Raw genomic sequence first — 239768 nt, 5'->3', positions numbered from 1 at the left:
CCCAGCTTGGCAGGATTCTCCCAGGGCTCTTCTGGTGTACCCCCCCCCCCCCCCCCCCCCCCACCTCCGGTGCTTACCCAGCAGGGGGGTTTCTCCAAACTTCCTCCCGCAGTTGTGAACTCAGGCCTGGCTTCCCCTCCTTCCTGACTCTGTCTTCTCTCCTCCTGCTCCTCATTTGCTCCCTTCCCCCAGGCCTTAATCCTTCACCCACTGTTTTGCTTCCTCCCAGTCAACCTCCAGCCCACTCCCAATTTGCATTTAATCAACCTCCTCTACATAGAACACCCACCCGAGGTCTCCTGAATACGGGGAACAGGTGCATGCTACTGCACAGTCCTCTGAGAAGGGACTATGTGCCTCACTTTTTCCTAGCTTGGGGCAACTCACTCTCTTGACGGCAAAGCCCAGTTATCCTGTTGATGTTTATGGTAAAGAGATCTGGGAGGCTGAGGGGGCTATAAGCTTTATGAGAGCCAAGGGAGCGATGTGGCTGTGAGCCTGTATTAATAGAGGTCTGACGTCCAGAATGAGGGAGGACATGGGACGTTCTGGCCTTGCGCTTGCCTGGGGTTTTGACACCACGTCCTGGGGCATGCCAGGCTCAGCCTGGCAAGGGCTATTGTGGCATCCCATGGAGGGAGGTACTGCGATGGCTCCATTTTACAGATGGGGAGATAGACTTAGGGAGGTTCATGTACCATGTGCAAGGTCACTAAGGTAGTGAATGACTGAGTAAAGATTTGAACCTCCACAGTCTAACCCTGGCCAACAGATTGGCTGGGGAGGGAGCCAGGCAGGGCTGGGCACTCTGGGTCCTCAGTGACCTGTTTCTGGAAAACTGTCAGGACAAATGCTGAGAGGCGCTGTGGAGTGCTTTATTAATAGATAGACTGGACTGCAAGTCTCATCTTTGCCATTCCCCGGCTGAGTGACCTTGGGCAAGTGCCTTAACTTCTCTGGGTCTTACATCAACTGTAAAATACAGGTGATGTTAGTCCTGGACTTGCGGCTTTTTGAGGATTAAGTGAGCTCATGTGTGTAGAGGGACCGGCACAGAAAGCCTGGCCCGGGCACACGACCTGCGGGGGTCGGAGCTTTGTCCCCACATCGTCCCATCCCACTGCCGTTCTTGCGAGGAGGCTGAGCGCAGGAGCAGAGGGGCGGAGGGAGAAGAGGCCCGAGCTGACAGCTTTCTCTTCTTCCCGCATCACGCAGGCACCTGAAGGCATGGGAAGCCTGTCTGCCTTCCTCCGAGGGGTCTGACAAGTGTAATCACACAGTTTAGCAGTAACACCAAAGAGTCTCTGGATACCAGGTTTGTCTCCGGCTGCGAGCAGGGCTGGCGGCAGGCACTGCCTCCAGGAGACACCTGCAGGAGATTCCCACTTGATTCCCAGCCCCGCCTCTGCCTGCCACTCCCCCCAGCTGCCAGAGCTGGGGCTGGCCGGAAGGGCCGGGCACAGGCCGGACAGGGTCGGGCCCTCTGAGCCCTCCTGACCCGTCCCTGGAGAACCTCGTCAGGAGGAGGGCTGAGCCGGGCTGCGGAGGGGCTGGGTGCTAGTGGAGGACTCTGGGGGCCCGCTGGTGTCCTGGACAGGCATGGGAGGGATGGGCAGCTCAGGGCAGTGGGTGCTGTGTCCTTCTTACCCCTGGTAAGTCAGGATAGATGCAGGGAGGGCCTGCCCGTAGGCCGCTAGGGATAAATAACCTCGGGGAGGAATCACCTCTAACCCCTCCTCCCTGCTCCTCATGGTCAATTGACCACCTTCCCTTTTATTTCCCTGAGAGAACAGAAGCAATCAGACATGGACTTCACGAACACCTACCACCACCTGTGCAGAGCTCCTGGTGCCCACACGGTCTGTCCTCCTCCTGTGACCATGGAGGACCCATGTGGCTCCTGTGTGAGGCCAACCCCTGCCCTTACCTGCTGGACTTCGTCCCCTTGAACCTACTCCTGGATGTGGCCCTGCTGTTGACCTCTGCAGCGTCACTTTCTCCCACCACGACTGGATCCTTCCCATCAGAAATACAGCGCTCTAACCCTATACCAATCTTCTAGAAACCCCTCTCTTGACCTCACCCTCCCCGACAGCCACAGGCCCGCTTCTCTGCCAAATTCCAGGTAGGGTGCTGGTGCTCGTTGGGTCCAGGCCTTCCCGTCACGTTCTTGCGTGAGCCCGAGGTCCTCCACCACCCCATGCCGCCAAACCCAACGGGTAGTCCTCTGCCGGCGGCAGGTGCCACGCCCGCCACGCCCTCCTGCCTGCTGCCCTTCCTGCACTTGGTTTCCTCCGCTGGCTGCTTCTCAGCCCCATTTGCAGGTTTCTCATCATCTCCCGGACCCCGAACATCAAGGGACCCCAGGGTGCGGGCTGTAGTCCCTCCTTCTTCCCATCTGTACACAGCCCCTGCGTGACTCCAGTCCATCCTGTCTGCCCCTCCTGCCTCCAGTGCCTTCCCCAGATCCCAGTCACCACTGTGACCCACAGGCCATATGCATGATCAAGCCCCTCTGATGTCATCTCCAGGCGCGAACGGTCGTTGAGTGAACGAGGGGTGAGCCACGGAGGAGGCTGTCACGGCCAAGCTGGATGCCACGCTGCCCCCTTCCTCTCCAGACCTCCAACTAGCCTTCCTCTGAGCTCCCTGCCCCGAGGAACCTCAGAGCCCCTTCCCCTGTCCTTCATGGGATCCGCCTGATAAACGGCCAGCCCAGGCCCCCTCCTCAGATGGCCCTGCTGGCTTCCTCAGCTGCTGGGCTGCTCCCTTTATTCTCTCTTTCCACGGTGGCCGTGGGGGCAGCCGGATCAGGCCAGCTCAGGCTTCCTCATACCCCTGCCCCTTTGCACCTGTAGGTCTGCCTGGAGCTTCTTTCTATGCTTCATCCTGACTGCACCTGTTCTTCCTGCACGACCCAGCTCAGGTGTGGTCTCCTTCAGGACCCCTTCCCTGGGGCACACCAGCAAGCAGCATCTAGGGGGCCTCGTTTTCAAAGGCCCTAACTTGCCATTGAAAGCTTACAGACCTGGGGAGACTTGTGTAGAACTCCTCTCAGACAGGTCCTGAGAGACATCCTTTGAGAAGCAGCTGGGGGTATGGGTGTCGGTGGGGAGAGGAGAATGGGAAGGTCCCTTTCATTGTTGGGCTTTTGTTTTGAGAGGTGGGTACAGAAGCGAGGAGGCAGAACTGAGTTTTTGGGACCTGGAAGACAGGCTGAGCCTTTCGCCAACACAGATTAATAATACTGGTCTGACTCGCGCCCCATTATATCCTCTGTGGTCTCCCGTGGGCACCCGTTGGCTCTGCTTGTCTGACCGCTCCAGCCTGGACCAGAAGCCCCCAGTTCTCCACTCACTCAGCGTCTTCCATCCCAGCAAGGACTGCCATCCACTGTGAACTTCTGTCCACACATCTGTCTCTCCCCTGACTCTGGCCCCTTGGAGACTGGGTCTGTGTCTTTTCTATCTTCACAACCCGAGCTACTAGCCTGGAAGGCTGGCATGCAGTAGGTGTTTAATAAACATTGGGTGGCCTGATTGCCCCTTTCCTCTCACACCTACATAGGCTGATTTCTTCCCACGTGTGAGGCTTGAGGCCGGAATGCCTTCCGAGTTGTGTGTGTCAGCTTGCAAGAGCATAGATTAGACCCTGCATATATCACTAGATGTTTAGAGGACCCTAGAGATGCGCTGGGCTCAGGCTCAGCAAACACAGGGGCCTCCTCACTGTGTGGTCTTGAGATGGCCATGTTCCTCTAAGGATGTATTGCTCCGTGAGCAAGAAGTTGGACTAGTGCTTCTCAAAAGTCCTTCTTACTCTGAGATAAGCTGTAAGGAAGTGGAGGGCTCTGGAGATTTGGAGTCGAAAGAGCTGACTCATCCTCTGGAGACCTGCTTCCCCATCTCTAAAATGGGGGCAGTGGTGAGGCCGTAACCACCTAACAGATGGGCACAGGCTTGCGGAGCTACGTGGGGCTCCGTGCGCGGAAGGAGCTGTGGGCAATGGTTGCTACGGATGATCGCCAGCCGCAGGCTAGCAGGCACCCTCTGCCTTGTACCTTCTACTCTAACCCTGACCAACAGCCTTAAAGGCCTCGGAGGCCTTCACGAGTACTCTCATTCTGTCCTCCATGTCCTCGCGCGTTCGGTCCTTCATTCACTTTTACTGGTCCCGCTCTGTGTCAGGCCCTGGGGCTACAACTGAACAAAACTGGACGAAACGAAGGATAGCTCCCACCCTTAGAGGCCAGCGGTCGAGAGCAGTGAGAAAGGCTATTACCACTCTCGGGGCTTCCATGCCAGGCACCGAGTCAGAGGCTTTCGTCCTCACGAGTTACTGGCTCCATTTCACAGACGTGTAAGCTGAGGTGCAGGGAGGCTGAGTTCCTTGCCCAGCTAGAATGGCAGACCTTAATGAGAATCCAGGTCATTTGGCGTAAAAGCCTGAGCACCCTCCCAGCGAGCTCTGCAACCTCATGGGAGGAGCACAGGAGGACATCTGCTTGGAACTCCTGTCCCCCGCCCCCAGAAGGAGTGAGGCGGCCCAGCCCAGGGACAGATGCCGCACGGGGGCCCCTGTGGGACCAGCCTTCCCGAGCACTTGGACACCCGCTCACCAGGGTGAAGCACCCAGGACACAGGGTGAGGGGACCTCGGCCGGTGCCCTTGGGATGCCCCCCCACCCCAGGTGGAGCAGTCCCACCCCGCCCCACCCACGCCACTTCTGCACAGCCCTTTGTTCTTGCTCCCAAGTTACTAAGTGACAGCCTGCTCCTCCTTCCCGGGGAAACTGGGATCTGAGTCAACACTGGGGCCCCCGATGGAACTGCTCAGAGGAGGCACTATAAAAATCCTGCCACGGTGGGGCCAGAGTCCTGAAATCTATAAAATAATTTTTGGGCAAATACCTCACACTCCCAGACTCTCCACTGGCACCAAGAAAGAGCCCCCCCCCCCCCCAGCCCCCCCCGCCCGAGACAGAGGTACCCTAGGGTACGGTTTAATTCCCACCGTCGTCTCCTACAAGTCCTTCCGTGAGTAAGCTGGGGTTTGGAACCGTGCATGTGAGGAGGCGTGCCCGTGTGTGTGCACGGAGGCCATGTGGGCGTCTGTGTACACGTCTCCGGGTGCAGGTGTCCCCCGAGCGTGTTTGCTGGAAGCTCTCGCTGCGGGCAGAGCCCACCAGCTGCTGGTGTCCACGCACCGGGATTGCCTAGGCTCGGCGCCACATGTCTGTCCGCTCCTGCTGGGACCAGCGGGCTAGCCCAGGCGTGTTCTTTTCATGGTGTTGGCATGAGAACAGGAGGGCACGTGGAGACCTCACCTTGGAAGTGGCACTCCATCGCATCTGCCTGACTCTGTTGGCCAAAGCAAGTCACGTGACCAAATGCAAAGTTAAGGGGCAGGTGTTCTGCTCTCCTCGGTGGGAGACACCAAAAAGTCACACAGCGAAGGAGAGGCGAAGGACTGGGGCTCATACTGTGTTCTACCTTCACCTGCATGTCTCTTTGTCTGCACAAGCTCACGCACAGGTGGGCAAAACGTTTGTGCGTGCGCGTGAGAGCAGGTAGCTCCCTGCGTGCATAGGCGCCCTGTCCCACATATGTGAATATGGGCGGAGCTCTGTCGAGCTGAGCGTGTGCCTGTATTTCTGCGTGTGCCTGCCCAGAGCCCCGCTCAGATGCACGTGGGCGTCCCCCAGCCAGGCCCCGCCAGGAGAGTGCACAGCCCTGTCCCGTGAAGTGAGTTAACCCCTGGCACAGAGATACCTGTGGGACCCTCCGCCACGTCTCGTGCCATTTGCACGTGCTGAGGGAGATCTGGCTCTGTTCATGGCCCTAAGAAAATGCGCTGGGCAGTTGTCTTCTAGTCTATTATTACCAGATGTATGTGTGTTCCAAACAATTGTTTTTAAATTGCTTCATTAGTCTGTCTCGGCAGACCCAATCCCACTACGCTTGGCTGGCTCAGACTCTAGAGGACAGAGCTCTGGACAGGCAGCTCGCTTGCTGATGTGTTTCCTAGAAGGGGTGCCAGAGGGCATGTCTCTGGAGGTGATGAAGAGAAGGTGCCCCTACCCACCTCACAAAAGAGGCAGCACGGAAAAGCGTGGACTCTGGAGTTAGAGAGGGACAATTTCAACTCCAGAATCTGTCATTTACAAACTGCATGACCTTGTGTAAGCTCCTTGATCCTCAGTTTTCCCTTCTGCAAAATGGAGTCATTGTCCCAATATTGTGGGTGGGCATGAGTATGGAAGGAGATGATGCGGTGTGTAAAGCACCTGCACGACGCCTGGCCCACCTGGCCAGTGACTAGAACAAGGGTGTCCCCTTCCCTCTGCTCTCACCAAGAGCCTCTGAGCTCTCCGCAGAAGCTGGGCCACAGTCAGGGCTGAGCAATTGAATAGGTAGGGCCAGCGGCCTCACCCACAGGAGTCCACCTGACTCAGGTGAGCCATTGACGATCCAGGTAACTTTACCTGAGGACCCACATGTAAGGACCTGCCCTGCTCCAGAGCAAGCCTGCAGGCAAAGGTCGGGACCCAGGACCTAGGGTCCTACTGCCTGGCCTCAAATCCCTGCTCTCCACTCCCAGCGCTGTGACCTCGGGCTAACAGCCTATCTTCTCTAAGGCCCCGTGGGCTCCTCTGCAGGCAGGGATCATAACAGGACCCAACCCACATGGTACATTTTCTGCATAATCGAAGCTCTTCCCCCAAGCCCCCAAATTCCATCTTATTCTCTGGGATGAAAATTATCCTGAAGTCTACCCATGTCCCTGCTTTGCCAGCCAGGGGATCTTGGAAGATACAGTCTCTCTCAAGAACTCAGGATTGAGGCGTTGGCACCCACTGTACCGTGCAGGGAGACAGCTCTGGGCTTCTGAGTTGTCACTTCCTCCTGTCATTAGCTGTCACGTCTCCAGCAGCCCTTGCAGCCCTGCTCCTAATCCACGGTGGACACTTCTGTAAAGGGCCACATCATAAGCATTTTAGGCTTTGTGGGCCACATATGGTCTCTGTCGCATATTCTTCTTTGTCTGTTTCAACCCTTTAAACACATAAAGCCCATCCTTAGCTTGACAGCTGCACAAAACCACTGTGTGCTCGATGTGGCCCATGGGATGTGTTCGCCGACTCCTGGAGAGGCAGGTAAACGTGATGGTTAAAAATGTAGGTCCAGTAACTGTTATCTTGACTCTGGGTGGAAATGCTGCATGGCTTTGAGTCAGTCATTTCAGGTATCGGGGAGAGATTGTGTTTCCAAGGCTTCGAGCTCCTGATTCTGCCATGGGTGTGGGGTGATTGCACCAGCAGCAAATATTCGTTTGGTAGAGATGACGAGCGAGGCGTGGTCCGGGTGCCTCCACACGACTGATCTTGCTTATGTCTCAAACAATCATATGCGGTCAAAATCTTCATGCCCATTTTATATACAGGGGCTCAGAGCTGACATCCACTCTGGTCACCCCAGTCCAAAGCCATCCCTACAGACAGGCCCCCGCATAAGTATTTGGGGCGGCTGCAGGGAATGGGTGGGGAAGGGAGAGGGAGGAGGAAGGCGGACACTCCTTCAGCCCCTGGCTTATATTATAAAACTGATTAAATCACAGAGTGAGTTTTTGGCAAGCATTTTTAAGGTTTATATATATATATATATTTAAAATAGGATACGTGCTCATTGTTATAAAAATCAGTCACAGAAACATACCAAGAAGAAAGTAAAAAATCACCCCAAATCCTGCTCCCAGAAACAACCCCTGGTACCGTTTTGGTGAACATTCTTGGGCACCTCTGTCTGATTATAAACACATATGTACACGGTTTTAAATGAACGGGAGCAGACTCCACAGGCTGTCGTGTAAAACGCTTTTTCCTCTCGACAATATGTTGTGGACATCTTTCCATGTCAATAAATACAGAGCAGCAGCTTCGTGTTAAGTGGCTGCGTACTATTCTCTCGTGTGTACAATTGGGACTTATAAATGCACACGCAGCGTTCAGTGCCACGGGGCTCCCAAAGTGAGCGTTTGTGGGACTGTGCTCAGGGGCAGCCCTGGTGCCCGAGCCACACCTTGGCTGCCACGGCTGCCACGACTGGGGTCTGGACTTGCCAAGTGAGACAGCGAGTCCCTCGAGGGTGGGCCTGGGGGGCAACCTTGGGCAGAGCTGTTGGAGAGGGTGGGTGGCCCCAGCCGGCTCCCTGGAAAGGCATCACTGTCCTCGGGGACCCAGCTCTCCTGGGGTTCTTTTTGAGGCGCTGTAGTAAGGCATGGTAGATGTCTCCATTTCATGCAGAGACTATGATATTCCAAACCTACACGTCAGAAAAACAGAGATGATTTTTCCTTGGGAGAATGTTGCTAGTGATTGAGAGCAATCCACCACTTTTGTGATCCTGGGCAAGTTGTTGAAATCTCCAAGATGCAGTTGTCCCACCTGGAGAGTGGGGGTAATAGTGGTCCCTAAACCACAGACCGGTGGTCAGGAGTAGATTAGAGGTTGGAACCAAGTCTGGATCCTCTGTCTGGCATGTGTTCAATGACTGTCGGTACCCTCCACCCCAGCCATGCCCCCCCACTTCTTCCTCCTCCTCCTCTTCTTCAACTTCCCTGGAGAATTGCGGCTTTCCTCCAACACCAGCATAGACAGACTTGGGGCGGAGGGTGGGGGGCGGCGGGGAGAGGAATCTCCACTCTGGGATGGGCTTCTCCAAGGAGGGGCTGGTGGTCCTGGGGTCAGACAGGAGAAGACAAGCCTTGGGACGTGATGTTCGTTCTACAGTCCCTGCAGAGAGCAAACGAGGGGCATGAGGGACTCAGGATCCGACTTCCATCCGTGGGGGAACTTCTGGGTCACCCAGAATGGTCAGTAGGAGGGGCAGGAGAGGGGTAACATGCACCCACCGCTGCAGGGCTGTGGGCATAAGTGGGGATGAGATGCGGGAAATCTTTCCAGAGCAGCCTGTGAGAACAAAGGTCAGTGGACGCTCCCCGCTGAAGCTCTTGATGGGAAGCGAGGGTGCAGAGGGGCGAAGGAAGGTGCTGCTTCTCACCTGCTCCCCGGGGGCAGGCGGGGCCCAGCTGCCGCCTCTGTGATTTGCATTCAGCCCTTGTCTCTGACAAACTCCACATGCAGCAGCCTGCTCCCAGAGATGTGCTATTTTAAGTGCTTCCCCCCCCCCCCCCCCCCCCCCCGCCCCTAAGGGTGCCATGTGTTTATCTTGCTTTCGAGTTAAAAGGGAAAATCAATTTCACTCTTACCTTAGGAAGGTTTGGGGGTGGGGGCTGTGGGGTGGCTTCATTTCATTAAAATGAAAGTGGGAGTGGGGGCAGGGAGGGCTTCAGAGTCCCACCCCCGTGGCTAGTTATGAATAAACAGCCTGGTCCGCCCAGACTGTGAGGCCCAGGAGGCCTGGGGCTCGCCCGTAATCCGGGGTTGGAGCTAGTCCAAGGATGGATGTACGTATGGGCCTGGCTTGGCTCTGAGCTCTGGGCACCATTCCCTTGGATGGACAAGGGCTGTGGCCTGGGCTCTGGGTCTTAGCTGGGTTGTTTCAGGCTTGGCTGGGCTAGGCTGGGTTGGGCCACCCTCCTTGGTCCCCCTCCCCACCATAATGGCCGCCCCCTTGGGGTCTGCATTTCTACCATCCATCTTCTCAGCAGCCCGTGAGGAATCCCAGCTCCAGCCTTTGGTCCAAGGGGGCTGCTCACGCTGCTTCCTGCTCTGAGACCGGAGGCCCAGGGGGCTGTCCTGCTTCAGAGAGAAGCTGAGGCAGTCAAGGGGAGCTTTCCATCCACAGGGCAGAGGTGCCTGGCCAGAGAAGAACCAACCAGAGGTCCCTCTTTCCTGTCTCTGGAAGTTTTCACTGAGAAGGACCTTTGGAGTGGAAGGTGTAGGGAAAGGGGCTCCTTGGGGGGGATTCTGGAGATGGGGTCTTCCTGCAGAGCAGTAACCTTCGTAGTGAAAGGCAGCTGTCTTTTCCCAAAGACCACCTACCCTGACTGAAGGCTGCTGGGTAAGAGCATGGGTTTGTGGACTGCTTTTCTTTCCCATCCATCCAATTATTTAGCTGACATCTATGGAGAACCCTTAGGTTCCAAGCTATTTAAAAATCTCCTTACCTTCCCGTCGAATGTGCTCTCCCGTCCATGGGGTTGATAGGGACTGCAGCAAGGGTTAGACAATGCTCCTGTCCTCAAGGAGCTTCTGATCCAAAGGGGACCAGACCCCGGAACAGACTCATCAAGGCAGGTGCTCTGAGGGGAACATGAGCAAAATGCTGTGGGAACGCACGTGTCGGGGAGATTCCCTCCAATGGAGACATGCAGGAAAAAGACTCATGGGAGAAATGGGGCTTCAGCTGACCCCGAAAGGATGAGCCGGGGTTTAAAAGCTGCCAAAGCAGGTGAGGAGTGCCCCAGCCTAGGGGAGTGGCCTTGACAGGTGTTCAGTGATCTGTGTGTGGTGGACAGGTGGCAGTGATGGGGCAGGGGCAGGGGTGGTGGTGGTGGGAACGTGCACCAGAACCATGGTGTCCTGAGGCCAAGGGGATTCAGTACTCTGCTCTCCCATTTTATCCTCATGCTTATCCTTCAAGGTCAGCATGAGTGTCCCCAATTTACAGATAAAGAAACTGAGACCTCCAAAGGACAAGTGACTTGCTCAAGGTCACTGAAATGGTAAGTGGCAAGGCCAGGATTCAAACTTGAGTTTATCTGACCCCAGAGGTCCTGCAGCCAGAAACAATAGGCTTAGGCATTTGGGATTTATGATGGAGGCAATAGGGAGGGGCCGAGGGTCTTGAAGGTTTTGAGGAGAGCAAGGAAGAGTCTCAACTGTTGCCTTGAGAAGGTCACTTTGTAAGGGTGGTGGGGGATGGATTGGCCCCTGGGAGAGCTGATGGGTTTGGAGAGCCATCAGTGGGCTTGCAAAACAGCCCAGGCTGGAGAGAAGGAACAATGGCCGTGGTGATGAAGGGTCTGGGAAGGGTAGGAGAAGCAGAGCTTTGTGAGAGCAGATGGAGGGGCAGGGACAGTACGTATAGAGCTGACAGTGGTGGGGTTCCCGCCACCATCTCGCAGAAACCATGGGTTGGAGGTACCCATAAGTTCAAGCAGTCCACACTCCTGCCCCTGCCCCTGTGCCTGAACCCCCTGGCAAACCACCTGGGCTTTGGGAATCCAGTGAATGGCTCCTCCAGGATTCAAAAACACCGGAGCGCTCCACCACACTCCTCTGGCGCAGCTGTGTTCACGTCCTTCCGGCTGGATGCTTCCGGCTGTTAGAAAGGTCACCTTTCCATTTAAATGAAACTTGCCTCTCTACAGCCTCCTTCAGTCTGTCCAATTCTATTTCTTGGGACAAAACAGAAAGGGTCTGATGCATATTTCATATGCCTGGTCATCAGATACTTGATGACTATTCTCCTGTCCTCCCAAACTCTTTTCATCTTTAGGCTATATGGTAAAAATGGTAATAATGTGAACACTTATTGTGCGTCTCCTGTTCCAGCTGCTGTGCTGGGAGCTTCACATATGCTATCTCAGGGGCTGGATCATGAGTAGCTTTGAAATGTCTTTGTAAGGGGTTCCATTGTAATCCCAAAGGCATGAGGGCTCATTGCAGAATTTTAAGTACAAGAGGGGAAATTTTAGAAAGACCACTCAGGTGGCCAGTGTGAAAAGTGTCTAAAGGGATGAGGTAAAGTGGGGAGGCTGTTGGTGAGGAATGAAGGGGGTCTGAACTTGAGTGGTGGTAAAGAATGTGGCAGGCAGGGATAATGGGAGAGACATTCAAGGGCCAAGTCAATAGAAGCTGGGGAGTGGCTGGACATGGGAGGTGAAGGAGAAGAGTCCAGGGTATCTTCAGATTTTTGTCCCAGGTGGGTTCTATGAAACAGAAAGTCTAAGAAAAGTATCTGGATCATTTTGAAGGTGATGAGAAGAAAGAGAGATTACATTTGGTTTTGCATAGATGGAGTTGTAGGTGCCAGTGGGATAGTATTTATTTACTTTTAACAAGCCTTTATTGAGGATCAACTGTGTACCAGACACTCTGGTAGGTGCTAAGTTTATGAAAATTTGGTAACCCTGTTCTTGATGGGCTTATTATCTAGTGGAGAGAGATATGTATAAATTGTCCAGTGTAAAAAAAAAAATCGTATTACAGGATTTTCTTTAGTAGGTGAATGGATAACCTGTGGTACATTCATGCAAAAGAATATTATCCACTGCTAAGAAGAAGTGAGCTATCAAGCCATGAAAAGACACAGAGGAAGCTTTAACATATATTACCAAGTGAAAGAAGCCAATCTGCAAAGTTTAAACACTGTATGATTCCAACTATCTGACATTCTGGACAAGGCAAAACTACGGAGACAGTAAGAAAATCAGTGGTTGCCAGGAGTTAGGGCGGGGAGGATGGGATGAGTAGGCAGAGCACAGAGAACTTTTAGACAGTGAAACTACTCTGTATGATACTATAATGGTGGATAAATGTCACTGCATATTTGTCAAAACCCTTAGAAGGTACAACATTGAGAGTGAACTCTAATGTGAACTATGGGCTTGGCGTGATAATGACTTGTCAATGAGGTTCACTGATTGTAACAAATGCACCATTCTAGTGGGGGAGGTGGATATGGGGGGGAATGTGCATGTGTGGGGACTGTGGGTATATAGAAAACTATCAGTACTTTTTGCTTAATTTAGCAGTGAACTCAAAACTGCTCTAAAAATAAAGTCTATTTTAAAAGTTAGTATTATAAGATGCTAAGATTGAAATCTGTGTAGGGAATAGACTTCTGAAGGGGAAGGGGTGGTCAGGAAGGGCTTCATCATGAAGGGGACTGTGACTGTGAGAGACATTCAGTGGAGACCAGTGGATAGCTCAGGAGAGGGCTCTAGGTGGGTGATAACAATTCGGAATTCATCAGGTCATCAGTGGAAGCCAGGGAACCCGGGGAAGAGTGTGTCAAGGTCAGAAGAAAGGAGTCATGAAGGTGGGACCTGAGCTAGGCAGGTGCTTGAGGGGAGGGAAGACCTTGGAGAGAATGAGAAAGGGAGAAGGATGGGACAAGAAGGACCTGGGGTGAAAAGAGGCTTCTGGCAAGTGGAGAGTGTACGAGAGTGGCACTGGGGAACTGGGAAATGAGGGAAATGGTTAAGTCACTGAGTCAGTTTGAACCCACGGACTAAAGGAGAGATATGCTGGGTCATCTAGAACTGAAAAATAGTTTGGGGACCAGGAGTACTGGACTGTAGCATATTTTGTACGTCTAGGAAATATAAAATAATGTGTTGGCCAGAAGGAAGTTGGTCACAGAGCCAAAGAAAGTGAGAGTCCCCAGAGAAAAGATAGGCAGTGCCCATCCCAGGATTGTCTAGAAGAGAGGAGATCTTGACCTTCAGTCTCAGCAAATTTTGTTCCTAAAGACAGGTACACAGGGTTCGAGCCATAAGACTTTGAGTTCTCTGGTCCATCTCAAGAACAAGATGGATGAATGCAGAAGGCTGTGGTGGCCTCTAGTCCCTTCATTCTGCCAGCCATCTTTGCTCTGAGTCTATTCACGGAACAGCCATCCAGCATTCATGCAGATCTGCCCTTAAGTTGCCAGGTCCTGAGTCCAGATTTTCCCAGGGGAGGTTGAGAAATTGGAATTTGGATATTTATCTCCAGCTGCTCATCAAATCTCCCACATGTCCTTTCTTCTCCTCATTTGGCCTCATACTCCATTGACAGAATGAAGCTCCCTCATCTTCCACCCCCACCACCAAATCTACTAACTTCAGATATTCGTGTCTGAACCTAGAGTTGGTGTCTTCCCTTTCATAACATGGATGAAAGATTCTTGTGTTTATGTCCAAATCCTCCACTTATGCCCTGGACTCACACCAGCTCACCTTCTCAAGGACATTCCTCCTTCCATTCCCTCCTGTAACTCTGCTAAATCATCCTCACCTGTAGATGTACAGGTTCTGGAATAACCCATCTTTTGAAAACCCCTCTAACTGACCAGACATCTCCCTCCAGGTATTGTCCTATTTCCCTGATTCTCTGCACAGTAAGACATGTTAAATAAATAATTATCTACAATCACTATAATCACTCCTCCACCTCTGATTCTCCCCTTAAGCTTTTCTAACTGGTCTTCCATTCCTACCATTCCACCAAAACTCCTCTTGTCAAGATTACCTGGGTTCCCCATCCTGCAAAACCCAACAGTTGTTCCTCATTGGCACTTGACCCTGATGACTCCTACCTTTTCCTTAAAACAGCCCCTCTCTTGGCTTCTGGGACACCCACTCTTCTTGATTCCTTCCCTTCATGGGCCTCTCTTCAGTGTCTTTTGCAAGCTACTTATCCTGTACTTGTTGGATGACCAGTAGCTCCCCAAACTATGTCCTTAGCCTTGACTGCCACTGAGCCTTATACTCAACCTGTCGCGCCACATAGTTGACAGCACTCCATGGGCGTCTGTCAGGCCTCTGGGATGGCACATGGCCAAAGCTGAACTCTTAATTTCCTCACAAAAATCTGTGCCCCATCTCAGGAATGGGACCCCCATCTTCCCCGGTGCTCAAACCAGACACTTAGAAGCCACCTCTGATTCCTCCCATGTTCTGTCCTACCAACTCTCTCCTCCTGTGTTCCGTCCTACAATGTGGCCAACTATGAGTTCCACTGGTTCTACCCAGAAATGCTATTTTGGTTCTGTCCGATGCTCCACATTTCTGTAGCCACCACCTGTAGCAGATGTCATAACATGACCAAGCACTCATTCCTCCAGCGGCTGAGTCCTTCTCCGGGAATTCCTCTCAGCTGAAGAGAACCCTCTTGCCCAAGGCTGTGTTCCCTCCCCAAGCCTACATCCCACCTTCCAGGGACTGGTTGATTCTAAGGTTTGAAAGCCTGGCCCTCTGGCCTCCATTCAGGACAGCCCTGTGGGGGTCTCCCAGCTCAGGAGCATCCCTTGACATGGGCCAAGGGACATGTAACTTCTGCTGTAACTTCTTCACAGTTTGATTTCTCCCTGTGCCCAACCCTGCTTTCCTCACTCCCCCCACAGGTGTCACCCCTGAGTGCTGTCCCCAGGAAATTACCTGTATGCAAATCACAGAATTCCAGAGTCTGCCTCTTGGGAAACGATCTACACCATTCTAGTCAAAACCACCGTGACTTTTCCCCCACACCACTGCAGTAACCATTCACCTAGGCTCTCTGCTTTGGCCCTTGCTTCCCTATAACCTATTCTCCATGCAGCAACCTTCAGAAAACAAAAACCACATCATTGACTCCCCTGCTTTAAACCTCTATTCGTTCACTGTTGCTCTTGGACTAAAATTCAGACTCTCCACCCCTGGGCCCAGTGTGGTCTGAGCCCACTGACATCTCTGGTCTCGTCTCCCACCACTCGGCTGCTCGTGCAGCTCTGCTACAGGCACGTCGGGCTTCTTTCTATTCTTTAGACACCCCAAGCTGTTTCCCACTTTAGAGCCTTTGCATTAGCTGTCCCCTGGCCTAGAATGCTCTTCCCCCAATCTCCCCATGGTTGGCTCCTTATTTTCATTCAGACCCCAGCTCCAATGTCACCTCTCTAGAGAAGCTTTCTCTGACTACCTGTTCTAATGTAGGTTCTCTATGTAGGATGCCCTGCCACTTCACCCTGCCTTATTGTCATCATAATACTTACACACATGAAATCTTACAGTTTGCCTATTTCTTGACCTATTTTAATCTGTGCCCCATGCCTCAAATTCAATCTTCATTGAAAGTGGGGACTGTGCCCATATTGTTGGTGATTTAGTACCGCACCTGCAAAACTCACAAGTGTACAAGGGGGTAAAAGGATGAGTGAATGAATGAATGAATGACAGTTTCCAGGAGCCAGCATTCCAGGATCTAATCACTCTTCAGTCCTCCCAAAGAGGTTTAGATGCAATGAACATCTCCTTGGGACAAAGCTCTAAGCCCCTTTGGTCACCAGCATCAAAGGCCACAAGGAAGTCAAGTACAGAAAGGACACAAGTCATTCATCAGATTTAGTAACTAGGAGATTATTGGTGACCTTGAGGAGAACAGCTTCAGTGGAGTAGAGGAAGCAGAGGAATTAAATTGCAGCAAAATGAGAGTGAATAGAAGGGCAAGAAATGAATACAGAAAACTCTTGGAAGGAATTTGTCAGGGATGGAAAATAAAGGCTCACTTGTTTCTGTTGATTGTTTGAGATGGACTTTGCTTGGTTATAATCTCGGGGTAAATTAGTGACCTGGAACTGATATGAGCATCCACTAACACTCATAGGCTACTGGCAGTGCCAGGCTGTCTTCTAAACCCTTTATGTGTGTATTCATTTTCGTTACTGTGAAACAAATTGCCACAAATTCAGCAGCTTAAAACAACACATATTCACCATCTCATAATTTCTGTGGGTCAGGACTCCTGACATGGAATAATTTGGTCCTCTGCTCTGGGTCTCATCACCTACAATCAAGGTGTCAGGGCTCAACTGGGGCAGAATTCACTTCTAAGCTCACTCAGATTGTTAGATTAATTAATTTTCTTGTGGTTGTAACACAAGGGGCCATGGATTCTTGCTGGCTATTGGCTAGAGGCTCCCCTGAGGTCCTAGAGGCCACCTGTAGTCCCTGGAGGATGCCCAGGGTTCCCCAGTGTGGCTGTTTACTTCATCGAGCCAGCAAAGAAAGTCTGTATCAAGTCTTCTAAGACAGAATCTTATGTAATGTGACATAATTATGGGAATGACATCCCATCACCTTTGCCATATGCCATTGGTTAGGAGCAAGTCACAGGTTCTACCCCTACTTCTGCAAGGGGATTTCATGATGGCTCAAACAGCAGGAGGTGAGGATCTTGAGGGACCTTAGAGTCTATCCACTTAACTCATTAATCCTCACAAAACACTATGAGGCGGATCTTATTGTTATCCTCATTTTATGGAGGAGAATGCTAGAGGTGAGACAGAAGGGGTGACAGACAGAGCAAGACCCCTCAGGCAGCAGGGATGGGGACAACACAGAGCATAGCTGGAGAATTCTTCTGTAATTGGAGGAGAAACACCTCGGTCACCGATACTGGAGAGGAACAAGGGAAGGATCCAGATTAGCTTATAAGATTGGGGTAAGTTCCTAGGTATCTACCCAAAAGAAATAAAAATATATGTCCAAAAGATGTGTATGCAAATGTTCACAGCAGCATTGTTCATAGCAGCCAAAAAGTGGAAACAACTAAAATGTCCATCACCTGGTGAATAGATAAACAAAATGTGTTTTATCATATGACGGAACGCCATTTTGCAATAAAATGGAACCAACTTCTGTTGCAGGCTACACCATGGACAAGCCTGAAAAACATTATGCTCAGACACGAAAGATTACATACTGTATACTTCCACTTACATAAACTGTCCAGAAAAGAAAAGTTCTATAGAGATAGCAAGTAGATTTGTGGTTGCCTAGGGCTGGGGGTAGGGATGGAGCATGACTGAAACTGGGCACAGGATTTCTTTTTCAGGTGATGGAAATGGTCTAAGATTAGAATGGGTGATGATCGCACAATTCTGTCAATACATTAAAAACCATTAGATTGTATACATCAGCAGATGAATTTTATGGTATGTGAATTACACCTCATTAAGCTGTTAAAAAAAAAAAAAGATTGGGTCAATAAGTTGGCAGAGTACTTCCCACCACTGCCAATTGGTCTTTTTCTCTCCCACGGAGGTAAGGTCATAGGCTGAGAGTGAGGGGTGTGGCGTGGGGGTGAGGGAGGATTGTCCAGAGGGATGAAGATTAAAAAGCCAGGAGTGGGGACTATAGGCGAAGCTGATGTGTGGAAGGTCATCACCAGCAGAGCTGAAGGTCCAGCCCTGGAGGAGACAGTGAGCTGGTCGTGTCTCCAGTCTACAGTATATTTTCCAAGTCCCTCAGCAGAAAAACAAGAGTCACCAGCTTAAATCAGACTTGGTATTTTGCTGGATGGGATGGGGAAAAAGGATAAGTAGGTTGAGGACATTGGAAGAAGGGGATCAATATGGCGGTGGCAGCATCTTAGATAGACAGGGGAGGAAACAATGCTGGGATTCCGGGAGGCGATGACAGATGGGACACTGAAGAGAGTACAGACATAGGGGTTGCAAGAAGGCCAAGGGCCAAGCACGGTGGGAGTAGGCGTCTGCAGGGACAGTCAGAGGGGGTGTTGAATATGCTTCTCCTCTCATGAGACCTGAGCATCCCATCCCAGTGTGCTGTACCCAAAGCAGAGCAGAGTAGATGGCCACTTCCCTTGGGATAGGCCAACTTTTAATACTCTCTTTGGCAGCTCGGAGCAGCCTGAGCAATGGGCTTTGCAGCCAGCTTGGGTGTATTTCAAACCTTGCTTCCACCACTTTCTGGGTTCCTTGGGAAAGTTGCTACCAGCTCTCAGCTGGTTAGTTTCCTGGTCTGCAAACTAGGGATAATATAGTATTGTGTCTCGTAGGGCCATTGTGAGGATCAGATGGGACTTGGCCAGAAGCATGGAGTGAGGTGCGGGCCTAGAGAGCACCCTCCCCAAGTGTGCACTGTTGTTACTGGCCCCCACAGCAGAGAGCTGACTGGTGCTGAGCTTCCTGTCGGCTCACAGCCTCAGAGTTACAATGGTGGCTGCTGCTATAAGCCCGTGGTTGGGTTTGGGACCCAAGGGCAAATTGCACATTCATGCTTGTGACACTTCATCTTCTAAATCTCAGCCTGTTGGTCCAGCCTGAGGACGTCTGTCTGATCCCACCTCCTCAGCGGCGGGAGACTCCGCAGTCTCCACCTGTCTGCAACAGGTGCCTTCTGGTCCTCTCTGTCACTGTTGGAGACGTAGGCTCCTGGGCCACCATGGCTCCTCGTGCTGACTGTGGCTGGGGCCCCTGGATCATCCATCCGAGGAAGGAAATTACAAAAAACGCAAGCCCTTAGGTCTTCAAACACTTGCTTGGGGAGTGGGGTGTGGGGGGAGCAGTCTCTTCCGTTGGAGGCCTCCCTGGGGTTCAGAACCTCCTCTCACCCGCCAGCCGGCCCTTCGGAGGTGACGGTGAGTCCCCCCCAGCCTCCCTTTCACGCTCCAAGTCCCACAGGAAGGAGGATCGATGCTTTCTGCGTCTCCTGGAGACAGACCGCACATTCCTGCAGGGCTATTGACAGCCTCGCCACTCTCTCGTATCTTCCATACTTCATTTGTGAAAAGAACTGTAATTACCCTCAAGGAGTCATTGGAGAAAAGTGTACAAATTGAAAAGGACTGGAAATGGGCACCTCTGGCTGCGGAGAAAACACTTTCCATATCGAACCGTCCTCACCCGGGCCGGTGTGTTCCCATTTGCTGGGCCCTTAGCATTTCTGCTGAAAACCGTGGCAGGCCTTGTGTTTACCCCAACAACAGGCGTTTGACATAGAGGGCAGCGAGATTAATGAAAGACCAGAGTTTTCCATTTCTCCCTTCCACAGCTAACTACTTTCCTTTCAACTCCTACTGCTAAATAGCTCGGACAATTAATAAAGCTTCGGTTGTGCTTCTTTTTTTTTTCTCCCTTCTTTTCTTCCCACACAGTTGGTTGTTGATGCTGCCTTAACCTGACCATTCAGTGGCCTTTAACTGGTTCAGAGACTTAGATCTTGCCAAGTGTGGAGAGTTATAGGATCTGGGGAAGAAAATGTCCCTGTTATGGGGGCAGTTTTTGAGGTCAAGACGCTGAGAGTCCTGTCCCAGGCCCTGAAAGGTGACCGTGGGCCGGGGGTCAGCCTCTGAGCTCCCCACCCAGCTGCCTGGCCCAGTGGTGCTCTTGGCCTTGAGGCCTTTCTGTTTGGAGAACTGTATTCCTTTCCTGGGGCTGCTGTAACAACAGACCGTAAACCTAGTGGCTTACAGAAACAGAAATTTAGTCTCCCACATTTCTGGAGCCTAGAAGTCCAAAATCAAGGTGTCAGCAGGGCTGGTTCTTCCCGGAAGCTCTGAAGGAGAATCTGTTCCATGCCTTTCTCCTAGAATTGGTAGCTGCCCGCAATCTTTGGCGTACCAAGGCTTGGAGAGGCATCACTCCAACCTCTGCTCTGTCTTCACAGCGACCCCCCCCGCCCCCTCCCTGATTCTCTGTGTCTTCTCCTTTTCCGTCTCTTAGAAGGACACTCGTTGTTGGTTTTAGGGGCTACCCTGATCTAGGATGATGATCTCATCTTGAGCTCATTAGTTCCATCACTTCTGCAAAGACCCTCATTCCAAATAAGGTCACAATCAGAGGTGCCAAGTGGATGTATATTTTAGGGGGCACGACTCAAACCATGGTAGAGCCCCCGGAATTCGGAGCTTGGGCTGCTTCCAGCCCCATTCTCTGCCTGGTGCCGGAGGTTAAAGCCCAACGTGTCACAGCAGCCGTCAGCGAGCAAGTGGGGGTGGCTGTGGGACAGGCTCAAAAGAAGGAGAGTGAGCACAAACCCCCACAACAGTGGACCCCCCCACATGCTCCTTGGCTGTCCATATTCCTCCAGCAAAGCCTCCAATCCCAGCTGGGAAGCTGCTCAGGACCCCTCTCCTCAACCTAGTTCCTCTCCATCCTGTTTCCCCAGCTCTGAACTCTCAGCTCTGGGACACGGAAGTCAACCTCGCCTTTGACTTCTCCCCTCGTTTCTGTCCTTGGACCTCTGTTCTTGCAGACTCTCTGGGCTCCCTCCCCTGGCCCCGTCTCCTCCTCCTCCTCCTGCCCTCAGTGCCAGTCATTATATTAGTAGCACACATTTGTAGTGCGTATTCTTCACCAGGCACTGTTCTAAGCACTTGGTTTACATTAGCTCCTTGAATCCTCACAACAGCCCTATGAGGAGGGTACGGCAGTGCCGGCCCCATTTCAGAGATGAGAAAACTGAGGCACAGAAATGTCCGGTAATTTGTCTCAGGCAGGGTTTCTCAACCTCATCACAATTGACATTTGGGGACAACAATTCTTTGTTGTGGAAGCTATTCTGTGTGTTGTAGGATGTTTAGTCGCATCCCTGGCCTCTGCCCACTAGATGCCAGGATCATCTCCAACCCCCTCAGTTGTGACAATCAAAAATGTCTCCAGACATTGCCAAAGTCTCCTGGGGCGGGGGGTGAAAGCACCCCAGCTGAGAACTACTGGCCCAAGGCCATGCGGTAGTGAGTGGCAAAGCCAGGATGAAAGCTCAGCAAGCCTACACCTGGCCCTCTACTTCCCTCTATTTGATGCCTATTCTGGGCTTGAATCTGTGCAAGCGCTACATGTTCAAGGTTGGGGCGAGCACCTGAGCTATGCCCCATGAAATCTAATGTCTGTCCTTGCCTTTCACTTCACACCGAGACAGGCTAACCTGGCACGGGGGGGGGGGGGGGGGGCACACTGTCTAGGGCAGCTGGGGGTCTCCAACCCTGCACAGGGCTCCTAGCTACGGCCATGCCACCTAGTGCCCTGAAAGGCTCAGCATCTGGGTGTGAACACCACAGCTCCATGTGCACCGTGACCCCAGATTCACAAGTACACCCCGGGATTCTCCCTTGTCTCCTGTTCTCAGGACAGGGTGGCCCCCCAGGGAAAGTGCAAGGACCCCACCTATTCTCCTTAAGAACAGGAGAGATTCCTGCTTGTGCTCACTGGGAGGAGCGGATGGCCTTTCGAGGTCCCTTCAATCCTGGCTTTTGTTGATTCTAGAAATGGTGAGGGTTTGGGAGTCTTCAGAGAAGGACTAGTGATTAAAAGACGGAGTTAATTGCCCCTGGTGGTCATGGCTACTGCCCTTGGCTTATGTCCATCCCTTCTTCTACAGGGAAGAAAAGAAGGTATTAAACTAGGAGAGCCAGAGAGGGTTGTTTGTCCTGTGTCCCCCGCCTGCCCCTAACACAAGTGTGTACAGTGATGGTGAAAAGCTCTGCATTTCTTTAACAAGAGCTCCTCTCTGCCTGATTCCATAATGAAGGAGAAAGGACCAGATCGTGTCATTCTCGGGGGAAATGTACCCACTCTTTCTAAACATACAGTGGCTCTGAGGCCCTAGCTGCTTTTCATCGTCTGCTATAATCGCTCGTTTTTTATTGGCACATAAAAGGGCTTCCTGTAAAACATATTAAAGCTTCCAATTCTGAATGAAAGGCACTTTATGTAAAACCTCTCCATGAACAGGAACCACAGCCAGTGGGGGCTGATGGCATCTCCTCTGCGTGAGGGGGTCAGAGCAGCCCGGGCCATGTCCTGTGCCTCCCCTCCCAGGAGCTGGGGCTGAGGTACCCATCCTGGGGAGGATGTGGCCTGGCCGGGCCCTCCACGAACCTGGGTCTTTGTTCCCTCTCCTATGCCTGAGCCCTCCCCAGATGTGTTCAGACACGTATCAAGGAGGATCCGAAGCCCCAGGCAAACATGATACATGGTTCCCGGATGCCTGTTTTATTAGAAGATTCAGAAAAAAAAAATCTTATTATCTTTATGTGCAAATAAACATGGCAATATTAGGGAGGATAATACAAAATATATGTGCATTTTTAAGATAAAACACACGATTTCAGAGAAACCGCCTGGCTCTGGGCAATGCTCCTATCTAGTAGGGGTCCTTCAGTGGAAAAGTTTGAGCAGCATTGATGTTCGGGTCCAAGCTCTAATTCCTGAGCGTTTCAGAATCCTTTACGATCCGGCTCCATACTGGGGTGGAAGAGTCCACTGCCTAGAACAGAAGCTTCCAGAATGCAGGTCTATTTTTCCCAGTTTAAGAGAACTCTGGCTCGGAGGGAGAAAGGGTTCCCGCATCACACAGCGAACAGCAGCGTCAAGCTGCATCTGCCCTCACTGAGGCGCCCTGCCATAGCCCCAGCTTCCCAGTGTCATGGTTACAGCTCTGAGATCGAGAGATGCTCGGGCCCACGGTGAGTTAGTGTACAGCTCGAGGTTAGGGCCGCAGGACTGGATATAGCTCCCATTTACCACCTGTACGATCTCGGGTGGTTGAAGGATTAGCTCACATTAATCGCATGTTACCATGTGCCGGACATTCTTCTAAGAGCTTTGCATGTGTCAGTTTATTTGCTGAGATGAGATAGCCCTATGAAAGGGTTGCTATTATTATGCCCATTTTACAGATGGGGAAACTGAAGCACAGAATTGTTAAGCAAATGGCCTAAGGTCACACAGCCAGGAAGTGGAGGGATTCAGGATCTGAACTCAGGCAATCTGGCTGTAGAACAAGAATACAACTCCCTCTTAAGCTTCTCTGTACCTATTTTTTTTTAGATTAGTATATTCTCAAAGAGGAGTCCTTAGACCGGCAGGATCGTCAGTATCACCTGGGAACTGGTTAGAAATGCACATTCTTGGGACGCCTGGGTGGCTCAGTCGGTTAAGTGTCTGCCTACGGCTCAGGTCATGATCCCGGGGTCCTGGGATTGAGCCCCGCATCGGGCTCCTTGCTCAACGGGGAGCCTGCTTCTCCCTCTGCTGTGGTTCCCCCTGCTTGTGCTCGCTTGCTCTCTCTCTGGCAAATAAATAAATAAAATCTTGGGGAAAGAAAAAAAGAAAAGAAATGCACATTCTCAGTCTGCACCCTGGACCTCCTGAATCAGAAACTCCGGGGCTTCAGAGCAGGGGTCTGTGATTTAGAAAGCCACCCGGTGATTTAGATTCCTGCCAAAGTTTGAAAATCACTGCTTTAGAGGGTTAAAATGAAATACTGTTTATAAAATTCTTAGCACAGCATTCAACAAATGTTAGCTATTATCATGACCAGCTTTATTTGATAAGAGTGAAAAAACTGTTGTGGGGAATATAAAAAAACACCTGCCTCCTTGGTAAAGTGCCATAGAAAGCAACTTACACTGGCAAAAAAAGAAGAAAAGTATTCAAGCGCACAAGGGGGTAGGGGGGTGGAGAGAGCTGCCGACAAAACCATCATGGCACACCTGCCACCTGGAACTCGATCCAGTCCAAATAGATGCAGCCTCCCGCCCCCGCAAGGGGCAGAGCCCAGTTTGTCATTTGAAGGACGAGGTTGCCTTCTCCGCGAACCCAATATGATTAAGTTAACGTGCTGGCCAGCTGATTCACCGGCTGGCTTCAGAGCTGGACCCCAGTCCCCAGTCCCCTCCTGGGCACCCCACTCCTTGCCCACATGGCCTCCCAACTCAAGACGTGGATGCCTCATCCCCTGGCCTCCTATGCTTGCTCAGGTATCATGACGACACTTCCTTTCGGGTGAGACCTGCCCTTGTCACGGCGCATCACCCTCAGTAAGGTGACGGGCCTTCCCATCCCTGGGCCGGGTGTGTAATTGGCCTGGCATTCCCCAGCAGTCTCCTGGGAATTGCTTCTGTCAGGAGTGGAACAAGCTTATCTGTTTAGCCTGAATTATGTCACCATGTGCTCAATGTAAATCTGACCGCCTTCCCGAAGCGCTGGTCCTGGATGGATTTGTGAATAATTTCGCCACCACAATTATTTTACAATTTTGAATCTTCGCTGGCAACGTAATGCATAGTTTGCAGCAAGAAGCTGCATAAATCAGGGCTGAAACAAAGGCTCTCCAATCAGGCGAGGTGCTCCCAGCGCTGAGAGAGGGGGTGAGCCCCCGACTCAGGGGGCGGAGGCTGGGCTTCTGGGCCCACACTCCCCACCCAGGCCGCGCTCTGGCTTGGAGCTTCCTTCCGCCCAGGGCTTGGAGCTTCCGTCCGCCCCAGGGGCCTTTCCAGTGCTCTCCAGGCTAGCTTTTTCTTGTGATCTTAGTGTTTAAGTTGATTTCCACTTTTATAAATGGAAGTGGGAGGGGGGCGGTGGTCTCACCTTTCCTCTTCCTGCTTCTATAGCCCACCTTCCCTAAGCTCGTCACCCTCCAGGACAGGACCTGGCCCATAAAGATCATCTACTCCAGCATTTTTTTAAAAAGATTTACTTATTTCAGAAAGAGATGGGTGAGGAGCATAGAGAGAGGGAGAGAGAGAATCTCAAGCAGACTCCCCACTTGGGCCGGTGGCCGGGCTCGATCTGACGACCCTGAGATCAGGACCTGAGCTGACATCAGTTGGATGCTCACCTGATTGAGACACCCAGGCACCCCTCCAGCATTTTTAAATGTCTGTCCTCCAAGGTCCCAGAGGTGTTTCAGCGGCTGCCTTGGATGGAGGGGAGAGAGGCTCTGGGCTCCGTGGCTCAGCAATCAGGGCAGCTCCCTTTGGGTTCATTTCACACATCGGGGTTCTGTCTGAATAAAAGTGTTCAGCTGCTAAACAATTCTGAAAACCCCTAATCTAATCTAACCCTTTTGTTTTACAGAATGGGAATCTGAGCCTCAGAGAAGGTGGGTTGCTAAGTGCATTCACTGTGAGAAGTACATTCTCACCGGGGTGAGAAACTCAGGCTCTGGCAAAGGATCCCCCCGACCAGCTTCTTCCATTTACTAGCTTGTGCAACCTTAAGCTAAGGCTACTTCACCCCCTCTAAGGCTCCGTTTCCTCATCCATGAAATGGGAATAATGACAGATTTGTTCTGTAGATGAAATGAGGTCCTGTGTAGAGCGCCCAGGCCAGCGTCTGGCACATAGTAAGTAATCAATACATGGATAAATGTGAGCTCAGAGTATTTTGTTGGGTCGACTAAATCCCGACCACAAGAACACACATGGGAAACTATTTGTGGTGGAATCTGTGTGTAAGGAAAGAAGAGACTGGCATGAACTGAGCACTTAATGCCTGCCCGGGTCCTATCATTTCATCCCCATGCCGGCCTGTGGGTCTCCTCATCTGCATTTTGCCGGGAAGGAAACTGCACTCCCCACGGCAGATGGACCGGGGCAGCCTCCCGGCTGGAATTCCGTCCTCCCAAGAGCAGACACAGGCTGGGCAGGGCACTACAGCCATTTTGGGAAAAGGATTTGGCTGGCACTCAGGCTGGGCTATTAGCAGTTTCTTTAAACTCCATGAGCTGTGTTCCCCAAGTACATTTATTAGCAGACTTTAGTCTCCCTGCAGCCTTCTGACTGTGTTTACTTTTCTAGCATTCTCCTGCTGCAGTATGTTGTTCTATTAGCTCGCTCTCCTCCTTAGTTTTGTTTTGTTTTGTTTGTATACTCTCTCCACTTTCATAAGTGATGAAAGAGACTCATGAGGGGCCTCTTACTGGGGAGGGAGCACCGGGAGAGTGGGTGATGCGGTTCTTCACAAGCTTCAAGGCTGTAGACATATGAAGGGTGTTCTTTCTCCGTACATATGGGGGAGGGAAGGGGCATCCTTTTATTCATTCAATTATTTAGCTGGTCTCCATCAAGCACTTCCAGGCGCTCCGTGCAGGGGTGGACAAGGCAGACCTGGAACTGGGGGGCGGTGGGGAGCGGGGGAGGGGAGGCAAACTAGCCTGGGGAAACTGAGTGATGCAACAAAGAGGAGGCAAGTCCTTGGTGTGGGTCGGGAGAGCACCTCACGGGGGCCCCACCTCAGCACCCAGCTCAGGCATGGCCCAGAGGAGATCTCAGTAAAGATGCTGAACAAGCATTTGTGAGAAAATCACGATGGCATCAGCTCCTCACCTGCGAGCCCAGAACATTCCATGGGGTCCACAATCGGTGTCTGCTCAGACCTGCAGGCATCCAGGGCAGCCCTCAGGGGAGTTTGCTCTGCTTGTGTTCAAGCCAGTGTCCCGTGCCCAGGCCATTCTGGGGCCCTCGACTTTCCTTCCCTGGAGTCTGCTGCGGACCTGTGAGATCCCAGCAAGGGCAGGGATGAGCAGAAGAAATAAAACTCCTGCCATCTCTCATACATGTAGACACACTTACATACACGTATGGGTCTCTATTATCTGCACAGTCTTGTGCACACAGGTAGGCATGGGCATCCAGAAAGGCATGTTCCCAGACTTAGAGGTACATGGCAAGCACACACACACAGAGCATAGAATCATGCAGTCACTTAATTCTTCTTGAAAACCTGCATATACTAGACACCATTCAAGGCACAGGGAAGAGCAGGGTTTCAAAGAAACACTCCACACCCTCACGGAAACAAAGACTAGACAAGTTAACACAAAAAAAATATACAGTAACAAATGCACCTGAGTGCAATGAAGGAAAATAATAGAACACTGTGAGAAAAAATAGCAGGGAACATGTTCTTTAAGTTGGATGGGGAGGTAAGTAGCAGAGGGAGCGTTTCAGGGATGGGAGCACACAGGAAGAGGCCTGGAGGAAGGAAAAAGTTCCATACATCCAAGGGGTCAAAATATGGAATGAGCATTCATATGAACACAGACCGTGCATACGTACATATGTATGTATATAGAAATTTACACACAGATGAGTGTGTGCCCCAAGCACACGTACCACACACACATAGACAGGTGCATGGAGCACTCACACGAACTTCGAGGCACATATACCAGTGGGGATGAGCACACGCACACACGCATCTATGAGCACACACGCATGCACCTATGAGCACACACACACCTGAGCACACACACACATGCACCTGTGAACACACACACACCTGAGCACACGCACACACGCACCTATGAACACACAGATGCACCCACCGATGAGCACATGCACGCCCCTGAGCACACACACGCACACACCTATGAGCACACACACACCTGAGCACACGCACACACGCACCTGTGAACACACACGCACGCACCTATGAGCACACACACGCACCTGAGCACACGCACACACACACCTGTGAACACACAGACACACCCACCGATGAGCACACGCACGCACACACCTATGAGCACACACATGTGTGCACCTGTGTATACATGCAGAGCAGTATGCAGCAGAATATGGAATCGTGTGTCAGGCTGGCCTCGGTAGAGACACGCACAAGTGAATAGGAGAATGCACCTAGAGGTACTGAGCACATACATGGCTGTGTAACACACACAAATACTCACGCATTCTCCCACATGCACACAGACATGAGATGAGTGTGCACCATATCTACACAGGTCTGCCCACAATCACCCCCCCAGGTGACATGCACACACGGGCACACACGATACAGTCAAGGAAATAGCAGGTGCTCCAGAGCATCAGAATGCACAGGGATTCCCGGGCCCTGGATCATTAAAGTCAATGGCCATTAAGTAGCTGATCCCTCATTCAATTCTGCGAACATTTGTGGGCATCATCTGTGGCCCCCTCCATTTCTGCACAGCTTTGGAAGGATTCTGGAGGGTAAGGATGAGTGAGGGAGGTCAGGGTCTCAGAGTCTTGGCTGTTGGTAAGCCTTTCCCACCGCAGCTCTTCTCCTCCCGGCTGTATGCAGATGTTGTTCTCATGTTCCAGAGGGGGCTTGGCTCCTTAATCCATTTTCTTTGGCCTTTCTGTGGAGATTAGACAAGTGCCCTCTTGGCCACCGAGATCAGCTAATGTTCCCTGGGGACTGGAAGCTTCCTTTTTCCAGTTGGGGACGGGTGTTGTTTCTTGAGTGTCTGGACATCCCTTTCCACTGCTGGGTGTGAACAAGGCAGGGTCTGGGGACCGTGCTCTCTGGGGACATGAGGCCCAGCTGAGGGGGCCAAGAGAGCTGGGCAAAGTTCAGTTCTCAAGGTCAAAGAAGTGGCTAATGTCTAAAATAAACCTTAACAAAATCAAGTGAGGCCTGTCTGGGAGCAGTAGGGCAAAGTGTCAGCTGAGCAGCCCAGACAGAGAGTCACTTATATTTCCTAGCTTTGGTTTTGTCATCTGTAATATGGATTTATTCATCTGATACCTTGGCTCCCGCCTCACTAGGAAGACTGAAAGACAAATGGGATAAGGGACCCCCGGTTTCTTTGCTGGACCTTCGAGGCCCCTCTATGACCCGACCCCTCTTACTGTCCTCCCCAACCTTGTTGCTAACCTCCCCACCGCTCCCTCCCACAGCAGTTACACCGAACAACCTAAAGTTCTGCAAACACACTCTGGTCTTTCTTGGCACCACACCTTTGCCCGTGCCCTTGGAATGCCCTTTCCTTACATGTTCCCTCAACAAATTTCTTCTGACTTACCGAGACCCCCCTGAGCTGTGGTCTCCTGCAGGGACCCTGCCCTGATCAACTCATGCAGCACTGGACGTTTCCTCCTCTGTGACCCTGGCCCACATCCTCTTGCCCCATGGGGGGCCCTGTAAGGACAGGAACCATGTCCTGGCCATCCCCGCATCCCCAGGTGTCTCTAAGAGCTCGTCTGATGCTGGTGGATGATGAGCACACTAAAAATGTCAGGTTTTAAAAAGACAGCAACTTATTTTAAAAACCAGATGCAGAATTTCTCTCTGGGAAATAACTGCTTTTGTTTAGCAGTTATGTCTAGGGAGTAAAAGGTGATGTTTGGAGAGTAAAAGATGAAGTCCACTGCTGTCCTCCCCATCTCAAGACGTGGTCAGAATGAGCCAGAAAGAGAAGGGGAAAGAGGAAAGGAGAGGAATTGCTCTACAAAACCGAGTGGAAGAATTTGGAGTTTCCAGAGCGGCTAGGAAAGAGGAAAGCCAGGAGGAGCCAGGAAGGGTGGGGGTGGACGGTGGGGAGGAGGACCTTGAGATACTGTGGGCCTCTGGGGCTCCTGGGACGAACGCCCAGTCTCTCTGACGAGTCAGAGCGGAATTCCAGTTTGTGCACAGTGCTGGCCACCATGTAAACCTCTCCAGCCCCGCCTCCCAAACCTCAGTAAAGTCAGCCGTACACAACAAATGCCGCGTGTTGGTGGGCCTTGGAGGACACCAAAGGAAGGGGGCCGTGCTGGGTGCCAGTGGGGAGAGGCCAGCAGGTCTGGAAGAGAGATGACACAGCAGATGCCATGAAAACCTATCTCCACTGATAGACAGGATCCAGGCGCAGGCCCTTACCGCCACAGTGAGTGGGGGTGGGATGCAGGTCTAGCACCTGCCCGGAGGCCTTGGGGACACTGGGCAGCCAGAGGTCCATTAGCATGACAATAGGAATGACTGGTCTGGAGAAGCTCTGTGGCCTGGGGAGTGGGAGTGAAGTGGGGCTGGGGACCAAGAGGGACTTCCCGAGGGCACCTGCCCAGGCCCGGATGCACGCTCAGGAGGAGGACCGGAGGAGCCTGGCAATGCCTGAGGATCTGCGGAGGGATGGTCATGCTGAGTCTGCAGCTAATGGGGTGCATCAGGGGGCAAGGAGGAGCTATGCCGGGAGCATACAGATCCAGGGGAGGGGCAGCCTACCAGGGACAGGCCCACACCTGCCGCCTGGCCCAAATGGGCTGGGGCTCCATTGAGGCAGCTCTGAGTTGTGCAGCAGACTCTGATCCAGCCCCCCGACAACTGCCTCCCTCCCCGGGGGGCCCACACAGCGAGCAGGAGGCTCCCAACATGTTCATCACGCCTGCCCCTGGGGAGGCTGAGGAGAGTTCACCCGGCTCAGCCATTCAGCACGTCTATGAAATTAGACTGAGCAATTAGGCCAGTTTAGAGGCAGAGCGATGGGGCAGGAGGAAGGCATGCCAACCAAGGGGTGCCTATCCTTACTTACACAGCAAAGCCATGCTCACAACCAGGGAGCATCCAGCTTCCCCTGGCCTGCGGGCTCTGGGGTCCCGGGAGCTCAGGCCAAGCTGGGGAGAGAACTGTCCAAGAAGGGAGAGTGAGAAACATGAGCAACCGAGGGAGACAGCTGGAGGCTCTGACGCTGGGTGATCAGAGAGGAGAGTGCAGGATGTGGCCCTAACACAGGGAGCAGTTTGGGAGAAACTCCTTAGGGACCGCGTTCTCAGGAAAAGGAAGGAAAGCGGCTCATTCATTCAACAGACATTTCCTGGGCACCTGCTCACGTGCCAGTTCTCAGCATTCGTGGGAGTTCAGGAGAGCAACTGGGTTGGAATTTAAATGTCTGCACAAAGAGCAGAGACCTGAACCTGAATAGTGAACTTGAGCTCCACATTCGGCGGGCTCTAATTTCCTCGTGATCCAGAGAGTCTGGAGGAAGAATCCTTGACTTGACAGGGAGGTGGGGACAAGGAGAGAAGCCAAAGGTGGAAGTAGGAAATGGACTTGGAGATGTCTAGCAGCCTGACTAATGAGCCTTCAGTGCCAACCCGGCCGAGGTGGCTGTGCCCGCGGCAGGCACCAGCTCCCTCCACAGACAGTGATGGAGGCCTCTGCGCTCTGACCAGCTGAGCGAGGCCACGTGTGGGCTGAAGAGTGCAAGGACTGGGGGAAATAGAAGTGAAAGGACAGGTGGGAAAAAGGCTCACCTGGGGCAGTGGCAGCAAAACGGAGGCATGGCTCGCAAGCCTTTGGGGGGCCTGGGGCAGCGTCCAGGGAGAGGGCCGGTCTGTCTGAAGGTGAGGAGGCCTGGCATCCGCTTCCAGCTGGGCTGTTCCTGAGAGTGTGGGGTGGCCCAGCGAGCAGCCAGAGGGAAGGGAGGGCAGAGGCAGGGGCGGGAGCATCCAGAGAGCGTGGCCGAGAGGCAGGGCAGGCACATTCGACTCGTCGCCCCTGGCATCAGTAGGGTTCCTCACCTCCTTCCCCCATCCCCCCTCAGCCAGGCCTGGTCAGGCTGAGTCAGGAACTTGGTGACAAAGCGAGCAGAAGGGCCTGAGGACGGCTGGGCAGAACAAGGGAAGAGATGTAGCAAAACCCAAATCATACAGCAAAATAGATCCTTCCCCAAGTGATGCTATTTAGATGGCCCCATTAGGGTTTGGTGCATTTTCCTGACAGTATTTCTTTTCTTTTTTTTTTTTAAAGATTTTATTTATTTGACAGAGAAAGACACAGCGAGAGAGGGAACACAAATGGGGAGTGGGAGAGGGAGAAGCAGACTCCCCGCCGAGCAGGGAGCCCGATGCGGGACTCGATCCCGGGACTCCAGGATCATGACCTGAGCCGAAGGCAGTCGCTTAACCACCCCCGCCCCCAGGGAGAGAGAAACCCTGGCACCTTTGTCCACTGACAAAGGCTCGGGGCAGCAGTGCTCATAAAAGCACACATAAAGCCCCTGAGAGCGGGAAGTGTCCAATTCTGGAGGGATGGCTAAATAAACTGTGGCAAAACTCACACTGTAGGATGACAGGGAGCAGCAGGGAATGATCGAGCTGTGGCTGTACCAGCAACCTGGGCGAATCCCGGTGACCTGACGAAACCACGGAGTCTCCGCACACCGCGTATGGTGCGATGCCCCCTTGATGAAGATCAGAAAGAAGGCAAAGGGCACAATCATTGTTTAGGCAAGCCTCCTGTGTTAAAACTGCAGAAAGGAGGGAGGAGAGAGGGAGAGAGAGACAGAGAGAGTCTAGAAAGACAAGAGGGGAGGGCAGGAAGGGAGGAGAGGAGGGAGAGTGAGAAAAGGAGAAAGCAGCTCACTGAAGTAAGCATCGGAGGGGGAGGGCAGGACAGTAGGATTAGGGAAAAGCCCATAGATAAATTCTAACTTGTGCTTTGAGTAGCAGGTTCATGGTTGGTTGTTACATTCCTAAGCCAAAAAATGTTTTAAAAATCAATAAAAAAGGGTCATCATGAAACAGAGTGTGTCCCAAACAGCAGTTTATGGCCAATACAATTCTGTGCTCTGAGGGACAAAAACATTGTGGAACCCCCCCCCCTTGGAGGTCCCTTTTGAGACCTTGGTTCAGCTCTCCTAGTGTCCTCAGGATGTCCCCAGATCCCATCTACCCCTTTTCTACTGTCCCCTCCCTCTTACCATGACTCCATCACTTCCTCTGGGCATCTCTCTGAGCTCAGCCTTGAGAGGATGCTCAGAAAGCAGAACCATGGGAAGAGGGGACCCTTAAGACAAGAGGCCCGTGTTGCACCCCCAGACAGCAATGCAGGGAGGGCTGCCTGCGTTCAGCAAAGAGCAGATGGAGGAATGACTGTCCCCGTGTCTGACGTTGGTCCTTGTCCTCTTCCTGCTATCGGCGACTTGCTGACCTCCCTCGCTTCACCTTTGTGCTCATGATGGGTTGTGGTCTGTGTTGGGGGGCACTTCTTGTCAAAGATCTACAGGCTCCAAAATCACAGTAGCCCTCCGCCACATCCCTGCGCCAGCCACATCACTGGCTCCTCTTCTAGAACGGCATTCATTCACTCAGAAGCATTTACTGAGGGCGCACTGTGTTCCAGGCGCTGTCCCAGATGCCGAGAACACAGCAGTGAACAAAAGGAGCAACATCTTTGCCCCTGGGGCACTTATCTTCTTGGTGGGAAGAGGGCGGGCAGGACGACAGACAATAACAAGATAAATGTGAAAGAGACCCACGGTGGTATATAGGGGTAGTGAGTGTCGTGGGCGGGGAGAGGACCAGGGCTAACTAAGGGTAAGGAGCCGGCTGGCTGGTGTTTTAACCAGAGAGGCCAAGGATGGCCTGTTGAGGTGACATTTGAGTACTGATCTGAAGGAGGTGAGAGGGCAAGCTATGGGGATACTGTTGGGGGTGGGGGAGGAGACTTCCAGGCAGAGGGAACAGCCAGGGCGAAGTCCTCTGCAGCGGATGTGCCTGGACACAGGGAAACTAGGGAGGGGAGGCGAGGTGATGTAAGAGCCAAGGCAAAGGGGATAGGTAAGGAGGCAAAGGTGACACCCGGCGGGGATCAGGGGTGACCTGGACCAGGCAGGTGGCCGTGGAGGTGGTGAGATATGGTTGGGTTCTGGGTGCACTTTGAAGGTAGAGCTCATAGAGTGGCTGTGATGTGAGGTGTAAGAGAGGGGTCAACGATGCCACTGGCTTTTTGTCCTGAGCGCCTGGAAGGAGGGTGTTGTCATACACTGAGCTGACACAAAGCTGTGCAGGACAGGTCTGAGGAAGAGAGGAATTCCGTTTCGGCAGTGTCAGGGCAAGATGGCTGTGGGATGTCCAAGCCAAAGGTCAGTGCGCAGTTCGAGGGCTAAGTGAGAAGGCAGGGAAGAGCCCTGCTTCCAGAATACTCAACGTCCCATGGGGCACCTGGGTGGCTCAGTTGGTTAAGCGACTGCCTTCGGCTCAGGTCATGATCCTGGAGTCCCGGGATCGAGTCCCGCATCGGACTCCCTGCTCAGCGGGGAGTCTGCTTCTCCCTCTGACCCTCCTCCGCTCATGCTCTCTCTCATTCTCTCCAATAAATAAATAAAATCTTTAAAAAAGAATACTCAACGTCCCTTTACCGGCCACACCCCAGTGCACCTTGGGGCTTCGAGAGGACAAGGATCATTTCCTAGGCATCCCGGTTTCTCAGTGTCCACTACAGAATGGTGAACGAATGAACAAACGAATGAATGCTCGAAGAATAAGAGGGTGTCCACCTGCTGGTCTGATCCACGATGACCGTGTATGAGCAGAGAGCAGCAGCTGAAGCAAGGTGTACGTAACTACAGGCGCATTTTCGGAGCGGTCTGTCTAGAGAGAGTGACCGTCCCCCCTTTGAGGACTATCCCAGGCACTCGGGTGAAACTTGCCTGGAAGGGTGTCAGGGAGGGTGACAGGGGTCCACTTGGGTTCAAGGTGCTTGGGCTGACATCACTGCCTCTGCTCATTAGCCCCAGGGAGGGGAGCGAGACCTCTGCAGGGGGCCTGGCCTCTGGGCAAAGACAGTGTCCCCCTTCCCCAGAGGTCTCCTGGGGCCTCCCTGCTCTCTTTTAGATGGCTTGGTCCAGCCTGGTAGTTTTCAAACATTCTCTTTTTAAGGGCATGGAACCCTGTAATAAATCTCCCTGGGAGGGGGAAGAGGGAAGAGAATCCCCAGGCGTGGGGGACCCCAGGTGGCACAGGGCACAGCAAGAGGAAGGCGGGGTCCCCAGTGCTGGGTCAGGGACCAGCTGTGTTCAGCCACACAGATTCCTAGGCCCCACTCCAGAGACTCCGAGTCCGTGGCTGTTCTTTGCCTAATGGGTAAATCCTTGGCCTCTGGTTTCCAATCCTGTTCCCTAAGGTCTAGGATGTGGACAAAGCGCTTCCCCACTCTGAGCCTGTTTGCTCCTCTTATAAAAATCCAGGTTCTGTGAGTACCTTGTTTATAGATGAGGATTCAGCAAGACAAAGGCCCTAAAGCCTTCCTATTGTGACTATCAAAAGGCTCCTCCAGGATGAGTAGCTGGGAGGTCACCACCCCCCTGAGGACACCATTGTTGTCAGACTCCATGGAGCATCTCCACCTTCTTCACAGTGTTCAAGCACTGCCCCCCCCCCTCCCCGCAGCTGTGAGTGTCCGCCTCTCTCCTCGCCCTTCCTCCCCCTCCTCCTCCCTCCTGCCTCTCACCTGCCTCCTCTCAGCCCCTGCCCTGACCCCCGAGAGGGACGCAGCCATTCTGCAGGGCATCACCTGTGAGACTAGCAGGTGTTACAGGAGACAATGGACTTCTGGCAAGGCCTCCTCTCCCCGAAGCCTCTCAGAAATTGGGGGCAGCTTCTGAAGATGCTGTTTTTGGCCCAGGCACCAACCAGCGCAAACAAAGGCATTTTCTACGGCTGCTGGGAAGGCGACAATTGTTTTCATTCAGCGAACATTCGCTGCTGATGCCCGTGTTTTCTCTTGGAAGCCAACGTTTGGTGGAGAAGACAATGCCAAGCTCAATATTGTCTCTGCATAAAAATCCCTTTAATTTTTTAATCGTTTGGCAAACAGCTCCTTCCTCCCTCCCCTCGCCCTTCTGTTCTTCTCCCCCGCCCTCTCTGTCTCTGGCTGGGTCTCCATCACACCCAACATCTGGGCCGGAGGGGAAAAGTTTGGTGGGTCACACAAGTGTTTCCAGACCTACAAAGGGTGGACTTTGTGCAGCGGCTCGATGTGTGCACATTGTTGTTGCAGGTGTTTTATTTGGATAATTGAGGTTGATGCAGACATGGCCTTCAGCCCCCTCCCTATCCTATTCCAGCTGCTTATATTAAGCTCTGGTTAAGAGAGGCCAACCACACAGTGATGAAGGGCCCCTATGCTGCCAGCCAGGGCTGGGGTGACGGTAGTTCTCCATCACTCTCTGGCTGAGGGCTGAAGCAGCTGTGGGCCAACAGGCCCCTCTTGCTTCCGGAGTACTCCATGGGGAGGATACCCCCATCTCACTCTCTGTGCCAAGGTCCAAAGGTACGCAGAGGTCCGGGCTTCCAAATTCCCTAGATCCAGGAGGGAGAGTGCCCTGCCCTGTGCCCCGCCATGCCTCCTTCCTGACAGCACCACAGCTGGGCCTGGACTGCTCTCTCCCACCGCCATCATGGTGTCTGCCCTTCTAGAGCTGCCCTCCCATCACACTACCTGGAATCAGGCCTCGTCCCCACCCTCTTTGGATGGTAATGCATACCAGGAACACCACAATTTGGACCTGACTCAGGTCTCCTTCCCTAGGGGAAACTTGTGTTTCCAGAACGCAGCCCAGAGGGAGAAGTGGATCTGGGCAAGACTTGCAGAATTAATAGATAAATGGGTAAATAAATCAAGGAGCGGATGGGTGGATGAACATGTGAGGCGGTGAATGGGTGAGTGAATGAGTGACCCACACGTCGTGTGAGAGACCAAGTGAATAAATGAACTCATGCCTGTGTTTGTGCCCAAGGGCCCAGTGTGCACCCGGACACTGGAGGTGAGTCCGAGAAATGTGAGATTGTGTGGAACGAGACTCCGTGGAGCTGGTAAAGGGCGATTGCGTCTGTTCCTTCTCGCCGGTAAAAGGTCCACCGTCGCAGGAAGGGCACCAACTTTGGATCCCAGGCCCTTTACTGGGCTCCACTGCTGGCTTTGTCATTTCTTGGCTTGTGAACCTGAGCAACTCGCTTCACTTCTCTGAGCCTCAGTTTCTTCATCTGTAAGATGGGATGAGTGGGTACCTATCTTTTGGGTGGAGTGGAGAATTTGAGGATTTGAACATAGAGCGCTTACTATTAGTAAGCTGTCTCCCTAAAGGAGGCTGAGGTTTTCAGGTCAATGGAAAACACAGGCTTTGGGGCGAGACAGGGAGTAGCTGACCATTGCCTGACAGTGTGTGAAGACCACCTTTTGGCTCCAAGGGAACATCTTTCTCTCTCTCTCTGTGGAAAGACATCTGGCTCCAAGGACATCTGCGGGAACACAGATATACCCAGAGGATACCACCAGACTCCTCTGTCTTTCCCCTCTCTGTCCTAGCTCCCGGTGGATGTTTGACATCACGTGGACCAAGCCAGAGTGGGTGGATTTAGAACAAATCCTTCTTGGTGTGAACGATGGAACTTTCTAGAAAGAACCACTACTAAATATTAGCACGGGCACACCAGAGAGAATGTTCGGTTCACTGGGGCTGAGCAGGCTCATCACCAAGGCCTACCATCACTGTGAACACCATGATGGAGAGCCTGGATGCCGCTGCTGAGGTGCTCCCTGGCTTGTGGCCTTGGCCATGTGATTTTGAGGGTTGACCTCCGTTTCCTCTTCTGTGTAATAGCAAGAATAGCATCTACCTCAATGCTTGGAGTAGAGCCTGGCACACAGTGAGCAATGTCGTAAGTGTGAGCTAGGATAGTAGATGGGATGATAATCCCCAACTACATGCGCCTTCTTGCAAGAAGATTATGCAAGCGCTCCCCATGGCTTTGGGGCTTGGGCATGGGACTTGCTTTGACCAATGGCGTCTCAGCAGGTGGGACAGTGTTCTAGTTCCCAGAAGAGCTTTTACGAGTATCTTCTGCTGGCTCTCTTCCTCTCACCTCTACCATGAGAACAACATATTCTAGATACCAGTTGTTCCTTCAGCCTAGGACCTGGGACAAGACACGTGGAGCCCAGCCAAGTCTGGCCAAGTGCAGGCAAGCTGCAGCCCCCATACAATGAGGGCAAGAAACAAATGTTTGCTAGGATAAGCCATGAGATATCGGCATTCTGTTACTGCAGCAAAGCTGACCGATACAGCTGCTGTTACTCTCATTATCCCCATTTTATAGACGAGGAAGCCAAGGCTCCAAGAAGTGAGGTTACTTGCTCGTGGCCACACACTGATTAAGGGGTGCAGATGGAGTTCACACTCAGGATCACTCATTCATTCAACAACTAGTGGCTGGCCCTGCAAAGGTAGATGGGGCCCCTGCTCTGGTGGAGCTTACATTCGGTTGGGCAGAAATAGAAAAATACAGGTCAGCCAGTAAATAAACAAGAAAATTGGGGGTGGTCATAAATGGTTCGAAGGATATAAAATAGGGTGATGTGATCGTGCCTGGGGAGGGGTGAGGGAGGAGCTTTGACAGGACAGTCAGAGAGGATCCTCCCTCCCCCCAGCCCCGCCCCAAGGAAGTAGCATCTCCTTGAAGAGGTCAAGGGTAAGAAGAAGTCGGCCCTGGAAGGAGGCAGGAGAAGACCGTGGCAAGCAGAGGGAACAGCAAATGCAAAGGCCCTGAGGCTGGAACCAGCTTGGGGTGTTCCAGGAACAGAAAAGGACCCAGGGTGGCTGGGGGCGAGTGAGGGCCGAGAGTGGAGGATGGGAGTGCAGAGGGAGAAGGGCCAGTCACCTGTGTTTTGTCATCCCTGATCCGGAAGGAGGGTGGAAATGTAGTCTGAGGGCCTGGAGGATGACCTTCAGGTGACCTTGGGTGGGGGTGGTACCCGACTCTGGTCTGGGGAAAGCTGGAGTCTGGATAGATCTGGAGGGAAAGCAGTTCTGCCTTAGACGGGTCTGTTTGCCACCAGGGGGCCGTTAAGTGGGCAGTGGGCTGTAAGGGCAGAGCTGGAGTTCAGGCCCCATTTAAAGAGACAGGGTGGGGCGCCTGGGTGGCTCAGTTGGTTGAGCGACTGCCTTCGGCTCAGGTCATGATCCTGGAGTCCCAGGATCGAGTCCCACATCGGGCTCCCTGCTCAGCAGGGAGTCTGCTTCTCCCTCTGACCCTCCCCCCTCTCATGTGCTCTCTCTCTCATTCTGTCTCTCAAATAAATAAATAAAATCTTAAAAAAAAAAAAAATAAAAAAAAAAAAAAATAAAGAGACAGGGTGGGGGCGCCTGGCGGGCGCAGTCGGTGGAGCGTGTGACCCTTGATCGTGGGGTTGTGAGTTCAAGCCCTGTGTTGAGTGTGGGGATTACTTAAAAATAAATCTTTTTAAAAAATACTTTTTAATAAAAAAATAAATAAAATAAAATAAAATAAAATAAAAGGGACAGGGTGTGATCCCCTGTGTCGGGGGCACCACATTTGAAAGACAGTTAGCCTTACAGGAGCCAATGAAACAGTCTGAGACGGAGAAGCCGGCGGGGTACTTCTGCCCAGTTTCAGAGGAGGAGCTCATTATTCAGAAGCTCTGTGACCCTCGAAGCCTGAGACCGTGCCCTGTCTGATCTGGTAGCCGCCAGCCACAGGTGACCACCGAGCACTCGAAATGTGGCCGGTCCAAGTCGACACGCACTCAAAGTGTAAAACACACCAGACTCCAAAGATGTAGTGTGACAAACAGAATGTAAAATATCACATTAATAATTGTTATATTGATTACATGTTAAAATGATAATATTTCGGGCGCCTGGGTGGCTCAGTTGGTTAAGCGACTGCCTTCGGCTCAGGTCATGATCCCGGAGTCCTGGGATCGAGTCCCACATCGGGCTCCCGGCTCGGCGGGGAGCCTGCTTCTCCCTCTGACCCTATCCCCTCTCATGCTGTTTCTCTCTCTCTCTCTCTCTCAAATAAATAAATAAATAAAATCTTAAAAAAAAAAAGATAATATTTCCCATATATTGGGCTAAATAAAATATAAGGATAAATCAATTTTACCTGTTTCTTTACATTTATTTTTAATTTTTATTATGACTATTTTTTTTTATCTGTTTCTTTACTTTCAAAAATGTAGTTACCAGAAAATCGAAAATCACAATGGGGCTCACATTTGTGGCTTGCGCTGTCTTTCCACTGGGCTCCGCTATTGTAGAAGGACCACAATGGGGTGCCGCCCCACGAAATGACATAACTGCTCAAGCACTGGCCAGAGTCATCCCCAAGACTTTCCTCCTCCTGTTCTCCAGGGTCCCTGAGCTCCTCCAGCCAAGAGTAGGTGTCAGATTTCTCCACCAAGACTGACAAGTTCTCACTCCAGCCCCTCCGGACCTGTTTTTGCCTAGAAACCACATGCAGTTTCCATCAGAAAGAAAAATACACACAACATGAAACTAAAGAAAGGAGCAAAATTTCCCTGACGCACTGCCAAGCAACTGTTCCATTTCCCACAACGCCCTGCAGTTTCTTCAAACACAAAGACGTTTGCCACATGGTCAATGAAATCATTTGGGAAAGTGTCAAAAGACCATCCATGGCGCTGGAAAGTTTCAGAGCCCTGAGATTTCCCCATTCTCCCTAATGGTTTCAGGGCCATTTATCTGGCCCCCTAGCTCAGAGCTCCCGGGGCGGGGGGTAATCCCTGAGATCACACCCCTGTAAATCCACACCGCCCCCCCACCCCACCAGACCTCACAAGGATTGCCACTGAGGGTCCGCATGAGCCCTGGAGGCACCTTGGGACTCTGAGCCATTATCGTTTCTCCTTTGTGGAGGGTATTTGAACGCAGTAGGGTCAGGCAGTTTTTGAAAAGTGTCATCTTCCCTGCCTGCCCACAGCCTAGACTGGTTAGGCCACCTTGCCCTGGGGCTATTAAATGAGGTGGACCGTCAGTGGAGCGAGCCAGAGACCTTAATGCTGCAAGAGAGAGACAGAACTCCAAGAGACCGCACAAAGAGAGAGCCCAGAGACAGTGAGACAGAGAACAGAAGGAACACAGAGCAAGGAGGACACCTTGGGTACTCAGGTAGGTTCAGGACTGAAGAAAGCTCAGAAGAAGGGAGTGCATTCACTCATTCATTCACAAAAACAGAACTGAGTCCTTCTATGTGCGGGGCACCGCCTTAGGCGTGACTAATTCAGCAGAGAGTGCAGCAAATCTGGCGTCTGCCCTCCCGGGCTGGCAGACCTATTGGGAAGATTAAACCAAGAATGTGTGAATGTATTTGTAAGGAAAACTGCAAGTGCTATGAAAAATAGGGATGTGACACCATGAAATCCCCACCAGAGACGTTTGAACTGAGCTGGGAGACCAGGAAAACCTTCCTTGAGGAAACGATATTTGAGCTGAGATCTGAAGGGTGACTTGGGGTTAACTGCATAAAAAGGAAAGCGAGCATGCCAACCAAGCAGAGGAAATGGCATGTGCAAAGGCCCTGTGGCAGAGGGAGCAGAGTGAATTTGAGGAATGGAGGGCAGTGTGGTTAGAGCAGAGCTAGCTAAGGAAAGCTTGGTAAGAGATGAATCTGGAGATGAAGGCAGGGCCCAGACCACACGGGCCTCATAGAGGCTTCAGAGTCAGGTTAGAAAGTAGAGTTGAGATTCTGAAGCCACAGGCTAGAAAGAGGAGGAGACTTATTCATTGCCAAGGAGAGCAGGTGCATGGTGACACATGGTGGAAGCAGGGATAGAAGTGGGGACTGTGCTGGGAGTGGGTCACACCTGCAGTCAACCACATCTGGGTTCACAGCCCCAAGATAATTTGTACTTTATGGGGGTACCCTGACGACTAGATGAAACAATGCCTGAGATGCACTTGGTGGAGTGTTGGCACGTGACGAGTGAACACATTATAAAGCAATTACATATTAGTCTATTATTCATATTGTGGAGATGGGGTGGGGGACCTAGACAGGGAGCCCCACAGCAGAGCTGAGACCTAGCGCCAAGATGGTTTGGGTCCATGGAGGAGTGGGCTTGGTGAGAGGTATAGCAGTCGGGCACAGCATGCCGGGCAGGGCACTGCCAGGCGTCCCCAGGCCCTGCCACCCCAGTCCAGGGACCTCGGTTCCTGCCTTCCCTCCCGTCCGCCTGGGAGTTGGCTGGTGTTTCCCATAAGGGCAGTGGACAGAGGCGGTGTCCCTGGGCTCTGCCCTAGTGTCTCCCCGTAAGGATCTCAGATGACCATGCTGGCATGGGCTTCTGAGGCCTCACCCTGTACCTTACGGGTGGAACCTTCGGGGAGCCTGGAAGGTTAGCATCAGCGATGTGAACAATGGGCGTTACTGTACCTCAGGCTTCTCAAAGATCCCAAACTTTTACTCTGCCTTTAAAATTTTTTTTTCAGAGCGCCTGGGTGGCTCAGTCATTAAGCATCTGCCTTCGGCTCAGGTCACGGTCCGAGGGGTCCTGGGATCGAGCCCCGCATCGGGCTCCCTGCTCAGCGGGGAGCCTGCTTCTTCTTCCCCCACTCCCCTTGCTGTGTTCCCTCTCTCGCTGTGTCTCTCTCTCTGTCAAATAAATAAATAAAATCTTTAAAAAAAAATAAAATAAAAAATAAAATACTTTAGGGGCGCCTGGGTGGCTCAGTTGGTTACATGTCTGTCTTCAGCTCAGGTCATGATCCCAGGGTCCTGGGACCGAGCCCCTGCATCGGGCTCCCTGCTCGGTGGGAAGCCTGCTTCTCCCTCTCCCACTCCCCCTGCTTGTGTTCCCTCTCTCGCTGTGTCTCTCTCTGTCAAATAAATAAAATCTTTAAAATTTGTTTTTCAATTTCAAAGGTTCGGAGCTTTTTGGGGTTTTGTTGTTGACATGGGTCAGAAGAAATGCAAACAAAAGAACCTGGGGATTCGGGAGGTAATTAGTATACATATAATATGTTTTTGGTTTTCTCTTAATTATGAAAGTAACATATACCCAAACCGGAAACTTATAAAACACAGAACAAGACAAATTAAAAAATTGACCTAAACCAACTCTCCATAGATACTCACTGTTAATGGTATTAGTGTATAGTATATGTATATATATATATATATATATATATATATTTGAGCTCTTATTACAATATAGACCAGCCACCGCACTGGGGCATTTTACGCACAATCTTATTTTTTTTTTTTTAAGATTTTACTTATTTATTTGAGAGAGAGAGAAGAAGAGAGAGCACAAGCAGGGGGAGCAGCAGAGGGAGAGGGAGAAGCAGACTCCCCGCTGAGCAGGGAACCAGACGCAGGACTCGATCCCAGGACCCTGAGATCATGACCTGAGCCAAAGGCAGACGCTTCACCGACTAAGCCACCCAGGCGCCCCAATGCATGATCTTATTTTGTCCTCACAACAGCCCTATAAGGTAGGACTATTATTATTCCCATTGCACAGATGAGGAAAGTGACCCTCAGGGCTGCTACACAGTTTGTTCAAAGTCATTCACACTAAATGAGGAGAAGCAGGTCTGGAATCCAAACCCGAGCCTGTCTGACCACCGGCACACGCAGCTTCGGACGTGCGTCACGTCCTCGCCACCTTCCTTTCTATACACACATTTATGCACATATATACACATCTCTAGTAATAGTTACCCTTATACTGATTGCATGAACCAGATTATTTTGCTTTTTCACTTTGCGGCATATCGTGTGTATTTCCTCAAATCAACCATATTCTTCTACAGCACTGTTGTAAACGTCTGCACTGAGTTCTGCAGTGTAGACAGGTAGCTCAAACCTTGGCTCCAGTGTCATCTGGGAACTTGTTGGAAATGCGAATTCTCAGGCCTTACCCCCAGACCTGCCGCATTAGATATTCTGGGGTGGGGTCTGGGAATCTGTGCTTTAACAAGCCCTCAGGTGATTCTGACACAGCTGACGTTTAAGAATGGACCTTTCAGATGTTCTGTGTTTTCCTGAACTAATCCCCTATAATAGGCATGTTTAGATGATTTCCAGGCTTTGGTTATCAAAGACCAGGCAAAATAACCATCTTCATTTGCCCACATGTGAAGATCAAGAAAATGGTTTTAAAATAAAACAGGTGTTGAAACCAAATCAAAACAAACAAAAAACATGGATTACTAGATGTTACACTCAAAAAAAAAGAAACTAAAGAAAAGCATGAGAGATTTTGGTCAGACCCAAGGAAGGACTTTCTTTCCTGGCAGGACCACCTGGCAGGGAGGAATGTCTCTGGAGCACGGGAACTCACGCATGGGGACAGCTCTGTCCTGCGGGCAGCCCAGGAGGGCACTGCTGACGCACTCCAGGCCTTTCTCACAGTTTCTGGGCTTTGGAGCATATGGGCTGAGATGTTTATGAAAGAGACAACTGCTGTCTGGGCCCACCCAGCGGGAGGAGGGCAGAGGGGCCGGGAGCCTCAAAGATGGATCTGGAGGGCAGGCTGGCCACTCACCTCCCAGCTGGTGATTTCATTAAGTGAGCACCTGCTGGGTGGGCTCAGCCCCACTCCTCACTGCTGCCCTGCCAAGCCGTGTGGCTTGTTAGCCTGAGGCCAAGCCCAGACTTCAGAAATCAACTCCAGGCTGCTCCCCGGGGTCTGGGAAGACACCCTCCATCTGATGCCGAGTGGAGATCTGTCAACAGGGTATTTTGCTGCCTGTTCTGGAGCTCGGACTATCACGAACACCTGCCAGTTCTCATTTCCTGTCCGCCTCTCTAGCCTGCCTGTTGGCAGGAAAACTTCCCTGGAAACTGATGGGCCTGAGGACGCCGTGACAAAGACTTAAGAGAAACGATTTTAACTTTCCTGGCGTGTCTCTTTTTTCTTGCCTGTGACATCCACGTCAGCAATCCCCGTCCAGAGGGAAGAGGAAATGCATGCGGGTTGTAAATTGTAAGCCTTGCCTATTACGTGGGGTTTGGATGTCACTGCTGTGCATTCTGATTCTAGAAGCTGGTGTTGTGGCTGGCTCCTGAGGCAAACACTGCATGTTGGCCTGGGGTCAACAGAACTCTTCCACTTAGTGACTGTGTACCGTGGGCGAGTCCTGTCTCCCTCCTGAGTGCCCGTTTCCCCATTGGCGAACAGAAGTAATGAAGTCTAGCTCACAGGATGACGGAGAGTGCCCTGCACGCAGCAAGCCGCTCAGCAAGGGCTGTCTCTCTCTGTGTGGGAGACGGTGAGATACAGTAATCTGTGCTTTGACCTCAGACATCAGCACATCTTTTTAACTGGCTTTTCCAGTTAACGGGCAGCTTTGGACACGTTATCTTGCCTCTCTGTGCCTCAGTTTCCATATCTGTAAAATGGGGGAACAAAAGCACCCACTTTGTGGGGCTCTCGAGAGAATAAAATAAAATGCTGTCCTTAAAGGGGAGTGACTGTACGGTATCACTAGCCCCAGTTTTCCAGATGTGGCACAGTCTGTACCAGCAAACACCTGGAAATGTGGACACGCCGGGAGAGTCCGCTGCTTGTCAGTGTCGGTGGGACGTTCCGTCGGCAGAGATTTATCGGCCATTTACTGATCCGTGGGTCCCTTGAGTTTGGGGTTTGTAGAGGTCACCTGGCAGAGAGGCCTCGGGACCGGACAGACAGGAGGGCGCGGAGGGGGTCCCTGTGAAGGTCAGAGGAAGTGCACCACCCTCGGCCACCCTCCCGCAAGGAAGCAGAGTTCTCAGCTGGTGTGGCTGCGTCTCAGGGCAGTGGCCATCCCCGACAGCCCCTCTCCCATCACCTCCAGAAATGCAAGACCTTGAACAATTGCAGGTTAGAAATCAGCCCTCAAATTCCACTGCAGGTTATTCAAGGGAGAAAAAGAATAAAAATCAATGCGAACCCAGTCTCCGGTTCTGAGGACCAGTCGCATCTTGTTTATAACGTGCAGGGATCAATAAGAGATGCTTCTTTGGGTCCGTTTTTAAGCTCAATACCATGGATGCAATTTGGTTGACAATTATGAGCAATCAGTTATCTTGTACAGCCTCGCTCCCACTGCCAGCCGCCTGTTCAGGCAATCATGAGCTATTACCGAGGGGGGCCGCGTTGGCGAGGGGCTGGCTACTACAATGCGCTCACCAGTGATCACTCAGAAGTAAACAGAATTTGCTGATCAATTAAGTCATTGGGATGGAGAACTTATGAGTCCTCCAACGCAGAAGCCTGGCTTTTTCTGTTTGTATCCATTAGCCAGGAGTAGGTTGCTATTAAATAAATGATCTTTCTCCCTGGCATTGGCAGTCACAAGGGCCAAGTGTCTAGGTTAGGACTCGCAAGAGTTCGCAAGAGTTCAGAACATCCAGTGCCCCTTGCTGCCATCAAGAATGCAGAGGGATAGTCACCTTCATGACACAGATAGATCTGAGTTGGGTGGATAAAAATCTATGGGGTGCTCCTGGGTTTTAGGCATCCCGGAGAGGGGCCCTGAGCTAGGGCTTGGCAATGCCCTCGTGGGGAACCTTCCTCCAAGATGCTTGGCTTGTGGCCACTTTGCTGCGGGAGCAGCCCTAAGCAGAGTGGGTGAGCGCCGGGGTGAGTGAGTGGGTCATGGACTGCTTTGAAAAATGGGCGCAGGCTCTTCATCCTTTCTCTAGAAAATTGCTCAGATCCCCCAAGTTTTGCATATCATTTTAAGGCAGCCTATGAAACCCGTGATAAGAATGTAAAGCCAAGGGCTTTGGAATCAGATAAATCTTAATAATTCCTTCCCATTTGCAAGCCATGGGATCCTGGGCAGGCAACCTTAGTTCTTCCTCCCTGTAAGGAAATGATAATAGTATTGACCTAATAGATTTGCAGGATGGCCCATGTGAAGCAGTAATCCATATGCCTAGCATGTAGTAAGTGCTTAGTAAACATTAACCAGTATCATTATTAACATGAATAATAACTACTAGTAGGGAGTAAGTATAAATCATGTACTGTCTCTATGCTGCATCTGTAAAATGAAGATATAATGGTTCCTGCTTTGCAGACACCTTTAAGGAAGAGTTACTTAAAAGGATACATGAGAAGCACTTAGCCCAGACCTGGCACATTGTAGGTGCTCAATAAATAGTAGCTGTTTATCATTATGCTGGTTTTTATCTTAATGAATATGACTGATTATTTCCTGCCCCCCCCCCATCTGCCGAGGACAGGCTTGGGCTGAGGGGGATCCTGATGAAGGCCTTGGCAGCTGGCCCATGACAAAGATGGTGGAGTTCATGATGGACTCAGGTGGGGGATAAGGAGTCCACAAAACAACCACATGATGCGAGCTGTCGACCCCAACCCTGTGATGGATATGCTGTGTGACCTTAGCTAAGCCTCTTTCCCTATCTGGACAGCACTTTCCCAAACATATGCTGGGCAACTGAAGTTGATGATTTGCAATGTAGTTGCATTGATTTGTAGTTGGCTCAGCCCATCTAGTTAATTGCTGGAGATATTTCCTGTAGCTGACACTGGGTCTAGACAGGTGTGGCCTGATGCCAGTGGTGGGCCAGGGAGGGGGGGAGGCAATAACTTGACCAAAGGCAAAGAATGCCCCTCCTTTGCCTTCTTTCCTTGGGAAAAATAGGGCTCACTGACTACAGGTGTCTCCTGAAACCTCCTGGCCATCGTGGGTCCTTCCCTCCATCACATCTAGAAGCTTCAAGTTGGGCCACGATTGTCTCCTGTCACCGTCCCAGCAAGCCAGGCAGCCAGGACCTCTCTCCATCCTTCCCTAGCCTTCCTTGAGACCAGGAACCACGGGCTGCCTTTTGCTTAATGCTTCGGCCAAGGTGGTGGGATGCCCAACCTGTGCTGCCTCCACCGTTTGCTTACAGATCTCTCAGAGCCTTCATTTCTCCTTCTGTGGAACAGGATGAATAGCCCTTGCCTCCCCTTACCCCTGTGGCAGAAAGGCAGGACCTCTCCATGTGGAGCAGAGACAATGATGTGGCCACCAGTGAAGCCACTGTCCCCTTCACCAGCCCTTGGAGTGAGCTGGCGCGCCCCAGCAACCTCTCCTAGGGGCCCGAATGGAGGACCGGCTGGGGGTGGTGGAGATGCTGTTTCTCACCCTGGATTTGCTCCCTCCCAGGCCAGCCCCCTTAGTCTGGAGTGTTTCTCTGCAGGAAATTCCTGATGCCATCTCTCCACCTTCCTCCTCCATCTCCCCGCCAGTCCCTGATTCCACGTTCACCCTGTTAACCTTAAAAATCAAACTGCCAGTTATTTTACCAGCAAAAAATGGGTTTATTCAAGAACCGCAAATCACAATCTAGAACAAGCAGGCTATGGCAAAACCACAGGCAAGACCAGGAAATGAAGGAGAGAAACTCTCTTTTATAGAGGAAAGCGGGAAGTTGGGAGGGGCTGTTCTAAACAGAAAGTCCATTGGAGTTAACCTGGGAGCTGGAGTCTGGTGGCTCTTCGTTGGCCGAGTTGTGGCGATGGGTCATTGGCTGGGCTGTTGCTGGGGGAGGAGGAAGCCTGCTTACTTCCTGCTGGGACAGTAAGGTAGTGAAAGTCCCTCTCTTCCCGCTGGGTCTGCCATGGACTTCCAGTGATAGGGCGGACTCTATTCTAAACGAGGTTTGCCTTTATGAATTTTCACAGTCCACACCCTTTCTTGGCACTGCCTCAACTCCCACACTGTTCCTGTGGGCCAGCTCTCAGCCCTTCATTTCAGGGCTCCTACCCCCTCCCCAGGTCCTTCCTTGGGCACCATGTTCATACATGTTCACGGCCAGTGTCACAGTCTATCTTCCTAGGGCAAGTGAGAGCAAGCGGGGCTGGAGTGACTCCAGATACCCTGGGCTGCATTATTAGAAGCATACTATCTAGGAGGAGGGAGGTGACCGTCTTGCTCATGGCCCTGCCAGGCCACCCAAGTGTTATATTCAGTTCAGGTCCCCTGTTATCATGTCCAGAGAACTGGGTGGCTTTCCTTTAGAAAACACTTCTCACTGTCGGTAATTACTTAAGTGACAATTTGTTCATGTCTCGCTTCCTCACCAGATTGCATGTTCCATGAGGCCAGGGGCCAGATGAACTGGTGTAGTTCACCTTGTGTTTACAGCTCCTGCCCACATGTTGCCATGTAGTAGGTACCCAGTATCAATTTATTGAATATATGAATGGATGAATGGATGGTAAAATGGATGGATAGACCGGCTAAGAGGGAAAGTAAAGACTTTCTGTAGAGCCAGCCCCTTACAGGTGTGAGTTTAAAAGAAGTTATGTTAACCTCAAACACAAAGCTGTCTGTTATTTTTGGAGCAAAATTGGTTTATTTGGAGATAATAGAGATATGCAATTCAAGATAAGCAAGCTATGCCAAAACCATAGGCAAGTCCAACAAACAAAGGAGAGGAAACTTATTTCATGGAGAAGAGGGAGGAAGCTGGGAGGGGTTGTTTTGAAAAGTCCCCTGGAGAAAAGCAAGAGTTCAGGTTGAGGATGGTTTCTCATTGGCTGAGTTGCTAGGGTAGTTGATTTCTTATAAGAGATGCAATCTACATCTCTCCCTGTTGGGACTTGTAATTGATGATTCTTTCCTCTTAATGATTCTTCTATTGGGGTCTGTAATTGACAATTCTTCCTGAAATTGACTTTGAATGGTATAGCTCCCCCTCCAGCCTCCCTTTCTAGCTTCACAAATCTACTTTAGTGAAGTTTCTCTTTATTAAATTTCATAGTTAGAAGAGAGAAGAGCCCTATATGCAGAGATCAGTGTTCTGTGGCTGTCTGGGACGGCATCCCATCTCTGAACCAGAACTCAGGTCTCCCCCCACCCCCAGCTCAGGGCATTGCCAGAAAGAACAGGATGGACCACGGGGTCCTGGACATGCTTCTCCCCACCCCTACACTACCATCACCACCCCCCACTCCATCCCATCGGATGGCAACCTTGTGCCCCCAACCATCTTGCTTTCAGGAAATTACAGGATCCTTTCAGGAACACCTGGATTCCATTTTTGGGGTTATTTACATTTTAATGACCAGGAAAAAACCACTTCAGTCCAAAAGGTGATACAGATGAGGTAAGACAGCAAGCCCTTGGGTGAGGCTTTGTAGGTGTTTAGAGAGAAGGTCTCTAGGTAAGGAGGGCTTGATGGTTGTCTGGTTGATGTCCTCCTGGCAGGTTTGTGGGCCATGCAGCTTCTTATCCCAACTCCTGTTCCCAACAGGTACTGTTCCAGAAACGTTCTTGATTTCCCAAACAGGGCTGGGTTCTCAATGGCGGGCATTATGGCAGCCTTTCAGAACCGAGCCGCAGGCTCTCCTTTTCTCTTTGCCCCAGACTAGGGTTCCTCTACCTGCCCAGGCCACCCAGGCTGGCTGGAAGCCCCAGTTCAGCTCCTCCCAGAAATGTTTTTTCTGCACTGGGGCCATAGCTTTTGCAGAGACAGGGCTGGAATGGCCAGGCTGCTAAGACGCCAGGAGTGGGTTTGCAGCAAGCCCCAACCCCTCCCTGTAATTAGGCAGGCCCTGGTGGGAAAGAGGAGGGGAGTGAGAGCAGACAAGCAGCACCAGGTAACAGAAAGACGACTGCATGAAGTGCCTGTGGATTCTCAATGTAAACAGTCTCCCCAAAGGCTCAGATGGCTATCCATGACCCCAGAGAGAATCCTGGGGCTCTCTGGGGAGGGTGGAGATGGGCTGAAGAAGAGGGGCCTTTCCCCAGTCAGTCTGGGTGGGTGGGAAATGCTCTCGCAATGAAAAGCAGACCCACTTGGGCCTAAGTGGCTGGTCCGTGCAGCTCAGGCGTGTGGTATTCACAAGCCTAGCATTTGCTCGAATGGCAAGGCACTGTGGGCCCTGGCTGTGACGCTCAGCGTGGCCCTGCCACCCCCTTCTCGGCCACTCTGTGACTTCCCATCAGTGAAACAAATACGCAGAACGCACACGACAGTGGCCTGGACGGCCAGGCACGGGCGGACACACGCACTCACACACGTCTGCACACGCAAGCACGTTGGCCTGGGTTCTGACCCAACATCTGGACGAAGGTGGTAGAAAGGCGCCTCCAAACCCAGCTAAAGATCCTCAGGGACCGGCTCTGGAGCTGCTCCGTCACAGAATGCTCGGGAACCCCAGTTGGAGAGCGCCGGACTGGCCAGAGAACCGGGTTCGAGGCCCAGCTAGGAGCTCAGATTTGCCGGGTGTTCCTGAACCCCTAGCACCATGCCACCCATGTGCCTTCTGTCCTCACCTTCTCAAAACAAATGCTGCAGCAGATGTCCTCCTCCCATTCTACGGATTAGGGAACTGGGATCAAGGAGCTTGCCGGACATGCTACAGCAAAGAGGCAAGGCTGGGATTCCAATGAGATATGTCCGATTCCAGTGGGACACAGCGGGTTCTGTCACCCTGCTGCTTACTAACCTCACACCCTGCCTGGAGTCTCGGGCTCCTGTGCACACCAGAGGTGCGGACGTCCCCTACTCCGTGCACGGCACTGTGACCGCGCGAGCGGGTGCCCCACATCCGTCTACTCACCCTGGGGTTGTTAAGCCTCTTGATGCACGGTAGATGCTAGGCCAGAGATTCTGACTGCCTGAGATCGCAGAGAGCATTTTCACTATAAAACTCCACTCTAACGACGCGAGAAACTTTCCTTTCCTTGTGAAAAAGAACGTGGAAGAAGCAGCCCGAGCCAGACTTGGCAGTGCCCGGACCCGAGAGGACTCAAGGGGATGAATTTCTGTGAGCTTGCCCTCTGGCCTCCCTGATCCATTGTCTTGAGGGCAGAAGACAGAGCCAGTGGGAGGGGGTTAGAGGCAGCTGATCCTCCAGCAGCACCCCCATCCACTTTCCCCCCAGTTCCCCCACCCCCACAGGAAGTAGAAGAGCCCGCCCCCCCCCCCCCCCTCCCCCCCCAAACCATCTTTGTCTTGTGCGGTCTCCTGGACCTAGAGCAAAGGACATTTACTTTGTTCATCCCTGAATCCGCAGCCACCAAGAAAAGGGCGGGGGGTGGGTTCTGGGAAGAGGGACTGGACAGGCAGGAGGCTGATTTCTCCTGTCTTGGCGAGCTGAACCAGTGATGGCCGAAGCCACCAGCTCTAGGCTGACCTGACAGGGCTGAGGCAGCAGATTCCCGTTCCAAATAGCAGCCTTCTCCTCACAGCATCCTGAGCACGAGCGAAGCCCCAGCCACCTACGTGGTGGAGTTGGAGGGCTGCCCGGCTTGCCGGTCTGGCACCTCCACACCGAAGTGTCCCAGTTACAGGCCCACGGAGACACATGCAAGCCGAGGGGGAGAGAGGCCCTGGGAGACACCGTCGTAGGATGAAGCTGAGCTTCTGGTTCTTTGTATCAGAACAGGGGGAGGCCACAGGAGAGAGGAGTGTGGGGCCTCCGAGAAAGACGGGCTGGCTGGGAGCTACCATCTGGTGGATGCTCTCTTACTTTTTTCTGCTCAGGCCCCAGAGCAGAGGAGCCAAGAGTCTCCTTCCCTCGCTTTACCTGAGAGCTTCTTCTCACCTCTCTTTGTGAGAGATTCTGCCCCAGGTACACATCTGGTCACACCTGGTTGTATGAGTCAGTGTGCATTTATGAAGATGTGTGTATACATACATGTGTATGTGTGTGTGCGTGTGTGCATGTGTGGGCAGGCTGGTGTGTGTGTAGGACACATGGAAGTACGTGTGTGTGTGTGTACCAGTTGTTTCAGACAAGCACAAACCGGTGTGTTGGCACGTGCGTGTGCATTCTCAGCCCACCCGTCTCTAGACTCTTTTCCCTGCCTGGGTAAGGAGACCTCCAGGCTGCTTCTCTCCTGAGTCTACACTTGCCTAGGGGATCTCATTCTGATCCCTAGCTTCTTTTCCTCCCCCATGAGGATGAAACTCGCAAATCTATACCTCCAACCTCCAGTCTCTCTTCCAAGCTCTAAAGTCTTGTTTCCAATGGATGACTTGTGTACCTCTCAAACCCAATGGTCCCAAACTCTCCCTTATCACCCGTTTCCCCAAACCAGTTTTACCCCCAGCCCCGAGTATGCCAGAGACCGCACCACTGCCTTCCCAGCCTCCTTCGTCCCTCACACTTTATTACAGAGGCCTGTGAAACGTCACCTGCTGATTTCCCTGCTGCCGTCCTAGGCCAAGGCCATCTCACCGCACACCCACTCCACTCACGAGCCCCTCACTAGTCTCCCAGGATCTAGGCTCTCTGGCCCCTCTACACCCAGGTCCGGGTGAGTGGGGCCCTTTTTAAAAGCATGAGCCTGGATCATATCACTTTCTATCAACAACCTTTTGCTGGGTTCCTGTGGCCTTTGAAGTCAGTTATACTTGAACCCAAATCTCCTCTCTGCTGCTTGCTACCTGTGGGACCCCGTCCACGTTACCAGACCTCTCTGGACCACACCGTGGTTTTCAGAGTTACAGTCAAAACTAGCAAGACAACATACGAAAGGACTGCAAAGTGTCTTTTCTGTAATATATACGTTATATAAATATGTTTAAATATATATACTATAAATGTGTAAGTATTATATAAAATATGTATTTTCTTAATTCCAGTTCCTTGATTTATGGGGAGAAGTGTGTGCGCGTGTGTGTGCATGCATGCACGTGTGAATTTGCAAATATGTAGGAAAATGAGGGTTGCATGTAACTACATGCACACGAATACTCTTACTTATCTATCTTGTCATTCATTCATTCATTCAGCATGCAAGCAAGAATTTGTTGACCCTATTACGTCCCACGTGTTGGTTCAAACTGTAGAAAGACCCAAGTTCTAGCCCTTAAGAATTTGGCATCACATCTGAACTTCCTCTCAAGTCCTATGCCCTGAGCGAAGTCCAGAGTCATCCGTCAAATCCCACTTCCCTTGTTGAGTCCCAGTTTAAGGAGGTGTGATGATGTTTTCAGGGAGGGCAGGCTGGCCCTGTCCCTCCATCACTGAGGGCCCCTCACCTGGAATTATTTGTCTTAGAAATCACCAGGCTCCACAGAGCCCTTCGGCAGCCTGGCAGGCCTGTCTTCTGCCTCGCTTTGTTCTGCCTAGCGAGCGGCCATGGTCCGGGCAGACGGTGGCCGGTGTAGAGGGGCAGAGGGCGGGTGAGGGCCCTGCACACCCTTCCTGGGAAAGCCATGCTTGCCTTTGTGGGGGGCAGGGAGGTGGAGGTCGGCCAGACTCCATCAAACGGAAGGCTCTCCAATTTACTTTCAGGAAGGAGCTCCATTAACGCCAGCGTTTGGGGAAAAAAACAAAAACACTAATCACCATCCGAAATGTACATGCTATTTCCCATCTGGTGTGCGGAATTGGATCGTCTCGGGAGTCTCGGGAAAATGCAGCAGATGGGCTGGGTTTGGAGCTCGTCTCCCCACAGGCAGTGGGGAGAGGAGGAAGAGGCTTGGCACAGGCAACCAGCCTGCGTGAGGAATGGTGGGCCCTGCCGGGCCCCCATCAACTGGGTCCTGGAGGAACCCTCCCCACTGTCAGATGCCTGATGCAGCCAGAGCAGCTGCGTTGACTGCCCCTGTGGCTTCTGGTCCATTCTGGGAAGCAGTGGCTCATGCTCGCAGTTTGTAGGATCTCCGCGGCAGCTCAGGCTGCAGTGGTACCAGGGGGAGATTGGAGGGGCTCAGACGCTGGCTGGTACTGCTTCTTAGGTGTGCAGTATGCGCCAGTCCCTTTCCAGGGATCATAGTGCCTCCCAGAGTCACCGAGAGGCTCCATGAGGCCTGGGGCAACACCTCACACTGTGCCCACACACATTATTACTTGGTTTGGATGCCCCCGGGCAGGAGATTTAGGGGTGCTCCAGAGAGGATGGGGGCATCATCATAGACCTCTGCTGGGGAGGAGGCCTCACCCTCGAGCTTACGTGCACGCCGAGGGAAGAGGTGTCCAGGTCCCCACGCTGCACCACGGCAAAGGGGTGTGTGTGTCGCAGACAGCAGCTCATCCTGTGACCTTTGAGTGGAGTCAGGAAGGAGAAGGGCAGGAGACTGGAGCAGCTCCCAACAGGTGGACAGAGAGAAACTGGAAGGGAAAGAAGGGGTTGGGAAAACAGAGTTCCTGCAGAGAAGGACAACGGAGAGACAGCAAAGCATGAGCAATGCTCTCCGAATTCTGCGTGGTGGGGTCCCTTCTGGAGAGGGGACGCCCCCCTCCTCTATCTGACCCCCACAGATGAGTGCTATCTTATCAGGTGGCAGGATGCCAACAACACCTTTCTTGTCTGCGATGACTTTCAGTCGCCCTCCCTGGGACACCCCTCCCCGCAACATCTAATTAAAGGGAGGAAAGTAATTAAGGAAGGGCATGTAACATTCCCTGTAACACTAAACTTAATAACACCCCCTCCCCTCCCCCACTTCCAATCCATAAATATGACACGCAGAACAACTTGCTGCAACACCAAATTGTTTATTGCTTGCTAAGCTGGAAAGCACTTGAATTAACCTACTGCATAAGTGGAGTTAGGAAAGATCCAGGCATCTTTAAGTGGAAAGAGGACGTGAGCCAGAGTCCTCGTCTGGGACCCCAGACGATGAGGCTTCACTCACTCTCTCACGCACTCATTCATACAAGCGTTTGAGTGCCCACTGGGTAACAGAGCATTTGGTAGTGCTTGGGACACAGAGAATGAACCGGCATCGCCCCTGCAATTTGACACATGTTGCCTTCTGCAGCTTTAAAAGTGGCAGCTCTGAGCCAGTGATGAGGGGAGGGGACGCTCCTGGGGCGGGGGGGTTAAAAGGAGATGACGGGACAGCCCCTCCTTCCCGGCTGGGCCATTGCTGTTCACCAAGCCTATCATATACGCAGGCTCTGTGGGGGGTCCAGAGATGAAGCAGCCGCTGCCCCTGACCTAGAGAAGCTCACAGTCAAGTTGGGGAGAGGGACGAGGACTCGGCATGAATTGCAGCATTAAGAGGGCCAACCCTTAATTGAAACATGTGCCAAGGGCCGGGAAAACAGAGGGGCGGGAGCATCCACTTTGTCTGGGGGCAGTGCTAGGAAGGATCACAAAGGGGCTGACATTGAAGGTGGGTTTTGAAGCGTAACTAGGAATTCCCAGCAGGGGAAAAGGGTAGGGGAAGAGCTAGGTATGAGGAAAAGCTGGTGCAAAGACTCGAAGGCATGAAAGGGGAGGTGATCTGCTTGGGCTGAAGTTGAGACGGTTGGGGACAGGTCCGGGAGCAGGAAGGCGTGGAGGTAATCGGGGAGAGGGAAGGCATGGAGGTAAGAGGGAGGAAGATACTCTCTCCTACGAAGAGAAGCAGGATACCGTCTGAGGGTCGGGCTGCCTGGATTCAAAACCTGGTTCCACCACTTCCTAACTGTGTCCCAGTTTCCTCATCAGCAGACTGGAAAGGATAATGGCACCTACCTTATAGGGCAATTGTGTGGAGTAAAGGAGTTGACACCTGTCAAGTGCCTAGAACCTTGCCGGCACGGATAATGCCTATGATTACTATCGACTTCATTATCAACACCCTGCCCTGACATGCTTGTCTAGCAGACATCCCAGGGTTTTGCGTTTCGGAGAGGTCAGTCCAGCAGTGGTTTCCCAGGAATTTCCCAGGGATTCCTAGGAATCCCCTAGGAAACTTGCTCAAATCCTTATTCCCAGACCCTACCCCAGAATGACTGAGTCAAAGCCCCTCAGATAAATGGGCAACCAGGGATATTTGGGGGACGATGAAAATGTTCTAAAATTAGATTGTCATGATGGTTGCACGACTCTGTAAATTTCACTAAAAACCGGTGAATTGTATACTTAAAATGGATGAAGTTTATGGTATGTAAATGATGCTTTAATAAAGCCATTAAAAACCAATTCCCCAGGTGATTCTGTAAGCAGCTCTGCCTTGGAGGTGGGGGCAGGCCGGGGCGGGAACTCAGAGCCTGACCGCAGGGCTGATGGGCGAGGTGGAGGAAAGGGTCAGAGAGGTCACGGAAATCCTGCAGGCGGCTTGTGCCGCGCTCGCCTGGATTTGAGGCCGCTTCGCTGGGCTTAAGCTGCTCTCTCATCTTTTCAAGGAAGCCATTGGATTTTGCTGAGGGCTCTCCCTCCTCAGGGCTTCTCCCGCACCGGCGTCTGCCCACCTGCCATGAGCACGTGGCCCCACCGGCGGGCTGCTCTGCTTCCAGGCCTGGTCCGCCCACCAGTCCCGGGAGCTCCTCAAGGGCAGGTGCACAGGGGCACAGATGAGGTGGTCTCCTAGCACACAGTGGGTCTCTGGGCCTACACCACCCCGGGCTTCCTCCGTGCGGGGTGTGGATAGAGCTTCAGAGCCTAGATGGAGAGGGTACTAAACTTGGCCTTCACATTCTGGTTGCTCAGAAGCCACTCTCTTCTGACCATCAGCTTTATCTGTGGCTTTTTCTCTTCTTCAAGGCCGGAGCTGCTTTTATAGGGTATATTTCCCCTCTTGGATTCCCAACTTTGTCCCCTCTGCTCTTTCCTGGGTCACCACCATTCCTAGTTGTCTTTCTCCAACTCTTGCTTGGGTTCCAAGAGCTCCTGCTTTGGATATGACCCCTCGTTCGTCCCTTTGTCCCCTCTTTTTCTCAAGTTCTCATCTGTCCCCTCAAACTCTCCACATGTTACCCTTCTGTGACCCCACGATCCCCACCTGCATCTCCCTGTCCCTATCTGTGCCCCTTGGCCTCTGCCATTTATTGCCATGGATTCCACCTGTGACCCTAGAGCCCTCCCCGCATGACCTCAGCCCTTCCTGGCCTCCCTGGGACAGAGGGTTGCCAGTAAAAAGGAATAAATGCATGGATGAGGGGAGCAGCTGGGCAGATATTTGGAACTAGCTGCAAGTGTGGTTGTAAAGTGTTTTCCCTTGAATTATCTGGAAAATTGTTTTTATTTTTTGCCCAGTGGTATGTGTGCAGATGCAGGCATAGGCTTCAACTCCACACCACACTCTGTGGAATTCTTGTCCATACCCTTGCCCTTCTGTCCTGGCCTCTGGTCACAGGACAAGAGTCAGCAAGATAATAACCATCTAGCTAAGGGCTCCCGACTCCCTGGGGCACATCCCACACATCAGCTCCCTCCTAGGGCATCCAAGGAGGAGGAGTCATGTAAAAAGCCATCTGGGGTCCCATTTTAGCTACTCTGTCATGCTCCTCTCTTCCCTGGGGCATTAAGGACACCATTAAAGACCCAAGTCCCCTGACCCAACACGTAGGGGCCCTCTTGCACTCGACACAGAGAGCCTGTGGGCCATGTCAGATTCCCTCATATCCCAGAATGGGCATCAGAATCTTGTTCTCTGGTTCCCATCTCTCTTGAAGCTGCTCAGAGCTTCTCTGGGCTTCTCTGGGTGTCTCTGAGCATCCTGGTTCTTGGAAGGGATGCACGTGCATGCTGGAGAGCAAAGGGACTTGGTTGGCAGATTCAACAGAATGACAAAGCCAAATCAGAGAAATGAGGCTGTGGCCATGACACATGTTCCTGCCCGGCCCCATCAACTCAACCCAACCAAACCCAGGTGGGGGGTGGGAGCCTGGGATTAATTGAGGGGCAGAACCCAGATCTCCTGGTGCCCCAGAGATAGCACAGAGCTGGGGCTGGCTTCTGCGGCAAGGCCCCCTTCATCCCAGGTCCAGGCTACCCCCCAGATTTCCTCTCCCTGCTGCCTCCCCCAGCTGCATCCCTTCACCCTCAGCATTTAGCAGCGAGGCAGCTAGGCCTCCTAGGCCTCAGAGCCAGCCTGGGGACCCCAGGCCCCCTGAGTCTTCTGAAGCCTCCCAGCTCCGGATGGGGAGGGAGAGGTAGGTGTTCTCTTTCTAAATAGGATCTCCTGAATTGTTTCTCAGGCCAGAGGCCCGTGGAATGTCCCTGGGGATGAGAAGGTCCTGGACTGAGATGCAGGGAGAGCGCATCACCAATGTCAGGGCCAATATCAGGACCGAGAGGCAGCCCAGGCTGGTAGGGGTGGGGGCTTGGTGGCAAGGAAGGTGTCTGGAGAAATGTCAAGCCTGGCAGCAGGTTTGGGGTACAAGCCTTAGGCTTCCCTCCTCCTCTCGATGGCAGAAGAACAAAGAGACCCCCACCCCCAGCAACCCCAGCTTCTGTGGGCATTCCATGCAGTGTTCGTGGGTGGGCGAGGGGAGTAGGAGGTCTGCTTGACACACAGCATTCCTTCTGAGCCTTTCCCCACCCCCCGGGAACCCTGGAAGGCCTGGAGTGAGTGTGAGTGTGTGCGTGTGTGTGTGAGAGAGAGAGAGAGAGTGTGTGTGTGTGTGTATGCATAGTCCTTCGTCCTGGACACTTACAGGAGAGAGGGTTTCTCCCAGGGCCTATTCAAGGCCCACCATGGCCATGCAGCAGAGCGAGTTAATCACTAAGTACAACGCACTCTGACCAGGTGTTAGGTACTAGTCTAAGCACATCACGTGTGTTAACTCATTTAATCCTCACAACAAGCCTGCAGGGCTGATATTATTATTATCCCCATTCTACAGACAGGAAACAGAGGCACAGAATTTGGTAAATTGCCCAGAGGCACTCAGCTGGGAAAAGACAGGGCCGATGGGAGGCCAGTCTGCCTGGCTCCAGAGTTCATGCTTTCTAGAGAAGTAGGCCTGCCCTGCTCCATTCAATGAAATCTTTTTTTTTTTTTTTTAAAGATTTTATTTATTTATTTGACAGAGATAGATGGAGAGCACAAGCAGGGGGAGCAGCAGAGGGGGAGGGAGGGAGAAGTAGGCTCTCCGCCGAGCAGGGAACCCAATGCGGGGCTTGATCCCATGACTCCGGGATCATGACCCGAGCCGAAGGCAGACGCCCAACCGACTGAGCCACCCAGGTGCCCCCATTCAATGAAATCTTGAGGAATCTGTCCTTTCTCCTTCCCCCAGAGGAGCCTGTAGCTTTCCTCTGCCCAGGCTGCCCCTGCCTCTGACCAGCTCCCTGAGGCTGGTGCTCAGCGTCACTGCGTCTTTGCTGCCCATGGAGGAGGGAGCAAAGACATGTCTGAGCTCTGAGTGCTTGGATGTGGGGTTAGCTTGCTTTCTAGCACCTGCTACAGCTGGAATTTTGGCCACCCCCAGCCCTATTCCGGGCACAAACACCAACACTTTCTTCCACATTGGGCGGTTGCTAGCGGAAAATCTCTTGACGGAACAAGGTGGAATATGGGCCATATCTGGGCGGGCGGGGGCGTGCCGCACCAGGAGGTGGGGGCTGCCGCACCAGGAAGTGGGGGCTGGGACTGTCCAGATCAGAGCCCAGGACTGGCATCATGCGGAGTTGAGGACCACTCCCCTCTGGACCTGGAGCAGGGAGGCAGTATCTCTTCCCAGCAGCCTGTTGTCCCCATCTCCCTCTGGGTCCTCCTCCTGAGTGTCGAGGTCACGTGCTCCTCTCCACTCCCAGCTTGGCTGCCTGCCACCTTGTCTGTCTTGCAGGCAGAGAAGTGCCATACCTGCGTGCCAGAGAGACACAGGTGTGCCTTTGCCGCTCACACAGCGTACCACCTGCTGGAATCTTGGCGGAGGGTGGACTTGGGATGGGATCCACGGGAGAGACAGTCTGTGGCATAATTAAGAGGGAGCAAAACACAAAACAAAACAATGTTTTCCTTCCTCTCTCTTTTCTACCACTTGCTCTAATTATTTTCCCACTTTAAAATTCTACATCAACTTTAATTACGCTGGCCTCGGGCAGGGAAGTCTGGCAAACTTGGAGAAGTTCACTTGTTTATTTTCTTATCACTCAGTGATTGGATTTTCAAGGCTCTCTCTCTCTAAGAAAGGATGATGGCAGCGTCCTGCCCGCGGGGGGACAGGTGCAGACAAGAAAGGCTCCGTGCAGCCTCCGAGGGAGGCACTCCTCCAGAAAACTCTACTGCTGGCCCACTCATGCTCTAGTTTTGCCTCGCCTCTCCCTCCAACCCCTGTCTCTTGCTATTGCCCTGCAAGGTCAAGGTGGGATAGAGGGAGCAATTGTTGAGCAACCGAGAGAGCACTGGGCTTGGAGTCCAGAAACTTGGGTCAGAAGCTCCGTTTTGCCACTTGTTCATCCATGCTGTGTATGGATCATTCATGCATGTGCATTCATTCATTCATTTGCTCATTCATGCATTCATCCACTCCCTTACACATCATTTATTTGCTCATTCATCCCTTCTCCCGACCACATGGAGCCAAGGTACATGCTTGCTTTTGCCACACCCGCCCCCAGCAAGTTATCTGTGGGAAAGCTATTTGACTCCTCTGAGCCCATTCCTTCAACCCTGGGTTGTTTCAAGGACGAAGCAATCACGTGAATGGAAGCCAGTGGGGCTCCTCTAGCCCAGGGTGGTGGCATTATGTGGCATCTCTAATATTACATCCATCATCAGACCTGGGCTCTGGGTTTTTGTGGGCCTTGGATTTGCTAGCAGGGCCAATGCCTGGACCAACACCACAGTCAGAGGTGTGAGCTGGATTCTGAAGGTTGCTGAATTTCGTGATCCAGTGGAAGATAGGGGAGCTGGGGGCTGTGTAGGTGCCAAGAAGCCCGGGTGGCTGCCTGGGGAGCTCAGGACACTGTGGGGGCACCCCGGGTTGTCCCAAGAGGTTGGATGGTGTCTGAGACTCAGTCTGAAAAGTGGCTGGGGACAGGAGCAGCAGGTGGGTGTCTGCCAGGGCTGGTGGGCAGGCAGTGCATGAATGACTGAGCGAGGGAGGGAAGGAGTGGGTGTGTGTGTGAGTAACTGAGCCAGGAGGCGATCGAGCAAAGGACTGAATACATGAATGAATGCGTGGACAACTGAGTGATTGAAGAGAAGAGTGGATGAGTAAACAAATGAATGAGTGAAGGAGTGAGGGAATAAGTGAGCAAGTAATTAAGCGGAAGGCTGAATAATTGGATGAATGAGTGACTGTCTGAGCAAGACATTAAGTGATTGAATGAATGGATGGGTGGATGGGTGGATGAGCGGAGGAATCGGTAAGGAACTGAATAAGTAAATTAATGAATGAGTGAATGACTGAGAGCATGAATTAATTAATTAGGGAATGACTGAGTGACTTCAGTGAGTGAGTGAGTGAGTGACTCTCATCCGCACACCTGGAACCAGGCCCACAGGACAAGGAGGTGACTGTTTCCTGTGGGCATTGTCCCCTCCTCCCCTCCCCCTATGACAGCAGAGCCCCATGGGTATCCGGTCCATCAGCAGCTGCGTTGTTATGTACAGATACAAACAGGATCACTGCATGTCGTTTACCCCTCCACCAACGGCGCCCACATTACTGAAATGCACATGTCAGTAAAATAACATATCTCTGGTGGCTTGTCTACCTGTCTCCCTCACTGCTGAGAAATAACTCGCAGCAGCGGGTTAAGCTGACAATAAACACAGGAATTGACTTCACTGGGAATGAACTTGCTTGACTGTTGACAAAAATCTAAGGCGCTACAACCTTTGCGGGGCTTGTTGCTTGCTCGGCTGGCAGCCAGCCGCTGCCGCGTTTCTTCCTTCCTGGGACAGGCACGAAGGACGAAGGCCCTAGGCTGCTGAAAGGGTCTTCTGTCCCTGGGCCCAAAGGCAAGTCTCGGTGTCCTGGAAAGGGCGGAGCCTTGGCTTTTGTGGTTGCACCAACTTTGCCGTGGAGAGAATGCCGGCAAGTGAAGAGCGGGTCTGAGAAAGGCATCTCCCTCCTCCTCCCTGCTTGGGCAGGTGGCAAAGATCCGGTCAGGGCTGGCAGTGGCCTCCTTCTGGTCCAGGCCCCCTCTGGGGTGAGAGGGGGCGAGGCAGCCCGTTCCCTCACTCTCCCGGAGGCACCCGGAGGGCAGGCCTGCATAGCCACGGCGCCTCTGGCGGGCACTGGGACACTTGGAGGAGGGGCTGGAGCCTGGGCTTCAGCGTCCAGCCGCCACCAGCAGCCAGCCCGCTGGGCAGCCTGAAGGGAGATGACAGTAGGCAGGCTTCAGCAGAGGGCACTCAAGTGCTAGGAATCTGCACTCAGCAACCGCAAGCCGGGGCTCTGTGGTTTCCCTGGGAAGCGGAGATCATGAATCTCGGTAACTCGAGCCCAGGGCCTCATCACTCACCGTGATTGTGGGGGGATTGAGGGCTGGAGTGTATCGGTCTAAACAAAACTCACACACAGGGGACTCGTCCAAATGAGCCTGCCTGACTACCACTGGGAGTCTCCTCCCACCCCAGCAGAAGCCGAGGGGCCGAGAGGGGCCGGCGTCTAGGGCTTCTTCCTCCCTACCCCTACCTGTGAGCCAGTGGGAGACATGAATCTCGCTGGCAGCGACTTGGGCCAGCTCAGCCATTTTCGGGGATGTTAATGAAATGCAGGAGCACTTGTCCTTTCAGACAGCGGCCCCTTTTATTTTGGAATGAAAAGCTGCATTAGTCTGAATGAGGTTTGGAGGCCTCATAAATCCAGTGCTGGCTGCCTCGTGGGGGAGCGAGGAGCCGAGGCCTGGCTGGTGGGTAGACTTGTTTACCAACAATTCGAAAAGCCAGGATTGGTGGCTCCCTCCATCCCAGGGGATGCAGCTTGAGGGCCTGCCAGCCTGGGTCACTGCTGGTGGCAAGACAGCCTGGAGAGGTGCACCGCACCAGGGACAGGGGGCTTCGGGCTTCTTCTCCTGAGCTTGGGGTTGCTCCAGTTTGCTCTAGTAAAGGGCCCAAATCCTATTCTACTCTTAGCCTTTCTATGTACGGGCAGCCAGAAGCCCCAGTGGGCCTCTAGCAGAGCTGAGGGGATCCTCTGCTAGAGCCTGTCTCCTGCTCAGTCCAGGCAGGACAGGACAAGGGTCAAGCTGGCAAGCTTACAAGGCAGACAGGGCCACATGCAGATCCTGGCTCCTCACCCACAGCGCCTGGCAGCAATGGCCAATAAGTATCATAGGAAGGAAGGAAGAAGGAGGCAAGAAAGAAGGGAGGGAGGAAGGAGGGAGGGGGAAGGAAGAGAGGAAGGAAGGAGGAAGGGAGGGAGGGAGGAGGGAAGGGAGGGAAGGAGGAGGGAGGGTGGGAGGGAGGAAGGGAGGGAGGGAAGAGGGAGAGGAGGGAGGAATGGAAGGAGGAGGGAGGGGAAGGAGGAAGGGAAGGAAGGAGGGGTGAGAATGGGAGGAGGGAGGAAGGGCGAAGGAGGAAGGTCACAGAGTAGCTGTGTGACTTTGGATGTCCTAACCTCCCTGAGGCTCAGAGTCTTCACTGTAAAATGTGAAGATCGCAGGGACCCTAAGCTAGCAGGCTGCGGAGGGGGTTAGAGGGAGTGACGCACCATCTGGAATATAGAAGACCTGTGATAAATACCAGCGGTCATTACTATCATTGCTGTTGTTTTTGTTGTCTCGCATCCCACCCTCTCCCAGACTGGAAGGGAGCAGGCTGCTGTCAGTTTGGGAAGACCGCTGCGGTACAAAAGGGCTTGCCGCCAGGTCCACAATAAGGTCCAGTTCTGGGCCAGGGACAGCCGGCTTCCCCCTGACCCCAGGGCTCCCCCTGGGCGGCGGGCCCCAGTGATGGAGCCCCGCAGCCTCCGCTGCTAGAGGCTGTTTCCCTCCGCAGCCAAGGGCAGCAGAGGGAAGCCTCCTTCGGCAGCGCTGGCGAACACCCGCCCACTCTGGGATGCAGCAGGAGCCAGGCCCAGCTCCTACTGTTCCCTGGACCTGGCCAGGGGCCTGCAGGGGCCAGGGTAGCGTCATGGCCTGGGGGCCTCCAATTCCCCCTCTGCCTTCATCCATTCACTTCTCTAGTACCTCTCTGGTGCTGGCTTTCCTGGAGGCCGCTCCTTCTGCTGCTCCCCAGCTTTCATCCCTCGCACCCTCCCTCCCACTGCCTTTCACAGGCTTCTCATGTAGGGTGCAGATCTGCCCCTTCCCCGGAGTCACCCCTCTCCCCTTCTGCTTCTGCAGTTTCCCTGCCAGGCCACTTCTTCCCTGCACCCTACCCCTCTCCTGGCAAGAAGCTGCTTGCAGGACCACCAGACAGAATCAGCATCCAGGCTCTCCCCTCCACCCCAACCCCTAACCATCCTTGGGCACCCTTGGTGGTGCCTTGTGAGCCTTGCATCCTTTGCCTTGAGTTCAGGTCCTGCCAACCCCCTTTCCCTTCCCCCATCAGGACACCGGGATCTCCTTCGTTAGAGAAGAGCCAGGACTTTTTGGTACCTTGGAGCAACTAAAACAGGTGATGGGGATGGGGTGTCCTGTCTTCAATGAAGAGGCTCCCCCCCACCCCACCCCATGCCCCCAGCTTTATCCTGGAGTGTGGGGCCTTCTGCTCTCCTCTCCTGTGCTTCCTCCTTGCTGGTGCCCACTGGGACCCAGAACTCTCTATCAAGAGGTGGCAGCTGCCTCTCTGGCTCTGGTCTGCATGCCCTTCCCTCTGGTCTCTCGGGCAACATTTTCCAGTGGCTGCTTAGGAAACCAGAGGCTCCGGCTCCCGGTGAGGAAGGCCCAAGTCTGGCAAAGAAGGTGGCTCAGTATCCTCTCTTTGCTGTCGGGTCTTTGAGGATGGCCTCAAGACCCGCACACCTCTTGGCCTTCTCAGAAGAGCCCTGGGAATCCTCCACTCCCCCCATCCCCCATCAGGTGGAAGAGAGTCCCCTTCCAATTGGCAAGATTGGCCACGCTGCAATATTCACATCTCCACACAATGCCAACGTCCCTTACTTCCAGAAAGGAAGGGAAAGAAAAGATGGGGAAATTAACAGCTGGGATAGAGCTGGACTGATAGTCTATTTGTAAGAAAATTAAAGATTTGCTTTTCAGATGTTGGGGGCCATGCTCTTACCAGACAGCTGGCAAATGGAAGAGATTGGGAATGATGGAATAGATCAAATTATTTAAATGAGAAAAATAAATTCACACACAGCCTAGCCGCTGCCCGGTGACAGATCCGTTTATTTATCTACTGTATCAGCACCGCTTTGTCTCTGTCAAAAAGGTCATTAAACTCGCCTAACTGCGTAATTTCCAGCCTCCTGCTCCAGACTCGCTCCACAGCCTTTCCTTTCCCTCGACACTCAGCGCCACTTGAAAAAAAATTTATTATTGCTAATAAACAAGGTTTTTTTTTTTTTTCTTTTTAACCCTTTCTAGCTTGCTCCCCCATGGGTATTGCTCCATCCCACGGAAATGACAGTTTCTCTTTATTCTTTCTCAGGGGGAAAGGGAAAGAAGGTAGCTCCTCCTGCACAATTGGGGGAAGACAAGGGATGGGAAGTACCAGGGTGCATTTCAGATGCCCTCGGAGTCTAAGATTTAACCGTTTTCCTCCGAAAGCCCTGTGGCGGCTGGGCGCCGTCAAGTCCTGCCTTCCACGGCAGAGGGTCTGGCCTGGGCAGTCCCACCTCTACCAGATCCTGCAGCTCCCCGAGCCCAGCGTGCAAAATTCTCTTTGAAATTTGTCTCCCCGGAGGAGCCCCAGCCCCAACTCTGCCTCCCCGAGGGCTGGGCTTCGGGAGGGCAACCGGTTCCTGGGTTGGTCTCCGGCCGCCGCCGTCCAGCCTGCGCCCGCAGCGTGGGAGCTGAAAGGCGAGACTCCGCAGACGGCGGGCTCCGCGTCCCTCTGCTCCCGCGGGCGCGTCTCCTCCAGCTGGTCGGGCCGCTAGGCTGCTGCCGTCGCCCAGCTCGCGGTGCCAGCTCTCTTGCTCCACGCCCGGCTCCCAGGCTCCGTGCCCTCGCCATTGAAGGGACTAGGGGCGGCAGGGCGGATGGGGACATCTGGGAAGCGAGGAGAGTCGTTCTCTGGGCGTCCCCCTAAACCGGGTCCAGGGTCCCCTTCCCCGCCCCCTGCGCAGGTGTGAGCGCGCGAGTGTACGCCTCGGCGGGCGTGAGTGTGAAGTGTGTGTGCGCGGGGGAGTGCGCGGAGGGAGCGCGGGCGGCGGGCGGCGCGGGAGGCGGGAGGCAGGGCGCGGGGAGGGGGCTGGGAGGGAGTGTGTGCGCGCGTGCAACTCCACTCCGGGGCTTTGTGCGAGCCCGGGCCATAGCATTGGCGGCGGCTGGAGGAGGAGCGGCCGGAGAAGCGTGCAGCCCGTCCGCCAGCGCCCGGCAGCCAGGGCAGGTGGGAGCCCGCGCGGGAGCCGAGCCGACGCGAGCCGGAGCGGAGTCCGAGCGGAGCCCAAGCGGAGCCCGGGCGGAGCCCAGGAGCCTCGCTCGCGGGCGGCCCGTGGGCGGCAGCCGGGCGGGGCGGGCGCCGGCGGGGCGGCCCCCCAGTAAGATGTGCGCGGCGCCGCGGGGCGCCCCCCACTCGCAGCGGCGCTCGGGAGCCGGGCAGCTGGGCCAGGCGGCGCCTCGGGGGCTGCTGCGCGCCCGCGCCTAGAGCTGCCGCCCCAGGGAGCCCACCACGGCCGCGCCCCGGGCACGCTCGGCGGCGCCCAACGATGACCGCTCCCTGGCGGCGCTTCCGGAGTCTGGTTTGGGAATACTGGGCCGGGCTCCTCGTGTGCGCCTTCTGGATCCCGGACTCGCGCGGGATGCCCCACGTCATCCGGATCGGTAAGGGCTCCCCGGAGCCGGGGGTCTCTGTGCGCCCCGGGCGGGGGCGGGAATGCGGGGCCAATGAACGCGATCCCCAGAGATTTTCCTGATCTCTCCGGGCTGCCGGGGCCGGGTGACCACCGGGAGTTCGTCCCGGTGAGGACAAAGTTCCAAAGCCCAGGTCACGGGGCCTTACTTAGTGGGGAGGAGGCGGCCGGGCCGCGGCGGGCGAGGGGCCCTTGGCGCGCTCGAGAGAGGCCAGACCTGGCTGAGAGTAGCGAAGCGTTCCAGCTCCAACCCGAGTGGCGGGCGCATTTCCCGGCGACTGCCAGCATGACCGGCCGCAGACCGAGTTCTGGGACGCGGCTTCTCCGCGGAGCGGGAGCCCTGGGGAAGGCGCCAACTTCTCTCTCCTCCTGGCTCCCGGCAGGCCCCTCGCCCCCACCGGGAGCACGGCTCCAGCGGCCGCGGCGGGGACGCGGGCGACGGCTTCGCAGGACTGGGGCATTGGGTCTCCTCTCCCGGCGGCCGCCCACGGCCTCGGGGGGGCCCCATCCGGCCGGGCGGCTTAGGGCAGAAGAGGAGCAGCCCCCGCCCGCCGGTCGCTCCTGCGGTCGCCCGCGGCGGGGGCGGGGGAAGGGAGCGACGGAGCCTGCCCACCGCGGCCGGGAAGGCGGCGGGAGGGATGCGGACGGCTTTTTAAAGTTAGCCGAAATCCCTCCGCAGCTGGCGGCGGCTGGCGGGGCTGCGCGCGGCTTTCTGGGGCTTCCGCGTCTCCGCTCTCTTCTCGCACCCCGGGCTTTAACTTTGTTGTGGCCGCCCCAGGCGCCCTGTGGGCAGCGCTCTGGGCAGTGCGGGGGTTCTCCGGGTGTCAGGCCCGCGCCCGCCAGGGCTGGGCCCGGCCTGGCCACGCGGGAGCCTCGGCCACGCAGGGCCTGCGCCTGCCGCCAGGCCGGAGACCTGGGCCGCCTGGGTTCTTGAGGCACCACCACCAGCATCTGGCACCAGGCAGGCAGAGCTTCTGCTGAGCCAGGGCCACCTTCCTCCCTTGTGGCACTTCCCCGGGCGCGGGCGCGGGCGCGGACTGCTAGAGGCGTGATGGGGTGCAGGGAACCGAGGTTGGGCTTGGTTTCCGTACTTGAGGTTTTCCTAGGAGGTGGTCAGGCATCTGGGGGTGGGGGTCTGTCTTCGTGGCTCGCTCTTGGATCCCACAATCTCTTGAACTCAACATCCATCGGGATGCGGGTAGAGCGCAGTCCTAAGCGCTGCCCACGCTGGGGTCTTTCAATCCATTCCGGGACCCTAGCAGACTCAAACCCAACCCGGAGGCAGAGGAGTCCAGGCACGGGTCTCTGGGGACATCCTTCACGGTCAGGCTTAACCGTTTGCAGCCAGGGCTGCTCTTGGCAAGCCAAAAAACCAAATCAAACCAAAACAAAACAAAACACAAAACGTCTTCTATCTCAGCTCTTTTGCCTGCCCCAGCTCCCAGTTTGATCACCATTCCAGGGGCAGGCTGTCCTTAGTAGTGGGCCAGCACTTCCTTTATTCCATCCTTCCTTCCCTGTTTTTAGGGTGCCCTTGGGAGAAAGGAGGGGAGATCCAAAGGTGCTGTGTGTCCGTCCCACGCATTGCAGGTTCCTCTTGTCTGGTTCTTCCCTCTGCAGGGGGTGGGGGGGGGGGAGCTGGGTATGATCTAGCCCTGCCTCAGGGATGGAGGTCTTTGGGGGCCCAGGAAGTCAGGAGCAGATGAGGACAACCCAGAAGGATGAGCCAAAGAGGGGCAGGATGATGTATCCTAACCTGCCCCCTCTTACTGTGAAATTGACTTGCACTGGGGGCTCCTCACTGCTCTGAGGGGAAGCCCCAGCCTGCCTGCCCTTTTCTTGGGTTCAGTTTGTAATAATGCAATTAAGGATGGCAAAGTCCTCCTCTCTTCTAATCTTCTTCGTATTAAGCCCCAGGATTAATTAGCATGTCAGCCCAAGCCATTTATATCTGAGAGCCCTGCCCCATTTGATTCCCAGCCCCAGGACTGGGGTGCTGCGCGGATGCCAAATGTGACCGCCGGAGCTGTGCTAGCTTGGATGGAGGATGGGAAGGCTCTGAAGCCTCTGGGCTTCTCTGGAGCTTCCTGGGGAGCTGAACTTCCATCATCTGAGCCCAGGCTGGAGCCTTAGCTGGAGCCAGGGAACCACAGTGGACGCGGTGCACATGTGCGTACACACACACACACACACACACACAGTCCTATGCCGAAACCCAAACACACTGCCTCGGCTGGGTCTGATACTATCTCCCTTTTCTGATCCACCCATGGGAATCCAGGACTCTGGCTGGGGCTGCAGGAATTGAGGTCCTGGAAATTGGGCTCCGGTGCGTGCTGGGTGCTTCTGGTTCCCCACACCGGTGCCTGAGCCCGCTGTGCCTGGGGCCGAGTCCTCCAGCAGGCAGGCATCCCCAAGCACCAGCCTGGGAGAGGGTTTTCCTGCAGGTGTCTGAGGGGCTTTCTGGGCCGGTGAGCAGCATACCCGCCCCTCTCTTTGTGTCTTTTTTGGGGGCTGAAATTTCCTCTTAGACAAGGAGATAGATAGCTCAGCAGTGTGACAGAGTGTTCAAACAATCCATCTTGAATAGATGAATTGCATTGCTCTGTCTTTTTGTAATTGTGTCTATCAGAGGGAGAGGTCAAGGCATTGATTGCTTGGATGGTTTGCAAGTAACAAAGGAGAGCGAGGGAGAGAGCGAGGGAGAGAGAGTAATTGGATTGTAGTCTGCGGGAAAAAATGATCATTGATTATTTTATATGAATATGTGGAAGATGTATCTGTGTGTGATTATCAAGTGTTGCTCATTGAAGGTTTTCAAGGCATATTGTTTGGTGTTTTATTATTACTGTTATCGTTATTGTTGAGATGGATTCTGGCCTTAACTCATGGAAAGCAGTGTGATGCATGGGTTCTCTCAGTCAGATGGGCTTCACTGACCTCACGGGGGAATCTGAATTTCCTGGTTACGTGACCCAGAAGCTGAAGTGGAGGGGCCCTAGGCTGGGAGTTAGGAGGCCTGGGTTTTCTGCTCTGTCTTCTGCCCGTTTACTGAGCCATTTTGGTCAAATCACACTGTCCCCCCAACCTCGAGCCTCAGTTTCCCCATCTGTAACCCTTTGGGTTGGCTGTGACAGTGTGGGATCTTCTGTGGCTTTGAAGTACCTCTGAGTGGAGACTGGTGGGGACTGCCCTGTCCGTGACATTGTAGGTTTCATGGTTCCCTGAGGCGCTCTCATGTTATATGCATACTGTAGGATCGAGGGCCAGCTTGGAACTTGAAAAGGGAACCAGACAGTGGTAGCAGCAGCTGGGGAGCTCTAGTGGATGGTGATGATCTCTAGCCAGCCAGGGGGAGGTTCAGAGCCAAATGACTGCAGAGACATAAAGCAGGTGTATGTGGTGGGGGTGGGGGTGGCAGGGAAGGGCTGGTTCAGTCCGGGACTCTCTGAGTATCTATAGACGGAGCAGAACAGATGAGCCCTCGGGCCCCGAGCCTGGGCTGGGGGGCCCAGTGGGCACACGCAGCAGTCTGTCCCTGGGGAATGAGATCCCCTCCCCCAGAGGTCCCCCAGCCAGCCCCGTCCGTCCGCATCTCCTGCGATCAGTTCACCCAAATGGTCCTGAACATTCATCTCCTGAGTTTGGGAGCCTCGTGTAAAACAATGAGGAATTTCTTACCATGACTGGTGATGCGCTGAGACATTTCCGCCTTGTAGGAGCAGACAGGAGCTGAATGAAGATCAATAGGGTTTTCCCCCCTGGAAGTAAATAGTTTCAGACAAGACCTGGGAGTGGCCCAAGGGGCCTTGGAAGCATTAACTTAAGGAATTTCTGCCTCCACTTTCCAGCCCAGACGCTCCTGTCAACCCGGGCTTCCCTCCTCCTCAAAGCTGGAGTTTAATTTCTTCTTGATGCTTACCTTGCACTGCGCTGAACAGTCTTTAGACATCAGGATGATCTGGGGTTTTTAGAGGTGGCTTATGCAGGGTGAGCCAGGCATTGTGTCCTGACTGGGCTCTTCCAAGGTCACTTGCATCCCCCTGTTGCTGGCATGACAGCTGACTTCAGAAGTCCAGCCCGCTGTGCTATTTTGAAAGGGCTTTGAGGGGCAGCTCTTCATCTCCCACCCCTTCAGGAATGCAAGGCTGCTTAGCTGCTTTTAGGATCTTTTCTGGGGCCTGTGAGCCTACCTGAGTCCCCCGTGTTCCCACAGGCACTCTGTGTCCCTGCTTTAGGAAACAGAGCCCCCTCAGGGGTTGGGGGGGTGGAAGGAAGCAGAGATTCCTTCTAATGTCCCCCTGTGGACATTAGAACTCTCCCTCGTCTTGGGGGTGGGCTACAAGGCCATATACACGGGAAGTGGCAGAGGCTGCTTGGGGTGCCCTTTTAGGAGGAGACTTGGTTGTGCTCAGCAACTGGCTTTGTTTCTGATCTGCTGAGGCCACGCTTCCTCCATCCTGTTACAGACAGCTGCCCCTGCCCCCTGTGGCTTCAGCCCAAGCCCCACCTTGTTTGCCTCGGGCCCTCCCGAGGGACTGCTGAGAGGCGAGAGCCAGTGCTCCATTTGGCTGGGCAGCAACAGCAGCAGAGAGGAGCCTGGAGCTGTCCAGGCCCCGCCCAACAACAATGAGGACCGAAGTTCCAGGAGCAGGGTTTGTCCTCCTGATGCTGGGGTGATGGGGCTGGAGCTTTGGATGGATGGATGGGCCCTGGGGGCCCTGGTGCACACAGCGGTCCGGGCTCCTTCGCTGGAATTGCCCTTCTCCTAGGTGCCGATTCCCCAACAGCAGCACCAGGGGGCAGTGTGCCTGTGTTGAGGTATCCGTGTGTGTCTCCTGCCTGGGACCCCACCTGGGTCTGGAGCGACAGCAAATCACTGCACAACAACAGGGACAACACAAGGGCCGCAGTTTATGGAGCACTACCAGGTGCCAGGTACCGTGAGGTTCCAAACACTGACCAGTCCTGCGGGGGAATAGTAAGTGCTCAATAAAGGCAGCTGCTGAACGCCCCCCAATCTTATTTAGCCTTTGCCACCCTGCAGTCATTGTTTCCATTTTGCAGATGGGGAAACTCAGCTTGGCAAAGTCACTTACTTGCCCGAGATCACAGGGCCGGAGAGTGGTAGATGCAGGATGGGAACTCCCATCAGCCCGGCTCCAGGTCCTGTGTGGTTGACTGTGTGGTTGGAAGGTGTGACAGCACTGCCTTGCAGAGGCGTTGAGTGGAGCACCCCCAGCCCCATGGTTCTGGGCGCTGCGTGTGGCCTCGTAGGGCTGGGCTCTGTCTGGCCTGGTGTCAGAGAGGGCTGTGGAGGTTCTGCGGCGTTTAACCCTGGCAGTGCCAGTTTGCAGAGTCGCGCTGTCCTTGCTGATGGACCACGGGGCATGCTTCCTCCAGAGCAAAGGATGGGTGGTCTTTCCCACCCCTCCCACCAACACACATACTTACACGGACTCCATCCTCCCTTGTTTGGGCTTCTGGACTCTGCCCAACACTCCAATGCAAGCCTGAAAAAAAAGGATGGACTTTCCCTGGGGATGGCTCGTCCTCCCCCCACCCCATAGGAATCCCTCTGCTCTGGGGACTCCTGCCTCCATGTCCCTCTGGCAGCCACCAGGTGGTCCTCAAAGCCCTCGTCAGAGCCTTGAGGAAAGGGCCCCATCCCTGTCTCCCCCTCACCTCCATCCTCATCTGTCAGTGAGCTGGCAAGAGCAGGTGGTCGGTGAATTGCTCTTTGTTCTTCCTTTTCCCCCTCACCTCCGTTTTCCCTCCCCAATCCCATCCCCTTTCCCTTCCAACATGCTTTCCAGGCTAATGGGTTTTATGGTCATTTGATTTTTTTTTTTAAAGATTTTATTTATTTATTTGACAGAGACATAGCGAGAGCAGGAACACAAGCAGGGGGAGTGGGAGAGGGAGAAGCAGGCTTCCCGCTGAGCAGGGAGCCCGATGTGGGGCTCGATCCCAGGACCCTGGGATCATGACCTGAGCTGAAGGCAGACGCTTAACGACTGAGCCACCCAGGCGCCCTATGGTCATTTGATTTTTAAGCAAAAGTCACATTCCGAATTTGCAAAGGCAAATTCTTTTTTTTTTTTTTTCCAATATTTTATTAGAGAGAGACAGCGAGAGAAGGGAACACAAGCAGGGGGAATGGGAGAGGGAGAAGCAGGCTTCCCGCCGAGCAGGGAGCCCGATGTGGGGCTCGATCCCAGGACCCAGGGATCACGACCTGAGCCGAAGACAGCCGCCCAACTGACTGAGCCACCCAGGCGCCCCGAGCAAAGGCAAATTCAAATTGACCCTTCTTGTTCACCATGTTCCTTCTTCCGGGGGACGCAGGGAGACTGGCCTGATGGTGGCTGCCAGGGACAGAACTGTTGTGGGAACTGCACTGCTGAGAGCCCCTAGAGAGGTGACAGGTTTGGGACAGGCACAATTGGAGGGGTCATGTTATTTTCCAGGGCCTCAGTTTCCCCATCTGTAAAATGGGGATGACACCATCTGACTCACAGAGTCAGAGAGGTAGGGCGTCTTTGCAGAAAAGCTTAAATGCTGTCCAAAGATCAGCATTTCTCCTTGGTGGTGTTCGGGGAGTGTGACTCCAGCAGGGGGCCAGGACGAGGGGGAGGCGAGTGAGGCAGCTAGGGGGCAGGACTCTGATGACAAGGTCATCACTCTCCGTGGTGACCCTGTGCTGGTGCCTCTGACTGCGGGAGCGGGTGCTTGCTGACACGTTGCGTCCCGAAGGGCCTCGTGGGCCTGGACCAACCCCTGTGCTGCTCTCTTCTGCTTCTCTTTGTGCCCCAGAGACAAAATCCTACCTGAGTGGGAGTGGGGACACTGGGGTGAGGCCCAAGGGGTTGGGTTTGAGGACGACAGGTCATTCTGATTTTGCTTTTGTTAACCTTTGGCCCCGTTCTATAGCAGCTATGGCACAGAGCAGCTGGGCCCCAGCCTTTGCCTTGTTTTATTTCCTTTGGAGTTATGTACAGGGTCCCCCTGCCTCTGACTCCAAGCCTGGCACGCCCCTCTCCCCAAAGGTCCCTCTGCCACATTCTCCCCCTTGCTTCCTTGGACATCTCTGCCTTGTTTACCGGTGCTGACTGACCTTGGCCGGAGTTAGGCTTGTGGGTGTGTCTAGGGCTCTCTCCGGTGCATGCATGTCCTGCCTCCCCCGTTAGACAAGGAGCTGCCCCAGAGTGTAGAAGGGCGCCTCCCTCACCATCACTACCAGGCGGCAGAACGAGTTGTTTTGGAGTCAGATAATGTATTTTACTGGTTCTAAGATGGACTTCCTGCCTCTATCTTCCCACTTCTCTGAAATCAGTGTGTCTCACATGTCATAACTGGGGTTATCTACAGGATCTTTTTCTTTCTTGGCACCCCAAAACATCATGGCACATATGGGGTTTGGGAAAATGTGGTGGATCTGAGTTAGACTCTGAGTCTGCATGTCTGTGCCTTGTGACATTGGGCAAGTCACGTTACCCTGGAGCCTCCGTTTCCTCATCTACAAGGTAGAAATACTACTCTTAGGCAGATCCATATGCAGATGTTTTTGACCTGCAAAAATTTCATATGGCCGAACCTTGCAGTATCATCTTCACAGAGTTAGTGTGAGGATTAAAGAAGATAAAGCGTATAAAGCTCTTTGCATGGTGCCTGATGTTTAATAAATGTCAGGAGAGAAAGGATCCCCCAAGGGTGGGGGCCGTGTCTTTGCCATCAGTCTCCATGAGCTCTGAGGCTCTCTGCTGTTTATGTACCCTCTGCCTTGTGCCAACCCTTGTGCTCAGTACTCCATGCAGCTTAGTACATGGCATTTACCCATTGCCCGCACACCCATGTGCCCCATAGCGGAAATGGTAGGGTCTGGCTGCCTGTAACCGTTACCCACCAAGTTAGGGAGAGAGAGAGGTGCCCTTCAGGATGCTTCTGTGTGTTAGCTCCCAGACTCCTCCTGGCCTGCTATTTATCACATACCTGCAGCCCATGAGGGTGCTGGTTCTTCCCTATATTTGCAGTGTTACCATTGAAATGTATTTTGCCTGTGTTCAGAGCCAAGAAGACCCTGGTTGTGGGATGTTCTTTAGAAATTGATCCAGGGAGTCCTGATCCGTCCTTCTTGGATGTGGAGTTGAAGCTTGCTTCTTGGGCAGGCCCGTGCAGCCCAGAGAGGGTCTTTGGCTGGAGGCTGGGCTCCAGGGGATAGACACTCCTGGCTCTGCGGGGAGACATCAGGTAATGAGGCCAATGGAAAGAGCTGGGGAGGAGAGAGTCCCCATGGTGATCATACAGTTTGGAGATAATGAGATGGAGTGAGATCCGGCGTGAGTGGCAGCTTCGACTCCAAATCCTTTGGTGCCAAGCTGAATGGTAGTTAAGGAAGGCAGGAGAAAAAAGGGAGCAAGAAGGAGCTAAGATGCTAGTTTGTGTGAAGGGGGTTCCAATCCATAGGAGACAATTAAGTCTTGCGCTATTAAAGGGACCGATGCAGACAGGCTGCTGATGGAAGGGGGTTTATAGAGTTCTCAGAACAACTGCAGAGATGAGCTCTTTAAATATGGGAGCAAGGGAGACTTGTGCAAAGCCTTCCTGCATCTGCTTTGCAGAACTGAAATATGCTATTCCAAAAAGCCTGCCCAATTGGGTGGAAAAGCAGGAGCAGGGAGCCAAGGACTTCCCAGGGCTCCACGGCATCACATTTCTTGTCTGTGGTGGAGAATCACAGAATCTAGGCTGAAAAGGACCCCAGGGGTCATTCTAGGCCTCTGGTTCTCAAATATCAGCATGCATCAAAATCACCTGGAGTGCTCGTTAAAATCCAGATTGCTGGGCCCCACCTGCAGAGCTTCTGATTCAATAGGTCTGGGGGGAAGCCTGGAATTTTACGTTTTCAGTAGGGCCCCAGATAATGCTGATGCTGCTCATCTGGGGCCTACCCTGTGAGGACCACTGTTCTAAGTCACTGCAGGGCCCCCCCTTACAGATGGATCTCTGGTCTCTATTGAATACCACCTGAGACAGGAAGCTCACTACTTTGGACCCTGTTCTCTTCCTTACTGCAGATGTTTTGGCTGATTCCAATCTTTGTTGCAAGTTTTCCCCTAAAGTTTGTCTCCCCGCAGTTCTGGGAAAGGCCGCAGAACTTGGATGTTGAGAGTAGAGGTTCTGAGATCCACCTGTCTGAGTTTAAACCCTTTCCCCCCTCCAGGCTCTGACACTTTGGGTAAGTCACTTAACTTCTTGGCCTTAGCTTTCCTCACCTGTCAAATGGGGATAGCGATAGATTTGACCTCATGGGATCATTGTGAGAATGAATCTGCCTGGCACAAGAGAAGTTGTCCGTGCACTTTCACAGTCTATCATCGTGGATTAGTTAGCAGGTTCTGGAATCTGCGGGCCTGACTTTGAAGCCTGCCTCCAATCATTTCCCATCCGTGTGATCTTGGGCAAATTAATCTCTCATGGTAATAATAATAATGATAGTACCTGCCTCACAGGGTTGTTATAAGGATTAAGTAAGTTAATGTTTATAAAGTGTTTAGACCACAGCGGTGGTAAGCACTCAACAAATGGCGTCCATTACTCTTATGTTACAATCACCATGCCCACTGATTCTGGTCCGGATTTGCTCCCTGTCCCACCATGCAACCCTATGGAAATGCAAAGGCATTTCTCCAAATTAAATTTTTCCAAGCTAAAATGCTCAGTTCTAAAAAAAAAAAAAGATGCTCAGTTCTTCCCCCAGCAAAGATGCTCCGTTCTTCCTGCATGGTGTTGAGAGCTCTCCACAGCGCTGCTTGTGAGTTGCACCCAGTAAGCGCACTGCTTCCTCGGATCTCAGCTTCCACGTTTCCTTGTATAACCCAGACCACTATCTCTGCCTTCTCAGCAGCCGTCTGCTTTGCCGAGTTATGCTGAGCTGGTGGTCTCTTGAGATCACCTGGTCTTTTGCACAGGCGTCGCTGCTGATCTATAACTACTCTCATCTTCCCTTTGGCAGTTGATCTTTCGAGCCTAAAGGCGGGACCTGTCATTTATCCTCGGTAAATCCTGTATCTTTGAACCTTCAGGCGGTTATTCTCATTCAGTGTTTCTGGACCACCAAAGCCTGTTCCGGTCCCTCCATCCTCAGGAGGTAGATGTGAATTTCACCCTCTTCGTCCTCCCACTCCTGGGGTCTGTGGTGGAGAGGTTAAGTGGGTTGTGGGCCTACACTATGATGGGGGCTGGAAGCCTCTGTTCTGGATGGTGCAGCTTTTGTGGCTTCCCTTTCTGTGGTCTGGCATGCTTAGTGCCATGTGAGCCTGGGATGAACCCGCCTGCCCTCCCTTCTGCCATCAACACGTTAGGAAGGAAATGACCAGGGTCAGAGTCCGTTGGCTTAATTCAGTGATCTTGGGTCCACTGTCCTATACTTTAACCAGCTTCAAAACCCTGCTAGCTTCCTTTTTGCTTTCAGGCCCTTTTTGACCTGCCGACTTAGACTCTGTCCCTCCTTGCCTCGCACACACTCTCTGTTCCACTGTACCAAGCACCCAAGTCTGCAGGGGCCACTGTGCCTTCCTTTACACCCTGGATCTCTGCTCTTGCTGTTCTTCCCAGACAACTTCTAGTCATCCTTCAGGTTTCAGCCTTTCTTGATGCCTGCCCACTTTGATGGGCCCTCAAACCCCCCATACTTCCCTTGTCATAGCACTTACTGTACAAGCAGGGACCCCAGATGGCTTATTCACCACTTCATCCAGTGCCTCTAGCATAGCGCATGGCACGTAGTAAGGGACTAACAACTATTTGTTGAACAGATGAATGCACTGATGGATACAGTCATTTGAGGAGAAGTTCACCTACCTGCCCTGTAACTTAGCTCCACACCTTTTCCATCTGGTCAGCAGGATTTTGAGAAAGACATCGTTCGATTCTTCTACCAAGTCAAAGTTCTAGCGAAGTCTGTGGTGTTCTGACACCTTAATTCAGCACCTTCTATGCTAAGACTTTTTCCATGTAGCTAGCTTGGGCAAAACTGGAATATTTAGAGGAGTGGGTCCTTCTTTTCCTCAGGCCTAGATTGGTCTTTACATCCATTGTCTGGTTCGTATCATGATGATTCTTCTCTCGAGAGAGACGCGAGATGTCTACTTCAAGGAGAAACTGAAGAAGAGCTCCTGACCTCACCGGTCCCTCCTCCCCACCCCTCCCTCAGCATCTCTGCGGCTAACCTCTGGGAGCTGAACCAAGACCAGGGAACTTCTGCCATTTGTCCTTACCAGGCAGGTCACTCCGGACAACCGGCAGACAGGGCTGCTGCTGTGCCGCGTGCTCTGCGGCCGGGCCTCGGTCGGGCCTCCGCTTTCTGCCTTCACCGCATCACTTCCTTCTGTTAGGATGTGTAGACAACAGGTCTCCTTGCCAGCTTCGTGTAAAGCAGAGGTGTTGACAGTTGACCTGGAGGTTCAGGCTGTATTGTCCGCTTGGACCATTTAGCCCCGGGGTCACATGCATCATCTGGGTTCTTGGGAGTGTGAGTGTGTACACGTGTGTTTGTGTACTTTGAAGAAATGACCACTTGGAGGTTTGCTTCTCTAGCACACGCTTCCCACAGTGGGGCTCAACAGCCATTCTTTATCCCAAAGCCTGATGAGTGACTGTAGTGACTTTCCTTTGGGTCAGTGGGGAGCTGAAGACTTCGGTGGTGCTCCCAATTCCTGGCGGACTGGGCCGACGGGTCTACTGTATCTGTGTAGCCGAGAGTGAGGCCGGGCCAGGTTTGCAGTGGAGCCCTGGGCTTTCCCTCTTGCGCTCGACAGCACTGGACTCTCCCTTGAGGCCATGCCTCCGCCTTTCTTGCTTCCTTCCCCAAGGAAACAGATGACACATTATGAGCAGAAAGAGCCTGTTGCCTACATGGCCATTTTTCCTGCCCAGTTTAATGGAGGTGACAGCCGTCTATTTTACTTGTCTCGTAACATCGAATCAGTAAATAAAATATGGGTGAACTCTCAGGTTTAGCTGAATTATGGCTGGTCCATGGGGATGGAGGGCTCGGGGAGAGCTGAGCAGAGAGATTGAATCCATGGCTTGTTGCAAGAGAGACCGAGGCTTGTGTCCCCCTCTAGCTCCAGGAAATCTTTCAGTGCTGAAGAAGGCCAGGCAAGGTCATCCTGTTGACAGTCTCTGAGTTCATGGAAGAGCCAGAACACAAGGAGGGGCCCCCCAAATGTTGGACCTAGAGGAATACAGCACCTGTCTTTCCTCTTTCCTATCACAGATTGGGATATTGAGGACCAAAAGGGGGACATACTTTGTGCCACATCCCTTGGTGAGCCGTAGGAAAATCAGATGAAAACATGGGTCTCTGACCCCCCACTTTATTAAGGAAACTCCATCCTTGTTCCTATCTCTCTCTCTCTCTCTCTCACACACACACACACAGCACACACACTCACATACACTCACATACATTTGAAGCTTTAAATTTGCAGTCTTGAGGTAGACTAAATTTTTCCAGGGCTGAAAAACAGACCTTTAAAACATTTTTTCCACATTGAGGGAGAAATACTAAACCAGATTCATGTGTGTTTAGAAAGGCTCATAGATAATTGATATACCCTATGTAATTCCCCAAGAGGCCGGGAGATTAAGGTTCACCCCAACCTCTGTGTTCAGCACCACGGAGAGCAATCAGGCCCTGGGGTAGTGAGTGGGCGCCATCTGCCCGCTGGCTCTTCCAGCAGGGGTGATGTGGTTGTCGTAAGGTCTTGCTCAACAGGCGTTCTTTCTCCGAATGCTATTCCTCTAGGACTCTGGGGTTCGTAAACTGGACTGAGGTGTTTAGCAGGCATACAGTAGGCTAGTAAGAATGATTACTTGTGGTCATTCAAATCAAGTAATTCACAGTAAAAGAAAATGAAGAGAACAGATAGAATTTTCTCTACCCCCCCCCCCACCAAACACACACGTAAATTGTTCCTAAGCCTTTGGTGCTTTGTACAGCTCGTCTGCTAGGGACCAGTAGCAGATGACAAAACGAGTGAACATTCTATTGTCAAAGATCACACCTGATACCAAGCGTCTTTGCTCAGCTTGTCAGCATCATCTTTCACATCGCATTTGGTAAGTAGGCTTGTGTTATGTATTTTTATCCTGCTAAATGTGATTTCTTAAAAGTATTTTGTGTGTTATTATTTCCTGAATTGTGGAACCCTACATACCTATAATAGAGCCATATTTTCTGCCAGTAAATAAAATTACTCCTCGTTCAGGTGATGGGAATTAAATGTGTCACAGCTTCATGGTTTTCCCCAAAGAACCCCAGGAGTACCAGGTGCTCCACCACCTGGTTGTGTCTGAGAAACCTTGCGATGGGGCTGGGTATCCACAAAGGTCTCTCCTAGACAGGAAAGGCACTCTGTGAGTGGCCTCAGCATGCCTCAAAGAAAGGGGGACCTTTTGTCTGTCACTGCGGTGCTGGGAGCTGGCTGGAACACCTGGCCTAGAAGCCCAAGGGCATAGGAGTCCGAGAGTATCTGAATGACAGAGTCAGAGGAATTGGCATGTGCCTTGGAACAAGGAGTGATGTTTAAGTCATCGGGCTCCGAGAAGGCAAGATGGCACCTTTCAGTCACACAGCAGATTGATGTGGATCGGGCAGAGGGAACGTGGACTCTGGTGCCTGCAGAGCAGAGCTACTTCAGGGCCCTGGCTTGAGAGATCTCAGTGAGAGGGGATGGGTTTTGGTTTTTTTTTCTCCTCCTGCTCGGATTCACAGAATCAGAAAAATCTGCTTTGGAAATGTGGCTATTTTTATGCTGTTTATAATTTAGTGTTTATTTCCTGCTGTTTTCACATGGACTCTGGGCTGACTCACTGATTCACCAAATATTTATGGAGTGCCCACTCCGTGGGTTGTGGAGTGCACCAGGAAGGGGGTTGTGGAGGATCTGGGGGCACAGAGCAGCCTCCCAGGACCTGGTGGTAACTCGGTGGCCTCCTGCTAGGTCCATGTAGGTGACCTTCAGTGATGGGCCTGGTTCCTTGAACATGCAGATACATGCAGTGCAGACCAGAGCCCCACACTGGGATCTTCCTCATTCTCCTGGGTGCTCTAAGGAGGAGCACTAAGGCTCAGAGAGGGGAAGGAACAAGGTAAAAGTCACACAGCAGAGGCAGCTGGGAAGCCACATCTGTTCCCTTGCACCTTTCACGCCCGTGCTCCTGCTTGCCTTGCTCCTTCTAAAATGTACCATCCCTTCCATTGTTCTGAGGATTCCTTCACTCCTGAGCTGTCACACCCCATCCTCGGGCCCGCCCCCACCCAAGGCTCATTTTGGCCAGTTCCCTGTCTCTTGTCAGAATGAAACCTTCAACTTTTCTAGATGGGGCAGGTGTGTGTGTAAGTAGGGAGGAAAGGTAAGGATAGAGGTTAGCATCCCATTTTTGTCTCAAAAGAAAAGGTTCTGTCTCCTTTGGTGGGAAAGCTTTTCTTTCTGGCTGATTCACATTCTTCCTGCTGCAATGTAAATCCGTCTCACCCATGACATGACATGGCCATTTGTGGAGTTTGGGAAGGAACATCTCGATTGGGAGCCAGTAGCTTCGGGTACTTTTTTTTTTCTAGGGCTGAAGCAAAGAAGCTCTCAAACAATTAAGCTGAAATGGCTACACTTGCCCTCACATGGGCTTGGGCAGATTTATAATATTTTCCTTTTTAAAAAATGGGGATTTTTTTCATGGAGACAGTGATTTATGGAATAATCAATTTCTTTATCTACCTAACACATTGGAGTGATCCGTCAGCACAGGCATCCATCTCCCCCAGAGGCTGGAGAGGGCCGGCAGACTTTGAGCCTGACTCACCCGGCAGAAGGTGGTTTTTCTGTGTGCTACTTTGATCCCAGAGTCTGGATCTGAGGCCTGCAGTAAGGAAGGTCTGGGGCTCCTGCAGCCACTCTTTGAGCACAGATGCTGGTGCTTTCTCCTCCTTCGTGTCAGCCCCACCTGGAGAGGAGTAAGGTCCAGCACTCGCCAGCCCTGTAGTACAGGTACGGAGACTGAGAGGAAGGTCAGAACCCAAAGCTTGGAGATGTGAAGGCAAGGGTTGTCATCTGTTAATCTCTGAAGGCTGTTGTGTAGGAGGGTGAGCAAACCTGGTCTTAGAAGTGCCAGCAGAGAGAATTGGAGCCAGTGAGAGGATGGCCCAAGAAGGCAGAATTTGGTTCAACACCAGCCATCTCATAGTCAGGGCTATTTGAAGATTAAGTAAGATACCTCAGGGGTAGTGAGCTTCCTGTTAGGAGAGGTAATCAAGAACAGATTGGCCAGGGATGTTACTGAGGGGCTCTGGGTTCCTTTCACTATAAATTCTAGGCATCCCCAGCTGTGCAGCTAGAGAGGCTATAAAAACCCAGGCTTTCTAAGTTGCCTGAAAGGAACATGCCTGCTCTGTTGAAACAGACTCCACCAACTCACAAACTCTGAGCTCAGAGTGGTGGTTGTGAGGCGTCGTCTTAAGGTCAGACTCTTTTTGTTCTGTCTCCTGCAGCAGTTCGTCCCTTGGCAGTGCCCAGGGGTCAGGAAGGAGACTAGTGGCTGCAGCCAGCCCCAGGAAGGACCTGTCAACGTTTTTGAGCAGTATAACACCAAATACACTGGCACGCCTCATGCCATCTCATTTGCCCGTCTCTCTGCTGTAGGTGTGATTACCTTCTTTTGCAGAGGTAGGAACCGATGTCTATAGGAGATGGATGGTCCAAAGTCGTACAGCTGGCCAGGGGCGGGGCTCTGTCCCATTCACACAAGCACACGAGCTGCTGTTCCTCAGCGAGCCTTTACTGAGCACATACTACATGCCAGCCCTGGGCCAGGTGCTGGGACCCTCAAGATGAGCAAGACAGACGTGGTCCTTGTCCTCATGGAGCTTGCAATCTGGCAGGAAAGACAGACATCAGAGAGTCACTACGGGTTCAAGGCCTGTTACAGAAGGGATGAGCAGTCTGCTCAGGGGAACATCAGGAAAGGCTTTCTGGAAGAAGTGACGTTTGGGCTGAGACCTGAGGGAGGAGGAAGGCACAGTGATATCAGGATGATGGGGAGGAGTGAGGGATGTGTTCTAGGTAGAGGCGATAACATGTGTAGATGCCCAAGGACAGACAGTTGTGTTAAGTTGAACTGTAGGAAACTATCAGCTTTGTAGGTCAAACGTGGCCAAGTACCAGCAATTTCATGTGTTTCAGACTTGCATTTAAAAAACTCAAGGAAGTCCGTGGGGTGCCTGGGTGGCTCAGTTGGTTAAGCGACTGCCTTCAGCTCAGGTCATGATCCCAGGGTCCTGGGATCGAGCCCCACATCGGGCTCCCTGCTTGGCGGGAAGCCTGCTTCTCCCTCTCCCACTCCCCCTGCTTGTGTTCCCTCTCTCGCTGTGTCTCTGTCAAATAAATAAAATCTTTAAAAATAAATAAATAAAAATAAAAAACTCAGGGAAGTCCAGTGTGAATAGAGTAAAGGGAGGGGGATGTGGAAAAATAAGGCCTGAGTAGAGGGCTTCATATAAAGCTCTGTAAGCCTTGTGAGGAGGCTGGACTTTATCCTAAGGGCATTGGGCAGCCATTGAGGACTGTAGGAAGGGAGCAACATAGCCAGATTTGTGCCTTTGAAAAGTCATCCTGGTGGCTGTGTGGTGTGATTACATGGGGGTGAAAGTGGAAACTGGGGGGCCATCAGGAAGCTCTTTAAGTAGTCCAGGTGAGAAAGGACAGGGAGATGTGTGGGGGCAGATGGAGGGTTGGTTAAGAGACCAGGTGTCCTCAATCCTGGTCCAGGGCTCTCCCGAGAAGCCACTGTTCCCTTGGCCCCAGGCCTGAGCACTGGAAGCCAGGCCATGGTACATGATTGGACCCTCCCCAGAGCCATGCACCTGTTTTCTGAGCCCTCTGTCGTTGGATGCCACATCCAGTTGTCTGACAGCTCAGCTGGGCCTCCGCCCCATTGCATGGTTCCCTGGTTTGACCAGAAAACCCTCAGCGTGTTCCGTGTCGTGGTGTGCAAGGTGATGAGCACTCTGTGGGTGGTGGGTTGCTCACAGTCTCCTCCAGCAGGCGGATGGGGCTTGGAAGTCTGGTCACCTGGCCAGGCCTTCTGCAAGTCTTGGTCTTTGTGACAGCCCGGCCGGGAGGCTTGAGAAGGGGACTCTGTCTCCACTTTCCTCTTTGAAATCTCTAAGGGGCCAGGAGCTTCTCCGTGGCTGAGCTGAAACCTTTCTCCCATTGAGGATGGAACCCTCCTTCTCCTTGGCAGAAGGTGGGGGGAGGGAGACCTCAACTTGCAGGACAGATGCCTGGGTCAGTGCCACTGAGGACTGCTGCATCAGGGGCGGGAGGGACAGGCGCACGGATCTGGCCGGGCTGTGCTTGCCTTATGCTTTCCATCTCCAGCCCCCCCCGTGCTAACACAATGTTGCTGTGCTCTTAGACATAACACGAGTGATCTGTTAAAGGCTCACGATGTACCAGACACTGTGCTAAGCATCTTCCCAACATTCATTCACTTAACACAGCAGATCTAAGAGGTAGGGACTTTATCCCCACTTTAGAGATGAGGAAACAGAGCCTGGCAGAGTGCACACAGAGAAAGCATTCAGAAATATTCCTTGATACCATTATTGTCATCCATCATCATGGCTGCTATTATTTTAAATAACGGCTACCAAGACCTGTCACAGTTCCTGGCATAAAGTGGGTGCTCAGGGAATATTTGTTGAATCTGCTTACACAGATTTGGGCAGAAAATGGGGTGAGTGGCCTGGGTCAGGAAAAGGGAAAAGCTTGGGAAAGGTGTCTTCCCAGCTTCCTGGATCCCCAAGGATCTCTTGCTCCCATTCCTGCCCCCCCCCACCCGGCCAGGCCTTTCTTAGCCTGGTCCCTCCAGTGTCTCTTGCTCCTCACCTGTCCCCATTCTTCAAGCGAGGGCACCTGGATTCCGTTTCTTGGCAGCTGCAAGAAATGCAGGGACAGCCCCCAGTGCCCCTCTCTTGGGGTAGTGGGTGGGTTGGAAGACCCCCATCCTTCAGGACTTCACCGTTCAGTGGGCTCTGCCCAGTCCTCCACTACTGGCAGATGCTGCCCTCAGCCAGTCCAGCCAGGACTCTACATAAACTCTTCACACCCAGAACCATTGTCAGCTCAAGGCAGGTGGGGCTGTTTCTGACTTCTTGCGTCTGCGTTCTGTGCTTCCCACATGAATGCCCTCCTCCCTGGCCTCCTGCTGAATTTCTTCTTTCTCATACTTCCTATTCTGTCATTGGCTCACCTCCTCCGGGAAGCCTCCTCTGATGCACCCGGGCAGTGGCACGACCTTCCCTGAGCCTCCCAGAGTGTTGCTCCAGCCCCCTTTTTATAGCACTCCTCATGGGTGCAGAGATGATCTCTTTCCCCTTGACCCCCTGGTCACCCCAGAGCTCAAGTGGAAGCTTGTGGACCTCTTGTGTTTGCTTCTGACTGTGGTTTTTTTTGTTGTTTTTTGTTTTTTTTAATCTTGTTGATGGTTTGCTCTCTTGAAGGCAAACTTCTTAGCCTCGAATTTAAGGAATTCCCCTCCTGAACTCCTTTTCTAGGTTCTGCTCTCTCCCACCCCCACTCCCATCAATTTAATTTTAACTTGAATTAGTTTTTTAAGTTGAGTTAGCCAACATTCCAAAATTGGGATGTTTTATATAAAATTTTGGGTTTCTGGCTTCCTTTCCTCCATTTGCACATGCCATAGCCCCCACCTATCCTTACAGTGCATCCCCTGAGACTGGCCATTCACAGTCATGCACGAGCCCTGCTTGCAGTGGCGTTGAGAGGGAAAGGTGAAACATTTTGTGCAGCTGTGTTTTTATTATCGGGAGCGAAGAAGAGGCAGAGCAAGAGGGCCGTTTATTTCAAATGCCTGTGTCTCGCCCCATCCTGCTTCCCCGTGGGGTTCCTTTTGGCTCCCGCAAGGCACGGGGTCCCTGACCGCCACGTGGATCAGGAGCTTCTCAAAGGCAAGGACCTTATCTCGTTCCTCTTTATCATGATATTAAGAGCTAATGTTCACTGAGCCCCCCCCCCCCCCATCTCATTTAACCCTTACAACATCCCTAAGGTCGGTGCAGTTATTTTGTCTTTCCAGAGGCGGGATCTGAGCCTGAGCATGGGGAAGGACCTGTTTGGGAAGGGGTGGTTGACAGATTTTTATGCCGGTCTGCCTGGCTCCAACTTGATGTCCCTGCGTATTCCCAGCAGCTGCACCAAGCAAAGCCCACAGTAGACAGTTAAGTGCCAGACAGATCACACCGAATCCCCGAGTCACGGATGGGCTGGAGGCTGGGATGGGGCCTCCCAGCAGTGGACGGTGGTGAGTGGCATGTTTAGGATGTTCCCGGCTCTTCTTCCTCGGGCGTCTGGATGGCTGTGAGTGGTGCTGTGTATCTCGATGGCAGCATTACCCAGAGTTAAGTGAACACGTTCCAGGCCGAAAATCTGCTGGGAGTCCCTTCTCATTACTGTGCCTTTGAGGCACCAGGATGTGGTGGGGGCATCAGAGCGCTGTGGGAGCATTTTAACAACCACTGTCCTTGCCTCCGCCCTGTCCCATTTTGCCGACACACCCCCAGCCACTAATCAGGCATGGATAATAGGCCACACAGACACATGCCCTTTCCCACCCGCCTCCGGGCTCTGAGCGGGCATGCAAAGTAGGAGGCCCTGCCCAGCCTCCACTTCTGCTTGGCCAGGGTCGGGGAGAGCGGAGAGAGGCTGTGCCTGCAGCCTGGCAGGGGCATCTACAGTGATAGGGTGGGCTGTCTGGTGTCAAGGGTTGGGAGGTGGCTGCAGAGGGAAGCTTTAGCAAGGCATGAAGGGCCAGCTCTGCCTAGGATCGTGTCTGTGAATCCCGCCTTGCCCAGACACATCCAGCTTGAGATTCTAGACATCTGGCCTTTCTGGGTCTGACAGCAGGTTCCTTCCTAGGGAGAATAGCTGTGGCTGATGGTGTTGGATATCGTGGCAGGGACGAGGCGTGGCTGCCTTACTCTCCCTGGCGCATAGTCTCCTGGGTACACAGTTCAGGGCCGCTGCCCGGGGGCTGAGCTCAGCCCCGCACCATTGTGGGACCTGAAGGTCTCTGCTTCTGGAAATTGCGGTGACCCTCAAGGTCAGATTGTGGAAGTCTGTTTGAGTAGCCTTCATTCTTCCCAGCGCTGAGGAGGTCATGCGGGGTTGTCAGCCCCAGCCACACGTCAGCAGATTCCGTGTCTCCACCTCCTGGGGGCTTAGACCTGCAAGAGAGTGAGAAAACCTTGGAACATTCTACCTCCCTCAGGCTCAGTGCTTCCTGTGCCAGCTGGAAGTGACTTTGCAACACTGTTAAAAGGTGAGGCACAGCCCCCTTGCTGGGGCGGATGCCAGCCCCTCGGGGGGGCTTGAGGAGAGTCCGAGCAGGGGCCTCCCAGAGGCCCCCAGCCTCCTTGTGCTTTAGCACACGCTCTCCAGGGAGATAGGCTTCCTTGCTCTCGGGGTGGACAGCACTGCCTCTCTCATCGCCCCATCTCTGCAGACAGGTTCACACTTAAAGAAACAAAAAAAGAACTAATAGACCAAGACCAGGAAAAAACGACCACCAAGGCTTATTGGGCACTTATGGTGCCGGGTAATATAGAGCAATTCTGGGTGCTCATTCTTTAGTTCTCTTCATGACCCTGTGAGATGGTCCAGGTATCCCCATGTTGCAGGTGAAGAGCTTGTGGCTCAGGGAGATGAAAGGACTGGCCCGTAGGACTCAGCCGGTAGGTGGCAGAGCCTGGGTGCGCCATGGAGGTCAGCCTCACAGCCCTGGCCCTTAGCTATTCACACTAGGACGTGGCTACCTCCTTAGAGAACACACAGAGTACTGTGGAGTATGGATTTTTCCAGATTCCTGAACCTAGAGTCCTGATAAAATCCGGGCAGGAGCTTCCTGGGCTTCAGGATCCCTTGATGCTAAGACAGGAACAGGATGTTTAGACTCTATTTTGAGCCCACTGTTTTCATCCCTGAATGAACCAATGTGGATGAATTCTGAGCAAGAGACAAAGAGTGAGTCAGGAAGAGGAAGCCTGTGATTGAGACAGAGACACTCAGAATGGAGGAGACAGGGAGAGACAAAGAGATGGGAGAGAGACAGAGAGGGGAAAGGGAGAGTAAGCATGTTTGGTACCGAGATGAACAAGCTCGCAGACTCCCGGTGGGGTCAGAACGACCTCACAATCAAAATGGCAGGTTCTGATGTCTAGACGCCCCCTGGGGATTGCTTCTCTCTGGTGCCCCACCAGTAACTCAGGCCTCCCTGAGTTCCCATCTGCTCAGCAGAGGCCACTCGGTGTGGTTTACCGTCTGTTGGTGGATGGGCGCCATATGTAAAAGACTTCAGGTTGTACCAGCCTGGCAGGGTGGGGTTCACTGAGTTACTGGATGGCATTATCTTGGAGGAACCAGATCATCTAAATGGGATCCATGTGAAGAGATGTCTGAGAATCGGCCAGAAAAGGAACTCGTATGGCTGGAATATACCCATCCCGGTTGGTTCTCCGAAGCCGGCCTATAGTTCATCTTGCTTGCCTGGCTTCTTCCTCCCTTTCTCCCTACCCACGTCTTTCCTTCCTTCATTCAGTAAGTGATGATTGAGCACCTACTATGCGCCAGGTGCACTAGGTTCTGGGTCTAGAGGGACGAGATTCCCTTCTTCATGGGATCTTGTCTAGTCTGGGATGGGACAAACAGTAAGCAAGCAAACAAGCAAGTAAGTGCACACTTAGGGATTAGAGCAAATACTCTGCAGGCACATACTTGAGCGACAACTCTATGCTTTTGGGAGCAGGGAGGGCCTCCCCGAGGAGGTCACATTCAGGCGGAGGCCTGCAGAATGAGAGGAAAGACCATGTGAAAGATGTAGGGGAGCGTTCCAGGCAAAGGGAACAGCATAGGTGAGGGCCTTGGGAGCGGGAAAGAGTGTGGCCGAAGAACAGAGAGAAGGCCCATGTGGTGAACAAGGGGGTGGGCCTAACATGAAGCCAGGAGGTGGTTTCCAAGGTCCTGTGCCCAAGAACCAAGATGGCACAGATTCTGGGCCAAGGTACAGACCAGCCTCATACTTTAGACCGTTGGTTCCTCTGGCCGGCTTAGGCTTTGGGGCTCAGCCTCGTTCTGTTCTTTGGTACATTCTTCCGTGGAGCTGCTCTCGGCGAGTGACCCTTCTTCCCAGCGCAGGGGCTCACTCAGGTGTGTCCCAAGCATACACTTGCTTGGTAGAGCAGTGGGGTGGGGGGGCCACAGCACTAGCCCACGGAGGACCGGGCTTTCTGCAGGGGAGGGGCATCGCTTCCAGGGAGATTGATGTCTTCTGCCAAATCCCCAGCCTCCAGGTAAGTGGACTTCCGGTGGAGGTCTCCAGGGGCTTCATCACTCTGGGGGCAGGTGGGAGCTAAACAGCTCTGATGGGCTCTGATTGGCTCCTTCCATGCAGTGTGTGCCACAGTGTGTACACCTACGTATGGCCCACGTCTCGGGGGGAAGAGTACACACGCTATTCGAGGCATCTGGAATTTTGAGGATGGGACACCAGGCCATCTGGTTCAATCCCCTGATAAATGATTCAACACATATTAGTGTCTGGGTCCAGGCTGGGCGCTTTGGGGAACCCTCAGAAGAGAGTCCGTCATTTAAGGTAGCAGAATTCTCTCCGGTTTGCCAAGCGCATGTGCATCTTTGTCCCCTTCAGTGTTCCCACTGGTGAGCTCGGCAGGCGGGGGAGGATGGAGGCTCCTCAGTCTGCACTGAAGAGACTGATGTTCCGTGAGACCAGCTCACTAGTTCAAAGTCACACGAGTAGGATCAAGAAAACCCTGGTTTAGGCCCGAATGTGAACCACTCCTTCACCATTTAGGGGCTCTGCGGCCTTGGGAGCACAAGGCTGGCCTCATTTTTCCTCATCTATAAATGCAGGAGACGTGCTAAGCGTCAAAGCACTTAGTTGGGGCTCTGGTGAAGAGTTGGTGCTTAGGAAATGTGCAGCTCCATTTCCCTCTGGCCTTGTGACCCGGCTCTGAGCCTGGGCCTCTCCTAGCCCAACCCTTCTTCCCTGCCTCAAGGGTTTCAGGTTCATTGTTGTGACCTTGCACAGAAATGTCTTGATATTTGCTGCCAGGTAGACAAAACATCTGGAAGATCGGCCCCTCTTTGTTCTCTCCATCCCAGTGTTTTGGTGTCATGAAGATAAAGCCACGGGGACAGAACTGCCAGGGTCTGGTTCCCAGAAGCCCATAAAACATAGGCAATTCTGCCTGGCGCCTCTCTCCCTGCAATCCAGTAAAGTGCTCCTTGCATCCAACACGTGGTTATTTTTTACAAAATCGCTGAACTAGCCATGTTAGCTGTATTGATCAATAAATTACTTTGATGAAAACTCAGTAGGCAGTGTCCCCTTGGCACTCATTCCCACACAAAGACAGGGCTCTACACTTTTCACTTCTCAGAAACCTTGGTGCCGTTTCCTGTCCCATTTTTCTTCTCTGCGTACGGCTCCCCGGGCCACTGCCCGAGCCAGGACCCACCCGGACAGGATGGGGAGCTTTCTGGGACTACTGGCAGGGCTTCTGGTCCATGGCATAGAGGTTCCGTAGCAGGAAAGTTAGTTGCTGCCTCCACCTAAGCCTCCAAGAACAGACTTGCTTTTCCAGGGCAAATTGTACCCACAGCCACCTGCTGCTGGGTGTCCTCCTATCTGTGAGAGACTCCTCATTAGCAGCCCTGCTGGGGAATGACAGCCAGTTACAGCATCAGCCTCCTTGCTTGGAAGAACCAGGAAGCCAGAGCAGACCCATGGTCTTTCCTTCAGTTCACTCATTCATCCATTCATGTGACATTTTTTTTGAGCCCCTGCTCTGTGCTGGGAACTTTCTGTGTGTCATCTTACTGAATCCTTACCAAAAGGCAGGTTTTGGAAATTGACCTTTCACCCCCCTCCTTTAGGCATAACAGTACCTTTATTGCATGCTTAGGGAAGGCGGGTGCTGGGCTAAGTGTGCCTACCTTGGGTGAAGCAGCAGGGCCGGCTAATTATGAGTCCAGACATGGGGCTTCGCTGCCTGGGTTCAAATCCTGGCTCTTGACCTTGGGCAAGTTCTGAACTTCTCCGTGCTTCAGTTTTTCCATCTGTAAAAGGAGGGTGAAGAAGTATTTGCCTCCTAGGGTTGTAGAACAGATTGAGTTACTGTGGGTAAGCACCCCGTGTCTGGAACTTTCGAGCACCATGTAAGTGTTGGCTGCTCTCAGCTGGTGAGGATTCAGTGAGCTAATATGGCTAAAGTGCTTATAATGGTGTCTGCCACACAGGGCTTGAAGCATGTAAGCTAATGTCATTGTCTCTCCCGATCGACACAACAATGCTGAGGCAGGAACATTTAGCCTCCCCATGTTACAGATGAGAAAACTGAGGCCAGGTAGATCACCCAGGATTTCGGAGCAGAAATCTGGCCATGGCTGGTCTGACCGCAGCCTTGGGCATTTTTCTGTGGTGCTGGAGTGCGTGGCGCAATCGCGTGCTGTTGTGGGGTTGAAAGGTCCCTGGAGATGCTTGGGCCAGCAGAGTACACGTGGTACAGAGGGGGGTCTGCTGCCCAGAGGGGTAAAGTGACTTGCCTGAGAGCACACAGTTGGGTGGGTGACTGCTGGGTGCTTCCTGTGTGCATTGTAGGCAGGGATCGTGTGTCCAGACGTGGGCCAGGCTGTCGTGGCCACGCATGCCCCCTTCTCTCCAGGAACATCTTGAGAGCTCCCAGCATAGCTGCTAAGCGGGTAGGTTATTGAGTCAGACTTGTTGGCCTGGATTAGCCACTTCCCAGCAGTCATGTTTTCTGTACCTCATTTCCCTCGCTTATAGAAAGGACCGGGTGGGAGAAGATGCCTGGTGCGTAGCAAGCACTCAGTAGATGTTATCTCATATTTATCCATCTCCAGAATAAACACTGACATAACAAGAATAAACGTCCCTTTGTACAGCTCTAAACATTTATAGCTCCTTCTGACCCTCAGACAGCTCTGGAAGACAGAACGGGTAGTGTTGGGTCCTTGCTAATTTGTAGCTGAGCAAAGAGAGGTCCAGCTTAGGGGACAGGTCTGGGTCACACAGCTGGTGGGTGAGGGAGGCCAGACTCAAAGGATCCGCAGGCCTGCAGAGAAGCCTTCCGCCCTGTGCTGCAGCTGCCCTCTTTATGGAGCAGGGGACCCAGCCACCCCCGATGGAAGCTGGTATACAGCAGAGCTGGCCTCCCAGGCCACTTCTCCCCCTTCCCCAGTATGGGTGCGCTCTCTGCAAGCACAGCGCTGCCCTGTCACCGGGGGTGGCCCCGCTCTTGCTTCCTCTTCTTCATTATGGGGACATTGGCTAACCCCTCCAGGCTCTGTCTCCTGCTCCCCGTCCCTTGCCCTCACCCATCCGCATCCTGGGTACTGTGGCTGCAGGCCAGGGGACATTTTTCCCAATTACTGCTTTCACCCAAGTTCCTGATTCAGCCTGGCCCGGCCCAGCCCCATTTGCATACGATTAGCTATGATGCCATGCATTATGGATTCGTATTTAATTTTAGTACTTTTTGGAGGCAACTCTAACCTAATTAAAATCTCCTTCTCCAAGAACCTGACATTTCTCCGAACTCTGGTAACATGGACTCTGCACACATGGACCACACACACGCACACACACACACACACACACACACACACTCCTCCAGCCATAGACACATACTGCCATTTCAGCCTTCAGCCCCCGTTTCACGGATTCTTTTTTTAAATGAAAAGGGAAAAATGAAAAAAATTCTCTCTCCTCCAAGTTGATTTGTATGCAGACTTATCTCTGCGAGCCCCCCTGGGGCTTGTGTCTAGAGAGGTTGCCAAAGCTGGGCTCCACGGAGAATCTGGGGCTGGGGGAGTGAGGGGAACTAGGCTCCGGCTCAGCCTCGACCTGCCTCCCTGGGGAGTCACTGAGCCTACCTGTGCCTCAGTTTCCCCTCCTCCTTGAGATCATTGCAAGATAAAATTTCAAGTCCACATCATGCCATTATCTTCCACCCGTTCATACTCAGGCAATCTGAAATGAAGTATGTGGAAATCTTTTTCCTTAATCAAATGAAAATAAAATAGCGGGGTGGGGGGGGCGAGTGATGGAGAGGGAGAGATGAATAGGTGGTGCACAGGGGATTTTTTTAGGGCAGTGACTCTCTTCTGTGTAATACTACAATGGTAGATCCGGGTCATTACACATTTGTCAAAAACCACAGGATGTACACCACCAAGAGTGATGTCAGTGTAGGTTCATGGGTTGTAACAAATCTACCGCTCTGGCTGGGGTTGTTGACCGAGGTGGAGGCTGGACACGTGGGGGAGGGGTAGATGGAAACACTCTCTACTTTCTGCTCATTTTTTTCTATGAACCTAAAACTTCCCTAAAAAACAGGTTTTTTTTAAAAAAACAACAAATAGCTCAATATTTCTTTTTTTAAGATTTATTTATTTGAGAGAGAGAGAGAGTGGGTGGAGGGGCAGAGGGAGAGGAAGGGAGGGAATCCCAAGCAGACTCTCCACTGAGCATGAGCCCGACACCAAGCTTGATCCCACGACCCTGAGATCATGACCTGAGCCGAAACCAAGAGTTGGACCCTTAACTGACTAAGGCACCCAGGCGCCCCTACCTCAATATTTATTGAGCGCTCACCCTATGTTAAGCATTTCACATGCATTAACTAATTAATTCTTGTGGCAACAACTTGAGGTCAGTATTATAATTACGACATCCCCACTGGGCAGATGAGGAAACTGAGGCTCGGAGGGGTACATAGCTTGCCCAAGGTCACACAGCGAGCAAATGGTGGAAATGGGATTTATTCCCAGATGGTCCACCTTCAGAGTCTGTGGTCTTAATTTATAACACAGCTGCCTCCTCCTTTTCACCAAGGAAAGAATCAAAGGAGATGGGCTGGAATTGCTTCATGGTTCTAGTTCTGTGGTAATAACTTCATTCTTGCCTGTCTCAGGAGCAAGGGATTGGTCACTGTCCATCTCCCTGACGTTTCTCAGAAATCAGCAGGTCAGAGTTTTCTGACCACACACTGGAGGGCTCGAGGTGTTAGAGCGCAGACCCCACCTGAGTAAGCTGGGCCCACCCTTGTCTGGGATGGATGCCATGAGAGCACAGAGGTCCCCAGGAAAGGGGGACGCTGACCCTGCGCCATACCCAGGCTCTCACCGTGACCTTCCCACGTGTGGAAGAGCCAGAAAGATGCATCTAGGTGGGGGCTTTGTCTGGGGTTGACCCTAGGTTTGCAGTCTTGGGGGAGGAAAATAGGGTATTTATTTTCCCCCACCTTTTAATGATGAAAAAATATAAATGTACAGAAAAGGTGCAGGAATTTTACAGTGAATACCCAGACACTCACACAGTATTTCTTTAGTCACCGTCTGCCTTGTGCTCTGGCCGAGGCTGGCAGCGTCCACAGTCATTTCAGCCCTCGAGCAGGACCAGGGGAGTGGGGCTTCTCACACCCATTTTACAGATGAGGATACTGAGGCTCAGACGAAGTTACCTGTCCAGTGCTGCCCAGCCTGGCAAGTATAGAGCCAGGAGTTGCACCCAGAGCTCTCTGACCCCCAAGGCTGCTCTTTTTCACTCTTCTGTCTGTTATCCCCACAAGAAGTCCCCTTTCTAATGGCAGGCAAAGCCATTCTCACCCAGGCCCCTCTGGGTGCCAGGAGGAGATACGCATGGTGGTCAGAGGGCAGAAAGGAAGTGGAGGTAAGATACTGGGTGTTCCTTTTCGGCAGGCTTGTGCTGGGCACATCACCCTCAATGACAGGCGCTCCCTCTTCTGAGACTCTGGGCCCACGCGGGACCCAGAGCTCTGAAGAGCCAACCCTCAGACGGCTGGGCAGCTCCTCGGCTCCAGGGTCCTCCCACCTTCCCACGGCTGCCTGCTTGGTTTAGGATTAGGGTTGTGACCCCTCGCCGCCCTCCTCAGAAGCCTTCCCTGACTCCCACTGTGCTCAGCCCCCTACCTGGACTGGCCACTCTTCAACCGTGATGCGAAGAAGTAATTGCTGGACCAATCACACGTGGTTGAGCGTGTTGAGGAAATGTGTGGAAAGGGCTTGGCCCGGGCCTGGCACGCAGCGTGCACACAGTACGGGAACTGTTCTTTCGGCCAGCTGGAGCTTCCCAACGAGATTTGTGCTCCTGTCCCCAGCCAGGCCCAATGGCTCCCCAATGACACCGCACACTCAGGCCTCCTTGCCTTTGCTCCTTTGGTCCTCCCTGCCTGGAATGCCTTGCCCAACATCCACCAAGGTCAGATCTCATCTTCTCCAGAAGGTTCTCCAGTGTCCCCCCCCACATGAATGACTTCTCGCCTTCTCCCTGGCCCCTGAGCTCCGTGACCATAAGCACAGTCCGATGCCGGGGCTTCGTGGCTTGATTCTCAGCTCTGCCACTTGGTGGTTGTCTGACCTTGGGTAAGTTACCTGTCTGCTCTCTGCCTCAGTTTCCTCATCTGCAAAATGGGTACGCTGATAGTCCCTCCCTCCTCGTGAGACCTGCCCTAGTTAACAACGTGAAAGAACATTTGCCCGGTGCCTGCTCCAAGCATGTCAGAGCCTGTGCCCTGGGGGGCCTCCCGTGCTTCTCTGCTGAGCTTGAGCTGACTCTGCATTCGGCCCCCACGTGGGAGAATCGGTGAGGAGGAGCCCCTGTGGGTGGATAGGATGCTCTTCCAGAAGGCAAAACTCAGGGCAATCGGTGGATGGGGGCAGGGAGCAGGCATACGGCGGGGCTGAGGCAGGGGCCTCTGTCCGGCACAGGGTCCTCTCCGTGAAGACGCAGGCTTCCCGGGCTGTAGTGCTGGGGGGTGCCAGCTAGGCCTGAGTTCAAGTTCCGCCTGCACCGCTGGTTCACTGTGTGGCCTTGGGCTCGTCCTGTGGCCCCTCCCAGGCCTTAGTTTCCTCTCCTGTGTAGGGTAGAAGCAGTCATCCGGCCTCCGAGGGTGTTCGGCGCAGCAAAAGCCGCAGTGCTTTTGGCACTTTCCACGGCTTCGGACGGTTCGGCTCAGACCTGTCCTGACTGCCTGCCTCTCTCACCAGGGGCCCTGCCGGTGACTGGGAGCAGAGCGCCGACGTGTGACCCACGTGCCTGGTTTGCATGGAGACTGCCCTTTGTCCAGAGGGATTTCGATTTTTAGATTTTTTACAAATAAGTTCACCTGAGTCCTACGGGGCATTGACCAGGAAGGTCTTTGACTTGAACCTCCATTAGCTGCCTCCTCCTCTCACGCTGAGGCTTTTGCAGAAAAATCATTTAATGTTTTCTCTGTGTTTAAAGAAAGCTCTGAGGACCCATCAGGCTCGGCCTGGCTGGCGTGATCCTGAAACAAAGTGCAGTCCCCAGTGGAACATGCCAAGCTCTGCTCTTAAGTAAATTCAGGGGAGCATTTCTGCACGTGGCCTGGCTGGTTATTTTTAGGGCTTGCCAGGCCTTTGAGTTCTTCCCCACTGCAATATTAAAGTGGCTCTGAGCTAAGGCTCACAGGGCAGGGACGGGGGCAGGGGGAGCCCCACCCCAGTGAACGGAGCAGGAGTTTGCCCTGCAAGGTCTGGGATTCGTGCTTGGCTCTGACAGGTGTGTATTTAGAGACAGGGAGAGAGGGCCACAGACCCCAAGGAAACAGACGGCCTTCCAGAGGAGGTTCTCCCAAGCACAGGCCTCCTGAGTCCCCCTTTCACTCCCCATTGACTCACACCCACCCCCTTCTGTTGCTACATTTTCATCCCTACCTCAACATAGGTTGTCTTCCGTGTCAGAGATTCTCAGTCTCTGGTATGTCTCTGCAGGTCAGCTTATCCTCACCCAGAAATCCGTAAGGGCTCCCCAGTACCTACATGATAAAGCCCAACCTCCTCAGCTTAACATTCAAGGCCTTCCATGATCTGGCCTCCATCTACCTCTTCATCCTCACCAGCAAGCGTAAACCCTCTTGGGAGTAAATTCCACGGGCATAGGGGCTTTTGTCTGCTTTGTTTACCATAATATGCCTGGTGCCTTGAGGATTGCCTCGAACACTGGAAGTGCTTGATAAATATTTGCTGAATGAATGAATGAATGAATGAATGATGCCGTGATCTGCAGTTTCCCTACCCTCATGGTTTTGCTCTGCCAGGCATGTGTTGCCAGGCAAGCTTTCCCACCTCTTTGCCCACCTGTGTTCTACACTTTAAAGCCCAGATCAGGTCCTGCCTCCTCCGAGACCCCTTCCCTGGTAGCCCGGCCCCGGTGACCCCTCCTGGTAGCTTTGTCACCATCTGTTGTTAGACACACTGTGTCTTCCTTGTTATCTGGCTTTCTAGAGGCCTCATCCGCCCTTATCCTTGGCTGCTCACCCCTGAGGTCTAGGACCGGTGAGTGTCCACACCTTGCCTCCACACCCTTGGCCTCTCAGTGCTTCCCAGAGTCCCACGTGGCTTTTAGCGGATGTGAGAAGGAAGGTTGGTCCGATGGGATGGGACCTGGGCTGTCCAGGAGGGCAGAACCCTCCCTGGCAGGGTGGAGGGTGGGGGCAGAGATGCTGCCACAGGTGGGGGATGGGGCCTGGTCCTTTCTGGGCAGAGCGTGATGTCCAGAGGGGCCAGCAGCAAACATCAGGTGGGGGCCCAGACAAGGAGAGCCACCGGAGAGGTACAACACAGGGCAGAGGAGTGGCCGGAAAGTGGCAGAGCTCAGAGGAGGAGTCCCAGAAGCAGGGGAGGTCCAGCGCTTCAAGGCAGCAGGCAGAAGTGGGCCAGGAATGGGGGGTGCTGTCATTGGAGAAACTGTCCTTAGGAGGAAGGGACTGTCAGGCAGGTATCCCAGACTGGCACTGAAGCCCAGGACCTAAGGCAGCAACCCCGAGTCACACCCAGCGACTGAGGTTGGGGCTCCAGCTGGCCGAAGGGCCGGCTCCACAGTGGGCTTCCTCTGCTGTGCTGGCTGGCTGGGGAGGGGCCCAGAGGTCCGGAGAGCTGAGACGGGGGTGGGGAGGGATCCAGGGGTCTCACGGGGGAAGGGGAAGGAAGAGGCTCCGGGTAAACAAGCCCAGGTTTTGGTAAACGTGGGCTTCGGCCACTGCAGATAATGGTTGTCACTCCCGCCGTCACCACGCCCAAATCACACGTGGGAAGCCTCCGTTGGAAGGCTTTAGAGGACACACAGGTGCACATAAACACGTGCCTGCATACACACAGATACACATGCACACACGTAGAGAGACACACAAATGCACATAGACCCCCTTCCACAGTTCATGACAACGAAGAGACGCCAGGTATGGAGCATGGGGAGGGACCAGACGACCGACCTCCGGTGCCTCTGGAGGCCCCTTCTCTGAAGACCGAGCTTGTTGATTCAGGGGTACAAGTGAGAACAAAGGGAGCGGTGATTTTACATGGGGGAGGGACGGGGAGGTAGGGCCTGAGAGCCTCCTGGCCAGCCCCCAAACCCCCACCCCCGCTCCACTCCAGATCCTGAAACTCAATATTTCCCTGATTCTGGGGTCACTTAGCTCTCAGAGGGAACAATTCTGTTTCTTTGTGTGATTCTTTATCCTTTTCAAAGCCCTTTTGTGCACAGTTTTCAATTTGATATCCCCCCTGTGAGGTAGGCAGGTATTCTTATCTCTGCTTTATAGATAAGGAAATCGAACCTCAGAGAAGGTGCCTGGCTTGACCAAGCCCCTCAGAGGGTGGGCTGTGCAGCGGGGATTAGAACCGGGAGCGTGTGCCTTTCTGCCCTGTCGAGCTCGCCTCTGCCCTCTGATGTGTGCTTGCGTTGGAGAGCAGCCTTCTCGGGCCTGCAGGCATCCCTGCTGATGTTTCCTGGGGCGTGTGTGTGTCCGAGGGGGTGGGGTGCTGAGGGCTGCGGTGGGGCCAAGGGCTCTCTTAAGTATTCCATCCCCCCACCTTCAAGTTGGCTTTGGGGGTCCTGATGGCAACAGGTGCCCATCCCAGCACCCTCGCTCCCCCCCCCGCCCCGTGCCCACTGGGGGCCACGCTGGAAAGAAGAGAGTGGGAACAAGTGGGGTGACAGGGTGGGGAAGGAAAGATGAGATGGCCCTCTCAGCCCAGAAGGGTGGCAGTGGTGGAACGGGACTCAGAATCTGTCAGTTTGGAGGGAGCAGAGAAGTAGAACAGCCCGGCTCTCTAGGAGCCACTGAAGGGGTCTATCTTGGAACCCAAAGGACAAGTTCCAGAAGTTCAAAGAAGACGTTAAAAGGCTTTTGGAGAGACATGTGGGTTCGGTCAGTTGCTCAGAAAGGCCAAGAGTGGATCCAGGGTACAACTGAAAATAAAGTGAGTGGTGATTCTATTTAGGGGAGGGGCAGTGAGGTGGGGGCTGGGCGCCTCTTGGCCAGACTCAGACCCCTGCCCCACTCCAGATCCTGAAGCTCAGCCCTTTTCACATGATCACTGAGATCATGGACATTAAGCAAACATCTTTCTCTTTCTCCTGTGCAAGGCAGACCCAGCATCTGAAATTTCATGGCACTGACCCAGGAGGGCATTGTTGATGTTTCATGTTTGTGTCCAAAAGTGCAATTTGGGCTATCAGCTGGGATTAATTTTTAATTAATGAATTAGGAACTACTCCATCTCATTCCACGGAAATAACTTGAGGTTGTTTACAAGAATTACATTTAATAAGGTAGCTAACTTATTTTTCAAAGAATCCAGGACCAGGAAAAATAGAAATTAGAAATAAAATGTTTCCTGGGAATAATGATAAAATACTGTTAAGTCGTGATGTCCATGACAGTTGCCATAATGGGGCCAAATATTTGACTCTGCTTCCTAGTGGCCAATACTACTGGTTATAAAAATTTTACCTTTTCTTTATAGAAAGATCACCCTGGTATCTCTGGGACAAAATAAAGCTTTCTATTAACCTTCATTTTAAAGTAATTTCTTTATTTAGGGCTTTATATGGAAGGTGCTGAGAGTTGCAAAATCCTTCTAGCAAATAGCAGTAACAGATTTCCTAAGACTGAGGCTGGGTATTGTCTGCTCTCTGCGTCAGCTGAAGCCACATGACAAAACTCACAATGACAAATCGAAGCCAGGAGCCTACGTACGCTCCCAAGTGCACAGCTTGATCAAGGAGAAATGCTAGATCGGCTGGAGGAATAGGTCGCTGGCCTGCTTGGCCCATTCTCCAAAATGCTATTTTTCTCCATCAGACTTTGGGTTTGTGTTGGGCAAGAGATTGCTGATGCCACCATCTCTGGCAAGATCTGACAGCCAGATGGTGGTTGGTTGAGGGCTGCTCCATTTCATTGCGAGCAGTGATCACCAGGATTCTTTGATTGATCATGATCACCCCCTACTAACAGACTTTAGCATGCACCCAGATAAACGTTGTTTATTCTTTATGTATTGTATACAGGTACATCCAGGTCCACATACTATGTACCTTATACCTCATCTGTGGAAATAAGTAATTAAAATGGATGAGATTCAGATCAATGTAGGTAGAAGCTAATATATACATATATGTGTGTGTGTAATATATATATATTTTGAGGAGCAGGGCTCAATCTCACAACCCTGAGATCATGACCTGAGCCGAAATCAAGAGTCTGACGCTTAACCGACTGAGCCACCCAGGCGCTCCTAGAAGCTAATATTTTGTTCGTCTTCCCAGTGGCTTGTCTGATGCCCTCCCAGGCCGGGCACCTTCTCCTTTGGTTCTTCTGCAAGCCCAGACTGCTTACCCATACCTGTGGCTGCGACTGGGAGCGTGGACTGAACTCTCCCCCAGGAGGGTTTCCCATCACCACCCCTGCCTCCTCTCCCCTCCGCTGGGATAGCTTTGAGGCAGGTTCCCCGCCATCTCCCAGATGTCTCCGATGGTGGCTGGGTTGCGCCCAGCTGCCCACAGTGGTAATTCACTTGAGAAAGCATCTGCTGTTAGCCCTGTCACTTCCCTCTCATACCAGTGCAGCCCGAGATCACCTCCCAAGTAAACCACTGGCACTCGGCTCTTTGTCTTGGATTCTGCCTCTGGAGAAATTCAGATTCCCTCCCAGCTTTCTTTTGAGGGATTGAGGAACCTATACAGATTCTCGTCTTCTTTCTTCGGCCTGAAGAGGGGCCCTGTTTTTTTTTCTTCAAAACCAGTCCTGTATCTCTTCCCCCAATCGGACAGTCCTAAACCTGGCATGATGGTTCCGGCCTAGGAGATTCCCTGACCAGCCATTCCAGGCCCCGTCCGTGAGCAGGGAGAAATTCTGTAACGCTCCCGAGGCGGGCCAGCGCTGGAGCCCTGTGCCTTCCTGCCAGGGAATCAGATACAGGACATCCCCCCCAAGTGAGTAAGTTAAGTGCCCAGCCCTACAGAGTTATTGAATATAAACTCATTAAGTTTGAGAGGACAACTGCCAAATGCAATTGATTTTTGCTTTAGAACCAGTGATCTCAGACAATTCCTTCTGACAATAGGCAGATGAAGGACCCCTCATCCACGGCCACTCCTGGTCTGTGACAATACAGTGGAACCATTGGCCAATGGGAGCTCATCTTTCTGAGTACTCTGGGCAGCGGGGGTCCCCAGGAGACATGGAACATACATTTGCAGCACCTAAAGGTATTTTGACTCTTGAAGTTAGGAATGAAAATGACTGGTTGGTCATCTCAGGAAGACCCTTGCATGGTTATGGACAGAATCGAGACAGGAGCTGTTGCAGCCGAATGCATTTTACTCGTTCACCTCTGCAGCCAGGGACTGCTACCAGCTTCCCTCGCTGGGGACTCTGTGAAATCAGGGTCCCCCGTGCAGTGCTTTGGTGGGTGCCCGTGGATGTTCGTGGAATGTGGATTTTAGAGGTGGAAGAACTCCCAACAGGCATTTTAACCCAAGAAAGGAATTGGGATCGAGGCCATTGTTTTCAAAGCTTACCCTTGCCCACTCTGATGTCAAGCCCCTCTGGATGCCCACTTCTGATGGGAAGCTTCTTGTCCGGGTGGACATAGGGAAAAGGAGGTGAATTTGGATTCAGAGAGATGTGCGGTTGAATCTTGGCTCTGCATCTTGCTACCTGGGTGACTTTTGACAGGTAACTGCATCTCTCTGGGCCTCCATTTCCTTTTCCATAAGATAGAATTATTGCCGTGTAAGATAGTGGTAAGCATTAAATGATGTAATCTAGGTGAAGCACTCAGCATGGTGCCCAGCACGTGGCTGTGGGGACCTTGGGCAAGTGACCTTACTTCTCTGAAGTCCACTTACTCCATCTGTCAAATTGGATTAATAGCACTTAACCTCCTAGGGTTGTTGGGAAGATGGCATTGACGAGATTTATGTGTGTGCAACAATGACCACCGGACCTGGCACCTAGGAAGTGCTCAATAAAGTTAGCTATTAGCACCGTAATTATTATTCAGTCATATATATGTAATTATTATTCACTCACATATGTGATAGCAGTAATAAAAGGAATACCTGTCTTGTCCACCCTTAACGATAGGAAGGCTGAAAGACCAGGTTAAGACCGTGATTTCTGAAGGTCATTCATTCATCGGGTATCTCTTGAGTGCTTACTGGGAGCCAGGTCCTGTCCTGAGCACTGGGGAGTGAGCGAAGAGCAAAACAGCCAAAATCCTTGCCCTCAGAGAGCCAACGTTCCAGCAGGGACATTAACTGCAAGCGTAATGATTACAGTATAATATAGAGTGTGCTTCATCATATCAAGTGTTTAGGAGACAAAATAATACAGGGTTGAGGACTAGGAGGTGGAAGGGGAGGGTCATGTGAAATGAAGGTCCGGGCCACCCAGGACCTAGGTGAGAAGTCTGTTTGAACAAAGACCTGAAGCTCAGTGCTTCGAAGGTGGAGGGGCTGGGGTGGCCCCTCCCTGCAGATGCCTTCTGCGGGGGGTGGGCCAAGGGGGGGGATGGGTTAGCCTGGTGATGGGTATTAAAGAAGGCACGTTCTGCATGGAGCATTGGGTGTTATACACAAACAATGAATCATGGAACACTACATCAAAAACTAATGATGTATGGTGATTAACATAACATAATAAAATAAAATAAAAAAAGAGGCCCAGCCTGAGGCCCCTGCCCTGGAATGGCCATAGGCCCATGCTTCTGGGGGAGGGAGCTGGAAAATCTAGGCTAGGTGGGGCAGGTGAAGGGAGCACTCCCTAAAGCCCCTCTCCCGCAGCCTCAGGCCTTTTTGGGAAACTGACTTCTATGTGGGCCCTCAGGGTCCTCTCCAGAAAGGACCTTTTCAGAAAGCAGCCCTGAAGGTCAGATGCTGAGTGCTGTGCTCTCTGCCTGCCCTGGTGTTCACCTGGCTCCTCACATCTGGCTCCTGATTTGCAGTTTCCTTTCTTCTGAGGCAGGAGCTTTGGTCCTGGTCTGGGAGAGTGACCTGCTCCTCCATCTGCCCCTGCAGCTGCCTCTCTGCCTTGGTGCGCCTGGACCCTTTCCCCAGACCGTGCACCTCACCCCCAGCTCTGTGTTCCCAAGCGTCCCTCTGCAATTCGGGGTCCTTCCACACGTAATGGACTCACCTTAGGCATTCAAGCTCCCAACCTCAGGCACCTGAGCCTTCTGCTCTGTACCCCATGTCCTACCTATTCCCCCCGAGTGGCCCTCATCCCTGCTCCTTCCCTCCCCACCCCCCCCGCACACACACATCCACACGCACCCCACTTCTGAAGTTCAGCAGAGCAGGACAGGGTGGGCTCAAGGGGGTGTGTGGGAACCGCAGACCCTGCAGGCGGGCATCCAGGGACACGTAGGAGGCTCAGAAGCTCCTGGTGCTTTATCAGGAGGGGCCCTTCACTGATTCTGGGGGCCTAGGGACTTGCCCTGCCCTGCCTCCTGCCTCGAACTGACATTCAAGCGGTCTTTCCCAGGCTAGGAGAGGGGCTCCCTTCCCCACCAGCTCGATGGGGAGATTTGGGAAGAGCAGTGGAGGGGGAAAGGGAGTTTCTCAATAAAATGGAGCTGGGAGCTCCTGGGTGGCACAGTCGGTGAAGTGTCCAACTCTTGGTTTCGGCTCAGGTCTTGATCTCAGGGTCGTGGGATCGAGCCCTGCGTCAGGCTCCGTGCTGAGCACAAAGTCTGTTAAAGTTTCTCTCTCCCTCTCCCTCTGCCCCTCCCTGCCTTGCTCTTTCTCTCTCTCTTGCTCCCCCCCTCAAATAAATAAATCTTTATAAGAACATAAAATGGATAAGCAGACATCACAAAGCCATCAGGAGAGCTGGGTGAGATGTGCAAGGGAAGCTCTGCTCCCAGCACTTGGCCCGTGGTGGCGAGGCCAGCCAGCGACAGGTGCAGCGAAGATGCTGCTGGTCCGGCATCTCCGCCATGGGGTCCTTTATAGATGCCCCTCACCTGCACTAAGCGTCTAGGTCCTTGCTAATACGGGAGAATAAAGTAGACGTGGGGCTGTTTCTCTTGGGGAGGCGGTGTTACGTTCCAAGGCTGTGTGGTCAGGCTGTCCCCGGAGTGAGATGGAGAAGTGCTGCGGAGACTGGAAATAGGGTGAGGTCGGGGAAGGGTTCCTGTTTTAACCTGATAGGGAGGGTCCCTCATGGTGGGGCTTTAGGCCAACATTCTAGCCAGGGCTCTCCATCCCCAAATAAGGATCAGGCGAACAGCCGCCTCTTTCACTTGTGTCCTTGGCTCCTCCAGTCTGAAAGCTGGGCAGAAGGGAGTGGCCCGGCCGGTTCTGGTCCCTCTAAGACGGGCCTGGACACCGCTGCCTCCTCCCCTGGATTTGTTTAGCTTACGCCTACTGGGTGCTGGGCATTGCTTCATGCTCTGAAGTTATGGCAGGGAGCAAAGCGGATCCTGGTCCTTGGATTCGGTTTGTTCTAGTTTGTTCCAGTTGGGGGAGAGATGGCCAGTAAGTGGGCACAGTCACCCCCGGCCCCTCCTGGGCTGGTCTGGCCGCTCTTCTTTTCCAAGGGCTTTGGACTGAGTCTCTCTGCCCGGGGGCGCCTCCAGTGCTCCCGGGATGGTGGCAGCCTGCCCCTCCTGGCCAGTGCCGCGGAGCTGGGGGGCTGGCTCCCCCTCGCTGTGGGTGGCATTGAGCTCTGGAATTATATTTCCTGATTTAACAACTGCAAGTGTTTGCTGCGGCTTTACTGCCTTAAAAATGTTTTCTAATAATCCCCAGGTGTTTCTCTCGCATACAATAGCCTGGCTTGTTACAGCCCAATTAAATCCTTATTTGAGACGCTTAATTAAAACTCTGAACGGAACAAGTCATAAAGCTTGCTCCTTGCCAGCCTCGTGCCAAAAGTGCCTATCCCTGCCCCCACCCCCACCCCTTTCCTGCTGCTGGCCTTTGCAACTTCCGGTTTTGACTTGGTGGATGGGGGTGGAAATCCAGTTTCCTGCCTGGGGGCAGGGAGGGGGTGGGGGGTGGGCTCGGATGCTGAGCTCCTGACATAGAGACACGGGGATGGGCTTCTCCTTGAACTCTTGGTCCCCAGTTCCCCACCCAGAGGCAGCCTCTTCTCCGGGGCAGGGGTTCTCAGCCTCGGAAATATTTGCATTTCGGGCCAGATCCTCCATTGTGGGTTGCTGTCTACGCGTTGTACGGTGTTCCGTGGCCTCCCTGGCCTCTACCCAGGAGATGCCAGCGGCACCCTCCTCCCAAGTTGTGACAACCAAAAATGTCTCTAGATATTGCCCAGTGTCCCCTGGGGGGCAAAATACCCCCCTCCCATTGAGGACAGCCCCCCCCAATTGAGAACCAGTGTCTTAAAGGGAGGTGCCATCCCAACACCACTGATCCCCAGGAGCCAGGGCACAGCTCGGCAGGCGCCGGAAGTTCATTTTCACCCTTACCCCCACACCAAGCGCTAACAGAATGGGGAGCTACAGGCCATGGAGTGCATCCGTTCCACTCCAGGACACTGGGAAAGTGTCTCGTGGGGAAGCTGAGAGAGGAGGAGGGCCCTGCCTCGGAGCCCACAGACACACATCGCTGCCTGGAGAACCAGTATGTCTTTACAGCTTCTTGGTCTGCCGCTTTTCTCCCATGCTGTGCTCAGCTTAGGACAAAACGGAACCAGATCTCGTGGAGTAGACCCTCAAGGTAGGGCGACCAACTTGCCCTGGTTTGCTGTGACTTCTCCAGTTTTAGCATTTAAAGTCCCAGGTCCCGGAGACTCCATGGAGCCAAGTGGGATGGTGGGGAAGGCCTGTCCATTGCTCATCCCACTGCAGGGTCCCTCACAGGCTAAGAGAACTGCCCTGGAAGGAGGAGTTGTTCCTGAGAATCCATGGGCCCTACGGGCATCATTTCCCTTCATTCCACAAGCTGGTAGGCTACGAGCTTCATCTTCTGGGTGAAGAAACCAAGGCCCAGAGAGACTTGCCCACAGCGACACGGTAAGCAATGGAGAGCCAGGATTTGAACCAGGTCTGTCTTGCCCACACCACTCTCATGTACCTTTTCCATAAGATCCTGGAAAGGGAGGACTTGGACACTCTGGGTTCCGATACACAAAACCTCTCTCCTTGGCCTTGGCCTTGGCCATGGAGGAAGTGGAGCCTCTTTCCTGATGCTACTGCCCCCTGATACAGAGGCAGGGGTGTGGGGGCAGGAGAGCCAGACCTCCCAGTATCAGCTAGGCATACCCCTGGTCCTGCACAGAGCCTCTGGTCAGTTCTGGACCTGCCTGCTGATAGTTCCAGCTCCCAGAACAAAAGAATGTGACCAGAAGAGCCACTTGGGACCAAATTCTCACCAACAAGGAGATGGCTGGTGAAGTGGCGTGATGGGAATGCTCCTTTGTGGAATGATCCACAGAGGAGCATTTTGGATAGGCTGGTCTTACAGTGGTTGTATCCCAAGGATGGAAAGAAGGGGGGTTAATTGAAAAGGCACATCAGAAGGGATGTGCTTCCTGGAACACATCGTCCCCAGGAGGAGTGTCAAATGCTGAGACTTAAGGCAGTGTATAGAATATGCTTAGAGACGTGTGACTGTAAGTCATAATAACGGCCGTTCTTTATTGAGTGCTTACTGCGGGCCAGATGGGATGCTAAACAGCTTCCATGTCATGGCCAGAACAGTCCTCACAACAGCACAGGAGGTAGGAAGTGGTGGCCACCCTGGTTGTTCAGATGGGAAACGGAGGCAAATAGCGGCACCTGCCCAAAGGCACGCGTATAGTCCTTGGTGGAAGCAGGATTGCGAACCCACAGACCTGGGTTCAAGTTATGGTCTGGCCACTTCCTTACATGCTGTGTAGTCTTGACTCAGTTATCAGGGTCTCTTTTCTAGATCGAAGCTTGTTTGTTCATCCATGTGACATGTGAACACAGAGATGGGTCTGTAGCCTTTGTACAGGGAACAGGAGGTCCCTTCTGCCTAAGGGTCCTGCCATGGGAATGTCATAACAACGTTGAGGGGGATCCCTTGAATGGGCTATGGGGAGGAAGAAGAAGGGAGCAAAAGTAAGGCAGGAGGAGAGTGCAAGTCTTTCCAATTTCTATGGAGAACAAGAGAAGGATTTCATGTTCATAGGTGAGAAGGGACTTACAGGTGACCCTTCACACCACTGAGGGGAAGGGTGGTCAGCCTGAAAGGGACCACCCAGACCTCAGGGAGAGAGAGCCCCAGGGTGGCCCGGGCACTAAGACAACCTGCTGCACACATCCCTGACCCACCACCTACTGGAGAATGGAGGACAGGAGAGCCCTGAGAGACCGGGGATGGTGGATCCCAGAAAGGAGAGTGGTTTCCAGAAACCACAGATCAGGGAGCTTGCTCGAGGTTGAGGTTTGTGAACACTCATAAACCAAAATGAAGCTTTCTTGAAGACCTCTTATGGGGCACACGTCATGTTAGGTGTGGGGCCAAGTTCTGCAGACTCTACTTGCTCTCCTGGACAGAGTCATTAAACTTTAGACCAGGGGTGGGCATTTGCCTGAATTCCGCAGGCATTCAGATATGCTTCTCAACTGTCCTTGTGGACAAGGTGGAGAGGCTCAAATATCAAGGACAGCTAGGTGTGCGGGTAACTGGCCCGATGATTGCATTCCAAGGGTGCTTGCTTGTTAATGGTTCTGTCCACAAGTAAGGGGGATCTGCTGGAGTGCCACAGGGCTCTGCCCTTGACTCACAGGTATAGAGTATGGGTTGCTAGGTTCCTGTGCGTAGGACCCAGTAACAGTGAAAGAACCAGGGCTTGCTCTGGCAGGGAGAAGCTGAGGAGTGGTTCAAATCTCCAACCAAGGTCTGGGGACCTCAGCTACAGGGGTGCCCCAGAGACAGGACTCGGGTTCCCCGGCTTCTGTCCTGTGTTCCTGATTGCCCGTTGCATCCTCATCCTATTCTCTGGCTCGGAGCTTGTGCTCACACGTCGTTCCTGGTCCCCTGTGCCTGTCACTTGTGCATGGTTTGTCATGACTTCTCCCTCCTGTCCAACCTGGTGGCCTTTTAGCATCCACGGGTAAAGCTTCGTGCTCAGCATTGCCTCGTTGACTCCCTATCAGAAGGAATCTCATGAGACCATCGACTCTTCACACAGGGCCCTTGTCGTGGGCCTTGGCCCAGCTGTGGATAGGCCTCCAGCCTTAGTCAAGCGTTTGAAGCCCAGGGGGATGAGGGCTGGAGGGGTCACAATATGCAAAAGAGAGGGGCCCGAGGGCTGTCCTTTTGGCAGGTGTGGTGGATTGAATGAAACCACCATGAACAATAATGATCAGTTATTACTGATGGTGTGGCAGGTACAAGGATGTTAATTTCACATTGTAACGTGAAATCGTGGGAAACTGCAATTACGTCGGGTGACAGCGGCAACATGCAAGACTCCCTTGATGGCTCTGTCATTTTTGTAACCACGCTCGCTCTGGTGGGCATCTGCACCTCCTGTCTTGGGCAGCACGTTCTCCGTCCCCACTGCTCTGCTGAGGTCACTGGCAGTGTTGGTCCGTCTCATTTGTGGGTTCTGTCCACCGTTGCGTTCGTGAAGGGCTTCACAGGCGGAACCAAATGGAACGAGCCTAACTGGGATGGAGTGAAAGGTGGTGCCTTGCACACAGGTGCAGAATCCAACCTGAGTCCAGAGGCAAAGACGCGCTGTGAAAGTATGTGAGTGTTACAGGCGGCTTTGGTTTTTGTTTCTGTTTTCTGCCAGGAGTCTCGGAATGATGCTCAGTGTATGTGATGGCTCAAAAGCCCCATTCTCCAAAAATTCTGGGCAGCATTGTTCAAAGTAAAGGATCTGAAAGGGAGGTGATGGGGCCACGCCGCTCAGCACGGGAGAGACCCCAGCCCATAGTACTGCATTTGGTTCTGGGTACCAACTGATGAACGTTGAAGTTCTGAAGATAATCGCCAGCATTTTTTGAGAACCTATTGCGTGCAAGACACCGTTCGGGGGTTCTCTATGAGATTGATGCCATTTCGCAACTCATAAAACTGACGAGCAGAGAGATTATGTAACTTGCTTAAGGTTGCTCAGCTTAAAATAACTTGAAACCTGGGCATTTGTATAAATTACCTGAGAAATTGGGAGTGAGAAAATGGAACAGCCAGATGGTTTGAAGGCAGAGCCTGTGTTACATACTGGGCAGCGCAGGAATAGCTTAAGAACACTTAACACTTGTGCGCAGTAGGGGTTACTGTGCCCATTTGATGGAGGAGAAGGCCAAGGCTCACCAAGGTGAACTAACATGTCCGAGGTCCCAGAGCTAAGAAATGAGAAAGGGGGTGACCCTGATTGGTGTTGACCACCCGGCTGGATGATGTGTGGGACACTCAGAGTGGTCAAAGCAGCTGCCTGTTGGAAGAACCTGATAATGGCTGGCCCGGGCCACTGATGGGCTAGGCCACTCAGGAAAGTGGAGCCTCCGGCACTGATGGTGGGCAAGCGTGGGCTTGGTGAGCTCCTGGCAGGGCATTTATCAGGGAGGGCACTTGGGACCCACACCTGTGAAGGGAGGGAGGGAAGCAGGGCTCTGCAGAGAGCCATGTTGCTGGGATGCATTGGCAGCCCGGGTGCCCTGAGCCCCACGAGGTGCTTCAGAGCTGGGGTGCCCCTTCCACGGCCCATACACCCTTGTGCTGATCAGGTGTTCTGCACGGGCCACCACTGGAGGCATGATCTTGGGTAAGGACGTTTTCTACAGGAGAGGCAATCCCCAAAGCGGGCTGCTGGCTGGGGGCCACTCCAGCAGTGGGGGATAATCTTTCTTATTTCTAATAATCCCAGCAGCCATCACACCCCCTCCCTGTCTTTCATACACCTTGCCCAGACTCCGGTCATCTCACCATTACCGTGACGGTGCTTATTAATATCCATCAGATTTCCTGCTAACAAAAGGCTCTTCAATGTTCTGTTGCCTCTTATCCTCCCAGATGCCCCATGAACGGAGTATGATTAACGCCCCCACTTGATAGAAGATAGGCTCAAGGGCACCTGGGTGGCTCAGTCGTTAAGCGTCTGCCTTCAGCTCAGGTCATGGTCCCAGGGTCCTGGGATCGAGTCCCACATCGGGCTCCCTGCTCGGCGGGAAGCCTGCTTCTCCCTGTCCCACTCCCCCTGCTTGTGTTGCCTCTCTCGCCATGTCTCTCTCTGTCAAATAAATAAATAAAATCTTTAAAAAAATTAAAAAAAGAAGATGGGCTCGAATGCTCAGAGTTAAGATACTGGCCCAAGGATGCACATCCAACAAGAGGGGGCCTCCTGCCCCCGGCTGGAGTGCTCCTTGAACCAGGCCCTGGGTGCTCCCCCGTGGCACACGTGCTGATGGCGCCTTGGACGTGCCACACTTGGTCACTTTGCTGACTTTCCTCTATGGCCGGTCTGTTGAAGGTCCCCTGTATCCCCCATCCCCAAGGCTTCATCTCTCCTGTCTGTGCTTCCAGAACTCCCCTTCCCCCGCTGAGATTCAGGCTCACGTTTTCTCCCTCTTAAGCCACCCAGATGTCCCAGAGACACCTTGGACTTGCCATATCCAGCACCGGACTTATCATCTGACCTCAAGGCTGCAGGGCAGGGAGGTGGCATGAGCTCAGGTCCTGGGATTAGACTGTGTTCTCATCCTGGCTCACCACCTACTTGCCACGGCCTTGGGAGGCTACTTGGCCTCTTTGTGCCTCAGCCTTCCCATCTGTAAAATGGGGATGAATGTGGCATGCACTGGCCTCATGAAGGTGTGAGGGTCAGCTGAGCTAATGCACGTAAAGTGCTGACAACAGGGCCTGGCACGTGGTCAGCCGTCTGCAAATGTGAGAGCCATTTGGACTGTTGCTCCTGAGGGTGCTTACGAGTGCGGCCATCTGCCGAGGCCCAGGTAGGGGCAGGTGCTGCCTCGCCCTGCACACTGATTGATCTCTGCCTCCCTGTCTTGGGCACACGTCCCTCTTCACCCCCCGCCCCGACCATCAGCACTGCCTCAGGAGTGTCCAGCTTCATCCTCCACCTGGACTCAGTATTTCCTAGGAGGCCCGCCGAATCCATCCTCTGCTATTCGGGTACCAGAATTTGGCTTTTCTGATGTGAATATTTGATCATGGCTCTCTTTGGCTTCTAGTCCTTCCATGGCTCCCTATCGCTCTCAGGGTAAGTTCCAGCCTCCTGAAGTGGGTGTTTGTGGCTCTCTGCCATCCCACCCACAGCCTCTTCCTGCCCACGAAGGCCCGCGATCTTGCCTCCCTAAGTGCCTGGCATCTATCCTGCTTTATGACCTCTCTCACTTGGATGCTCTTCTTTGAGTTCGGTCTCCTTTTCATCCCCAAACTCCAGGAAGGGCAGACAATGGTATATTATTCGTCTCTGTGTCTCGGGGTCCACTCGTTACAGTTTGGTAAACTTGAGCATCGGAAGAGCGAACAGTGGGAGGGGTGCCAGTTCCAATGGAGAGCAAGAGTGAGGCTGTCTTCTGGGCGCCATCCGCGTCAAGTCCCATCTTTTCCAGATCCCCAGGCTCCATTCCAGTCCCGTCTGTCTCCCTGGCAAGCCACATACTATCTGCTGCTGGGAGCAGCTGAGGACTGGTCACACGGGCCAAGCCTCTTCCATCACACTGGGATACGGACAGCAGGCCTCTGTACGGGGGTGGCCCCTGGTCCCGGCCCTCTCTGCCACGCGATTGATAACCTTTGCTGTTACACTCAGCCTTTTGTTTCCTGGGCCTGGGCTGAGACTTGAGCTGATGAGAGGCAGATGGCCTGAAGCTACAGCCCTCCAGGATCTTCAGGTTCAGTTGGGAAAAGGCAGATTCCTGGGAAGAGCTCCATTTGGAACCTGCGAGACGGGTTCGAACCCCAGCCCTTCCCCTTGCTGGGGGTGTGGCCAGGGTGAGGCACAGCGCTTCTCCAAAGCCTGGTTTTGTCATCTGTAAAATGGGGGCTGTTGCCAGGAGGTTCATAAGACAGCCTCTCATGGAGGTGAGCCCAGGGGGGCAGCCGGGGTGCTAAGGGAAGACTGGGACCTGGGTTTGAGTCTGGTCTCTGCCACTCACTACTCTGTTTGAGGCTACTCACTGCCTTTCTCTGGGCCTTCCAAATGCAGCACTGAATATGATGGTTTCTGTGGCCACTTCAAACCCTGACCTGTGATGGTCTAGGACTCCCGCGAAGGGGAGTCTGAGAGAGAGGAGAGGAAGAGTCGAGGAACTGACATTTAGGAAGCACCAGTGAGGTACCAGCACTGTGCTGAGTGCCCTATATGCCTGAGCATCCGATGAGGTGAGGGCTGTTATTCCTAGTTTATAGATGAGAAGACAGGCTCAGAGAGATACAGTGACTTGCCTAAGGTCACATAGCACGGAAGTGAAGGTGCTGACTCTGGAGCTCTTGTGCTTCCCTCAGGTAGCTCAGGGTAACCTACAGCCCCCTTTTCCCACATGTACCCAGGAAGGGGCAGTTGGGGAGCAGGGGAACGGACAGGTGGGTTGGGACCCAGGAGGCCAAATCATTGTCCCTTCTCAGGAAGCTCATGGCCCCAGCAAGGCCCAGACTTGGGTCTGCAGCTAAACACCTTGCCTTCTCCTCGGCTCCCAGTGGCCCTTGGGATCATCCTCCCCATTCCCTGGAACTCTGGCTTCCATGGGCAACCAGAGCCCCAGGCTCAGAGGTTTGCAGCTGCCCAGATGCTGGAGACCTCCCAGCAGTCCCTTATGACTATGTCCACGCTCACGAAGGAATGATGCCATCCATTCCCTTAACAGATCTGAAGATACTGTAAATGTCTTTATTTGCCATTAGAGAAAATGAATTTTGTTTTGTTCCCCCCCTTTTTAAAATTTATGTATTTATTTTTTTTAAGATTTTGTTCATTTATTTATTAGAGAGAGAGCACGAGTGGGGTGAGAGATTTATGTATTTATTTTATTTTTTTAAAGATTTTGTTTATTTATTTATTAGAGAGAGTACGAGTGGGGTAAGAGGCAGAGGGAGAAACAGACTCCCCTCTTGAGTAGGGAGCCCGATGCGGGGCTCAATCCTGGGACTCAAGGATCATGACCTGAGCTGAAGGCAGATGCTTAACCAACTGAGCCACCCAGGTGCCCCTGAAGATTTATGTAATTATTTTATTTTTTTTTTTATTTTTTTTTTAAAGATTTTATTTATTTGAGAGAGAGAGTGAGAGACAGCACGAGAGGGAAGAGGGTCAGAGGGAGAAGCAGACCCCCCGCTGAGCAGGGAGCCCGATGCGGGACTCGATCCCGGGACTCCAGGATCGTGACCTGAGCCGAAGGCAGTCGCTTAACCGACTGAGCCACCCAGGCGCCCTATGTAATTATTTTAAAGAGAAAGGGAGAAAAAAGGAGAGTGCAAGCTGGGGGAGGGGCAGAGTGAGAGAGAGAGAGAGAATCTTAAGCAGACTCCCTGCTCTGAGCATGGAACCCAACACCAGGCCTCGATCTCATGACCCTGAGATCATGATCTAAGCTGAAACCAAGAGTTACACGCTCAACCGATGGAACCACCCAGGCACCCCCATTTTCCCCCTTTTTAAGTTGGACCCCGGCCCAGGCCATTCCTTGGAACTCAGTTATTAAAACCAGCAAATTAATGGGAACTTGTCTGGGTGGAGCCCTTCACGGGTCCAAAGTCTTCTCTGGGACTTCTTGCTAGCCCTTCCAGCGGCCTCTGTCTGGAGCTAACAACGCCTGGACTTCTCCCAGCCCCCAGGGATGGGGGCCCTTTGCTGGCCCTGGTGCTAGGGGACTGGCCCTTCCCAGCTGGAGAGCCAGGCGGGATCTCGTGATGGAAGAGTAGGGCGGTGTAGCTGTGACTGTGTGGAGGACCAGCCCAGAGGATGCAGCAGGATGGGGGGGGGGGGGCAGGTGGTTTCCAGGCAGGTGGGGCGTCCTGACGGGCGGGGTTGGCCTGTATTTCAGAAACCCGACCTGAAGCCTAAGAGGGGAGGTGGTTGAGGGCTGGTGGGGCTCAGGGCTCGAGCCCCCAGGTCTGGGCTCGGGAGGGGTGCAGTCACGAAAGGGACCTGGCAGACCAGTGGGGAGAGCCTTGTTTAAGTGTGCTGGTTCCCCAGCATGTGTGTTCTGAAGCTGGGCTGTTGGGGTCAAATCCTTACTTTCTGTACTTGGTCTGAGATCTTAGACAAGTTACAGAGCCTACCTGGATGTCAGTTCCCCCCTCTGAAAATTGCAGATGAGGGTAAGTATCTGCTTCACAGAACTTCGTGAGGCTCAGTGGGGCATGGTGTCAGCATGAGGCTTAGCATGGTGCCTGGGATGAAGTCGGGGTGGGGGGGTGTCATTGTCATTGTGTTGTGGGGGCCATGCCGGAGAGGCTGTGAATTAGCACTACCTCAGGCCAAGATTGTGGTCGGGACACGCTGTGGTCCCGCAGGACATGTAGGAAGAGGACCCTGTGGGCTCCAAAGTGGGTCAGCATGAGGGCAGCCAAGCTTTCCTGGGCCAGGTGGCGACCTGGCTGGTGTCCACTGCAAGATGGGTGAGGCTGGGCTGGAAAGGGGTGGGGGCCCAGGCTCGGGCTCCCCAGGAGGATCCCAGAGATCAGAGCATGTGATTCAGAGGGGCCAGTTCGCTGACAGCTCCCTCTGCCGCACCAGACTCCAAGCAATTAACCAGCCAGGCCCCTGGGAGGAGCGCTTGGCGGCAATCAGAGGGTAACCTTGACCTCCTTTGCACACTGCTGAAGCCGCCTCCCACCTCCCATCTCCAAGGTGCTCCGGTGCTTTTGAAGGGCAGCTCCTCTCCCGCTCAGGGAGCACTGGTCCCCCTCTGCCGGCAGAAAAGGGGGCGCAGGCTCCCGGGCTACCAACATTGGCTCTTGGGTCTCCCACTGAGACAGCGAGCCTCCTTGCGCTTTAGCCCTGGGCGCTTTTCTTAGAGATGCACAACATCCTCAGCTGTATGTGTGTGTGTGTGTGTGCGTGCGCGTGCGCGCGTGCATGCACACGAAGGAGAGAAGGGATGGAGGATGTGCCCACGAGTGCAGGGGTGGAGACACCTGTATGCATCTGCGTGAAAGGGAGAGGCTGTGTGTGCTCGGCTGCAGGAGCATGGACGAAGCGTGTAGGAATGTGAAGGAGGCGTGGGGGATGTGTCTGTGGGGGGCGGGTGGGTGGGAGTGGGGGACACGCGTTGAAGGGACTGGGAGCTTCCCTGGAGAGGCGGGGGCAGTGGGTCTGAGCATCATGGGAGTTGAAGCTCCGGAGGGGGAGGTGGCTGGAGGGGTGTGCGGAGCTTCAGTTTTAGGATGTAGTGACAGTACTACGCTCCCCCCCACCCCCTCTCCACCAGCTCGGGCCTGTACGTTTCAAATACTTCATTGTCAGTCCTGGTAAAGCCTTTATTTATAAAGCGCGGGTGTTTCATTCAGCTTAACTGAAAAGGCCTTTAAATCACCGCAGCTGGGAAGGGCTAATTGCAGTTAGAGTTGTCAAGGACTCTCTTGTCTGCTTTTGCCATCTGTGACATAGTGAATGCAAAGATCATTTTAAACATAGGCAGTTAATGTAGAGAATAATTTGAGAGCTTTAGATATTTATGGTAAATTATTTAACTTTGTAGTTGAGTTTTATTGCCTCATTATTCTATGTGTGAAGAATCTTGGCGTTTTCTGTGACTCTGCACTTTGTGGAGTTTCTCTTTGCAACACTCAGGAGTGAAGTTAGTCCGCACTTACTGACACGAGATCTGGGCATATTGCTAGTCCTCTCACAGAAGGCGCTCTCTGATCTTTGCCCATCTGGCCACAGCTTCTTCTGGCCCTGCCATCAGGGTTTCTGGGCGGGCTTGGGTGCTCAGCAAAGCTTTGGGGTGCTTCTCGCCACCAGACCAGCCCAACTGCTTCCTGCTGCCCCGGGGGGGGGGGGGGGTGACGGCGGCTCTGCCAATCACAGCATTGCTCTGCCGTCATCCCCCCTCGGGCTTCGGTGATGCAGGGGAGAGGGGTGGAGGCAGGGGGACCGGGCTCTGGGAGGATGGCACCCAGGCTTGGGTTTTCATTTGCTCTTAGGCATTGCTGTGCTGGTGCCTTTTCATACCTGCCCGAGTTCCAGTAGGGCAGGCCCTGGTCATCTCGATGTCACTGATGTGCTTGAGCTGTCACTGATCATTGTTCAGAGTTGAACCTTCCAGTTACTTAGATTTCTTTTGAGCATCTGAAACTTAACTCATGCTGGAAGATAGCCCGTCTCTCCCGGCTGTGAGCAGAGGGGGTCCTGGCTTGGGTATTAGAACCCACACACTCACCGTTCCGGGGATGCTGGCAGGGTTTGGTGGCAAGCACCTGAGACTCCTTCCCTAGGCCAGGGTTCCGGGGTGCAGATGCCTCAGGAGCAGCCCTCAGACAGCAACAGATAGGAATAGGAAGATAAATACCGTGGCTTCTTTGCTCCTCTGGTGGGATAACCCTGGGGCATAGCATGTTCTGTCTCCCAGCATGACCCAGTGAGATTGAGCCCAAACTGCCCTTGGCCATAGTCTACTCATCAACACCCCCTTTTTTGGCTTCCTTCCTTTCCCTCCCTCACTGCCCCTCACCAGTATTTCCTGGCCTCACCTCCCAAAGAAACTACTGGAACTCAGATCCACGTCTCAGGGGCAGATTTTAGAGGCTTTAATAGGCACATACGCAGCCGAGCCCTACCATTGTCCACTTGATAGACTTGGGGTGCTGGCCCTTGAACTCTGCTTCCCCAACCCACTGGCTTGATTTGGACTTGGGACATGGCATGCCCATTGCTTTGGGCTCTGCTCTTGACAGTTCAACCCTGATCAGGATTTCTGTGAGAGGGATGGAGTGCTCAGCTAGCCCGAGCTCAGCTAGCACAGCTCCCTAAATGAAGGTGCTGGGATTTTCAGAGGAAGATTATGTCCTTGGGAAGGGTGAGTGACTATTTTCTGCGAGGCTCCAATTCCTAGTTCAAGGTCTAAAATGAGTACATCAGGTCCGAGCTCAATGGCTGGGGAGGATTTCGTTTGAACCCCAGAGTTATTAGTTGTGGAGCTGAAACTGTCACAAGGTACCTGTGAGGGATGTCGGAATGAGCTCTCCCCCACATCTCCCGCTAGAAGACTGCCACTCATTCTTCAGGACTCAGCTGAAATGTCACCTCCTCTGCCAAGCCTTCCCCAACTCCTCCAGGCTCTGACCGATGTGTTTCCACAACTCTTTGTTCAGGGCTTGCTAATTGTACTTACCACACTGTCTTGCCATTTATCTGCCTCCACATCTGGTCCCCGACCAGGCTGCGAGCTCCTTGAGGGCAGGGACTATTGATTCATCTTTTTTTCCACAGAGCCCAGGGCCTGGCACAGCCATAGCTCAAGAAATATGATCTGAATCAACGGACGGATGTGGATGGGTGGGTGGATGGATGGACTGAGGGAGGGATAAATGGCTGGTTGGATAGATAGACTGAGACATGAATGGATGAATGGTTGGAGGGAGAATTGGAGGGATGGGCTGGTGGGTGGGTGAGTGGATGGGAAGTGGGCAGATTGTTGGGTGGATGTTGAGGAATTGTGGCATGCTGTGTTCAAGTTGAGCTTCAGAACCAAGAAACAACCACTTTCTCCAATGAGTCTGTATTGTATTCTTTGGGCAGTAGGCTCCTCAGGATTTTCCCTGGAAACTCAGAGAGGAGAAGGTAGTGAGTCTGGGTCCTTGGGAGGGGGGCCTTTCCTCTGGGTGAGGTAGCTGGGCTGGGAGCTATGGTTCGGAGACCCTCCCCCACCTTCTCCTGGAGCCTGCCTGTTTCTCCACCATCCCTGCCACCTACCGCTTTGCAAAGACACCACAGGGAGGAGCTGGGAGGAAACTCAGCTGGGAGGGGGCTGCCTGCACCCTTTACTGAGGTCCTACTTGGGGGGAAACCAGACAGAGAAGAGCCCCAAGTGTGGCATGCTCAGCAGGTGGAGAGGGAGCCCACACACAGCTCCAGCACTGTGGCAGGAGGTCAGGGGGGTGGGGTGGGGTGGCAGAGCAACAGCCTAGAGGGCAGGAGGCAAGAATGCCTTTGAGGTTTAATGACAGTAGCTGGGGACTTAGGGTGCAGCCTCTGAAAAGCCGCCTTTTGCCATTTGATGGTTGCACCATGTGGGAGGTTGGCCAAGATCCCAAGGCCTTCCTTTGGCCCTGAGATGTCCCAGCAGGAAAGGTCATCCCGCCGCCACACCCGAGACCCATCCGTGCCACCTCGGGAATGGGCCACACCCACACCTCTGGCCAGCAGTGACAAAGGAGGCCAGAGAAGCTGCGAGGCGCATGCGCCCGTGCGGGGCACTGTGCACGCAGGTCTGAAATTCACCACGCCTGCCCCCGCTGCCTCCGCCCCCGACCTCAAGGTGCTTTCCACGAAGACTGCTCTCAAGCCCTGCCCCAGACTGATAGCAGCCCCTGGGAGGCAGGCAGACACGAGGGGCTTGTGGATGGTGGGGAGCCTCAACTGCAGGGGCACACGAGGTTTTCAGCGCTTCAGGCAGCTTTATTAGGGACAGGCAGAAAATCCTGGCCTGCCTTGGAGCCTGAGGAGGGGACAAGGCAGAGAAAGAACAGCGCCCAAACACCCCCCCATTCTCTTCCCAGAGTTCTGAAGAGGAGGTTCTGCTTGCTGTCACCTGGCCCTCTGTTCCTTTCCCCCATCTTGTCCTTGTTGATTCCAGTCTTTTCTCTCATCCCTCTGGCCATCCGCATGGCCACAGCCTGAAGCCTGAAGCCTCCCCTGCCCTCTGTGGATGCTGAACATCCACTGTGGGGGTGACCCTGTTTGTGGGGAGGGGGTGCTCTGAGAGACAATGCCCAGCATGTTTGAGATGTCCCTGAGGCCTAGAGCGCCCTGATTAATCCTTGGCCCGCTCCCTGTGTTCACCGCAGCCCTCCTGGCCTGGGTCCCACACCCTAGCCGCACATGTGGCCCGATGATTCCGGCGTGGAGATGCTGACCCTTTAGCCAGGCTGAAGTGGGGGCACCATGGAAAGGAGGGGCTTGGCCCTTACCCCTGGGCAGATCCCGGCAGGCACCCACTGCCTTCTCTCTTCCCTCCTGGCTGCCACCCCCCCCTTCTTCCCACCCCACACCCACCCTTCCCACCCACAAAGCACCTCATTACCCACACCAGCTCATCTTCATGATTCCCAGAGCCTCTATGTCCTGGAATTTGGGCAAACCAGGAGTAGCCATTTAGAGAGCTGGGGGCAAGATCTCTGGCTGCCCGAGAGGGTCACTTCCTGGGGCCAGGTGCCCTGAGCTATGACTTTGCTGTCAGTTGGTGAAGCTCCTGGAGTCATCCCCTCTGTCCCCACCAGTGTGGGGGTGGGTGGGTGTGAGTGAGGGTGCATAGGCGTGTCTGTGTGTGTAACAGGGCACCTGTAGGGATGTGAGTGGAGTGCTCGCGTGTGGGTGCTGAGGCTGAGCGTGACGTGGCCAGTGTGCGAGGCCTGGAACCCCAGCTCTTCGCCTGAGAGCGTGTGTGTGTGTGTGTGTGTGTGTGTGTGCGCGCGCGCACGCATGCAGACTCAGGACTGTGTGTCTGCGGTGTTGTCTGTCTTCCTCATTTGTTCCGTCCGGTTCCTACAGAGCATCTGCTCTGTGTCAAAGGCGCTTGCAGGGCAGTCTGGATGGAATCCGCATCCCCGTGGGGTGGGCGGTGGTGGGAGAGATAGAAACCCTCCCAGAACAGGGCCTGGGTTTGTAGAATGAACAAGTAAAAGTTAAACAATCCCATAAATATATCATTAACTGTGATCATTGACTTTGAGGAAAAGCCCAGAGCGCGCCAAGACCATATGTTACAGCAATATAATTTAAACTGGGGGTCAAGGAGGGCCTCAGTTTTGAAGGTTTCTTGCCATGAGCATCATGGGATGGAGCAGGATAGAGTCCTGGTCAAGAGCTCGGATTTGAGGCCCAGCTCTGCCGTGTTACCAGCTGTGTGATGGGAGTAAATGCCTTGACCTCTCTGTGCCTCCACATCTGTGAAATGAGAATGATTATGGCTCCTGCCTCCTAGGGTCACGATGAGGAGTAAAGCCGTGGGAAGCACTTAGGACGGGGCCTGGCCTTTAGGAAGCTCTCAGGGCTCCCTGGGATTACTGTCTCCCCCATCCTCAGTGCTGGAAGGGCTGGGTGCGTGTGTCGTGTGTGGGTGTGGGTGTGAGCAGGAGTATGCACGTGAGGCAGTGTATGTGACCGAGCAGGTGTGCTTGCGGCTCAGTAGGTCCCAGCCGCGTGTATTTGTAGGAACTCTTGTGTGTATGGGACAGTGTAGGTATGATATGGCTGGGGTGTGTGTGTGTGTGCGCACGCGTGCGAGAGCAGGATGGAGCAGGACCAGGGGAGGGCTGGAGCCAGAGCTGAGCGCCGCTGCAGCAGCAGGTGGGCCCAGGGCCACCAGGTCTCACTCCGAGACAGCCGGGTTTTAATTGTCCGTGGAGAGGATGGGGCTCTGGGGAGTTGTCAGCAGCCCTCTGAGAGCCGCCGTTGGGCTCCTTGCCCTACTTGTAGGCCAACATCCTTTAGCTCAACTGGCAGCCACTCCTCTCCTTCCTCCTTCCCCTCCTCCCCCACTTCCTGCTCACCTCCCAGCTCCCTCCTTCTCCCGGCCTCCTCCTCCTTCTCCCGGCCTCTTCCTCCTCCTCAGAGCTTTGTGTCTGACCCCCTCTCCACCTCTTCTCCCCCTCCCCCTCACCTTCCTTACTGCTTAGAGACCCTCGGCCCTGGGGCTGCCCCTTCCGTTCTCCCTCTAGGGATTCGCATGGGCCCAGGAACAGGGCACTGCTCCCTGAAGACCCTTTTCTTCGGAAAATGACCTCGGGCAGTTCTCCAACTCCACACGTGGGTTGTTCTAATGCACATCTGATTCTGTGGCCTGAGTAGAGTCTGAGACCCAACATTTCTAACAAACCCTTGGGGTGGTGCTGGGCTGGCCTGAGGTCCACATGGCGAGTGAGGAGGACCAGAGGCCTGCAGGGGCCAGCTGTGTACCAAGTGGCCTTTCTCAAGGACTCCATGTCCTCCCCACTCCTCCTCTCTGGGTGGCCGGCCGAGGCAGGCCGCCTCCTTTGGAAGCTGTGGGAGAAGTAGCTGCATCGGAGACCCTGGGGGTAACTGGGGGTTACCAACTGGAGTAACTGGGGGACAGCACACATGTGCTTCTGGCTGGCCAGCCTGGGAACCCACCACAGGAGTCCTCTCCTGGGGAGCACCACGTACCTGCTCCACCTGCCCCACCCAGTTCAGCTGGACAGAGTGGGATGCTGTCTTCAGGGTCTGTAGGAAACATGCCTTCCGGGGCATTCTAAGCTGTGTTGGCTGAGCTGGCTGAGGTGGTGACAGCAAGAGTGGGATCCGTGAGCTGGGGGCAGTGGGAGGACTTAGGAGTAGGTCAGGGAGCCTGGGGCGGTGGGGAGGACTCCTTCCTGGCCACTCACAGTGCCTCTTCCAGCACCCACAGCCCCCCCCCAGGGGGACACAGACATGCTCTTCCCTTGCAGCTGGGCGTGGTGTCATTGGCTCCTTGACCTATGTTCTGCATTTATTGGTTAACTGTCTGACCCCTCAACAAGACTCTAGGCTCCAGGAGGGACTTTGTTCAACGCCACATCTTCACTGCCTAGAACAGTGCTTGGTACAGAGTAGGTGCTCGAAAACATTTACTGCGTGAATGCCCTAGGCAGCCTGTATACCGTCCTAGAAAGAATAAACAAGAGTCATCAATTCAAGGCTGACTTGCCCCTCACCCCCCATTACCTCCCGGAGGAAAGACCGGGCTGGCTTCTGGGAGGTAAAATGGAGCAGATGGTTAGCCGACTCTGATCAGACGAGCCTGGCAGCACTCCCTAGCGTGGCCACTTACGAGCTGGGTGCTGCTGTTGGGCAAATTCTCTCAATGACTCAGTTTTCTCAAATGTGGAATGGGAGCAATGATCCCCAGCTCATTGTGGCTGTGAGGAGTCTCAAGGTGTCATTTAAAGGGAACTTCGATGGGGGTTCCCTTTACCTTCCCTTCTGTCACCCCTGACCTGTCTGGCTGCCTCACCACCCCACCTCCCTGGTCACTAGGCAACCAGCTAAGGGGGCGTGGTGATGAGTGACCCAGTTCAGAGCCCTGAGGTGATGGCAGGTCACTTAGCTCAGTGCTTGGTATATGGTCAACATTGAGTCCCTGCAGCTGTGGCATTATTTCCTTTGGCCATAGCTCATTGTTCACACAGCCCAGCCAATGAGCCAGGAACGGGGAGGAGGGATAGATGGATGGTAGGAGCTTCTGTTTCCTCTTCCATAAATAAGAGAGCAGGATGGTCCTTAATATGATTTCCTGCTGTTGTGGACCCTAAACTTAGCCTTTTTTTAAATCTGTTGCTGTGCTCTATCCCCTCTTCCCTGGGGTGGAAGAGCCAGCCCTGCTGAGAGAAGCCAGACCTTCCTGGGACTCGGGTTGGGTGATGCTGACTCCAGGTAGGCGGGGCCTGAGCTCCCTTGGCCTGTTCTTAGCACCTGCCAACTGCGGGAGGCTGGTTCCTGGGTCTGCATGGCAGGGTTCAGGTGTCCTCAGGCATGTCTAGTGTCCAAACCAGACAAGCTGATCCCAGTAGTTAGGGGGGCAGATGGCACCCCAAGAGGAGGGAGAGTGCCCCAGGCAGAGGGAGCAGCAGGGGCAAAGACCCTGTGTGAGAAGAAGCATGGCACATTTAAGCCAGGGAAGCTGGGCACCTGCGTGGGACCCACCTCGCAGGGCATGGGCATTATGGTGGGAGGTGTGCTGGAGGGCTGGGCAGAGGCAAACCCACACCAAGCTCCATAGGCCTTGGGAGGATTTGGGGTTTATCTTAAGAGCAATGGGAAGTGGTTGGGGATTTAAGCAGGGCTATGGCCTGATCAGATTTGAATGTGGAGAATGGTTGGGGTCCATGATTTTGTCCTGCTGGTTCTGCCACAGGGACATTGGGCTCTTCCAAAGGGGGTTTTGCTAGGAAATGGAGAAGGACACGAGGAGACCCCAACACACGGGAACGTGTATCTGTGGAGTGTGTGCTTAGATGTGCATTGCAAGAAATAAAAGCCACTTAAAAGGACTTACTGTCAGAATGCATGTGGATTGGAACTGTAACTGGAAAGCCTTGGGAATCCAGAGGCCTCTGGAAGCAGCCTCTCTTTCGATCTGGGTCCCTCTCCCACCCTCCCCCCTCCCCGACTCTATCTCAGGTACTGTGGCTTCAGCCCTGTGATATAGGAGTCCTCTTTGTTCTCCTCCCGCCACCTCCACCCTCTGCAGTCCAAAGTTTCTGCTCCCCATGGAGCCCTCGGCCTCCATGGCCCATCATGCCCTCTCTGGCCTGACCGCACCTCCTCATCTTTCATCGGCAGCTCCTGCCGCTGACCAGCAAATCTTTTCTGTGTTTCTTAGTTCAGATTCCCAAGAGAAGATATCTGATTGGATCAACTCTTCTTTATGAGCCCAGTCATAGATGGTTTGTCTTTGGGTCGAGTGTCTGCCCCTTTGTCTGATCGGTTGTGTCCAGGGAGGATGTGGATCTAGAACACGGCCTCCAAGGCAGCAAGCACTATGAATGGGGCTCCTCCCCTTGGAGAGGGTGCAGATAGGGCAGGCACATAACCGGCTTATTCCTGCACCAGAGCTCCAAACTCCAGGCCTGCTTAATCAGTCGTGCTGGGTGATTAAGCTGAGCTCTGAGTGACCAGAGCTGAACTTGGATCCCTAGCCATAGTAAGACTAAAATTTGGCCTATTGGCTCTCTAGCCCATGCCATTGGTTCCAGCAAGGGAGTGTGACTGGTTCCTTGCAGGCCAACCTCAGGGTTAGAGAACCTCTTGTAGTGAGGGCTGGTGGATCTAGAGTCCTTTTCTATCTCAGTGATGGGCCCATTAGACTAGGGCTGGATACCACTCTTAGAGGGGAAATTCAGTTTATAGAAGTCACCATGACCAATAACCATTCATCGATCCCTGACCCATCCAGCAGGCCGTACTGTACTGCTCCAATATCACAAGGCGGTGTCTGAGCATGGTCAATGCCAGCCTCTCTTGGTCTTCAAATATGTGTTGTCCATGCATCTCCAGTAGTAGGTTGATGGCAAATGGCTATAAATTTTCATTCCTCTCTGTATTCCTGATCTACCTAAGATGACTGCAGTATCTCCCATCAAGAGCTATTTTTGGCCAGTAGAATTTGGCAGAAGGGACACTGGGGCTTCAAGACTCTTTGTATGCTTTTACTTTCTCTCCACTGAAATTCTGCTACTGCGATGTGAACAGGGCTGGCATGTCCACTGGATGATGAGAGATGGGTGGCCAAGTCACCCCACTGCTGCAGTTGACACAGTTGGCCACTTGGCAGTCATTAAATGAGGCAGCCCCTGCTGGCCCCTACCTACCACAGACACATAAGCAAGCCCAGCCTAGGTTCGTCTAGCTTGGCCCACATCAGTAGAACCATCCCCATGATCTGCAGACTCCTGAGCAGTAACAAATGCTTATTGCTTTCAGCCACCGAGTTTGGCGGTGCTTTGTTAGGCAGCCCTGGCTAACTGATACACTTCCTTGCTGGGAGACCTCCAAGGATGTGTTGGTAAGTGCTGTCTAGCTCAGCCTCTGAGCCTGGGAGGTTCACTCCTTGAAGGCAGGACATAAACCATGGTCGGACTCAAGTTGCGCGATGACTCTGTATATTGATAGATGCCCCGTAATCTGGGCGCGATATGCCAGGCAGCTGCACTTCCTGCCACTTACAGAGAATTTGCTGTAATGCATTGTGATGCATTAGCATAATAATTGCTAAGCATTCGCAAATGAATAGCTCACTGACTGATGGATTTTGTACAGAATCTGTGAAGGTTACATCGAGGGTGAAAACATTTCACTGTGTCAATGAACATACTTAATTTTTCTGGAAGTGCTATTTAAATTGCATCGTGCTATGACATTAGCATAACAAAGACATAATGCATTCGTTTATGCTGTAGTAGGGAACACTGCCTTAATCAGCGGACATCATGGGTGGGGGGCGGGATGTGCAGAGAGTAGCCTGGGAGCTTCCGAGAGCAGTCCCATTGGGTCCCTGTGGCCAGGCAAGGGAGGTCCTGCTCATGCAAGTCCCACCCCTCAGACTTGCCTCCAGGGGCCCTGGGGCTCTGGCAGTGGGTGGACTCTGTTTATTGGCTTGTTTCCTTTTCACTGATTTCTCTTCTCACTGTGCTGGCCACGGAGTCCTGCTAATGGGTGGGTGGGTCTTGGCTGTCAGAAGAGAAATCCTCGGAAGAATTAGTTAAGCGTTCAAATCTGACAGGATTTACCCGCCCCCCCCCCACCCCCAGCAGGGCTATTTTTGGGGGGGGGATGTTTGGGGAAGAGAGAGCCTGCTAATTGAGTGTCTACTGCTTGCCAGTCAACTGTATTTATTAGCTCAGAGCTTCTCCACCAGCTGTGCCCTGATGCTGGGTCTCATGGTCCAAGCCCTGGGTTAAACAGAGTGAGACAGATTTCTCCCCCCCGCCTTTTTTTTTTTTTTTTTTTTTCAGAACTTCTCAGAACCTTTAGTATAATAATGAATCTTAAGTATCTCCAAGAGGGAGATGGTGTCAAACCTTTTAAAACAATGGAACCTAGTTTGAGAGAGGAAGACATGGTTTCATTTGTTGCTTTATAGGGATTCTGTGACATAAGGATTGTTAACCCCATCTCAAAGCTAAGGAAATGGAGGCTTCACAAGGAAGTAATTTGCACAGAGCTGGCAAATGGCCAAGGTGGGATTTTAATCCACATCCCTCCCACACCAGAGGGATGATCTGGACTGGTTTCCTGAGGGGAAAGGAGGGGACTGACAGCTAGCCTTTGAAGGAACAGACCACACTGAGGATGATTACAATTGCTGCTGGTCACACCCACTCAGTCGCTTAGGACCCTGACTGTCTGAGGGATTTCATTCTGGAGAGGCGGGGCTGAGGTCAAGACAGAGAGATGTCTGTTTTGTGTCCTGTGGCCAGGGGTCCTTCTGGCAAAAGGCATGCAATTCAGAAATGTGAGTAACCAAGGAGGAAGTCGGTTGGCCCTCCCTGACTCCTGAAGTGGGGTTCACAGAGGAGAGCACTTAGTGTCTTGGTGCTTTGGGACTGGGTGGTATGGAATGAAGGAAGTGGGGGTGATTCAGAGCCCCAAGAAGGAGGGAGGAGCCAAGAGATCCAGGAGCCATGGGGAGGGGAGCGGGACGAGCAGTGTCCCCTTGAGATGCACTTGATTTCACACTTCCTAAGTCCCAGTCCTCAATCCGGATGGCTCTGAGGTCTGGAGAGTGGTTGAGTCTTTGCGTGAGCCCTCTACCCTTGCCTCCAAAGTCCGGGGCCAAGTGGTGGGGGTGGGGGACAAGTGGTGTGGGACTCTGCCAAAATGGCTTTTCCCCAGAGCTAGAAACTTCTCACCCTTTGAGGGATCACAGAGTCCTTTTAGAATCTGATGGAAGCCATGGACCCTTTCCCCAGAAAAATGCACATTCATATAATGAGTTGCATACAAAATAAAGGGTCACAGATGCCCTGAAGACCGTCCCCTGGTACAGTCTCCTGTCTTGGGGAGGAAGTAGTTGAGACTTGAGACTCTGGCAAAAGGGAAGAGGAGGGGAGGCCTCCCATGGGCTTGTAAGGACTCATCCAACTGCCCCAGGTTGACATTCGAGGGCTCATGTGGCCTTCCATCATCCAGCCAACCACCCCAGCACACACTCCCTCCCACATCCCAGCCACCTGTCCTCTGCCAGCCCAGCCTGACAGCTCATTGTCCATAGAGCACAATGCAGGTCTCCCTACTTGGGGCTTCTGCTTGCCATGCTCTTCTGCCTCTGCTGCTAGAGGTGAATCTTGCCCACTTTTGGAGTCTCTCCTCTTCTGGGAGACCCTTGTGATAACTTCTAACTCAGTCCCATTCAATCAAGTGTTTATTTATTGAACACTTCCCACGTGCTACATGCTGGGATACAGAAAAGGGCAGGAGGGATGGTTCACTGTTCTTACGTGACCTACAGGCCAGTGGGGGATCAGACAAGGAGATAAGCATTTACAGGTGTAATGGGTGTTATAAAAAGGAGAAAGTGGAGAGTGCTCTGGGCCCATGTAGCAGTGGGGATTTCATTTCATCTAGGGTGGAGTTTCCAAACTTCCATCACTGAAATTCCACCTTTACAATTTTTGCCAAATCAGCATACCATCTGTGCTATTATTTACTTCTCATTTTGGAAAACAAACATTAAAAGGTTTACTGAACCTCCTAGCCTTGTCCTAAGCAGTATTATCTGTGAAATCATGGGTCTTAATGTGTTATTTATGTATTTTTAAAGTTTTTCCTATTGCGGTAAAGTACACATAACCAAGTTTATCATTTTAGCCATTTTTTGAAGATTTTATTTATTTGGGAGAGAGAGAGAACACAAGCAGGGTGAGCGGCAGAGGGAGAAGCAGACTCCCCGCTGAGCAGGGAGCCTGACGCGGAGTTCGATCCTGGGACCCCAGGATCATGACCTGCGCCAAAGGCAGATGCTTAACCATCTAAGCCACCCAGGCACCCCCATTTTCACCGTCTTTAAACATATGGTTCCATGGCATTAAGTACGTTCACAATATCTTGCAAGTATCACCACTGTTCATTTCAACTTTTTCATCATCCCACACAGAAACTCTGTACCTATGAAACAGTAATTCTCCATTATAAAAAAAAAACAACTCTACTTTGTCACCCCTCCCAGCCCCTGGTAACCTTTGTTCTGCTTCCTATCTCTATGAATTTGCCTATTCTTTGTAGCTCATATAGATGGAATAATATGATATTGTCCTTCTGTGCCTGGCTTCTTTTTTTTTTTTTTTTTAAAGATTTTTATTTATTTTTTTTGACAGAGACATAGCGAGAGCAGGAACACAAGCAGCGGGAGTGGAAGAGGGAGAAGCAGGCTTCCCGCAGAGCAGGGAGCCCGATGTGGGGCTCGATCCCAGGACTCTGGGATCATGACCTGAGCCGAAGGCAGACGCTCAACGACTGAGCCACTCAGGCGCCCTGTGCCTGGCTTCTTTCACTGAGCATAATGTCCTCAGGGTTCATGCATTTTGCAGCCTGTGCCAGAATTTCCTTCCTTTTTAAGGCCGGATAATATTCCATTGAGTGTATATAGCACATTGTTTATGCATTCATCTGTGATGGACATTCGACTTGTTCTCACCTTTGGACTATATGATGTGTGCCTTTTTGTATTTTAATTTATGTTAAAACATATACATAAATAGTAAAGTAAAGAGAGAGTTTTCTGTGATTTCTTGTCTTGAGAACAGAGCCTAAGATAAGGACTTGGGTGTAGGCAGTTTATTTGGGAAGTACTTCTAGGAAACAGAAGTGAAGGAGTGGAGAAAATGAAACAGAGACAGGATAGAAGCCAATGAAATAATAAACTGGTTATTGTGGGCACTTGGGGCTCAGTCCCATTACAGCCTTCTGACGAACCAAGTAGAACACCCCTCAGAATTATCCGACTGGAGGACTGGAAAGCGAGGCACATACCTGCAACTCCAACACCCATTGCTTTATCTCCCCCTGCACTTCCTGGTGGCTCCTGAGGGGCTCAGCAACCTTTCCAAAGTTCAGTAAAAGAGGGAGACTCCGGGACCCGTGCTTGAAGTGGGACATGGGCAGGGAACTGTCCCCTACAGCTGTGCTGAAATCAGCTGATGGACTCCTTGTAAACGTCTGCTGCGTTACCTAAAAACATTCCTCATACTTCAGTTGTTGCTTTGGGAGTGTTGGCCCCTAAAGGAAATGATGTCTACACTGTCACCTGAAGAAAGATTAGGAGCTAGTCAGGCAAACAGTATGGGAAGGGTGTTCTTGGTGGAAGGAACAGCTCAGACAAAGGCCTGGAGTACAGACAGCTGGGCATGTTTCCAGAATGCCAGAGCTGCTAGAACAGGGAGGAGGAACAGGGGAGGTGGGCAAGGGATGGAGTGTGGATGGTCCTGAGGGCCCCAGTGATGTTTGTATGCTTTCCTAAGAGCCATGGGAAGCCTAGGAAGGATTTCAACAAGGTTAGGGTACCAGTACCACCTGGTGCTTTGTCTCTGTTCCATTTTCCTGGGGCAGAGACTAGACTGTCATGGGTCACTCACTCACCAGACCCGACTGCCTTTCCGGGGGACTACTGTGGGAGCCCCTCAGGTTTCTTCACTCCGAGGGCCCAATTGGCACCTGGTACTTGCTCAGAGTTGATGGTGATGATGATGGAGACCCTGGGCTTGAGACCCCCTGGGTAGGCCAGACCCCCCCATGCAGTTCCCTTAGTGTTAGCAGATCTTTTGCTGGACACATGTGTTCAACCCCATCCTTTGTCCTCCAGTGTAATAGAGAGGAAAGGGTTCCATGGAACTGAGTCCTACCTCTGCTTCTAGCTAGCTGAAGAACCTTGAAAAAATTCACTTTTTTTTTCACCCATATCCTCAGTTTCCTAGTCTGTTAAATGGGAGTAATAATGTCTGTCTTGCATGGCTGTTGGGCAGATTCCATGAGAAAACTTTATCAAGAGTATAGCAGAGTGCTTGGAAGCATAATAAGTGTTCAAGACAGAGGGGTTTCCTTTCCTAGTAACCTACACTCATCTTGGTGTCATGAACATAACCCGGCCCAACCTGCCTGAGGGAAAGGTCACATATCAGTGGCAGAAGGAACCCCTGGAGATAGGGACAGCCCTTATTAAGATAGGGTCCACCTCCCATTGCTCAAGAGTCTGCTGCTACCCCCTCCATCCTCCCTGTTAGTGGGCACTGTGTCCTCATCCAGGGGCTGGCTGAGCTTGGATGGGCTGGGTACTTTGCTCCCAAGGAGCTAGTCAGGAAAGCCTCAGCCACTCCAACAGGATCTGTCTACTTCCAGCTTGGACGGGCTCTTTGGACCTAGAAAGAATGGCTCCAGCCCCAGCGAGGTTCTCACGGCAATTCCCAGGGCTCCCAAGCCCTGTGAATTCCCCTTCAGAAATAATGGCCTTGTTGGGATGCTGAGCACGTGGTGGAGCCCGTGCCAAAGATGGATCAGGAGCCTCTACGTGTGGCCCGGCTGGGATGATTACTGCTGCTAAGTAAATTGCCAGTGCCTCCTCAAGCCCCCTCCTGCCTGGCTCTGTGATTCATTTCCGTTCAGAGAAGTTTAATAATTAGCAAAGGGGATTTTCTAACAACAGATGGTGCCTGGCCCTGGGGAGTGGTTTTGCCGCAGACGTACTTTGCAGAGAGGTAAGCTGGAGATGTTGTTCTTCTCCCTCCAAACGGTTGTCTCCAGGGCACTGTGACTAGTGTGTCTATTTGCATAATGCGGCTGCAAGAAGAACAGAAGGAAGGGAGGATGTCTGTTAGGGGCACAGGGATGCTGATGACTCTGCTGGAGAGGGGACACCAGGCAATGGTCTCCTTCACTCTGCTACCCATCTGGAGGTCTTCAAAGATAGAAGATCAGAGCTGCCAAGAGTCACGAGAGCCCACTCAAGAGCCTGCGTGGGTTTGGGGCAAGACAGAGTGAATGGGCCAGGAGCCTCCAAGAGCCCCAAAGAGGCTTCTGCTATCCCAGCATAAACTTTCCCCCAGGTCCTCTCTGAAAGCAGAGCAATTGGCCCATCCTCTATCTCCCTCCTGGTACAGATAGAGAACTTAGACCTTGGACTCTTGATTTTAGAAGCCCCAAATCAAAGTATCTTAGGTAAAAAGAGAATTGGCAGGCCCTCCGAATTGGATAATCTCAGGACAGACTGGCTTCAGATAGGAGTAAACCTAGGGAATCAGGCCATGCCATTCCTTGACTTTGCTTCTGTGAGGCCCAGCAGCGGCCTCATTCTCTTCTATAGCATAGGCTTCCCTCCCTTTGTGCAGGAAAGATGTTGCCTTGCTCGCGCTAGCATAAACCCTCCAGATTGGCCTGGACTCGGTCATGTGCCCATCCTGGACTTGATCTCTGTGGCAATGGGAATGCTGATGGCCAGTGTGGACACTATTCATTTCTCTACGCTTGAGAGAGAGCTCTGTGATCGACAGTTCCACCAGAACCACAGGGAGTAGGTGGTTCTCCAAAGAAAGAGCTGCAGAAGAGCTAGACCAAGCATGTCCTAGAGGTGGCCAGCCCAGGTCATCAGCAGCAGAGCTGGGATTAGGAAATTATACTTTGCTTGACTAGTGGCTTCTCAGGCCTCAGCATGGCTCCCCAGTGAGGGCTTGTTATGATCCTCGTCCACCTACCATGTTCCTACTAGGACTTGCCCAGTGGTCTGGCACTGTCCTGGGATAACACACAGGGTATTTCCTTTGTGACAGTGGTAGGCTACTTGGAGAACAGATGTGAGAAATGACTGCAAGACCAAGAGGGATGTAAGACATTGCAGGGCCAGTCTGCAGAATCAAAGCATGAGTCATATCCCTGGGAGCATGGTAGGCCCATTCCCAGGAGTTAAGAGTGACAAGTAACCACTGTGTGATGGGATGAGCTGAGGGAGGGAAGAAGTCTTATGAGTCAAGAGTTCAAGGATAGTCTGGATTTAGATAAAGAGTTCCAGGCAGAGCCAATGACATGGTGGTAGGACCTACCCAACCATTCATCCTTCATCCACCCTTTTATTCATTCTACAAGATACTTATTGGGTACAATTTATGTGCCAGAAATTGAGTTAATAGTGGTGATCAGAAAATACAATATGCAAGGGGGAAAATGAGTAGAACATCCCAGCCAGATTAAAGAGTAATCTGGTAGAAGAAAAGGCTGGAAATGTAGTTTGGGTCAGAGTATGGGGACCTCAAATACCAGACTCAGGGGTGTAAGGATTTCCCTGAGAGAAGCCACTCCTGATATGGGGAGTTGACCCCACTCACCACCCATGGACACCATGGGGACATTCTCTTAGGTCGGGATAGGGGTTTCATGAGCAGAGAGACCTTCCAGTGCTCTAAACATAGTGTTCTTTTCCCAAATCACAGAAACTGTGCAGTTAGTTGATAAGATATTCTCAATCACCACAACTCTTACACATTTTTAAAATTTTTTTAAAGATTTTATTTATTTCAGAGAGAGAGTACACCAACAGGGGTGGGTGGGGGGTAGACAGGCCGAGGGAGAGAGAGAAGCAGCAGACCCCCCACTGATCAGGGAGCCCGATGTGGGGCTCCATCTCAGGACCCTGAGATCATGACCTGAGCTGAAGGCAGATGCTTAACCGACTGAGCCACCCAGGAGCCCCAACTCTTACACATTTTTAAAATTAAACCTTTGCTGCCTGCCAACACGGGTCCCCAGTGAGCGGTACCAGATGACATGACAGGAGCTGTTCAGTTCTGAGGTATCACACCTTACTCAGCCTGTTGACCTCACCCTTCACACTGCTGTTGGTGAGGTTGGTGTTCTATGTTTTCCCCCTGCCAAGATGGGATTTCTTAAGTACTTCCTATTATTAGTTTCGATATGATCATGTCTGTTAGCTGAATTGTTCTTAGCTCACGCAACGGAGTTCTGTTCATCCACGTTTTCATGGTGTTCCCAGGAAAGCACCATGATTCCTGGGTGTGCCATGCCCTAGATGGGTTTAAGACTTGTGTTGCAGCCTGAAGCCAGGACCCATGATTTTTACTGAACTCTGTGAGCTTCGTGTCTCCCCTTGATGAATTCCCACTTCTCCTTCTAGTGCCGTGCCCATGTCCCTCAGCTAGGAAGTCCTTTCTAATACCCTCAAGAAGTAGTGAATCTTTCCCCTCTGGAGGCTCCCAGAGCACCTTGCACGTAGCTTCATCCTAATTCCTGACTAATTCCATCATTAAGCTTTTCATTTCGGTACCTCCAAGGCCTCGCCACAGGCCTGGCACACGGTTGGTGCCAAAAAATGTTGAATGGATGAATGAACAAAGCTATCTTTGTAATTGTATGTGAGGAGGTTAAGCTGTCGAGATCAAAACTCTGCGAACTTTTCCCAAAAAAGCCCAACAAAACAAAAGCCAGGTCTGTTCCCAGGTGACAGATTCAAACACAGGTCCCACACTCCTTGTTAATGCTTGCCACTGATCTCCCCAGGGATATAATGGGGTGAAGATGACCAGACACAGCCCCCTGTGCTGGTTGCTAGAGACAGGGTTGATCTCTCTGAGTTGTTTGGATTCACTCCTCCCCTTTCTCCCTGGCTGTCCTGACAGGCTCCTGCCATTGGTGGATACCCATCAACTCAGCCCCCCAAGGAGATTCTTGGCGAGGGAATCAGTAAGGGCTGATTAAGAAGATGAGCCAGAGGATGCTTGCCTGTTTTTCTGGAAAGGATGCTTTGTTTTGGGAGCCAGAGTAATTTGGGGGAAGGGAGGATGGCATTTGCAGTCAATTCCATTAATCTGGCCTCCTTGTGGGGAACAGAGGGAGTGGAGAGTGGGGGCTGGTTCCACAGTGGGCACTCTGATGAGGCTATTTAATTAGTTTGCTTCCCTTGGGAGAGGGTTGGAAAGGCTTTCTGCCTTGGTTTTGTCTTCAGGATGAGTCATTGTGTTTGCTCAAATTGTCAACTGTCAAAACTACAGTCAAGAGTGCATCCTGGGTAGAGGGGTTGGTCCTGTCCTGTTCCTGAGACACCCACTGTTGGGAAATGGGGACCATGTTACTAACAAGTTACTGGCCCAAATGTCTTGGCAAGGGCCCCATGAGGGCCTGGCCAGCGCCATATGGAGCTATGGTTGGGGGATGGGGAGGTGGGGGTTCCAGGCTGAGAGGAGGATGCAGCTACTGTGACTATGTCCCAATACTACTAGACTGGTGGGATGTTGATGTGTATATAAGAGGGGGGAGGGTCTATAAATCAGAGACCTTTAAAAAGGCAGCTTAAGATATCTTCCAAGCTGTCCAAAGCTTGACTGGAAACAGGTTAAAATGTTCTTTGCTTTTGGGGGGGGTATGAATACCCGGGGGAAGAATACCCAATCACCACCCTTAACAAAGAGCTTCTGACTTGCCTTACAGAAATGTGTCAATCTGTAAGGCCACCAATTATCCTGCCCTGCAGGACAATGGTAATGATGGGGGTGGGGGAGAAGAGAAATAAAGAGAGAGGGAGAAAAATAAAACTGGAGAGGGAGCATGAACAGAGAGAGACAAAACAGAAAACACAGGGTCATAGAGAGAAAGACATAAGAGCAGGTGAAACTGTGGGGAAGTGAATAATAGAGCTCCCATGGCTTGCAGTGGAAGTTTCTAAGGATACTCTTAACTGCAAGAGACAGATATAGATGGGGCGGCTAGGGCAGGGCGGGGGGGGGGGGGTGTCTGTACCATCATAGAATGCCTACACTCTGCGAGCTCAGCTTTTCCGTGCAATAGAGAGACTGGAGGTGAATCTGGGCATCTGTTCCCAGGTGCCTGGGAGCAAGGTCCTTCAGAACAAGCTCAGTGGACAAGTATGTCATTTTTATCAATGGCTTTACTGTCTTTTATTGAGTGTTCACTATGGGTCATAGATCTGTGATCTCAATTCTCACAAGAAGGATGTATTTTTGCTAGAATGAGCCATATTTTATAGATGAGAAAACTGTCTTGCAGAGTTTAAGTAACCTACCTATAGGTGGCAAAGTTGAGCATCTAACCCAGGCCCATCTGGCACCAAAGTGCATCTTCTTTACCCTTCTGTCCTCTACTGCTCATCGTATACCTTCTATAGGCACTGCCTAAGGAACCCTCCCCTTGCCCACACCACTCTGTGTCTGTCATGTTGGATTTTTTTTCTTGTTTTCCATCCTGCTTCCTCTTTACTTCCTATTCTGTCACCTCCCACATTCCCAGACCATAGCTAGTGGCTAGATGTCCTGGTGTCGGCTTTTCCAGCTAGCCACAGATGATCCAGGAGTCTCTGCTCCCTCATTTCTAATTACATTTTCAAGGGGTCTGAGCTCTGCATTGTGGAGTGACTCCTGGCAGGGGGTAGTCAGGTCCTGCTGGGCATGGAGATGGGAGTAGAAAGCCAGGACAGGCCAGAGGAAAGCAAGAGTCCAAAGCACTTCTCAGGATTTTGTGGTGCCTAGCAGAAGGAACTCAGGCCTGAGCCCCTGGTCTCTCAGCTGTCAGTGGAGAAGGGAGGACAGGAGGCTGGGAAGGAGAATTAAGGACCAGAAGGACTCTTCTATGCACCGATGGGCCTCTTCCACTCTATCACAGCACAAACTAAACTATATTGTCATTGTCTAGAGGTTAAAAGGGTAGGCCCTGGAGTCAGGATGCCTTGAGTTCAAACCTTAGCTCCTCCTCTTGCTAGCTGTGACCCCGATGATAATGACACCTCCTTCATAGGACTTCTTAGAAAAATTAAATGAGATGCTGTCTATAGAGGGTCTCAACACAAATCTTGCTACTTAGAATTCATCAAATATTTGTGATAATTTTCTTTAACTTATTTGTTCTTTTTATCTATTAAGAAGACAAATATTCTGTACATTTTTAAATAGTTGTATCCTCAGAAAGGAGCATGTTGCCTGACAAACAGTGAGTCTTAGTACATAGTTGTGGAATGAATGAATGAATGAGAGACTCAGCACTCTATTAATCCTTCCTTCCCTGGGTCCAAGTCTAAAGGTTAGAATCCCCATGAAGGTAAGTGCCAGGGGGAGCAGGGTGGGGTGGCCTCTACACAGGAAGAAGGTTCTGATGATGAGGATCCTGGGAAATAAGCTGCCACTGAAACCGTGATGGACCAGTGGTGTCCAGAGTGGTCCAGGAGTGTCCAGAGACAACCAGCTTCATGGGGGGGGAAGAGAGGGCTCTTGGTGTGGATGAGGATGAACCCTTTCCAAAAAGATCGGGATCTGCCTTACCAGTCTTGGCCTTTCGACTAAGAATTTCTCTCACCTGCCCCGCCAAGTGGGGCTGACCTGAATTGTGTGGAAAGTCAAAGGCTGTAGTCCTCCTCAGCCTCAGCCAAGCAGAGCCTTGTTGGGAGCTGTCCCTGGTGCTGACCTACTAGCCCCACCTTGGTTCTGGCAAAGAGGCTGTGGTCCAAACTGACCCAGCCCAAGCCGGCCTGTTCTACTGAACCTTCCAAGGCCCCTGTTGGCTTGGCAAAGTCTCTAGGCTCAGTCCAGGCCAAATGCTGGCCTGTCTGACACTTGTCTGGTAGCCTGTCTGATCTCATCTCCTGCTTCAGACATTGCAAATGAGCTGCCTCAGCTGATGCAGACTGGGTCTGTGGAGAGCAGATTGGGAAAATGATGGGAAAATTCACTGGTTTTCCTCTGTGCTCTAAAATCAGTGTTTGACTCTGACATCAGATTTGGAAGCTTTCCCCCGGCACCAATCCATTCTCCTGTTCTCTGCAGATACCAACTGAATGTCCTACCATTTCATTTGATTGTGACAGTCTTGCTGGAGATAGCATCGTCTCCCACAGATTAAGGGCTCAGGCCCACAAGACTACCCCCATTGCAGATGCCAGTCTCAAGTAACGGGTCCCCATGTTACCCACGGTTTTGTCTGACTTGGCTGTAAGTTGAGGTTCCCAAAAACCCCTCCTCAAGTTCAGTAATTTGTTATAACAGTTCATAGAACTCAAAGAAACACCTATGTTTACTGGCTTAGCATAACATAAAGGATATGGTAAGGGATGTAGATGAATAGCCAGATAAAGAGGTATATGGGGCAAGGTCTGGAAGGATCCCCCATGCTGGAGCTTCTATCCCTGTGGAGTTGGCTTGCACCACCCTCCCAGCACATGGATGTGTTCATCAACCCGGAAGTTCTGTGAACATTACACTTTAGGAATTTTTATGAAGGCTTAATCATGTAAACATGATCAATCATTATTTATATTTCTTAAGTAGGCTCCACTCCCAGCGGGGAGCCCAACTCGGGGCTTGAACTCACAACCCTGAGATCCAGACCTGAGCTGAGATCAAGAGTCGGACACTTACCCCACTGAGCCACCCAGGGCCCTGACCTGATCAGTTATTAACTCAGTCTTTAGCCCCTGAAGTGGGGCTGAAAGCTCCAAGCTTCTAATCCTGGCTCAATCTTTCTGGAAATTCCAGATGCCTGAGATTCAGGAATCCAGATGCCGAAAATTCCAAAGGATTTAGGGGCTCTCTGTAAGACGCCCCTATCAGCTTATCACTGAGGAAGTTAGATTTTGGGAACTCTGTCAGGAACCGGACTCAAAGGCCAAATATTAGCAGGAACTGGAGGCAGAGACCAAATGTTATATTTCTTATTATGTCACAGGTGACGCCTGAGGACAAAAGATAGGATGCATCAGTGTACAGCTGGCTGGATCTGCACCCTTGGCTGGTACATCTCACTGGCCAGCATGCCCTATGGCCCAGTCTCTTGGGACCATGGGCCATATTTCTTTTCCACAGCAAAACTTGTGTTGTGGGTGGGGCTGAGAAGTGCCATCTCAGCATGATGCTTCCCGGCTAATATAGCAGTGTGAAGGCTCATTTCTGGAAGGGCAGATTAATCATTTCTGCCCAGAGTCACCATCCTGGCCAGATTTATGGTGGAGGGAGCATGGGAGCCCCCAACTTTATGGTCTTGTAAATTACAGAGCTGCTTGTGCAAGAGGCAGGCTGGGCTGTAAATCATGTGTAATTGCTTGTAAATAGGGAAAACAAATAGTATTTTTGCTTAAATTACCCTCTTTGCAATGTTTCTTGGGGAATTGCGGTTCCATAGAGGACCTTTAACCTCTCTGGGACCAAAATTCCCTTTGGGACTCAATATAAACCATCTCAGAGTCTCTCAGAGCCACCCCAGCAAGTCTGGAGGCCTTTAGGTCAAATGGAGAAGAATTGACTGCGGTTGTCATAAATTCCTCTTTCAGGCAGGCTTAATCCACATTCTCCTGGGACCTCCCCCCTCCTCCATTTTGAATTAACCCCAAGGGTCCCATCTGGCCCCTGGCTATGGCCAGCCCTCTCCAAGGCTCTAGGAAGACAAGCCCACGTGAGCTCCAGAGAATCCAATTTCATTCCTCCTTGTCCCCCATGCAAAGGCAGTGACTCACTGGATGCTGGTAAGCATGGCCTCTGTGTTAAGAAGCTATTTGCTGGCTTTTTCTCATTTTTTCCCATTTCAATGAAATTACATTTATAATCTTTTTGCCTGCCTTGGTCAACTTTGAAGAGTCATTAAATTCGCTGATAGGCAGCCTGGTAAATTTTAATTGAATCACGAATCACAGGCTCCTAGAAGGTTCAGCCTTCAGGGGACCTTGGGGACCGCATAATTCAGCTCCTTCATTTGACAGATGACACAGAAGTCTGGTGTGGTTAAGTGACTTGCCCAAGGTCACACTCTGAATGAGGGCAGCTCTGGCATGAGAGTAGAGTCTTCTTTCTTGGGTGCTGCACGCTTTCCTTCCATTGTGCAGGCCCTCGGATTTAGCCGTCACTTGCTGTGTGATAAATCTTAATGGGATCAACAAGCATGTATCTTATAACTGGGGAAATTTCCTTCCCTAGGAAACCCAGGCAACCCATGCGCTGGGGCTATGATGGTGACCCCGGCAGCTGTGGGACCTTCCTTATGGGCTCAGGCATAGGACTTTTGTTAGATCCCTTCAGGACTCCACTTTTCAGAGTAGCACTTGAGGCTTGAGTTTGATGCTGTTGGATGGATCTGTACTGGTCCTATCGTGTGGGGTAGTTGCGGGCATAGTAAAAAAGACACGAATAGTCTTGGATCCCAGCTCCGCTACTCACTGTGGGTGTGGTCTTGGTGAAGTCACTTCACTGAGCCTGTTTCCTCATCTGTCAAATGGGCATCAGGAGCTTTCCCTCATAGGGTTTCTGTGGACACCATAAAGATGAGGCATGAGAAAGCACCCAGGCCAGGGCCTGCACACGGGGATCCCCTGTCCATGCTGGCTGCGTCCAAAGGCAGAGATGTGGGGCTCTTGGTGTTCAGTGACCTGAACTTGTCTGTGGATGCTCTGTGTATAAAGAAGGGGGGAGGGATTACGTTGTGGGGGCACCACTGGGTCACATGGAGCCTGTGGTCTGATTTCCTGTCCTTGGGGGCCTTCATCAGCCGCACTAACTGAGGCTGCCGGGCCAGAGCCCACAGGCACCCTCCAGGAGAGGTCACCTGAGCTCTGACAAATCCTGAACCCTCAGCCAGTACCTCTCTGGGGTAGGGGATACTGCCTGGGGAAGGACTTCAGTGCTGTGTAGAGGGCTGAGGTACGGCAGCCCAACACACTCCCGTCTGTCCCAGGCCTCGCATGGCTGAGAGAGCAGACTCGTGGGTAGCTCTCCCCCTGCTCAGGCTGAGCCCGCAGCTTCTCAGCACCTCCCGCATCCCCATGCTTTGTCCCATGGGGCCTCCATGGTCAAGGGTGTGAAGAGAGAAGGGTGGTGCGCTTCTGCTTGGGAGGAGAAGCCTTCTGGCTCTACACAATGTCTCTGCACTCTCACCAGCTAATTCCTCGTCCCCAGGGCTGATGGGAGCTGACAGGCAATCTGGGACCAGTTTGACACTGAATGCTTTGGAATGCCTTTGTCAATGACAGCTGTTCAATGCCGAGGTGCCTCTTGGGTCATGTCAATCTGAAGAGTAGGAAGGGGGCTACAGGGGCCTCTCACCAAAATTGCTTCCTAAAGGACTCTGGGCCTCAGTAGGTGGGGCGCCCCTCAGAGGCCAGCACCCTCTCACTCCTCTTTGTAGATCACAAGAAAACAGGAATTCAAAGCAGGGGTTCAGATCCTGCTCCACCAATTCAAGGCTGTGCAACTTTGAACAAGTTCCCGAACCTCTCTGGGCCTCTGATGTGCAAAGGGGTGGATAAGGGTACACAGCTTAGAGAGTTGTTGGAGGACTCCGTGAAATCCCGCATGGACGGAGCTTAGCACAGTGCCCGCCACATGGAAAGCATTCCTCGACATTGTGGTTATTAATGTAACTCCTCAGCCTCCTTCCCGGCCCGCAGGAGACCATCAGGAAGCATGACGGGTGTGACTTTCATGTTCAGCCTGGCGTCCTGAGTGTCCTGGTCTCAGGAGGCTGAGCAAGATTGTTTATTCCCGGAGCTGTTTTCTCCACTGCCCACCTCCCCCAGATATACTCGAGGAGCCAAGTGGGCAGGAGGCATGAGAGAGACCTGCCAGCCTGATGGAGTGGAAGACTGGTCTGGCTCCTGTGGACAGACGGAGTAGAGGACACTGGGCACGTGGCCTCCCTGCCTGGGACCCTGACCCAGACGTGGCCTGGCCTGGATAGGGACGCTCCTCCTCCTCTGCCCCTTTGCTGGTTGTTTCTCCTCCCTGATGCTTGCTAGTCCTTTTCCCTCCATCCCTTTCTCTCCTTGCTGTTGCCCCTCCCCGCCTCCAACTACCCCAGATCATTTTGGGCTGCTCGTTTGTCTCCCTTTCTTTTTCCACTTCTCTGCCTCTCTGGCTTCTTTCTTTCCTTCCTTCCTTTTTTTTTATCCCTCTCTCCATCTGGCTTGATCCCTTTCTTTGCCTCTCCGTATCTCCCCCTCTCCCTGACCTTCTATTGGCTTCTGTCTCTCTGTGTCTCTTGATCTCTCTGCCTCCGTGTGTGTGTGTGTGTGTGTGTGTGTGTGTGTGTCTTCGGTTGTCATGCTCCTTCTTTTCCTTTCTCTACATCTCTTTCTCTAATATATATATTCCTGTTTCCTCCTTCCCCACCCCTCCACCCCTCTGCACTACCTCCCTCTCCAACACCCCCCACTCCAGGGTTAATCAGCCTCTACTGCAGGGGAGGGCAGGGCTCTGCTCAGGACTCCCCAGCTCTTCTCCTAGACCAGCTGGTTTGCTTGGCTCTCTTTCTCCTTCCCTGCGCCTTCCCCCAGAAGCCAAAGCATCACTTTGATTCTTTCTTGGAAGGCAGCCTTGGGGCTGGGACTGACCTCCTACAGTGTGTACTTGGAGGAGAGAGAGTGGAGGCACCAGAGGCCTGCGCCTAGGACCCCCCACCTGCGGCCCTTCTCTAGCCTGGCCAGAGCTTCCATGCAGTGAGAATTTATTAAGCCCATTGTGTGCCCAGGGCTGTGGGAGGTGTAGGAGAAAGGGGAGAGGGCCTGCTCACAAGGATCTTTCCATCTGGTTGCCAAGGAGAAGCTAATGGGCGTGAACTGGTTCACAGGTGGGTTTGGGGGATTAAAGAGCCAACGGTTATCCCCACGATGCCCGGACTTGTCAGGGCCGGCCTTGTCCCACCACCACCTGCCACCCTGCCCCTCACTCAGTCCTTCCTTGGGCCTCCCTTCCTTAGATGCCTTTCCATGCCTTCCCCCCACAAGCTGGACCCTATGTCCTTCGTCTGCAGTCCCAGGAACCTGTGCTCAGACTCTCAGACCGGCCGTCACCGGGTATTGAAATCATCAGGCGGTTGGTTGTCCCGGTCCTTGCTGAGTCCCCAGTGCCTAGCTGGGCCTGGCGCAGAGGAGGGGCACATTCTGGGCTCTTCCTAGGAGGGGTTGGGAAGTAAGGAGGTGTGACTGGAATTAAAGCAGGACAACCTTGCTGCAAGGGTCTTTGCCTCCTTTGGAGAAATGGTTCTGTCTCACACGTCCCTGCTCTGCCATCTCGAGGCACTCATGTCGGGGCTGCCAGGACCTTAGAGACGGCTCTGTCCAGCCCTTCCCGCTTACAGCCGGGCCCTGAAGCCCACACTCAGCCGGGCCTGCCTGGCAGCGGAGGATGGAAAGACCCCCTCGGGGCTCTGCTCTCTCTGTTCCCAATGAGATGCCCTGTCTCTTGGTGCCCATGCCTGTTGCTGTCTTCATCTGCCCCAGGCCGTCTTACGGTCTGCCACTGTCCTCATCCTCTCCTCCTGTTTTTCTTCCCTCTGATGGGATAATTATGCTAATCAGCCTGTCAGAACAAAGATAATTGTGGTGGACTATTTCAGACTTGGGAATTCAGGCTGAGGCCCCTTTCCTGCTTGCCTCTGCATGCCCTTTAACCCCCGGCACATGGCTCGAGCCAGGCAGGTCTGCCGCGGGAGTGCTCGCGGGGGCTCCTGGGGGCAGTGGCAGGATGAGGGTGTGGAGGAGTGTGTGGGTGTGCGCACACATGCATGCACACCTGCACTGCACAGGGCCCACCTCTGTGTACGGGCACACATCGCCCTGGATGTCTGCAGAAACCAGCAGAACATGGAGAGGCTAATCAGCTGCTATCCCTGGCCTGTGATTGCTGAGAGCAGGTCATCTCCATGTGTCTGGCTCCAGCTCTGGGGGGACCCCTGACACACCCCAAAGCAACAATGGTACTGACATGTGCATGGCAGTTCCCTGGTAAAGGCCAAATCAGCCCTCTTTCTTCTTTGGGGACTGTACCCCACCCCCACCAGCAGCTCCCCAGCCAGTCCTGGCTGGAAGGGGCTTCGGGGTGCTTACTCCCTGAGCACCATGGGTCACCACCTAGGTGGGGGCCTAGGGGTGCTGCTGTGCCAGGCAGCAGGGCCAGAGGGGCGGTTCTGTGTCCTGGGGGTCCTGGGGGGAGTGATCCCCTAAGGAGCCAGGTTTAGCAGCGGGAATTCTGGAGGTGCTGATGGGGAGGGGATGGGCTGATGTGAAGTTCTGGGCCACCCTGCCTGTTTTCCTGCTTCTCAGATTCTGCAGTGATCCACAGGAGCATGGGCTCAGCCCAGGAGTGGATCCAGAGCCCCCGAGGCTGCTGTCCAGCCAGCCAGGCCCCTTCGCATACCTCCCTCCTGTCCTTGATGTCCCCTCCTTCTCCAGGGGCCCCCAGTCCCTCACCTGCCTTTCACTTCCATGCTCTCGAGGATATTTCTCCAGCATCCGAGCAGGTGCCAAGCCCTGGGGTGACATCCCCGCCCTCGCATAGCATGCAGAATTACACCTCTCCCCATCTCTGCCCTGCCCAGTTCCCTGCAGTATCAACATCTCCTCTTTAGTCAGAGTGCAGGCCCTGATCAGTCCCATGAAGCTCAGGACCCAACCTGGCTTTTTTCTGGGGCCCCTGTGTCAGAGCCTCTGTTTCTACACCTATCCCTGGACATCACGCCTTGCCTCCGGGAATGTAAATGAGGTGGGGGTGGGGATGGTGCCCCGCACACTGCGGGGCTCAAAATGTGGCTGAAACCTGCTCTCTTCCCCCTGCCACCAGCAAGCCCCCCGCCTCTCCACCATCCTTCCCCCCTGCCCTGTGCCAGGTGCCCAGATCTTACAAAGGACCCATCTAGCAATTTACCTTTAAGCCCAGCCTCCGCTGCACTGGCCGGGCCCTGCCCACTCAGCCCCGCTCTCCTCCAGGCTAGCAAACGGCATCAGGTCCCCAGAAGAGCCAGCTCGGCTGCTCTAGGGGGGAAGCTGCCACCACCCCCTCCCTCTGCAGGCATGGTCTGCTCAGCACCCCAGACCAGCTCAAGGCCTCCAGCTCCAGCACAGGGCCTCTTGCTTCTTTTTTTTTTTTTTTTAAAGATTTTATTTATTTATTTTGAGAGAGAGAGAATGAGAGACAGAGAGCACGAGAGGGAGGAGGGTCAGAGGGAGAAGCAGACTCCCCGCCGAGCAGGGAGCCCGATGCGGGACTCGATCCCGGGACTCCAGGATCATGACCTGAGCCGAAGGCAGTCGCTTAACCAACTGAGCCACCCAGGCACCCGGGCCTCTTGCTTCTTGAACCCCGTGGGTGCTGGGCCTCAGCCAGCGTGATGCAGACGAGTCCGCTCACAGGCCGGTTCCCGCACGGGACAGGGAGCTCTCTGAAGGCAGGGCCCCCGAGCAGCCGACTGATCGAATGAATGTGTGATTAAGTGAACCAGTGATGAATGAATATTATCTCTAGGAGAGGAGATCCAAAGCTTAAACAACAACAACAACAAAAAAACTTGTATTTTAGAAAATTTCAGAATATACCAAAGTAGAGAGACTGGAAGTCATGCGCTCATCGGCCGGTTGTCATCAGTTGTCAGCTGGTGGCCAGTGTGGTTTCGTGTGTCCCTGCCCCCCTCCAGGGCCCAGCTTCGCTCTGCGCCCACTCTACCTGCCCGAGGAGGCTGGTGCTCAGGGCCGGGCTCCGTTAGGCGTCTTTCGGGACCTTGCAGAGATGGCAAGGCAGCATGCCAGCTGAGGGCGTGGCGTGGGAGTGGACATGGCCTCGGGCAGCCCTTTCCCCAAAGACAGAGGCTGGCTGCGTGCGCGCCGGCGTGGAAGGAGTTAGCGGCGTTTCCCCTCTCTCTGGTGTGCGCTTGGAATGTCGCCGTCCGGGGAAATTGTGGCCATTTCACAATCGAGGCTTTGAGTCATTTAAATGGCTGGTGGTGAGATGCTACACTGACTCATTTAATCTTCCTAAGTAACTTTCCTCCTCTGAGCTTGTGCTTACGCAGCACCTCTGCCCAGCGTCGAGCCAAGGCGGCTGCTGGCTCCACGGATCACACCCGCCTGCCCCAGCCCCAGCCCCGGCCCGTCTCCTCCTGGGGCTCCTCCCTAGCTCTGCCGCCCTGGCTTGGCCATATGCAGGCTTGCCTGGAGAGGGAGGAGGTGGGTGGTGGAAGGGGCGCATGTCAGAGCTCCCTGGGGGCCCTGCTCCCCAGGCTGAGGGTGAACACGGTGAGCACGTGCCAGGGCTCAACTCCTGCCCAGAGGCCCTCCATGTGCCCCCTGGCAGCCAAGGGAGACCGGCCGCTTGGGAGAGGAGGTGGCCCCCCAGGCTCTGCCGCTTTGCCCCATCACCTACCAGTTCTGAGAAGTTAGTCTGGTTGCTGAGCCTTCATCCTGGGGACCGTGGCCTTGGTCACGTGGCCTTTGGCCAGCCAAAACACCGACCCCTGGCCCTTCCCAGGAGGCAGGGAGAAGAGGGGACCCTCATGTGGAAGTCAGCGAACACTTTGGATGCACGTATGAGTGCCTGCGTGTATGTGTGTGTGTGGTGTGTGTGTGGTGTGTGTGTGTGTGTGTGTGTGTGTGTGTGTGTGGTCCTGAATGCCTTGGTGTATTTGAATGTATCTGAATCCATACGGCACAGGCCAGGATGTTCCTGAACCTTCTGCCTTGGTGTCCACGTAGACATGTGCTTCAGCGTGTGTATGTTTGGTGTGTTCTGTGTACACGTGGGTATGTCTGACCCTGTGTGTAGCCTGTGGGACTGCTGTCCATGAGTCTGTACCCATGTTCTTGTGTGGGAATGCATGTGCCAGTGGCCTGTGTTTCCAAGTACCTGGGCCAGAAGCACGTGTGCATGCATGTGTGTGTGTGTGCGCACACGCGTGCGTGCACGTGCATTTTTCTGGGGTTGTGTCTGTGTGCAGGTGTGTGTGCCCTGTGTCCGTGCCTCTGTGTCTGGGTGACCTGAGGCCTCTAACGACTCAGGACTTGGGTCTCTGTGGGTACTGGAGCCGTGTGTACATTACACACCTCTTGTCAGGCGCCATGCATCTGTCCACGTGTTTGCGTGCTTGCCCGCGTGTGCACGTGTGACGTGTGCTTCTCGGGGCTGGGGAAGCGCCGTCAGGCAGTGCTGGGTCAGGCACAGCCCGCGTGTCCCACACCTGCCTGTTCCTCCCCTCCCGGCAGGGTTGACGCCAGCCACGCCAGGCCCTGCCGTTGGCCAGGTGGGCTGTCACTTACCTGCTGTGGCTGTTGCAGGCCAGGTGGGCTGTCACTTACCTGCTGTGGCTGTTGCAGGAAGGGAAGCTGCTGACGCGTGGGCTGACATGTCCACCCCAGCCTCAGCGACAGGGTGAGCTCACAGCCCAGTCTCGGCACCCTCTCATTCTGCTGAGGGCTGTTTAGGGCTGCCTGGGGCTGGGGGCCCACGTGGGTGAAGCCGTGCCTGCCCCTGCCGAGAATACCAGCACCCAATGCCGCCAGCTTGGCCTTCCTGCCTGCTCTCGAAGGAACAGGCCTTCGCTCCTGTGCCCCGTGTGTGTGTGAGTGTGCGTGAGTGTGTTTGTGCACCTGCAGGCTCACATAGGAGTGTGTCCCTCTCTGCATACCAGCAAGCACTGGTCCATTCTGTGCTTGTGTGTTGAAGTGTCTTTGTGTGGCCTGAACTTGGGTGTCCCTGTGTGTCTGGTTTTATCTGTGCTGTGTATGTGCACGGGCGTGTCCTCGTGTGTGTGCGCAGACCTGTGAGTGCAGGTGAGGCGTGTACACTCCCGCTTCCTTACACTAATCAGGGTAAGCCTGGGAGACCGGTCTTTTGGAACACAGACGTGTTCTCCTCCCTGTTTTCCTGCCCTCTGGCCTCAGGCCCTCTTCCCACCCCTGCACATCGGGGAGATCCCCGCATACCACTCAGCACTGCCCCGCTCAAAACCCTCACGGCTCCCCACTACCTGCTCAGTACAGACCACCTGCCTTCCAGGCGAGGCTGCTTATGGATCCCTCCCCCTGCCCCCTCGATGAGCTCTCGGGGTTCTGCCTTCGCTTGTGACTTCCTGCACAGAAGGGCATCTGTGAACTTTCTTGGGCAGGTCCTTGGGTATGTGCTGGGCCCTGGGAGATGCAGGCAGGAGCGAGCCCCGCCTAGCACCCCAGGGCCTGTTGGGCTGGTGCAGTGACAAGGCCAGAACCCGGATGTAAGGACGTAAGGCATGCCAGACGCCTAGGTCTTCCCAGCAGGAACTCCCTCCCTCCATCTCGGCCCCAGAAAAGCCCTTTGTCTTTGAGAGTCCCTTCACAGCCCCTCTTCCTGGATTCTCTGCTGATTCCCCAGTGGAAGGTGCACGCTTTGCTCCCCTTTTGCCCACCCAGCAGCGTCCGACCTCACTCTCTGGGACATCCTTTGGCTCCTCGGGACAGTAGTTTTCTTGAACCGGGGCTGGGCACAGCAGCCTACACAGAGGAGGGAGGCCAGGGGCTGTCTGACTGCAGAGAGAGAGGCCTGGCTGTGGTTCCCTGTCTTCAGCACCGTCCTGGGGGGTCCTCTAACCTCTGGTTGTGCTCCCCCCACCCCAGGCAGTGTTTCTTATTCACGCTGTTCTCTTGGGATCTCTCTTTGTCCTTCCCGCTAGGGGAGCGCTTCCCAGGCCACACTTAGATGTTAAGCTAATAAAGCCTGAGTGAGTGTCTCCTCTGAGCTCCAAGTCCCGTGTGTCCCAGTCCTTGCTCTGCATCTCCACTTGGATGCCTCGAAAGCACCCAACTCGCAGTGGATGGCGCCTTCAGGTGTCTAGTTCCACAGGCTGGGAACCCACAGGATCACAGGGGACTCCTGCCCGCCTTGCCTGCCCCGGCCCCGTCCATCGCTCTCTTGCAGGTTTCCTCTTCTAAGCATGCTTAGGTCCGTTTCCTCCTCTCCATCTGGTCTACGGCCGCCCCCCTGGGCCACGGTGATTGCCACCAAAGCTGTTCTCCTTGCATCTGCCCTGGCCCCCTCCCCTCCATCCGCTCCACATGCGGTATCTATAGAGTCAGTCTTGGAGCCTCACCCCTGAAAGCCATCCACTGCTCGCCATCGCCCTGAGAATATGCTCGCCATCGCCCTGAGAATAAGCCCCGAGTTCTCTGTTCAGTCCACCAGGCCCCTCAACCCATAGACTTCCCTTCCTCTGCAGATGTGAACTTGACTTCCTGTCCACAGCTCGTCTCCTGCGCTCCCTCCCCTGCCCCCACCCTGGCCATGCCTGGTGGGGTCCTCCTGCCACCAGCTCTCATCACACTGGGCACCCCTCAGCACTTCCAGAACCCGAGCGCCATGCTTAGGATGGATTATTTCTTTCCCCGGTGTCTGGCAGCCCCTCCCTACCACGGGGGCTGCAAGGCCACGGCGGGGTCAGGGGTTGCCCCCCAACTGTGGCCTCAGTGCCGGCAGGGAGGTACACAGCCTGCGCAGGTGGGGAGCTCAGCAGCCTGGGCTGCACTCACGTACCACCGCCCACCACCCCTGACTTCGGGCAAATCCCCCCTGAACCAGCTTCCACACCTATAAAGCGAAGTGGCTGACCGGCAGGACATTCATTTTCCTTTGCCCCTCACGAGAGAGACCACCTCCCGGAGCTCCTGGCTGGGCAGTTTGGTGGGCTGGGATAAGCAGGGGGCAGCCGCATGCTTCCTGCCCCCGGACACTGCCTCCTGCCCTCTTACTGCCCTCTCCGCCCTCCTCAGTCTCTCCCCGTTTCTCCTCCCTCCTGTCCCTTGTCCTCCCCTGCTTTGTCCCCCCTCCTCTCCTCCTCCTTGCCCCCTTCCGTGTGCCCCTCTCTCCTCTTCTTCTTCCTCCCCTTCTCCGCCTCCTCCCTCTTTCTCCTCCTCCTGCCCTGCCAAGGGGGAGAGCACAAAGGGTAGTCAAAGTTAATTTAGGCTCAAGTGCCTGGTCACCTAGAAACAAGGCCGGTCCCCTGGTGCAGGGCCTCAGCCGTGGCCTCATTAATCTGCGCGAGACCAGCATTGGCGGGGCCGACGTAAGTAAGTAGGACAGAAGCCTGCTGCCGTGGAGAGGGGCCTTGGGCTCTGGCCACTTGGTCCCCAGCAGTCACATGGTCACCCCCAGGTGTGCGGTGGGAAGAAGACAAAGGAGAGGAAAGGAGAAACAAAGACCCCAGGGTATCTGTTGTCCCTTCCTCCCTGTGTCCTTGCTCCTGGCCTAAGGACCCCCGGGATTTTGCTGTCCCTTTCTTACCTGTGTTCTTGATTGTGGTTCACTCTTCCTTACCCTGAATGCAGGGCTGCGTGGCTCCCTCCCTTCAGAGGGAGCTGCAGGGGCTCTGAGTCACCTGTCCCAGCCTCTGCTCACATGCACTGACTCTCAAAGGGCTCCTGGGTCCCGCCCCACAGCTGTGAGCCTCGACAGCCCCACAGCGGGAGCGCTGGGCGACCCCGAGCACTTTGGCCTCCCAGGCCAGCCAGCTTCCTCCACAAAGCCACCTCTTCCCAGCTGCAGGCTCCAGCCTCCAGCCTCCTCCTTTCCTGGGTCCTGCTCCGGGACATTTTCCTTCTGGGTCTGAGTACATCTGTTCTGCTCTGCCTTGCAGGTTAATATTTAGGAAAACCTCTGACCCCAGCCTGTAGCTGAGGCTCTGCCATGCCCCACTCCAGACCTTATGCAGTCGCTGTAGCATGATGGGCCCCAGATATCCCAGGGAGCTAAGTGTGTAATTGGTAGGTGAGAGCACGCAGTCATTCATGAGAATCTGCTCCCACAAATTGTGACCCCAAAGTCCCAGCCCAGTTCTGTTTTGCAGCAGGGTTCACATCAAGTGTTTATCAAGATAGTCCCTAGAATCAACAGACAAATCTCAGGGAGGCCCTTGCTTTACGAGAGCATATTGTGTAGTGGGATGAAGGGCACCAGCTGGGCTGAGCATCTTCTGCGTGGCATGCCTCTGCCCTGTCTGCTGGCCACACAGCCAAGCCCATTCTCATCTGGTCTGCTGGAAATCTGATCTATCTGGGAGTGGGGGAAGATGGGCTTAAATACCTAGCTGCCCAACTGTTAGGATTGGTTAAGGAAATTATGCAGCACCCACATTTTTATGGAAAAGTATTGTATTTTATTGAAAAAATACTATTTTATAAATGGGGAAAAGACTATAAGGACCTGTACCAAAATATGAACAGTGATTTTTCTGGATAGTGCAATTATAAGTATTGCTAATTTTTTCTCCTTTATATTATGGGGTGTGCACGTATTTTGTAAGCAGGAATGAGTACATTTAAAAATCCAAATTTGAAGGCCAACTTGATCGAGTCTCAGCTGTGCTATCTTTGGCAAGCCAGTTCTCCTTTCAGAGTTTCAATTTCTATACCTCTAGGACTGGGGTAATAAAAACCATTTCATATCATTGTTCCAGAAAGGAAAATGAGATTTTGTGAGTGCATGTGCGTGCGTGTGTGTGCGTGTGCGTGTATGTGCGTGCACACATGCATGCACTGAAGCAGGACCTGGTGTGTGTTTAGAACAATCCAGTATCATGGGCACACACAGGCACTCTAGTGCCAGGTGGCCTGGATTCGAATCCTGACTCTGATACTTACCAGCTCTGTCTTTGGGGAAGTTGCTTAACTACTCTCTGCCTTTCTTGTCTGTGAAATGGGGTTGTCATCAGGAATAAGAGCATTAATCCATGCAAAGCACTTGAAATGGCACCTGGACACAGCAAGGGCTCAATAAATGCTATTCTTCTTCTTAATATTTTATTATTGAATACATGTTCTTTTATGTTCTTTCTAGACCGTTAGGATTCAGAGCCCTGTGTGGCTCATGGGGTTGCTTTTCTCCAAGAGGATTCTTTCTGCCTGTCTGTTTCAGAGTCAGGGGAGACAGAGATCCTCCAGAAGCTTCAGTCAAGTAAAATTGGGGCTCAATATATAGCTGGGGTCCAAGGTCAGGAAGAGGTTAAAGTCAAGGTTCAGTCTGGTGTCAGAATCAAGACTGATGTGCAGAAAGATTTAGGTCTCTGGGGCAGGGGCCCACCTTCATCTCTTGCTTTCCAGTGGAAGCAGGCAGGGTCTGGGCCCTGCTCCATGCTGCTGGCTGGACATTTGGAAGGGCCTTTCCCTGGGTCTTAAGCTCACCCCTCAGTGAATTCATCCTCAGGCCCATTTCAGCCTCCCCAGAGGCTATATGGTACCTTCCTGCCTAAACAGCTGGAGCTGCTCTGCTGGGTGCAGTGACTTCCATCCTCCTCAGGTAGTCCTCAGGAGCGACCCTTTGTGTCCTGGTCCCCTGTCATCCAGCTCCAGGAGAGGCCAACTCAGCTCTGGCAGGAGGGAGGAGCACCCTCGTCACACCTGTGCCAGGCCTTGGCTGTATTTTTAGCATCACTCTTGCCCGTCCACCTGGTGGACAGTGGGCTGGAGGGCTGGGGACAAGGAGGCTGGCGTCTCTTCCCTCAGCAGGGACAAGTTGATGGAAGGCCAAGCTGCTCCTCAGAGCCGAGTTGGGCTCCTGCGCTGGGCCCCACTGGTGACGAGCGGGCATGGCGCTGTGTGCACAGATGGTCCTACGTGCGCTCATAATTTGCCAGAATAAATAGTTATTATTAATCTCCCCTGTGCTTTCCTTCTTCCCCTTCCTCTCCCATTTACTGCTCGCCTCGGGCTGATGGCGAGGTGCTTGAAGATAAGGTGCTTCCTTATCTTGCTGCCCCAGTGCCTGGTTCAGGGCCTAGCACAGAGTAGGTCCACTCTCAGCATGAAACCAGGCACATAGAAGCCCCTATCGGCCATCAGAGGAGTTCATCCAAACCAGATCAATACACAGTAGGCTTTCAGCCAACTCAGGCTGGCCCGCAGGGGGTGCTGTCTTGGCGTGGAGCCTGGCACACAATAGGTCTCTTCCAGTATAGGACCTGGCACACAGAAGTCTTCCAGCATGGTGTCTGGCACATAGTAGGACCTCAGCCAACCCAGAGTAAGTAAGTTTCAGAAAAATGCTTGCTGCATCAAGTCCTCTATATCTGTGCTACATGCAAGAAATAATTACTGAATACCTAGTACGTACCTGGTTTGGTACAAGGTGTTCCGTGGGGGGAACAGGGTGGGTAAGAGACAGTCCTTTCATTCTTACTTAAGGAACCTATAGCCAAGTGACGAAATATTAGCTCTTTATAAAGACTCTACCACGTAGCTGATTGGGGTAGGTGAAAGGAGGGGGGCTGCTTGGAAGAGGAGGCACCGAAAATGGATCACGGGTCCCACTTCAGCTTCAGTACAAAGGCAAGTGACAGAGAGTGGGGAGGGCCCATTAGGACAGCCGCAGTGTCATGAATCGCTGTGACAGAGTTTGAAGTGTGGGGTGTCAGGGCTGTCATTCATTTGTTCAACAAGTACCAAATGCCTATGACAGGCTATGATGATATGGCCACGAATAAAACCATCCCTGCTTTCAGGGGGGGCGGGAAGATCGAAAATCTGGTCTATTGGATGTTACCTATTGGTACTGCTTTGAGGAAAACCTAAAGCCGGGTAAGGGGGTAAAAGCCCAGAAGGGGTGGGCTCCTTTGGACGGTCCCCCAGTATGATATGTTGACATTTGAGCCAAACCCGAATCCAGGAGGGGAGAGCGCATGTGGCGTTAGGGAGAGAATCCTGTCAGTAGACAGAAGAGAGGGAGGGCCTGGGGTGGTCGCCAGACAGGGAAGGGCCTCGAACGCCAGCATGAGGAACTTGGACTTGACTCTCTAAGCAGTGGCCTGCCTTTGAAGGCTTTTGAGTGGAGGACGGACATGATCAGAGCCTCTGGAAGCAGAGCCCGGCAGAACTGGGGGCCGAGGCAGAACTGGACGCAGAGGGCAGCGGGGTGGTGGCGGCAGCTCCAGGTGGGGAAGGACAGAGCCCAGAGGCCGGCGGTGTGGGCAAGGGGGCAGATGCCATAGGCCTTCAACAGTGGAACTGTCTGGTGGCCTGAGGTTGAAGGAGGAGGAGAAGAAGCAACAGGGCAGATGAGGGTGAGTGGGACCCTCTCAATGAGCGGGAAACACCAGGCCCCAGAGTGGGCTGGGGAGCAGATGGTCCCTTCCTTCTGGAATGGTGGTTGCCCCTGCTTCTCTCTCCCCCCACTTACTCCCCAGCAACCCCCCAACCCATCCTCTTCTCTCCTCCTCCAGTGCCTTCCCCTACTGTCTGCAGACTCCACAATCCAAATCCCAAGGAGTATCTTGCCTTTACCTTCCATGTGTCTCTTTCTCCTTCTCTGTCCTCCTTAACCCTCCTGAGCCAACCTTCTTGGAGGAGATCATGAAAATCAACTAGCCCGGGTCTCTGTGGGGCCCCTGACAGCCCGATGGGATGTGGACAGTATCAGAAGTAGCTAAGTGCTCTGGGTTTTATGCCAGACAGAGTCGGGTTTTCAGTCCCTGTTCTGCTATTTACAAGCAGTGTGACATGGGGTGAGCCTCCGGTGTGTCCTCTGTGTGAGGATGGAGGTGCTGGCCCAGAGCCTGGCCCAGAGGAAGGCTTCAGAGGGCGGTGGATGTTGCTCTTATTGTTGTGATTTATTATCTACACGTGAGGCTGGTCACCCCGATAGGTCCTTTGGGTCCCAGAGCCGCCTTCCGGGAAGTATGTGTGGTTTGGAATCAGGTCGATCTGCTCAAATGACTCCTGATGAGGTGCTCACCCCGGTGTCCTTTCAGGCCACCTGGCGGGGGAGAAAGTAGCCCCTGTCCTTTCTGCAGTGCATGGTAGGCCCTAGACCCCAGGCTCCCTGCAGCAGGTCCAGCGGGCGCCTGGAGACTCTTTGCTGCTTGCTGGAGCTGCAGGCCCTCTGTTATCCCATGGCCATGCCCCCCGCCTGCAGTGTGTTGCCCCAGGGCCCCTGGCCCCTCAGGCAAAGGATAGGTATCCCATCTTTTCTCTCAGGGTGCAGCCCTGCCTCTCAGCCCCAGGCGGCAGGTGTCAGGGCTTTCCTGGGAGGCTCTGGTGCAGATTTGGCTCCCGTCCCTGGCCGGGCCTGCCCTCGGCTGGGGCCTGGGCTGTAGCTTTAATGATGGGGATTTTGGCTTCCCACAGAACGCAGGCCCAGCCAGCCTCCTGCACTCCAGAGCCTGCCTCCCAAAGTTCTGTCCTCCTCTGTCACTTTCTGGCCTTCTCATATTTATCCCTGTCTATTCACCCTGGGCAAATTCTCTCTGCCTCTGCCATCAGACAGGCACTTCCAGGTGTCTGGGGCTTTGTCACCCTAGGGAAACAAGGGTACTCCATAAAGTGAGACTCTGTGGGACACAGGTCCTCCTCCACAGGGGCCCAGAGGAATGAAGGACACATCCCCACCCAGCATGGGGCGCTAAGAAGAGCAGAACATCCAAAGCTGCCGCTCAGCTGTGTGACCTTGGGCAAGTCCCTTAACTTCTCTGAGCTTCTGTTTCCTCACCTCTGAAGTGAGAATAGTCATTCCATCCTTCAGGGCCAGTATGTTGATTAAATGAGATTTTAAACACTGGAAGCACCTTTGAAGCTGCAGCATGCTGGGGAATATGGGTTATGTATTAATACCTGAGTCAGGAGCCCAGGCCCTGACTAAATCGATGGACAACTGTGAGCCATCCTCACTCTCTCTTGGGTCCCCGGGGTCCTGCTCTCTCTACTGCATAAAGGATCAGTCTGAATAATGTTGCAGGATCAGTTTTAATGCTATTGCAAGGCCCTGCCAGCTCTGAAAGCCTGTGACAGACACCTGGACTTTTCCCTTCCCTGGCGGGAACCTCGAGGCCAAAGAGCCCAGCCCTGCCCAGGCTGAGGGCTCAGACCACCCCTCCAGCTGCCCCGTCCCGGTCGGCTCCTACCAGTTCCTCCCCCTGTGCTGCCCCTGCTCCCCTAACTTGGAACCTCGTCCAGAAAACTAACTGCTGTGACTCCAGTGTTTATTTGGAGACAATACAAGTCAATTGAAACTGCCGCATCAGGAGAAATATGTTCCACTTAGATCTTTAAATTAGCTCGGCGCCTGCCTTTGATGAGGCCAACTTGGGAGCAGCGTCCGCCCGCGAGCTCCACTGATCATTGGCCATTGTGGGCCATTTGCTTAATGAACAGTGTGGCCAGCAGCCAGTGGGGGGGGGGGGGCAGGGGAGCAGCCCGGCACACCTGCCCACAGGCCGCGAGGCGGGGTGGCCTCGCCGTGCCTTTGTCTTGGCCCTGGGCTTGGCAGCCCGCCTTCTGGTTGGAGAGAGCACAGGGGCAGCTCAGCTGCTACTGAGCGGAAGAAAAAGGTGGCGCCCGCCACGGATCACGAGGCTCTGCCTGTGTCCCTTGCCAAGCACGGGCCGAGCGCTCTGCAGACACTGCCTCACTGAAAACGGGAGCAACTGCAAGAGGTCAAAGCCGTTGCTCTCCCCATTTTACAGATCAGGAGACATGAGGGCCGCATCTCTCTGGCTCAGAAGCCCATGGAGGTCAGGGGAAGAGGACGGGAGGAAGGGGGCTGCAGCAGAGACTCCCTGCCGGAAATGCCAGGTCTTGGAGGCCCCACTCCTCTTCCCTTTTGTCTTGTGGCCTCCGTCCTGCGTCTTGGGAGCGGGTTCTCTGCAGCCTGAGACCACTGCTATCTCTCCTCTTCCCCTCCTGTCTCCTTCCTCTTTTTTTTTTTTTTTTAAATTTTATTTATTTATTTGACAGAGAGAGACACAGCGAGAGAGGGAACACAAGCAGGGGGAGTGGGAAAGGGAGAAGCAGGCTTCCCACGGAGTAGGGAGCCCGATGCGGGGCTCGATCCCAGGACCCTGGGATCATGACCTGAGCCGAAGGCAGACGCTTAACGACTGAGCCACCCAGGCGCCCCTCCTTCCTCTTTTCTTCTGCCTGCCCCCCCTTCGCTCCCCCTGCTCTGACATCCTGCAACCCTCAGTTTTCTGCTTTGTCCCCAGATTCCTCTATGTGGGGGGCTGTAGAGATCCATGGGAGGCCTGTGAGCCTGTCAGCCTGTAGGGCCTTCCAGCAAGGAGGCCCCTCTGCCATCTCTAATGTCGATCTCCAGATGATTCTCAAATGCTCAGATTCCCCCATGCCTTCCAGAGGTTCCGTTCACTAGCGGGGCTAGCTCTGGGAAAGTTGTTCTCCTCTCTCCTTTCTCTCCTTCCATCTTTATTCCAGGCCTTCCTCCTGTGGGGTGGGATTTAGAAGTCATGGTTGCAGCCCTTTGAGGAGCCCCTCGTCTGGGCCAGCTGTGTGTGTCCCAGGTAGAATGGGATCGGGTCCTAAGCCCCAGGGGGGCAGTGCTCAGGTTTGCTCTGATGTCCTGGGGGAGATGCAGGTCCTGAGCTGGCCTAGAGCCTCAGAACTCTTACTGCTACAGGCCCAGCTGGGGTTACTGGGAGCGAAACCTTCACCTGCAGCCAGGTACCCAGCATGTACCTGCCGGGCCAGTCACACTGCGTGGGTCCAATGCCCGAAGCAGACCAGCCCCTGGTTGGGCAGCACCCAGCAGAGATGGGCCTCCCTGGCTTCACAGGGCTCCCCCACAGGATGGGAAGCTCCTCGAGGACAGGGCCCATGCCTTCTCATCCCGGCGCCCCGTGACTCCTGTCTTGCCCGGTGAGAGCAAACCATGAATGAGTGAACAGTAGCTATTGTTAACTTGACTACTATTCAATTTTCCCTTTATTCATTTGCTCGTTCATCGTTTGCTCTTGCCAGGAATTTTCTGGTCCAGATTCTTAACATGTAATTATCTCCAGGGCCAGGACTAGGGAGAGACTAATGAGGTGCCTTGGGCACAAAATTTAAGGAGACACTCGCTCTGGAGGTCATGGGAGTGCCTGCTTATCTCCGCTCCTGAAAATAACCTTGCTGGCAGGTATTGTAATTTCCATTTCAGAGATGAGGAAATGAGGTCAGAAAGGGGCTAATTTATTTCCTCTGGTCACCTGGCTGGGAAATATGTATTCCCAGATCTGTGTGACTCCAGTGTCTTTGTTCTTCCCTCGGAATGGTCCTCAGTTTCCCTGCCTTGCCTGACCTCTGAGCAGGGCCCTGGCACGCGGGAGGGAGGGTGAGTTGCCGCCACTCACATCCTGTGTGTCCTGCCTGCTCAGCTCTCCTGTGCCCCGAGCACAGACTGACCGCCTAGGGGCTGGTCCTCTCTCCTCTGCTCAGCAGAGGACAGTGAACTTGTGCAAGTTACTTAAACTCTCAGTGCGTCCATGTCCTCATCTGTAAACAGGGACAAAATAATAGTCCCTTTTTCATGAGTTGCAGTGAGGATGCTGATGAGTAGGGATGTGTAATACACACAGCACTTAGAACAGTGCCTGCCACACAGCAAGCTGCATGAAATTGTCAGCTATTTTTAAAATTAATTAATTAATTTGAGAGCGAGAGAGAGCACATGAGTGGGGAGGGGCAGAGGGAGTTGGAGAGAGTATCTGAAGCAGGCTCCATGCCCAGCGGGGAACCCGACGCGGGGCGCAGGGCTCCATCTCAAGACCCTGAGGTCATGACCTGAGCCGAAATAAGAGTCAGATGCCCAACCAACTGAGCCATCCAGGCACCCCCATTGGCTATTATATTTAATAGCTGGGTAACCTGTTGTCACCTGATGGTGGGTGGAGTCTGCGGTGAGCCCCAAGCCCTCGGCCCACGAGCCCTCAGGGTTCGGTCCCCAGCTCCCTCTCAGGAGAGCTGGTCCTCCCCTCTTCAGGGCTGACAGTTCCTAGGCTGTCACCTCAACACCCTGGGACCTGGAATGATGGGGATGGGGATTGGTCCCTGACACCCCAGTTGCCCTCTAGCTCCCAGCAAGGGAGCAGGCTCCCTGGCTCCTTCCAGCTTGCCCGTCTCCAGAACTCCCAGGAGCTTCGGAGAGAGCGAATTCACACTTCAGTGAAAATGTGTTTCGAACAATTAGCAGGTCTTTACCGGAGGAGCCTTTGAAGTGGGAGCCCAGACCCATCTCTGTGAAGGATTTCCCCAGAACTGACAGGCTGGCAGACGCCACCGCTCAGCCCTTCTCTGAGCCCCAGGGGCTCCTGGCTCCGGGCTGGCATCCTGGGGCTCCCCCTGGGGGGTGGGGGGGCCTGTGTCCAGTCCGTGGGATTTTTCTGTCCCAAGTCTCCCAATCCACCGGCTAGGGCAGCTGAAGCCCTTGATTGTGAACTTGGAGCTCGTGCCTCCTTGAATGGTGCCTTAAACTGTGTATGTGATTATTAGTCGAATAAATATGTGGATTCCTCCAATGATTGGCCCTGCCATCTTAAGCCAGGCTCCATTTCCATGGGCAAACTGGAGACAGGGTGGGTGGGAGAGGAGTGGGCTTTCTGGTCTGTAGGGTTCTGAGCTAATTCTACTTTCCTTGGAAGGGCTCATATTGCAGTGGAATGGAGACTGTGTCCTGAGTCTGCTCCCTTATTAGCTGGCATGATCTTGAGCAAGGCGGCCAGTGCATCTCGGGTTCTCCATCTGTGAAATGGGTACGCTAATCTCTAGCATGCAGAGCAGGTGTGCAGAGGAAACGAAGTCCTAACTGGAAAGTGCTTGGCAAAATAAGTGCTCGTGACTGATTGGCTATAGGCTCTTACTACGCCTCTTCTGACCTCTTGTCACAGAGCCAGAGTGGACGACCGTTAGCTGTGGCAGGAAGGACCCTTTCGGCATCATCCCTACCACACAGAACAGGGGCAGGGGGAGGGAGGCGGGGAGAGCCCACCAGGATGGGAGCTGAAAAGGGATCCTGGCCTCACTCTCCTGCCCCAGGAGACAGCCCCCAGCCTGGGCTTCTAGGCTGCTGCTTGATTCCCTTTCTCTGACGTACCATCCATCATCATAATTGCTTCTCCCGAAAAATGAATTTGTAGTTGATTTCTTCAAAAGAGGGAATCAGCCAACAGATAAAAAGGTTGTTTTATTTAATTTGCATGAAGAGGCCGCCTGCTGCCACCCAGCTTTGCCGGCTGGGCTGCAAGGAGGACACCTGGCAGCACAGATGTATATAGGTGGGCGCGGCTTTTCCCCAGCTCGGGGTCTCCCTCCCAGAGTGCGCAGGTCCTGGCCCCAGAGAGCCGATCCTCGGTGTCCACACTGGGCTGAAATCATTCTAGCCCAAGAGATCGGCACCTGCCCCACACCTGTCATTTCAGGGGCAGGACGGGGCTTCTAGCTCTCAGAAGGCTGAAGGCCAAGAAGCCAGACACTCCTGAGGGCAAAACTCGGGAGATCAGGGGCTCGATCAAGCCAAGTCTGATGCCCATGTCAGAGGTCATTAAGTTTTCTCGGGAGAAAGGGGTATTTCAATTGCATATATGTTTGGGTCCAGTCAGGAACCCCAGGTTCCTCTCCGAGATGTAGCTCACCTGAGGCTGTTGTTTCCTCTCCAGTTCAGCAAAGACTTGGTGGTGCTCCCATATGCCCAGGGCATGGCTGATTCTCTCCAGAAGCTTCTGTGGCAGTGAGCGGGAGCTCTGTCTTCAGGAGAAATTCTTGGCAGGGGCGAGGGTCCATGGACAAGGCAGAGCCATAGCTGGAGGGTAGGACTGGGGCCAGGCAGGGAAGCCCATTGAAGAGATCTTCAGGGATTCAGAAGCTTAGGTATTCCATGGATGGGGGGTGGGGTGGAGTGTGCGTATAATTTATTGTCTAAACCCAGACACTTTTGCATGTGAAAGTGGGTTGTGTTCATAATTACTCCAAGACTGTCTTTGGCAAAGCAAACGTATAGGTTCAAGTCGACCATGTGCCAGAGGCAGTGGGGATTTAGGCCGCTGGGGCACGCTCCAAACAGCCACCAAAAAGAGCATCAGACATTTCTGGATAGAACCAGAGGGCCTCCCTGGGGTGGCCAGGGCCATAGAATGGAGGTGGGGAAGCAGCTGGGGGACAGCAGTGGGGGGTGGGTTCCATCCCCCCGGGGCTGCAGGTCAGGACAAGCCACTCGCCCTGCTCTGGCCTCCGTCCCCTCTCCCTGAGTTACTGAAGGTGCGAGGGATTCATCGTGTCTGTAATTGCTTTGCTCCTTTGTTTACTCCTATGCGAGTGCTCTTGCCTGTCCCAGGAGTCTCTGAGGACAGAGGTCCTGCCTGTCTCAGTCACTGCTGGGTCCCCAGCTCCTAGAACAGCACCTAGTATGGGTGGACGCTTGGGAAGTGGCTTGCGGCCTCGGGGGGTCTGCGAGGGCTCTCACTTGCACACCCGTCCAGGTAGGGCAAGGATGAGCGTGTCAGGGGGGCCCAGGACAGCTGTAGTGCATGCAGTTGGTACAACAGCTCCTCTTCGAGCTCCTTCTGGGTCTCTGCTGTTGGGTCGTTGTGTCCCTTTTCTGATTCACATGGAATTCTTCTAACCCCCTCCGCCCCTATAAGAAGCAGCAACATTCTGGGTGCATAATCCTGGTTGCAATTATTAAGGCAGGTTTGGGTGGGGAGGGGGCTTTCTGAGGATGGCAGTGGTTAACTCAAAAAGCATTATGAGCAGCCATGGTGGCTCACCCGGCAGGGTTGGGGTGGGGGGGAGCTCCACATACTCATCCCTGCGTCTTTTCTTCTTCCTTGAGGGTTGGGTGAGAACTCCTGCCTGAGCCTCCATCCTGCCATCTGAACCGCTCCTTTTCCTGAGTCTTCCTTCCTGTGTGGACTCTCTTCTCTGTGCTCCACTGGGCTCCAGTTCCGCCTCCTTCTCAGCTGTGATGGATCAGTCCCTGTTGCCAGTAGCAGAAGGGGTCTGTCCTCCCGGCGGCAAACACACAAAGCCCAAGTGCACGACCTTTTCTGTTGTTTTGTTTGGGAGACTTCCTTCCTTTGCGGCAGCCCTCCAGGAGAGAGGCTGCAGTTGGGACCCTTCCTTCGTCGCCCCTCAGGGACTGGGCCTCCCCCACCAGCTCCCCCCTGGGTGCACGGTCCACTTGCATGTTCCACCGTGCGTGCCGTGTGTTAGAGGGACGTGGGCCTTGATTGCAAGCGGGGGAAACACCTGAAGCATCTGGCACGTCCATAGAGGCATTTACCGGCTCATGTAGCCACATGCGGGAGGCAGGGTGGGCTCAGGCTTAGGGACAGCTGGAATCGGGGACAAGTCCATCTCTCTGCCCTCCCCCGCCCCCCACCGTCTTGCTCTGGCTCGTGAGTCCTGCATTTGCCTGAGTCAACTTTCTTCTCTCAGGTTGGCTTCTCCATCAGGTCAAGAACCATAGCCTCTGGGAACTCTAGGCTGTCCTTCGTTCAAGTGTTACGTCAAGAGAGAAATGTCTTTTCTCTCCCACCTCCTATTTGAATGTCCCCAGGAAAGGACTCCATTGACCATGCCTGGGTTGGCTGCTGACCTTTCCACCAATTTCTGCGGTCAGGCAGTTGGCTCAGGTCAGAGGACAGCAGTCCCCAGGCAGAAACAGGCCACGAGCATGGGGCCAGCTACATGGAGGATCACTGTCCTAAAAGAAGTGGCATGTGGGGGTAACGGAGACCTGGCTGGCAGGAGAACGGGGTGAGCTGGGCAGAATTATTCTAGTTTATGACAGACACAGGCGGGCCATTTTGCATCTCCTGGGCTTTCAGCAGGAGAAGAACTTTGAGAGTCAGTCCAGGCTGAAAACACATTTCTCCAGTGAACAGAAACGCAGGCACCAAGGAATTCCTGACTGACATTATCGATTCCTTCCCTGGCAGCAGCAAGGCCGGGTTTTACTATTTAATCACTTCCAATCCTTGCTTTGTGGCCAGTGATTCAGTTCAGGGCTCCGGAGGGGCTGGACAGGGCAGAAAACACCCCAGTGCTCTTTCTGGGGAAGGAAAACTGTATACCCTCATTGTCTGGCACAGAATGGGTCCTGTCTCCCTGTCCTCGCCCTCCTCCTGGTCTTGGGCTAGAGCCAGCCACAGAGGACCCAGGAGGAGGTGCCCATCCGTTTCCACTCGAGGGGGGCCACCCTCTGCTTCCTGCCCTGTCCTCCGGACTCTGCCTCGGCACTGGCTGTCCTGCAGGTGTGGACTGCCTTGGACTGGTGCTTGTCCTCTCCTACCATCCGCGAGCGTCTGGAGGGCAGAGACTAGGTCCTGCTCATTGGTTTGTCCCTAACACGTGACACAGGGCTGGGCACCCAGTCTATCCTTACAGGAATGCTCATTTATTATGTATTAGTAAAAGGATGTGTACAGGCTTGGAAGGCATGCTGGAACATTAGGTCAGCAGAGGGCCAAGATGTCTTGCGGAGACCACTCCGTGCAGCCTGACCAGCTTTTATCTGAGGGCCCTCCCGATTGACTGCATAAGAGCATTGTCCTCGAGCTAGCTTAGTTCATGTAGTGATCCTTGGGGTATTATGAATTAGCTGTGCAACTTGACTCTGCATTATAAACTTGAAGTGATAGCAGTTGGAAGACCTGCTTCCTAGAACCCCTCCCTTCCTTCCTTCCTTCCTCCCTCCCTCCCTCCCTCCTTTCCTCTCCTCCCGCTCCTCCCTTCCTCCCTCCTTCCTTTTTTTTTTTTCTTTTATTTCTGTCTCTCCCTCCTTCTCCCCTCCCCCTCCCACTCACCTTCCCCCTCCCACTCTCACCCTCCCTTCCTTCCTTCCTTGGAGTCTGACTTATCTCCTCAGCAGGACTGTCACCTCTGCAAGGGCAGGAATTGGCCCTTGATCGCCTCTGCTCGCCATCTTTACCCCAACTCTAATCTTACAGGGAAGTGAGGGGTAGGGCATGTCTCTGGGTCCTTTTTCTCTCCCAGCATTTCTGTTTCAGCGAATCACAATAAATTCAGACTGAGTGTGTTTATCTGTGAGGCCTGAGATAGTCATCTCGTGATGAGGCATAGTTCACGAGGTCTGATAACATCTGTATTTTCCGGCTTCAACTTTTGGACCTCAAAACTGAGTCCATTTCTGTCCGTGCACGTGGAGTGGAGCAAGATATCACCTCTTGCCTCCTAGATTCTCTACTTCCATTAACGTGGCCACCAATGTCCTGAGCTTCCTGGGGAGCTGATTCGTCCTGGGCTCAGTGAGCACTTGAGAGTGTGTCGCTAAGCTGTGTTCCTGTTCTGTCCTCTGCTCCAGGGATGTGGCTTCAGTGGACTCTTTTAGAGTTAGTCCATGGTTGGAGCTCGCTCAGATTCTCCATCCTATTCCCAGTGCCATCCCTCTGGCTTTGTGACATGCCTCTTCTTCCGTAACAGGTTGGGGGAAAAACAGGAAGACCCCCCGTACGTCTCTCAGCGTAGTTATAGTTTCCAGTGTAACACTGCCAGGGAAAAATCTAGAAAGGGGAAGGAATGGGGGTGCACAGGACTCCTGCACAGCTACTTCCTGACAAAGCGGTATTTCCTCTCGTTTGACTTCCCCGCTTGCGCACACACCCCCCCCCCCCCTCGGAGTCCCGCCGATTCTCACACCCCAAGCCCAAGGCCCCGTCCCCTCTCTCAGCGAGTGTGCGGATCTGGCTCCCCCCTGCCCTGCACACCGGCATGCTTCTCTCTTGCAAGCACACAAGGTAGTGTGGAAGCAGGATTCTGACCCTGGGTGAGAGTCTGTATCCAGGCATCCCGCTGTTCTTCCACTCCCCTGCCCCTCCCCAGGGTTGCCCTGGGCTTGGCGAAGCCTTCCCTTCCTTGTGCGCAGCCGGACAGATGTCCCAGAGGCCTCTGTGCCCGCCCTGCCTCAGCACCTCTGCTGTCCTTGCAGACTCCTAGGACATGGCGCTCTTTTCCTGAACACCTTCTAGAATCTCACTCATCTTCTTCCTGACTCAGATGGCCTTTTTTTCCTGCCCCTGCCGTGATGACTGTCCGGGGCCTGCCTCAGGACTATCACAGTGCTCTTCCCTCGGATGGAATGCTCTTGCATGCATCCATCTCAACTCACTCTTGTCCTTCAGGTCTCAACGTAGATGTCATGTCTTCGGATGAGCCTTCCTCCACCTCTGTCCCTTGTTCTTTTCTTCCGGAGAATTTATTACGAGTCATAATTATATGTGAAAGCTGCAAAGGTAACAGACCTCACCGAGGGCCACCTGAGGCAGTGCAGCCTCTCCTAGCCTTGTGCTAAGCTGCATGCCCCCACCACACACTGAATGTGGGGAGTGGAGCGGGAGATCCGTGTCTGTCACCCAGCACAAACCTGCGTCACTCTGTCCCCAAAGCTCTAACCCTTTGGCAACCACCACTCTCTCTTCTTCCTTCTCTCTCCTCTTGAGCTGCTGCTATCCTGCCTCCCCTTCCTGGCTCCTGTGCCTCCTTTTCTTCTCTCCCTTATCTGGAACCTTCCCTCCCAGGTCTTGATTTCCCTATCTTAATTAGAGTAACTTGGCCTTTCCTTGGTTCTTCAATCCCTTCCCTTCAATCCATTGCCCACCAGCCAAACAAAAGGTGTAAAAAAGAGCAAGAGGGTATCTAATGATTGGTTTGAATTCTGTTCCACGCACGTAGGTGTATTTGTTTGATGACCGTCACCATGAGATTAGTGCAAATTCCATACACACACACATGGCTTCATGGATGCTTTATTCACTATTCACTGCTGCACACCCAGTGCCTAATGTGGTGCCTGGCGCATAGTAGGGGGGTCAGTAAATATTGATGGAATGAATGAGTATCTTGTTTCTCTAAAGAAACTCATACTGATTTCAATTTGAATGTCCGGAGTGCTTGGGTATCGAATCCTGGGTGCTCATAGACCCATCAGACTGTCACTGTGGTTTTGTTTTTTTTTTTTTAAAGATTTTATTTATTCATTTGACAGAGAGAGAGAGAGACAGCGAGAGAGGGAACAGAAGCAGGAGGAGTGGGAGAGGGAGAAGCAGGCTTCCCGCCGAGCAGGGAGCCCGATGCGGGGCTCGATCCCAGAACCCTGGGATCATGACCTGAGCCAAAGGCAGACGCTTAACGACTGAGCCACCCAGGCGCCCCAGACTGTCACTGTGGTTTAATAAGAAAGATATTTGGTCTTTGTCCCCAGTTCTTGGCAGAGAGCTCCTACAAACTCTTAAAATCTCCTGAGTGATAAGGGTGAGATAGGAGAATCTTTTGGTCTAATAAGGTGAGTCTTGATGGGCCTTATAGATAGCTTCAGGGTGGGCACTGGTGGCCAGAAAGATCAAGCCTTGATTGGAAGCTTGGAACTTTCAGTCCCACCTCCCAAGCTCCTGGGAAGGGAGAGGGGCTGGAGAATGAGTTCAGTCATCAATGGCCAGTGATTCCATTAATCATGCCTACATAATGAAACCTCCAGAAAACCCCTAATGATGAAGTTTACAAGAAATTCCAGGTTGGCGAACGCATTGGGTGCTGGGAGAATGGTATGGTCAGAAAGAGCATGGCAGCTCCCTGTCCCTCAGCTATACCTCATCTGATGCCTCTCTTCCATTTGGCTGCTCTTGAGTTGTATCCTTTTTAATAAGCCAGTAAATGTCAGTAAACTGTCTTCCTGAGGTCTCGGAGCCCTTCTAGCAAATTGTGGAAACTGAGTGTATTTATAGCCAGTGTGTTAAAAGGTCAGGTGGCCCAGGACTTGGAATTGTCATCTAAAGTGGGGACAGCCTCGTGGGACTGAGCTGTTAACGTGTGGGGTCTAACTCTGGGTAGTTAGTGCCAGAACAGCATTGAATTGTTGGGACACCCGGTTGGTAACGGAGAATCAGAGAATGGGATGGGTAGAGAAAAAAACCCTTCAGAGTCACTGTTAGACCATGTGCACATTTTTGGGTCTTAATCTCCTGATGTAGACATTAGCACCCAGAACTCCCAACCACATGTGGATTACACTCATCCCATTCAATCAGGGGGGCCTCTGAATCTGGGATCATCTGGGGTACCTGTGGCAGCTCTGTGTCTACGAAGACAACCTCCCCTCCTCCACCTCTCCCCCATCCTCTCTCCCCTGCCCTGCCCCCACACCCAGTAAAGATGAGTGACTGAACAAGCATGAAAGATATGGAAACTTCCCTCCTGAATGATCACGCTAATGGTAAATTGATGGGATTGAATACATTCAAGTCGGAAATGATCCAAATATATGCTAATGAAGCTGAATATGCATTATTTAGACTAAAACAAACTAACTGCGAGTCAGGAAATAAAGTAGGTGAATTATTAGTTTGGCAACTCAAGAATCGGAGAACCGTTCCAGAGACAGGCAGAGGCAAGCAGGAAAATGTGGTTAATGAATTCTAAACCAATTAACCGCAAATTGATGGTGTGCTCGGAGACCCGCCACCCCCAACTCCCTCCGATTGCTTTCTGAAAATTTAAAAGGAAAATGCTGTTGCCATGCACTTTTCTTGTTTTCACTCCCTAAATGTGCTCTCCTGGAAACCTGAGTCGCAGGGAAGAAAAAAAAAGAAGAAGAAAAAAACTACAGACAGATCCTAGACATGGGAATGGGGCTATTTTGGCCACAGGGAGAGGGAAATAATGCAAATAATGCAACTCTTCTTTGTCAAAGGGAATCATCCTCAGACTGAAGAGCGGAAAGCAAGCCTCGATCAGAAGTAACTAAAGCCTGGGATGGGTGAAGAAAATGAAAGAACATACCGTCCTTGTCCAGACTAGAACAACTCAACTGTCCTGGCTGAATTCCACCCCAGGGCACAGAAGATCGCAAATGAGCGCCCCCCCCCCCCCGCCCCCTGCTCAGGACTGAGGAGTCACTAGGAAGGGGTTAGAGCACAGGAGGTGGCATCGTGCTTTCCAAAGACAGAGTCTCTACATTCCAAGGTATTTGATGGGATCATAGGAGAATCTCAGGTTCAGTTCATAAAACGTTACAGAGTTACAGCTACAGGGATCTTAGGAAGTAAGTAGCGACCAGATGGGGCCAGGGATCAGTTGGAGCCATCATGGGCTCACCATGAACTAGATCTTTGCAGCAAGGGCACCTTTGTTGATGAATGCTCTCCTGGTGGCTCTATAGAAATAGCCCCGCCCCTCGGCCACACTTCCCCTCTCGCACCCCTGCACACATCCCTGCTCTTGTTTTTGCCTTCTCCTCCCACTGGACTGGAAGCTCCGTGAGGACTGGCGCTTTGTCTGGTGCAGGGTAGGGGCTCCGTGAATATCTGTGGAATGAGTGAGACTTCCCCCTCATATCACGTTCCCCGAGTATGGCCAGGCCCTCAAGGAGGACCCACCCCCACCTACCCACCCACTTGCAGACCGAGACCCTGGAAATGAGAGCTGGAGAGCAGCCCTGGGCCCTGACTGCTCGGGGCTTGACCTCTAAGGCACACACCCCTGCCCCCTAGGAAATACAGCTCAGTGGACTTGGAATTCTCAGGTTCACAATTTCTCAGCCCCCACACTCAGAACTCCCCAGCTCTACCCAGTTGAGGAAAGGGAGGAGAAGGCCTAGTAGGGAGTTCTCTCAGCCCTGTGCCCCTTCTACTTTGCTTTGCTGCCCGTGAACTTGGAAGTCATTTGGAGAAAAGTGTAAGCCATGGGCAGGACTTCTGCTGCCGCAAGACAGCCAAAGCACACGGAGATGTCCTCCCTTTGATTGCAACAGAGTCACTCCGTTATCTGTGGGTGGACTCACAGACTGGCAGCCGAACCATGGAAAATACTGGAGGGGAGGGCAGATGTGAAAAAGAGTCAAATCGATCACCCGTCAGTAATAGCATCCTTTCAGAAGGAGCCAGATGTTCGGAGCTGTGTAGTTATCTTTAGGCCCACACTGGGTTTTGGCAACATGGCGACGTGCCCCCATCAGCACCCGTTCAGGCAGGGCGTGGACGGAGGAGGAGCAGGGAGCACGCTGATGCAGAGGCAATCCTGAGCGAGTCGCTGGGACACCTCTGCACTGAGGCCTGACACCTTGAGCAGAGTGAGGGCACCTGGCAGAGAGGTGGGGGCACGGCACGGGTGGGGGAGGGGCCGCTCGCAACCTCAAGCCCCAGAAGCTGCTGGGCTAGGTGACAGCGGCCTGTGCAAGCTGCCAGGCTGTTTAGAAAGCCAATAGCTCAGCCTGCTCAGTGACAAACCATGTTCGTGTAGGCTTTGTTCTCTATCCACACACGAAAAAGATCGCTCAGATAGAAACAGACAATGTAACAGACTGTGGAATGAACCGTAAATGTGTTTCTACATATTGGATGTGAGTGTAACTGAATCAGCTGACACTAAGTGTGTTGTTTGGCATGTTTTAGTGATTAGTGTTAGCAGTGATTTGGGGATCGCCATGACCTCTTTCCCCCTCCGTTATCCCAATACATTCATTCCAAATAGATTTATGTGCCAGGCACTGGGCTCGCGATGACGCGGGGAGCAAACAGACATGGGAACTGGCCTCAGGCATTCCCAGGGAAGCGCCCACAATGGATGTACCTGCAAGAGTGGCCAGGTGGACCCACCTCTCTACTTGTCTTCACAAATATTCAGAATGGAAGAAAAGGAGAGTGCCTTTAGGAAGCGGAGTGGATAGGCGCGAAGTGGCGGTTTAGAAAACAATAGGAATCTTATTTGAGCCAAGAAACTTCTTAATGGTGGAGGTGCCTCTGGTTATGACATGAGCATCATGGATGCTGACCCTTTGTTGGAAAGAAAGGGGCTGGGAACGTTGGCTCTGTGTCTCCTGACTTCTGACCCCAGAAGGGAAGGGACATGAACTCCAAGTGACTCTGGTACCAATGGATAAAGAAAGGCAAGGCAGGCCTTAGGAGCACCGAGGTGTCTCCTAAATCTCCTCCCCTGGTGGTGGAGAGGACTATGATACACCCAAGTCCCTCGAGCCAGAGCAGACCACGTGCTTCATTTGTTTAAGAGTGACACTCACCGAATTTCTAGAGATTGGGCACCACCCAAAACCCAGGGTCTGCTTTCTATGCCTGGAAGTTCTAATGCATGCTAAAAATTAAAACAAGAATTAGATTGTCATGTAGAAACTATTCTCGGTCAAATTAGAGTGAAAGTCGATCATGAGAAATTGTCAGCATCAGGATTCATGGTCCGTGGGCCCTTTGTGCCCTGGAGGAGAGAGGAGCCGACTGAGAGGCCAGTCGGTATGTGGGATGTTGGCCCCCAAGGAAGCCCCAAGCGTAGAACAGGTTCCTCCAGGAAAGGGAGAGAGTGATGAATCCAGGCTGTCCCAGCAAGCGTCAATGTCAGAGATGGGGCTTGTCTCAGGGGCTAGAGAAGGAAGAGCAGGCGGGGGGCAGAAGCCTCTGGAAGATCCAACTGGGACTGGACAGGATGAAGATGCAATGGATAGTCCACTCCTGAGATGTGGGTGCTGACAAGAGCAGGGTCAGCAGGTCAGCCCCAGCCAGTCAGCTGGCGAATAGGCAGGGCTCCTTGCCAGATGCCAGAGACACGGCCTCTGAGACCCGGACGGAAGGGCATGCACACGTCTCTCTATGGGAGTGAGTTGGAGAAGCTCTCGTCTGGTACCAGTGCCAGATTAGGAAGATGGCCTCTCCTCCAGATGTCTTCAGTGATCCGGCATATGGCAAAGGAAAACGCTCTTCTCCCAAGTCAAGAACAATCATTTGTGGAGTGCCAGCCCATGCTGGATGCTGAAGACAGAGTGGAGAACCAAATGGTCCTGTCAGGGGTCATTGTCGTATCCCCATGAAACTTGCCGCAAGGGAGCTAGATGATAAATAAGTAAATAAATACCCGGATGAGCACAACAGGTATTACGCACTCTGAAGGAATGAACAAGATTCACAACGAGGAAGAAGAGGTGATGAGACCTTAGAGAAGGGGTCAAAGAAGCCTCTCTGAGGAGGGTGAGGTTTGAGCTGAGGCCGGCAGAGGGATGAGGACCCGCTCATGTCTCTCTCTAGCGGGCACGGGTGCAGAGAAGGAGTTTATTTCACCAGTGAGGAACAGGCAAGGGTTTCTGTTTCCATTCAGTCTTGCTCCTCATGGAGTTTCTCTGTTTATCCTGCTTTTATTGAGGTATCTCAGGTATACTATAATAATCTGACAAATAGACTTTATAGCGAAAGAACATGCTTGCGGAAACTTGGGGCAAATACTTGGAGTCCCAACCGTTGAGTGGAGGGGAGACCCCTCAGAACTGGCTCCACCTGCCACTTGTGACTGACCAGAGGGGTGGGCTCCATGCCCAGAAGGCCATCGTCCCTGAGAACATGCTGCACAAATCCAAGCCAAGCCAGAGATACAGGCTCAGCAAGCATCTCAGGTGTCTGCGCTCAGCTCTCCCACCTACACAGGTAGCTGGCTCTACTGCCTATGTGGTTGGTAGAGCTTGGGTTCGGAGACGAGGGGGGTCTCAAGCTGTAGGTTTTGAAGAGAAAGCTCCGAGTTCCTGTCGTTCCTTAGATGGCAGTCGCAGAGTCTATTCAGAGATCAGACAAATACGCATGGGCTACCCGGGGCCCACCCCATAATGTTTCTCCCCTACCCCCACCTCCATAAAGTCTCTACTTACACCATCCCTGCCCTGGAGCCCTCTGAACCCTTGGCCCATGTGGTCAGGTCTGCGGAAAGCTCGAGGCTTTCAGTAGAGATGGGGAGCATGCCCGAAATTTCAGGCCAGTGGATGTACCTTCACATCTGGTCAGGCATGTGTGATGGACAAGGGGCACAGAGCCTGTAAGCCATGGTTTGCCACTGACTTTCCCTGTGACCCCAGACAGTGTCTTCGCTTTCATTGGCTTCCATTTCCTTACCTGTGAAATGAATTTGGACTGGCTGGCTTTCCGCTTTGACACTTAGGATTTAGGATTCCTCCCACGTTGTATCAGGATTGCCTGGTGTGACCAATAAAACGTGGTGGTCCTTATAGTCTGGGACTCCTACTGCTAGGTCATAGAAGACATTGCCATTTCCTTTGACATTGCCATTTCCTTTTTGCTCTCTTGGGTCACTTATTCTTGGGAAGCCACATCATGGGGACACTTGAGCAGCCCTGTGGATGGTCCCTATGGTGTAGAACTCAGGCCTCATGCCAGCAGCCAGCACCAAGTTGCCTGCCGCATGAGTGCGCCATCTTGGGTCTTCCAGCGTCAGTGAATCCTTCACATGACTTGACGGACATCCTGACTATGGCTCATGCAAGAACCTTAGCCAACGAAGTTGCTTCTGAATTTCCGATTTAGAGAAACTGTGTGAGATAATATTGATTGTTGTTTTAAGTTGCCAAGTTTGGGGAGCATTTCTTCCACAGCCGTAAATAATGACTATGCCATCCCTTGGAGTCCACAAAATGTGCCTCAAAGATGGAGCTTCCCAAATTCTGGTTGCTGGGGCTCTTGTCCCAGGAGATGCTCACCAACCAAAAGAACTTAAAAAGGCCTGATGTAAAGAAGCCTGTTTAGTTTTGTTTAGCCCGGAGTTCTCCAAACTCACCTGACTGTGGATACCCTTTTGTGCCTACATTTCCAGGAATTCATGCCCGGTGGAATGTGTTCTGGGAACCGCTGTTCTAGGACAAATGGAAGATTGGATGCACTAATGTACTAAAGTACTAATGTACTGTAATCTTACGTATTTGTTACCCCGGGGTCTATTTAGCTTCTGACTACATCTGACTTCATTCACTTCTCCATCATTTCATCCATCCATTCACTCATCCATCCAGCAACATTCACGGATGCCTCATCTCTGCTGGAACCCAGACTGGGTACCAGGAGTACAGAAATGCATCCTTCAGCTCCTGCCTTCAAAGGCTCACAGTCCAGTGGTTAGAGTGAGGGTTCAGATATCATCCTCCCTGATTCTGAAGCCCAGTTCTGTCCCTTACAAGCTGGATGACCTTGGGCAAGTTTCTTCACCTCTCTGATTCAGGTTTCTTCATCTATAAGTTGAAACTAATAATAATTGTATCTATCCCATAGGGAAGACTTCTAAGGATTAAGTGACCTAACATAGATGCAGCACTGATTTGGTGCCTGGCATATAGTATGTGTTGAATAAACTTGAGCTGTTTTCATTATGCTTATTATTCATTCTCTAAAGTTCAGCACAGGTGCATCTCCTCTGGGGAGCATTTTCTGACACCCGTACCAGCCAAGCTAAACAAGGTGCTCTCGTGTCTCCTTCCTTGAGAAGATCCTGCCCTTAGTTCCATCAGAGCATTTTCCTCTTGCATAACTGGGGACAGTGAGGGGCCTGTTATGGCCAAAGCAGAGGGTATAAGGGAGTGAGGCTGAAGAGGGGGTGGTTTGGGGTATTTTTTCCCCCAGGGTGAAGTCTAGGCTGGATTCCCTGGGTGATGGGAAACCGGGGAGGGGGGCTGTTGGGGAAAAGGGTGTGGCCAGTTGGTCCTCCATCCCCAGGCCTGGCTCAGCCTGCCAATGGAACGATGTCTCGCAAGGCTGCCCCTACACTTACGTGAGCAGAATGTTAGACTGAGACCTGGGTTGGTAGCCTGTGGTTTTGCCTGGCAGGGGGTGACCTCATCGCGCCCGCCACCCCATGGCTCCACCACTGTTGTTCAGACACATCTGGAATACCAAGGAACACCCTTCTTTGTTCACCTGGGGAGCCACAGCGAAAAGTCTGAGTGATGAGAGGGAATCTGCTTTGGCCCCTGGGGCCTGCATCCCTGGGATGGAAGGAGCTGTGAGCTAGACCATGATGTTGGAGTTTCTCATCTGTTCCAGCGGCATTACCCACTCAGAGGGGTTTTTGCCGAGAACAGCTGGTGAATTCACCTCAGTGTCTGCTTTCCCCAGCCCTTGCCTCCACTCACTCACCTCTTCCTTTCCCTCCCCACCCCCCAAAACGGGTGGCTGTCTCTCCACTGAGCCACAGCTCTGACAGTCTCAGGGTGACTCTGAGGCCTTTCCGGACTCCAGAGGCAGTTTCCAACCAGCAGCCAGCCTCGGAGGTGCCCGAACCTGCCTTCAGCCCACTGGCTCTGAGTAGGACAGTGGCCGTGTGCCGGCAGCTTCAGGGGTTCCAGGCGGGGCCTGGCGCCCCCACCTCTTCTCTCTCTCTCTCTCTCTCTCTCTCTCTCTCTCTCTCTCTCTATCTCGTACACACGATTCCGGAGGCAGAATGCTAGACAATCTCTTTTTCTTCCCAAATCCGCGAAATCAGGAACCAGAGGGCAAACTGGGGCTATGGGTCTCCAATTATCTCTCTCCCCCTGCCTCTCAGGGAGCCTCACACTCTCCCCCTCGGCTCGAAGCAGTCAACAGCCTCTCGGAACCTGTTGAAATCTATTACCGACCTTTGGTCTCATCACCACAAACGCGCTTTCTGCAGCGAGGGGGTGGATTAAACAGAAATGAATTGGCCGATGGAGGCTTTACGACCCTCTCTGTTCTCGCTTCCCATTTTCCCCCTTCTCTCTCTCTCTCTTTCTCGATCTCACTCTTTTTTACAGAAAGCCAGCTGGGCAGAGCCAAGACAAGGTGACAGGGCCCAAATGGACTGAGGTCACAAACACCTGCACGAAATTCGCCTTGTTCGTCTTGCAACTAGGGCACCAGCAGCTCCTCGGCACGGGGCCTGTTAGTGCTAAATTCATCGCGTCTGGCAAAAAAGAAAATAAAACAAAATGAAAAGCCCATAAAGTCGAACCGTTAAATATTTAGGGCTCGTGATGAACAGCATGTCATAATATTTGTTGAATTGCATTTGCTATTCAATGCATCCTTTCCACTTAAGGCCCCAGTTTGGGGAGGTAGAAGGAGAAAACCAGAAGAATTGGGTTGTGTCAAAAACGAAACGTGGGCTTTAATTTAACCTCAGAAGACAAATCTCTCTGTCTGCTGCTCCTGGGCTGAGTGGCTGTTAGCACTCTTGAAAGGGGGTCTTTGCCTCCCCGGAGCCTGTCTATTGGTGTTCACACACAGCTCTGTGTGTAATTAGCAGATGCTCTTCGGCGTTCGACTTAAATTATCAAATGTCAGGACATGACACTTTATTTGTGTATGTTTTCCTTGCTTAGCAATTCAGGCGGTACCTGGGGAAGGGAGATGTGTCGGCTCAGCTCTAGCTAGGAGCTCCTCCTTGCAGCTCTGCGTCTGGGAGTCGGCTCTTACAGGTTTGCTTCTTTGGCTTATGACCTCTTTTCACACAGATTCCCCAGGAGAACCCATACAGACTCTGTTCCTTACCTCATCAGAGGGAGGGTTAATAAGATCTTTTCTTGAGAACAAAAAGTAGGCGTGAATGTAAGAACTTGGGGAGTCTGAGAGGTGGGGAGTCCCTGGCTCTGGCCTGGGAAATAATAGTAGATTCCTTCTTGACAGGCCTGGGAGATCCTGTTAAATAGAAGGGGGTGGCAAGAAGATGGCAATGGGAGAGAGGGAAGGAAGGAGGAGCCGCAAGTATGTACATTGCATGTATATTACCAAGTTCACCTGAAGCCCATACCAGGACCACCCTCACTCCCGCTCTGTGGTACTAACCATCCAGTTGGGGAGTTTGGCCTACTCACCGGGCTTGCCTTTCTGTCAGGAGCCCAAAGGGCCAGGGTAGAGGCCAGAGTTGGATCTTCCTAAAGTAAAAGTAGGGCCCCAGGAATGTTTGGGGCTGGCCCTAGGAATCACTGTGATCTCAGGAATCCACAAGAAATGGTCTTAAAGGGGCATCTGGGTGGCTCAGTCGTTAAGCGTCTGCCTTCCACTCAGGTCATGATCCAGGCATCCTGGCATCCTGGGATCGAGCTCCGTATCGCAGGGAGCCTGCTTCTCCCTCTCCAGCTGCCCCTCCCCCCGCTTGTGTTCTCTCTCTCTCACTGTCTCTGTCAAATAAATAAATAAATAAAATCTTAAAAAAAAAAAAAGAAATGGTCTTAAAGATCTCTGCCCAGGGCGCCTGGGTGGCTCAGTTGGTTAAGCGACTGCTTTCGGCTCGGGTCATGATCCTGGAGTCCCGGGATCAAGTCCCACATCCCTGCTCGGCAGGGAGCCTGCTTCTCCCTCTGACCCTCCCCCCTCTCATGTGCTCTCTCTCCCTCATTCTCTCTGTCTCAAATAAATAAATAAAATCTTTAAAAAAAAAAAAAAAAGATCTCTGCCCAATGATTATCGAAATCATTGTGCAGTGACCTTGGAAATCAGAGTAGAGATCTGGTGAATCAGAGCCTGATGGCTCCCGGAGGGGGTGTTCAAGAGCCTGGAGGCAGCAGGTCAGGCCCCAGTGCCTAAGTGGGCCAGGCCAATGAGGGGCTGAGACTGTGGACGATGCTTGGGGTTCCCTAGCCAGGCTTCGGCCACACCAGCACTGAACACCCTTTTCCTCCCCTGGGCTACTAGGACTCCAATAACCTTTTGCTAAGCTTCCCAGAGCTCTGGAGACATCCAGAGCCCAAAGCTGAGCCCTGCCCATCTGTCACCAGGCTCTTGTGCCGGGCTTGGCCTGTGGTAGTGACCACACTGGCTACTCCCTCAGCAGAGCCCCAGCCTCCACTCTGCAAGGCCAGGCTGAAGCTGAGCTCCCAATTTCAGCAGGCTTGTTTGTTTCCATACAACATCTGGGGCTTACTGCCACCATCTGGACTTGCTCCCAATCAAAGCCCACTCTTTCTTGCTAGCTGCCAGTGCTGTTCCCGACATCAGCCAGGTCTCCCAGCCAGAAGCTGGACAGCTTGTGGGCGAAGGGCTCAGAGGGCATGAACTAGCTCTCTAGAGCAGTGTGTCCAGGCCCCTGGGGAGCATTGAGGCAGAGGGTTGTGCTGTGTGTGTTTGTGTGCATGTGCATGTGTGCACGCAAGTATGTTTCTTTTGATGCACATGTGTGAATCCAAGTTCGCCTCTGTGTGCCTCTGTATCCGAGTCTATGTGTACGGGTCTGCCTTTGAACAGGCAGGTGTGTATCAGTGTAGTGAATGGTAAGAGCACTAGCTCTGGAGTTGGCCTGCTGGAGCCTTAATTTTATCATCTGAAAAATAGGTGTGTGATCATGCTTATAACTGAGGGGTTGTCAGGAGACCCAAAGAGGATAGTGCATATTCATTGCTTGCAAACAACGTTCAGAGGAGGTGCTCAGTACCTATGGTGTTACCTTACTACCCTGAGAATGTGGGTTTGTGTGTGCGTGTCTACATGTGTGTATCTCTCTGTGGACTGGCGGTACGTGTGCCTCTAGGTCTCTGTATGTGTCTGGGGGATGTCTGTGTGGACGTTTGTATCTGTGTGTTGGCATGCTGTGCCCCGTGCGAGGTGTGTGCATGTGTGCTCCAGATCCAGGCGCCTACTAAATATTTGTTTTGCGGGGCCCTGGGGAGTGCAGTTGGCAGAGCTGCCAGCGCTGCGTGCAGTGTTTCTGACAGCTCGAGCGCGGCCTCCAAGAAGTGGAACTTTCTCAGGGTAAACAGCTAATGATACCGCGATGCCAGGGCTGACCCCCTTTGGCGGGCCTCCTTGCATGCTGGGAGTCATTAGGAGGCTTTGGGCTGGCACCTCCCTCCCGCTCCCCCAGCATAGCACCTGGCGGCTGGGTGAGTGATACGATAGTGGGGCTCAGGACCCAACCCACACCCTCACCACCACCCACCCTCCCCACAGCGGGCAGGCTAACAATGGAGGAGAAAAACAACTTCTCTTAGCCAATCTCCCCCATTCAGTCATCAGCACCTTGGAGAGCTCCTGGAGCTTCTGGGGAGGAGGGGCGGGAGAGGCTCAGAACCAGCCCAGGCTTTAGTTCCCATGCAGCCAGGACTGGGGCTGTGGGACTCCAGCCGCTCCAGGTCTCCGGATGAACGGAAGCCCTCATAGGGATGTGACTGCCTGGTTAATTTATACAAAACCTCACTCTTGTCTGAATTGGGCCATAGCCTCTGAGAACTCCTGAAACCCTGGCATGAAACCTATTTCATTGATGAGAAAAGTGGCCCTTGATCCTCCACCCCAGCAGTGCCCTCCCTGCCCCTCATCCCCAGTGCTATTTCTGAAATGTGCCCAAGCTGCCTGTGCCCAGTACTCACCCTCCTGTCTGTGCATGACTATGATAGGGCTTCACCTTTTATTCGGCTGTGTGTGCACAGCTGTGTGCACCCACTCAGGGAGCTCTGAGTATGTATGTGTCTGTGTGCACACTTGCTTGTGTGTGTGGGTACTGGATGCAGACAGGTGCCCAAATGGGGCCACCAGGGCGTGTGTGTACGTGTATGGATATGCATGTGCATGTCACCAGCTGCACAGACACAAGAGTGCCTTTTTGTGCTTGTGTCAAAAAAGGAGTTTTCCAAAAGCCACGCGAGGGCTGGGCTATCCAGACACACCCCAAGGGGCTCAGCTCCCCACTTAGGTTATCTGCTGAGGGTGAGGACAAGGTGAACATTGAGATTGATTCTAGAAGGCTGTGATGCGAGAGAAGCCGAGCTGGGAGAGAACACTGAAGACTTTCATCCTCCTCCCCAATTGACAGATGAGGAAACTGAGGCCCTACCAAGAAGTTGGCTTCTGGGAAGTCTGCAGGGGCAGAGCTGGAGCCACATCCTGTGGTCCTGCTTCCTGGGCAGTGTTCTCCATCTTTTTGCCACCCCCACCCCCCCACCCCGCCCTGGGAGTGGCCCACTGCTTCTGACTTGAGCCCTCTCCGAGGCTCCAGGAAATCAGGGATCAGAGTCCAGATTGCTCGGGTCTCCTGTCAGGTCGGAGGAAGCCCTCGTGGATCTCTTCCCTCTGCACTGCCCCTGTGCCAATCAGTGGAGGTCCCTTTAACAGATGGATCAGGCCTCCCCCGCCCAACACCCCCTGTTGCTGCTGCTGAAGAGAGAGAACCTTTCCAGACAGCCCCTGTCTGTGTTTCATTACAAAGACGCAGCCATATTCCATTAATTCCTCATTTGCTGTGGGCAAAGCGCTGATACGTACATTTTTACCTGGGGTGGTTTTAATCAGTTAATTTAACCAGAAACATTAATAATGTATTTCTTTGCCACTCGACTGCCCATCTGTTGAACAACTTACCTGTTGGAGAGCTATGTCACCTCCCGTGACTCAGAGCCCTCATCTGCCCAGGAACAAGATGAGATTCTGCATATTTCATGGCTTTGCAGACCAAGGGTGAGGGCCAGGGATGCTGCTCCCTGCCTGCCATGGGCTCCCAGGCTGCGGTGGCAGCATGGCCTTCCTCTCCCCCAGGCTCCAGACCAACGCCATCTCTCTGCCTTTGATCATCGCCTTGTTGGGAGATTCTGGGCAACAGGAGAGGTTGGATCCCAGCTTACTGTTGGGGAGTGTGTGCTGGGAGACGCCAGCAGACAGATCTGAGCTTTTGAGTGCAGCTTAGCTGCTCCCTGGGCAAGCAGCTGCACCTCCTGAGCCTCAGTTTTCTCATCCCCCTCTTGGATCTGTTGGAAGGAGTCAGTGGGGAAGTCTGTGTGAAGATCAGGCACAGGGCCAGGCTTCGAGTGGGTGCTCCTTATAAGCAGGTTTCCTCCTTTGAGGCTAAATAAGCCCAGGGCCCCATATCATCAGGGCCAATCCCAAGGAGGCTGAAAGTCTGAATTACCTTGGGGGAGTCCGGGGTGCTCTTCAGATCAAGTACCCTCCTGGCTGGGAGGGAAGGAGAGGAGCCAATCAGAGCCCCTGTGGGGCCTGCTGTTAAGCACTTAGGTACTGGGTCTTGGGACGTTCCAGGAGGAGGCTGGAGCAATTGAGGCAGCAGTGCAACCTTAGATGCTTGGGGATGCTGCTTGGCTGATGTCAGGGGGTGCCAGCCATAGGACAGACCCACCCCCTGACCTCCCCGAAATCGTAGCTTTCCTGGGTTCACCACTTTCTCCTTCTTCCTCAGAAACCATGAAGCAGCCAGAACTCTGGGTGCATTGCCCCACTTCTGAACCTGCTTCTCAGAGATGGACACTCAGCCAGCTCAGGTCTGTGTCCTGTCTTTCCACAGTCATGGGGATCCCTAGGGTGGCAGAGCCACTGTGTTCCCTGCTGGTGGGGTCCCAGTGCATACCCACTGCCTGACCATCCAGCTCTCGCCCTCAGCCTGGTGCCGTGAACACAGGCCTCACCCTCTACAGGGCCCTGGTGAGCAACAGAAAAGCAAAGCACGTTTGTCTCTACCTAAGGGCTCTAGAAGGACCCTGACCTCACTCCAAGAGGCAAGAGTGGGCAGATGTCAGGGAGAAGCAGAAGAGGGGTGGGTTGGGGGGTGGACACTGGTCCCAGGTGACCAGAGAGATTTGTCCCTGGGGGTCTGGAGGGGCCAGAGCAGGTGGGATTACCCTCAGGAGCAGCAGAGCTAGGTCTCCAGAACTTTCCTTCTTGCTTCCGTCTGCTTTGATTTCATCAATTCTATAACACCACTGAATGTAAGATGCATAATTTTATGTACTTCCCTAAGAAAGAAAAAATCGCCACCAATTAAGCTGTGACACAGTGCTTTCTTATCATCTATTGCAAACCCATCTCCATTTCATGGATGTTAAAACGTGGAGGAATAAAATGTGATAAAATGTGTGAGTGGGAATGAGTGAAATACGGTAATAAAATCAACACCCACTGCTGTTTATCCGAGGTTTTCCAAGCAGTAGCTTCTCTGCCGAGGGGAGACCAGCAGCACCTTGCTCCAACCTCACAGACCCTGGGACCCGCACTAGCTAGCATTCAGAGAGGTTAAGCAATGTTACAAGGTCGCAGATGGTCCTAATAATGAAGAATATTTGACTATGCTTATGTACTAGTAAGATCCCCCTGGGAATCTGTAGGAAGGACTTGGGAGACACACACAGCTCCACGGGCTTGCCTGCGGTTTGGGCCTGTTGGTGGCAGAGCCTCTGGGTTTGACTGACAGCTCCGCCGTCCTATTATCAGCTGGCAGGGGCGGAGCTCCAACCCTGCTCCCATCGCCTCCAGGCTGTGCTCCTAACCACTAGACTTCACTGCCTCTTTTCAAGAGCAGAGGGTGCCAGAGGGGGTGGTTCTGCGTCGGAGTACACCTCCTCGGGACTCAGCCTCTCTCTGGCCTCCCAGTGCCCTGGAGGCTGCTCCCCCCGCCCCACCCCAGAATGGGCATTTGCTTCCCTTCCCCCCCACCCCGCCCCCACTGCCTGGCCGACAGAGGGAGAGTCCCAGCTCTCCGGCCTCCCTCAGAATCCAGAGGGGGGAGGGGGCAGCCGGCAGGCGGAGATGAGGCAGAAACGGGGAGAGCGAGAGCTGCTGTTGAAAACTCATAAATTGGTCCCAGAGAGAAATGGAGCCTCTTTTTTGCCCATCAGCTCCCTTCTCCAACCATTACCAGGCAAGCAGCATGAGGGCCTTGGTTGGAGCAAAACTCAGGCATGGGTGTGGGGAATGGCTTCGGGGCAGCCAGGGCTCCCTTTTAGAAGGCCACAGAGACTCCGAGGGCCAGCCTGGGCTCATCCTCCTCAGGGAACTGGCCTGGAGCTGGGGACACTTGACCCCAGGTAACCTCAGGTGAATGGGAGGGCCCAGACCCACCCGGCACAAGGAGAAGGGGCAGGTGCTACATGGATAGACCCAGGGTGCTGAGGGGCCCAAAATCTGTCCCAAGAGCAGTTGGCAGCTCCTGAGGAGCCGGCATGGGCAGACGGTGGCTGGCTTAGGGATGGCAAGTTCAGGAGCGGGGCTTATTCCAAGGCTCAGGCAGAGAGCAGCAGGGAAGGAGAACCAGTGGCCGCAAGGGGCATCCACTGCGTGCCAGGCACAGGGCCAAGGGCTATATGTACATTATCTCCTCTAACTTGCCCCGTAGCACTGGGAGGCAAGATTCCCATTTCACAGATGTAAAAACTGATAGGCAGAGGAGCCACTAGTGAGTGGCTGAGCTGGGATGTAACTGCGCCCAGTAATCTGACTGCAGACTGCCGTGGTCTTGTCCTTCTAGGGACACTGAGGCCTTCAGTAAGGGAGGGCAGGGCAAGATGAGCTCCCAGAGCTGGGGTGCACATCAGCACAGATGAGCTTCAGGGGCTAGGGCGCTACAACTCCTTAATTCCCTCCCGGCACTGTTCAGCCATGCTTCTAGGCCTGTGACAGGGTTCAGCAGGGTGTAGTGGGCGGCAGTGCAGGGGCTGGGGACATAGGCCTTGCCTTTGAGAACTGGGAGCCAAGCAGCCTCCCCTGGGTGTCCCTCTGCGGCCTGCCTGCTGATGCTGATGCTGATGCTGGAGCTGGCTGTCTGCCTAGAGGGGATGCTCAGTCCTTTTCCTCCCTCCTGAAGATGAGGATGCTCCCCAGCAGCAGTCTGCCCACAAGACTTTCCAGCCCTCCACTGTTGGGCTCCCTGCCTGGCCCAGCGCCGGCGGGGAGATGCTGTGGAGATCCATCATCATGGTGTGTCAGCTATGAGCTGAGCACAGCAGTGCTGGAGAGAGGAGCGGCAGGCCTTTCTGAGACAGGGACTGAGAAAAACATGCCAGGGAGGAGATGGCCTGGCAGGCGGGGGCCTGGGCAGGACCACACCAGCCTCTGCCCCCTTGGTGAAATCACCAGGCTCTTTCATACTTGCTCTGCTCCTGCTGTTCCTCTGCCCGGTCCATCTGCCTCTACTCACTCTTCAAGGAACAGCTTGCTCCTGGTCATTTTCATTCTTACGCACTGTGTACTTCCCACAACAGAGCAGTCATCACCCTTCTGGTTATTGATTTATTTATTTGATCCTTTCCCCCTTTAGTCTCTGAGCAACACAGGGAGACAACGAACTTATCCATTCTTAGGTTCCCCCCACACTAAGATAGCAGTGAACCTCCCTAGGAGAGCCAGAAAAATCAGTCCCCCTGAAAGCACCCTGTTTCCTCCTTTCCCAGCTCTTATGACAAAATTGGCACCTCAAAGGCAGGGAACTTGTTTGCTTAGACCAGCACTGTCTCCCCAGTGCTTAGAATGGCCCTTTACAACGTAGCAGGTATGCAGTGACTGCCAAAGATGGGGCCTTTCTTCCCACCCACTCAGTATCTGGGCCCCGCGCTGGGCCCTGGACAACACATCCCCTGAAGGCCATGCCGTCCAGTCGGGGGACCAACATGGAAGCAGTGACGAAGGTTGAACCAGTCAGTGTGGTGTATGGGGAGGGTCTACCTGGCCACACCTGGGTTGCAGGTGTGAACTGCAGAGAAGTCCCACTCCCTCTGAACCTCCCTTTCCTCCTTAGTAACATAGTGAGAATCTAATATTTAGGGATGTTGACTAAACAGGAGGATGCTCATAAAGCCTTTGGCCCAGGACATGGTGCATGAGAAGGATCGAGTACTTTGTCACCATTAATAAGAGGCATAGGCATAAAGATGTGGGCGTGGCTGAGAAAGCGTCTGATGGGGCTAAACCACACATTGCGGAGAGAGGTTTAGCGGGAGATAAAGTGGGTGCAACGATAGATGGGGCCAGGTTTATGAAGACATTTGAAAATCAGAACAAAAACCGGGGCCCTGAGCCTTGGGCAGGTGGAAGCTACGGAGGGCGTGAGGCAGAGCACCAGCACTATTGAGTTCGGGCTTTGGGGTCCACGGGGCAGATGCAAGGAGGGGCAGATACAAGGATGAGAGAGGGGAGGGGAGGGGAGGGAGACCTGGGGAGGCTGGTGCCCTGGTGTAGGGCTTGAGGTGGCAGGTGGCACCAGACATAGCCATGACAGACCCCAGAGTCATCTGGGGGCCGCAGGGTGAGGAGGGGCTTGGGGTGGGAGGTGAAGACGCCCCTGAAGGACACTGATGCCCTTCCCTGAGATGGGAAGCCCAGCAGAAGAGCAGGATTGGGGAGAAAATGCTATATTAGATTTTAGCGATGTCGGCTTAGTGCTGTCGTGGAGGGCCTGAAGGTACCTCACAGGACAGAGAGCCTTACCCCGACAGAAGACTGCTCGTCATCCACAGCCCAGAGGCTACCAGCCTCTCAGCAAATGTGACATGTGTTTGGGATCAGTGTGGAACACCCCTCTCCTGGGTGAGGACGATAGGCAGCCCACCCTGGCATGAACATGGAAGGGAGCATTTACTTGATCTTTTTTGGCAAACGAGTCCACCGTTTTATTCTCATGGCCTAATTCCCTCTGCTTGGAAATACTTGAAGTTTGTTGTTGCTGTTAATTATAACCTTATAAGGCAATGAAAGAATGAGTGGGAAATGACTGAACCCATAGTGTAGAATGAGAACCGCACACAATTTCCTCAATAGTTAAACATCCATCTAGCACCACGAAGCTACAGACTTAAGCACCCTGTAGGCGATGGTGTTAACCTTTCTCAGATGAGGCTTGGGGAGGAGATTCCAGCTTGGCTCTGAGCTAGATGCTCTATTTTATCACCTGTGAGCTATTTGCCATCTGAGGCTCCTGACTCAAACCAGAGCAGAGCATTAAGTTCTGGATCTGCAGCAGCTGTATGATTTTGGACAAATCGCGGACTTCTCTGAGCATCCATTTCCTCCTCTGAAAAAAACAAAGTGAGAATAAGAGAAGAATCCCTGTCATGGGGTTGTTGTGAGGATTAAGTGAGCTAATGAGTGGAGAAGGCGGAGAACACAGGCTCAGGAGCCGTTAGTGATTCTCCTTCCAGTTAGTACAGCTCCTGAACTGCTTTTCCTCCCCCAGCTAATCCACACCAGATGGTTATGCAGAAACTTCTGTCTCTGCAATTGTTCAAAGTGCGGGGTTTCGTCGATGGTGTCTTTAAACCTTTATTTTTAAAATTCAAGCCCATTTTCTCCAAGACTGCTGACGGTCCATGCAGATTTCAAGTTTGCAACTTTGCTCCCCTTCTCGAAGGCACCTGCTGTCCTGCCTGTTCTAAACTGCCTTGGGCTTTCAGAGTGGCTGTGACCAGAGGGGATGATGCATCTTTCTGGCTTTTGGCAAGAAGTGCCCAGCTTTCTGATCCGGATGCTCCTATCTGCCGTCTCCCGCACCACTTCAAAGCCCCAGATTACATTCTGACTTTGTGTGGTGTCCCCTTCTGCCACTGAAGCAGCAGCCCTCCTTGAAAGCCTCTGTCCACGTGTTACCTCCCTGGGGTGTTGTTGGTCAGTCACATGATGCTTGCTTATACTTATAAGTTTCACAGACATTCAGTTACAGCTGATATTTTACCAAGTGCCTACTCTGTGGCAGGCACTGGAGAGGATGTGAGAAACCAGCTCCCTAGGCTCAAAGAGCTGATGTTCTTGTGGTAGCTGACGATCAACTAGATGACAAATTCTGGAGACCATTTCAACTTGCGTTAAGAGCTTTGGGAAAATAAACAAGGTAGAGGTCCCCTTACCCTTGCGGTGCTGTATAGCAGTGCCTGACACACGGGAGGTGCTCCCTGAGTGTTGGATGAAAGGAAGGGAGGAGTAGCTGAGCGTCTCTATCAGCAGAGTCGGTGGGGAGCAAGGTCACTTGGATTTTCTTTGTGCGAGCCTGGGATTTCTTTGTACAAGCCTAGAGCTTGTGAAAGATGCAAGCAGCCTCATTCGCTAATGATCATAATTAAGCCAGAATCTCTTATTTCAGCCCCTCAGGGAGAGAGGCACAAAGCATGGGGCTGGTGAGTTGGCCCCCTGTGCTTCTCTCCCTGCTGTGTCCCTGCCCGGGTGAGATGTGTGCCCACACCTGCCCAGGTATGCTTGCACACAGCCACATGCTGATGGGCCTGGCAGGGTAGTCGCACCTCGAAGCTCTGTTAAAACAACCAGTCACTAGTGTCCCAGAATCAATCCAGGAAGAAACAAAATGTGTCACACGGGGGCCCTGGTGTTAAGTAGATCCAAAACCTTCAGTGTCATACTTTGTCATGCTTTCTTCATTCTTTCTGTGTGTCTGTGGGGCTCGCAGCTGGGGACCAGGTATGTGGGGCAGACTGAGATGTGAAGGCTCGGGCTCTGGGCCTCAAATAGCTCACACCTCAGAAGGGGGAAAAAAAAGACCACTTTTGCCCAAAGCCCTGTAATGCAGCGATTCCCAAAGTGTGTTTTCAGTGAGATGCTCTGCCAAAAAAGGTTCCCACGGCTGTCAAGTAAGTTTGGGGAATGTTGCTTATGCTACCCCCATCTCCGAGCCTGCACATGAGCAGAATAAATGCCCAGAAAAGTCCTGCAGAGAAGGAATCTACTTGACCTCGCTGAACTTCTGGTTTCCCAAACATACGGGAGACTCTAGCCTCCCCGCACGCGGATGGCAGTTTCCTGATATCACTGAAATAGCAGGGATAAAATTTGCCTTCCAACCAGGCCCGAAGTGCCCATCCTCCACCCAGTGCACACAGTAGCTGTGGTCAGAACCTGGGCAGGGGGAGAGAGAGAGGATGAAAGGAAGTCCAGGCTCTCACGCTGTCCACGCATCCTGGGGCTGTTGCCTGCCCCCCGCCCCACACCTGCCGTGAGCAGGGAGCTATTGGAGGGATCAGAGGGACACCAGGGCAAAGCGGTGCTGTACCATCTACTTCCGGGAGGCCAGAGGAAAGTCACCAGCCAAGAGCGCAGAGGAGGTCAGGGTCTGTGAGCACGAAGTGGACCTGGAATTGCTCTGGCAGCATTTAGGTAGAGTTTGGGGTGGGGTGGGGGGCTATAGGGTAGGTGGGCTGAGGGCAGACAACTTCAGTGGATTCGGACCAATGATGAAGTGTACTGGTATTTTCAGCATCTGCGGGTCCTCTCTTTGAGAGCTCCTACCTGGGAGAGGTGTGCCCAGGAGGCCCAGCAGGGAGAGCTCCTCCCAGAGTCGGGGGCCTGGCACGTGCGTGTGTGCATGTGTGTGTGTGTGAGCTAATGAAAACAGCATGCGCTCTTGCTGCACCCAGCCCCTGTCACTCCACCAGTGCTGTCAGAGAAGAAACAAAACAAAACAGAGAAGTGGAAGTTGATTCTATAATTAGTGCAGTTTCTTCACTGTTCATTCAGGATCTCCAGAGATCAATTAGCTTGCTTTTAAGCTAAAAGGCTTCTGAATAAGTATTTAACCTGCGGAGCAATTGATATTTAAAACAGATGAGGATGGGAGTAATAATGCAGAACGGGCTGCTCCTGTCTCCTCCACTAATTTTCCGGCTTCCGTGCCTCCGGCCCCTCACCTCTGCCCACTCCACATCCGTTGTGGCCATCAGTGGGGCCTCCTGGCCTTCTGAGGGCTGGGCTGTGCGTGGGCAGGCTGGCCCTGAGGGGCTGCTGGAGGCAGGGCTGTTGTTCACATGCTGACACCGTGGAGCAGGTGGCCCGGGGGTGGGGAGATGAGCCCCAGTTAAGGCTGGCCCGCCCCCAGCGTGGGGGAGAGCCGGGTCCTCTCTCTCCTGCCACCAGCCGTGCTGCCAGGCACACGGCGCCTCGCCCTCCAGGCGGGGGGCAGGGGGCTGCAAGCGTGCTTCCTGAGAACACCTCAGCGGAAGCTTCCTCGTCTAGTAAGAGCCAGCCGCTGCGAGGCTGGGGTGGGGGCAGCTTGGAAACTGCAGGAGCCGGTTTCCTCCTGGCTGAGCATCTTTTGGCAGGTGGTCTGAGGATATTTGTGTGCTTTTTGTTTTGTCACTGGCATTAACATCCTGAACTGGAATTAACTTTTTAGAACAAACTGTATGTGTGTGTGTGTGTGTGTGTGTGTGATGTGCATTGATAAATGCATTTATTTAACAAATGGGTCTTGACATCCTCTCTGTGCTAGATAGTGTGTTGGGCACTGCATGAGGGAAAGAGATGCCAGGATGGCTAAGGTGTGTCCCCACCTTCCTGATGACCACAGCCTAATGGGGGAGGGGGGCACCCGATGCATCATAACACGTGTGAGCCTACAGAGGATGAATTCAGAGCTCAGGGAAGATGTCTTAGTCAGGGACCCCAAAAGCAGACCCGACAAGGGTTCTGGTTCTGGGGGTGATCCCAGGCAGGTGGTGCTGGACAGGGAAGCAAGTCAGGGAGGGAGGAAAGGCAGTGAAGGTGTGCCCGCCAGTGGGCTACACTGCAGATGTCTGGGGCTCCACCCCACTGGGCTCTTTGAGGAACTGTAGATCATACCCCAGAATTGTGCCTCCAGGGGGCAAGGAAATGAGTTCACCCATCTACTCCCTTCCTCCTGGGCAGAGGTTCTGCGGAGTTCCTAACTCCCTGGCTCTTGTGGCCTGTGCTGGCCGTGCCTGCACCATTGCCAGAGAATGTTCTAGATACAGAAAGCCCAGGCCATGCAGAGGACGTGTCTAAGGGTGGGCCCTGGGTGAGACTGGGGCATAAGGACAGTGTCTGCGACACAGGCTGAGAAGAGAAGTGCGGGAGCTGGGTTTGGAGGAATGGAAGAGAGGAAGAAGGAAAGCGGATGCAGGTGGAGGAAAAGCATGCTTGAAGGGACAGGCGTGGATGGGCCAGCGAGCACTGCCATGTGGGTGGGGGACGTGTTGTGTAGAGGAGCTGAGGCTGGGGGAGGTCGGGCTGGACCAGGAAGGGTCAGCAGAAGGCTGGTCCTTCTGCAGTGGGCATGGGTGTGTGACAGTGGGCTGCGTCATGGCTCTGCCCCTCTAGGAGGTGGGCCAGCCCCGCCAGTGTCTCAAGGATTCTAGATCTTCATTCCTTCAGCCCTCTGGCAAGGACACTCACTCCTGGCTGCACCCCTCTGCAGCAGCCCCCTTGCCAGCCCTGTCCCCAGCAGCCCTAGGTCCTGCTCCTCTGCCTGATGACAGCCCATTGGTCATCAGGCTCTCTGGGCAGCACTGGAGCCTCCAGCCATCCTCCCGACACGGTCGATTCTGCAATATTTGACTTGCATGTCCCTGAGTCGTACAGACAAAGCTCCACATATCACCAGATCAATTAAAACAACTGCCACCAGGCCCCAGAACTCAAATCAGGAGCCCCTCCCCTGGGGCCCCACGGGATCTGCTGCTTCTCTGGATGCCCCGTCTCTGGGAAGTGCTCCCCAGCTTCCTTGGCACCTCTTACCCGTCTCAAGGGCTTACAGTGGGCCTTAGATGATTTTTGCCATTTAGGCCTCAAAATAGCTCTGTGTTATAAGTGCTGTTAATATCCCCGTTTTTAGAAGATGACACGGAGACACAGAGGAGGGAGGGGACCTGTCCAAAGTCACACAGCTGGGAAGCGCTGGGGTCCACTGAAACCAGCCATCTGGCTATAGCGCCCACACGCCTGACTATACTTCTGTCCTCATCCGGACCCTGTCCCACACCCTGTCCCAGACCCCACGTCCCTTCAGCCCCTCCTTATTGACAAGTCCTCCCCTCCTGCCTGGATCCCACTCGCCCACCCTCCAGTCCTGCCCAGGATGTCTGCCCAGGGCCAGTCTCCCCACTCACCGCTAGCTGCTGCACTCCCTTCACAGCTCAGATCTTGAGCAGGTCAGATGCCTCCTCCTCCATGAAGACCTCCATGGCACTCTTCTGAGTCGCACCAGCTTTCTGACCATTCTTACCACATGGAGAATTTTTAGCCATGTAGTGTTTTTATTTGTGCCCCTCCTATCATGTCCTTTTTCAAGCTGTGAGCTCCTGAAGGGCTGGGAGAATGCCCAGGCGCTGGCTGACTCACGCAGTGACCAGCACAGAGCTGTGTTCCCAGCTGTAGCCAATAAACTGCTTGGGGAATGAATGAATGAATGAACGAACACGAGGGAGACAAACCTACTCCTTGCCCCCTCTCTTTGCCCACGACCTCAGAAAGCCCATCCTTGGGCCTTTTCTGCTAGGCACTGCTTGCCTTCTACAAACTACATATTATGCCCAGCGGGGAAAGCGAGCCAACTTGTCCCCCGACTCCTCCTCCTGCTGAGACAACAGCATACAGAGGCCCAAAAGCAAGTTCAGAGGCACCGTCAGGGTCCGCCAAGGGCTGGCTAAGGTACAGTAGAGAGCAGAGCCTGGTTCTTCCAACCCACAAGCTGCACAGAGCCGCAGGGAGCCTGGCAGGGAGAAGAGAGAACCTAATCAGAACAGACAGGGAGGCGGGCCCGGGAAGAGGCTGTTAGCAACAATCGCGCTGATCAGCGTCTCAATTAATCTCCACCTTGGAAACTTCAAAAAAAGAACAAAGCGGACCAGAAAAGATAGAGCAGACTCAAGCCCCGGAGGACAGACAGTGCCTGGGCCTAGTGCTGGGAACGTGTGTGTCTCCTGGGACTCCGCCGCCAGACAGAGCGGGGAGGCAAGCTCAGGCCCCGCCAAGTCTCCCAGGCTCCCTGCGCTCAGGGCTGAGCTGCTTCAGCCAGGTCCAAATTCAGGAGGACAAAGTTGGACAAGAGAAGGGGAAATCTCAACAGACTCTAGAGCAGCCCTAGAGAGTCATGAGGTCGTGGGCTTAAGCAAAGGGACTCAGCTGTCTACTGTCATCTGCCCTAAGACCTGTGCGTCTGGGTGTCTCTAGGGCCACCTGACCAGAGGGAATATGTGCTGGGGGGAGGGGGTGCCGCCAGGGTCCTTGCCCTTAATGTTGTAGGGATGAGGGCTGGCAGGGCAGCCGTGACCATCCTGCCTCCTGTTTTTTGAGGTCACACACAGGCTGCCAAAGCAGGTTCACCCGGGAGGCAGGGAAATTCCACCATTGGGGCACATTTCCAGAGACAGAAAAAGCAATTTTTAAAATATGGGCATTTAGGGCACCTGGGTGGCTCAGTCGGTTAGGGGTCTGACTCTTCTTGATCTCTGCTCAGACCTAATTCTCAGAATCGTGAGTTCGGGCCCCAGGCTGGGCTCCGCACTGCGCATGGTACCTACTTAAAAAATGGGCATTTTGGGGGCGCCTGGGTGGCTCAGTTGTTAATCGTCTGCCTTCGGCTCGGGTCATGATCCCAGGGTCCTGGGATCAAGCCCCTCATCGGGCTCCCTGTGCCATGGGAAGCCTGCTTCTCCCTCTCCCACTGCCCCTGCTTGTGTTCCCTCTCTTGCTGTGTCTGTTAAATAAATAAAATCTAAAAAAAAAAAAAAAATGGACATTTTTGCTTAGGGTATTCAGAATGTTTCTCAAAACATACAATAGCACATCATCATAGAGGGTGCAAGAAGGAGGTTGGTTCTGGCTGGCACAGCTAATTCAATCCCTCCTTCCCCAACCCCTGGCCCTCAGTTTCTCTCTGTGGATCAGGGGAGGTTTGAGCTAGTGGTTTTTGCGCTGTGCTTGGTGGAACCCTGAGGGCTGCCAGAGCCTTCTCAACGACCATGGTATCAAGTCTTTAAGTGCCCAGATGGTGGAAATAGGCTTGGGCAGTGGTGTGCTAATTAAACACACTTTCCAGGGAAAAAAAGCCCTAATTTGTAGCATCTGCTTATTTCCGTGGTGTAAATACTCTCACCGTGGCTGATTTCAAGCTGCCAGCTCACTTTGAAAATTCCTGAAAATTTCACAATTGGCTCTAAAGAGCTGGCTTTGCTTTCAGAAGGGAATCTACTACATAGTAGTTATAACAGCATCCTGAACCTCCCTGGGCCTCAGTTTTCTCTTATGTGAAATGGGACAATAATACTTTCTACCTAATGGGGTTGTAGAGGTTCTTTGAGTATTCAGTGAAGAGTGTGGAAAACACTCATCATCATCCCTGACACATCAGTTATTTATTATTATTATTATTATTACTAGTTTTACCCAGTGGGTTTCCACTCAAGATTTTGTTTGAAGAAAATGTTCCAGTTCCAGCTGTGTTCCACCCCTGCTTACATCTTCTGGGACCTAACTCTCCCTCCCTCCCTCCCTCCCTCTCTCTCTCTCTCTCTCACACACACACCCCCCACCCCAGTTCCTCCGCATCCCTGGTGTCTCTGCTCCATTTTATTAAAGCAGAAAGCGGTGACAATTATTTTCATAATGAACTGGCTCTTCAAATTAATGCCAATTACACTATGCAATCATGATTAAGATTATGCATTAATCAACGGTGCCAACCTACTTATTAGCCTCTTTAAATAACGATCATGAGGAATGTATGGGAAGGGAGAAAACGGAGAGGAGCCAATTGAGTGGGGGAACTGCCTCTAAGTGGGGTGGGATGCTCTCTCCAGAAGCCAAGACCCAAAGCAGCCTTTCTTCCATGAATCAGTACCCTAGCCCATCAGACCCTGAGCTTCCAAAGCTCCTTGATCTGTACAGGCCTCCAACACAAAAGGGGTCACAAAAGGAAAGGGGTCAAGAGGACCCAGTAGGGAGAAGGTAGAAGAACCCTTGACAGTTTATCAATTGATAAGGTTCAGTGCCCCCTTTCCCTTCCTTCAAAAGCATGAAAAGGTAGAGTGTGATTGATATTTCCCCTAGAGTAATGCCGCCCCCATCTTAGGTCAGGTCTCCCAGATGCAGAGCCTAAGGCAGGGATTGAGATGCATGAAGTTGCTAGAGGGGAAGAGAGTTCTTTAGGAAAGCCCTGTCAGGGAATAAGCAAAACAGGGTAGAGACAGGGAGAGGGTAGGCAAAGATGCCGCTTTGGGTAACATCGTGGAGGTGCTAGGGGGGCTCTGGAGCATGCATGCACCACAGAGTTATCCCCACCCTGAAGCCAGGGGACCACCCTTTTGAGCCCCAGTGTGCATGAATTTTCAGTGGCTGCAGACTGCCCCCAGGGTCGAGGTGAGTGGAGTAACCTTCTGGGCAAGGTGGCTCCCTTCAACTGAGAACAATTCTCTAGAGAAAAGGGCAGCCTATGTATGGAAGATTCAGACCCAGTTCTGCTGCATCCAGAACCCACTCTCTGAACCTCTGTTATACCCAAATATTTGTTGCTGGGGTGTCCCAAGACATTCAAACGTTTGGGGTCACCTGGCCCTTGACATGTTCAAGTAGAATGATGCCCATCCTTGCACCAGGTTTGGGGGTGGGGGGGGCAGCCTCTTCCCGGCAGTATCTCTAAGAATGCTCCTGGGTTTCCAGTTTCTCTGAATCTCTGCTTATTCCAACTTGTCTTCTCTCATCCCACCTCCTGCACCTCTTGTCTTCTTTCTGCCCCAGTTCACCCTGTGCTGGGCACTGCCCGCCTGCCTTCACTTTCCCCAAAGAGCACAAGCTGGTGTCCATTTTCTGTGGCTGACTTTACTCAGCATCAGGTCTCCTGTAAGGAAGGGAGGTGACAGCACCGTGCAGTCTCACTGGAAAGTAAGCACCCAGCACCACTGTGCTAACTCGGCCCCTTCCTGCCGTGGAGGATTTCGTACCGGCCTCATCCACCTTTGGCCATGAGTCATAGTCTCCTCCTTTCTCCCTTTTTGGGTTTCTGTCCTACCTATTGCCTTCCTCTTAAGCCCTTCTCCCATCCTCCTCATTCAAAATTCAACATCAGGTCTTTGTATCCTTTGCACAGCAGGTTAGTACTATCAGAGTCTTATCTTCTCCATCCTGGCCCTATGTGACTTTTCCCTTTAAGATAGAGGCTGCCCTTCCCCTAGAAGAGGGGATGAACTACAGCCCACTGGCCCAATCCAGCCAGCCCCCTGTTTCAGTAAGTAAAGTTTTATTGAAACACAGCTGTACCTGTTTGCATACCTACTGTCTATCGCTTTCACGTTACGATGGAAGAGTTGAGTAAACCCATCTGGTCCACAAAGCAAAAAATATTTACTATCTGATCCTTTACAGAAAGTTTGTTGACCCCTGCCCTAGAACGTAGAAGTTTAAAATTCATTTTGTGCTTCTAAATGGCATTCTTTTAAGAATTACCATGAATTGGGGCGCCTGGGTGGCTCAGTCGTTAAGTGTCTGCCTTCGGCTCAGGTCATGATCCCAGGGTCCTGGGATCGAGCCCCGCATCGGTCTCCCTTCTCCGCAGGAAGCCTGCTTCTCCTTCTCCCACTCCCCCTGCTTGTGTTCCCTCTCTCACTGCTTCTCTCTTTGTCAAATAAACAAATAAAATCTTAAAAAAGAATTGCCATGAATTACTCATCACGTGACATGCGTTTTGTTACATTGTTTTCTTTCTTCCTCGTAATGGTCAACCCTTGGAAGTATGTGCCCCATTTTGCAGATGGAGAAACTGAGTCTCAGAGAGATCGAGTAACTTCCCCCAGTGGAAAGAGCTAGGGTTTGGACTGAGGCATAACCGTCCCCAGAGTCTGAGTTGGGAACCTTTCCGCTTTTGCGTCCAAAAGCTGAGCTCCACACATTGGCAGGTTATTGTCTGCTTATTGTCACCCGAGCGTTCCTGGAGGGCAGAAGCCTGGTGCTAACTTCTCTTGATGGGCTAGAACTCAGTGGCAGGTGGGCGTGTGGCAGAGATCGGTCGGTGTCTGTGGAACTGAATGGCATATCGCCTGGGATGGGATCTCAGTGCCTGAGATGTGTCACCACCCTCGTGAACAATCAGCCCCTCTCCTTTCTGCCCCACCTGCCAAGATACGAGAGGCGGGGAAGGAGTGAAGCCCTAGGAAAGGGCTCCTTGTCCCCTGACCTTTGACCCTCATTTAGGCTGGGGATCTACAATGACTGGACTTCTTCCCAGGCTCCCTTAGATAATTTTTTTCATTTTTACATTTTAAAATAGTAAAAAGAATGTGTTTATTGTAAATAACCTGGAAAAATCAAGATAATACAAGGAGCAAGCTAAAAGTATCCATAAACCCCTTCTATCCAGAGATACTCATTGGTCAAATGTTGGTACAAATCTTAACAGTCTTTTTTCTATAAATATAGATAATGTACTTTTAGTTTGATAAATAGATTTCAAACTGTAATATAATTTTGTTGCTTTGGTGGGGTGGAGAACGAGCATTTTCTATATCATTAAGTATTCCTTAAGAGCATTTTTTTTAAAGCTTTTTTCCATATTACCAACGCTCTTGCTCAGTGTAGAGGACTTCAGGAAAAAGCACTAAGCAAAGCAGTCCATTATCATTTTACTTTCTAGAAAGAACCTCTGTTAACATTTTGGTGTATGCCCTTCTGGTATGTCCTTTTTGATTTTAATTGGAATTGCATTAAATTTATAAATTAATTTGAGGAGAACTGACATCTTTACAATACTGAGCCTTCTCTTCCAGGAGAAAGTTATGTCTCTCCATTTATTCAAGCCTTCTTTTATGTCCTCCAGTAAAGTTTTGTAGTTTCCTTGGTATAAGAATTGCACATTTATTGTAAAGTATTTTATGTTTTCGTTGTTGCCTTTGTGAATATGGTCTTTTTCCTTATAATCACTGTTATAGGAATGCTGTATGTTTTTCTGTATTTGTATGCTGGCTCCTTGATGAGCTGTCTGGATTCTGCTACGTTTCCATCTGATTCTCTTGAGTTGTTAAGAAAATAGTAATAAGCGTCTGCAAATAATATTGCATCTCCTTTCTAATTGCACTACCATGATTTGTTCATTTTGTCTTATTTATACAATGATTTTAAAGAATATTTTATTACAGAGGATGTCTGCCATATCCACTTAGGGAGAATGGTATAATGGAGCCCTGTGTACCCACCATCTGGCCCCAGTGACCAGTAACCCATGACCTTTCCTGCCCTATCCGTACCCACTTCACACCCACCCCTCCCCTATGATTTTGAAGCAAATCCCAGATACCATGTCCTGCCATCCTATACCCTGACTCTTAATGCCTGCAAGTTGTTTTGCCATATGGGTGGCTTTTAATATATCGAATAATCTCCTACTTTGGGACATTAAATTGTTTCTATTTTTTCAATATTATGTCAAGAATATCCTTCTATGTAAATGTGTTTATGTATCTCTAACTTACTCTAAATTTATATCCTTAGAAATGCTAAATCCCAGCATTAAATTAAAATCCCTAGAATTACTGGATCATATGGTATTTTGATCATTTATTTTCCTTTAAACACATACACACCATCACAGGATGGCTTTTCTGATTAGAAATATAACACATGTTCACTGCAGAACTTTTGGAAAATACGGAAAAACACAAAGAAGGAAATTAAAGTCACCCATAATCCTGCCACTCAGAGAGAAGCCCTCTTGACATTTTGAGATGCATTCTTCTCCTCTTGTTTTATGCGTGCGCCCAGCATGTGTATGTACCCCCACACAGACTCACATGTGTACACACTACGTGTTACAGATTGTGAACCTGCTGGAGGACGGGTGGGGGGCAGATTGATTTGTTCACTTTTTAAAATACTCACTTGGAAAAAAAATTTTTTTCAAAATGGTGCAAACAACCCAAATACCCATTAACTTGGTGATGAATGGGTAAATAAAATGTGGTACATTGGTAGAAAGTATTATTATTTATCAGTAAAAAGGAATGAAGCACTGCTATGTGCTACAACATGGACAAGGCTCAAAAATATGCTAAGCGAAGGGAGCCAAATGCAGAAGACCACCTACTGCATGATTCCGTTTATATGAAATGTCCAGAAAAGATAAATCTCTAGAGACAGAAAGTAAATTAGTAGTTGCCTGGGGCTGGGGCTGCAAACAGTGATTGACTGTAAACAGGCTCATGGGATCTCACTGAGGTGATGGGAATGTTCAGAATTGTGATGATGCTCACACAATTCCATAAATTGACCCCCAAATCACTGTACACTTAAGATGCATTTTGTGGAATTTCTTAATGTAAATAATACTTCTATGAAGTTGGTTTTTTAAAAGAGTAAAGAAAGTAAACATAAAGCTTCATTTGGAAAATAAAGAAAAGTGCAAAGAACAAAATAAATCTACCACATAGGACCGTTCGCTTATGCTGTTTTGAAACACCTCCTATTTTTCCGTCAATATTAAAGATTCCTCCTTATCTTCCTTCTGTTCTCCCTCTTCTAACGTGGAATCGCACTGCAACTCCAACTTTATAACCTTTGCTTTTCACTTAAAAATATGTCTTGGGTATTTCCCAAATCATTAAATTTTTGCTACTGCATGGAAATATATAGGTTATTACAGTTTATTGACTCTTTCTCTGGTGTTGGACATCCCTAGATCCTCTTCCCCATACATGACTGGTATGTCCACCATTGCTGTCAGAGTCAATTCCCAGAAACTGAAGTATTGAGTCAAGGAGAAGTATTGAGTCAAAGACCTAAGCATTTTTAAGGCTTTGGTATTTTCTGATGGCCACCAGGAAGGCGAGGTATACCAGTTGCCACTTCCACCAACAGTTAAGCAAGTGTCTGTTTCCAAACGCCCTTAGCATGCATTGGTGGTATAGTGGTGAGCATAGCTGCCTTCCAAACGCCCTCAGCAAAGCTGAGTGTTATAAGTTATTTTATGTTTGCCAATGGGATGGGCAAGATGTGGTAAATCTCTGTTGGTTGAAATGGAGTTTATTTGATTTTTAGTGAAGACACACATTTCTTCATATGTTAATAACTCCTTTGTATTATTTTTTTCTTTAGTGACATGCCCATGCTTGCCCTTTGCACATTTTTCTTTTGGAATATTTGTCTTTTTTGTAGACTTCTAAGTGTTTATTTTTATAAAATAAGAACATCAACTTTTATACTGCCAAATATATTACAAATATTTTTCCAAGTTTGATGTTTGCCATTTAATTGTTCATGGTAGTTTTGATATATTATTTCTTGATATAATTTCTGTGGAGTTATCAGCATCTCTCCTATGGTTTCTGACTTTATTATAATGCCTGGAGAGACCTCCGCCACCTCAATATTGTGTAATATTCACCTACATCTTCTTTTTTGGTACTTTTATACTGTTTTCTTTCTTCCTTCCTTCCCTTACTTTCTTGCTATTTAATCTTTAATACATTTGGAACTTACTTTGATATATGGCTAAAGATGGGAATCTAACTTAAATTTTTTCCAAATGATTGAATAATTGTCTCAGCACAATTAATGAATAATTTATATTTTACCTACTGATTGGAAACAGCCACCTTTGTTATGTCTTAAATACTTATCTTTACTTGAATCTCTTTCTGGGGGCTTTTTATCTCATCCCATTTATCTGTCTGTATTTTCATATGCCATTAGGACATGTTTTTAATTATTTTGGCTTTTATGATACGTTTTAAATCCGGCAATGCAGATCACCTGTCATCTCTTTAGGCTGCTATCTCCTGGTTAGTCTTCCTGATGCATTTTAGAGTCATCTTGTCCAGTAAAAGAAAAACCCTTCTGTGATTCTGATTGGAATTGCATTAAACTGAAAAACTAATTTGGAATAAACTGACACCTCTATTCTTGAGCCTAACTGTCGTGGAACATGCCATGTCTCCTTATTGTAATCTGCTGTTACATCTCTCCCTTGTAGTGTTTTTGTCATTTTTAATGCTGAAATTGCATACTTCTTATTTGTTTTCTTATTCTTTATGTAATATTTTTGTTGATCATAGAAAGGAGATCTTTTGCCATTAAGTTTTCTTACTGGTTGTTGCTGACATAAAGAAATGGTATCAATTTGTGCTAACTGGTCATTTAATTCAACCCTCCTGCTCCTGCTACTTCTTAACTAGTTTTTGTGCCTGGGGATTAAGGGTTTGCAGGAAAACATTTATATCATTTGCAAGAATTATTTTTTCTTTCCAAGAGGTGTGTCTCTAAATTCTTTTTCTTATTTTGTTGGTTAATGGTGTGGTGTAAATCTTTACCCCCCCTTTATCTCTTCAATGAGAATGTCTCTAGTGTTCACCATTAGTGTGATATTGAAGGCAGATTTGAGCTAAAGATGCTTCAAGGCAGTAACTTTTCTGGTACTAGTTTATTAAGCATTCTTAACAGCAGTAGATATTGGATTTTATCAAATGTCATTCTACATCTTGTGAGTTGATCATATGTTATTTTTTTCCTTTGAACTATTGATGGAATGGAATGGAATGGAATGATATTCATAGATTTATGTTGAACCACCCTTTCTTTTTATTGAATATAACTGTACCTGGTCATGGTATGTTATCCTTGTAATAGTCTAATAGATTCTACTTCCAGCACTCTATTGAGAATTTTCATAGCAATATTAATAAGTTGGTCATTTTATTTGGCTCTGTTTGTCAGTCTGTGGTGTCAGTCTCTGTTGCTGGCTGAGTGAAATGAACTAGGAGGATCTTCATATTTCTTATGCTCTAGCGCAATTTCCATGCATGGAATTATCTAAGAGAGTATTGAATATTTTGGGGAGAAAAGTCTTGTCCATAAATCCTTCTGAGCCAAGGAACTTTGTTAGCATGCCCTCCCCCTCCCCCAGCACACACGATTTTACCCATCTGTTGCAGGAGGAATCTTTGAGTATGTGGATGGCCCCAACGCCCAGGTCATGAATGCTGAGGAACATGCTTTTCGATTTTCTGCCAACATCATCAACAGGAACAGGACTCTGCTGCCCAACACAACCTTGACCTATGACATCCAGAGGATTCACTTTCATGACAGCTTCGAGGCCACCAAGAAGGGTGAGTATGCAGCCTTGATTGATATCTTCCAGGGGTGGGGACAGAGGGAGCTGCGTTTGCTGTCCAGGGTCCTGAAAATGGGCCCCAGCTCTTGGTGGGCTCGAGGCTTAGAGCCTATGCCGCCTGGTTTGGGGACCTGCCTCATTTCCAGTTCAGTGTAGGCTGTGTCATCCCCCAGGTTGTCCATCAGGAATTTCTAGGCCACTGGCAGGTACCGTGAGGGAATGAAGGGCCATGGGAGGAGGTGGACAATGAGGCCTGAGATGGGGTTGGGGAGGTAGCAATGTAGAGGTCAGCTCATATCCCCAGCACCTTTGAACTGAAGCTGGCACTTTCAAACTTGTTTTTCTTTCATTGAAATCCTACCCAGAGTATCAGTAATTAAAATATGCAACATTTAGTTGCCATAAAAAGACTTACTAAAAAACAATGAAGCTGCTTCTATGGTTAACATAATTTGACCCCAGAGGCTATGGATGACACTTGAAGTTTGACATTAGCCTCAGCATTCAATACATTTCCATATTTTGTTTTAGCTGCACAATAACAGGAAAATTATGTCATAAAAATCAGCTTTAGTAAATCCAGTCAGTTTTCCCCACACCTGGATTTAAAAAAATAAAACAAAACAAACGTTGTGTTACATCCTTCTTTATTAGTGACACATTTACAATAAGCTCCAATGACTGCACAGAAAGGACTGGAGAACTTTATTCCAAAATCCTCAGGGAGAAAAAAAAAAGCAACTTGTCAATACCTGAATGAGCTGCCAGTTTCTAGGGTGGCTTATAGCCCGTTTGAGTATACGCATATGCTCTTTTGTTACTGTTTTTAAAAATATAATGCACACACAACACACACATTTAATTGAAATTAACTTAGAGGCTCAGATCATTCTAGAAATAGCTTCCATATATCCCTAGACTTCCATAGAACTCCATTTAAAAATCTCAGGCCTAAGGAATCTCACTCCCAGGGAAGACAAGATCATCTTTCCTATAATTTGCCATCATAGCCCCTTGCTTTTCTTCTTCAAGGCACTTATCACAATTTGTAGTTAAATAATGGTGTGTGTTTGTTGTGTTTCTCCTTTTCTCCAATACTACTGGAAGGAAGATTCTTGTTAACTGATACAACCCTAGCACCTGAAAGACTGGTGTATAGTAACTGCTCATTGAAATAATTATTGAATGAATCAATGAATGAATGATGTGAGAATGGGGCATGGGAGCCTGAGCATCATTGCTCAGGACCCTTATCTGCTGAGCTTAGAGACAGTGTCATTCATGCATTTTGGGTAGACTGAGGCTCATCCAAAAGATCCCCTTGGTCTTTCTAAGGGGTTCCCAGTAGCTAATCAAGGTCTCCTGGGCTCCCAGGTATAGAACCTGCCAAGTTTCTCCCTGGGGCTGGCTCTGTTTTCCAAAACCCCATTGTGGGTAAACATCTTAGCATAGAAAAGCAGTGTAGCATGAGCTTGGAGCTAGACTGCCTAGCCTTGCACCTTGTCCATTCTGATATTAGTTGTGACCTTGAACAAAATACCTTGTGCTTCAGTTTTGCTCACCTACAAAATAGACACATTTCTGTGAAGTGCCTAGACCAGTGTCTGGCACGTACAAGGTACCATATTGGACTTTGCTCTTATTACATTGGCTGGTTTGCCCTCTACCCGCTGAGCCATCAGTTTAAGGGCCTCACCTACAGGCACTTTCTCCACTGCTGGCCCCTGTCTCGTCTGCCCTGCTCCTTCATGCCTTGTAAGCTGAAGGGCACAGGGTCCCTGACGTTGAGCACGATACCCCTGACATTTTTGATACCCCTGCCCTGAGTCTCAGAGCCAGCCTGCAGACAGACTAGAGGAATCCCACCCTGTTAGCCTCGGAGAGTGGTCCTTTGCTCATCACCCTTCTCCTTGGCCTGCCTTCCTCCCTGCCGGCGTCCTCCCAGCTCTCTCTCTGCATGCCCTGTGGCCAACACTGTACAGTTAGATATCCACCTCCCCACTGAGAGTCCCCTGCTGGCATCCTCTGCCTGGCCTCGTCCAGCTAGAAAGTGACTGAACTCAACCAAAAATGCTCAGTGAAAAGGTGAGGACACAGAACAAACGCCTGGAATCAGAACAGAGGTTTATGTGGGCATGATGACCCCAAAGGGCTAGGCTGGGTATTCTGTCCATTTTTTCTAAAAGTCACTAAAATAATATGACAACTCTTTAGTAGCACACTTGCGAGTCAGCGCGGGGACCTTCCCCAGCCAGCAGTGAGCCCCGGGCAGAACTCCAGAGTCTTCTGAGGCACTTCCTCCAGCGGGAACTTAGAGTTCCACACGATGTGGAACTCCCAGGTAGTGGGTGAGTAGACCTGAGACAGAAACACCCAGCTCTGGAAGTCCAGCCAGACTGGGCCACGTGACCAAAGCCACGCCCCCTCATCCCCCACCACCTGACTTGTTTGCTTAAAACCCCGGCTGCTCTGTCCTGCTGTTCTTTTCCCAAATCATCAGAGCCCATGGGGCCTGTCCAGTCTAGCCCAGATGTGACCTTCTAGCCACACCTGTGCCATTTGCTCCCTTGGCCTCTGGGCTCTAGCCCCACCTGCCATCCTCCAGGTGCCACACTTCCTCCCACCTCCGGGCTTTTGCACCTGCTGTTCTCTTTGTTTCTGATGCCCCTTCCCTGTCCCACCTCTGCATTGCCATTTGTCTAGGTCCTCAGGGGAGCCCTCCCCAAGTCCCCAGATGAGGTCAAGTCTTCACCTCATAAATCTCTGGACTTCTCCTTCACAACCGTGATCCATGGATGCGTGTGTGTGTGTGTGTGTGTGTGTGTGTGTGTGTGTGTGTGTGATTATTGTCCGCATCTTCTGCTAGATTACACGTCTTTTTGCCTCTTCACTGCTGTACTAAAAAACCGTTGTTCTGACTACCAGTGTCATACATACACTGCTCTGCCCATTTCTGAACTTCACATAAATAGAACACCAGTGCATACGTTTTGGCTTTGTGTAGAATATACCCGTGAGATTCATCTATGTTGTTGGATATAACAAAAATCTATTCATTGTTGTATAGTGGTCTGTTACATGAATACACTACAATTTTTAAAACTCAAACGTATTGTTGGACATTCAAGTCGTTTCCATTCGGGCCCAGAGAGTAGAGCTGCTATGAACATTCCTGTAGATATCTTTTGGTGCACAAACGTGCACAGTTTTTTGGTGGGTAGACATGCAGGAGTGGAAGTATGAGGTCACGGATGTCATATGTTCAGCCAGATGGCTTTCCAGAGTCCTGGCACCAGCCCTCTTGGGCGGTTCGCAGCAGTGAGAATCCCTCCACAACATCATGACCACTTGATAAAGTCTGTTTTGTTTCTGGTGGTTCGTGTGGTGGGTATCTCATTGCGGTTTTACTTTGTATTTCCCTGGTGACCAGAGGTCTTGAACATCTTTTCATATGCTCATAGATCATTCAGATCTTCTCTTTCCTTGAGTGATTTTTGAGCCTTTCAATCACCTTTAAAATGGAGCTGCTTGTCATTTTCGTATTGACTTGTAGAGTATTTTATATATGGTGGGTAGGAGTCCTTTGTGGGACTTCCACATTGCATATATCTGCTGCAGATGAGCTTGCCTTTTCCCTGTCTTAGCAACATCTTTTGAGAAACAAAGTTCTTAACTTAAAGAAGTCTGATTTGTCAATATTTTCCATATGGTTAATGGCTTTGTGTTCTATTTTTAACTGTTCTCACGTCATGAAGATTTTCTCCTACGTTCTAGAAGCTCTGTTGTTTTGTCTTTCATGCTTAGCTCTATGACCTGTCTTACACTGATTTTCTCTGTATAGTGGGAGGTAGGGGTTGAGGTTTATTTTTTTCTGCACAGTGTTGGTGAGAGTGAAAACTGGTTGAACTTCTCAGGGAAGTTTGGAAGTGTCCACTAAATCTAAATGTATGCCTGCAAGAGAGTTCCTGTCCACCTTATTGAAAACAGCCAAATGTTACAGGAAATAAAGGTCCATCGACAGGGGAATGGATAGATTGGGGTATAGTTATACAATGGAATTTGAGTTAACAATTAAAAAAAAGAAAAAATTCTTCCCACACAAAACATGGATGAGCATTATGCCTTGCAGGCATAATGTTGCGTGAATGAACAGTGGTCACCTCTGGGAGAGGGAGGAGTATGCAGCAGATATTAACTGGAAAGGGGAAGAGATAACCTTCTTAAGTGTTGGGAATGTTTTGTATTTTGATCCAAGTAGTAGTTACATGGATGCAGTTATATGTAAAATTTCAGAGAAGTCTGTGCTTAAAATTGATGCCTTTTACTATATTGTGTTACATCTCAATTAAAAAAAAAAGCTTAAGAGGCTCTCCTCTCTGCCATCCCTTTCCCTTAATGTCCCTCCGATAGATACTATACCCAAGACAGACCCCTGCTGTGGTTAGAACCACCGTTTTCTGACCCCAGAGGCATTTCTGCGGTTGGATCGTGCTCCCCCTTAGGTACGCTCCATCCCTTTGGGGAATCCCTTGTTCCCATGGTCTTTATTTTTTCTTTTGATCTTTGGTTTTTGAAAACGTATTCCTCTGAAGCATTATTAGGACTCTTCCGGGGGATGACTTTGGGCTTAGTTCTAATTAACCCAATGAGAATGATCAATTCTGCCAGCACAGCCGGATCCAGCCACTTTGGGCCACGTCGGGGGGAGTGGGGAGTGCCCTGCCAGCTCCGTGCAAATTAGGCCTTCCCTCCATGGGAGGCCCAAGAGGCCTTTCCCCATTAAAAGGGACTTTCACTTATTGTCTTTATTTTTAAATGTTTTGTGGAAAATTAAAAGATGGGTGACTGCCAAATGGTGCCTGAGCCAGCAGCCCAGAGAGGTCTGTGTTTTCTTCCAAGCCTGACCAGAGTGGTCCTGGAATCGACCCAGCACCCCCCAGGCTCCTCTGCCTTCACTTAGTCTCTGGGCTGCTCAGTTCCTTTTTTTTAAAGATTTATTTATTTATTTGAGAGAGCGAGAATGAGAGAGAGTACATGAGAGGGGGTAGGGTCAGAGGGAGAAGCAGGCTCCTCGCTGAGCAGGGAGCCCAATGCGGGACTCGATCCCAGGACTCCAAGATCATGACCTGAGCCGAAGGCAGTTGCTTAACCAACTGAGCCACCCAGGCGCCCGCTCAGTTCCTTTTAAGACACAAATTGATTGGGATAATTTTTGCTCTAACTACAATTGCCATGGAAAGGGGGTGAAGGGGGGCTGCATTCAGGCTGTGGACTCCTGCAATGGCTGTGAACCACTGAGTTACTGTAAAATGACCAGAAAATGGATTCCAGATTGAAGCTACAAATAATGTAATTACTGCGGTGTGTGCTCAGGGCTACAAGAGCAAGAGTTGGCTGCTGCCCTGGAAACATCTGGAGATAAAGCTGCAGCTGCTCCTGCCTCTGTAACCCCCGCCCCGGTCCCTCGGGGGCAGTGGCATTCTTCCAGCCTAGGAGATCCTTGGAAGGTGACAGGAACACGGAGGGGACAGAGAAAGGGATGAGGAGAGAGGCCAAAGAGAAGAAATAGGTGGTGGGCAGAACGGATGCTTCCTGTCCCCCAGCCGTGAGATGTAATCACTGCACGAACCCCAGTATGGCCATCATCCCCCTGTCACCACGGCTGTCACCACTACCAACACCAGTGCACCATCCCCACAATTACTGTCGTCACCATCAACAGTGGTATCACCCCCACCCTTCACATCATCCTCATTCCCATCACGGTCACTACCGTCATTGTCACTGCCAGATGGCCACAGCTTCATCATCACCAGTCTCAGTGCCAACATCATTGCCATCATTCCTACCACCATCGCCATGGTCATGACACTGACATCTTCATCATCACCAGTCTCATTGGTGCTATCAAAACTGTTATCACCTCCATTCACACCCTTACCAATGTCACCACCCCTATGATTACCATCGTCCTCATCCTCATCACTGTCATAGTGCTGGGATCTTCATCATCCCCAGCCTCATCAACACCAACATCGTCACCACAGTTACTGTCATCACCATCAAACGGCTATCACCTCCTCTCTCATCAGTGCTTATATCATCATCATTATTCCTACCATCATCACCACCATGACTGTCATGGCAATGACATTTTTATCATCAGCAGTCCCGTCCTCATCCCGCCATTATGCCGCAGTATCAACATTATCATCAGTTCCACCTTCGTCCAGGCCATGGCCATGATCATCAACAGTATGGTCTTCACCCTCACAGCCATCACTGTGGTTACCTTTATCATTGTCTTCACAACTGATGTCAAAATCAAAATTGTCTCCTTCAAGATTGCTCTTAAAATCTTCTGCAGAATCATAACTTGTGTTTGGCCCACTCTGCCTTGCCTCAGCCAAACCAGATACCTAGACCTTGGGCCCGGACAGGGGACCATGATCTAAGAGGTTAGGCTGGGTATAGGGCATAGGAAGTAGTTGCCTGCCTGCCTCCAGGCAAATATCAAAAGAGGAAATCCAAAAGGCAGATTCTTGGAGGTGGTAGTGGAGGGAAGGAAACATACTGGTCATTTGACCAAGTTATCAATCAGAGGGTCCTAGAGGCAAAAGGAAAAAAGGTAGAGATAGGAGGCATAGGATGGAAACCAAGGACATCATAGGACAGCTAGAAGGTTCAAAACAGGGTTAGGAGACAGAGCCTAAGAGAAACTTCTAGATTTTATAGAGCGCCCACAGCTTGAGGGGAGTGGGAGTAACCAGGCCTGGACAGCTGTCACTCACTGTCACTATCTCCTTTGTGTGTATCCAGCCTCCATGGCTACAAAGTGACCCACACGTGGTCTCTTCCTCATGGAGCACCTGCTCTTAGGGGGACGAAGTGCCCAGAGAGGCACTCAACACACCCAGGATGCAGAGGAGCAGCATGAATGAGCAGTGAGTGGACAGGTCAGGACATGGCCTCCTTGGGGCGAGGGCCCTAAAAAGAGAACTTCCCCAAATGGGACAATTTATTAACAAACCCAGGGTTCTATTTTGGAAGCATTTATCATCACTGGGGTTGACCCCACACAGAGGGCTTCTCCAGGCTTGTTGAGTGTAGGGTGACCAGAGCGGGGATAGCAGCACTTCCCTGACTGTAGAAGCACTAGGGAGGTGCCGCTGCCCCACTGTGCATCTTCTCCTGCACCTGACATTGGCCACGAGGGATCCCGGTCACCCAGGAGATGCCCCTAGTTGGCCCTGCTGCCTCCCATCCATGTTCCAGGTGGTTCCAGCAGACTCCTGGCAATAACTAGCTCCCCCACCCCACCCCAGGGTGCTGTATCTTGCACCCAGGCACAAGTGGCATTCTCTGGTGTTCTTGAGGCAAGTACAAAGTTCAGGGACAGCACAGTCCATAATTCCTCCTTGTCCCAGGAGGCAGTAAGGGAGGAGAGGGTGGATGTCCCATGAAGAAGAGAAAAATACCCTGAAGACCACCCACTCTGATCAACTGAAAACCACGCTACATCTCTGGATCCATTGGTACCACCATTGGCCAGGCAAGAGGACCCCTTTCCCTGGGTCTGTGCTTTATGGGGGCTGCCCTTGCTCTCCTCTGGTCAGTGTCTCCTCCCAGGACAAAGGGTCAGTGGGACTAAGGGCACTTGCCTAGCAGAAGCCTGTGCCCTGCCCTTCTAGTCTTTGCTCCAGGTATCTAGAACCCTGAATTTCCTACCCAGTTGGCCCTGAACCCACCCCCAGGCCTGCATGAGCCTCTTCCCTGGGTTGTTCTCCAGAGGGAAAGCCAGACTTCAAGGGTCACACTCCTAAACCCTTTCCAGGGGTGAGCAAAGGGCAGCTGTTTGCAGGGGTATGGACAGAGCTCGGACATAGGGGTGGGGTGTCCACATGGAGAGTGCGGTCCTCCTTATGGTTCAGGGCAGAGCCAGCAGTAAAAGAGAGGGGGCAAGGTGGGAGCTGGTACCACCCCTCCCCACATCTCTGTGTATGGGAAGTCTCCATGCCCACCTGATTTTCCAGTTGTTAGGAAAGTGTATTTGTCAGGGTAGGAGGAAAGGGTGCGTTTTATATAACAGTTTGTTAGCTTGACTTACAACATTTAATATTGAGCCACATAGTGTGTGGGCCTCCATTTATACTCCGGTCTGGGGCCCTGCAAATCTTAAGGGTGGCCTGAGCCGAGTAGGTCATTCCCAGAGGCCGTTGGGGCAGCCAGGACATGTCTGAATCCACCGCCCATCGATGCTTAGGGACTGTGTCTTGTCTCCTCCTACACGCACCATACGTTCCTAAGTGTGCACATGACATCATTCTTGTGGCCGCAGGCTGGTGAGTTTGCTGACACTTTATTGATAGATCGGTTAGGGCTCCTCTGGCTGCAAGTGACAAAACACCAAATCCTAAGTGACTTGAGCAAAAAGAGAACGTATCGGTTCATGTACCCAAGGTCCAAGGTTGCACTTGACCGGGGGCTCTTATTTCCTACTCTCCTTTGGCTCTGCTCACCTGCATAGTGACTCCGTTCCCAGACAAGCACTGCACTTTGTTTGTGAGCACAGGGTGGCTACCACACCTCCAGATCTTCTCTCCCCCAACGTCTCCTTGCAGAGGGAGAGTGCTACCTTCCCGGTGTGAGGTCTCGTGGCTTCCCATTGGCTCTGACTGGTCACATAACCACCCTCCAACCCAGTGACTGGGGCCTGAAGGAGGCCAGTGTCTAAGGCACTGGGAGTGGAAAAGACAGGAGCCCGAAGGAAAATCAGAGACAGTTGCCAGAAGAAAGGGCGAGAGCTCCTGGGGAGCCCTTCCCCTGACTGCCCCTGAAAGGTCCCACTTTAAGGATCTTTCAGGCACAATCCCTACGTGAGCCTGTGCCTGCCCTTTGAGCCCGAGCTGCTCTGGGGCTGCTCGTTCAAAGCTCTGCTGTGCCCACCGGTGTTTGCCCTCCCCAGAAGTATCTGCCGTCTGACCTGCCTGAGCCCCTGGGCCACCCGCAAGAATGCAAACTGAAGGCAGGGAGTCAATACTCATTCACTCAGCAGAGGCTCAGACCAAGTACTGCTTTGAGCACGTTTAGGTACTATTCAGGTAGTCTTTATTGTTGATACAGCCATAAGCAACATAGATCAAGCCCTTGCTGCTTTGTACTTACATTCTAGTGGGAGGAGAAAGTCAACAAATGAACAAGACTTCTGGTGGTCATTTAATAAATAAAGAAAAAAAGCAAGGTATGGGGTTTCGGGAGTCTGGCTGGAGAGGGACTCTTATTATGGGTTGGGCAAGGGATGCTTCTTTAGTAGGACCACATGGATGCAGAGACCTGAGGGAAGGGAAGGAGGGAGTCATGTAGCTACCTGAGCAAAGAGCACTTCAGCTAGAAGGGACAGCAAGTGCAAAGGCCCTGAGGCAGTAGTGTGCTTAGCGTGTTTGAGGAGCATCATGGAAACCAGTGGGGCTTGAGTGCTGTGAGGAAGGGAGAGAAGGATGGGAGATGAAGTCAGGAAAGTGGTGGTGGTGATGGGGACAGGAGTGGGACAGGGGTGGGGAGGAACTGCAGCGAGCAGGGCCTCATCTGTCACCGTAAGGACTTGGGCTTTTAGACCGAGTGAAACTGGAGCCTTTGGAGCAAAGGAGTGATGTCACCACCTGAGGCTGGGAGAGGTAAAAAGTAGGGAGAGTCCCTGAGGAAGCTGGGGCCGGTGAGGACGCTCCGGCAGTAGTGCGAGCAGAGGAGGATGGTGGCAGTGGCAAGAAGTTCTGATTCTGGCACATTCCAAAGGTGACAGAGCAGGATTGGGAAGTGGGATAGGAGAGAATGAGAGGAGTCAAGAGGAAGCCAGGGTTCGGGGCCTAAGCACTGGGATGGTGGAGCTGGTTTACTGAGGAGGGGAGGCTGGAGGAGGAGAGGGGGTTGTGTTTGGGACACGTTCAGTCTGAGATGCATCTTGGACACGCATGTGGTGGTGTCCGGCGAGAGGGGAGATGAGCACCTTGAACTTTGGGGAACAGGCTGGGGCTGGAGGTTTCACAATCGCCACAGTGGTGGTGTTTCATCCTACCTGTTTCTCAGCCTTCCCCCCCACCCCCACCGCCCAGAACAGGGCTGGGTCCAGAACTGGGGGTGCTCAGCACAGTGATGACAGCATCAAAAGTAATCCCCATCTCTGTTTCACGGGCAGTGCTGAGGGTCTCACACGCGTGATCTCGCTCAACCTTCCTATGATCCATGAGGCGGGGCGATTGCAACCCTGGCTTCCAGAGGAGGAAGCCGAGATTCTGAAGGAGCCTCATTCATCTGCCCTCAGAAGGTTCCAGTAGCTGTTCACCCCCGCCTGCCTGACGAGGCCCAGCACTGACCCCCGCGCCTCCCCCCCTCCCCCCTTGCAGCCTGTGACCAGCTGGCCCTGGGAGTGGTGGCGATCTTCGGGCCGTCACAGGGCTCTTGCACCAACGCCGTCCAGTCCATCTGCAATGCCCTGGAGGTGCCCCACATCCAGCTGCGCTGGAAACACCACCCACTGGACAACAAGGACACCTTCTACGTGAACCTCTACCCCGACTACGCCTCCCTCAGCCACGCCATCCTCGACCTGGTCCAGTACCTCAAGTGGCGATCGGCCACCGTGGTCTACGACGACAGTACAGGTGGGTAGCCAGGCCTGGCTGGGCTGAGAGCAGGGGGTGAGAGAGGTAGAGCCCCAGGATCTACTCGCCCAGTGCAGCTGCCCTTGGGGGAGGGTGCACCCTCACACCCGAGCCGAGCAGGTCCCCCGGCCACTCGCCCCTGCGCTCCCTCGCAGCCCTGGGCGCGCCAGCCACTCACCTCTCGCCCGCCCCACACCTTCCCCACACTCCCACCTCCACCCCCCTGTAGCATGCTCATGTCTGCACTCACTCCTGCACAGCCGTGCCCACACCTGCCCCGCTCTCTCAGACTCACATTCCCGTCTGCAGCGAACGTGGGCAGCTCTGAGCCAGCTACGGGCGCAGGCTCTGGACACACAGGGCTGGGGACTGTGCTGACTGTGACACTTACTAGCTGAATAGCACAGAGCTGTTTCCCCTCTTCCTCTTTCTTTCAAAAGATTCAAGTCCCAAGACATTTCTTAGCCTGGCCTCTTAAGAGAGAGTGACCTTGGCAAGTCTCTTAACCCATCTGGCCCTTCTCTGCCCATGTGTCAAGTTAAGATCTATAGCATCCAGCCTGGAAAGAGCCCTCCAGCTCTCTGCAGCCTGTGATTCTATGTCAGCTCTTGATTACCTCCTAATGGGGAGTGGGAATCCTGGGGAGAGAATCCCTCAGAAAAGGTGTCTATTTAACTTGGGATTCTATAAGCATCTATTGCGTTCCTGCTATGCTCACAGTATCAGACAGGAGATGGTGGCGGGCAGAGGCCCCCACCCCCGCTCACTGCCCCCAGCATGAGGTGTCTGCCATTGAGGGGCATGAGTGCCCCGTTCCAGGTGACGGCCAGCGTTTTGGCAGCCCTGTTAGATGATCTGTGTTAGGACACTGCTGGGGAGGATTGTGTGGTTTTGAGCCCGCTTCCTTGCCCAGACCATGAGCCTTGTGGGCCTCCAGGATTTAGAACAGGGCCTGGTACAACCTAGATGTTTTTAAATGCTTGTGGAACTGAACTGAATTGAATTGAATTAAAAATCGAGATGAAATAAATTGTAATTAAATATTGCAGGAAGAGAGTGCCGGGCGCTGGTAAGGGAGAAGAAGGAGGATGTGGCGATCCCATCGTTTTTGGAGGAGTGAATCCTAGCGTAGGGACATGAGCGGGCACCCAGTGGTCACTGGTCATTCCTGGCCACTAGAGCTAAGAATCAAGTGCCGGGTACATACAGTCAGGGCCAAGGCACTCAGGAAGAGGAAGCCCTGCGGCCTTGGCTAATCTGGGCTGACAGAGGAAAAGAGACATGAGCGGGACCTCGAGGATGGACAGACAGACAGAGCGGGCATGAGGGCAGCACCGGCTGCAGGGACAGCGTGAGCAAAAACTGAGGCGGCGGGATCGTGCGTGGCAGCCTCCTCGAGAGCACGGCCTGGCGGGGGGAGAAGATTCAAGTTCGGAAGGTGGGAGCTAAAGGTCAGAGAAACCGAGCGTATCAGGCTGCGCGAGGGCTCCGCTGTCTGGCTTCAGAGTTCACACTTGACCTTGGAAGCAGCCAAGGCGCATTGAGTGTTGTTGAGCAAAGAAGTGGAATAATGAAAGCAGAGTTCCCGAAGGTGACTGTGACGACATCGCACGGGGCGCATGGCAGGGAAAGGACACACTCGGGGGGTGGCCGCCGATGCAGGCAGGGACAGAGGAGGCCGGGATTGGAGGGGCTGCCTGGAAGAGAACTCGGGGCCAGGATGGAAGGGAAGAACTGGACGTGAGAGTGTGTAGCTGAACACAGAACAGTCAGAAGAGACGCTGGTGCGGACCACGGCCCCACAGTCCTGGGGCCTCCGGACTGGAGGGGGTGGGGGCAGAGGCTTTGCAGAGGGTGGATGAGGCTGCTCAGAGCTGATGCTACCTTCTGGAGCTCCCTGCTCTCCAGTGCCTTCGCCCTAACCCTCGATTATTTGCTGGGGTGGCCTGGCATGCCCAGTCGCCTCTGGGTGGACACGCACTCTCCCCCAGCATGATTAGCTTCTCAGAAGGGAAGGGATTCCATCTTCATTTCTTCACCCTTACCAGTGCCTAGAACACCCTTTCTTCCAGGATTTAATTAGAGTTTAATTCAACTTGATTTTCAATTCAGTTCAATTACATTTAAAAACACAGGGGAGTCCAGGATGGAGCCCGTTTGGTCAAGAACACACTGGGTAGTAGGGATTCAGGGTTGGATTCAGTCAAATAGTAAGATGACTTTGATGAGGACTGGTGGGTGGTAAGAGGTGTACTCCCAGAAGCAGACTATTTCAAAGGGACAACTAGTGAGTCCTCAACACCCCCCCCCCCCGAGTGGGAAGCACTTCATAGTGGGCTTTGGGGGCTGTGTGCATTCGGATGTTCTGGCTGGGGTCACAGACAACCCAGTTCCCACTGACTCGAGCAATAGGCACTTCGTTCTCTGAAGGACAAGAAGTCTGAAGAGGGGCCATTCCAGGGCTGGCTTAGCAGCTCAACAGAGTCCGGGGCACTGGGTCAGTATCCCTGCAGTTCTCTTGGTTTTCTCTCTCACGGTCAAAATAGAGCTGCTACAGCTCCAAGCAGCCCATCCTCACGTGCCAACACCCTAGGAAATAGAAGGAAAGAGGCAGGAGCCAAAGAGATTTTTCCTAATGTGACTCCTGCCTCTTATCAAGGAGGAAAATTTGTCTAGAAACCTTCCAGCAGACCGTCCTGGACAGCAGACTGAGTCCGTGCCTACTACCCCAAGCATAGTCAGATAGGAAAGGGAGCGCCCCTGACTGGCTCTTAACCAATCACCAGTCAGCTCTGGGGACTGGCACCAGGCCACCCGAACAAAATCATGGTTCTCTTAGCACGTTAGAAGGGGGCACACCGGTCTCTATAATACTTCTACGTTGATGCTGTGTCTCCAGCCACCCCCCAAAACTTAGTGGCTTCAAATACTACGCATACGTTTAGCTCCCAAGTCTGTGGGCTCACTGATTGGCTGAGCTTGGCCAGGTGGTGGTTCTGGTCTCAGCTGGATCGCTCCCCTGCCCGGGGGTCATTTGACTGTTGGTGGAGATGACCGGCAGCATCAGGCTAGCCCAGGCATATTGTCATGACAGTGGTAGAGGGTGCAAAAGAAGAGACCCAGGGTGCACTTCCGTTTCCACTGTCGAATTGTGGCACGCCTGCTGATACACCATTGGCCAACACAGGTTACGTGCTGGAGCCCAGTGTCCTGAGTGGGGCAGGTCACCTGCCCACAGTTGGAGGTCACTGCAAAGTTACATAGCGAAGGGTGTAGCTACAGGGTGGGGTGAAGAATTCAGGTCATCCCTGAAATCAACTGCAGAGAGAACTCTTTTTAAGTGTGCCTGGGATCCCAGGGGCAAGGATGACTGCGTGATGACATGGAGAGGTCAGTGCCGTTGAGAGTTGTTACAGTTCCCTAGAATCAGGGGGAGCCACAGCCTCATGGAGAAGCATCAGGGTTAGTCAGGAGACAGGAGCAAGAGGAAAGCGTGGGCAAGAGCTTTTTTTGTTCTAGAGCCTTCCATTACTTCATGACCATACGATAGCCTAGATGATAATAGGTGGGATTTGTTAGGTGGGCCTGTCCTCTATGGGGCAGGAAGCAAAACACAGATGTTGGGGTTTGATTGGAGGTTTGGTTGGAGGGATTACAATATGATTTTGTGTACCCACCAAAACACAGGGATGATAGGAATGTAAACAACTTTGATCATTAGTTTGGCACATGATTTCAGGATGCCGGATCATCAGTCAGAGAATATTGCAAATGATTAAATTATAGGAACCAGCAGTGTTTGCCCTGTGACCTTTGACAAGTGGTCACCTTCGTAACCTAATCTGCACACAAAGGCAAATTCATGTCAAGAGTGAAAGGAAGGGTCTTAGAAAAAGCTGAGATGGAGAAAAGGGCTGCAGCCTAAGAGCCAGAAGGTTGGGTCTCGCATCTTGATCCCACAGCTAGCGAGCTGCAGAACCTTGAGGTGGTCACAACCTCTGTGGGCCTCAGTTTCTTTGTCTGTACATTGGAACAAAAGCCCCTAGTCTACATGCCTTCTAGGACGGGGAGATTTTAAATAGGGTAATGAAAGCAGAAGTGCTTTGTAAGTGAAAAGCAGGATTCTAACAACCATGATTCACTGCAGATATTTTGAGAGAGATTGATTAGGGAAGCAGCCAGGAAGGAAGGCTCATCTCGGGCAAGCCAAGAGCCTCGTCCTCTGCTGGGGTGGGCTGAGACGAGCCTCTGGTCTCCTTTGGGAATACACTGATGAGGAGAAGGTCTGACATTTCCTGCTGGAAAATGTGGGTCACTGTGTATTACATGGGGCAATGCACTTGGCTGACAAGAAGACTCTGGTAGCCTCATGCTCCAGCGTGCAGGCTGTCCCTGTCCTCACGTCCTGGATCCCCAAAGCTCACGTGCCTGCTGATGCCGTGCATGACTCTGAACACTGAGCAAGTGGGAGCAAAGTGAAGGCGGGGAGCCTCCCAGGCTAAGAAGTGTGAGTGGGCAGCATCATTCAGCCAACTGAGAATTTCTGGGGTGAGTTAGGGAGGGAGGGTAAGGCTGGTGTGTGTTCCAGAAGAGGCTGTGGCCCCTCTCTCCCTTGCACAGGTCAGCTGATGGCCCCTTCCTCCTCCCTGTCAAGTCTGGTATTGGGAAGCACTGGGGCCCCTGTTAGATCCAGACCACTCCAGGACTCCAGAGCCCTTCGCCAGCCCATACACCTGGGTCTGAGACCTTCCAGGGGGCTGGGGGATCCTGATGCCGGTGGCCGTGGCAAAGCCTGTTTGGGAGCTCCTTGGGAGGCTTAGGTCACAAGGATATATCTCTGTCCTCCTCAGCAGAGGGGAATGATGTACGCCAGATGGCTTTCCTGATGTCCAGCCCTCCAGAATGGGAAGGAGAAGTTGAACAGATCCAGGCATTTGTATCAGAAATGGCTTTGGAAGCCAGAGGCTCTGTTGGAAGGCTCTCAAAGTAGGCAGTCTGTGTGGGGGGACTTTGTCCAGATAGGGGACACGACAATAGTTGATTGCAAGCTTTAATCCAGAGCAAACTGCCTTAACCAAAAAAAGGGGGAGGGAGAGTGGATTTGATTGGCTGCCTTTACTGGCAAGTTTAAGAGTCATTTTAGCTTCAGGTACTGTTTGATCCAGAGGCTCAAATGGGTATCATTCGGACTTATTTGTCCTGACTTCTGCCGTGTTGGAATCCTTCTCCGGTTCTATGTGGTGATGCCTAGATTTGCTTCCTCCCTATTTGGAGGTAAGTGGAAAAGGGTGTATCTCTTACCAGCTGCTCTGGCACCATTTTTGGAAGTCATCTGATAGGACCAACTGGCGTCACCTACCCAGCTCTGAGCCTATCCCTATGCCTAGAGGAATGTGGGTGCTGATTGGCCAGGCTGGGGCCACATGCTGTGCCCTGAGAGCTGGGGATGGACCCCTTCCAAGTCACACAGTCTGAGTATGGGGGAGGAGTTTCTCCCCAAAGGAGAAGCAGAATGCTCTTTGTGGGGCAATGGAGCATGGCTGAGTGGACAGTGCAGTCAGGACACAGACCCTGAGCCCTGAGTGTGGGCGGGCAGCCCAGTGCGACCTGGCCCCTGCTGCCTCAGCCCCTCCCTGAGTGGGGAGGGGTATCGAGGACAGCAAGCAGTCTTGCTCCCAGGCTAAACAGAGGGCAGTCAGCAAGAATGGACCTTGAAATAGCGACGGAAATGAACTTAATTAGACCTAAGTAAGCCATTTGTCTCCAGGAAGTGACATTCAGTTTTCCCTGGAAGTCCCCAGGTTAAGTGGTTTTGCAAAATGCCAAGGTGGAGGATGGATTTTTCAGTGTGGGGAGAAAAAAACAGTAAGTCAATTCAGTTACGGAGATTTGTGTTGTGCATCATCTAAGTGCCAGGCCCCGTGCTAGGGGCTGTGGGGACCCGGCCCATGAGGTTAAGGAGCCCATGGCGGGACGAGGGAGTGAGACAAGGCCAGAGGAGGCTAGTGCTGAGGGAGGAGGCCACTGAGGGGGGAAGGGGTGTCTTGTTTAGACAGAGCAGTAGGGGTAGGCTTCATGGAGGAGGTGGTTGCCCGGAGCCTGGAAAAATCGGTCAGGTTTACTGAGGCAGCCTGCCCTTGGGTTGGTGGCACAGTTCCACTTTGTCTTACACAGTCCAGCGGTTGGTACAGCTGAACCTCGGAGCCTTCACTTTGTGCCCACATCCTGGAGGCAGGTTCCCTGCTTCCCAGTGTCACAGGTGGGGTGATGAAGAGGGGTGCCCTCTGGTCTGGGCTCCGTAAATCTGTAAATGCATTCTAGTTTAGAGGGGAGTGCGTGGGTGTGGGGTCAGTGGGAATTTGCTGTCTGTGCCTACTGTTGAATCTGTATGTGTGTATGTGTGTCTGTGCGTGCACAGGCCTTGATTTACATGTGGAACGAAGCCCAGGCGTGTGTCTGCATCAGCATGCATGCCCCTATAAATATGTGTTTGTATGTGCATACAAATCCATGGGTGTGTGCAGGTGTGTGCAGCCTGGTGCACATGGCTGTACCCGAGCATCCTGGTGCCCGTGTCTGGACCCACGTGGCTGTGTCCACGCACCTGCCCAGAGCTCCGTGGGCCACGCATCCGTGTCTGTGGGTGCGGCCATAGGCCTATGCACACACCCGAGCCCGTGGAGGCCGACAGCTGTGTTTACCTGTGTGCACACGTGTGTCTCTTGCACCCCGGGGCCTCCCAGGGCTCATCCGACTGCAGGAGCTCATCATGGCCCCGTCGAGGTACAACATCCGCCTGAAGATCCGCCAGCTCCCCCTTGACTCCGACGACTCGCGCCCCCTGCTCAAAGAGATGAAGCGGGGCAGGGAATTTCGCATCATCTTCGACTGTAGCCACACCATGGCCGCCCAGATCCTCAAGCAGGTGCGTGAGTGCTGGCCAGCCCGGGGGATGGGGCGATGGAAGGGATGGGCGGGATCTGCCTGCCCCCTCCCCCCACCTCTCACCCCACCAGGAGGTGGCCAGAGCTCAGGTGGAGCCCAGCTCTGTTTCGGTCTGGCGGTTTCTCGGCAGCTGCAGAGTGGACCCAGTGTGGTCTTCAAGGTCTGAGCCAGCGCGAGGGTGGTGTGATGCCAGGGCTGAGCCTAGTCTGGCGCCTGGAGGCTGTTGCATCAGTGCTGAGGCTGCGGGTGGGAGGCTGGGGCTGCCGAGAGGGGCCGGAAGCCGCACAGGACAGAACATTGCAGGGAGTGCTGGGAGGCCTCGGGGTGGCAGGAACAGGCCCAGGGGGGCCTCACTGGCTCTCCGGTGATGCGTTCCCCATAGCCCGCAGAACTTGCTGTTACTCTCTGGCTACTAGGAGGTTTATTGAAGTTCCCCGCACCATCTGCTCGACTCTGCAGTGACTGTGGGGGAGGGAAATGGCTCTCGGTCCTGGATAGGCCTCTGTTCCTTTCCAGACACAGCCCAGCATGGCATGCTAGGGACAAGAGCCGTCTCTGCCAGCTACCTAAGAAATAAACAGCAAAATCGCCCACAACCTTCGTGGAGGGTGCCGCAGCTGAAACCCAAACCATTCACATTTGTGCCAGTGCTTTGTGTAAAAGGCAAATTACATGGTCCCAGAAAGCGTCCCTGGTGATTGAACGAGGCCTTCTGTGGAGCTCTAAGTCATGGCCTTGCGAGATGCAGGTGGTGGGGAGGAGACACAGGCAGTGCAGGGGGCTAGGTGCCGAGCCTGGATAGGAGTGTTCAAGTCCCGGAGGGGCTGGGGGGTTCCCAAGTCCCACCCTCCAGTCGGGCCCTGCAAGGGGTGCCCAGGCGGCCTGGGAGCCAGTGTCTTCCCCCCAGCCTCCCTCACCCCCAGGAGGTTAAAGAGCTCGCTTGGGGGTTTGAATCTCGCTTCTGCCCTTGGGTGTTGTGTGCCCAAGATCAAGGAGCCCCCGTGTCATCCCCTCCTCTGTAGCCACAGCCAGTGATCCCTACCTTAGCCGGTGGCAGAGGATTCTGTTGAGATGAGGCAAGGAGAGAGTGTAGCCCAGTGTCCGGCACTGGGTGTGGGGTATCTGTGGTGTCACTGTGGAGGAGACTTACGCTCCCCAGAGACTCCTCACCCCTCCTCCCTGGGCGACGGCCAGAGCTTAGCGCTTCCCTTTTCTTCCTGGCACGGGTAACAGAGTAACAAAGACAGCCACAACCCTGGCTGGTCACACTGAGGAGTGACCGTGTGCCGGGTACCCGGAGCCCCTCACTTAGCGCCCCCGGAGCAGGTGGCAACGGCTATCATGCCCAGTTTACAGGTGAGGAAACTGAGGCTCACAGGGAAAGGAAGGGGCCTGAGGTCATCCAGCCAGAAAGAGAGAATTTACTCCCACATCTGCCTGACTTGAAAACTTCCAGAGTTAAGGAGACGGTATGCTCCGCTGAACACTGAACTCCGCAAAGGTGATCGCGGCTGCTGACAGAGGTCCGGTCTGAGCGTCTAACTTGCTGATGTGGGTTGTGAATCTCTAAGAGGGCGAGAGAATGAGCGGCACTTTGCAAATGTACCTGACCCCGGGGTATTTCTCCTCCAGAGCACTTAGGGGGCCCGGCATTCTGAAGAACTCTGTGGAAAGTGCATTATGGTTGTTAATATTATAGATTATAGGTTTCTAATAAAATATGTAAATGAAGGTAATGCAGGGTTCGTGATGATACATAGCATAATGTATCATCATAGTAATTGCATAGTAATAATTCCATAGCAGCCGAGCAGCCTGCCTGGTGGTCAGCTGGACCAGGGAAGCCAGGCTGTCTCCACCTCCAGGGAGGCTCAGCCCGAGCAAAGCCTCTCCTCCTCAGGCCTAGCTGGGCTGGGGAGGGCTGGGCTTCCGCACACCTCTCTCTGGAGCCAGGACAGAAGGCAGTCTGGGGCTAACTCCAACAGCATTTCTCTAAGTGTGGCAGGCCTGGAGATGCTCACGGAAAAGCCAGACAACTGGGCCCAGCCTGGCCCTGCGGAATTTGGAATCTTTGCATGCAGAGTATGGCCCAAGATTCTGCATTTTTTTTAAAGATTTTATTCATTTATTTATTTGAGAGAGAGAGACAGTGAGAGAGCATAGGGAGAGGGACAAGCAGACTCTGCTGAGTCGGGAGCCCAATGCGGGGACTCGATCCCAGGACCCCAGGATCCTGATCTGAGCCAAAGGCAGGTGCCTAACTGACTGATCCACCCAGGCGCCCCAAGATTCTGCATTTGAATCTGTCCCGGGTGACTTGGCTGCACACTCCAGTGCAAAACGCACTATCATCTGCTAGCCAGTCATTGTTACTTCGGGGAGGTGGTCTCGAGGACATCCCACTCCAAGTGGCCCACCTCCTCCGAACCCCCGCCAGTCTGGTCCTCCCTGCTGGGGTGCAGATGGGGAGGGGGCTTCTCGGGTACCCCCTGTGGACTGATGATGCTCTGCTCTCCCGCAGGCCATGGCCATGGGCATGATGACCGAATACTACCACTTCATCTTCACCACGCTGGTAACGTACCTCTGGGTCCTGGCACGGGTCAGGGTGGGGTCCCCTCAGAACAAGGTCAGCCAGGTGGGGACCGTTGCGACAGCTGGAGGAGACTCAGGCTGGCCCTGCTTCCTAAGGCTGTAGGTGTGGCCCCAGGCAAGGGCCCAGAGACATCTTCGTGGCCCGCCCACGTTGAGAAATGTCCTCGAGTTGTGACTCAGGGCAGTGAGTCTAGACCTACCTATGTCAACACAAGCCCCTCTGATGAGTAGCCAGTCATTAACCTCCCTGCCTCAGTCTCTTCGTCTGCAAAATGGGTGCGATAATAGCTTCTACCTCCTAGAATTATGAGCTCAGAAAGTACAATGCTGAGAGCAGTGCCTGATTTGTGTGAAGACCGATGCAAGTATTAGCTGCTCTTATTAAGATGACCCTCGGCTCCCAGCCCACACGCTTCCCCACGGATGTCTCAGTCCTCACGCAACAACAGGAAATGCTGCTTTGGATTCCTGCAGCATCCGTGCTGAAGTCTGCCCACTCTCTTGTCAGCTGGGCCAGCCCACCTGCGGGCTCCAGATGGGTCCTGTCCAAACTCAGAGAACATTTAGGGCCATTTCAACCCATTAGGATAATTAGTTGTGGCCTGAAATCAGCAGAATGAAGAGATCCTTGTGCCAAAGGGGCACCCACACCCAGCCTCCCTGCCCTGGAGCAGACGTTCTAGCGCTTCGCTGGGGCCCTGGGTGGACTCTTCCACTCAGCCCGGTTCTGGGGCACTGATTTCCTGGCCATGAAACAGGCTCCCGCTCTCCTCGTCAGCCTTGCTCCAGCCCAACAGGCTTCTGCGTTCCCTCATCCATCTGGCACCCAGGTAACCCTCCTTCCCCAGCGCCTGGGCTCCGGTGAGGGTCTCATGATGCCTGGCACGGAGGCCCCTCCCTCGAGGAGCTCCCATCCTGTGTGGTCCGCACCTCCACGTCTAGCTCCTTCGCAGGTGTGTGCCATCCCAGGCCTGGACATGTGGCCGTGGCACACAGTGGAAGGAGACACCCGGTGTGGAGGGGTTGGCAGAAGGTAATTTGAGGCAGGAAGGCAGATGCTTAAACAGGACCTTGAAGCATCAGTAGGAGTTCACCAAGGAGAGAGAGGAAGAGTATTCTACACAGACGGAACAGCATAACCAAAGGCCAAGAGGCAGGGTAGCTCTTCACTGGAGAGCTGGGGCTGGCTCAATCTGACTGATTGCTAGAGCCCATTACAGTCATCTGCTCCCAAATCCACGTTCAGTGATAGTGCGGAGGTAGCTTGGGAGTCGGCCTTGGTGGAAGGAATATTCATACCACAGAAGTTGGCAAATACTACAAATAAGGGTTTGTAACCTCCCCTCCACCGAGAGCTGGTTACTAAGCATTTACCAGCACACCGCTCTTTCTTCCCCACCCACTGTACTCTGTGCCCTTGGCAGAGCTCCTGATCCAGGGCTCAGATCTGGGCATCTGCTGGGAGTCATGTTGGGAGAAAAGGATTCTGGAAGCTGGTGACTGAGATTGGGCACCTTCTTCCCCAAGTCCCTTCTGGATTTCTACACACCCAAGCTGACTTTTCCATGTCGTGTTATATCCTAGAAAGTCATTGGAGGCTGGAGGATGAGGCCGCCAGATCTCCCATATTCTACCTCTGTTTGGAGCTGCGATCAGGGCAGAGGAGGAAGGCTGGAAAGGTGCAGTGGGGCACATTCATGGGCCCAAGGCCCTGTCCCTGCCATGGCAGCCCTGTCCATCCCATCCTGGGCATCTAGGGTGCTGAGACCAACTTCTGGGCCCTTAGCCCAGTGGCCTGGCTCGACCTTTCAGGCAAAGCTCTAGAGAAGGGACCTCTCTAGTGACCCCATGTTGTTCTCACTGATGCCATTGCCTTCCTGGGGTCAAGATTAGAGGTCTTGGAGGGAAGCTCAGGGCAGGATCCTAGTGTTGTGGGTTGTCCTGCAGCCCTAGACAGGATCCACTTTTCTTACTTTTTCATTTCCTTATTCAGGCATCCATTTACTCACTTCCGGCAACCACGTACAGATGCTCTCAAGGCCCCAGGTTCTGAGCTAGGTGCTTGGGTGGGAGAGAGTATGCAGAGACGGATCCACACAAAGCTCACCAGTTGGCAGGCTTCCTTCATGCATATAAGGATCAAGGACTGTGCCCAATTCACCTGCCCATCTCTGGTGCCCAAAGAGTGCCTGGCATGCAGTAGGTGCTCATTAATGCTTGGATGAGTGAATGACTACCATACAAAGTAGAAGGTAATCCGTGAAGTTATCAACACCCTTGTCATGGCAACAGTTAAGACCTGGTTGGTGCCAGCTGGTGCCAGCCTGCCTGAGTTAGAGTCGAGATCCTTCCACTTCCTGGGCAAGTTATTTCAACCTCTCTGGACCTCCTTTTCCCATCTACAAAATGGCCACAGTGACAGCGCTACCTCATAGCACTGTTAGGCTGAGCGTGCTCTATGTCGAGTGCCTGATGTTTATTGAAGTGGTAGGTAAGAGTTCAGTGGATGAAGTACCTCTTGCTTACGTCTTCCATGTATTCAGCATACGTCATCTCATCCAGAGATTCAGAATGCCTCTCCAAGGGAGGTATGATCTCCCAACTTTACAGCAAAGTAGAAACTGAGGCTTGAGAGGTCACCCAGCAAGAAAGGGGCAGAAGGAGGATTTTTACCAGCTGGAAGCTGTCCAGCTCCGGAGGCCTCTGCTGGGAGCTGTCACGCTGAAAGCCCGCACGAGGCAGTGGCTGCCTCCTCTGGCCACAAGCGGCATCGATGGTCCAGATGCGGTGATTGACACGAATGGGGGGAATGGAGCCTCCACAAATCTCAGCAGGGCCCACTCTTCACGGGTTCCAAAGCCCTTTCTCCACATTGCTGCTTTACCTCTTCACAGGGCAGGGGTTTTGCTCCCCGTTGATAGATGGGCAAACCTGGGACCAGAGAGGTTGAGTGACTTGCCCAGTCTCCCAGCAGATCAGGGGTAGAGGCCTTGGCTCCTGACTGCCGGTCTTGTGCATGGCTGTCCCAGCCCCCTGCCCGTCCTCCTCCCCGTGCCTCTCTGAGGGTCCGGGAGAGTGACTGCCCAGGGAGGCACAACCCTTACACACGAACAGCTCCGCAGTCTGCAAGGGAGTAGGTGTGTCGGCGTGTGTCGGCGGGGAAGGGGTCCACCAGCATCTCTCCCAGCTGCCCCCTCGCCGCCTGCCTGCCCGGGCAGCAGCTGCGTGTCCCTTGGACCCTCCACTCCAGCCCGTGTCCCACTTCGGCCTCGGCTCCACTCCGCGATCCTCCTTCCAGCCTCCGTGGGCTTCAGAGTTTACCTCGTGATCTTGCCTCTTCACGCCCGTTGGTCAGTCAAGGCTGTATTTCGGGAGGCCGGTGGCATCTGGCATTTATTTGCTTCCCTTTCGGAAACCCACGTCACCAATGCTTCGCTGCTAAAAAATTCTCCGAACTGCTGCTTTCACGCAGTAGACATTTTAATTACCCCAGTGGCCATAATCAGCTCCAGCCAGCTTCAAGCCCTTCCCAGATAACCCGCGTTACTCGGCCCCAGCTGAGCCCCTGGTGCATGTCATGTGTAGGTAAAAGCCTGGAGGTGAAAAAAGAATTATAATAAATTAATAGATAAGCAATCACAATTAATGCCACTTCCCAGCAATAACAGTTATATCATGGGAAAGATATTTTCATCTGTCATTCCTTAAGGCAATGTTTTCCGAGCTTCAGCTTCTACCCAGTCAGACCCATGGGGTGCTAATGAATTAGTCTATTATGTTATGCTGAATGTTTCTAAAAGGTCCCTCGTCGATACTGAATTCAGTGTGTCAACATTTGGCATCAAGAACAGCAACTTTTTGCCAAGCGGCAAGGTTGCCCGTGGTTCACTGTGTACGGCGCTTGGGGTCTCCGCCCAGGGCAGCGCGGATACAGAAGCGGAGCTGGACAAAGAGGCCTCTTTAGCAGCTCCCGTCATCCCTGCCCTCGTGTCACAGGAGTGGGGACGCTTGGTGCCGCAAGCCCTACAACACTTTGCGCCCCAGGCTTAGTATGACAGGGAAGGAGGTGACCCCAGCAGTGACACCCCATCACCCCCGCCGGGTTGGAATGGCTGCGGCCACCCCGTGAGTGTCAACAGAACACATGCTATGTCTAGAGACCGGAAGGGCCGATGTCACCAGCCCCCAACCGCCCACCAGGGCCAGGGATGCCACCCTTCGCACTGAGTCCAGTTGGCCTCTGGTCCTAGAGGAGGGTGAACCGAGTCATGGACGCCCTGGGCACGCTGATGCTTTGGCATCTTTCAGGCTTTAGGTAGTAAGTCAGCACTGTATTGGAGAGGAGGCTGGGCCCCATGCTGGGGTGGAGTGAGGGGGGCGTCCCCTGAGGGCAGAGGTCAACTTCTCTTCGATGGCCCTGGCAGTGAGCTCCAGCCCCAAATTCACATTCTCCATCCTACGAAACAAAACTGTTCCACCTCTCCTCACCTGCCTTCTCCAAAGGCGATTTGGGGGAAGATCGCTTGATACTAAAGCAAGCCCCTTAAGGGTCTCACTCTCCCACCCCCCCCCCAAGGCAATTTACCAAACCCTTCCTAGCCTCCAGCTTCACTGAGAGCTCCCCCGAGAGGAGGATGTGAAACACTAGTCTCCCATACCAGGCCCTTCCCAGCGCTGTTTAGGCGCCCCAGAGAGCTACTCGGCTGGCTGACCCTTCTTTCCACTTTGGGTGACAGGGGTGTTTGGCTCAGAGGTTCGGGGGGGAGACAGGCATAGACACTAACAGTTGTTATCAGTGGAGGTGAAAGCCAAGAGGTCCCAGGATGAAAGCAGAAGCCCCTCCGACCCACCCTGTTGTGCATGTGTAAAGGAGTAGTCAGGGGAGGCTTCCCGGAAGAGGTGCCACTTGAATTGAATCTCAGAGAATGGCCCACCCAAGAGGGTTGAGAAGAGAGACAGTCCAGCCAGAGGCTAGAAGATGCGCAAATGCTGGCATAGCGATGAGAAGCTGTGTGATGGGGGCAGGGGCAGGCGTCAGCGAGGAAGGGAGAAGGGGAAAGTGGTTTGGTTCCTGAAACAAACATGGGAGTGGGTGGGAAGAAAAGTGGGGCTGGAGGGCGGTGGAGAGCTTTATAGACTAAACTAAGGAACTTGCACTTCGTTCTGAGAAGGCAGTAAGGATTTATAAACACGGGAGTGACAGGGTTGGATTGATCCTTCCGAGAAACCCCTCTGAATGCTGTGTGGACTGCAGGCTGGTCACGGGACAGGGGGCGCTTGGGAGCTGGACTGCCTGGGTTGGACTCCAATTCTCCACAGGTTAGCTGTGAAGCTTAACCTCTCTGTGACTCAGTTCCTTCCTCCGAAATGGGGTGATAGTAACACCCTCCTTGGATAAGGTGGAAATGAGAATTCAGCGAGTTAATGCACAAAAGGCATTTAGAACGCAGCCTGCTGTTCCAAGGTTCACAGGAGCTCATAGCTGTTAGCTCATCGCGATTGTTCCTATATTGCCAAGACGGATAAGGCAGGAAGGACCCAACGCCTCTCTGCTCCTCTCCTCTGACACCCGGGCATGTCTCTGGGGCCGTATCCCATGACTGTCACAACCTGCTGCCAGATAATATTGGTCAAACACTTATCTATGTCAACCATGCACCAGACGTGCTCTGTGCACATCCATGAACCCACTTCTTCCTCATGACAACCCCCCCCCACCGCTAGGTCCTGTTATCATCGCCTACATTTGGCAGCTGAACCCACCTGAGGTAAGGAGGGTAGATGCACCTGGAACCCAGATGGTCTGGCTTCGCAGTCTGTGCCCCCGAGCTTTGCCGGGGCTGCCTCCGTGCGCCGCGCTCGGGAAGGCGCTGTGGGGAGAGAAGCCTCCTTCTGGGCATGCCCTCCCCACGCCCCTCCGCTCCTCTGATTCCACACGTGTCCCCAGCTCAGCCCCGTCAGGAGTCATGACTTAGATGAGGAGCTTCTCAAATCACAGAGTTGCCAGGCCGCACCTCAGACTCTCCATGGCCTATACTCCCCAAAACAGCTCCAAAGACAGTTCGGGTGCATATCGTGTGTTTGGCAACCACTGGGGCATAAAGCACAGGTATTTTCGAATAAGACAGACGGCGGTGTACCACCCGCTGTCCAAGTGTGTGGGAGGGAAACCCTGGATTTGGAATGCTTCTGATTTCCATGGTGTAAATACTCTCCCCGCAGCTGGTATCAGGCGACCAGTGTGAGGTGACTGGAGGCAGGAAGAAGTGCCAAGTGCTAACAGTTAGCTCCCACAGGCCAGCGCGAGCCAGCTCCAACACCCCACTGAAACAGGCCTGGGTACAAATTTTGCTCTGCCTTTTTTGAGCTTTATGACCTCAGGCAGGTCACCTCATGCCCCTGACCCTGTTTCCTCATCTGTAGAAGGAACACACTGTTAAACAGCTACTCTGCAGGGGTGTCAGGATGGGGTGGTATCCTCCATGTGCAGGGCTGAGGGCAGTACCCACACTCCACTCCCCACTGAGACTGGGGCAGGCACCCTCTGGCCCACTCAGTGAGACCCCCTCATCTGCTGACGACTCCACCTCCTGCTCCCACCCAGCCCCTTCCCCATCCCAGGTCCTGGCCTAGAATTAGCACCCTAGTTGTTTAGGTAAAGCTAGGACTAAATTTTCTTGCCCAGGGTTCAAGCCTGCTCCAGATCTCTCCCCAACATCCTACTCCCTAAACTTTCAAAGAGGAAGCCAACACCATGCATTCCAGAAGGAGCCCATTTTGAGTGTGCAGCAGGAGTAGGAAGAATTTAGCATCAATCGGGAATATGTGAGAGACCAAAGGAAGCCAGCACCATGCGGAAGAGCCGCTCCGTGGGCTCATCATTCCTCGAGCCGCCATCGAGTTCACGGAAGCTTGGACTATTATGGGCTGGGTCTTTTAGTCCCAATGACTGCAGCTGTGCAGAGGACAGTACAGCCCATGGGCTGTCCTGCCTCTCTCCCAGCACAGGATGGAGCATATGAGTTGAGGGACCCAGGAAAAAGGATGGACCAGAGGCTGGGACAGAAGACAGCTTGATGAGGGTAGAGCATAGAAAAGAATAGACAGTTGACCAGGAGGACCTTAGGACTCAGTTTCCCAAACCACTAGTAGGAAGGGGCCAATCTAGATGATCATATGTTTTCCCAAAAAGTAAAAAAGTGACTCATGCAAATGTAGGATGAACATGTGTCAAAGACGTATTCAATTCGTTAACAAGGGAACAGTAGGATGGTACCGCTGGCTCAGAGAGCTTTGGAGGGATTGAATTTTTATTGGGAGGGAAAAACACCGAATAAGACTGCTCAGTTAGTTACAAAATGGATTAATGTCCTGCAAGGGTAATAAGCCACCACAGTGGGTTTTATCTTTTCAACGGGCAACAATCTCCAAGTTTACCCAGAGTCTGGGCTTCAACCAGTAGCTGACGGTGAAGTCAGACCTGGGCGTGTTCTCCCAGAGAATCACACAGTGCAGGGCAGGCCTGGTAAGGGACGCTTCCATACTACATTGAACAGAGATGCTGCTCTCCTTCTGCCTCATTTGCAAGCGTGGCAGTTTTTTGTTTTGTTTTGTTTTGTTTTTTAAAGATCTTATTTATTTATTTGACAGAGAGATAGCAAGAGCAGGAACACAAGCAGGGGGAGTGGGAGAGGTAGAAGCAGGCTTCCCGATGAGCAGGGAGCCCAACGTGGGGCTTAATCCCAGGACTCTGTGATCATGACCTGAGCTGAAGGCAGATGTCCAATGACTGAGCCACACAGGTGCCCCATTGGGGAGTTTTTCTTAACAGGAGGGAGCTCTGCTCTGCTCCTCCTAGGCTACCACCCCCTACCTCTTCAACGCTGCCACTTCTTCCTAGCTTAGCACCTGGCTTCTGCCTCCTTGCCCTACCGGCTCCCCTTGCCCCAGAGCTGGAGCTGCAGAGGGGCTGGTGATGTCAGAGGTGAGGGGAGAGAAGAAGGCAGTGGTATTCCTTGAGTTCCAAGCAGAAAGACTATTCTTTTAATTGAATTATAATTGCCCTACAGTACTATGTTCATTTCAGGGGTACAAGATAGCCAATCAGTATTTTTATACATTACAAAATGATCCCCACAAAAGCTTTGGTTATCTGTCACCATACAAAGTGATTACCGAGCGGTTGACTGCATTCTCTATGCCCATTACATCCCCATGACTTACTTACTTTATAACTGGAAGTTTGTACCTCTTAATCCCCTTGACCTAACTTGCCCATCCCCCCACCCCTCTCCCTTCTGGCATCCACCAGTTTGTTCTCTGTATTTATGAGTTTGTTTTGTTTTTTTAGATTCTATATATAAGTGAAATCCTACAGTATTTGTCTTTCTCTGTCTGACTTCACTTAGCATAATGTCTTCTGGGTCTATCCACAGTGTTACAAAATGGCAGGATGTCCTTCTCTCTTATGACTGAGTTACATTCCTTTGTATATATACACTGCATCTTCTTTATCCGTTCATCTAGTGACAGACACTTGGGCTGCTTCCATATCTTCTCTTGTAAACAATGCTGTAGTGAACATAGGAGTGCACCTTTGTTTTCAAATTAGTTTCTCTGTTTTCTTCAAATAAATACCCAGAAGTGGAATTGCGAGATCATAGGGTAGTTCTGTTTTTAATTCTTTGAGGAGACTCCGTACCATCTTCCAGAGCGGCTACACCGGTTTGCATTCCCACCACCAGCACGCAAGGGTTCCTTCTCCACATCCTCGCCAACACTTGTGATGTCTTTTTGATTTTAGCCATTCTGACAGGTGGGAGGTGATTGCTTCTTGTGGTTTTGATTGGCATTTCCTTGATGATGAGGGATGCTGAGTATCTTTTCAAGTACTTCTCCCTTTCAGCCTGTTCCATTTTGTTGATGGTTTCCTTCACTGTGCAAAAGCTAGAAAACACTATTTTAAAATAGTCTTTTTGGGGGCGGGGGATACAACTCCCTTCAGCTTCCCCTGGAGATGCCCAGGCCCAGTGCTCTTTGTCCTCCCAAAGTGGGCACCCCCGTCATTGGAAATGACCATTATGACCATTATCAAGATCGTCTGATGTTCTGGGCTAGGCCTTTCATGTGAACTGCTGCACCGGTCCTATAAAGGAGGCAAGAGCCCCATTTTGTAGACAAAGAATCCAGCTGAGCCACATGCAGGAGGTCCAGCGGCGAGTCGATGAGGTCAGCCACCAGGTGGAGGGCGTTCCAGCTGATCCCCCGTCTGGTGCTCCTGTGGGTACTTTACCACCGCCGCCGAGCCTCACCTCGTGCAGGGCAGGGCTCTGCAGGGAGTTGCCGCCTTGGGCTCCTGGTGCTCAGAGAAGGGCATGTGGGGCAATGGTGGCCCGAGTGAGGGGTGGCTGGAGTTTACAGCAGGCCACAGCTTTATTTACTTGAGCCTCTTTCTGTCAAGGATCTGTATGCGTTAGACCTGGAGCCCTACCGCTACTCAGGGGTGAACCTGACGGGGTTCCGGATTCTCAACGTGGACAACCCGCACGTCTCGGCCATCGTGGAAAAGTGGTCCATGGAGCGGCTGCAGGCAGCTCCCCGGGCAGAGTCCGGCCTGTTGGACGGCGTGATGATGGTATCCCAGCCAGGCTGGCCCAATCCAGGGGCACCCCTTCCTCGGCAGCCCTCCTTCCCTCTTCTGTCCTCTCTTCCCTACTTCCTCCCTGTCTCTGTCTTCCCTCCCACCACTTCCCTTCCTAAGACCTGCTCTGGATCAGCCAGACCTTAGGCTGGGCCCTGAGAACGCAAGGAATCAGACACAGCCCCACCCCCACCCCCAGAGGAGGCTTGTGAACAGGTTGTTGCAGAGTCTGGGGGTGAGGACCCGTGGGTCCTGGGCACAGAGGACTTTGAGCTGTAACCAGCTGGAGCCTAGGGAGGCAGGAAAGGAGAAGGTGGGACAGGGCCTAGGAGAACAGGAGCGATGGGTTGAGGAAGGAGGGCCTCGAAGGAGAAGGTCTGGACTGCAGAGAGGGTGGGAGCTGGCTGTCTGCCGAACAGCAGGGGCGCCCAAGCCCGACCTTCATGGGGGGCATGGACAGGGTCACCCTGGGCCTTTCCCTTGTCAGGGCCCCATAGGCCTGGTGGGGGAGGGGCAGCAGCTTGGGCTCAGGACCCTCAGGGCTGGGGGGCTGCTCTCAGGCCCTGCGCCCTCCCCTCCAGACTGACGCGGCCTTGCTGTACGACGCCGTCCACATCGTGTCCGTGTGCTACCAGAGGGCCCCGCAGATGACCGTGAACTCCCTGCAGTGCCATCGGCACAAGGCCTGGCGCTTTGGCGGCCGCTTCATGAACTTCATCAAGGAGGCGAGTATGCCCCTGCTGCCACCCCCCAGGGCCTCCTCCCTGGGGGCCTCCGGTGCTGCAGAGCAAAGGCGCGGGTGTGGGAGGCAGGCAGAGTCGATTTCCAGCCCACATGGATCCGGGCACATGGGTTCACATCTCTGAGCTTCCGTTCCCTTGGGTGGAAATGGGCTGGACGGGACCCATCTCACAGGGCGGTTGAGAGGGCCGTGGCCCTGGAGCCTGGGAGGTTCTCCGTGGGCGGTCCGAGTTGTCAGCAGGACCTGCGTGGGCTTCCCAGTGCGGCAGACGAGGGTCTCTGCCCCTGGCTGTGTGACCTTGGGCAAGCTGGAGAAGCTTGCTGAGCCTTGGCTGCCTCATCTGCAAAATGGGGTCCAAAGCGTGCCCCCTGAGAGGGATGCCAGGCAGCTGAGACGAGACCCCTGGGTGGAAAGGGCTCAGGGCAATGGCGGGGCAGTGGAGGCTGGTCGGATAATCAGCCCTCCGAACTCCTCTTCACATCCCGGGTCCTCTGGGCCCTGGCTCTGCTGGCTCCGAGGTGGTTGTGAAGTTCCATCCGTGGGGCTGATTCAGAGGAAACGGGAGCAGAAATCTGTCCTGCTGCGAGATGGCCATTGACACTCACAGTGCCAACTGATAATTCTGAAGGACTCTCCATCATCCTTGTCCTCGTAAGCTGCGGACGGCTCTTCACTGCTCCCATTTTACAGGCTGGGGAAGCTAAGGCCAGGGCCAAGCATCCTGGCGACACCGGGATGAGCTATGCGACTTTGGGTGAGAGGATTAACATTTTGATTCTCAGTTTCCTTGACTGTAAAATGGGCATAAAGAGTACCTGCCTCAGTGTTGTTGAGAAGACGGTGTGCAAACTGTACACGGAGCATCTCGCCCAGGATGTGGGCAGAGTCAAATCCTAGTAAATGGTGGATGAAGAAGGCTCGGGGAGAAGATCGGGGCAGGGTTATCCTGGGTCGGAGGGAGAGACCATGTCCAGGCGACTGCAGGTGCTGTCGAGAGAAGCCCTCAAGGAGGGTTGTAGAATGATCTCTCCGTGGCAACCACACTGGACCAAGGTGAGGCAGGCTACCTTGAGCGTTCAGTTATTCAGCAGCTAGTTATGGGCCTGCTGGGCACCAGGCCCTGGGATCCAGTGGGGCTGAGACGGACGAGCCCCTGCGTTCACCAAGCTCACAGCCCAGGGAGGGAGCAGACATGAATCGAGTCCTCGCATTCAGGGATGTAATCCCACGTGCAAAGGAAGGCAGCTCCAGGGGGGTTTATAGCAAAGAGACCCACCACCTTACATGCAGCAGACAGGGTGGCTTTCCCCAAGGGCTGACGTCCCCCTTGCTGCTTGGGAAGGGCGCTAAAAGGAATGGGGATGGGACATGGTCTGTAGAGTTTGACGCTCGTGCCTGTGGAGCTCGTCTCTGCCTCTCCCAGCTGTGTGGCTTCACACGTGTTCCTAGTCAGCCCCGAGCATCCGTTTCCTCACCTGGCAAACACCTTCTTGCCATCGTGGTGATGGAAGCATGAAGTCCTTGGCACCAGCTCCCCTCACGCCCAGAAGGGGCTCCATCTGGTGTCAGTGGTGTTGGCAGAAGAGGACCATGATGGTCCCTTCTCATCCAGCCCCTCAAAACTGCAGAGGAAGGCTGATTGTCCAGTGCCCTGAGCAGGCCTGGTTAGCCTGGGAGATCACCCGCTTGTCTCCTGGGAGCGCTGAGGCCTGACTCCTAGCCCCTGGTGCCTCCTTCCTGGGCAGGCCTCTGACGGAGGGGCCAGAGGCCCTTCTGAGGGGGTCAGTGACCCAAGCCACAACCCCGGGCCCCTTAGGAGCCACACAAAAATGCCTTTGAAGCTTCACCTATTTATTTATTTTATTTATTTATTTTTAAAGATTTTATTTATTTATTTGACAGAGAGAGACACAGCGAGAGAGGGAACACAAGCAGGGGGAGTGAAAGAGGGAGAAGCAGGCTTCCCGCTGAGCAGGGAGCCCGATCGGGGCTTGATCCCAGGACCCTGGGATCCTGACCTGAGCCGAAGGCAGACGCTTAACGACTGAGCCACCCAGGCGCCCCTGAAGCTTCACCTATTTTTTAGCTGTGTGACCTTCGACAAGCTGCTGAACCTCTCTGCGCCTCTGGTCTGCCTCTATACTCTGGAGATTTTCCTAGGGCTGTTGCAGGACGAAGCGAGTTAGGGTGTGTGTGAGCACTTAGGCCAGAGCCGAGCGCAGAGCAGATGCCCAAGAGAGGGGTACCGTTATGTTGTCTCTGTCGTCACGACTGCCATCACTGTGGCTTCTTGTTCGCTGGTGGATTTCCAGCTAACGAGTATCCCTGGGCCACATAGCTTCAGGAACCCTCACCCTGCTCACCCCTCACCCCTTGGAATTTTTGAGGCTCAGTCTGCAGCCCTGAGGGGAGCAGGTTTGTCACTGCCCACACCAGAGGAAGGGGCCCCTTTCTCCCTCTCGGGGCTGACCGGCCCGCTTTGGTGTACCTCCTCTTTCCGGGCCGCCGGCCCAGTGAGTGGCCCTCAGCACTCATGCTCTTTACAGCACCCCTTCAGGGACATCTTCGTGACACCTGCACCTTAGGGCGGTGGACACGGAGGCCCAGAGCAGCCACGTGGCTTGCCCACAGTGCCACAGCTGCCCGAGCCTGGGACCCGAGTGCCCTGCTTGAGCCCAGCACACCGTCTTCCCTCAGACCATTTCCGAGTTGCCCGTCTCCCCCATCTGACTGCGTGACAGTAAATCATTTAAAGACTTGGCATTTCCGAGAGGAGCTGGAAAATACCAGGCCGGAGTTCAGAGCGTGTGAAGCATCTTTCATTTAGCGAGTCTGGAGCGGTGGCTGGAAGGGGCGGGCAGGCCGGGAAATGTCACGGGGAGGGGCTGTCCCCGGCTCCCTGCCCTGCCCTGGCCCTGCCCACCCACCCGGGGCCCACAGGCAGTCCGGGCCCCTGCTGGCATTTGCTTCCTCTGTAGCTGACAAGGGGGAAGGCTTGGCTCCGAATGAAGGCTTGAAGGCATCTGCTGTGATTTCCCCTGGGGGCCAGGAGAGAGCCTGAGGGTACAGAGGAGGGGGAGCTGGCCAGAGCTGAGCCTTTCTGTGAAGCCATAAACAGTGGTCTTCACCTTCTCTGATCTTTTCATCTCTCTCCCCAACCCCGTTTCCGGCCCCCTGGGCTGTAGAAGCCTCTCCCACAGAACTTGGTCGTGGTGAGGCCAAGCTCTTCAGCTCTGTTCCTGCAGACCGGGCTTCGTCCCTGCACCACCATGATACAGGATTTGTATATGGCTCAGCCCCTCTTTGAGCCTCAATGTCTATGACCCTAAAATGGGGGCGACAGTGACACCCACCTGGCAGGATTGTCATGAGACAAAATCAGTGCATTCAGGGAAGGAGGTTAGCCTTCTATGACAGGATTTCTACTGAGGCCTCGGGCCCTGGCCCAAGTGACCAGCCCTAGTCCAAGGGAGCTCCATGGAAGGAAGCAACAAAGGAGTACTAATAATATAGACCACTTAGTCAGGGCGGTGTAGGCCAGGCACTTGCTAAACACTTTTTACATCCTTTTTAACACTTTTTTAACACTGAGGAAACAGGTCATTTTCCCCTTCCCGAAGCTCGGAGAGGTTAGATGATCACTTTCTGTCCAACTCCTTTTAACAGCCTCCCGGACCCCTTCCAGGCCTCACCCCTCTGCCTGAGTTAGTCTACCTAGCTGCTCCCCCCTGCACACTTCCCACGATGCCTTAGAGCTGCCCAAGTGTTTGGAGAGCCCCTCGGGTGTCACTGTGGCCTCCAGGGATCCATGATCCCATGAACTTGGGTGCCACACTGTGAGTGTAAACATGAGTGTCGGTGGCGTTGGGCCAGGGAGAGGCCCCGGAACCTTTTTCAGAACCTCCAGGGGATCCTGACCCCAGTGTGCCAAAGCAAGGACCGCGATATTCAGGCCTCCCCCGTCCACATGCTCTGGCGCCCCCTTCCCCAACCCTGTCAGCCCGCAGCTCCCCCTGGTTCCCAAGGACTCCAGGTTTGTTCTCCCAGACTCAGAAAGCTGGTGGCATTGGGGCGTTCACCTGGGTGCCCGTGGCCTCCTACCTCCACGGAGGAGGGAGAGAAAGGGCATAGCTCCAGCCCGGGTGCTGGGACCCTGGGACCCGAGCGGCAGGGTGGGCTCTCATCCACTTGGTGAGCTTGGGGGATGTGCTGGCCCCAGGGGGGCCTGCCTCCTTGTCTGTGAAATGGGGATGGCGACCTCACCTGCCTCCCCCCCCCCCCCCCCCCCCGCCAGGGCGGCAGGTTACATGCTCGGAGCAGCGGGAAGTACTGGGGGCCTCTGGGCCCCCAGGAAGGGTATCTTCTAGAAAGGAGTTGGCAAATCTTTTCTGCCACAGGCGGGAGAGTGACTATTTAGGCTTTGTGGGCCAGATGGTCTCTTTGTAACTATTCACGCCCGCAGGCACTGGGCCAGAGAAGCCAAAGACACTAAGTAAACACATGGGTGTGACCGCGTTCTCATCCACTGTTCACAGAAACAGGCCGCAGGGGAGTTGGGGTCGCCAGCCGTGGATTGCCCATCCCTGATCTGGAAGAGTGGGGCTCTTCTCAGCTCGGGTCCGGGGTATTCTCTGAACCCCGGCCTTTCTGTGCTAGCCATGTTAATGGCAATAAAAGATCACAAAAGCTGGCATTTGTTCAGAGCTCGGGTATGTACCGTGCACCATCCTAAGTATTTTATGGGATTTATCTCATTCCACCCTCGTGGCATTTTGGTACTATTACAAACTCCATTTTGTAGAGGAGGAACCTGAGACAGAGAGGTGAAGTGGAATCCCCCAGGTGGCACGGCTAACTGCGGTTGGACCCGGGCCTTCTGACCCCCACGTTCTTAACCACGACCCCGTGGAGCCGGGCTGGCGGCGGCGGTGGGGTAGCTTCTCTGTCTCCTCCGGCTCTCCTCCAAACATCTGGTCTTCCAGCCAGGGCTGGCTTGGCCCCTTGGCTTTTCCGCCTCCGCGCAGGTCTCGCCTGCCCCAGGCCGCCCGCCTGCCTTCTTGCCCCTCTCTGGGGACCCGCCACGGGCTCCCCCGCCTCATGGCTTCAAGGCGGGGGCTCAGTTGAGTGCATCTGAGATCGATGTTGTACACGAGAAGGTGCAAATGTAATGCTGGCTAAAGAGCATAATAGAATTTATGGAAATCGCTGGCTCGCACCACAGCCCGTGCAATGATGGAGGTGATTATTAATTAATCATAGTCTTGGGGGAACAGTATCAGTGCAAAGAGTAATTAAAATGAAGCATTGTACAGTTGTACCGAATGATGATTTATGAGCCCGAGGAATTGCCGCTCTGCCCTCTCCCTTCCGGCAGGCTCAATGGGAAGGATTAACTGGACGGATTGTTTTCAACAAAACCAGTGGCTTACGGACAGATTTTGATCTGGACATCATCAGCCTGAAGGAGGATGGCCTGGAGAAGGTACGTGGGCTCAGGAGAGGGAGGGACAAGACCTCGGGGGCTTGACATGCCCTGGCATGGCCTGTGCCTTGGTCCTTTGGAGAACATGAAGGCATGGTCGGGCTGGAGGGGTGCAGAACCCAGTGGCCTGGCCGTGGCCGACACCCAAACTGTCACTCTGTGAGCAAGGGCCACTGGAGATGCTTAACCTGGGAAAAGTAATGAAAGGCTCAGGGGGCAGAAAGACAGACCTGACTTTGGGTAACAGAAACTTCCAACAACGAGGGGGTGCCTACCTGGGAAGTAATGAGCTCACTGTCACTGGAGGCATTTAAGCAAAGATTAAGCAACATGGTTGCTTGTCTGGGAACTGGAGTTGGTTCTTATCCTTGGAGAGAGGTTGAAGCACATGGATTCTGAAATCCCCCCTCTTGGTTTCTAAGTCCTCAGTGATTCCAGGGGGTTTGGATGAGGATAGCAGGCCCTTTGGGGGCTGGGGCCTCCATCTGGCCACCAGCAAATGTTTGTAATGAGGCCAGTTCTGCTCTCTGGGAATAGTCCACATATTCTGTCGAGTCAGGCTGCTGGGCTGAGGAGATTCAACATTAGCCCCTAATTCTGCACATCCTTGGGGCCTTTGGGCCAGGGGCTCGGCCCCCCCGCCCCTCACACCAGGGCATCTGTCCCGCCCTGGGAATGGGGTGTACGAAGTGCAGGGAGCAAAAGCCCGGAGAAGAAGGGGCTGGCCCTGAGGTCTCTGGGCCTTCAGGATACCCTGATTACTCTCCTGTCCACCCCTGTCTACCCTGGGTCGGGCCTCTCCCTTGCATGATTTTAGCACCCAGCCCTGGCTTCTTCACCTCCACTCCTGAGCCTCCGGCCATCCTGAGTGTATACACACACACATACACACACGCATGCACACACACACACATGCACACACACATGCATGCATGCACGCAAAGCTTCCCAGCGCACAGCCCTACCCCGCTCCGCTGGTGCCCATGGTCCCCCAGCACCGAGTGAAGCTCCAGCCTCTCACCTGAGCCTTTATGGCTCTCCAAGAAATAACCCAGCCTGCCTTTCCAGACCCAGCCTCCATGGCCCCCAAAACATTCCCCACGGCCCAGCCATGCCCACTCCCTCGAGCCCTCCTTTGCCGACGTGGTCACCCTGGTTGTAGGAGTGGCCTCTGGCTCCCGGGTTCGCTCCCTCAGGCACACACTTGGCTCTGGCTGGGTTGTACCTTGTGGCCAAGTTGACTCCATTCACTTCTGAGTTTCCCCACAGACTCCCGGGGACCCCGGGCAGGGGTGTCCAGGGAAACCCCACCTTTCCTCTGCCACTCTTTCGTGCCACATACAGCATCAGCCCCTTAGGGACGGGTTGTGGCTTCTGCTCCTAAGATCAGGGAGACGAGCTGGTCCAACCTCCTCACGGTACGAGTCCTCGAGGAGCAGTCTCCTGGCTCCCGTTTAAACCCGGCAGCGCAGGGGGGCCCTTCCTGGTCCACCAGCATTGCTGCAGTGGGATCCACTCAAGTGGCGTCTCATTTTTGCTCTCTCAGCTGTCGGTCTCTGGGGCTGGCCTAAAATTCCAAGGGTGGCAATTAGCCGCACGTACACCACGGCGGCGATGCACTCCCGGGCCCGCAGCAGACCTCAGGAGTGGGTCACGAGAGCACTCCCCATCTGAGCCCATCACAGCAGCCTTCTCCCAACCAAGGACAGGGTGCCTAGAGCCAACACCCAGGGAAAGCCTTCCTACTGTCCCGGGACGAAGGCTGACCTGCACCCTCCGGAGGCTCCTGCTTGCAGCCACCTGGAGCGTGAGCAGACAGCCTCTGCAGAGCTCGGGCCTCCTCGGTCCTGACTGTCCTCACATCCCCAGGGCACCTGGGGCCTAGCAGGGCGCATGCAGCTGGAAGTCCATAGATGCTTGCAGGGGCCAGGGTTTCAGCTGCTCAGGAACCGCTGGACAGATGTCTGTGGGCCCTCCGGGTGGGCTGCTGGGGACCCTCGTGAGCTCGGCCCACTTGAGAGAAGGACCTCTGACACCGTCTGCATGTCTCTCCTCTGGGCTCGGGGGTCTGCACAGACAGAAATCCTGCCTGGAGAGGGTGCTAAGCCCAAACACAGCCACCCTGCCTCTTGTCTCGTGGCTTCTGTTTGCTAAGCCGGGTCACACTGATCCCGCCAGCTCCCGCCGGGGGCTCTGGGAGGATTAGGGCAGAATTACCCAGGCATAATTACATGGCTCCCTGCTATCAGCTTTGCGCAGCTCTCTGAATGGGATGTTTGCGTTCGGCCTCTCTGTTTAATTGATTAAGTTTCCTGAGTGCCCCCCAGCTAGGCCAAGGACAGAGTGGGCATGCCAAAACCTTCCTTGAGGGAGAGGACCCGAGAGGGGGGTGGAGCTGGGCAGCAGTGGACCTTCACGAGGCCCCGGGTGTTAGAAGGATTGGTAAACTGGATCTTCCCCGGCCTCCTCCAGCTTTGGGCCTGATAGCAACAAGCACACTGTGGGGACACAGATGATGCCACCTTGGCCACCCTATCTGCCAACTTTAGAAGTAAAACTGCAAAGCTAACTGCTTTCAAACCCAGCGGCCCTCAGGGAGGGCCCTCCTCTCTGGTCTTCTACCCCCAAAACAGCTACAAAGACCAGCTCCTGCCCAGGGAGCCTTCCTGCAGGTGACATGTCTCCTCCGCTGTAACCCATTCTGCAAATGCTTAGTGAACATCTCCCTTGCTCCAGGCCCTGCCCTGGGCTGTGGAGGGTGCATGGCCCCGGGAGGTGGCACCAGAGCGGAGACCCAGTGAGTGAGCAGCTGGGTGCCCAGCCTCTTCCCCAGGAAGAGGGGGGCCCACCAGGCTCAGAGTGCCTCTGCCCCAAGACCCCTGATTTCCTAGTGCACCTGCTCCACCCCTGGCTGAGCTGAGGTCCCTGGACTGTCTTTACGCTCACCTTCTCCTCTGCATTTTCCCCACCAGCTGTGCTGGGGTTGCCAGCAAGGGGGAGGTGGCAGAATTCTGGAGACTCGACACCTTGGGCCCTCCTCCCAGAAGAGAGGCAACAGGGTTGTCCGAAAGGTTAGCTCACAGCATGTTAGCTGTGATGATGCTCCCGAGGAAGGGGAATGAGTGAATGGTCTTGTTGGTGTGGAGAAAAGATGGAAAGACTGGGGGTTCAGCCCCTGTTTTCTGTCTGTCTGTCCATCCAGGTTGGTGTGTGGAGTCCTGCGGAGGGGCTCAACATCACGGAGGTCGCCAAAGGCCGAGGCCCTAATGTCACTGACTCTCTGACAAACAGGTCGCTCATCGTCACCACCGTGCTGGTAAGAACCTGCAGCCCCGGAGGAGGGATGGTGTGAGCCGGGGACGGGCTGGAAGGACCCAGACCGGGCACCTCTCGGGGCTACTTCGAGACTGGAAGATGGGGGGCGGGTGTGGAAACATGGAGGGTCCCTCAGAAAGCCCTCAGTCACTGGAACAGAGCAACTTGCCCGTGGTCATAGGCCAAAGACCACAGCGGGTGGCTGTCAGCGGCCTTTTCCCAAAGACAGAGTGGGCTGGTCCTCATGCCTGTGTGAGATCTGCTTGGAGGCCCATCTGCAGAGGCCTGTGTGTTTGCATTTCCCCCCACCCACCCACACACCCCTGAGTCCAAGTACGAACCACGATGGGGTAGATGGAAGGAGGTTAACCTGCCCTCTGCCCCAGGACTCAGGCCCCACCTCTTCACCTCAGTTCCCAGGGAAAAGGCCCTTCTCGCTGGTACCCCCAGCTGTGGTGGGCGCTCTGGCCACACCCAGAGAGCCCAGAGGTTCTGTGGGGAGCCCACACATGCCACAGTCCACAGTGCCCATCCGGAGAGCTCTCCTCCATGATCACTCTACCTGCCACCTCCCTCCATTCCCCAGGACTGAATAGCGCCAAGGAGTGGCTCTTGGCATCTCCCAGGCTCTTTGCATCTTGGAGCTCAGGATGGGCAGAAAGACACACCCACACCACTGGCCTCTTAACTGGCCAGTGCTGTGGCCCCTCCGCATGCACCAGCCCTTCCTGGAAGGCCTCCAGGGTGTTCAGAGACACAGCACTGCTCTTGGGGACCCAAGCTGGGCCATGCGGAGGAGAGGCAGCCTGATCACCACCCAATAACTTCAGACCAAAGACCTTTGGAGGACAATTCGGTCAGCTTCTCCTTATAATTAAGCTCATACAATACAATAAATGCAATACGAATAAAGCAAATCCTGTACAGAGCAGAGGGCTCAGCCTGGTTTGGAGTGTTCCGACCAAGTAAGGCTGCCTGGGATGGAATCAGAGAGTAGGGCTGGGCACCCGGCTGTGGGCCCTTCCACGGCGCTGGGGTATGGTTTCCCCACCTGCTTCCCACCGGGGGCAGCTCAGCTGGGCCCCACGGAATGGTCCTTTGCCCTCCCTCTCGTGTGACTCACCCGACAGATGCTTGACGGCGGGTGGTGGACACCCCAGCACCTGCAGCCCGTGGGTCTCATCCCCAGTGTCCAAGGTTGTAACCACTGAGAGGATCCACGTGAAAGGAGCCTTAACAGTGGTTCTGGATGTACTGCCGACGGAGCCAGGGTGGGGGGGCTGGGGAGACACCTGCCCCCCCCAGGTTGGGGCATGAACCCCCCCCACCCCCGAGCACCTCCCCCAACACCATACATCCTGCCTGCCTTTATTGATCAGATTTTTGTGAACTAAAAAAAAAAATAGAAAAATCAGACTGCTGAGGCCAGTAAGTCAAAAGATTTCATCAGGAACGGGAAAAATTGTAAAAAAAAAAAAACAACTAAAAAAGATTAAAAAGAAATAAACAAAAAAGAGCAAAGGAATTAAAGACTGATGAGCAACTGAAGGGATATTGATGTGGATGCAAATAGAAAAGTAGAGAGTTGAAAAGAAACAAAAAAGTTAAAGGGAAAATAATGATGAGAAAAATGAAAATAAAGCAAGAGATGAAAAGGGAAACCATCAAGGAAGACGAAAAATTAAAATAAATAATTAACAGCTCCAGCTAGACAAGGTAAAAAATGTAAAACCAAAATGTCAGAAAGCAAGAGGATAAAAGTGTGACAAAGCTAAAATATAAAAGGGTAAAAATAAAATAATAAAAAGGTGGTAAAAGATTAAAAACAGAGCTGCATAAAATGTGAGCTATAAATAAAACACTTTGCACAAGACGAGATTAACAAAGGTAAAACTAGTGCGCTCGGAGAGATTAGGAAGAAGGGTGATGACGTGGGCCCAGATGATTCAGCCACAAAACAATGCCCTCAAGTGAGTGGCAGGGTAGACGTAATATGCCAGAAGGATACGGGATACACACACCTTTAAAGACCATGGGTATGCATTTTATTAAAATGGCAGCAGCCTGATTTCAAGGGCATAAAACCCTTCTGCAAAGGTGCTCGGGATTTGTTTATACCGCAGAGGCAGGATCCAGCAGACATCCTATGCCCTTCTTGAAGCTTCTTGGTCAACACTCGCAGCTTCTTGCAAAGGTCCAGACCTGATGCACTCAGTCACTTGATGGAAGTCCCACTCGCAGCTTCCGGCTGGCTCTCAGGCACCCCTGGGGATAGGGGAGGAGAGAAACCCCCTTGGCGCACGGCCTGCACAAAGCTCCATCTGTCCCACTGCCTCTCATCTGGGCAAACACTAGCTCAGCAGCAGTGTGACCGGGATGCAGGGGCAAGACTGT

At 52.9% G+C, this 239768-nt stretch overlaps 1 protein-coding gene across 1 annotated transcript; it reads left to right on the top strand.

The window, feature by feature from the left end:
• The first annotated feature begins 66910 nt into the window (after positions 1-66910).
• LOC110574904 (glutamate receptor ionotropic, kainate 3) lies at positions 66911-237411 on the top strand. Its single transcript, XM_044912077.1, has 9 exons — positions 66911-67025; positions 197816-197992; positions 208398-208655; positions 215399-215580; positions 218122-218175; positions 227656-227829; positions 228417-228560; positions 233952-234059; positions 237262-237411. Exons 1-9 carry the CDS (start codon positions 66911-66913, stop codon positions 237409-237411), a joined length of 1362 nt encoding a protein of 453 aa, XP_044768012.1.
• Positions 237412-239768: the final 2357 nt, after the last annotated feature.

Source organism: Neomonachus schauinslandi, unplaced genomic scaffold, assembly GCF_002201575.2.
Source record: "Neomonachus schauinslandi unplaced genomic scaffold, ASM220157v2 HiC_scaffold_119, whole genome shotgun sequence".
NCBI lineage: Eukaryota > Metazoa > Chordata > Mammalia > Carnivora > Phocidae > Neomonachus > Neomonachus schauinslandi.
The sequence above is the reverse complement of the archived record's forward strand: the minus strand, read 5'-3'. Positions and strand labels throughout refer to the sequence as shown.

What these genes read in the sequence shown, in the direction of transcription:
- LOC110574904 (XM_044912077.1), top strand. Translation starts at nt 66,911, where the DNA reads ATGACCGCTCCCTGGCGGCGCTTCCGGAGTCTGGTTTGGGAATACTGG. An exon ending in GGTCTACGACGACAGTACAG is followed by an intron (nt 208,656 to 215,398) that starts GTGGGTAGCCAG and finishes GGGGCCTCCCAG; the next exon opens with GGCTCATCCGACTGCAGGAG. An exon ending in TCATGAACTTCATCAAGGAG is followed by an intron (nt 228,561 to 233,951) that starts GCGAGTATGCCC and finishes CCCTTCCGGCAG; the next exon opens with GCTCAATGGGAAGGATTAAC.